The sequence below is a fragment of the Monomorium pharaonis genome, chromosome 5, assembly GCF_013373865.1.
Source record: "Monomorium pharaonis isolate MP-MQ-018 chromosome 5, ASM1337386v2, whole genome shotgun sequence".
Classification (NCBI taxonomy): Eukaryota; Metazoa; Arthropoda; class Insecta; order Hymenoptera; family Formicidae; genus Monomorium; species Monomorium pharaonis.
Window position 1 is genome coordinate 22,636,273 of NC_050471.1, and position 232,634 is coordinate 22,868,906.

The 232,634-nt window shown below is 34.6% G+C and overlaps 15 protein-coding genes and 1 pseudogene across 37 annotated transcripts; 6 read left to right on the top strand and 10 right to left on the bottom strand.

The window, feature by feature from the left end:
* Window positions 1–4,643: 4,643 nt before the first annotated feature.
* LOC118645659 (serpin B5-like) lies at window positions 4,644–9,047 on the bottom strand. The gene is made up of 5 exons (XM_036287246.1): window positions 8,987–9,047; window positions 7,521–7,682; window positions 6,705–6,870; window positions 6,107–6,476; window positions 4,644–5,540 (listed from the first exon to the last, which is right to left on the bottom strand). The coding sequence occupies exons 4-5, from the start codon at window positions 6,474–6,476 to the stop codon at window positions 4,993–4,995; spliced, it is 918 nt and encodes a 305-aa protein (XP_036143139.1). The 5' UTR covers window positions 6,705–6,870; window positions 7,521–7,682; window positions 8,987–9,047; the 3' UTR covers window positions 4,644–4,992.
* Window positions 9,048–9,538: 491 nt separating this feature from the next.
* LOC105837188 (serine protease inhibitor 88Ea) lies at window positions 9,539–17,107 on the bottom strand. The gene is made up of 4 exons (XM_012681751.3): window positions 16,675–17,107; window positions 12,708–13,049; window positions 11,726–12,113; window positions 9,539–10,886 (listed from the first exon to the last, which is right to left on the bottom strand). The coding sequence occupies exons 1-4, from the start codon at window positions 16,687–16,689 to the stop codon at window positions 10,279–10,281; spliced, it is 1,353 nt and encodes a 450-aa protein (XP_012537205.3). The 5' UTR covers window positions 16,690–17,107; the 3' UTR covers window positions 9,539–10,278.
* Window positions 17,108–22,708: 5,601 nt separating this feature from the next.
* LOC105831879 (thiamine transporter 2) lies at window positions 22,709–26,884 on the bottom strand. Of its 2 annotated transcripts, none has more exons than XM_012672325.3 (7): window positions 26,678–26,884; window positions 26,013–26,203; window positions 25,546–25,930; window positions 24,931–25,353; window positions 23,903–24,095; window positions 23,687–23,822; window positions 22,709–23,611 (listed from the first exon to the last, which is right to left on the bottom strand). In XM_012672325.3, exons 2-7 carry the CDS (start codon window positions 26,133–26,135, stop codon window positions 23,429–23,431), a joined length of 1,443 nt encoding a protein of 480 aa, XP_012527779.1. In that variant the 5' UTR covers window positions 26,136–26,203; window positions 26,678–26,884; the 3' UTR covers window positions 22,709–23,428. The 2 variants fall into 2 exon arrangements, with proteins under 2 accessions (XP_012527779.1, XP_012527778.1); XM_012672324.3 differs by having other exon boundaries at window positions 26,796–26,869.
* A 1,144-nt stretch (window positions 26,885–28,028) lies between these two features.
* Window positions 28,029–39,828, top strand: LOC105831878 (adenylyl cyclase 78C). Of its 4 annotated transcripts, none has more exons than XM_036287238.1 (20): window positions 28,029–28,180; window positions 28,994–29,736; window positions 30,208–30,464; window positions 30,568–30,725; window positions 31,144–31,333; window positions 31,980–32,164; window positions 32,364–32,562; window positions 33,675–33,833; window positions 34,065–34,294; window positions 34,688–34,824; window positions 35,076–35,394; window positions 35,596–35,802; window positions 35,939–36,036; window positions 36,288–36,812; window positions 37,021–37,383; window positions 37,644–37,881; window positions 37,960–38,086; window positions 38,198–38,304; window positions 38,691–38,951; window positions 39,187–39,405. In XM_036287238.1, exons 2-20 carry the CDS (start codon window positions 29,678–29,680, stop codon window positions 39,403–39,405), a joined length of 4,038 nt encoding a protein of 1,345 aa, XP_036143131.1. In that variant the 5' UTR covers window positions 28,029–28,180; window positions 28,994–29,677. The 4 variants fall into 4 exon arrangements, with proteins under 4 accessions (XP_036143131.1, XP_012527776.2, XP_012527775.2 ...); XM_012672322.3 differs by having other exon boundaries at window positions 29,688–29,736; XM_012672321.3 differs by having other exon boundaries at window positions 28,030–28,180; window positions 29,578–29,736.
* An 843-nt stretch (window positions 39,829–40,671) lies between these two features.
* Window positions 40,672–112,296, bottom strand: LOC105831887 (histone demethylase UTY). Of its 3 annotated transcripts, none has more exons than XM_036287235.1 (13): window positions 111,582–112,296; window positions 110,874–111,130; window positions 110,355–110,463; window positions 60,978–61,156; window positions 58,931–59,059; window positions 53,526–53,709; window positions 52,571–52,786; window positions 51,998–52,153; window positions 50,447–50,627; window positions 49,947–50,264; window positions 48,234–49,784; window positions 47,139–47,732; window positions 40,675–46,971 (listed from the first exon to the last, which is right to left on the bottom strand). In XM_036287235.1, exons 1-13 carry the CDS (start codon window positions 111,647–111,649, stop codon window positions 46,717–46,719), a joined length of 4,197 nt encoding a protein of 1,398 aa, XP_036143128.1. In that variant the 5' UTR covers window positions 111,650–112,296; the 3' UTR covers window positions 40,675–46,716. The 3 variants fall into 3 exon arrangements, with proteins under 3 accessions (XP_036143129.1, XP_036143128.1, XP_036143127.1); XM_036287234.1 differs by having other exon boundaries at window positions 48,234–49,790; window positions 111,582–112,293; XM_036287236.1 differs by lacking the exons at window positions 110,355–110,463; window positions 110,874–111,130; window positions 111,582–112,296 and adding an exon at window positions 92,949–94,114 and having other exon boundaries at window positions 40,672–46,971; window positions 48,234–49,790.
* Window positions 112,297–112,339: 43 nt separating this feature from the next.
* On the top strand, window positions 112,340–115,446 carry LOC105831579 (FUN14 domain-containing protein 1). Of its 4 annotated transcripts, none has more exons than XM_028188813.2 (4): window positions 112,340–112,600; window positions 113,275–113,442; window positions 113,523–113,718; window positions 114,384–115,446. In XM_028188813.2, exons 2-4 carry the CDS (start codon window positions 113,282–113,284, stop codon window positions 114,567–114,569), a joined length of 543 nt encoding a protein of 180 aa, XP_028044614.1. In that variant the 5' UTR covers window positions 112,340–112,600; window positions 113,275–113,281; the 3' UTR covers window positions 114,570–115,446. The 4 variants fall into 4 exon arrangements, with proteins under 4 accessions (XP_028044614.1, XP_012527245.1, XP_012527243.1 ...); XM_012671791.3 differs by lacking the exon at window positions 114,384–115,446 and adding an exon at window positions 113,969–114,313 and having other exon boundaries at window positions 112,400–112,600; XM_012671789.3 differs by lacking the exon at window positions 112,340–112,600 and adding an exon at window positions 112,810–113,177.
* On the bottom strand, window positions 115,336–119,753 carry LOC105831580 (integrator complex subunit 9). Its single transcript, XM_012671792.2, has 11 exons — window positions 119,615–119,753; window positions 119,115–119,312; window positions 118,861–119,023; window positions 118,560–118,798; window positions 118,074–118,320; window positions 117,628–117,808; window positions 117,304–117,539; window positions 116,805–117,016; window positions 116,461–116,646; window positions 116,093–116,287; window positions 115,336–115,953 (listed from the first exon to the last, which is right to left on the bottom strand). Exons 1-11 carry the CDS (start codon window positions 119,621–119,623, stop codon window positions 115,834–115,836), a joined length of 1,986 nt encoding a protein of 661 aa, XP_012527246.1. The 5' UTR covers window positions 119,624–119,753; the 3' UTR covers window positions 115,336–115,833.
* Window positions 119,754–120,123: 370 nt separating this feature from the next.
* Window positions 120,124–121,526, top strand: LOC105831581 (metallo-beta-lactamase domain-containing protein 1). Of its 2 annotated transcripts, none has more exons than XM_012671793.2 (4): window positions 120,124–120,328; window positions 120,519–120,686; window positions 120,757–120,876; window positions 121,008–121,526. In XM_012671793.2, the coding sequence occupies exons 1-4, from the start codon at window positions 120,175–120,177 to the stop codon at window positions 121,205–121,207; spliced, it is 642 nt and encodes a 213-aa protein (XP_012527247.1). In that variant the 5' UTR covers window positions 120,124–120,174; the 3' UTR covers window positions 121,208–121,526. The 2 variants fall into 2 exon arrangements, with proteins under 2 accessions (XP_012527247.1, XP_012527248.1); XM_012671794.2 differs by having other exon boundaries at window positions 120,237–120,398.
* On the bottom strand, window positions 121,220–124,850 carry LOC105831577 (histone demethylase UTY). The gene is made up of 3 exons (XM_036287518.1): window positions 124,824–124,850; window positions 123,430–124,176; window positions 121,220–123,189 (listed from the first exon to the last, which is right to left on the bottom strand). The coding sequence occupies exons 1-3, from the start codon at window positions 124,848–124,850 to the stop codon at window positions 122,524–122,526; spliced, it is 1,440 nt and encodes a 479-aa protein (XP_036143411.1). The 3' UTR covers window positions 121,220–122,523.
* Window positions 124,851–125,283: 433 nt separating this feature from the next.
* On the bottom strand, window positions 125,284–138,101 carry LOC105835142 (sodium/hydrogen exchanger 7). 7 transcript variants are annotated; one of them, XM_036287241.1, is made up of 13 exons: window positions 137,617–138,097; window positions 136,705–136,931; window positions 136,500–136,577; window positions 136,331–136,407; window positions 135,720–135,929; window positions 135,233–135,483; window positions 134,752–134,954; window positions 134,283–134,548; window positions 134,048–134,099; window positions 133,086–133,142; window positions 131,926–132,153; window positions 131,632–131,718; window positions 125,284–127,689 (listed from the first exon to the last, which is right to left on the bottom strand). In XM_036287241.1, exons 1-13 carry the CDS (start codon window positions 137,858–137,860, stop codon window positions 127,597–127,599), a joined length of 2,073 nt encoding a protein of 690 aa, XP_036143134.1. In that variant the 5' UTR covers window positions 137,861–138,097; the 3' UTR covers window positions 125,284–127,596. The 7 variants fall into 7 exon arrangements, with proteins under 7 accessions (XP_036143134.1, XP_036143138.1, XP_036143132.1 ...); XM_036287245.1 differs by having other exon boundaries at window positions 125,284–128,554; XM_036287239.1 differs by lacking the exon at window positions 125,284–127,689 and adding an exon at window positions 129,158–130,188 and having other exon boundaries at window positions 137,617–138,101.
* A 1,198-nt stretch (window positions 138,102–139,299) lies between these two features.
* On the bottom strand, window positions 139,300–142,179 carry LOC105835156 (transmembrane protein 43 homolog). 6 transcript variants are annotated; one of them, XM_012678186.3, is made up of 6 exons: window positions 142,034–142,179; window positions 141,767–141,966; window positions 141,456–141,688; window positions 140,956–141,256; window positions 140,291–140,496; window positions 139,300–139,710 (listed from the first exon to the last, which is right to left on the bottom strand). In XM_012678186.3, exons 1-6 carry the CDS (start codon window positions 142,050–142,052, stop codon window positions 139,434–139,436), a joined length of 1,236 nt encoding a protein of 411 aa, XP_012533640.1. In that variant the 5' UTR covers window positions 142,053–142,179; the 3' UTR covers window positions 139,300–139,433. The 6 variants fall into 6 exon arrangements, with proteins under 6 accessions (XP_012533640.1, XP_012533643.1, XP_036143012.1 ...); XM_012678189.3 differs by having other exon boundaries at window positions 141,767–141,962; window positions 142,038–142,140; XM_036287119.1 differs by having other exon boundaries at window positions 142,038–142,140.
* Window positions 142,180–142,330: 151 nt separating this feature from the next.
* On the top strand, window positions 142,331–143,794 carry LOC105835157 (probable 39S ribosomal protein L23, mitochondrial). The gene is made up of 3 exons (XM_012678193.3): window positions 142,331–142,485; window positions 143,226–143,505; window positions 143,588–143,794. Exons 1-3 carry the CDS (start codon window positions 142,472–142,474, stop codon window positions 143,735–143,737), a joined length of 444 nt encoding a protein of 147 aa, XP_012533647.1. The 5' UTR covers window positions 142,331–142,471; the 3' UTR covers window positions 143,738–143,794.
* Window positions 143,795–144,260: 466 nt separating this feature from the next.
* Window positions 144,261–160,265, bottom strand: LOC105828806 (fatty acid synthase). Its single transcript, XM_036287252.1, has 20 exons — window positions 157,726–160,265; window positions 156,230–156,480; window positions 155,887–156,118; window positions 155,198–155,616; window positions 153,096–153,389; window positions 152,793–152,997; window positions 152,552–152,712; window positions 151,985–152,302; window positions 151,257–151,756; window positions 150,892–151,193; window positions 150,423–150,818; window positions 149,283–150,307; window positions 148,870–149,114; window positions 148,101–148,794; window positions 146,170–147,001; window positions 145,590–146,065; window positions 145,238–145,489; window positions 144,803–145,057; window positions 144,604–144,717; window positions 144,261–144,448 (listed from the first exon to the last, which is right to left on the bottom strand). Exons 1-19 carry the CDS (start codon window positions 157,895–157,897, stop codon window positions 144,607–144,609), a joined length of 7,140 nt encoding a protein of 2,379 aa, XP_036143145.1. The 5' UTR covers window positions 157,898–160,265; the 3' UTR covers window positions 144,261–144,448; window positions 144,604–144,606.
* A 5,036-nt stretch (window positions 160,266–165,301) lies between these two features.
* On the bottom strand, window positions 165,302–188,818 carry LOC105840645 (fatty acid synthase-like). Its single transcript, XM_036287124.1, has 20 exons — window positions 188,781–188,818; window positions 187,040–187,232; window positions 181,509–181,762; window positions 181,167–181,398; window positions 179,034–179,452; window positions 175,328–175,621; window positions 175,019–175,229; window positions 174,780–174,940; window positions 171,909–172,226; window positions 171,270–171,769; window positions 170,717–171,018; window positions 170,244–170,639; window positions 169,090–170,114; window positions 168,677–168,921; window positions 167,908–168,601; window positions 166,975–167,806; window positions 166,350–166,828; window positions 165,987–166,253; window positions 165,567–165,821; window positions 165,302–165,469 (listed from the first exon to the last, which is right to left on the bottom strand). Exons 2-20 carry the CDS (start codon window positions 187,209–187,211, stop codon window positions 165,359–165,361), a joined length of 7,167 nt encoding a protein of 2,388 aa, XP_036143017.1. The 5' UTR covers window positions 187,212–187,232; window positions 188,781–188,818; the 3' UTR covers window positions 165,302–165,358.
* A 14,662-nt stretch (window positions 188,819–203,480) lies between these two features.
* Window positions 203,481–206,662, top strand: LOC118645640 (fatty acid synthase-like). 2 transcript variants are annotated; one of them, XM_036287096.1, is made up of 4 exons: window positions 203,481–204,527; window positions 204,607–204,796; window positions 206,071–206,364; window positions 206,458–206,662. In XM_036287096.1, exons 2-4 carry the CDS (start codon window positions 204,647–204,649, stop codon window positions 206,578–206,580), a joined length of 567 nt encoding a protein of 188 aa, XP_036142989.1. In that variant the 5' UTR covers window positions 203,481–204,527; window positions 204,607–204,646; the 3' UTR covers window positions 206,581–206,662. The 2 variants fall into 2 exon arrangements, with proteins under 2 accessions (XP_036142989.1, XP_036142990.1); XM_036287097.1 differs by lacking the exon at window positions 203,481–204,527 and adding an exon at window positions 205,805–205,983 and having other exon boundaries at window positions 204,713–204,796.
* Window positions 206,578–218,104, top strand: LOC105840319 (annotated as a pseudogene).
* Window positions 218,105–232,634: the final 14,530 nt, after the last annotated feature.

Consider the following 232,634-nt stretch of genomic DNA (forward strand, 5'->3'; position numbering starts at 1 on the left):
AAGCGGCTCGAGATAAAAAGCTGCGGATTGCGTCGCGGTTTCGCGCAAAGAATGCAGAAAATATCTCGCGTTAACATAGTTACGCGGATAAGTACACCGGGCATTATAAATGTCTATTTAGATGATGGCTTCTTGAGCGGCGGGGAGACCAACTTCACATGCACATTTTCCCTGTTAACTATTGTAATCTAGAGCCGGTAATTTTGGAAGAGCGTGATTACAACCTCAAATTAAACGTTCTTGCAGAAACGTAGACGAATCACTCTTTTTGGGGATTCTTTTTTCTTTAAGACTAAATAAATAAGAAATGTTTTTTCTTTACTTTTATTTAACATTTCTCGCCTTTAAGGGGGGAAAAGGGTTTCGCGTAACCAGGGTGCAACGAAAATTAATCGTTCTGAAAGAGCTGGCAGTGCTGAACAAAAAAAAACTGTTTTGTGAGTACGGACAAGTGCTTTTGAGATGACGAAGCCGATCCCGAAGACCAGCCATGCGCGTCAAAACGCCTTTGTCGCAGTTCCTGCGACCGGTCATAACCGTGCGCGACGGATACCTCGCTCTTTCCTCCTTTTTATTTCCTCCCCGCCATCTCGCCTCGGATAACTTCCACGAATCCCTGCCCGAACGATTACGAAATTACGTTCCGCGACCTGACGAATTTCGAAATTTTCAGTTATGGACCTCTCCGGAAAAAGCTTAACGATCGCCCATCATCGACCATAGCGAACAAAGGATCTGAGGATTCGCCAGATTTTACGGCGATATTCTCATAGTCCTTACGATCAAAATTTTAAATTCGATTTTAAGACGCCAGTACAATGCTGTTCAATATTTAAATCTCTTTTTTAGTGTTGCTGCTGTAGGAATAACCAATGAGATAATATATTTAATTAATAAAATTGTTGTCATATTGAGCTGCTAATGCTTTTTCCGTTTATTAAATTTTCTTGGTTTCTCCTTACTTCTTTTTAGAAAATATTGATTAGGTATAATAATAGAGTAGTTGATTCAAATTGACACAAAAATCTTTATTAAGTTTATGCAACGTTTCGGTACTGATTAAATTTATATACGTTCACAGTAAAACATTTTGTGTTTTCTTGTTAAAAAATATCGTGATTAAAATTTTTATCTTAAAATTTAATATATTTGGTTGTTACTTTAACAGATTGTTGTTGTGTTGATTCAAGTAAAGTGTTGAATTATTAGAATAATTGAAAAAAAGTGTAAAAGTAACACACTTGTGCACGTACTTTTAATTTTACACAATAAATATGTTCCTTATTATCAGTGATAGGATTTATCTGTTAAAATTGACAGGGAAAAAATGTTGAGTTTACTCTATAATCGGATTTTAACAAGGATCACTTCATTTCTGGGGACTTCACTATCTATCCCAAAATGACATATTTCTCGTGAAAAGATTTACTTACTGGGTGAATAAAAGGGACTCGCGAGGAACAGAGAACCAAGAACGATTGCACACATATATTATAATATTGGACTGATTAGTCCAATGATATACACACATAAAATTTTTATCGATGATGCTGAAATTTTTTCAGCATTTTAAAAATAATTATTATTTAACATATATGTTAAACTAATATATATATATATATATAACTAATAATATATAATTAATATATGTATGTATATGATATATAATTAATATATATATGTTAAAATAATATTATAATCATATTAAATAACATATGCAAGTATAGTATGTTATTGTAACACGTTATACATAATAATGTTACATTAACATTATTATTATGTTAAAGTTATGTTACATGTGTTACTTTGACATAATTTTTTCATTAAATTGTTACATAAAACTTATGTCAAATTATAAAATTTACATTTATTTTTATGTTAAAATATAACATAATATTTATGTTGCTATTTAACATATGCTTAATATGTTAAATTAACAGAAAAATTTCTGTGGACCGTTTTGGACATGCGATTTCTATTAAATTTAACACAAATTTTTTAAATTTGTAATTGTCCTTTAGATATTAATTAATTGTAAAACAATCAGTATTATCTATAATAAGTAGTTAAAACAACGATTTTTAACCAGAGTGTATTACGAGGTGACGTTTTCGATGTCGCTACTCCTCCGAAGCGACCCGTATACCGTCGACCGATTTGCGGTTTGGGAAAAACGCACGGTGGATGACCGTGCGGAATTTGACACGCGTGACTTCGAGCCGCGCGTACTCCCGATCTCGATGATCTCGTTCGTGAAGTCGGCGAAGTCGGATAATTACGGGGCGCGATCGAAGAATGTGGAACGTCGCGCGAAAAAGCGCGCGTGACCGACTCGTCATCGTCCACGACGCTATCATGGTCGTCCTCGTCGTCGTCGTTGGCGCCGTTCTCATCATCGTCGAAAGAAAGAAAGTGACCGTACAAACGTTCGATGGATAAAAAAGAAGGCGGTCGACGACGAGTTTTCGCCACGCCGCGCCGCGCCGGTTGCCATGCTGGTGAAAAACAATCTGGCAGGACCAGCTCCGATTACTCAGAGAGACTCCTTAATGATATTCAAGCGTTTCTTATCGAGTTGTTTGTTGGCCCGAATTCTCCCACTTTTTCTTTTTTTTATATATATATCGATAAAGCGTCAATATTACTGCTTCACGTACAGATGTGAAATTACGATGATTATAAAACTATTGAGATGGACTTAAGAAAAAAGAAAAGAAAACAATAGATTAAAAAATAAAATAATGTAGGCTTAAAACGAATCATGCAGAATTATGTGACACTGTTTATTTATTAAATTTCAATAAATTTTGGCACAGTTGGTTTTCTGTCGGTTTCATTTTCGAAGAGACAGCTCGGATTCAGATTCACAAGTTTGAATATTTAAATCCGAATTAATGTTTAATTAATTATTAATTCTTTTACATAATTCGAAAGATTTTCGCCACCGGGAGGCCGAAGGACTCTCGGCGAGCTCCGACTGTAAAAGCGTCAGCGGAGCCAGTTGTCTCAACATCTTACTCTCGGAGTTGCGACCTGCGATCGTAAAAAGAAAGAAAAAAAAAAGAGAGAAACACATACGCGCGGGTAATGTTCGCGATCGTGTTAATTCACCTCGCGCTGCCTCGCTTTCATGGCGCATTGAAAGATCCGCGACTCGAAAAATGCGCACAATGACGGGTCTTCTACAGCGGAATGCATTGTAAGGGATTTATATAGAACGACGTCGTTCGTCATATCGCGGCGACGCCCACGCTAACGTATTTGGAAATACGAAAAGAAGAAGCTGGATGCGATGATAATTGCCGATTTCACGCGGCCGATGAAAGACGCCCACCTTCGGGACAACGCGAGGCATCGCAAGTTCCATCGACGGCGCCAAACAAACGACTTTAAACTACGAGCGTCATTAAAATGATTCTACAAAAGAGATTTGACGTAAAAACCTTTGAAGGATGCCGCTCTCACGTAACTCTCGACTTTTTCTCATCGAATTCCAAAATTGCAATTCAAAGTAAATCCTTGAATTTTTCTGTTACTTTCGGAATATTGCTATCATGATCATAAGATAAACGAGAGAATATACAGGGTGTCCCTGAACATGTTGGTCAACGCTCATAAAAAGGTAGAAGGGATCGAGATGAACATAAAAGTCCAATATTGTCTTGGGTTAAGGCCACTAATAATCGAGATATTAGCGTATGGGATCTGCAAAAATCTAATTTCTGTCGTAATTGTGAACAATAAATTAATGAAAGCTTGTACATTCACGATAGATCTTTTCTTCCGTGTTATAGCTCGAGCTCTTCCCTCGGCGCGCTCTCATTCGCATAATTAAGAAAATTAATATCTCGATATTGGTGGACCTAACCCAAGACCTAACCAAAGACAATATTGGATTTTTATGTTCATCTCGATTCTCTCTCTCTCTCTCTCTCTCTCTCCCTCTACCTTTTTATGAGCGTTGACCAACATGACAAACTGAAGAAAAAATACAAAGATAAGAGCAAACGAAGTGCAAACTGGTCTACGAAAGTGCTTCCGGGTTAGCGATCTCAAAACCGAATCGCCGAAGGACTCCAAAGACGATTGTTGCATTTCGTCGAGGAAGTGCGAATGCGCGCCTCCTCGTTATCTCTCACGGATCTCGAGTTCGCTCATCTCTTTCTCGCTGTCTCTCGTAGTTACGTCAAGGACTCGGGAGCGCGAACCAGGACGAACTCGCGTTCGTCCGTGTTTCTGGTATGCCGTCGTATGTCATATGTGTATGTGCATACGTTCCACGTGACGCAATCGGATGCCAACGGCTGCAGCAGATCCAGGCGTGCTCGTATTTCGCGGATGCTACCGGCTAACGGTCGCTGATACGCAAAGCCAACACGCACGCAGGCACGCACGCACTCACGCACACGTGAGCAGGTAGTGTAGATGTATCGAGCCAGAAGCGGTGTCTAGAATGACGTCAAGCTCGGTGAATGGGTCCCAGCCTCAAGAATTCAGCTTGTCGACTCGACCAGCAGAGGCGCAAGCTGTCGATCGCGAAAATCTCTCGAGAGGTCGATCAAGAAGCGATAAACAATTTTCTAATTCCAACCTGTCGCGATAATTGGGGATAATCAGGTTATTAAATTGATCCAAACACTTGATCCAAGACAAAAGAGAAAAGAATTTTTTTTAATGAAGCTACATCTTAATCTCTAACTGTATCTCTATTTCTAATAAAATTACCAATTGTACTTATAATATATACATTTTCGAGCATTTTATACAATTTTCTATGTAAATCACGATAAAATCCATGTTAATTTAAACAAGTCACACAAATCTATATTTTCCTACATTTTAATTATACTAAAAAAAAATTGAATTCCTAAATTCTTCAACAGAAAACAATCTCTGTAGAGGTGTCAACGTCAAGTAAAGCTTCATCAGTATTAACTTAGTAGGCTTTGCGGCCCTTATCACGAAAATATCTGCGAGTTCACCGTTATTTTGTTAGCTGTCGAACAAAGCGCCACAGAAAAGTATGTTGCGATTGCATTTATCATAGATAAGACAGATACACGGGAAGAGGTTATCCGACGTAGAGTCGTTTATCTTGGCGTGCTGGCAATCATTGTCGCTGAAGAATAAGTCACACGCGGCCGCGGTGACACCCTCCATCGTGACCTCAATATTGATTCGATGCAGGGCATCGCCAAGCTTCAGAGTTTTGTTAGAGAATTCGTGCAGAATGGCCGAGCCGTACGCCGTAAGTTCACTAAGACCCAGCTTATCCAGCAGTTCGTACATCCGTAGGCTTTGCTCGATTTTGAATATCGGAAACGTCATATACGATCGTTCTGCTACCCCACAATCTAGCACATTGCGAAGTTTCTGAGATCCCTCTTCGGTCGTCATTTGTTCTATTATTTGCATAATTTTTTCATTTTCCGTGCAATCGTTTTTCTTGTACCTTGAACTGTCCGATGGAAAAAAGAAGAACGTTGAAATCTTATTTTGTTTGAAAGGTATTTCCATAACATACACGTCTAACCGAGATTCTGAAAAGAACATCAAAATTAGAAACAAATATTAAAACAGATGAATTAAAATATTTCTTATTAAATATCGAGTTTACAAAGATTTCTGAAAATTTATGTAAGGTTTTCCATGTCTCTTGAAAAACAAGAATTTATTTATTTTAATTGAACTGTAAAAGTATAAAAATACAAAATATTAGAAGTGTGTTTTGCTCCATTTTTTATTCATATAAATTTTCACTACCGCTCAAAAATATTTACCCACGTTGTCTTTATTAAGTAATGAGAATTTTTAAGAGAAGAGTGACTTTCACTCTGCCTTCTTAATCTTTTGTAGAAGTTGGATTTACTAATAACTTGATAACTAAAAATGTTATATTGTATATATATTGTATATGATATAATAGAATAGAATTAAACATAAAAAAATAAACTCATAGCAAACTCGTAGTGCAAATATTTTGAACGGTAATGTACATTAATTCAAAATAACACATATAATTTTTCTGTTTACAAGTAATCTAGAAATTAGTATTGTTATAGTTAAAAAATATAAATAAATAAAATAACATTAGTGTAATAGTTACCAGTAGCCTTTTTGCCTTTCAAAGTGCTGCCATTTTTTTCATTCTCTTGATCACTATCGTCACTGATGTTAAGATCAAACCAGCTCTCTGAGAATCGACCCTTACAATAAATCGCATTATATATAACTACTTCAGTATCGGTATTAATACTGGTTGGTGCTAACACGTTCTGTATGTTTTGTTGCGTTACGCAATTAATACTGTTATTGATGAATTTCAAATCAAGATCAGGCCTCATCTCGAAAATGATTTCTTTCACCTGATGACCAGACGAAAATAAATTCAATGTCGAGTTGAATATCTGACTGTTTTCACTAATCAAAACTCTACTCAAAATTCGACACGTATAGGTATCATTAGGTCCGTTCATCTGCAACGAAAAGAATAAAATAAAAAATTAAGTAAAATTCTTTCTCTCTCTGTTTTTCTTCTTTTCCCTTCAAGGGACTAATATTCTTTACATTATATTTTATAATCAATTATCTTAAATTAAATTAATCAACATTTTTTTTAATCTTAAGAAACACTAGCGATAAATCAATACAGTCTCGCGGATTTTTGTATAACGATGCCAATCACGACAGAAAGAACTACTCACTACGTAACAAAATTGAGTATATCCGCCAAAGTAATAAAATTGTTGGACGACGGCTTTTGTAATGTAACAGGGAATGTTGAGGACCCGTCTAAGAGCATTGTCGAAATCGGTATCATTTTCCGTCCCGAAGTACACCACGAGTAGATTCTGATATATAAGATGCGGGCTAAAAAAGACATTACTTTTCGGCTCCATTTCCATACATTTCTTCAGACTTTCGAGGGCAAATTTGAAGCGCGCGTCTGTCAACATCTTTAAAAAAATCGAGTAGAAGCTGTCCAAATTAGTCTCCACGCGTATAAAAATAATACTTCTACAATCATATGTAAAATTGAAGAAAGAGATAATAAAAGATTACATTTAATTATAATTATAATATTATATACGAAGGCTGGGGGGAGAATATTCACAAAAATTTATGAAACTTCTTTATAAATAAAAACACATTAACTTTGGATCTTATGCATCACAATTGCCTTCAAAATAATCGTCTCGGCAGCGTAATAACGCAATGATTACTAGTACAAATGGAAATTTCCTGAAAGTTCTTTTTAATGAAATCGAAAAGAACTTTCAGAAGGCTTCCAGTCGTGACAGCTCGAAGAAAAGTTAATACACTTTTGTTTTGTGAATAAATACCGCTTCGTACATATGTGTGCGCTTCTAAATTTTAAATTGTTTTTAATGTGCACATATATATGTATATGAAACAAAAAGGAATAATGAATTAAAATGATAAAAATGTGTTTTATCATGTACGTGTAGTGTAACAAGCATTTTGCCTCGTTTTACAAGATTGGCAGCAATATGACATACCTTTGGTATAATTCTGAGGCTATCCACGTAGTTTCGGTACGAATTATAAAAATTATTGATTTGGCAAGAAGATTTCTTAAAATTGGCGAAAATGTCAACGAAATACGATGAATGTCCGTTGTTTCAGCTCTTACTGCGAATAATGAGGCGACGTTTCCAAATCTGATTTGAAAACACAACAGGATCAGTAATACATAGGCAGTCAAGATCAAATTGATAGTTTTATTTATGTTTACTGTATTATATTTGGCGAGAATACAAGAAGGTTACTTCTTGTAAGCTATAAAAATTACAAAATATTTATTCAACTCTGATTTATATAGAAAGTTTAACTTAAGAATTTCACCTCCATCGATTTATTATTAACAATAATCATTAACAGATTCTAATTTTTTCTTTCTATTTTATTAGGATAAGTTTATAGTTTAATTATTTTACATGAAGTATTTCCTACATTGTTTTAGAAAATTTCACGTTAAATAAAATTCATTAAATTAATATAAATATTACCATTTTAAATATTCGATATACATAAATATGTATAATATTCAAATAAAGATTTAATTTTAATGTAATGAGAACTTGTGATACTTAAAAAAATTATTGTACATATTAACATAAATTAATGTAAATGATGTAATAAACGATAAAATTATAAGCTTTTTGCTATATTAAAAATAAAAACAAATTTTTTGATTATAATGCTAAAATATGCAATAAAAAATAATTACAAACTTGAAAAGTCTGAATACAGTGAAGAATCTAAATTTTTCAACAAGTTATTCATATCAGTTTGTATCAAAAGATACTTCAACTTTTGATAAATATTATAATTTTTGTATAATTAATTCTGTATAACTAAGAGTTTGAAATTTCGTCGTTATTGAAATTTTAATATATTTTTATGTATACTTTTTTACTATTTATCTTATTACAAAATAGAAGTAATTTACTTGTATTGAAATTCTTTCAATAAGTTGCTTTCTCTTATTTGTCTTTACTTTAATTATTTATAAAAATGAATAATTATAGCACGCAATCAACTTAATATAACAACTTTGTATTTTAATCAATATAAAGTTATTATATTAATTGACACAAATTTAAATAAAAGATTTTAAGAAAAGAAAGATTATTTCTCCATTATAGTGAAGATACATTAATATTTTGTATACTTTTTTTCGTTATTTAACTTGCTTTACACACGACACAGTAATTTTTTTTCATTATTTTTACAAGTATAAAAAATGTTTAATGACTCTTACATATACTTCGGAATCTCTGAAAAGTATTTATATGGGTGTTTGTTTAAAAAAATTGTATATAAATAATAATAAATTACAGTGCTCTTAAGTTTTCAAAGAAAAGAAAGTCGCAAAATAAAGGTACTGAATCGTGCATATAGTGTTAAAATATGAAAATTGGGCTATGATATATATATTCGCTTTGTAAATTTTGAAACTTACTGAACAAGTATAAAGTGTCGTTGATTTTTTATACAAAGTTGATCCAACACCACTTTTGTGCAAAGCAGTTAACATCTTCATTATTTACACATTATATATATTTTATACACATACGTATACTGCAAGTTCTCCACGTGGACATCATATATCTAACCTTACTTTTGTTAACCTATACGAAACACACGCGTCAGCATCATGTATACGAAGTTTGATCATTAGCGCACTCTTACGTTACAACTTACAAAAAAGCGACGATTATGATAATGTTTCTTACATAACATTTACACTTTTATATAAATTCCGATTTTATCATTAGTCATTCTATTAATTGGATAATTCTATTTTCGTTTACGAAATTATGTTCGGATTCCAGATATGTCATGTCATGTCATGTCTAATGACATGTTAAATAAAAATGATGAGAACATGAAAGTCACATAAAAATTTTAAATGAAAAATAACAGCCGATTACGAAGATTTTCGGAAATTAGGATCAACGCGAAATCTTGTGATTGGTTTTGTTCGTTGTGTAAAAAATTATTTGAGTTCAAAATTGATTAATCGATGATTGATCTTTTATTGTTTCTAATATCTCTTTTAGCGTTTGTACTGTCGCTGTCACATTCATATATCATTATGATGATGTTAAAATGAGTCAAAAAAACATTTAATTTTATATATCTAAAAGCATTTTTATTCATTTTTCTCGTATTATATAAATCTTCGCTTAATATTTTTACAATCTTTGATTTTTTTCTTCCAATACATTATATTAAAACAATTTAATTTTCAGATTCGAAGGAAGAAATAAATATCTGTTGAACAGCTGTTTCAGTCAGTCGGTGAGATCACCGTTCGTTGAATTTATCATCCATATATCAAAAAGCGTTAACACTGTGCAAACTTTTGGCTCGTTTTACACTCGTCTTTACCTAACTTTAAAAATAAAAGAAAGAGACAGCATAAAATGTAAAATCTAAATGCAAGAATAAATTAATGAGATTCACGCGACAGACTTTACTCAAAAAATCGTCGAAGAAATCCCCTTTCGTCGACCCTTCGAAAATTCATAAATTCAAGAGATCAGCCGTTTAAAGAACCAACCGATCTCCGATTATCAAAAAATAATCTCTCAGTGCCACATGAGAAACAGATCCCGTCAAGAATGGTATCAGCTCGCCAAGAGGAAGTGGAAAACTCGAATTTGCCGATCTTCGTCTCGTCGTCAGGCCTCTGCGCTGCTTTGACTATCTTTCCAAAGATGAGTTTCTCCCAAACGACACGTCCCTTGTCTAAACAGCACCGGGAGTCAGGGCATACGTCTGCTGGGCTGTGCTAGGCGAACGGAAGACACCGGTGAAAAGGATGGTGTGATCAGCCTTATTGTAGATCAGGTAAACGAACGGATGGTTGGCGTTGAAGACGGCAGGTTCGGTCGGTCGGCTTGAGCGGAAGGTGAAGATCGCGGTGGCCGCGGCCGCAGTAGTGCCCTCCTCCGTAACCTCGATACGAGCCCGGTGTACCGCATCGCCAAGGTGCAGGTTCCGCTCGCCGTCCGCGACGAAGCCACGCAGATCGGCCACGTCGGGTGCCAACAGTTCACCGGCGCCTAGCGCGTGTAACAGCTGTCCGATAGGCAGCTCTCGCTCGAGCGTGAAACGTGGCAGGCTGACCTCGACCTCGCGCGACAACAACCCGTTGTCCAGCAGGTCGCGTAGCTCCCGGGATCCCTTCTCCGTCGCCAGACGTTCCACGAGTTGACGGATTCCGTCCCGAGGCTCGCTCGGCGGGTTTTGAAGAGACCGCGCGGTAGAGAACGGGGGGAGCAGCACGAACATCGACACCTCGTTACCTTTGTACGGTAATTCCAGGATGTATGCGCCTAGCTCTTCAGAGATGTCTGAAAGAAGAACGTTGATCAGAGAAAAAGGATCTAATAAAATGAAAATTGAAATGTTAGGATTTAGAAAGAAATTGAAATATGTTTTTCACAACGTAGAAGATCGTTTTTATAATCCCATTCTCAGATTATGAGAAGCTCCTCACATTTTCAACTAAAGATATGCAATACTACACTGAAGCAAAACTGTACATAAATTCCAATGAAATATTCGTTCTACTAATGAAAAATTTCTTAAAATTGGTCCAGTGAATTATTTTATTATCATGATGTTTTATTTATTGTAACAAAAAGTAATTCGTTATATTAATAAATTTATTTATGGCTAATGAAAAGGTTCAATGTATTATTTATACTATTGACAAAAAGTTTATTGTCAATGAATTTTAGTCAATAAACGTCATACATTGATACTATGAAGATTTTTTTTTTCAGTGTATAATTACATTTATGCACGGAAAGAATTTTCTCTTAAAAATTACCCTGAAAATTTTGGTAATTGTGGGACATAAACCTTGAAGAATTTCACAATACTTTTGACAATTTACTAAAATTTTAATAAAATCTGGAAAAATTTTGTAAATTTTATTCTAACAAAATTTACTAAAACTTTGCCAAATTTTGTTAAAATTTTAGTAAATTTTGTTAAAAGTATAGTAAAATTCTTCAAGGTTTACGTTGTCTCACACTTACCACGATTTTCTCTCTTCGTGTGTATAAATTTAAACAAATTTGTTGCAAAGTAGATGTAGTATAAAGAATACTTTACTTGTAATTAACTAATTAGTTTAATGATGGGCCAACGAGATCAAGTTTGAGCGAGTAGTAGTGACGCTTACCATAATTGAAATTCCCCTTCTGACGCATGAAAGTGGTGAAAGAGTTTTGCGGATAGAGAGCGCCGGAAGCGTAGAAGATGTCGCGCTTCGAGTTATTCGGGTCGAAACGAGAGGTCCACAGACCCTTAAAGTAGACCGCGTTCGCCAAAACCAGATCCGTGTCCTCACCAATGCTGTTCGGCGGCAGGAGATCGCGAATGTGTCCTTTCGTCATATTACTGACCCAATTATTGATCTGATCTCTCACGTTGGCGGGATTTGTATGGAAATCGGTCACTTGCAACTCGTCGCCGAACAAATCGAACATACACTCGCGCAGCTTCTTGGTGTTCGTAATCCAAAATCTGTTGGCGACTTTGTAATCGTAGGAACTTGCAGACCCATTTATCTGAAATGAGAAAGTGCCAGGGATAAAGAAGTAGGATTTTTATATTTTATATTTATATTATATTTATATTATATTTAGAAATTTGAAAATGTCTAAATTACTCTAAATTCGCAAAATTATTTTCGACTTAAATACGATTCAGAGTTAAATATTTTGTCTGAGCAGAGAAAGAGAGAGAGTGTGAGAGAGCAGTTTACAAATTTCTCTTTAACTGGCTTGAATTTTTTTCGTTGACTTGAGAATTTATGTCAAACACATCCATTTTCCAATAAATTATCTATGACAAGGTATCCTCCGAATCGCCAATGCAACCCAAATTTGAAATTCGCTTCCACCACTTCAAGTCGGCTCCTTCCTGGGCGGAAGGACATCTCTAAGTCGCGTCACTGAAATTCATCGGTGTGCGTGTTTTGCTGGCAACAAGACACTCTCAAAAGTCGGCCAAGGGTATCCGCGATTCTCGAACACCCATCTTCGGGTGCTTTGGGGACCGAGTACGCGGTTTATTCCCGGCTGATTTAACGATAAACCGTGCCGCGTGTTACCTTGACATACCTCCGACGGAGTGAATCGCGCAATTGCGCAATCGCTCACCTGGGAACGCATTTGATTGAGGGATTTCTCGATGGCGTAGTAACGCTGCACGTCGACCTTCGAGAGGTCGTTCGGAATGTGGAGGGCCCGCTTGAGGGCCTCCTCGGTAGTGCCGCGCGCGCCGAAGTACGCCAGGCTCAGAGCCTGGTGTATGCTGTGCGGGCTGAAGAAGATGTTGTCCTTCGACTCGATCAGCGCGGTCTTCCTCAGGCTGTCGAGCGCGAAGCCGAAGCGGGCGTCCGTCAGCAGCGACCTCGACATCGGGTTCATCGTCGAGGGGATGTCGTCGCCTGTTAGACATTGCGCCGAAATCATGCTGATCGCCGACAGCAACGGTATCACCTGCGAAACAGGGAGAAACGAGACGGAAAGATGAGAAGAAGAGAGAAAAGAGTGTTTTGTACTGCGCGATATTGTACGCTATTTAAAAAAAAAAAAAAAAGAAAGAAAAATGTTTTATTAACGTTACATCGTGAGAAATGGGTTCTAATTGATGCCATGTAACGCGATGTTCCACCGTGACGGCAATAAATAATGTGCCTCACGAAGTAGGCCGGTCTAGGAGGCTGATTACATAATGCGGGAAATATGAAGCTAATTAGTAAAATCTCTCTAGAGATGTTTTGTCGCTGAAGGAGAGAGATCGCGGAGACTTCCGCGTTACGGCGACCGCGACTGAAAAGGAATTCAATTCGCCGCTCGACACGGCGACACATCATATCAAGTTTACACACGTGTTCCCCGAAGCGCCAAAATATTAACGATGTCTGCGCGTCGAATGAAATGCACACGCGCTGGCATCATTCCCTCGGTCGAATATTCGATCGGGAGGGGAAAAAAAAAAAAACTTTCTCGCGGAGAAAGCGGCGAGGAATCGCGCGCGCGTTGTTCGACGATGAAACCGTCGTCGCGGGGAATCTGGGCCTCCGATGGTGTTTTTCTTTCTCCTTATTTTCACTCTTTTCAACACCCGCGATTCTCTTCGCGACGACGACCTTTAATTTATGCGAGTTTCTAGACCGCGTTGGTCGCCGCGCGCCGTCGCGGTCGATGAATCTCATCAGGGATTATATTTTTCAGCCAGCATTTTCAGCGGCCGCTAATCCCATTTGGATGTACAAGACCCCGACCGTGCAAAGATCAAGGATGCCAACGATTTAAATTTTAAATTTGTCTCTTTACTTTTTCGCGAGATACATATACATATATAGCGAGCAGAACAATCATCCTTTTCGCGATCGTACACCGCGATTGCCAATAATCCGTCTTACGTATTTAAAGTCCGGGTTCTCCATCCGGAGGTGACGTAAGCCGGGCAATTCCCTCGCAACTGCCTTTCCTCGGGGAAGGGCCGTGTGCCCTCGGTTCGTTACGTTTCTGCGCGATTGCGGCGAAATTACGATCGGATCGGAAATCGGGGGGCCAACGGCGAGCGAAAGAACCCGGCGCGAAGCCAGTACCGTGACATCATAGGGCATCCGGCTTTCGTGACTGAAATTAAGGTGTGACGAAAGATCCGGCCTAACAAAAGCGGCATTTTTTCGACGGCGAATCACGACGGGACACACCCCTGAGGTAAACGTGATTTGCAATGTGTTTTTTTTTTCTCAATATAAAGAAACAATTAACAGGTGTACACGAAAAGAGTGATTTTGCTAAAATATCTGGAAATTCAATTATATGCGGATCTGAAAATAATTTTGTTGGATTACCAAAATAATTATATAAGACAGTGAAGCTAGTTGCTAAAATGTCAAAATTTTTTACAGCATTATAATCATTGTTGGAACGTGATACATGATTATTTAGTGGTCCTACAAAATTATTTTCAGATCTATATCTGAAAAAATTTTCCGACACTTTAATAAAATTGTTGTTTCTTTGTATATAACAATAATTTCTAATCTCCAGTTGCATCACATAAAGGTTGCAACTGTTCACTTCTTTGAAAAGAAATTCTAGAGGAACGGGAATTAGAGAGTTAAGATTTTAATAAAAATTTTAATAAATTAAAACTGTTTAAAATAGGTTTTTGGAAATTAAAATAAAACGATTGGAATTCAAAGATTTTAATAAATGAAAATAAATCACAATTTTTTTCTCCGAATGAAGATCAGATGACGCACGTGTGTACATATATACAATGCCTGCGAGATATATCTACTTCAGAAATTGTAAGCATTTAGAATTAAAAACGTAATTCAGAAGTGGGTTGAATTGAAAACCAAAACTCAAGGATAAGAATTTACCTGAGTTAAGGTTCCGCTGCAAATTAAAATTAGGACAAGGACAGTGAATTAAATTAGAATTGAGCTTCGAGGATCTGTTTGAGGTATAATTGATATAATTGAAGTGAGATCGATATTACGATAGCAATGAAACATCACGCGAATTCTTTGTTCGCAGTGTCTGACACTCGTTATCATGACGATCACGTATCGTGTACAATTCGTGACAAAAGTGCTCGCAAACAGTTTACCTCGGGGTTTTCTTTTTTTTTTTTTTCTATTATTTGCTCGCTCGCGATCAAATAGCTCGAGGTAATTGCTCGTGACGTAAGAAAGAATTTATGAATGATCAAGCGGTGCAAACGCGACAGGGGAATTCCGTGAGAATCGTAAGAATGGCGCACATTGTTCTTTACATAAACATTTCAAGCCGTGAAGATCTGAAATGGACACGTTCGTCCAATTAACTTATTAGAGGCCATAAAACCGTAATGCAGAGAATTTAAGTGGTAATTTTCCTTCTCTGAAAGTCTGACGACGAGTTTCACAAATTCTAAATCTACAATATGCAGTTAGACGGTTCTTATTGTTGTGAAAACATTGAGTTTCGATTTCGAAGGACGATTATTACATACAAGGAAGAATTGTATGACACGTATTGTTATTTTAGTCATCTAAAGGAACATAAAAATTTCTCATAATCACAATACATTTACGAAGCAATATACAATTTTCTGAGGGACATTAAAACGTCTGAAAATTACAGTAGAAAATTTATTAGTAAAGCTAAGGTTTGTCCTGAAGCAAAAAGAAAACGTTGTCGTAATGAGTTAAGATTTTTTTTTTACTATTCGCTTATTAGAGAATAGTGTTCAACGTGGGAATTGGCAGCCAAAGTAAGTTTGACATTAAATGCATACTGAAAATATGAAACGATCGTTAGAGGAGATTCTGAGTCGTAATATCACGTCATCATTCATCGTTTTGATTGTAAAATCGCTAGAACGTTAAGAGTCAAATATATACATGTACTAATATACGTTTGTGGCTATTAAGAAAGATTATAACATTATTATATAAATCTCTGACGTCGTTCTAGATAAAACGATATAAAAATAGGTTGTATTTAAACACCAATGATATTGTTTACATGTGAGAAAACTTCTTCCATCAAGAGTATTTCCGAAACTATTGCCCCGAATTTGTTCTGTTTATGGGAATTTTCTATGATTTTAAATTAATTTTGTACTGTAAATTGTAACGATAATTATCATTGTATTGTCATCCATTGTGTTAAAAGTTTTATGTTACTAAATGGAAAAAGAAGAAATTTGACATTTCTCAATCAAATCATTTAACATTTTCTTTATAAATTTATAAAATTAAAAACATTTATTAACTTGTGACTGATAATTTTGTTAATACTTATATCAAGCTGAAAATTAATTCATTCGTAAAGAGGGGAATAAACAAGTCTCTCGATAAGACTTATCGCGGTTGAACTTCCAACCAGGCTGGCAATCAAGGGTCATTTCAGGATGCAATACAATGACATACAATCGTGCTTACGATCTTCGAGAGCCAATTCCCAAAAATGCTAACAATAATACGAATAATAATATTCTAATCAATTTCGGAAAGAGTCAGCATACCTTCGCAAAAAATTGTAACGGATTTCACAAAGCGAGACAAACAGAATTAAGGCAGAGGAAAAACGAGAGTTAAATATTGATACTCACCGTGAGGAACGACATTGTTCTAGCAAAAAAATCAACGTGTCAATCAGTTAGCAGTAAGTAATGTAGGACGTCCGAGACTCCGAGCGACGATCGAGAACTCGGGAAGCGGCAGAACTGAATCACGATGAGCCGCTAGAAGAGAATGCCTTTAGCTGGCCCCACTCCTCTTCACCAGTGGTTCGTCACGTAAGGAGGGATTCAGGCTCGGATGGTATGAAGAAAAATCATCGAAGCATTTGGAAAAACAAAACGAAGATACAGAAAAACATTTCTGATAGAAACTGTATGATCTATTAAAGATGTATCGGACTGAAGTTTAAAATGGTACAAAGTTGCGAAAAATTTGTGAAATTGTTCTTTTAGTTTCCCTAATGTACTGCAAAAAATTGAAAACGCATCTACTAAACGGTTGCTGAGTTATAACTATTTTAATTTTCACTGATTTTACATGATATCCTTTTCTATCTTATGGAAAAAGACGATCTTGACGGATGAAACAACTAAAAAAATATAGAAGAAATAGTATCAGTGTTTTGAATTTTTTTGTACATCTAGTATATAAATAGATGAAAATATCTGCCAAGTTTCAATTGTCTTCACTACACCGTTTTAAAGAAATAAAATGTAACTTGAGATAATTGTGCATTTTTACTGTCAAAACTCATAAGTGAAAAAAATCGCAAATACGTGAAAAATACCTTTGTAAGAGTAAAAATAAGACTCCAACTATCATTCGAGTTTCTTACATCTAGATTTACTATGCGTTAGGCGTAGATATTTAAGTATTTCAAATTTCATGCACTTTTGTGTAAGATTGTATGTCCGATACACCCTTAAAGGGGGATAAAATAACGATAAAATTATTTTTTTTTAAACTCGATTTTTTAAGTTATACAGGGTGTCCCGAAACATGTGGGTTAACGCCCGTAAAGAGGTAGAAGGGATCGAGACGAAAAAAAAAGTCTTTTACCATTTTGCGATATTTGCCAAAATTATTAAGTCATTAAATTCATGCTAATGAGAGCGCGCAGAGAGGCAGGCTTGGGCCGTCTAAGTTGTAGCACAGTTTACTATACTATTTTCATTGAGCGACGCCGCTCGGACTGCGCACAATGGCGACTAAGAAGGTTAGAGTAGGGAGGACATAACGTTCGCGGCAAGCAGTAAAATGGTGTGGTGGGGGTTACCAATGCGCGAACCGGACGAAAACTCGTCTACTCCGAGCTCCGAGCGGCGTCTCTCGGCGAAAATAGTATAGTTGTAGCAAAGCCTAAGGTGTAGTACACCTAACTACCTCTGCCTGTCTCTCTACGCACTCTCATTAGTATGAGTTTAACATTTAATGACTCATTTTTTGCAAAATGGTACAAGACTTTTTTGTTTATCTCGATCCCTTCTACCTCTTTACGAGCGTTGACCCACATGTTTTGAGACACTCTGTATGTCTCGTATAAAGAAGAACGAGAAGAGAAGAATTCTTCTGATTCTTATTCAAGTTCCTTCCTTTCCACTCCGATCCTGAGCGCGTTTATGTACATATAAATCTCTCACGCTAGTCGATCATTACTTCCTCATCTCCTGGAAATACTCGGTCGTAATTGATTTTATTGTCAGAAAAATTCCTGCTACCTCTAAAATGGCATTGTAATTCTGTGCGTCTTTTTATCTCCCACGGAAACCTTAGCTTCGAAGATTTTTATCTTCGTGTGCAGGTTAAAAATAAATTTCTACAAGAAACGTATTAACTAGAGTCCGACTAAATATTTGGTTTCGATTTCGATTACGGCAAATTTCGGCCAAAAATCAGAGTTTTGGTTTCGACAACATAAATTGATTAACTTGTAACTCGCACTCGTAACACTCTCGCATCTACGAAGCATCACGCGCCGCCTACGCAATCGTTTCTACTCTAGTCATTTTTATTCTTCTAGTGTTTAGTATACTATGTTCTTACAAACATAATCTCTCGAAAATTTGTCAAATAAAACTGTATTTATTTCCTTTCTTAATATAAAATACTATATATAAAATCAAATATATGATATATATAATCAAATATGTAAAATAGCACTGGTAATAATGTTATTAATTACGGTACGTTGCTTGATTTTTAAACAAACGTATTTTCTGAAGTAATGCCATTCGTTCTCATTTAAGTTCGTTGACGCTATTTTAATAATGCTAACCCAATACTGACTAACTTGCTTCATTATTGTCACAGCAAACAAGATATTAAAGATTTAAATCTTTCCAGCGAACTGTAATTTTTTCACAATAAGAGAGAGAGAAAGAGAAAGAAAAACTCTTAATTATTTATAAAACATTAATAAATAATGATGATCTCCAAATAAAAATAGATCATATTATTACAGGTATTCTTATCGCAAAAGAAAAATTAATAAATAAGAGAAATTATACAAATTTATCATCGAGAAAAAGAGCACTGCTTTGTTCTGAATACACATAAATTAAATATTAGATTTGATAAAAAAAGATACACATAGAAAAAAAAGTAATATACCAGTAATATAAAGTAATAGCCAATAACATATGTAATTGCGGGCTGCAAACTACATAAATTACTCAATACAATAATATTTACTGTTAATGCAAGTACAATACTGCATATATGATATAAATAGCATATATTATTGTATTGAATATATGTAGTTGGCAGTCCGCAACAACATATCTTATTGGATATATTGCATTTTTTTCAGTGCATATATTTTTCTCTATTGAATAAAATTATCGAACAGATCATCAAAAGAAAGTCATTAATTAAGATACCGACATAAATCTCCTAAAATCACCTCCGTTTTTAATTAGGATTTTTTGAAATTAAATATTGCACTTTCTTGATATCGATAAAAACACGATTTGTTTAAAATGGTTAGATAATGAAAGACGTATAAATTTATAATTATATATCCGTGGATTTCTATTATAAAATCTACTAAAAATAAATTCGTTAAAAGCAGAAATAAAATTTGTACAATTTGTCTTTGCAAATTACGTAGAACCAATACAGATGTTATTAGATTATTATTAAATTATTTTAAATTAAACGTTTGAATGTAATAGGGCGCAAAGTTCTCCGTTAAATTTCAACTTATTTGAAGGTAAATCATCATGATTACTGAAATACCCGCAGTTTATCACAGATTTCTGTTGATAAGAAACATCTGTGAAATACCAGTATCTTACCGCAAAACAAATTTACGATTTTTGCGTATGACACTTACGTAGACATTTTTATTTGTACGTGTGTTGTATGCACTTTGACACGGATTTGGGAAAATCCCAGTCGAATCAGCGTTAACGTTTTATTTGTTATAAAGCACAATTCTTATCGTTATTGGAAAAGGATGAATGGAGAGAAATCGTTAATTTATGGAAATTGAATATAGTGTAAAATACTAGTGGCGTAAAAGAGCTTTGGAAAAACCCGAAGAAAATGTTGACACATCAGACACCTTATCCACTTTAAATAACGACAAAAATTCAGTCAAAATTAAAAAATCAATGAATAGAATAATTTAATTTAAAACAATTTGTAATTAATAATAAAACATTTTATTAATAAATAACATTTTTTTAATTCTAATTTATAAAAATTTTACATAGAAGAATGTGCAAATAAAAGTCAAACACTATTTTTGATAATTGAAAGTTGTAATCTATTTAAAGTTTATTTTGCAAACGTTTTGATCTCTTTTTTCGGCCCATTTCTTTAGTGCATTACAGTGTTTTTACAGATATCTCTTGATAAAAATCCATGTACAAAGTGTCTGAAAACTCGCGTATTCAAAATATAAGACATGATACTTCACTAAAATAAACTTCTTTTTTTAGCAAAAATACGTCCGACAAATAGTTTTCGCAGGAGAATAGATTGAAATTAATGAATAAGTTCTCATCTATCTGGCGCTCAGAGCCGATATGCGCTTCTTACTTGTTCGTATAAAAATGAAGATAAATAGTAATATGCTTTTCGCTACCTATGCACCGAAAATGGTCCTTTTCTCACCTGTCAATTCACACTCAAGGACCAGACTTCGACGCACAGGTAACAAAAAATATCGTGTGCAACATGTGCGGATCAAGAATTGCCCACTCGAACGCATTTATGAGCAATAATCGACTCACTGCATTTGTTATACAACGAAACAAAGGTCAAAGCAAAATAATTATCACACGTAGGGGACTCAAGTTATCTCAACAAACCAAATTGTCATGAAGTTTTAAGTCAGTCAATTTATCTACTAATTGAAAATTATTAATACCCAGCAAACACAAAGTTACATGTAACGTGCCTGTTAGTTATAATTTCTCACTCAACAATGTAATTGTAATATAACACACGTGTTATATTACAATTACATTGTTGAGTGGGAAATTATAACTAACAGGCACGTTACATGTAACTTTGTGTTTGCTGGGTAATGATTAAGAGACTTAAGGGGATGCTAAAGTGCCCGTCAAACATAATCAGAGTCGATAATGTAGTCATTCGTGCATATCATTAACAAGATTTCGTATGTATTTCTTTTATAGATTCGGAAATTCTTTTCCTAATTTAAAATACACGTATTAATATCATCATATGAAGTGGATTTTATACCGAGAAGAAACAAAATGTTTTTCAGGGTGTTCTTTTTCTAACCTATATCCGAATTTGCAGTTATAAAAATTTATTTTATAATATAAAAACTAATCTTTTTCTAGACTTTTAATCTCAGTTTCAATTGCACGATATTGTTGCTATGCGTTATCTCTGGAGAAGTACGATTCCATTTTGTACAAATATATCGTAGATTTTGGCTGCGTTTCGATATTCACTGTCAGTACTAAAATTCTACAGTGTATGTGACGTAAACTATAGATTTTCAGTACTGGCAGTGAATATCGAAACGCAGCCTATATGCTAAGCAAATATTGCCATTAAGTGACAGCTCTACCAAAAATGAAATTTTTTTTGTTTTTGATATTAAATCGATCGTACGTCACTAGATTTTGGTGCGTACTTTAAATCTGTAAAAGAGTTTTGCGATTCTATAAAGCCAATTAAAAGATTAGTTAAAATAAAAAATGTCGGTAAAACAGACGAATTTTTTTCTGCAATAAGATTGTGTAAAAATAGAGCTAATTTATAATTGTTGACCCTGATATAACAATTTTTACTTAATTTAACTGATAAAAATTTCATTAACAAATATAGCATGATAACAATTTAATTAATAAATTTATTACTTAATTAAGAAATTATTCAATCTTTAATGTATTGCATTTATTAAATCAATTAAATCGATATCTAATTAATAACTCTTGTTGATTTTGCGCGATATCAAGTTTATTGATGATAAGTTTCAATTAGAGAATATATAGATTTCTGTTTTATTTAAAGATTATAAGTTTTGTCCAAATATTTATAGATTATAAATTTATAATATTTAAATATCTTAATCGAAGATTATAAATTTGATAAAGTGAGTATTATCTCAATATCTAATAACAGCTTTATTAATTAATTTTTGATCAAAATATCTTGTATCTTTAAAATCATTTGCTTTACATAAACTATTATTTAGTTAAAATAATAAGAATGAGAAAATATATGAGAACAGATTTTTAAGAACATAATTCATTTCATTTAGATAACAGGTTTTTATTCAACAAAATATTTAAACACTTAAAAATATATTTCAAGATAATTTTCTGAAATAGTTGCTTCGTAAGTATATTATTATTTGCGTAAACTGGAAATTGTAAAAATATTATTAGGCACCAAGACCTGCTTTCGCCTAAATATGATCTCTTTTCACTTATTTACATTATTATTTATAAGAAACTAGTTTAAATAATTAAGTAAAGAAATGCAATCAGATCGTATTGATATAAATAGGAAAAATGGCCTAATTACTGACAATGTTCAAAATACTGGAAATTCAATCTTAAGTGTTTTTTTTTTGAACATATAAATCGTATAATTATATAAATGTATTTTTTTACTTGAATCCTCTTAAGAGTATACTTTCTTGTTTTTTTTCTTTACAATTGATTTCAGGACTAACATTCCGATTTTTGCCATCTAAATTTTTTGTCCTCTATTAATCAAAAAAAGGACAAAACTTAAAAAATCTTCAGTTTTTGAAATTTGATCATGTTTAACCGTAGAGCCCAAACATAAGTCGTCTGTTATTGTTACAACATTTCATTAAATATAAAATTAACCTTCTAATTTATAAAAAGTATTTAAGATCGAATTTATAATATTTGAGTCAGTATGGGCCATTTAGCCCTAGTTTAACTATTATTCGCCATCATAATACTAGACTGACAAATTAAAATTCAAATAAAATTAGACATTGAAATATTAAAATATTTGATTTTAAAACACTTCCCTTCTCAAAAAGGTCTCAAATCTTTTTTTCAAACGTGTTCACAAAATTATTGTAATCAAAACAAAATTAAAAAAAAAAAGATTTTGTCATCAATACAAAGTACTTAGATTTTTATAGAAAAATCCAAGCTAACACTCTAGCAATTTAATACTGCTCGTATACTGTGTGTACAATACCAATAAATCTCGATGTATAAAATTCTTAGGAACGATACATTGTGAAAATAACATAAAGTGGTCTACATAACAATAAAACTGTCTTACAAAAACGATAGTCGTGGCATAAACTAATTCGATGATCAAACACCCGTATATTATTTGAGCTATAAGTTGAACTACGATATGTCTGTATTAACTGCCGTTGTGTTCGGACTTGGATGGTTCAATGCTATGCGCATCACTCGCGATTGGACATTTATTACCGACCCACACGTGGAAGCTCGCGCCGCTTCGATAATGCTGCACGGCATTAATGGTGCCCATCGCAATGTACACCACCGCCAGGACCAGAAAGTAGCTGCCGTAGATGAAAAACTGAAATGCGAACAGTTTCCGAACGTTACTTGAGAAGATACCCGACCTCGACGCATTTTCAACGTGTCGTTTTACCTGCTCCCTGATATTTAGCAAGAGCGTGTTGACAACCACGAACGTCAGTAGACTCTGCGCTAATAACGCGACGAATGTGTTAATTCCGAACACAAGCCCGTAGCTATCCTCGGATATACTCTTGGCGACCTCGAAGCTGCAAACAAAAAAGAAAACGCTCTTTGAGCCCTGAATCGAGAATCTCCCGATAAATCGCGTTGCTAATTGCGAGTTTACCTTGCAACAGTGACCATGGTGTGGTAAATCACGCCGAATATGATGTAGCCGGCATACAGGAGCCAAATGTTGTAGCTGTAAGAGCATCCCACTAGTATACCACCTTCTAGGAGCGAAAAAACAGATAGTGTCACGTCTCCTAATAGGGACCAGTTTAACTGTATCCTTCCTACACAAAATACAGTCGTTGCACCTGTGAAAGCAAAAAATATATTTGAAATATCAAAACTCTTTTACATAATTTTATTTAATTAATTCCCCCAATCGCACTTCTGCGTTTTTTCGATCAGTTTTAATTAACTTTTAATTAATTTATGGATAAAAATGTCAAGCGTATCTAATCTCGCACATCTGATCTGCGTTTAATTGACAAGTAATTGTGCTCAGATTACATTAAGTAGCATTTTTTAATTTAGACCCAAATAAGATGGTCTCACAAAACACAATATCTCTCTTGTGCAATTTGCACAAATATATTTTTATTTATAGTACATTTATAGCTTAGTTCGTGATAAAGGTAAAGATTATCTAGCAAGGTCTGTTTATTGCTTGGACGTGTAATGTTATCAGTCATCTCTATTAAGCTTATCTCGTCGGTGTCTCCTTATTCTAGATTAGAGAGAATCAAATTACTCGTTCTCAACAGATAGTGTTAAGTCTGCAACTGCAAGTGTTATCTGTATTGCGATAATATTTAAATTACGCAAAATAAAATTATGTAACGCATAAAATTTGATGAAAATATTCAAGAAGGTTGCGCGATTTACTTGGCATTAATTACGTTTAGAATTGATCCCATATTGTTCTGATTTCTTATTTTGACTTGAAGATCACTCAATGTAAATTAACGTTAATCCGTCGCAGTTTTTCTTATTTTCAGAACTTTTTAGGAGAAAATAAAAAAAAAGGTTAAACCAAGATTAATCCTAATCTGCATTGGTGGAAACGAATGTACAAAGAATGTGCATTGTTGTAGAGCAGCTTTTACAGAACATGAACAAGTTTTGTTCAAGTAGCAAAATGCCTACCCACGATTGCGTAGACGAAATCCACGGCGCCGTTGTAGATCATGTCGCCCGGCTCGACCGCGGTCTGCCACAGCAGCTGAATGTAGCTGATGACCTGCAGGTAGCCGCAGGTGGCCAGCGCCCACCAGATCGACCATTTGGCCACGCGATAATTGGTATAAGCTTGCACGAAATGTTTCCACAGTAACGCATACGCGTCCTTGATTTTGCGTAGCAACGGTGCGCCTGACGCTGCGTATCTGCGACGTCTCGATTCGTCGCGGTCGCTTCTCGACGGTGATCCTCGCGGGTCGCTCGAATGCTGCAACTGGTAATCGAGCGTTCCTTTTTCTTGCTCCACGTCGGACACGCTGGCGCGATGGAAGTATATCGATTGCTTTACGGGAGGCAGAAAGAGCGCCCAGATTGTCGCAAAAGTATTGGCTGGAAAACAAATTATGTTACAAGTATTTTGTATGATATGTGAAAAAAGTTATTAATTGTATCAATTGATGCTATTGTAATATTTGCACATACTGCATGTAAAATTTTATATGTAAATTATGATTAAGTCACAACAGTTTGAACGTTTTATTTTACACGTGTATACGTGTCAAGTTATCTTATCTTGCGTACCTGAAAGAGTTATAAAATTGAGCTGATGATAGTTCAGCAAGTTGAAGGAAGCTGTTAACTGCGCTACAAGGCCTGACATGCTACGGCCAAACAGCGCGGCCGCTTTAGTATGTCCCGTCACCTCCTGATAGTGCTTCTTGTCAACTTTGGCGTATATGTAGGTATAATAGGCTACTTCCGTGGACATAAACAGTCCGTAAAAGAATTCTAATATCTGGAATACTATCACAGTCTGTCCGAGTATTATCATGAGAAACGTAACAATGCCGGAGGCACCGCATAATACAATGATAGGCTTATATCTGACAAAGTCGGTGATTAAGAAGACAAGTATCAACGTCGCCAGATAACTGTACGTGGACACAGGATAGATTTGTTGATTCACCTGACGATTGAACATATTGTTAATGATATCATTTAATTAATATAAATGGAACATAGAATCATTCAATGTTCTGAAAACTAACTTCATCAGCTGTAAAATTCTTCCATGGCCCAGTCAAGTAATCGGTCACAAATGATTCAGAAGGTCTGAAATCCTTGAAGCATCCAAACATGCACAAGATGCACGAAATTTTGATCCAATGCATTCTGTTCTATGAAGTTTTGTCCGTTGTGAATTTTACCTCAATAAATGTAAAAAATCCTCAATGTACATCTGCAAAAAAAGAAAAAAAGAGATACACATTAATTTATTTAAATTTAATCACATTTACATATACAAATATATAAATATACATATGCAAATATTAATTATATTTGTTGTGTTTCTTAGATCGCCGAAATTACCTTCTCAATCAATTGAATTAAATAATAGAATTACTTTTAATTAAATGGTGTATTGAAGAAGATCGAGTCAGAATGTATATCGAATAAAAAATGTTGCTTGGAAACTCGAATTTCGTTGCTAAGATAATGATACCGAGGTTCAGATTATTAACGGCGGCACAACAATATTAAACAAAAATAAAATGCACACATAATTTTTAATACATTTCTCTCTAATAGATAATAGCTTTCTAATGAAACATTTAATACACACACACGAAATAAGGTAAAATACATTTTATTTTATTTAACACTTTTAGATTTTATTTTAATTTCGTTTTTAATCAATTATTTTCTACGTTACCTTGATACATCTGTTTAGTTATATAATATATATGTTTTATTAATGTATTTAAGTATCATAATATCTGTTGCAATTGAATGTTTCGCATATTTTCTCACTACACGGCATTTAACCTTACTTTTAAAAGTCCTGTACACTGCTCCACGCTGTGCTGTGACCGTTACTGCCTTCTGCGGCTTCTGCTCGGAGTAATAATGTCCGATTCTTAATCGATATATATCGAAACTCTATATATATGTGTATATCGATACTTTTATTATCGAGTTTTTTAAAGATATAGAATCGATTATATACTGATTCTGAAAATATCGATTTATCTGTAAATCGATTGTTTTTTACTTGAATCGAATCAATTGTATGTGTCACAAGTGTATTCTTTGTAGTCAATTTTCTTGCACCGTTGATTTTTCTCTCTTTTCTTTCCATGTTAGAAAGTTTATTCTAAAAATAAAATTATAAAAGTTCTCAAAATTTTAAAAATAAAATTTTTTAAGTTACATACACAAGATTTAAAATTAAAATAAAATAAAAATTAAAAAATGAGGTACGGCTACTTGTGTTAGTTTTTCTTTTTTTATCTAGAGTTGATAATTTATCAACGATTTTATTTTTGCAAAATTAAATGTTGATAATGTTCATAAAATTTAATTTGTTTTTAATCTACATTTTAAATTCTGAATTTTTATATTATGGAAATATTTAATTAATCTTGAATTTTTTAATAAAAATATTTTTTATAAAAACAGTATTATATTTAATCTCCCGTCTTTTTTTCTTTCCGGATAAGTTACAGCTAATACACTTACTTTTATATTTCAAGAAAATTAATATACATAATTTTTTATTAATATAATCTTATACTTTATTTGGAATTGTATCAGCTTTTTTCTTTTTTTTTTAATTCTTCAATAGTATATCCCAATGACAAAAGTATTTTTAATTTCAATAAAATCCGCTACGAGCCGCCACTGTTTCTGTTTCAAAACTGAAATTATAGAACTTATCGATAATAAATCAGACATTATTTTTCAGCAGTATAACTCAATTGTGATATTAATACAGACTTCTATTTTTAAATAATATAATCTTAACCAATTAAGTACATTTTTTATTTATCAATAGTATTAATAGTGCGATGCATCAATGGTAAATCAGATGGACTTTTCATGTTATTCCTGACAGAAAACAAATTTTGATTATTAAAAATTTGTTATACAAGAAGGCATTTCTCTTAATAGTATAATGATAGCAGTGTTGTTCTAAAGTATCGGTTACATCGATGATCGCGCCCCTTCTCCGGATCGCCGGATTCAGCAAGGGGGGATGAGCCGAGAACGATAGGGGATGCAGAAACTTGAACTTTATAGGTATCCCGTAGATTCCGCTTGTCGGCTTGTCAAGGAGCGCGCGCGATTTTCGAGTTCTTCCGCAACTCTTCGGACTCGATGCCAGAACGTGGCAGGAAGAAGTCGTTGTTCCCTTTGCCAAGGATTCACGATTAAGGTAAACTACTTGCTATCATATTTAAAAAGCACACTCTTTCGTTGAAATTTCAATACAAAAAAATCTTTCACTTATACAAATGTACGACATTTATTTTATTACAAATTACTTCCTAACGATATCTCGTTCATTGGAACGCAAATAAAATTGCAACGCAAATAAAAGTTAACAGATTAGAGATACGAAATTTATATTTTTTCAATTAATTAAAATATGAAAATGAAAATTATGATTACGACTTTTTAGTATTGCAATTTCGATAAATCAAGTATCATACTTCTTTTTCATCTATTTGTCATATCGCGATTGAATACTTCGTTCAAAGACGCGTCGAGTCGTGACGAAAATGGTGAAGCTGTAACCAAAAATGAATATTTCGTTTTCAAAAATACGAGATGACTGATGAAAAAGAAAAAAAATCACAAAATTATCGCTGAAAATGATTAAGAATTAAAACTGTTATGTAATTAATCAATTCTTAATTATCTAAACATTAAATTCATACTGTTTTCTGCTGACAGAATTTTATCTCAATGTTATTTATTTATAACTTTTTATACATTATATAAGTTCTTTATAAAAAACATTGTTTTTGAAATAAGTGAACTTATATAACTTTGCAAGTCCTCTTTACCTTTAATCCATATCCTTCAGACGTCAGAATTCTTTCTGAAGTTAAGAAAATCTTTTTGCAAATCTTTTTGTCTATTTTAGAAGAGATTACTATAAAGATAAGAGGGAAATTTTATCCTCGAGTTGAGAATACAATTTCTTCTATGTTTATATACGTATTTATAATATATTATTGTACAGAACAACACACACAAACGAGTTCGCGCACGCGCGCAGACGCACGCACACACGCAGGCACGCATCGAGTGATTATTATCGAGTGATTACAGAAAAATGAAGTAATAATTTATCTAACAATGTCTGCAATTCTAAATTAGTCCGGTTTTCGATGCCATTTCTTCTTCGTCAGGCCTCGTATGTCGCAAGGGGTCGCGTTTTCGTTTCAATATCATTGAAGAAGCTGATAACACTTAGAGCCGTTAAAGGGACACTTGAAAGTGTTGGGGAAAAAAAAAAAAAGTACGTAGGCGTCCCCGTGGAGGCGTTTTCGTCACGACCCGATACGCCGTGAGGAGAAAGGAAAAGACATGACACTTCGATCAGACGCCTCTCGCATCCCGCCGATCGTGAAGCTAAAGTGTCAGGCCGGATCTCGTTGAAGTCGATCGACCGCCGTCGAGCGCGATCGCGATCGCGGATCGGCCGGTCTCTCTCTCTTGCCTTGGAGAAAAAGAGTTACCGTCTCGTGAAAACGACGTTCGCCCCGCAACGTCGCCGTGGTGCGAATAAATCGTCGCTTCTTCGCAAGTCAGTTCTCATTCAAGGTGTCCGTGAACAATGCCGGATGACGCTAAGGCACTTGTTGCCTTATTGACGATCACAACGTGAGCGGTCAGTCGTGATCCGCGGATCATCGGGGAGATAATGATTACAGAACAGACCTGGAGCATGATGCTGGACAGCGATGTCACGGGCATCAACGAGTGAGTAGCCAACTCGCTTAGTCGACCTCCCCCGCTCCCCCCCCCCCGTCTCTCTCACGGAGTGTGAAATTTACGTGAAAATTATTTACGTAAAAGCAAATCTTTATTTTACGTGGCGACCCAATAATTCGCTACTCACAAAACTGCCCTTCCCAGTGAGAAATAGTACATCGAATTGATGTCGAATTCATTATCGTTTCTCGCTGGGTTTGGTTCGCACATTTTTTTGTGTTTTTCTTTGTACTTATTATTATAAGATTTCCAGCCAGTTATAAGTATTTCTTCAAAGTCTCGAGGGATAGTTTTCTTGAATTATGCAATTACGAAACAAGAGCAGAGTACAAAATATCTCCCTGCCCCAAGCAAATTTCACACTATACGATGCTATCGATCAAATCCAGTTGCGTATTATTTCTTACATTAAAATCATCGGCGAATCGATACACTATACGCGCGATAATCGTGGGCCAGGTCGAGCATTTCGCCGAGGAAACAGTTATGGATCAAGGCGGTGAAGAAACTGACATCCGAGAGGCTGGGCCGGGAGGGACTGGCGGCGTGGGAGGACCAACGGAAGTCTAACGGGGGACCGGATCCGGAAATCGCTGCCGGAACGAAGGACGTCGACGAGGAGACCGATGAGAATGCCGAGGGCGCGAAAACGGAACCGGAAGCTATCTCCGCGGCGGAGCAGACCGCAGCCGATGAGGAGGCACAGGCACAACGCGGTACGAATCCCCCGGGATATGCGTTCCCGTTTAGTTACGATGTAAAAACGCGCGGGGAGAGATAGGGGCCGGAAGTATATGCGCGACCGTGTGGTTTTTTTAGATATCTTTAAGAAGGGAACGTTGTACAAGGGAATATTCCTGCCCTCGTTGACCAACAGTTTTCACAATAAGCAACTGGAGACGTCCTACCTTCTCTACTCGAATCGGCAGAGACAGAAGTCTCTGATTATGTTGAACATCGTGGACCTCAGCCTGAAGGTGAGCGACACGAAAAAAACAACTCGACTTTTATTAGAATTAATGTAGGATATAACGATATTAACCAACAATAAGATCATGTAGGATTACCGGATAGATTTCCATCTTTTATCTTGAACCTTAAAAAATCGTCCAGCTAAATTACAGTCTTGATCCCGTAAGAAATTACGACTTTGCACCTCCCGTAGACTAAACGAATATTTCTCAAACTTTTATATATTAAAAATACATTTTCAATGAAGACATGACTAGATTCTAACCCAAATTTCATTATTTCACAACGTCGAACGAATTGCAAAATTGCGTACAATAAAATTGTATCTTATGTATCTTCACCGAAGGAGATTTGAATTTCGTAAATGCGCTTTCTGGTGAAATATGTGATCGAACAAATGTTTATCGCGTTGTTTTAACGTAGATCACGTTAACGGCGATCTGGCTCTGGCAACGGGACCCGAATAACGGAGGGCTCATCGAGGGCTTGTCATGGGCCGCGTGTTGCATGGCGGCGAATCTGCTGATCTGCGTGCTCGGCTGGTGGCGTTGCTTTTCTAACAATTACCTGTACTGGGCCTCGATATTCACTTGGTTATTAATAAACTCTCAAGGTGAGGCCCACGCGACTCGTTCTGACCTATCGATAATTAACTCATAATTATAACTCAATGGAATTATATTTAATTACTCGAATTTGGGAATATCAGGCTGGCGCGAAGAATTCTCCATGAAGTTCGATTTCGTAAACAAAATTATTGATTGAAGAGAGAGAGAGAGAGAGAGAGAGAGAGAGGAATTGTTGATCCTTTTCCCGTAGAAAAAATGTATCGAGGCCAATAACGGATTATTTTATTTCAATTTTGAGCATAAAAATTACTTTGGAACTTGGTAACTTTGTTCACAACTTCAGCTGACGGGGACGACAAAACTTTTACATCATTTTAATAGCTTCGCCGGCCATCGGTGCTTCGTTGTATCGATTCCGCGGTTTTGAATCGAATGGCGCCTTGCTCTGCTGGCCAGCTGAAATCGAACGGACGTTCACCGGAGCGTGGAACAAAGCGGAGACAGAGACCAATTTCAACGGGCTCCAAAAATGTGGATTCCGCGCGCAAAAATAATCTTTCAAACGATATCACCAAATTACTCCAGACAATTCCTGGTCTCGATCGAGCGAGCGCGCTGTGCATCGGCGTGAAGAGAATGCCGAATGCCCGGCAAGTAATGCCGCATTTTCGTGGCGTATCTCGTTTGCAGGTTTTATAGGTGCTGGTTTGAATTTCATCACGCAGCAGCGGCTCATGTGGTACATACTCTTCGTCGTGTACGCGCCCTACGCGATGCTGCCGCTGCCGCTGCGATGGTGCGTCCTCGCCGGCTACGGAACGGCGCTAACGCACATGGTGCTGGCCGGCATAAGTCTGTTGCAGGACTCCACATATGTGAGAAGACATGCCGTAGACCTTAAAAATTTCCATTTCAAAATCTCCAACTAAAGAGATTTATTCAGCCCATTAAATTTCGAGTTTGATCGACTCGAACCCTTAATTTCCTCGATTATAAGTACTTATTTGGTTTAGCTCTAATCGTCGCTTTGGAGCCCTTTAAATGATCCTGAATCTCTCTCTCTCTCTCTCGCAGCTGCGAGACGCCTTGTGCATCGTCCGCATGCTGACGACGAACGTGCTGCTGTACTTGGCCGTGAACCTGGCCGGCATGTACACCAAGTACCTGACGGACCGGGGACAACGGCAGGCCTTCCTGGAGACCCATCGTTCCACAGAGACGCGGCAGCGCACGCAGAACGAGAACAATCGGCAGGAAAAGCTGTTGCTCTCAGGTGAAAAAAGAATTTTAGACTATCCCCCATTTTATATCTCTTCCACCTTGAACACCTGTCCGTCTAACGATTTTAATATTAATCTAAAACACCTTGGACGTAAGGTCGAGAGTGCTTCGGAAATAAAAGTGCTTAAGTCAAATCCTACACGGAGTAAGTGTGACTTTTTTTTTTCTTTGGCTGAAAGTAGTTGAAGTATAGAATTAGTCGCGAGGCTCGCAGGGCGCGAGAACTGATTTTTAGACCGACCGACGTTTGCCTCGTGCCTTTAGCCGAAGCTTAAAGAAACGAGATTTATAGTTTCTTCAATAGATTAAAGGGAGAGTGTGTATCCTCGGCTGCGTGAAACTGGGAGGGAATCTTTGAGAGAGAGCTCCTCTCGCAGTTTTCCAAGAGGGAAGACGACGACGCGAGGCGTCGTCGCCGCGGGGGTCGTAACTAGGCTGGGTATTTATATGCATATTTATCGTAACACGCGGCGCGGGTAGCTCTCGCCGCCGCTCGTCCGTGTAACTTGCTCGGCCGAGCAAGTCAAAAAGGGTCACTAGACACTCTCTCGGCCGATTGCGCCGGTTGGACGCACGTTTTTCCAATAGCCTTTTGCGTGTTACGTCGCCGATCCCACCCGATATATCGATCCGCCGTCGCTCTTCGTAGCGGCCGCGCTACGAAAATACACTCGCCGGCGGGATACATTACGCTGGATTACATAAATATCACCTTTGACCCACTATCATTCGCTCCCGTAGCGCCGGTAGGATTGTTTGTTTTCTGTAAGCTGATGCCGGAATTAACATCGCGAGGCTTGTAACAGGCTACGAGCTTAAGCTACATTCTAAGCTGGCAAAATCGCGAGGCGTTGAATTTCAGAAGCGAACACTTTTCAGATTCAAGTGGATTTCGCTTAGACACGGTTCTCTTTAATATTTAAGAGAATTAGTTACAAAAGATACTAACGCGAAGCGTACGAAAGAAATGGCTATCTCGTTAAGTAAACCTACTCTGAATCGGCCAAGAATTTTCCGTGGAGCCTCGGCTCCACATTTTTACATTTCATCGCCACATCGATACGCGTGTTATGAAAAGATAATCAATAATTAATCCCGTTAAAGTGCTGCCCGACTTTGTCGCTAAGGAAATGATCCGCGACATTGCCCGCGAGACGGAACGTGGTGGGACGATATCGTTCACGCCGAATCAGTTCCACCGGATATACATACACCGTTATGAGAACGTCAGCATCCTGTTCGCCGACATCAAGGGATTCACGGGTACGCTGCGTTTCAGTTTAGAATACGTACAAAGGAGAATTTCGTTTAATTTCATAAATTTATAAATATGTATGCGAAAAATAAAATATATAAAAATTATAAGGAACGCAATGTTGTTTAAATTAAATTAATTATATATGTGTGCGTGTGTGTGAAATGCGAAAATTATAAAAATTATAAAGAGAGACGTTGATACGACGATTCATACGCTGACGATGATTGTTTTCGAAGCTTTGGCGAGTCAGTGCAGCGCCCAGGAGCTGGTGAAGGTTCTGAACGATCTCTTCGCCCGTTTTGACAGGCTCTCGGCGGAGAATCATTGTCTGCGCATAAAGCTACTCGGCGACTGTTACTACTGCATCTCCGGCCTGCCGATCGCCAGGAGCGATCACGCTCACTGCTGCGTCGAGATGGGCCTGCATATGATAAAGGCCATACGAGACGTTAGGTTCACCACGAAGGTACTCGAAATTCTGACGTGCAAGCACTTTTCGGATAAGAAAAATTTCTGAAGCACCTTTGAAACTATGTATTCCCCGTACCTTAGTTCTTTACAGTTTCTTTTTTTAAGATTTGTTAGCATTATTATTAATTAAAAATTAATATTATTTATAATGTTGTTTCCAGCTTCAATTTATGATTTGCTTTTCAAGATTGTGTTCAGCGCGCAGTTTATGAAGTTGAAAATATATTTGTAACATACGAATACGTGATATTATATCCAAGATTCTCGTAAACGTTTTTTTTTTTTCTTATTTTACACTTGAACAATCAAGAGTTTAAATTATTAAAATGTATTATACTTTAAACATGTTTAATTTTATCTTTCTCTCATCTCTTCCTGTCTGATGCAGGTGGATTTGAACATGAGGATAGGAATTCACAGTGGATCCGTACTGTGTGGAGTCTTGGGCTTGCGAAAGTGGCAATTCGACGTGTGGTCGTACGACGTGACGCTCGCGAATCATCTCGAGAGCGGAGGAATACCGGGGTATAAAACAGAAATTCACAAAGCTCACATTACTTATGAAACAATTAATATTATCGCATGAATGATTACAAAATGTTATATAATAACATTTATTAACTGCTAATCTATTTTTGAATTCTTAGCTCTCCGGTCTTCTTCGAGAAAATACATAGATTCACAATTTTTGAAGGCATTTAAGCTCCAAAGTCCGGTTATTGAAGCCCTCGACTTACAAAATTTGCATGCGAAACGGAAAATTCGTCTCATTACAGGAGGGTACACATTTCCGCTGACACGCTCAAGTGCCTGAACGATGTATACGAGGTGGAGCCCGGCTACGGTTGCGAACGAGATAATTATCTGAAGGACCGTAATGTCGTGACGTATCTCATCAAGCAGCTAGAGCCGCTCAAGTCCAGACGAAGACAGTCGTCGAAGCCGAAGGTCTGGACGGAGGAAGAGCTGGCCGCAAACAAGAACAAGAAGAGCTTCAAAGTGAACAATCCCCATGCCGTGAATAGCAACGCGCCCCCGGGCTCCGTGGACGATGATATCGGGGTTGACTGGACGCCTGAAATTCCATTTGAAAATGTGAGCATTAAAATATCGATATGTATTAATATGTACAAATGTATTAATACAATACATTCATGAATAATAAATTAGTTAAATTATTAATTGAATTAATATTAATGCCACCATATGGATCATTATTAATTCAACATAATAAATTAACATTATAACATTAGTGATAAATATTATTTACTTTATTTATTTGTTTCGTAAACGTAGCTGAATACAGCTACGTCGGTGAGTAACTTGGAGTCCGAGCTAGAGGATGAGAACGGCCAACCAGCCAAACCGAGCAGCAAAGCGACCTTGACGACATCCGATGAAAAAAAGAAAAACGCTATCGAGACCGCCAGCAACAAACGTATGAGATCGGCGAACATAAATACATGGACTTTACGTTATAACGATGAGAGCCTGGAATCCAAGGTAAAATCGTTTTCGCTGATATTATTATTTTTAGAATCCTGGACTTGTCTGAAAAAGAAGATATACCCACAAATTTAAGTAATTCATTAAGATTAAAATTTGTTCTTCATTTTTTTTTCTTCATTTTGTTCTTTAGTTCGACCAGTTGCGAGAAGACATGTTCAAATCCAATATGATGTGCTGCTTTGTCATATGGCTTTTTATTGCCGTCTGTCAAGCCATAATCTCGTATGAGTGAGTACACATAAGCAAACTTATATAGTCAATTAATTTTGCTACAAATAAAATTTATAATTTCTTTAAATTTCAACTTCTTCAAGTGTTCATTATCTAAAACATTTAACTAAAATCCCATATGTTGCATCCGTATTTTTTCTTCTGAAGTAAGTTTAAGAATTTAATTTTCTTTCTTCTCATAATAAACTAAAAATGTTACGTGTAGGCATAAATTAATAATTTTATTTCAATTTTTATCAATCTTGCAGTTGCATGATTCTTCTAATCTCGTTGCTGGTGACAACGGTGATCCTGGTGGCGTCCTCGATCCTAGTGATGGCGGAGGAGTTCAAGAGCATGCCGACGTATATGCAGCACACGTCGTCCATGCTGGTGCACAACAAGAAGCACCGCACCATCTTCATCTGCGGTGTTATCAGTCTGATGATGTTGACGTCCATCATCGGCGTGCTGACGTGCCCCATTGCGGTACGTCGGTACAAAGAAGCAATGGTGCTCGAGCAACAACAGGAACCGACGACATTCGAGCCAGCGCCGCTTCCAGTACAAGAGAAGTTGACGGCGACCACGTCGAAGTCGAACCTGGATCACTTTGTCCTTACGTTCCTAGAGGCTGCTCTGAGTGACGAGTCCACCGAGGGAGGGAAGACCGTTCCCTCGACGGAGAACAATACTCTGGAGACGGGCTCCAGCAATATCGAGCTGAAGCTGACACGGGTGGTGAACGACAGGGCACCCGGAAGGAGCAGGCGGGAGTTCTTCAGATTCTACAGGTGTATTTCGTGGGCATTAAATTAAGGAAGAAATTAATATTGATTATATTTTATCAATTGCGATATCAACAAATTTGGAAACCCCGCGTTGTCGTAAAGACAATTACAGAAAATTATGCAAAATTTATTTTATAAATGAATTATAAGTATATAAAATAAGGAAAATTATTGATTGTAACTTTCTGACGAATGCTTAATATTATCGCAGGTACGAGCAGCATTACGGAAAGCCGGAAATCGGAAGTCGGCATTATAGGCGAGTCGCGCATCAACGCGACGCCGAGGGGGATTCTAAAAAAAATAGTCTCCTCTCCGTCGCCGACGGGAAGACTCAAATCCGCTCGAAACGCTACGCTCTGAGAAATTTAGGTTTCAATAACTTTGAGGTGGTTGGCTGCATTCGGCCGGAGTATATAGTGTTTACATGGATCCTGTGCCTGATCGCGCTCGCTTCAGCCCTGAAACTGTACTACTTGGTAAAGACTGCGTTAGCCGCAGCAATCGTTCTGGTGTATGCGGTGTTAATACTCGTCGTGTGCAAAGATATGTTCACCGAAAAAGAAAAAAATGCGTAAGTCGATCAAATCTAAATGCGAATAAAATATTGAAGAGCTTACCATTTTTTTTAGCTTTCTTGACAAAACATTTAATTGTTACAAAAAATTAAATTTAATATATTGATCCACAAATAACAGCGAAAACGATATTGCATTGCTTTTATGTCGAAAATGACTAGAAATATGTGACAAAGTCTTTTTGAGTTTTTGACTTAATAATGATCAGAAAATTTCTCGTGTCTCATCCTTCATTTGCTCTTAATATTTCTTCCAGATCGGCAATATCTCTACCGGCCCAGATGCTGACCTTTTTGACAGTCTTCCTCGTGATGGTGACATACCATGGCAGATTGGTGGAGGTGACGTCGCGTCTGAACTTTCTGTGGAAGCAGCAGGCCGAGAGAGAGTTAAGCGACATGATCGAGTCGCGGCATAATAATATGCAACTCCTGAAGAACATCCTGCCGGACCACGTGGCGCATCACTTTCTCACGGCGGAGCGCGCGCCGGAAGTAGGGCCTCGATCTTATTTCATTTAATAAATATAAATGCGCCATGCTATTATTAATATCTTTTCGTCAATGTTGCAGGAACTCTACTCGCAATCGCGGGACAAGGTCGGCGTGATGTTCGCCAGCGTGCCAAACTTCACGGAATTCTATTCCGAGGACGTGAACAAGGGAATGGAATGCATTCGCTTGCTTAACGAGATTATCGGTATCTGTCGTTAAACTAGCTTTATGATATTGACGTATATTCTTTTCATATTTTCACCACTTTTTAATATTGAATTCAATCCTACTAAACTTTGTTACTTGCAATACACAGCCGATTTCGATGAGTTGTTGGACGAGACGCCATTTCATTGCATCGAGAAGATAAAGACGGTCGGCGCCACTTATATGGCCGCGTCGGGTCTAAATCCCAGCCAAACTGTAATAACAATAATATATAATAATATATTTTGGTTCAATGAGATATACAGAATGATGTAAAATCATCGGATGTACTTTTTATTAAAAATTCGACTGCTTTGCTCTTTTCAATGAAAAAATCTAAGCGTGCTTACCGATATTTCAATATTTTAAAATTTAATTATAAAAATATACAATACATGAACATTTTTAAAGAAAAAAAATTGAAGTCTAAAATATCTGTCTATATATAAAATCTAAAATTGAAGGTATTTTCAGTAATTATAGAATTCTCATTATTGAAAATAAAGTTTATCTTTTGATATAATATATCGATATAATGCATATTATGTATTAAAATATTTAAAAATATGGATAAAATATGCTACAAGAATAAAATTTCGCAGGATAAAAGCGACGATATGGAGCACTTGTGCAGGCTGGTAGACTACGCAGTGGCCATGCGCCATCGTCTCGAGGACGTGAATGTTCACTCGTTTAATAACTTCGATTTGCGAGTGGGTATAAGCTGTGGGCCTCTCGTAGGCGGCGTAATCGGGGCTCGAAAACCAGTCTTCGACATATGGGGCAACACCGTGAACGAGGCTTCCAGGATGGATTCCACCGGAGTGATGGGCAAGATACAAGTGCCGCACGACATCGCTAGGGTAATAATAATAATAATTGTAGCAATAATAGTGATTTAAAAAAAAAGTAATCTTCAGTTTCGTATGCAAATTGTTAATTTTTTTCATTTTCTTTGGAGGCGGCAAGGCGACATCTTATTAATATTTTCATGCAATCAGTACATATCCACATACTTTTTCTTCGATTTTATATTTTATTCTTTAAAAAAATAAAATAGAAAATTGCGCTAATTTATCCATTCATTGTTACGAGCAGTTTCTGGAATCGAGAGGTTATCAGACGCAGAAACGCGGGTTAATCGAGGTGAAGGGGAAGGGCACAATGGAAACGTACTTTGTGTTGGGTAAAGCCACCCTGCAACAGGAAGGCACCCCTAGGCACAGGAGCACCTGTCGCAGTCTTGCCGCGGTGGTTTATGGTGTGGTCCAGGCACGTCGTAAACAAATGAGAAAGCAGGCGATGCGAAGAACGTAGATTGAGATTCTCTGAAAGTAGTATTCTGTTTAACTTGGTCAAGATTGGTGTGAACACTGCCAGATTGGTGTAAAGGTCTAATGGTTGGGAACAAAAAATTGTGCAGACTTATATTTTTGATCGTCAAGAGTCTTTGATGCACATATATGTCATTTAGAAAGAATTGTTCTAATTGTCTTTTTAAATAAAGGAGAATATATAGTATACTGATAGTAAAATAACAGATATTAATAGAAAAAGCGATAAATTTTGACACCAATCTGACAGACAAGCGCGACAAATAATTGAGCAGATATTCAGGTCTTGAAAAGGAGTTTTGTCCAATTTCATTTCCGTGTCATCTTGCCACAAAATATTGAATGTACATATATAGCACTAATAAATAATCTTATATAAATACGAGTTACATTTTTTAAATTTAAATTTTCTATTTTTTTCTATTAACCCATTAATGCCTAAAACAGTTTTTGAGAAACAATTTATGGAGAAATTTAGGAAAAATGTAGAAAAATTGACGATTTTTATACCTTTTTGGTCGCCATACTGAATCCGCCATATTAAAACTTGTGTACTTGATCAAAAATAAACTGCGAATATCAATCCCATTATTTTCAGTGATAATAAGCTGTTGTCCGAAATTTATGAATTATTGTGGAAAAAATACAATTCGTAAATTTTTGCGATTTAGCCGCCATTTTTCAATGAAAAAGACAATTTTGACAATTTTGAAAAATATACACTTAAAGCACTTCTCTTTTGTGCACCGATGGTTGCAAAAAGAGTTGGAGTGTCATATTATATCGATGTGAAAAAAAATATTGAAAAAAGTTTGTGATTTTTTTCGCATTTTTGTACTTAAAAGTCACCATAACTTTTTTGGACTTCATTTTACACAAATTTTGACGATAGATTCTGAAAGAGCGTAAAATTTCACATAAGAAAGAATACTGTTTAAATTGTTTATACACCTTTAACATTGCAAATAAAGTCGCTGAAAATTATGTTAAAAATGTGTCCGCTTGGGTGTTAACGGGTTAATCACAAGCTTTTTGGTTTGTCAAAATAATTTCGACACTCGGCTACTTTTCAAAAAGAAAAAAAAAATGATACCGTGAATGTAACAAAGTTGACAATTACTAATTGTATCATAGAATAGCATTATAATATATATGTATCATAGAATAGGATTACAATATATGTATATGTTTACTGTAAAAGACATTATTAGTAATCTGACAGGTGGAGGAAAAAATGCACAACGTCTCCTGCCTTTGTGTAACCTCGTATATTACACATTACGGTAAACACAATATTTATAATCGTAATAATAATCCATGATAATAATGGCAATAATGATAATCATAATAAGGCTAGCTACAAAGTGGCCGCCGCAGCGCGATCTCTAGGGGCCACCGCATCTTCTCGACCGATTCGATTGGCGAGCTTGAACTGTACACTTTTACAACATACTCGAATAATTAATCTAATTTTACATATTAATCATTAGACAATTCATTACAATTATGAACCTAGTCAGAAGAACGTCACGACACGTAGGAAGGACTGCGCGCCTCCCTTTCCCTCAGATCACGCATTTGTTTCGCTTACTGTTAACCGATTATCATCAGCAAAATTTCGCATTCTCCGAAAAAAAAAATTTCATAGACAAATTATATTTACAGAGAAATGCATATTATAAACATTGAAGTATTGAACATGTTGCGTATTAAAAAGAAAAATTATACTTTCTTGATCCAATCATGATTTTTTCTTTCTTTTCAGGATAAAATTATATAAAATTTTTTTAAATTAAATATATATGTATATATATATATACCAATAAAATATAATGAGGAATCTTTAAATTTTATCAATTCCTATTTTAAACTATATCTGTTCTAATTTACACGAACACGGCCTTTCTTAACCAATTGTAAAAGATAATTTCTTGTCGAGAACGCTCGGAAAATTTTGCGAGTCGTAAGTCGATTGCTTTCTCTGAGAGACGAAGGGGGGACTTGTCTCATTTAAGATACAAAGGCACTGTACACGTAATGAACATACAATTAGAAGAGCGCTAAAAGGCGGTCCGGATGATGCTTTCTTTCTTCTCTTTTATTTTTCGCCTCTTTCCACTACCTTTCTTTCCCGACAGGTAAAACGTGCCCCGTATTTAAAAATATCGCTTCGATCTACAATATCTGTCTGTCGCTTTAAAATACGGCCTTTAAATCGTGGCGCTTAAAATAGGGGAGCGGTTTCCTTCGTTTCTAGCTGCATTGGTCGAGACTAACTTCTTCATTCCTTTCCTCGTCTAGATTACAGTCTAGCTTCATTTAAGGAAAAATAGATGACTATGATCGGATTGGATGCCGCGGTAACTATTTATTATTTATTATTTATTATTATTATTATTATTATTATAACACGAGGGGAGGGGATAAACTGTTGTAGTGGAGATTATGGAAAAACAGAGAGTCGGATGGGACGCGAAAACGATTGGTCAATGCGATCAGAAGTCAAGAAAACGCTCCTGGCTTAAAGGTGGGATCTCTCACATTTATCACAATTTGGCAGTGAACGTTTTCACGTTGTTGTTCTCGTTAAGAAATACATAGCTTACAGCGACGTAGTGCGTTCAGCCGTGTCTCTTTTCCAAAAGCTACACACACACACATGTATATACGATTGCTAGCTACAACGATTCGTTATATATATATGTATGTATGTATGTATGTATAATAAACGCTATGGCTCTTTTATACAGATTTATGTATGTACGGCTGGATTGATGAGAAAAAAATATTACCTCGCTATATTATTTCTCGGACCAAAAATAAATTCTCATCTGGTCTGCACGATCTCTTTTGCAAGGTGTACAACTTAAATTAGAAGTAGTAGTAGTAGTAATAGTAGTAGCAGTAATAATAATAGTAATAGTAGTAGTTTATAGCGAAAATATGCCCTTATACATTCTTTCTCCTTTGCCCCCCCCCCCCCTTCGACCGACTTAATCCTCCACGGAAATTATTCAAAAGGAATGACCGAATTAATTCCTTTTTCTCTATAAAAATCGCGATTGTAGGTGTGTACTAACGTCGCGGTCCGTGGAGGATTAACGATGGTCTTTACTTTTGTGTGCGCGTTTATCAAGAACGCTCAAATTTGTGTGTACGCATCTGAATGCCTTCCCTTCGAAAATTCCCCTTTCATTTCTACATACAAGGATGTACTCGCACGCGAGCAGAAACTCTATCTGAAGCTTTTACAAAGGGGATTACGATTGAAAGGCTTATTTTCGAACCTGGAAAGATCAGAATCGCACGCATGTTTTCTCGCGTTACATTACACATGATTTACCGTTTTAATTTACGAAAATATCGAACAAACGCGCGCACGATTCGCGATCGTGGCACAAACGACCGATCTCGCTCCTCTAATTACGAAGAAACTCGCGTGAGCTTTCTACTTGTGAATTTGCCTATTATCCTTATCTTTTACCTTAAATATATATTTATATATTTATAATATGTATATATATATATATATATATATGTATATATATATATAATTTACGAAGTAGCGTTAATCGATAGGTGTCAAATCAGTTCGGAACTTACGGCTGCCGGTGGAAAAATAATATATCGATCACTTCTCTCCCCACCGACATCGTGCAAAGTTGAGATCATATTAGCATGCTTGTATATACGATTTACAATGTACGAGAAACAAAGTTATTCACACCCCCCCCTCCTCCCCTTGACGAAGGTGGATTATATCCTGCCGTCTCTCGATACGGCTCGTATATTTTATTTTCCTTTTCTCTACTATTTCGTCCCGAAGCGTCGCGCGTGATCGTCATTGCTGTACGCTAATTATGTCATAAATGCCTTAACATTCGCTCGAATACTTTGAAATCGCATCGGAATTTGCACGGTCATCCGCATCTTTAAAAGATCATCTTTAAAAAAAATATGTTCCGACATCTCAACATTGACAGGACATTTTTGTAGCTTGCCTTATTGAAACTTTTTGAGCAAGTCCAAACGAATAAAAATAGCTTTGTTATTATAGAAAGATTTCCATACTCCTTTAAAGCTTTCTTTAAAACTTCTGGATACCGCGACAAGAATCGAGTCAAATGCATTGAAAAGATGCTTTCACAAAAGTTTCCTTCTTCGAGCTTACCGCAGATCAGTCGAGATCTCTCGTTGAGTGAACATGTGACACGTAATTAATTTCTTGATCCCCCCTCCCCTTTGGAAGTTGACATGTAATTAATCTCTCGAGAATTTTGTTAGAAATCCTTTAGAAATTTTTCAAGAATCTTCTACCTCAACTAAAGTCTGCCCTTTAAAGAGTTTGTTCTTTGATCGAGCAAGATCAGTCGATTCGTCATGCAATGGAAAGTCTAGTTGGACATCTTGTCACGTGATAATAGAGTTTAGCTATCTTATATATTTTTCTTTTACCTATATATCTTGGGATTACCTTGAATTGATAGCAGACGTTAAATGATTGCCACGAAAACTCGTGTCCCAGTGATACTATCTAGATCCAAAACAGAGCGAGGTATTCAACCTTTCCTCACCACACTATCCTTAAAAGTACTCGCGACTTTACTGCTTGACAAAATTTAACAGGCCAAGAATACTTCCAGGACAGTTTTGCGACAATTTTTCCTATACAATACCTGAATCTACGTATATTGTTCTGAAGAGTACTCAAAATTAGCAGGAAGCGTCGATAAGTTGATCCGACAAACGTTATAGGCATTTATGACTTGTCTAGAGTACAATCATGTAGAAAATAAGAGGAGAAACGCGGCGATCCTCCTTTTCGCTTTCGTTTAATTTCTCAAAACTACTGATTCGATGGAACTAGCGCTTCTAGATATTCAAAAATACATCGCTTCTTTTACGGGTGATTCTTTTTCGTAACGCAAAGAGCTAACTACTTTTCTTCTTTTTTTACCTCTCCCCCCTCCCCCTCTCGTGCACAGTTCGCTTGGGACGGGGGTCGAGGAATTGAGAATTAAAAGTAAATCCATTTTTAATAGAGGAACACTTGCAGGTAAACGCAGTGACGTAATTTCTTTCGTTTTTCGACCTTAGTGTAGTTACAGTAACAGGCCAGGTGTCTGAATTATTCCGGCTGATTGCGTTTTGTACAATATTAGTTTAACAACGGTAAAAAGATACTACTCTTAATCCTCAAGTTCCTCGAATCGAGCTGCTAATGTACAGGATGGCGATAAGATAAGCGTAACTCTGGCACGTTACGTCGGCTGTGAACGCCGTGATCAATTGACGAGACTGTGAGTGAAGGTACATTTGTCTTAAAGTACAGTTAACCTGATGAACAAGAAGCTCTCTTTCTTTTCTACGGTGTGTCTCTATTCTCTCCCCTTTCCGCCCTCTCTTCTTTTTTCATTGCCGCGTATCATCGCCCTGCGAGCACTTTTCTTTCGCTAGAGCACGAAAATTTTGCTAACAAAAAATCATAGTGCACGCGCGTACAACTCCTTACCGTAGGAATATCATTTTTACAAGAAACAAAAATATTACATATCTCATAAGACGTGTAGTCGACATCACACATGAGAAATTACAATTGATTGAAATTTAAGATTTTATTTTTAATCCCGAGATATAGACATGGGTCTCTTATATCCGCCGTATTTCCATTCCTCAGAGTCCGTTTACTTTTAACCCTTCATTTTTATTTTAATCTCTATAGAGATTTATTTGAACGAACAATCGATAATCGTCCTAGATATTAAATTTCCATCCCCTTATGGGAATTTAATTTAATGCAACACTTAAATTTTAATAATTGATCGTTTCATTTAACAGGAAATATGCATGGTTGGCAGTAGAGATCATGCTACACTCTAGAGACACTTACTAATTTCTTTTTTCTTTAGTCCTGATCATCTCATGATTGATTTGCATACAAAAATGTACAAATAATTTGAGCAGTGTCACGCAAGGCAGTAATATGCCTTTATACGTATTTTTTTCTAACAATGATTAATTAACGATGTGGGCGACTTTGCGTCCTCTTTCTTACATGATCCTTAACACAGAGCGAAATCTCACTTTATCTCAACGGTTTCATAAGTGGCAGTGAAAACGTATTACGCATGGTCTTACACTCCGGACTAATCATTCAAAAATAAAAAAAAATTTTAACATTAGATTACCACGATGAAAAGAAAAACACGCTCCCCGCGATGCAATTTAACAACTAAAGATTTACAATTTCTAAGTCACGAATTACAATGATGGTTAACTACAACAATAAATAAATGATGATAAAGAAAAACTTGGTCGAATCCGGTAAAAGAAAATGTCAAGCGCGCTAAAACGGAAACGATCGCATGACGATGCCACGGGCCGATCATTGCGCTATTACGTCCTTTATTAATCAGACAGTCTTCTCTAGCCAATACCCGAGAGCTATATAAAAAAAAAACGTAATCACCGTCGCGTATTTACAGGAAATAATCTAGCGACGGTGATACTTTTTTTTTATAGATAAGCGAGTTATAGATTTGTACAAACAGGGCTAACTAACGAGCAAGCGAGCGAGTCGCAAGTAGCGCAAATCGATTTTCGCGTCTACCGAGGACCACTCCTTTCACATTTAGTCTCTCCTCTTGGGATCGGCTCACAAAGCTTTGTCGCAATAATCACGTTCCTAACAGCGAATTTAAATAGTCAGGTGTAGATTAAAGCGCATACTGAAAAGGCTGCCGTCACAAATTGAGATAAAAATATACATAAGTATAATATGCATATGCATGTATGCATACGTATGTGTATATAAATATATACATGTACAGGAAATAAGGTAAAGCATGACAAATTAATATCTCTGAAAATATTGTTGTTAGAGGAAGAAAGACGTAATTAACGGAACACATTCTAAAGCAAGTTTACAATAGAAAATGCACTTTTACGATATAATAATTTTCAATAGTTCTCTCTCTTGGAATATATTTTTCTAAGATCGAATATTTCGAGAGAAATTACTGTCATGCATTTACCTTATCTTATCCTTATATATTTGCGGACGGTCGCCTACGAGGAGCTCTCAAGGAGCCGGTCCCGCCTCTTTTCGCGTAGCTCTCAGGTACATGGATAATGCTTATCGTACGAATTGTCTTCTCGTCTCACGTTGACACAAGGACTAACACTAACAACAGCGATCATTACCATCCGGAAAGAATTCGCATTTCCCGGATGGTAGTAATCACTACTGCTGCAGCGTGCTCAGGAAGTCCAGGTATATGTGTTGCATGTAACCTCAGGAGGACTGGCTCGTTTGTGCCTGTAACATCGTTGGAACTGTTGACAAGGAAGAGATGGTGGTAGCGGTGCTAGTGGCTAGTGGCATGTACAAAGTGAATCCATCGTAAACGTCCATCAAGTCGCGCATTCGATATTCCTCCAAGCAGACGAATCCCTCTAATGAAGGAGATTGCTTGCGCGCGCAATCCATACAATGCACCACGTGACGCTTTTCCTGTTCGCGAATAAACAGAATATTGAACACCTCAATCTGCAAAAAAAAATAACACTTTTTTAAGTATAATAAATTCATTAAAACATGTGTAAGTATGAAAAATATATCTAAAAAATATCAAAACCAAGAGAAAGTGCCATTTACAATCAAAGTCAAACAAAATGCTAATTTTTAAGATCATTAACGTAGGAAACGAAACATACTTCGCACTGGCCGCAGTAGTGCGAAGCCTCGTTCTTGCCACGCCCATGGAACCGCACTTCCACGTCCTTGTTCTTCACAAACTCCAGTATTAAGCAACACTGTCTCATCGTTCGTAGAAGACAGTTCTTGATCAGCTCGAATAGTCGTGGATCCGACACCTTGATATTACGCGCCAAGTTCCACGATAAATGCACCATCGGCACAATCGATTTGAATGCCTGTAGCTTATTCCATTCATAGCGCTCGATCGCGAGCTGATACTGCCTGGCAGTGAGAGGACCAACGTTCCATGCAATATTGTTGCACCAGCCGACCGCCTGTACCCAATGCACACAACCCGCATTCACCCATACGAGATCGCCCGGTCGCTGATGGAACCTGTATACTGGAATATTTTCCTCGTACAAATCATCTAGATTCGGCCACCAACTGCCGTGCAAGTAACTGATGCCATTGCGCTCACAAAGCGAGCATATTACGCCCCAATACGCGTCTGGTACTGCAAACCATTCGCAGTCACCTGGTCCAATGTTAATATTAATAGAACAAAAGTTATTGTTCTCTTGATGTCCAGGTGTTCTGCTACCAGGTACCTGTGAGAACGATTATACAAATTAAATCACAACACATTACCAGTACTATTTGAATATACGGATTGTCTTAAAACATGTGGGTCAACGCTCGTAAAAAGGTAGAAGGGATCGAGATGAACATAAAGTCCAATATTGTCTTGGGTTGAGTCTATCAATAATCGAGGTATTAATTTTTCAAATTATGCAAATGAGAGCGCGCCGAGGGAAAAGCTCGATCCGCTCGAGCCATAACACGGAAGAAAAATCTATCGTGAATGTATGATAAGCTTTCATTAATTTACCGTTCACAATTACGATAGAAATTAATTAGATTATTTGCAGATTCCATACGTTAATATCTCAATTATTGGTGGACCTAACCCGAGACAATATTGAACTTTTATGTTCATCTCGATCCCTTCTACCTTTTTACGAGCGTTGACCCACATGTTTTGGGATACCGCGTATATAAAAAATATTTTGTTTTATAATTTTATTATATTAGTTAAATCTATAATATACCTTCATGTACAATTGTACGGTATTCATTCCTAAAATCACATGGCCCACGTGACTAAGCATGTTTCCGGCAGATACAACTCTGGCAAAGGCCGGTAATTTCATTAGTTCGTGTAACTGTGGCTTCCACTTCCTCTCATCTGATAGATCGACATTAGTACCAAAGCGCAACATCTTGGTTCCTGGTCGGCCAGCTAGACCAAAAGTATTCTTTTTACGTCGGACGGTTTGTCCAGTGCTGTCTTTCGAGTCTGAATCTGACAGATTGGAAGCGTGTACGCCACCCTGCACTTTCTCTTCTCTCAGACTTTCCTGGAAGCTGGAGGCTTGATATTGCGCGTACTTGGCAATCGTCGTGTGACTACGGTGACTGATGCAGTTCCAGACCTTCTTATTGAGCGTTGGATCCCAGTTTTCCTCGCTGGTCTGTTGCATTTGTGTGCGCACCTCGATACCGTGATCTGGATTCGCCTCGACCAAAGTCTTAGTTGAGAAAAGGCCTAGATCAAGCTTAAGCGCTGCTGCGAGACCACGTATCACGGCAATCGGGTGTTTCAAACAAAATTCCTGTAGATGTGGACTAAAAGCGTCCTTTTTATTCTCCAGGTAGACACTCGGAGTAGGCGGCAACAGTTGTTCCTTCGTCAATCGTTGCGTAGGTGGATCCGGCGGCGCCGGCGGTGGCGAACGATCGCTCAATATCGAACAGTTCGGCACGCCTTTCAACCCTTGGCCCTTGCACGCCTCGATCATCGTCCTGGCATCCATTTCAATGCTCAATTCTTGTTCCGGTTGCGATTCGCATAACGACTCAAGCTTCAGATTCATCATCGGTTCTGTCTTGGTAATATTTGTCACTTCGCTCTTTATTGCTGTCGTCGTTACTGTCGTGTTAGAGGATAACGACGAAGTCGTCGTCTCGCCCTTCACCGTCGTCGTCTCACTTTTCACTGTCGTTACAGTCGTCGTTGCGGTCGTCGTCATAGCCGTTGTTATCACAGCATCCGTCGAGGATTTCGATTGTGTCGGCTGGGAAGCCGCTTCTTCCGACTTTTCCAGTTTAATCTCCTTTACCTTATCCGCTGCGTTCTCCTTCGACGGTGAGAACGAATTGGAGCTCAACGTGCCGTTGTCATTGATGACACTCGACGGTTCCTCCTTTACGACGGTTTCCAAATCATCGGAACCGAAATGTTTGAGCAAGTCTTCCGCCAACGACGTAGCTATGTCCTTCTGTGATAGCAGCGCCTGCAACTCCTGATCCGTTACACCCAGATTGTCCTTATTCGCAGCAACTACTGTCGAGCTCTCCGAGAAGCCACTGGTCGCCGTCGTGACCTGCGTGTAACCCTGAGCAGTATACTGATTCGGTTGCTGCTGATACTGGCTACCGTACTGGGCACCAGTGATCTGTTGTCTTTGCGACGGATACGTAGGATCGGAGGCAGATTTGTAAGGCATTCCTGGTGTCTGTGTAGTGTTCCCGGTCGCCGCTGTATTGTACCCGACATTAGTGTCAGAAAAACCCGTCTGCAGCGCAACCGTACCTCCTTGCTGCAACTAAACGTTGATTAATTAAAATAATTTAAGCAGTGCATTCATCTCTGAAGTGACACACACATTTTATGTAGGAATTAAATGTGACATAATTTATTTTACCGTGTAAGTATCAATGGTGCGAGTTTAATTTAAAAAATAAGATTACAAAATCTTTACCGGTTGTTGCGGTATGCCATAGTTCTTGACGACACCAGACGCTTGGCCGAGGTTCGGAGAATGGCCGTATGCCGTGGGAAAACCAGGCTGCCCCGGCCTTAGGCCTCGCTGTATTGCTTGTTGCTGCTGCAGCCTGATCTGTTGTTGGTGTTGCTGCATCGCACGATATTGATGTTGCAACTGGACAAGCTGATTGTGCTGATGTGGCGTCAGGTTATTGATATTTTGTTGTAGGAATTGTAGCATTTGTATTTGCTGCTGCGTTAAATAAAACGGCGGTGCTCGTTGCTGCGGCGCGGCCGATATCATTTCGTCGGTCTGTCAGAAAAAATTAAATTTAATACAAATGCTGAAATGTTTAAGATAAATTCTTTGCTAATATATTATCAGAAAATACAGAAGCTACTGCATTTATAAAGAATTCAAACTGTATTAAATTATATTAAAAAGGCAAACTCTCTTAGAGAATATTTATCTTCTACATTAATATATTCTTCTACCTTAAATCGCTTAGCATTCTGTCCCTGAGCTTGAGGATAAGGCGGAGGCGGTCCAGTCGGCGTGGCACCATATTTGTACGAAGGTCCACCGGGTTGCTGCTGTTGCTGCTGCTGCCGGCTGGACATTTCTGCACTAATCGGTAGATTCCAAGCCTCTTCGATTGACGGCAACTGCCGCCTCCTGGATAAAAAGAATAAAAGTTATATAGAGGCAAGAAATAAACTCCATGAAAATCAAAGAAAAGTACACTAAAGGTCGACAATAATGTCCGCTTGTATTGACCTTTAGGTCACTTAATTTTATTTTCAGATTTTATTTTATTATTCTCTCGGATTCAACTTTATTACAGACTCCATCATCATTATTGTAACATTACTGTTACTGAATCTGTTAGCGAATATAATATTGAATGTCTTATTATAAAAATGGATGTTTCAAAACTTTCGGTTATTTCTCTGATCATATGTTAAAATTTAATCATACCTTTGACTAGGATAACTCGAAGATTTTAGAATTTGAATCTAATTCTTACAAAAGATTGATCGCAGAAATGTTGCACATCAAAGAGCAGTCGAACGGTCTCAATTTAAACAAAAAACTATTAGATGAGTTTTATTTGGCCATCTTAGACAGACTTAAGAACAACAATAAAAACACACCTCAGTTAGGCGAAAGTAGAGGAAACGCGCTTATACGTAAAAACGATAGATGGTAAGGTTGAATTTTACAGGCAGATTCAATTTAACTCTTAAGTATTGCGGGTCGATCGAGACACACGTTAAGTATCAAATAAAATTAAATATTTCATCTCTTGCATCCACAGTGAGTAAATACCTTCAATAGTCTTTATTCTTGCCTATGCTCACTTTTTACTCAGTTTTGTACTTTTTCCTCAGATAACAAATTTGACATCACTTTTTAACTTACATTTTATTAATTTAACAACAAAGTTATCACAATTTTAACTATGCACTTAAACTATTCTCGTGTGGAAACAAGAATCAGCTATGTACACTACAACCATTTTTAAAGATCAATTTTATACTTCTGACTATGATCACTGAATCTTTTCTAATCCGCTGACATGTTAAACTGTGATGTAATTATTTTATGATTTAACTCTTTCTTTTAATCTATTTGTAATATCTTAATGTATTTTACATGTATGTAATATTACTGTTGAGGAAGACTAAATAAGTAGAAACAGTTTTTTTTATTAATTTTACATTATAATAATAAATTCCATTAAATTTTTACACCTCATTTTGCTCGTTTTTTTAAAGCTCTATTCCTTTATTATTTTTGAACTATACGAGCCATTTCTTTGAATTTATCTTATTTTCATTTGGATATTATCAATTTAATATAAAACAATTTTTTATGTTTCGAAAAATGTTTTATGTAGATTTAGAAACATATTTTTTCAACATATATCAATTGATTAATTCCAATGTAAATTTGAACATCTTTGTTATCGTGAAAATTATTACTATGGAAACATAATGGCGTAATAATGTAATGTGTAATTTGACTTTTCAATGACAACTTACTTGGTAGCGACGGAAGGCATTGGTGCTTGACTTAGGTGACTCTGCAGAAAGCTGATGCGCTGTTGGAGGGACGGGTTCATCGGGTTGTTGCCACCGGACTTAACGCCACCCAGGCCCGCAAATGGGCCCGTGCAATTTGCTATATTGCTATTTCCCCTATGAATAAAATAGAACTTTATTCACGCTGACCTAATAACTCAATGTAAACTTTCAAGAAATGTAAATTCGGCTTTTAATTATTTGTGACATATAGTGTTTGCTCTTCTCGAAGCACTTATACAAATAAGTGTTACAACGAGCGATTTAATAATTACATGCATTTACTTCATATATATATTTTTTTCTTTTAATTATACAATTAAAAATTTTTTAACTATTATATATATATATGTATATATAAACATAATTTAAAATTAAAATTTTTTATACTATATTTAATTGTTTATGTGATCAAAATTAGATAGCAATTTAACTATTTAAATAATGTACACTTATCAGTATTAAAGTAACAAGATTACAAAGATATTTAATAATTGTTGAAACTAGTTTGCGTTAAAATAGCAGACAATTTACCTGGATGCGTTAACGTAACAGGCCAGAGCGTCTTTTGGTTGGCTAACACTTTCGTACAGTATGCCTAAATTAGTCCAAGCAGCCGAATGGGATTTATCTAATTGCACGGCGCATATATAGGCTTGCAGTGCATCCATAGGCTGATTCTGCTGCTGATATAGTACTCCTATGCTACACCACGTGTCCGCATTGCCTTCCGATTTTTCGACCGAATTTCTGTCAAGCACGTGAAAGCTTTATTAATTTCCAAAAGGTAGAAAATTATAAATAAAGTGTACTTAAAAAAATATTAAAAGCGTTAAATCTACTCTATACTTGCTTTAATACTATTTTGAATATCTGTGTATGATAATAGTAATTTTCTTCGATATTTGTGACTATATGCCTACGCAAATTTACAACCAATATAATAAATAAAAAAATTTTAATAAACAATTTAAATAAAAATATTTTTAAAAAGCCTACAAAAATAAAAAATATAAAAATAAATATTTTAAGACAGCGTGTTTGTAAAAAGTTATCGTTTTCAAATTTTGATAGGTTTAATTCACTTTAAAAAAGGCACTGAGAATACAATGTTTGTCTAAACAGAAAAAATGTATGAAAATTGTATAACTTTGATTAATAAAAATTTCTGAACACTCAGCACAATATCTGTTTTAACAATTTTATTTTATTTATTTAACATGTACTTTCCCATACAATGAGAGTTACACATATACACACACACGCGTGCGCAGCTATTTATTGAAATTGCAATTGTCAGAAAGTCAACTTTAATTTCACAATGTTTTAAAATCTTTCATAAAGTTTCAAAGAATAATTACAAAAGAGCATAATTAAATATAAATAAAATGCGTAATTTTCTAAAATGTATAAAAAATAACATATCTATAAAATATGCAATTTTAATGCGGCAAATTCGCACTGATTATCATATGTGGCACATCATTACCTGTACGCGATAAACGCATCGTGCACCTTTCCGGAGGCGGCCAGACAACGTCCCAAAAGATAGAGGCTCTGCCCGCTCTTCGGTTCAGCTTCGATGGACTTCTGCAGACAGATGATAGCTGCGGCTTGCTTCTGCGTTCTGCTTATGCCCAGCACCGTACACTCAACCACGTGGTACATCCATCCTGCGTGAAAGGACGAACACGAATGATACACGTGATGTCTCTTAACTTTGACTCTTCGTCACTTCCGTCTTTCGCCTGCCATCTCGAGAACTGTTGAGAATGTTACCTCGACGCTACATGACGAGCTAGCAAACTGAATAGACTCTCGCAGGTACGGTCTAGGGTTGCCCCCGACAGCAGTCGTCCTCATTCCCTGCTGCTGTCCCTTCTCTAGGGGGGCTTGTCTCGAATTACCCCCCTGTAAACATAGGCGCAGCAGCGCGAAAAACGACCACTATGCACAACACGATTTCGCCCTCTCTACGAGGATAGACGATCCTAAGGGATTTTCTGGACAGCGAACACTTATATTCTCCGAGAGTCTATTCACCATGCCTTTGAATTGGCTGTTTGCGTCCCGATTCTCTCGGGAATTGCTGATTTAACGATATAAATGTTTTAGTAATTCCGTTCAAATTAATTGAAATCGTCCAATTTCCTTGAAAGGAAGAATATGAAATACCGTATAATTGTGCAAATCTCTCGAGACTCTTTCTTTAGAATAGTATAATATATTGCAATGTAATATATTATATTATAATATTAATACCATAATAATAATAATTATAACATTAATATAATATTTCATGATATGTTACGATAAAAATATATAACCTTGCGCGTTTCTGATATAACGACGTTGATTTATGGTCACTGCTCCTACATATTCGCGCAACGCGTGTTTACCTGTTGATACCCTACGGATTAATCGTCGTGGGAAAAGCGGAGCGTCGGCAAGAAGTTGTTATTTGCGACAATAAATGCGCGACCGTATAATAGGTGAACACGTGGCGAAACCGCACGTGGGAACAAGTTAATTAATTCGCCCAATCGGTCAATTTCGACCCAATTACACTTTTATCTCTTCAATTGCTTTAATAACCATTTTAGTTTAACAATAGAATATAAAACCTTTAAAATGTGAAACCTTTAAACCATTATAAATAAAATATAAAACATGTTAATAATAAATTTATAATAATTATTAAATTAGTGCAAAAGCTTCTGCTATTCTTCCATTAAACTCTGTTTTAAACAAAACCATAAAATTTAAATTTTACAGAAAAATTTTTTTAAATTTCTTTTTATAAAGATTAACCTTCTATGTAAAAAAAAAATCTTTCTATTAAACTTATTTTTTGAGAAACCATATATCTAGGAATTGTTTGGATCGCTGATTACGAATCAGAAGTCAGAATTAAGATTCAAAATAGCCAATCCGTTATGATAACTCAAAAAGAAATTTTTTAAGCGAAAAAAGGGGCGTATAGGTGGTACATTAAGAAAAAAATGTTGTTAATTTAACTAAATTAAATTTTGTTTATTCAAGTGTTTATATATTTCAATTAACTATATAAAGACTTGAATTGAAATTTGTGCATTTAAGTTAAATGCATAAATTCTTGAAACAAAATTTTTAATTTAGTTGGAAAATTTTGTCAAATCAACAATATTTTTTTCTCAGTGTAATCATTGAATAAAACCACAAATCGATAATTTTTTTTAGACAACTAAAAAAAGGGCAAAGTAATACAGAGCAGCGCGAAATGCCATATCAATTATCTCATTAAAACTATATTTATGGAGTATCGGTGATGTGGCTGTTCATTCCGCTAGGTGAAGTTTCCAAGAAATATACAGCATTTGCTCACTCAACTGCAACACCGGTGTTATATACATTTATAACACATTCGGAGAGAGAGACTGTTAAAAAATCCGAACTCTCTCGAAAATATTTTGATTTATTCGTCCGCAGAATTAAAACTTAAAACAATCATAGATTGCGTGACATGCACTGCCGCTTCGCTTCCTCATTTATCTTTAATGTTATTTATTCACCTGGCGTATTTACCTGTCCTAAATGCCACGTCCCATATGTGCACAATTTGCAAATCTGCCCGACCTGCCTTTAAATCGATCCACCTGGCCACGGCCGAATCCCGAAAGCACAATTCGACCCGAATTAGTCGATTTAAATCACGCCAACCGAAACGTTTTCTTCCATTCTAACATTCAAAATATTAAATTCTTCAAGAATATATATTCCTGTTTCTACGACTTTAAAAAAAGCTTCAGCAGTTTTAAAATAAAAATAAAATATATGCAATAAATTTTTGTATAAAATACTTATGTAGTAGATGAAAATTTTCATAAAATATTAACATCATTGTTTTTCCAATTAAAATAATTCTTTCATCAATTTAATTTCCTAAATTCTTCTATATATAGAAACGTACTGACAGAAAAAATACTTGATTCAAACAAATAGTTATTCAAATAGTACTAATAATGTATTTCGTCAAAAAATTTATATTTATTTCAAACAAATAACATTTTCTAATTATAAATATTAGTAAATATTGTTTATTTTTTATAAAATTTGTGCATAATGAAGTAATAAGAGAACTATTTTATATTTTGACATGTATTTAGGTAGAAAATACAAAACAACTCTCCCAAAATATTCATTTTTACTTGCTTTCATACATTATACAAATCGTATGTTTTGTAATTAATGTTTATAGCGATATGAGTTGGATTTCTCTCTCACGGTTATTCAACCAACGGAACCGCATCGCGAGTCGAGAGAGAGAGAGAACGTTCTTTCGAAAGGGGAGACGAAGGAAAGAGAACGAGGATGCAGAATTCTAAAAAAAAGGGAAGCGAGACCGGTCGCGCGATCGGGACGGTTTGCCGACACACGCGAGGAGCCATAAACGGACCGTAAAGTGGATGTCCCGTTCGCAACGCTCGCAACGTCCTCGAGGAAGACCCCCGAAGAAAGAGAGAGAGAGAGAGAGAGAGACGCGTTTTTCGAGAAACGGCCGGGACGTGCAAACTTTCACCGTGAAGCGATCCGTTCCGAAGGACGAAAAAAAGGGTTCAAAGCGAACCTGAAAGTCTGAGAGACTGTAAGTCGCGCCGTTAGAAAAGAAAATGTCACAGCAATTAACTCCTCGAAGAGTTCGAAGGACTCTTCGTACCCTTACTTCTCGACGAGAGGCAACGAAAAGGGCCGAAAGGATGTTTTTATTTTAAAAGAGAGAACCACGTAAATCTCCAGCTGGCCAGCCGCTACGATCTACCTACGCTTTCCATTCTTGTATACATAACAAAAAGAAAGAGATACCGCCCGCGTCTGCGACGGTGGCTCGAGGGTGGCTAAAGGGACAGTACCGATTTTTCCCTTGGATCGTCGCGCCTTCAGCCTCACAGATTCGGCTGAAGGCTCTCGGCGGGCCAGCTGCACTCTGCCAAGTAGTCTGCAGACACGTGTATTGATTTATTCCGGGTTAGGGTGGGCTGGGGATCGGAATGGAGAGGCAACTCGAGGGAGGAAGAGGGGGAGAGGGAGAGTGAATGAACGAGGGACAAAGAGGGAAGGAAAGGCCGCGTGAATGGGTCGGAGAAAGAGAGAAAGAGCGAGGGCTCTAGTTGTGGGAAAACTATCCTTAGCTTCTGTTTCTCTCGCACCTGCCCTATGTTTCTCTCTTTTCCTCTTCCGAACGTTTCAGTCCCAGACTGGCGCATAGACTACCGACTGTATCGCGACGGGATACGTTAAGTGTGTCCCCTCCCCGCCTCCCTAGATCTAGGATCGCAGAACCCTCGGATATTTTCATGAAAGTACGCTGCGATGTCGACAACTTCGACAGTCGCTTTTAAAGCGATATTTGTTTGCATATACATATAATAATAGCGTCTACGGAAACTATATTTTGAAATAATTGCGTAGGGTCGTTGCACCAGTCGCTGAACGGTGAATGACCATTTAAGAAAAACATTGAAATAATAAGACCTCCAAATAACAAACTGAAAATTTTAATTGATATAATTTTCATACAGATTTGATTGAAACATAATTTGTTTTAATTAAGCCTTGTTTTCTTTGGACAATTTTTTTGTAATGTTATATATAAATGCCTTGGTAGAAATTCATGGTTTAACTGACTACTTAATCCGTTACTATCTAGTATTAATGATTTCTCTTTGTATACAAAAATACTGGCTAAAAACTGACCTGATTTTTTATTTTAATTTTTGAACAACTTCAAGTATGTAGTTCTGTCACAAAAATGTCAAGAGAGATTAAGAGGTTAAAAGGTTAAGAGGTACTTTTACTGTTGAGTAACTGTTAAGTAACTGAGTTCGGATATTATACAGTTTTTCTATACAATAACTATGAGAAAAGCGTTACATCTTGATTGCTATCCTAGACAGTTTGCTATTCAGTCACTAGACAAAGACCAGTAAAACTGTCCAATAACCAATCAAAAGCTGCACTATATTTCTATTAGGGTGATTACACAAGAAAATAAATTAAAATGGTTTCGAATAAATCAAATATATAAACTTTAAAATCAAAGTGATAAGAGAATTGTTTATCTAATAAATTAAAATGGTTTCGAATAAATCAAATATATAAACTTTAAAATAAGAGTAATAAGAGAATTGTTTATCTAATTATCTTGAAATTATCGTATAGATTTCTATCGTAAAGAAGAAAATGACCTAGAAATGTTCAAATGCTCTTATTTATGATTAAAAATTATAAATAAATTTATCAGGTGAAACTTTGGTTTTTACATTTTTATCGTAGCCTTCACTACGTTAAATATTTACACGCTCTCTACTCTTAGAGAATGCCAGAAACTTCCAAATAGAACTTTCCGTAAGATTATCCGAGAGTAATATTTTTGTTTCGCATTCCTCTTTCCACATGCTTCTAAATATTTATATATGAAATATTTACGCATTTCCCCCGAGTTAGAATGTGTTGGAAACTCTAAGTATTTCCGAACAAAATATCTTTCACCGTCCTTTTTCCAGATCTCCAATATTTGCACAAGATATCCTAGTAGGCCAATTTTTATCTTTTCTCCACTTCCCTCATCGGACGACCGGTAATTTTTAAGATGCAAGCGATTAAACGCGAAGAACTAAATTTTAAAAATTACAAACCAGAAAGTAAAACCTGATTCTTCGACTAATGTCCATTATTTCGCTTAAACGTATTTTTATTTTCAAACCAACGATTATTTAAAATTTGACAATTGGAATTATTTTTATCAATTAAGTTCTCTCTTTAATTAAAAAATCTCACCTAAAGTAAAATACTAAAGTAAAATAAATATATCTTTCCTTAACAAAATAAATTGGAATCTTATAGCAACAGACTTACCTAGTTGACGGTAGATGTCGGCCTTCAGGTGCAACGGTACGACCTTTTCTTTTAATAGGGCCTCGTAATGCTCCCTTGCCAGACGGTATTTGCCCTGAACCTCGTACAAGTGAGCAATGTGAAACTTGACTGCAACAAACACGTGGAAGACGGATTTCTTAGTGAATTTCTCGAATAGAAATCTCCGAAACTGATAATCGCGAATTATGTCGATATAGGAATGGACAAAGTAATGTAAACACTTAAGAAATAAGACAAGTAATGAACAAAGAAATTTTCTTCTCACATTATTTTCCATAATTGCCCTGTTATTTAAAACTTTCATGTTTTTCTCGTTTCAACGTAACCGCCTGACTTGAATATAATTTAATTATTACGAGCAAGTTTTAAAGAGTAGAATAAAAAACAGATTTTCTTCTCCAATATCACTTTAAGCGTTCTCCAATATCTCTCAAGAGGTGTTCTACCAAGAGAACAAGCTTACTTCAAACAAGGATAAAATAGTATTAAATGCAAATGGTGTGCCAACCTTTTATTAATAAAATAGTATATCCCAGGTGCTCACATTATTTTGCTTATCCCCTGTAAACTGCGTCGTAGGCGAGTTTGTTAGTCGGACGCCTCGAGGAAGGCGAGCGGGAATCATCGATTAAACGTTGGTCCGAGTTTTAATTTAATTTTCACCGCCGATGACACCAAAGCGCGATAGGCACGTGTGCGAGAGACTGACGCGCGAATCATGCTCGGCCGGCTATTTAAAAGCGCGACTTCCGGCGGGGAATTATACATTCCCGCGTGAAATTCCCGGTAACCGAAAGAGAGAGAGAAATGATTCCCGCGCGAATCATCACGTGAAAAACGTACAATTCGGAGTCATGAATCAGCCCGGTCATCGTCAACGTGATTCATCCGTGCCCGGGAACTTGTTCTACATAGATCTGTATATTATGAGACGCCAAGAGAAGGGGGAATCCCCACGAGACGGGCGCTGGCTTCAATATTAATGACAGATTTTCCGATGAATTTCAAATCAGTTTTTTTTCTCGGCGGAAAAAAAAGGCGAGGCTGGCGTTAATCGGGAGTTTCCATCTTTGTGACTCCGAAATTAAGTTTTCCATTGGAGCAAAGTTTACTATACGCGATAATATACTCCGGGAAAATGTAATCTAGCTGTCGTTGCGAAGCTCTCGGACTTCAATAAACAATTTCTCGACGCGAAATACGTAAGTCTCGTTAATCAATCTTGTTTATTACATTAATTCACGAGTTTATTATTGAGAAATATATTCAGGTCAATTTTCCGGCTATTTTGATTAGATAAGTATGTGTTGTTATTGCCTAGTTGCTAATGGAACCGAAAGTTGGTCACGAGTCAGGTCGCGCGCGCAAATGATACACAAGATTTTAAACCAGTAAAACTTGTATATGACTGTCATAAATAATTCCAATCAATAACTCAAGTCAAATCTCGTTACAGCAGTCAAAGAAATATTACTTGCATTAACACAAATGCAAATTAATACGATTCTTACGGCATCAATATATCCGCATATTTCTACAAAGGAATAAAATTGCCACTTTATTCAAAAGAACAGCTTTCATTGGCTATCGCACTCACAGTAAAAAAAATCAAATCGTTAAATTGTCACAATCCACCTCCTTTAGTTTGAAAAGTAAAACGTCGTCTATGTAAAGCATTTTGTGCCTTAGGGTATCGATTAAAAAGTTTCCGCGGGAATTTTCTTGCGTTAAAAGTCAGTCTTAGCTTTTTTATCTGAAAGCTAAAGCGCCGAGCAATTTCTCGGGAAGAAATCCGCCGAGCTGCACAATCGCGTGTGCGTGCGTGTGCATATGTGCGTACAGGACGGAGTCATCTCGCTGATATGCACATCGGGCAAAAGGCGGTCAAGTTCGGTGAAGGAAAGCGCGAACGGGAGAGATTACGAAGTTGCGAGTTGCGCGGGCCGTCGGGTAATGGCGCGAATGAAGGAGGAGCTGGAAGTTTTCCGACTAATGGCGCGAATATGTAGAGGGACGGAACACTTACTCTCGAGCTTGGAGAAGGAGGCAGGTGTCGTGGCATCGATCAGCGCGAGGGTCAGGTGCTTCAAGGCGGCGTCGAACTCAGCGTGGACCTTCAGCATCAAGCCGAGCCGTAGGTGAACCTCGCAGGCCCGTGGGAATCCTGGTTCCACCCATAGCACCTGCTGGAACGCCTTCACGGCCCTAGAACACAAGAACGACACAAAGGCCGTTATTAATCGGGCAAACAATTATAAACAAGCTGCTGTTTTGAGATGTAGTTAACGAGACATAAGATAAGATAATATATTACATATACGGTGTCCCGTATGAAACTCGTAGTCCTAAATATATTTTGTAGTTGAATTTTCTGTTTTCGGCGGAAAATGCCAAGGCTCGAGGTTTTGCGTCAATTAACAATTTCAAGACGGATAATTGGCAGAATTAGCGTTCCTCAATAAACTTCTATGAGAGACCCAGTTATTACCGAATAAGGTTCATCATTTAATCAATTGCGCTTTCATGATTCCGTTCTCCTCCTGCAAATATATTTTATTACACGGTTGGGTTATTGCCCGGGATCGTCCGGGAACGAAATTGCTTCGCGTTGCTCTTTGCCTCTTCCCCGTGAATCTCACCGCGCCGTACGCACGCGACGTCGCAAGGTGGGCACACAGGAAGTGGCTAGTACGTAGCCGCTGTCACGCTAACACACAATAGGGTCTCGCAGGCGAAAGGACGGGGGAGCGGCGACGCGCGTAACAGTAACAACAATTGTCGCGTACGACATATCGCAGGCCCATATAGCGGTGGCGATCGATATACGCGCCAATCGATCGCACGGATGCACACAGGAAGCCGGAAACGAGTAATATCCACGTATCAGCGAGGGAAAAACCGCGGTGACCGACGGCCGATGACTGTAATATACACCGTGAGGACTGTTCCGCGCGATCGAAAATTGAACGGATCGTTTCGCGGATTGCGCTGAAGGATATTCCTTTCGAAAAGTGAAAATTATCGTGTTGCGGAACCCTCGGTGTTACAGTCTTCGCGAGAAGCTTGCGAAAGAATTTCAAATTGCGGTAAGGTTTGTAAAGAAACTATGAGAAATTACAAATTTATGTATTAAAATATATAGTATTTATTTTTTATGTACGAGAGAGAGATAACTATAAGTAAAATATAACATATAATTTGTAAGGTTAAAAACACCCTGTGCGCCTAGCACCGAGCAAAAATATTAAAATAATAACATTTCAATAACAAATTGCAAATCAGTTGATATCTGTCATATCTCGTTTTCATACAGATTTGATAGAAACAAAATTTTCAAGAGTAAAAGAAGTATATTATAATATTTTATTTTTTTCATATAAAAAAGTTACAAATTCCACGCGTAACTTAATTCATTAATAAAATATTCCGAAGACGCGCAAAGTTTACTTTTCTCAGGAGAGGTGATTGCAAGGGAAAACGCGCGGTTGCACGAGGGTGTGCCTTCGGTCGCTATTTTATTCAGAGCATCGTCGCCACTGGACGCGAGCCAATGTCAGTTTACAGCCAGGCAAGAGCAACGTCGTCGAAGACGTCACTTTCGTTCCCGTTAAACGACGACGGTCGTTCGCGCCGGTTGTATATAGGTCGCGTATAACTGAATTTCTTGTGTCTCTTTGGGAGGCGTCGGGGGAGGGGAGGGGGAAGGGGGGCACATGTTGTCTCTCTTTCCTTCCGCTCGGTCACTACTTTTTCCTTAAACTTTCAAATTTCCATTCTATTCTTATTGTATTCCGTTCCAGTTTACTTGTTCATTTCTTGTTACACGGCATTCTCGTTTCCCATTGTTACACGGAGAGAATTTTCTCTTAAAAATTACCCTGAAAATCGTGGTAATTGTGAGACAACGTAAACCTTGGAAAATTTTACCATACTTTTAATAAAATTTACAAAAATTTAGTAAAGTTTAGTAAAATTTTAAGAAAATTTGGCTAAGTTTTAGTAAATTTTGTTAGAAGTATAGTAAAATTTACTAAAACTTAGCCAAATTTTCTTAAAATTTTACTAAACTTTACTAAATTTTTGTAAATTTTATTAAAAGTATGGTAAAATTTTCCAAGGTTTACGTTGTCTCACAATTACCACGATTTTCAGGGTAATTTTTAAGAGAAAATTCTCTCCGTGTACATTTCCTCCCCTTCCCTTTTACAACGCGGTTTTTGGAGAGGAAATCCTTCTCTCTCTCTCTCTCTCTCTTTGTTTATTTGATAAACGTGGCATGACTTTGTGTATCAGCAGCCTTGTTGGCTGGTCCATGCCAGCTAATCTTCCTCATATCGTTCCAATTTTAGTATGCGCGCACTGCCGAAACCGGGGTACGCGTGTCGGCGTCACGTGTACGTATGTAATACACACACACACACACACACACAAAACAACCGCGGCTGCATGTGCGCGACACACTTTTCACAGAGCGGGGTTACGGCACACTTTTCCTATCCTAAGCGAGCGCGATTATGAAACACGAGCGACGTAACGTAAGCGCGCGCGCGCGAGCACGCGGCCGCTTACGATTATCTGCGCGCACGATAAAGGCCTGGAGTGTAACAGCTGAGCCGCCTTTCACCAAATGCAAGCGCTGCTGCATTTTCGCGAGGCAGAACCTACCGGCGAAAACCCACCGTGATTTCGCAGTCGCAGAAACGAGGATTAATTAGAACTATATCGGGAAATTGAGACATCCGGCACCGAAGCCTACGGGTAATATTTCAACGTGATATTAAACGCATGATTGATTGCCCTTCCAAGCGTGTTTATTATCCCCTTCGACGTATGTAAAGTTGCCTCAAAGAATTATCCTGTATATTTTATATTCTTGTGACGTAGAGAATTTTTGGGGTTTTAAAATTTTGTAAAATTAGTCAAACTAATTTACATTTTATTGTGGATCTTAATAGATCAACTCTACATAACCATCATGATTTCGATGGTAAATTATAAGAAAAAAATAATTTTTATACGTTCTTGTAATTGCAGACGATTTTTTGCAATCGATATTTATTTCAAAATAAATTTTTCGGTTCGTGTGGAATAATAAAACTTCGGGGAGGTAAATAAATAGTAAAAGAATGTAACTTATTCGAGGGAGATCGTTCCTGCCGCGAAGTTTATAACGTATCGAAGGATAGTGGCGATTTAACGAGAGAGTGGTAAAAACGAAACGGGAAAAGCGACCACCGTCGTCATCGTCATCGCCGTCGTCATCGTCGTCGTCATCCTCGCGAAGGAGCGCGGTAGTAAATTCATTCATAAGAAGGTCCATTCATCGCTTCATTCACTCGCTTCGCTTCCTTTCGGGGTTCGTTGTCTTCAGCAATGAGTCACTCCTGACGCGCGCGCGTCGGGCCGAGAGCAGAAAGAGAAATGTCAGTGACTCGCTCGTTCCTTGCGAAACGTGCGGGCGTAGTGGCATAGTTGAGGCATCGAACGAAGAACAAGAGGGAAAGAGATTGAAGGAGACATACGATTCCCAACTGATCGTCCGCAGTTAGGCGAATAAATTTTTTTGCTCGGCGCATGAAACAGCGACTCTTCTCAAGATAAGTAAACTTGAAACAGTCGAAAAATCACTCTACCATGTACCTTGGATAATAAATTGGATAACAATAGGTGTAGAAGTATTTCTTATAATTTCTCACAATCTTATCCCCCTTTTGTTTGATCGATATTTCGATCGCGATCGCTTCGAGCGTCGTCTGTTCCCCGGAATTATTTTACCCGACGTTAAATCGCCCACACGCAGCTGGTTTCCTTGCTCAGTTACGCTCTGTATAGCGTAACGTAAAAATGGCAGCGAGCTTCGACGATAGACCCAGATTGCAATTTCGCGTGGCGAAAGTGTGCCATAACAAACGCGAGATCCCGAGCGCGAAATGCGGCCGCGGCCGTGAGGACGGGGCCGGGACGGGGGAGGAGGGTGCAAATGGAGTCGTTAGGGCGGCGTGACGTGCGGCGGCAGGGCCGCGGTATCGTTAAGGACGATCTCCAGGCGAAGCCGGGACCTTCTCATTATCGTGCAGCACTTCGAATTTCCTGGCACGAGAGACGCCGTCGTCGTTGCGTCGCCGCGCGTCGCATCGCGTCGCGTTGCACGAAGGGTGCATTAAAATGCACCCTTCGACCGGCCGGCCGGCCAGCCGTTTAACACCTCATAAATTAATCGTGAGTATGATATTCGTTTGTTAACGCGGCTCGTCGTCGCTCTCGTCGGCGATTTCTCCTTCGCGGCCGACTCGCCTCTCGCTCGATTTCGCGGACGAAAACTCTACGTAAAACTAGATAAGACAGTTTTATTATATGGTTGTCATGCGAAATTGTTCGCGCTCCCCACGAGTTCCTCGAATGTCTTATTCATAACATAATACCTTCTCTTCGTGACATTTGATCGAATCTACCTAGACAGTAGATATCCAAGATCAAAACATAGACATCCTAAAAGATATTTAAAAGGATATAACTCCGAATGACTTGTGACATTTAAAGATTCTTACATGATATCTCGTATCTTGATTTTAGATACGATATCATAGATATTTTTATCTCCTTTAATTGATGACTCTAACTTTATATCACTCCAAAGTTGCAAACTGTATGGTCACGGCAAATTAAATTATTTCCAATTAAATTTTATCGATTTTCTGATATATATATATAACGAATTAAGCATTTACAGAGCTGATAAAAAATTAGTAATAAGATTTTAAAAATTAAACCATAGCTATAATAGCCCGTCCGCTCGCTGGCGGATCCAAAAGCAAATGCAACGAAGACGACCACACATTTTCTGGTGCAATTGCAAAGTCAGCTTCAATAATTTTGACATACCGGAGAGAGAACAAGCGTTCCGAGAAATCTCGTTACACGATCAAGTATCGAATAAATTCCTCGCCCACGGAGGAAAAACCTCCCTCGAAGGATAATCGTTCTTAATGACTTCCTTATTACAATTTGGTTATCTTGATCACTAGCGCGCGCACGCACGCACCTTCATCGAGACACTCGGACTGCACGCGTCACGCACGCTGCAGCACGCGCTGCACCGCACACGAGGACCCGGTCCGGCAAATAATAATTATTAGCTATGAAATGGCATTTTAGCATACAACGATTATCGGGCAACTTTGAGAAATATGTAATAGGTATAATTGAAAATTCTCATGCTCTTATTTCTCATGTTCATATTTCTCCCCGTGAGAGGTGTGAGAAGCTATTTCTGCGATTGTCATTGATACTAACACGTAAAGTGAAAACGAAACTCAATTATTTTGAAATAAAGCAAAATTCATATTCGCGATATCTTGAAATTAACTAGAGCGGCGATATTATATAGCTAACAATTTATTACGCTACAAATGTTTACAATACAAATCTGGGGCAAGTACACAACATACGTAATAAACACACACACACACACACACACACACACACACACACACACACACACACACATCTCTTTTGGAAGTGACATAACTTTTCTTATGTAAATTCATATTCCGGCTAGACAATCTGCGATGTATAGGCTTATTACCTACACTGAGAAAAAAATATGTTTGATTTGACAAAATTTTCCAACTAAATTAAAATTTTGTCAGTTCAAGAATTTATGCATTTAACGTAAATATGCAAATTTCAATTCAAGTATTTATATATTATAGTTAATTGAAATATATAAATACTTGAAAAGATCAAATTAAATTTACATTTTTATCTCAGTGATATATAAAATTATCTAAATAAAGAAATAATAAATTACAACGTAATAATTTACAATAACATTCTTATGTAAGTGTAAGTGTAAATGTTAATATGAAATGTTTTTTATATGCAATGTAATTTATCTTATCTTTAATTAAATAATTTTAAGTTGCCCCCGAGTACACTGGTGTAATAATGAAACAAACCGGCCGTCTATGGCAGCGATGCATATCATCGCGTACGTCGGCGGCCCTCTTACGCAATACGATAGATACAATTCTCTCTCTCTCCCGTTCCGCGACTCGCGCGCGGCTTCATGCCGAGCGGGGCGGCGAGTTTCGACACCCACGCGCGAACCATTGTGCAGCACGGGCCGCTAGACAAAAGATCCTTTCCACCTCTTTCCCGTTGCCGGCACAAATTGCCTCGGCTGACTTAACGCGGACGGTATCTCCCGCGAAACCCTTCGCCCCTCGCAATTTTCGGACAGGCGTTTAGTTAGTACGGAAGTACAATTTTATAACAATCTCCGAGAAAGTGAAATGATTAAAGAGCACTCGAGGGAAAAGAGAAGATTACAAATCACAAATTTATTTTCAGCTCCCGTAAACGAGAAGTTAAGTTTTGTGTGTTTATATTGAGTTTTCGTAAAAAGGAAAAAGAAAACGTTTTGCTGAAGTATATCAAAATTCAGTTAAGTACCGATCTGAAAACTCCTTTGTTGAATCATTAAAGTAATTGTGAAGAACGTTCAAACGCGATTAGCAACGCAGAAAATATTTTTTAACATTCTGGCAACTAAAAATTATATCATGTTACGTAAAACTTTATCATCCTATATCCATATAAATTTTTAGATATAAACAGCGTAAACTTTAGCAAAGCCATTCGTTCGGTGTAATCAAGTAACATTTATAATGGAACAGTTTCTGTAAAATAAAATATCATATCTAACTTTAAATTGATGTTACACGGACTTTCCTGTTTGTATCTAGGGCATTTCACTCCGGGCGTATTATTTCTTAACGATAAACTCTTCGGTCGATCGAACGGAATTTCAGACTCCAACTTCAGAATTAAACACATACAAGTAAAAGCTAATGCTTTCGCAGATTACTTAAGTGACGCCTACTTCAACAGAGTTACAACTCAGAGCTTAGGTTATAAAAACAAATAATACTAAAAGATACAAAAGAGAACGGGACTATTGACAAGCGATATTTTTACTAAAAGAATCGAACTTCAAAATTATCAGAAAATTCGAACGCGAAAAGAGAGATGGTCTACGCGCGACGATGAAAGATAATATAAAGCAGACGCGTAAAAAGCACGTATGAAATAACACATGGGGGTGATGGATACCGACGTCCTTTACCAAGTCCTGGAACTGAGCCCTCGCGCTGCGTGTTCACATCGCCCACGCAGCGCGCCCAGCTGCCGGTTGCACACAGGAAGGCTGTCGGAACGGCCAACAGACGACGACGACGACGACGACGACGACTAACAATTTCCTAGTGACCCACATCGCGCTCTCGATGCGGTCTCACTCCCACGCGCGCGCTAACCCTCTCTATCTCTTTCCCTCCCGCCGATTGCATTTGTGTGTCTCTCGCGTGGCAGCGAACGAACGTAATACGACTGCCGCGAAACTATGAATACGACTGCCGCGAATTCTAATAATATCTTGGATTGATTAGAAAGTTCGTTTGTTCTCGAGCTTGTCAGTGCAGCCCACATATAGAAGGGGAAAAGTTTTTTTTTTTTCATACTACTTGAAAAGTAACTTTGCTGAATTTAAAATATACGTCATTACGTAATTTAATTATTATCTATTAATTTGATTCTATTATCGAAGTGCGGGTTGCTGCGATTAAAATATTTTTTAACATTACGTGGTACAGATCAAATAAAAGATATTTCCTCTTTTAGGGAGTGATATTGATAACGCACCGGTGTTTTCTTATGTTATTTTGAAACTCGCGTTGTTACCTGGGAAAGGCAACGTAATATTTTCAAATATATCGAGAAGGTAGAAAACTGAACTCTTGTTCGAACTTCGTTTAGACGATACGTAAGCAAGCAAGTAGCTGCAGTACAGCAATGTGCTGAGTTGTACATTCGCTACGAGTTGCTAACGAGAACTAAGGCTTTGTTCAGGTCGGATCTTCGTTTAATTAAAAAAAAAAAAAAAGTCTTGGTTTGTGAAACCAAACAATGCGACGCGTCCTAATATCAAAACTAACGTTTAGTTCGACTTTCCGAGAGATAAAATCAGAGTTGACAGAAAAGATAAGGGTATTAGATAAAAGCCAATATTTGACAGAGCTGATCCATTAAGTAGAACCAATTGTGTAAGTCCTATCAGAAAAGTGTCGGACGATATTTCGAGAAGTTTGGAAACTCTCTAATTTTACCCATTAGTTTGCGACACAACGCAACGAAAGAGCAAATCCTAATATTATATTAAGGATAAGATATGAGATAATTGTCTCTCGAAGTTGAGCCTTGAGAACATCAGAAATCTTAAAAAATTCTACGATAGCAGTTGCGACCCGCTGGGTCTGCCCGTATGTGTTTAATGCAAATTCTCGAAGCAACCGCGCCGATGTCACAGTGAAGGCGAGCACGTGCGAGGGTAAATATGTTGTTGCGGACGCGCCTGCACCTGCAACGACACGGAGGATACAGCTGCACGCTGGGCTACGTGTTTTCTGTGTCTATCCGTCTCTCTTTCTCCTCCTTTCTGCCGTGCTCACCACGATGCGAGTATTTTCGAACCGTGCAACCGATAGGACGGTTACGACAATCGACCTTCAGGAGCAACGAGAGAGGCTCGCTCGCCGTTTTACCGTCGCTCGATCGCCGCCGTTTTGCAATGAATCATCGTGTGCGGCCGGTAGCTTCCGATTAGACAAAGAAAGTTCCCTTTATCAAGTCTACGTAGCAAACTAGCAACCGAAATCTCCTACGTATGCTCCTTTATGCGCCTAAATTTTATTCTAATTCTGCTGTATTTTCTTTACGTAGAATGTGAAATTCTGAACTAAGAAATTTTAAATCAAGATTACCGTCCACAAGCCCAACATGTAGAAGATTGGGAAGAAGGATTACAATTCAGTTTTCTTCAAAATTCTCGTCATTTAATTACGAAAGACAAAGTGGGCAAATATTTTTAAACGGCAGTATTATTCCCACAACTGTTTTACATCCGTCATTGTAATGTAAAAAATGTTTTCAAATAGTTCCGAGTCACGCCAATTTCAATTTTAATATAATCCGGGCTCAAAGATCAGTTTAAGGTTCAAAGATTCACACACTGTTACCGCTCTACACTGTAAAAAATTATTGTAAAATTACAACTATGACAGTGGATAATTTTGAGACCAACTATAATAGTTGTAAATTTTCTCTTGTCTACAATTTTGCAGTGTACAAGTGAAAACAATTTAATTTGTAATAAATTCGTTTGCAGTGTATACACAAGTGTAAAAAAAACAAATTAAGAAATTATTGCAAGACTTATATACAAAATTACATACGCATAAAAATTTACAATTATTACAGTAGGGTCTCGAAATTGCCTACTATTACAGTTGTAATATTACAAAAACAGTTTTACAGCGTATAATTATTCGCGGCGTTTGAAACCCCCGATTGGTGACCGTGCTACTTTCGCCCTGGTAACACCGGGTTAATTTCACGTGCAACCGAATTTGGCTTTGGCTCGCGATAACCCAGCGTCGAATTGGAGCACAGCAGCGGGTACGGCGCGACGCGCGGTCTCTAGGACTGTCGTAAATTACGACACGGGGGTCGGCGAGCGGTGGGTCCGGGTCCGGCGCGCGCGGAGGGCTCTCGCAACAGCGCATTGTCGTGCCCGCCGTGTAAGATTGTCCGCGCGGTCCCTCTTTCTCTTCGCCTTGGCCACGCGGCGCGGCGTATGCAACGGTATACCCTCCCACTATCGCGTCGAAAGAGCCGACTCGAGTCGACTCGAGCCACGCTGCGCGCGGGCCGTGATGGACAATGGATGGATGCAAAACTGCGCGCGCGCGCGCGCGCGCGTACACGCGGTTGCATAACGGACACTACGCGAACTAATTCTCGCTCGGCGGAGCGAGCGAGCGAGCGAGCGAGCGAGCGAGCGAACGAACGAACGGTTCATGACCCGAAACCGCGGCGCTATCTTCGATATTCTTAAAATAAATCTAGAAACGTAATGCACCGACAAAAACAACAGTAGTGGAAGCGCCGCGCCGAGATAGCGCCCGGACAGCGATAAGCGAGGTATTCGCGTATGTACATACTTAGCCTACTTAGGCAAGGCTACGATGAATTCGCGGCAAAGGAGCTATCTTGTACGCGACACGCGCGCGACGTAGAGCCGAAGGCTGCACTTACGGAGTAGTCCGTTAATAGATATTGACGTCGTACGTGTACGGGTATCGGGAATTGTCGAGTCGGATATTTTTTTCCTTTTTTTTTTTGAGATTAAAAAATTCAGAAATGTATAAAAGTGTAAAATCTTTGATATCCGATATCCGTTTGCAGTGAAATTTGATTATCTATATCTCTGTTGAGGTGGATATATCAGTGTCGATCTCATATATTGAGCGCCGAGCTCCCTGCTTATGAAGCAAAGCACTTAATTAAGCGGCAAAAACTCTCCAAAATCAAATGTAATTCATACTTATGCGCTTAGTCCATTAAGATACAGAGATATCGGTCTTTCGATCTTTCGATGTTCGACATTAAATATGTTGGACGGTGTGGATGTAATATTTCTGCCCACAAATAAGTAATTTCGATCATAGAGCGACATTATTTGGGCCAATATTATTGTTTATACGTCTAAAAATAAAACGGTCGCGATGCACGTGCGCTCGAATGCAGCAGCGACAGATGCATCTCGCGTAGCACGCGCCAAGCCAACCATGCAGGTGTGTGTACCACGTGGTGCACAGCACGCGGCTAAATCTTGCCGGACAAGGTGTCCGTCGGCGGATACGAGTTCTTCGGCCGTACTCTCTCTCTCGTAATCTCTCGTTAATCTCCCCTTGTAAACCGATCGGATAAATAAGTCCCGCGTTATCTCAATCGCCCAATAATGATGAAAAACGAATAATTGGAAGACGAGGGCGAACAACAAAGTATTAATTATATCATTTAACGAATAGCACTCCGATTCTGCACAGCACGGATGAAGCCTCGGCCGTCGCTCGTCGCGTTTTCATTGCATAATGGCACTTGCATAATTTCGTCTTGCAACCGGTGCTATTATTGGATTGTTGCCATATCAACGCTTCTCCGCCGGCAACGGTTTCCGACAGGAAACGAAATATCAGAGGTCCTCCAAATAGTGTCGCTTTTCTCGTGTGCGGTGGAAAGATTCGTCATCTCCGAAACCAATCGAGTTTTTCAAATGATAAATACCAAAATAGACAATCATGAGTAATAACGGAGAATACACATAGTCAATTAAAAAAGAGAAATTTTACATGTCAAATTGTCCGGAAAACCCGCATTACTTATGAAAAATTTTTCCCATCGAATTCCATCTTCTCATTTCAGTGAAATAAGAAAGTTTCGTAATTAAACCGATTAGGAGGTTGCATTTTTGGTACTTCACGTTCAAGATTCATTAATATTTATTTCTTTTTCTAATATGATTCCTCTGAGTAATTGTGATTTGCGAGGAATTCATATAGCACACGATATATAACGTGATATCCGGTTTTAAAAATATACAGCACTATTATACTAATTTCCTCTAATTTTTCTACAATATATTTCCGCTTTAATGTGCCACTTAACCGTTCGGGGACGTCTAATTTTGACAGGAGCATTCCACAAAAGGCTTTCGCGATGTTTCGGGGGTTCGCGATACACTGGAACCCCGTGTTAGCGGACTGTTCGGGGCTTTAGTCCGCTAACGCGGGGTTATCTCCTATTGCTTGGTTTCACTCCCACTCCGTGAAATACGCGACTGCATTGCTCATTGCTATCCCCCACACACGCTACTCATGTGGGCCGAGTGCATATGGAGGGGATAGTTTCCGCTAACGCGGAGTACGCTAATGCGGGGTTCCAGTGTATAGCGATAAATTCGCAGTCGTTTGGTAAAGACGGACGATTTCGACTTGGAGGTAGCCGAGGGGCGTCAGGGCGGAAAATCGGATGCTCGTATTTGGATTGCATTATGCACGCATTGCATTACACGCCGTCGGAAAAGATCGACGGAGATGATACTGCGCACCGCTAAACGCTCCATAGCATCGCGATAGCCAGACTTCGAAAGAGGAGTGAACGGCCCTTCGTCTTCATCAGGCCCTTTCGTGCCCGGTAAGACATGTATATGTATGTCCCGATCCTTCGAAAATTCATATCTTTTACAAAAATTAAGATTAGTGACTTGTTTTTGAGCTCATGTTAAACGTGAAAGATACACCGATTAAAAAATGTTGATTTGACAAAATTTTTCAACTCAATTAAAATTTTGTCAGTTCAGGAATTTATGCACATTTAACTTAAATTTCAATTCAGTATTTATATAGTTAATTGAAATATATAAATACTTGAATAGACAAAATTTAATTCAGTTGGAAAATTCAGTCAAATTAACAACATTTTTTTTCTCATTGTAGGACTCATAAAAAAACATTTTTATGAGTTTCACCCTTTAATCCGCATACCTCATCAAATAGCGAGTTCTTTCTGGTTCGTTTTAAAGATTAACATAAGGACCATGTAGAAAAAAATCGCTACTTAATTTGGCGGATCAAGACGCCTCATATTAAAAATTAAAAACAACAAATCCATTATGGCAGAGCAAAATGTTAAATGATAGGATTTGAACTTATTTTCGTCGAAGCGGATTGCAGTTTAACGCATAATCGTTATTATCGGTGTATAATTCTCATATTATTGATTATTCTTACTATTATCGTTTATAATTATCGCACGTATCTTGTCTCTGTTTTGATGGCACTACGTAATAGCAACTCCATTACGCTCTGGACACTAATTAAACGAACGTTCGATTAATCCGGGTAACGCTGTCTCTCCATTACCAGGACGACGCGAACAAATAAGCAATTCGTTGCCGGTAATATCCATCTCAGATAATATCAAGCCGAATCTTTATTTTTAGATCGGGCAACAAAGTTACTCCACGTAGGTATATGAGTAACGTGTTCTCTGCCCATCCGTTTATTATCCAAAGAAACCAAGTACGTTCTCTGTGCGCGGCGTTTTATTTATGTATACAGTGCTACGGTGTATCGATCGGAAAATTGAATATTCCGTTATTAAACCGCGGGTAATAACGTCAGCCTCCGTTCGCGATAATAAACAACAGCTAGCCGCGTCCATGTTTCTTTCGTGAGGCGGGGGGGGGAAAACGGGGGGGTGAAAAAAAAAGAGAGAAACGAGAGAACCGTTACGTTTCGCGGTCGCAGTCATTCTCTCCGCGGACGCATGCACCTTTTACACGTGCACGCTTCCTGTGCAACTGGTGGCACGCTCGGAGGAAGGAAAGGGTCCGCGGGTCGTCGCCGTAAACAGGTGATCGATACGTCTCGCATGCATGCGTGCGTGCGTGCGTGCGTGCGTGACGTTCATTAGTGGGACATATGTGGGTACGCCGATGCGCGGAATCGCTCTCGCAAAGTCTCGCGCACAGGGATGAGAGCGGCGACTCGCGTATCTTCCAAGTATCGGAGGATACTCCGCAATTACGCGTGGTTTTCTGCGCGGCGCGCACAAAACGCACCCGCACGCGAGCACCGACGTGCACGCACACCTGTTCCACTTTTCCGCCGTTTATCGCTTACGCATTTACCCTCCCGTCGACTTTAATTTGTTCTCGCCCGTTCGAAACGAAGCGTATAAACAGGCCCCGGCGTAATGCAATTACCGCGTAATCTCCATAATCGAGTTTCAGTATCGCGGCGCATCATCGGCGTCATATTTGAACGCGTATAACGCGGCGCGACGATTGTTTTCCGATCCGTTGAACGCGTCGTGTTACGCGTATTTCTTCATTACGCGTTTTCCTATTTGGACTTCGCTTGGCCGTCGATTCGAGTGTTTACCGCGAGAGATCCGCTGGCAGGTGATGCGCACGCGCGCGCGAACACATGCACCTTTTACGATACAACGGAATACATAAACGTATTCCGATTGCACGGTAGGAATCATCGCGGCGACTTCACATTCGCGGTTACGATCTGTGTGCGTAGATGAAAGGCCTTAACCGCCGCTGGACGCCGCGCTTTTCGAGCGAACCGATGGACGTGTCGCGTCTGTACACGCGGAAACATCGATCATACAAAGGATAAACTGTATAATATGACAACCTTGAATATCCCTGTTGCATGCGTGTTTGATGGAAGGATGCAAATTTTTGTTGTCTCGAATAATTTAATACCGGAAGGCCCTTGAACGTGGGCGGTCCTCCTTTTTTTTTCTTTCATAGAAATATACAGGCATGTGTGAAGAACGAAACAAATAGCTTGTCCTCGCAAGATATTCAAGTAACATTGCCACAGCTCAATGAATTTTTTTTTTGTGTACATAAGTGCCTTTGTTTTCTTAAGACCTGGATATTGTTAATACATGCAAAAGAGCAGCAACAACTGGACGTATCAGAGTCATTTGCTTATCGGATCACCGCAAATTTATCATTCTAATATATGCGAGGCTTTTTATACATTTACATGCGGCAATAAAATATCTCACAATATTCGGGTTTAACGGTGAAGAGAAAGAGGGAGAAAAGAAGGAGAGCAGGAGGAGGAGAAAGAAGAGAAGGGCGCGTGCCACAAGCGCGTCCGGAGCGCAAGTCGGAGAAGATGCACCTGTCCACCATCTTGGTCCCACTCTCTCCGGGCCCGTATGGCATCTCGCGGTCGGTCGGCAGCAACAGCGACGGCGCGCAGCGGCGAGAGGGCAGAACACAGAGGGCAGGAAGGAAGAGGGCAGGAGAGAGGAGAGAAGGAAGAAAGGCGAAGGTGAGAGCGGGCCGCAGGAAGCGCCCGAGACAGGATGTGGGCAGCTGTTTACCAGCTGGAGGATGATACACCTCGATCGGTGTATGCGCGCTTACGAAACCTGTATACGGTGGACCTTCGGGGCCCGTCGCCGCCGCACGAGAAAGGAAGTATCGAGACGTCTACCCGATACCGCAATTTTCACGTCGCTTCGTTACTTTTTACCCGTTTCCGAGTTTTGTGCGTTTTAAAACTCGAACGTTTCAATTCTCCCCAATCCCGGGCCTTCTTTTACGTAAAAATAACAAAATGCCGAACCTGCCTTTATTATTCATTTTTTAAAATTTATTCTTATCTCGATTTTCGCATACACGCTAGTGTATTAATAAAGATATGTTCTAATTTACTTAGAGTTCTATCTATCCGTTTAGAAACATTGGAACTTTGATTTTAGTTTGCACGGCATAATTTTTGTTTTCGACGGACAGTGTACCCTATTTCTCAATTCGATCTCACGCTACGTCTTACGTTTCAAGTCCAGTTCCAAAAACTGTCAGATCTTGTTGAATTTTACACTTTTCAGCGAAGTGGAAGCGAAACGCGAGACAAGCAGGTGCGCGAGAGGCGCATTTAGTTCCTCCCGCCGGGAAATTTATCGGCCGCCCTCGACACGCATTTCCCATCTCGGTCTCCTTCCTCTTCACAATACGTTTTTCACGGGCTCCCTTCCGGCAGCGAAACAGCCGTTTCTCGCCGCGATCTCTTCGAATGGCTCCCTTCACAAAGTGGACCACTGGTTAAGTTTTTGTTGGCTTCCACCTTTTTCGTTCCCTTCCTCCCTCTCCTCTCCTCTTCGTCCTCCTTCCCTGCCTCCTCTCATCCTCGGTCCCCGGCTTTCTCTCCGATCAGAATCCCTCTAACCGATCTCTGTTCGAAGGCGGATTCACATGGCCGATCAGCTCCCTTTTGTACCTTTCAAAAATGCCCCGGAGCTGCACCTGGGGTAACCGAGACGAGGAGCGATAGACAGCTCTCCTTGGGACGGATCTTTGAATCCTCTCTTCCTCGCTATAACATTTAATCTCGCTTCGCAGCGCAATTTTCGTGTCGCTCAATTTATTTCTTATGCCTATCTAATTTCGCCCACGCATACTCCCCTCTCATCTTAATTCTATTATACCTCCTCGGACGGTAAGTATAGAAATCTCGATGCTGCTTCACCAAGTGTGAACAGAAAAATGTTTTCAAGTTCCTCGATATAATATTTGGTGTTAACTCGCGTTGCAATTTTCACATCTCTTCTCAGTTTATTTCATGTACCTGCTCAACTAATTCTCAACTTGATATAACTTTTATTATAATTCTCTTTAAAAGATAAACAGTCAAATATTGAAGTTTCACCATTGCTTTTAAGCAATTAAGAAGGATATTTTATTATTCTACGTGCTCTAAAATCCCAGGTTTGATTCGATAAAATGCTCGTTTCATATTGTAATTCTCGTACCGTTTTTTTTTTCCCCAATACTTTCCGTTCATTGGCATTTTTTTCCATAATCCATGTATAAAAAGCATAATTCGTTTTTATATTTCGTCACCAGCTCAATCCCTTTTATCTCCAGTGCTTTTTGATTCTCAAAACATTTTCTTTACCTTCGTGATACTTATCGAATTTCCTCAAGCACACGTAAATCTCACTCGCCGTGATCTTTTGTCTTGCCAGCGGAGGAGAGGAAGAGAGTGAGCGAAGGGGATGAAGTCCCGATTTAATTTTAAACGACGGATCGGGGCCCAGTCTTTCTCGCCGTCCTTCTCGCGGTCGTTTTGCGTCCTTCTTCGGACTACCTCCTGCTCCTCCTTCCCCTTCTCGCCATCGTGGAATAAAATATTCTGCGGGCCCGCCGAGAGGGCGAGAGCACGCACGAAATCTCGTCTGTAAAAGGCGCCCACGTACAACAAAGACTTCGAGATGTAGGTGGCCTCCTAATTTTTTATCGATCGCTCTCTGTCTCTTACCCTAGGGGCCTCTTGTACCCGCCTGTAGGGATCCCCGTCCCGTCCTATGGGACCTATCCAAGGCCCCGTGCTATTAAAACGAATTTACAACGTTTCCTTTGAAACGTAGTCCTGCCGCTAAATCATTAAAAGGTATGTACTTGTACGTAATCGTGACGAAAAAAATGGGGCAAATGTAGATTTCACTCCCTTGGTAAATTAAACGTGCCAATAGTGTAAGAATAACCAGCGATGCGCGGTAATTGAAGGCGCAAAAGTCACTTGAATCTAATGAAAACTGCTCTTCCTGGAAAGTGGACCTAATCGTCGCCATTAAGACAACAATTATCACGCGTAGACGTCGTTCACCCACCGCCAGAGTGTGGCACGGTGATCGCGGCAGCATTCAGTAGCGTCAGCGAGAGAACACACGGCCTAACCTAGCCCAACTTGCGCGCTCGTGGTGGAAGGGAGAAGTGAGAGTACCCCGTCGGGGTGGCTGGAAGCGGTGGAGGGAGATAACCGCGGCAGGGTCCCATCGATTTTCGCGCATCCCACGGACGAATTCCACGCAGATGTGCAAGTTCGCGTATACTCGCTGCACTTTCGACGCGAGGAGAACGCGGTCATTTCTCTCTCGTTTCGCGTTTATACGATATTTTCACGTCGCACACGTACGCGAGCCGCTCATTTTTAAAGCGATGCACCGCGCGTAGCACCGTTTCCCAGCTCCCGTTTTGCTTTAAATCTCCACCATGGAAGGAAACTTCGTAATCCCCCGTAATATTTAGCGTGTGGAGATTTAAATTTGAGAGAAAGCGTACCGAGATCCTATTTCGCAAAAACCTCGATTCTAAACTGAGATAATGAGCACGAATTTTCAAAACCTGTACGTATTTTAGGTGGAAAGGCAAACGATATTCGCTTCGAGGGGGATATTCGCGAAAGAAATGACCGAGTCTGAAATTACAAAAATGACATTCGGGGCGGAGAAAAGGGAGGTGGGGGAGGGGTAAAGCGTCGGAAGGCGGCAAATAAACGGGTCAATACTCAGAACGCCACATCGGCTTTAACGCCCAACGACACCGGGGGAGGCGAACAGCCTCGCAGAGGGCGAGGGAGGATGTTCACCCCTTCGTGGTTGCGAAGCGGAAAAAATCGTCCCTCCCCTTCGATCGGCGACAGAGAAAATTGCGATCGCTATAATAGAAAGAATTTCAAGTAATGTAAAAACCGAACGTTTAAGATACAAAAATGCGAAATGGAATATTTTCACAAGATATAAAAAGGAAACGCAAAGGAGAACTCTGAGATTATAGGAAATCAAAATTATCAATTCTTTCGAACCAAACTCGAACCTGCAGATAAACACCCAAATATACATAAACTCACCGATTAGCATAAAATGCACGTTTAAAATGTAAATTTCACACCGCGCGCACGCTAAATTCAGCTCAATGTGAATTCGATTGAGCTCAATTCGAATCGAGACGGCAGATGCCGTCGTTGAAATTTATTGTTTCGCACTGCGGATCGATACTTGCCGAGATTCTTTCAAGGTTGCAAACGATGACGACGACGATGACCGACGACGCGACAATGCGTTATCGCCGGTCGTCGATGCATCGTATCGCATGCAACACGGCGAGTACCGTTGCATCGGCCTGCAGCGGACAGATAATGTGTGTGTGTGTAAGAGAGAGAGAGAGAGAGAGAGAGAGAGGGAGAGGGAGAGGGGAGGGGGGAGAAAGGGAGGAGAGCGTTGAATGGAATAGCGAATTGACTTGGCGGAGGGAAATTACAGCCCTTTCCCTGCCGCACCTCTCTCACGTTCCATCGCAATTGTGCAACTGTCGTCACCGTCAAAGATATCAACGAGTATGGGGAAAGGACCCCCGATAAGCTGGCCGTCTGATACGCCAGCCGATAAACTCTACATTTTGTTCTCGAAACTAAAGCAGCAGGGCGATATCCGGTTAATCTAAATGTCCGGCTTTGAATAAAAATCTGATCCGTCGGACCGTCGTCGGTCGTGCATAAAATCGTGGAAGTGGTTACTTTGTCAAGGGGCACAAAGGAGCATAAAGAAGGTAAATGTCTTTTCGCAATGCTGTATGCTCTATTATTCCTTCGCAGAAATAGCTTCTGCGAAATTCCAATGTTTTTTCAAGTTACATTCGCAAAAATTGAAATATGTATAACGACACTTTAAATTTCTAAAGTCGATATGATGTTATAAAAACAGTTTGTATATTTCCATATCCGAAAAACAAGATGGATTGTCAGTAATGAGTTAAAAAGCTAATAACCTTCAACTTCACTTGGTTAATTTTAATATACAAAATTTTTACTTATTTTCTGACTTTATTGACTTTTTTTCTACGTTAAAAATCGTCTATAAAAAAAGAAAAAATTTTTAAAGAAAATTACGTTCTCAGTATTCTCACATAAAAGCAATATTTCTTTATTATTTCTTATAAATTATATTTACAAATAAAATATTAAATTTATTTAATGCTGTACATTAGAATCGTTAGATTTTATTCCTTTCTAATTTAATATAAAAGTAATGCTTTTTAAAACGAGTTTTTTAAATTTAACTTAATTTAATCTTAACGTAACTTTTAACTGAGTTAGCTTTTTGTTCGTGTAACTTTTGACGTAACTGATTTGAGTTTATAAGGCATCAACTTTATAACTTGGTTAAAAAAATATCAATTTATCCAATCCTGAATATATATGAGTAAATAAAACATTTGGAATATGAAACACTGTTTACACTGTTTCAACGATATTGTATTAACTTGAGCGTTGACTTCAGAGAAAACAATATCGGTATTTTCATCGTATTTAAATTTCCTATGTTTGAGCAAAGTGAAAACATTATGGAAAACAATTTCGCACAAAGAACTTGAAAAACACAAAGAACTATTAAATTTTTCAGCAAGACAACAAGAGCGGTGTTGCTCGCGGAAAAAAACTACTTGAAAATAAAATCGTAGGTATATGAAATTTACGTCGAATGTGCGCAAGAGGACTTAAAAAGAGTTTTTCGTTTCCCGTAAAAACGGGGGAGTCCCCCGCGTGGGAGAGGGAGGGGACGCGATCGCGAATATCGCTAAATCCAGACTGAATCTCGCAAGGGGGAGCGGTATCCAGCGACAGAAGGGTGATACGATAAACGACTCGTCCGTTTCGATCGAACAACGTGGGGAAAGAGGGACGGACGGGCGCGCTTGCAACCCTTCGCGGCGCGTTTCCGAGAACTGTCCCTTTGCGTAAACACGTGATCACCTTCACGGAAGTATAATAGCTCTTCCTCCTTCCTGTGTCGGGCTCTATGAACGTGGATTATATACGCATCGATTTTAGCGGTGCACTACACCATTGCGTGAGCACGTTATGCCGGTATAACCGGCTTAACACATGTACAACTGATTTATACCGTAACAGTTGCAACTCTCTTTGTTCAGCGGATACCCTTCGCACAGATTTCCATGGAGGAAATCATCTTTGTAATATTTAAAAAGTGTTTCTTTCATTATATCTAAATTAATCTTCACAAATCGGCGCTAAAGTCATAAGCACAAGAGCAGAAATTTTATAATAATATATTAAACAAAAAAAATCTTTATATATAAACCTGTATGACCGCGAACTACTCAGTTATTTGTTCGATCCTCTTGCAACTGGTCTCAAAATTTTTCAAATTTTACGGGAATGGCTGCCATAGGTTCGGATTTTCCATATACAGGGTGTTTCGGAAATTCTTTTCCTAAAGATGCGCCCATCATTTATGAATTTTGTATTAATATATTGGACAAAAAAAATATATATGTATTAAGTATCAAAGTAAAAATATTTATACAGAAAAATGTGTTGAGTGTGTACTTTTAATAATCTCGTTTCGCCGTTGCCTTTCCTTGTTTGCCTTACATTTCTTTTCGGGGCATTAAGCAATCGCTCACGAAAGCATTCGCTCCTCAGCCCTTCGTCGAAATCGAAGCGGTTAACACGGGTAACACCTATTTACGGTTTCGCGCAAATATTAAACTCGCCCATCGGGCATTAATGGTGTTTGCTAATCGCCGTGGTAACTATGGCCGGCGCATTAGCCGTTTGCATTACTAATGTCCTACTTGAACGGACGACAACGCCGACATTTTCGACCTTCGAGATGCGCGCACCGCGCGCGCAATTCCCTCCGCTCGAAGGAGAACGTAAATTTGCTTTTCTTTTCGCGGACGATTCGCAATTGCCTCCGCAACCGAAATAGCACGTAACGATACGTTAAGAGGCTGACCATCGACGCTCATTAACCAAATAAGCCTTCGCGTACCGTGACTAACCTAAGAAAGGTTCCAAACGCGAAAACTCAAAATAGATAAATTTTTTATCGAATACCTTCTTTGAAAAACTTTTCAGAAGAGTAAGATATTTATCGAAAATAATATGTACCATTAATCCTGATTTGTCAAAATTCTTACGTGTTCAAAAGTGACAAAGTAGATAAGAGCTGTTATTTTGTAAAATGCGTTTCGTGCGCAGCCACTTTTGTCGTCTCGGAATGAGAAAAATTCACAGCAAACGTCCCTTTCTTATTCGATGACGCGTTCGAATAGCAGTCAGTCAGTCAGTGGATAGATCGAGCCCAACGACGTCCGTTAACGGCGAGCGAGCGAACGAGCGACCGAAGCGAATGCGAACAGCATTTCGCATTATCGCCGCTATGCCGTGCACACAGAGCTAGCAAAAAACGAGCAATGCTTGCAATGGCTATCGAATGTGAGGTAAAAGCGAGACTGCAAAGACGGCTGGAACGAAACGAAGGCCCTATCTTCCGGCACGAGGAAACGATGCACTCTTGGCTCACATCAAGCTTACGGGTGTCTATTTAAATCCAGGAATTAATTGACACGCTCGCTGACGCCGGGTCTAAATTAGACCGAGAGAGAAGGGAGAAACAGAAGAAAGAGAGAGAGAGAGAGAGAATGTTTTATAAATGCAAATATGTCGCGAAATTAATCATATAAATCATATAAATCACACATTCGACAAATATTGAGATAATTTGCTCTTGGCAAAGTTATTAATCTCGAACACAAAGTATTGCAATAATAATAATAATAATTAAATATAAGAGCAACTTGTATTAATTTAATCTGCCAAAATTAAACTAATTATATCAAATGTCAATATTTGTTAAGTGTGCGATATTACAAGACATATGTACATATTATCGATTTAATTTACGGAAAAAACAAATCTTTATAATAAAAATTTGTTAAACAATAAAATTACTTCTTATCATAAAACATAAAAAATAATAAAGAATCTCGTTACGAAGTTAATCTCAAATAATGAAAATAAATGTAAATTTGAATTTACATCTTCGCTTAAAGAGGAGAAATTGACTCTCCACACGTCGAGGGTCACTATTGAAATGTTTTCCGAACACCCTGTATAGCTAACAGCGGACGTGCTAGGAGACATACGGAGAACAATGAAGCGCACGGTCACAAACACGCGGGCACGCACGCAAGCACGTACGCACGCACGCACGCATGGCGCATACGAAGATGACGTAAGCGCTGATTACGCGTCGTTGCGATGGCGGGCTCGCGGCGGCGACTCGTGTTGCATGTGCAACACGACGTTCACAGAATGCGGCAATGTACCGAGGGCACGAATGTGTGCTTGCATGCATGCATCGCACGCACACACGCACGCGCGCAACTGAAGGACGAGGCCTTCAAGTATGTCATATCGCGCGCGTGTAAAAAGTGGCTGGTGTGCGTGTGTGTGTGTGTGTGTGTGTGTGTGTGTGTGTGTGTGTGTGTGTGTATGTGTGTGTGTGTGAAATATAGCGCGCGCGCGCGGGCGCATATGCGTACAAGATCATCAGCTGACGACAGGAACCAGGCAAAGCAGGAAGAGTCTGCTGTCCTTGTTGAAATGTCCTCACAAGAGATAGAAAGAGAGAAGAAGAGAGAGAGAGAGAGAAAATAATGTTTTTTAAATGTGACGTTAAACAAGTTTATCTCACAAGTGATAAAAAGCAGAAGACAAAAGTATATGCTACGTCAAATGCGTAAATATATTTCGCAATTCTCTTGCTTCAATTCTCAACAAATCGTTTTTTTTTAAGTTTGCGATGTAAATTTTGTCACTACACTCTTGGTTATTACGTATTTATTTCAAGAAAATTAAATTACGAACCTCACGATGAAGGCAACTGAAATTTTTTCTTTCAAAATTATATTATTAAAATATCAGTAATCATTACAGATGTTACAACAATCGTAATGTATAAAATTGATAACATATTTTCTTAACCTCGATATATTCGATTTCGTAATGTTTACAAAATTGATTGTTCTAGGAAACACGAAAGACTTTCCCAATTCTTCAGTTACAAACCGATAAAAAAATTTATCGATAAAATGTAACGTACGTTTTATTTAAAAAAATTAATCTGAGAAAACAAAGTGTTTAATTCACTTGTGAAATTTCAACGAAATTATGTGCGCCTACATTGATACGAATAAATTCAATAAATTATTCTTGTCGATAAGACAATTCCGAGGCTACTGTTAAAATTTTCTGCTTACACGATAAACAATCGGCACGATGATGGCGCAAGGCCTCGCGTGCATCGATTGGCAAACTTACAACCTCAAACCGAAATACGAACTGCGCCGAGTTTCACTTTGCAATTTCCAGACGGAAATTATTTCTTTTTTTTTATTCATCGCAACAACGACGGGAAAAAAATTGATCTGTCATTGTCGTATCGTAAACACATGACTGGATAGATTTTTCTCGGAGGTACGCATCATGAACGATGCCCGTATAAAGTTTCCCCTTCCCTCTTGCGTGCCATCTATGCCATCGGAAATTCCTCACCGGAATTATAACGGTTTCAATCCCTGTGCTTCGAGGACGAATCTCATTCCGAATTTAGACGTGGCGCTCGCGAGCGTGCAACGCGTGGAATATCGATCAGGCGAGTATTATCGAACCAGCCGCCAGTTCTACCGGGTGCTTACGAAACGAAGATGCTCCACTGAAGTGAAGCGCCTATATCGTGAGAGCCATCTTTCGAAGCGCCGACAATAGCTCGGTAATTGACACGGGGACTCAAATGAGGGACACGCCGCATAAAAGACGAATGTTTGAACTTCGCTTTAAAGAAAAAGACCTCTTCGGACTGCACTGCCCTCGGGAGAGTGCACGTGATTTCAATTGGGACCGGCGCTTTTTCGAAACAAATATAAACAGGTTATCCGGTTTCGTTTCATTGCTTTTACAACTCTTAAAAAAGATTCCTAAGGTTTTTAATTTTATAAAATAAATTACAAAATAAATTCAATTACATGTATACCAGTTTATTGTGCGTGTATATATGTAAGATAAATATTAAAAGATATATGATCCTTTTGTAAAAATTACAGTGTGAAAAACGTAGAAAATGGAAAAGTTTGTGTAACATTACTCTGCGTTTGCAAAATCGTATATGATGTAACAGATACAACGGCGTAAAAATATTGCACTGCAGGAAAATATGAGTAATACACAGGTAACGTTAAATTAAAAAGAAAATACAAGCATCGCAAAAAAAACAACATATTTCATAGAAAAAAAATTTGGCAAAAATTCCATTTCTTATTAAAAATTTTATTTAAAAACATTAAAATGGATGTGCGGTGTGCGGTAACGCTTGAGCCGAACCCGCAATGTTTACACCCTGATGGGCAATACCGCGTGTCTTTCATTCCGAGAATCTCAGTCTAGTCGCAGCTAAAACACAGCGAGAGAACGCCGCAACGCAGTGCATCGACGCAGGCGACGGTCGACCTAAGCGAAGTTAGGTTTCAGCGCGCAACACAAAGGGAAGAAGGGACATAAGGGCGGAGGGAGGGAGGGAGGAGGCTAGCGGGGGAGAAGGAGAACAACGAAAGAGAGAAAGAGAGAGAGAGAGAGAGAGAGAGAGAGAGCGCCATTCGAGGGAGGGCTGTTGAACTTTCAGGGTCACTCCCATGGGCCCCTCGCGCGCGGAAGAGAGAAAGCGAGAGGAAGACGAAGAAGAGGCGTGAGAGGGAGAGAGAGAGAAAGAGGAGCGAAAGGAGAAGAAGGGAGCGGACGGGCCAGCGGGCAGGTTGCGGGCCCGACACGAAAACTCACTCCTGAAACCGTCTGGAGATCGACGACGGAGCAACGGGCCCCCGGTCGGCCGACCGATCGACTGGTCGACCAATTCGTCTCTTCTTCAGGGTCCGATGGGTAGCGTCGCGTCGCCGTGCGTCGTCCTTCCCGAAAGCCTCGAACGCGCGAAACCAGTTTTGGGGGGGGGGGAGAGGCCCTTCGAGACGACCAACCGGGGCCCGCAAACGCGGGGAGCGCGAGCGAAATAGTCAGGGTCGCGCGAAAGCGCCGAAGAGATTCACTTTCGGCCGTCCCACTTTTCTAGAGATCCGTCGCTGCTCTAGAAGAAAGTTCGCGCCGCAAAAGGACGACGCGTTTCGCGCCGGACCCGGCCGAGCGCGACGCGTCGGTTGTACGGAGAAAAATCGACGGGAGGAGCTTGGGGGGAAAAAAAAAGCTACACCGGAGTAAACGTTGTTGCACGGAAGGAACGTTGACCCGACTCGCGCGCTGACTCACCATAGGCGTCGCGCCGCCGCTATTTTTATCGTTCACTTTCCTCTTAATCTTTCCCGCTCGCGTCACGCGGCTATTACCCCGCGAGTGCTGCAGCTCTCGCGAGTTTTGAGAGGGACGAGTAATACGCGCGGGTTTTTCGACGGCGCAACGGTGATCCAAGCTGCGCTTGGCTCGGCGGCCTCGCGGCGAATCGGAGACGGCGGCGAGGCAGGAAGTTAACTGTAACTCGGTGACTAACAAGTACGAACGGGATTCCTATACCGTGCGTACGTGCGCCGGAAACCGCCGCGCGGGTTTTTTTAGAAAAGTTGATAAGGGAGATCGATCGAGATAAGATACTCTCGGTTCTCCGCTAAGCCGTTCTTCCCTCGCGCGTCTTCGGGGGCCCATGTGGGGCCCCCTCGCACCGGTAACGCACGGCGGGGCCCCGTGGGAGCTCGGAAAGATTACACCGCTTAGCGGTAAACGCGCGGCCTTCTCTCTATAAGTTCACCGCTAAACACCGGGGTCTCGGGATTCTCGAATATCTCTCTACTCGAGGCGTCCTCCTCGACCGTTTCCGAAACCGCGGGTTTTTTTTTTCTTCTTGAAAATGGAGATGGGCATCGATCACGATACTTGGGATGTAATAGCATACTAAAATGTATATGTGCCGTTATAAAAAGATAAGGCTATTGTAAAAAGTTGAGTAAATTATTACAGAAAAATTATTCACAGTTTACTCAACTTTTATATATAGTTATTCTTCACCGAAAAACATTTTTTTTGCTAATGTGTCGACAGATCTCTTAATGCCACAACTAAAATCTATTATTAATTTTTGTATCTGCCAGAATTTTGACTGTCACGTATAGAATTTGTAAATTCTGCTACTGTCAGTCAAATTGATTAAATGCAATACATATATACTTATCACAGTATTTGTTAATCATTTATCTACCACAGCTAATTTTTTTTTACACACATACTATTTTTGTTGAGTTTTGCAAAATTATTTTTTTGAAGTGCTATTTATCTTTTCATAAAAGCCTACATTATATTCAACAATAAATATACGTACGACCAATAAGTTAGAATATCTCTTGTAATAAGTTATCAATATGAAAATCTGTCTTTCCAGGTATCATACGATACGATTGGTATCTTTCCTCCTTCATAAATATTTTTCAGATAAATCAAAGCGGGAATATACTATATAATCTCGTTTGGATTTTTAAAGCGTGACACTGATACTTTCCGAACCGAAATCTAAACACTTCTCTCGTCTGCTTCTCACGATTATAATCACGTTTCGTTTCACGCCGCTATAATTACAATTACATGTTATTATTCTCCAATCTCCAGCGCACAGTTTACACTTTATCACTGTTGTGTCTCTCTGGCGTTCCTATAATTGTTATCGCTACGAAAACCCGTTATCGCGGAGATATAAACGAAAACAAAACCGCTTTCCAGAATTTACACGATTTCGGACGCGACGGGACGGGAGGGAATCATTATCTCGTGAAGGAGCGTCGGTCGGCGTCGGTCGAGCGATAAGAAACTCGAACGAAAACGGTCGAGTCGAAAGAACGTGCGAGCCGCGTACATACGTACACACGAGAGAAGGACCGTCCGTCGGTGGAGGGTCAACGACCGGCTCTCGCTCTCCTCTCTAGTACCTGTATCATCCTCATCTCTCCACCTCAGGCGGAACGCGCGCGAGCCTAGCGAACGAGTGCGAACGCATCCTCCTCGACCCCTCTCCCCCACCCCTCCCTCTCACCCTCCCTCCTTCCTTCTCGCGAAACTAGTCTTACGCGCAAATTACTCCCGCGGGATTCCGATCGAGTGCTCGCACTCGGTCGAGATAGAAGGCCTAGAGACGAGGCCGACTTTAAATTCTGGATCTCCACTCGAAAACTTGAGATTTAAGAGACAAAATCGACATTCGAATTCTCGTCAGGAGGAGATCGGCTTTAACTTTCTCAGCGGAAACTTATTCGATAACTCGTTAATCGTGACTTTTTGTTCTATGTGAATAACTGTTGGAGCAAAAGACGTTCAAGTGAAGACTAAAAACCATTACGATGTCAAGAGAGAGAAAGAGAGAGAACTTTTCAAACTAACGCATACCAAATCGTATTAATATCTCGATACGCTACTCGATTACCGCTTAACACTTGATACACTTTATTCTAAATTATTACGTAATCCAGTAAATCATATTCCTCCCTTGGAAGGCGGCTCCCTTCGTCAGAGAAGACCTCGCTTTTCGCGCGCGTGAAACGCACACGCGAGAACGGGAGAATGCGAACACGCCGTATGGCGTAATTTCATATTTTTGCAATTAAGCCATGAAAGAGTGCGGCAGTGGGAGAGAGACGGCAGGAGAGAGAAAGAAAGAGAGAATCGATATAAATGCCAGCCGATGGAGGTTACACGGCTCTCGAGTCGCCGGGGTTAAGTGGCCCGTCGATTCCCGCGGTTAGCGTGTGCGCTATTAACGTTACTCCTCGCGCTCTAGCGCGGCAACAGTCTCGCGCGCTCTTAACCCACTAGAGATATTATTAATTCGCGCGTGTACCACGCGTGTGTCAGCTGATCGGCACTCGCGTGTGCCGGCCGGCCGGCCGGCCGGTCGCTCGGTCTGCGCCGCCGGTCGGTCGCCAATTGCCGATTGCGATCGCGGTATAACGCAATCGCGGATAATCGTGCAATCGCGATTAATAACCGCGTCATTACGACCGAGAACGAGAAATGCAAATACGAGCGAGTGAGCGAGAGCGTGTCGCCGTTCGTTTTTGCGTGCGCGCTTTTCAAACGAGAAAGTTGAGCGATACGTCGACGCGATAATCGTAATTGAATCATGATTGGAAAAAAAAAAAACCAGCATCGGTCGGAAATTATAACTTTTCACGGAATCGATGAGAATCACTTGATGCTTTTGTACTTTTCTGGTCGTTTTGTGATTACGTGTAAAAAAATCAGCTTTAAAAAGCCCGATATATTCGATTAACGAGTCCTCTGTTCGAGAACGCTGTTGTAATTCCGACCTCCACTTTTAAATATTTATATGTCCGTTCAGTTGAACGAAATATCAAACAAACGTAACAAAAAGGCATTAAACGAATTTATATGACCGTTAATGCAATCAACAATGTCAAAAATTAATATAATTAAAACGCGATTGTTCGTAAATCGAATAATCACGTAATAAAGTGACGATAACAAATTCACTTCTCCTTATAATTCTTCACCAATCGATTCAACATTACGCTCGTACACGGCTGCACGGAATAAATGATTTTACTGGAGTATCTAAAAAATTTAGCTGCATAAACGCAGGTCTGAGAATAATTGAATCATCGTGAGACGCTCAAATTGCTAGAATATCACAACTTTTTGCTCCAAACGTTTGAACGTATTTCATAATTATTTTAATAATTCAACAAAATTACTTTCAAATCCATATATTTATATAGGTAAACTTTTAGACATTTTAGCACAAAATTATTTCTTTTGTCGTTTTAAGTTGTCATAAAGTTTCCAAGTAGTAGTAGTACACGCATACATTGAAAAACTTTCATTTTTGAGAGCTGTGGTCAAAACTTCTTTTTATTAAAATAATTTCCCGCAACCCTGTCTATGCCAACGACTTAAAAATTAACTCACCCAAAAATATGTTCAAATAATTTTCATATGAAATTTCAGCAAGACCTAAATAGACATAGGTACAATCGGTATTTGTGATTCTATTTTGCAACGCAGCTTTGTTTCATCCTTTCGGAAGAAAAAAACCGAGTTCGGAGCTCGCTTATTAATAATTTTAATCTCTCGTTTCTCTCTTTTCCGTCGCACGCGCCTACGTATGTGTAAACGATTCATCGATCTCGGGGGCACATCGGCGTGCCGAGCTTTGACCGAGAAACAGCCGGGGGCCAGTGATCTTCAACTCGTTCAACAACACTCTGCGAGGTGGCATTGCCTGAATGCCATGGTCAGCGACCGTGAGGGATCGAGAATTTAAATTCTGCGCCGACTCCCACCGGCCCACCGTCTTCCTATCTCGCGGATCCTGCAGCGTAATCTTGCTCGCGTGCAAAAAAAAAAAGGCAAAAGAAGTCAGAAACCAAACCGACGAGATCGAAAACCACTCGAGATAAATTTTTATCGAGATGCTGTAGCTTTCGTGTGTATATGAAAATGCGACAAAGTTTATTCTCTTTGATTGGTATCATTAATGTTTCTTGAATATTATATATTTTGACAAAAAGTCAAACAGTTTTTCAATGTATGTGTATCGTAGATCTTAGAATCTTTGTGAAAACTAAACAAAAGTGTCTGAAAATTTAGATGCAGATCTGAACACAGTTTCGTTGGATTGTCGACAAACTTTCTCATGAGTTGAGCAAATTGTATGATTAAACTTAACGAATTAATAGAAATATCTGTGGAAAGAGACACGTTAAAGACGAAACGTGTATGCTTGCGTTATTTGCAGTCCAAATTAATTCTTTGAATTGTTAAACGTTAACTTGCGGATTACGCTGAAAGTGGGGGAGGAGAAAAAGGGGAGAGAAATGTAACAAAATGTCGGTCGCGAAGGAAACGCGACCCAGTTTTTTAAAATGCGCCAGCTGACGGTAGTGACGCATCGATGGGTCTTCGACCTTTGCGTATTATTATCGGGAACCCGTGACACTTGCACGACTTGTTGCATTTATCCAAACGCGATAGTCACGGTAGGATTAACGGCACCGTTAAATGTCACTTCCGCGCGTAAATTTCACCACCTCCGATTTCCGTCGCCCTTTCGACAAAAAGGTCGGTATTACACTTTTTTTCTATTAACAAAACATTTTTAAACGTCCCCTTTCGTCCGAGATACCAAGCTCGCACTTTAATTCACCCGTTTAACCCTCGAGCTATCTGTTGTATATAGTTTACTGGCGTAGAAAAAAAAAAAAGAGTTGGGATTTCGAGGGACGTTCAACATCTCGCGACTCGCGTGAGAATTGCTTTCTGCTCGAATTACCGTGATAACGGTAAAAGGTGCAAAGGATTTAACGGGTCTAGCGCACAAATGCCAAGGTTTAGAGTCGCGCGTTTCGATCCGCGGCTCTTCGGCTTTTACTCGCTATTTAGAGCAAGGCCTCATTCAAGGCCATGAAAGAGCATAATGGCCGGAAGTGTGGCTTCCACGCGAAAACGTCATGTGCATTGCACTCGCCGCCGCCGCCTCCTCCTCCTCCTTCTCCTCTCCTTCTCCTCCGCTGGTGCGATTGCGATTACGACGGGGAGGTTTGCATAATCCGAGGACACTCCTCTAATTAAGGGAAAACCTTTTCTGTATATACGATACATACATGTAACACAAAATACGTATATCGTGTCAAATCAAATTAAGTTATGCAGTTAATCAATGCAGCTAATCAAATTAAATTAAAAATAATGCAGGCGTATGTTTTGACTTGCTTCTTCAACGTGTCGCTCTCCGCTCAAGACGGTCTCGTTCAATTAACTCGAGTCATGTTTAATTATACAATTCGTTTATCGCATGGAAAACTAATTGATTCGAATCATCTTCAAAATATTGAGAAATTCAGATTAAAGATGTGACATCTTAATACTCGGAACGAGCGAAATTGATTTTAACACCCGAAGATTTCTCGAGATTTAAAAGAGATTTAAAAGCTAGACTTTCATGTATTTAACTTCCAAATCCTGGATTTAACAAGTAAAATAATAACACGTGGCTGAGTTTTAATTTTCACACATGTCGGACGAGTAACGTGGTTTACGTTCGCCGAGACACAAACGTGTCCAAAAGCTTGACAATGTTTCGCGCGAAATGTATCGGGGGGAAATGATGAGAGGAGGGGGCGAATTTATATCCCAGTTATTAAATCTTTCTTTCTCTCTCTCTCTCTCTCTTTCCCTCGCGCGTCATACGCCACTTTCGTTTTCGCGCTTAGCGCGACGCAGCTCCGGCGCGATATGCACACATTTCCATAGCGTGCAATCTCAAAAGTGAAACGATGATGTGGAAAGTAGGAAAATTATAGGGAGGGGGGAGGAGGATATATTTCGGCAGCGGGGCCCTTCGCTGGCGGTGAACGAACGGACGGACGTACGGGCGAGAGAGAAAGAGAGAGAGGGGGGGGGGAGGGGGAGAGGGGGAGCAAGCGCGCGAGCCCTCCGTGTCGTGGAGTTGCGCCCTGCGCGCATGCCGCTTGCACGGCAAAAGGGTCAAAGGACGAGAGCGGCGAGCCGAGGGCGGTACGCAAAAGCGTCGTCCCCGAGGCATCGATCGGAGCACTGGCCAAAAATTCGCGCGCCCGGCTACGCTTCCGTTCCGAAAGAACGGAGCGGCGAAGGCGAAGAATGAGCGGAAGAGGGGGCAGAGGAGAAGTGGAGCGCGAGGGGGGGGGGAAGGACGGAAAAAAAATACACAGGTGTATAAGGATCGGGTGCCACGGCGCGCGGTTCGCGAACGAGGAGCGCGTCACGATCCCACGGGTGAGGTGGCCGGATGATAAACTCGAACCAGCCACAGCGAGTGTAAACTCGCGACCGACGCGCGGCGCGACGCGCCGCTAACTTCACGCAACACTCACCATTTAAATCTCCCAACGGCGGCGGAGGTGGCGGTTTAAATGACGACGCGCGTCGTCGAGTATCGGCCCGCCTCTCCTCTTTTTCCCCGATACGCTCCGATGCAATAGTGTGTCCACACACGCCTCCTCTCCTCCCGTTTTCCTCTCTCGTTCTATCGTTCTCCTTACTGTTGCTGGTGCTGGTGATGGTGCTGCTGCTGCTGTTGCAGTCCTCCTCCTCCTCCACCTCCTCCTCCTTCCTCCCCCGACGCAACGGTTGAGAAACGTCGTTTCTCGATGAGACGCCTCCTGGCTCCCGACGACGCACTCGGGGATCAGTTTGCTCGCGCTGGTCGCCTCAGCGCGCGCTTCCGGCAGTGTGCATTGTATGTCATACAATAGCGTTGGAACACAGAAATGAACACGAAAACCAGTGAGACGAACACCTCGGGGGAAACGCACTCGCGGAAACCTCGTCCGCCTCGCCGCGTCCTCTCGGCCGTCAAGTGCAGCACTCTCCGCGGCGATACGCGGCCAATTTCCTTGCGGTTATCACGCGATCGCGAACGCGATTATGCGCGCGCGCGCGCGCGCCTTCGGCACCCAGAAGTACTCCGGCAGTGTAATCTCTCCGTCTAACTATTATTACGGCTAGTGGCAGTGATGCGTCGTCGCGCGGGTTTCGAGGGGAGGAAAGAGACGGGGGGGAGAACGTGTGTGTGTGCGTGTGTGTGTTTTGTGTGTGTATATGTACTTGTGTCCGAGAGAGAGAAAAAGAGAGAGCGGCGGTAACGCACGCGGAGCGCGGAGACACCTCCACACGTCGAAGGCTCTCGCGCGACTGACGCGCCTGGTCGGCACGTAGGGCAAGTTGGGATTAGGAGGCGGCACTCCCCCCCTCCCCCCTCCTCCCCGACCCGCAACCTCGCGCGCGCCTCGCGCGGTGGAACGAGGAGGAAGCGCGCATGCGTAGCGGCCCTGTTTTAGAGCAGCGCGCCGCGACACTCGTCGCCGAGCCACCGCCCGACGCGCGCGTTTACCCTCTTTGCGACGCGATGCATCGAAATGAAGCGCGAAAGGTAACTTAAATACCGATTTGATAGGGAGGAAAAAAAAAGAATGTGCTCGTTATACCGGGTGTAGCGTAAAGCACAAAAAAGTAATACACAGGAATGAGCGAGGTTGAAAAAAAACATTAATATTTATAAGGTGTTTGGTAAAGATTTATGCAATCTTTATAAACAGGTAGAGCGCATTAAACTGAACAGAAAAATCCTTTACCGTTTTTCCATTTTCGCAATAGTTAACAAGTTATTGATTACACAGGTACACAAAAAGTGGTGTTTCTTTTTGAAATTATGAAAAAATAAGCCAATTCAGCAATTCTGACCTCGGATTTGAATTCAGTGAGTCAAAATACATAAAGATTAATTAGTTTGATCCGCCGAACTAACCACTTTTTTGTGTGCCTGTGTAATCAACAACTTATTTTAACTATTGCGAAAATTGCAAAATGGTAAAGGACTTTTCTGTTCAGTTTAATGCGCTCTACCTGTTTATAAAGATTGCATAAATCTTTACCAAACACCCAAAGCACCTTTAATCTTCTAAATTAGAAAACATGAAGTATTTTCTTTTTGTGCAACGCTCCTCATTCCCGAGCACATTTGATTTTGAAAAATTGAAAAGTGAATATGTACAAGTGCTTTCCTTTATCAATTTAATTTATATTCAATTTTCTAATAATCTCTTTTTATTAAAATTATTGAAATTATATATCCAATATTTGTTTTATATTAAAATTATTTTTGACTATACTTTTCAACGATAAAGACATCCTATGCTCCTTCAATCATTTGATAGTCATGACGTTATATATATATATCATGACATACATATCATAATATTATAATACTTATTGCAATATTCAGCTGGTTTTCAGATCGATAACGATCAAACTTGCATGGCGACTCTAAATTACTACGGTTAAAAATATTCTACGTTTAAATATTTCTCGGGAACGATTAGGACGCTCGGCTTACGTTTAACATAAAAGCCAAACGAAGTTAAGCGTCTCCGATTCGACCTACAGCGGTCAAAGGAGTCGAAAGAGCAAAAGAAGAAACGAGATTGCCAAACTGTGATTGGGGCTGTCGACGAAATTGTGCGAGCGTTCGTTTCTTTTCCTTTCTTTTCTTCTTTTCGCGAACGCCTGAAATTTCTCATAGACCACATATATAGAACACACGTAGGAGAAGGTATCGGCGGCGATCGGTTTACTCGGAATTCAAACCTATTATTACGAGAACGTAATCGTCTGATTATACGTCTGACACATACACCGGCGATCCGCGCGCGTCTGTCTCTCGCAACAGTATATATATCGGATTCCACCCCTGCAACCCCGGCATAGGAACCCGTCGGCTTCGGAATTTTGCGGCGACTCGAGGAATCGGCGGCTCTCCCTCCCTCCCCCTCGCCCTTCCCAGTTACCGGAACCTTCGCTACCAAAATATACACGACGGTAGTTTCCGGTTTCGTTTCTCTTGTTGCGCGGCGCGCCGACGAAGAAACTCCACCAGGTCCGCAGTGACTCTCAAAGTTTCTTCCGATGACATTGCTAAATCAAGAGGAAAAACGACTTCTCGTTGAAGAAAAGGGATTAATACATAACATGGGATAAAATTCAAAATTTTAGTCCGCATTCCCCCAATATACTTTTAAGAAATACTTTTTGATATAAAATTCTTAATATTCGGTTGTTCTGAAGAAACGTTTCACAGTTGTTATTATAGATTAATTATTAAGCAATTTATGAATATATCACACGCCGCAATCTTTCCTTCATTTTCGCATTTGTAAAAAGTGTCATTAATGCAACTGCTCTGCGAAAGAGCCAACGGACACCGAAAACTTTCCATTACGTAGGTTATTTAAATTATTTAAATGTGCCCTAGTATTCAAATGTATTCACTTCTCTCTTGTTCAAATATTTATACATGTTCTAAATTTTTTTTTCACCCAAAATACATGTGTCATCCGCAAGCAATCGGGATAGACCGTACGGAAAAAAAATATTTCTGTTATAAAATTTATTTCAATGTCATTTCCGTGATTTAAAGAAAGTTTGCAAAGAAATTACATTGTACTTGCTAACATTTATTTAGAATATAGGAAATAATAAAATTAATGTATCGACTTAATGTCAAAAATATCGGTAGAAAGCGCATTCAGATGCAACAGCGTCGCGAAATATGTGGAAAAAGAGAAGAGCCAACGGAAAACACCTGACTGAAATCGATCACTCTCTTCTCCCCTTCCCCCGTATTATCGCGGGGGAAGGTAATGCAGCTTTCGATGCTCGAGACGCGAAGGAAATCGATTGTCAGGATACCGGCCGGCCGATTCATAGCCGCGCGATGAATTAATGCGGCGGCTGCGTAAGGACCCGTTATCCGGTCGAGCAGCCGGTTATCGCGCGTAAGCAGCGGCCGGGAATGGCAATACGCCGCGCCCCGGAGGCACGAGTGGCAAGTAACGAACGCTACGAAGGTTAATTATGTAAAGAAAAACGCGCGCGGATTATTTCGCGTCCCAAACTTAACGCCAATCCGCGCGCGGGTGTCTATAAATAGCGCGCGCGCGCGACGAACGTTACGCACACGTGCGAGCGTGTGCGCAATTGCGCGAGGCGGAAAAAATTCACCTGTCTCGCGCGCTGAACGACGTCGAGCTGATTGACAAAGAGCGGTATTTAAACGTTACGTCATACGTACGCTTATACGCGGGGGAATTAATAAAACGCTACGCGCGCGCCCGCGCGCGGAAAGACACACTCGCTAAAGCGCGTAATTTGTTACCGCGACAGTGATTGTTTATCTCACGTTTCGCATTCAAGTCTGAATAAATTTAATTCGTTTGGAATTTTATTGAACGTCACAAAAGAAATTGTTATAGAACAAATATTGTTTATATCAAAAAAGATACCACATGAATGTTATTTTAGAACAATTAAATTACTTTCTACGTATATACGTATAGAAAAAAAAAATGTTTTGATACACTTTTATAACAACATATAAACATATATGAATATTGTATTATTTCCATAGGAATTGCTTCTCCACTGCTTTCCGTGTTTCAACAAATCGTGGACGTGACCAGCCTCAAAATTTGCATTCACACTGAATTCACATATTACTGTTAAATTCGTCTTTTGCATTAAAAAAAATTTTAATAAAATATTTAACTAAATGATAAAACGTACGGATATCGCGATTATGTTTGAATTTAAATGCAGATTTATTCGTACAACCTGTGTTATCACGCTGAAAAAGATTAAATTTTTTAAAGGTTTAAGCGGCGCTTAAAAGCATCGCGAGAGTTAAACGTGTTCGTGTATCGAGAAAGAAGAGATGGAAATTCCACGGACGAGGGTTTCGTTACCAAAATACACATACGCGGAGGTTGCAATCTCTCGCTTCCCCCTTTTTTCGACTTTTAGCCGTCGGCGGTTTCGCGACGGAATTAATTTATTTTTAACTAACGCCACCGCGTTGCAGCAGCTTGTTTATTTATGTACACCGAGAACTACGGCGATATCTTCTGACGACTTTATTTTGCTAATTCGTCAACAAATTTACAAACCTTAGAAAAAGTATACGTATAGAATTTTGCTAAAGTATCTAAAAATGTATCTGCAGATTTGAAAATAATTTGGTTAGATCATTAATAGTACATTATGTAACAAGGGCGTAAAGTCGGCTTTTTGTGCACGAGTGCAGAAGGCCGTCAAGCGAATGGAAAAAACTTTTTTTCAAGAAATATTCACTCACAAAATTAAAAAACTTACTAGTCTTACATTAAGTACATCCAGAAACATTTCCAAAAATATATTTCACAATTCAAAATACATTATTTTTTTAATATAGATTTAAATAAAGACTGGTTTCACCAAGAAAAGCGAAACCTATAATTTCTCTTTTTTTTTATAAACTAAAAATATTATAATCTTTGACGGAAGTTTTTAAGTTACGCGTGTGTGACGTATGTTTAAGATGTTAACAGTTTATCCTATTTGTCGCGTGTCGCCCTTGAAACACCGCCAATACGAGAGCGGTCGTTCGCTCGCTAACTCACTTTTACGCGCGGAAACGCTGTTACTTTCAGCCGAATCGATAGCCAAGTCGGCCGTGATACTCCGCGATCGAGTTGCGCGAACGAAGAAAGAGAGAGAGAGAGAGAAAGATCTGTCTGGATTTCGAACTTAAATTATCGACAAGAGAGAGAAATATCAGGCCGTTTTATTCCTCAAACAAGAACTCGATGATAAAAGAGCAAACATATTCGTCGATATTAAACGTATTGAATATCTGAACTTAAACTCGGATTATAGAGCTTGCCTTTCATGTACGCGTCGAGATGAATCGAGTACTACACATTTCCATCAATAAAACACATACTTTTGTCATGAGTTTGCGGCTTGTCGTTATTACTCTGCATGAATCAAAGATATATGCAGAAAATAAATTAAGTAACGGTAGATTTAAATTTAAAATTCATAACTTGCAGCTCGAAAGGCACTGCGCTTATCGATAACGCTGATCGAGAATGCTTGACCTTAGATAAGTACACGTGTAGTATATTTTTAATTTAATCTCGACAACTTACACAATGCACTTGCTCTGAATATTTCAGACATAATTGTATTTTCCTTTCTCAAATTATAAAAGAAAAATTATAAAACTCGTAATTTTAACAAAATCTGCAAAGTTATGTTGGACAAGTTGCATACGTGACATTTATTTAAAAAAAAAAAGTGTTTCTTTCACCTCTACAAAGTTAATTGCACGATTCAATAGTTCCATGTTTCGTGCAAAAGATCAAAGGGAAAATGATCTTACGCCTTTAGGAGCGAGTGCGATTACGACTTGAGTTCGTATCGATAACCTAAAAAGAGTCAAGCAAACTTGGCCTAGAAGGTGGATTTCCGCTGACCTTATCATATGGCCAAAGCCACGTGGTGGTGACGGCGGCGGCACGCACCTCGTTTTGCAAGGTGCACCTTACCTCGCGCGACTCGCGCCAACAGCATGCTTTCATCCGTTAGAAACGATCGCGTATGAATCGCGCAGCGGGGTTTCGGCCAAATGCACTCGCGCGCTAAACATTATGGAATATATGTATACAATAAGTAAACGTTGCAACGACAGATTTGTAAAACATTTTTAGTTAGATATCATAGATCTTTTCCGGTTGCGAGCTTTAAATCACTTGATACGATTTGCTATGTTTCTTTAAACAAGAGAAATGTAATTCCAGATAAATATATAAAATAAAGTATCTAGAAGAGAGTTAAAAAAATAAAATTAATTGGATAGGACTTATTTAACTTAGATATCAAGTTATAACAATATAATAGATCGTGCTAAATTGACTTCCACATTTGATTACTCATGACCTTCTTTTTTCATTTTCTTTTTCAATTATTAAACATTTCATTTCTTTTCTTCTCGAGATAAATTTTTCACTCTGTACAAATGATATTAAAAACAAGGTAGTCTTAATAATAACAAAATGTTTAACTTGAAAAAAAAAATTAAAATTATTCATATTTTAATCATGGCTTTTAATGGATTAATATTTAACAGTTTAATAAATTAAGTAAATATAGATATTTACGATACGAAATATCCTCCTTATCCTCTTATCGCGCTGCGATGACCAACTATATTAGCTCTATGCTGAATCTCTTTTGCTGATTAATTATTTGACGTTCTTATCATCTTATGTCCGTAGGTGCATTGTGTGCGCGTGCGTACGCATGTACGCTTTAATCGAAGGGAAGGAAAACGCATATAGAGAATAGACAAAATAATATGTGAATACATAAAAAATAATTTATTTAATTTATAAGAAGTTGACCCATTATTTGTCTTTAATACAAATTTTTTCCTCCAATATCTCTTAAAAAGTAAAACATTGCACTAGTAACTGTTTATATTATTATACTTTATTCCAAGGGATAAAATCCGATGATGCATGAGTCAATCTCTTATTAATATAAAAAAAGGAGTGTAATTCCTGTTGACATATTCATTTTGTTCATCCCTTATATATCTTTCGCGAACGAGTGGCTTGCTGTTGCGTCCATACACGTAATGTAAAGACTGTACGCATGTGATAAACGCAATAAATGCGCTATGTAATATTTCTTGCATATTTCTTTTGTAGTTGTTTTATTGTATGTCTAATAGGCGGTTTTTATAACAGTAGTTTTGCTGGTGCCACGCTAGTTGTGTATTTTGCATTTTTGCGAGCACGCAATAAGTTAAACTAAAGTTAATACCCCGCGCTACCCGTTTTTGTAGCGCGGAATGATTTTTTTTTTTTTTTTCGTCGAACCGAAGAAAGCTCAGTTCATCGCTGGGAAACAGTGACTTTCACACATATATAACGCTACGTCGCGCCGACTAATTTTAACTTCCTCAGCTAAATGCAGAAAAAACAGACCAATTGAAATGAGGTACACCGAAATAAAAGCAGATCGATTAAATGCTGTAGGAGCTGCGAACCGAATTACCGTCCCGAATATCTCGTGAGAGAAATCCGCGCTGGCGTGAGATCCGTTTGTGTAATGAAATTTTAGACACCTTAAATAAGCACGATCGTATATCAGTGCGCGTAATGAAACAGATTATCGAATTATTATTTCACATTAATTTGATGTCGTCAAATGATAACGTTATTAAATTACAAAGTAATATTAACCGTTCCAGTGGCGCAATTGGTTTGCGCACGGTATACATTTTCAACATTTAATGCTGCCATACACCAGAATACGCATATATTAAATATTATTTACATTATATAAACAAACTTCAGTGAAAAATTCATACAAATCCATAATAAAATTAATTCTAAAATACAAGATTAATAAAGGAAGAAAAATAGATCGAATAAGAAAATCTATCAATTTTCCGCATAACCAATATACAATACGAATATATATTTTACGAATAATAACCGCAGAGAGTGTTCGCGTGTAGTCCCTCTGAGATGTAAATGACTTTTTATATGCGTGTAAACCTTCAATAGCCTTTGTGAGGAAATCTGTTCAAAGCGATCTCTCACCTCGATCTCCGTCGCCGCGTTTCGCGTGCGTATAACGCGAAAAGGAAGAGCAGAAGGCAAAGGAAAACGAAGGAAGGAGGAGGAGGAGAAGGAGGGTTTCTTCCTTCCACAGGAAGAAGCGAAACATTGCGAGCGACGACGCAGGAACTCGTCGTCGTGGACTCTCGCGGCTCTCTTTCCCTCTCTCTCTCTCTCTCTCTCTCTTCCTTTTCCTCTTTCCCTCTATTTCTCTATCTCTCTCGTTCTCTGGTCGTCGTGGTGTATTGAACTCGGTTCGCGAGGTCGTTCACCTCCGCGCGCGCGGCACCGTCCCCAGACTTCGTACCGTGACGTCACGTGACTCGCCGCTGTCTCTGCCGCTGCTGCGCGCGAGATACGAAGCGGCGAGGAAGCGAGCGAGCGAGCGAGCGAGCGAAGCGGAGGCGCGCGATGACGTGGAACGCTACGATTCGCCGTTCGGCTCGTTGACGTCACGACCCGTGGCCCCGGACAGGAATCCCCGAGCGACGCCGACGACACCGTCGTCGCCGTCGTCGAGGACGTCACGGGTTACAATGTCGATAAACCTGCGTCCGACCGACTTCGGTTTAGTTACGCGCGAACATCACGCGTCGTCCACGACGCGTTCTCGCATCAGAAGTTGTACATTTTCCCGGACGGCGCGTCGCACTCTGATTTCATTCGCGCGTCCACGTCTGCCCGAGGTAAAAAGGTTCGAAATGTCGTATTTTTTTCCCCGCTTCCTCGACTAGCATTTAATAACATATACTCCGTCATTTGCTTGTCACTTACGTTTTAGCCATATGTTAAATGTTTTCCAACGCGCTGCACAGACGTTTATAGTCGGATTGCCAGACGCAATTTGTAAATCACGATGTGCGAACATCTAGATGTGACACAGATTTCTGTTCGATCTGGAAGTGGCCAACTTCAAATACGAAATGCAATGATATAAATGACGTCGCGTGACGTCGCAATGCCCGCGCGTGATCGATCGTGGATATCGTGAGACATCTTGCCAACCTCTTTTACATTTAATATTCGTCGTCAAATATCGACGTCGGAAACAAGACTTTGAGATGATAAACGAAAAAACGTTTCCGATTTTGACCTTAATTTTTGATTTCCGATTACTAAAAGATGCTTTCAAATATATGAAAAATGTAATTTGATTATAAAATTCGAGAAAAAATATTAAAAGAGAATATTTTCATACACATTAATACGTTTCTGAAAATATTTTACTCTCGGAAGAATTTTGTTTCCAATTTATAACAGAGTCGTGTTTGTGCATTAAACGATGCATTTTTGGACATTGTTTTAGACTGATAATGAATCGATCGAACCTATTTATATCTTCAGTAATTTTGTGCCAAAATTATGTGCAAATACAGATTAGGTACACTTTGAACAAAGTGTTTAATAATAACAAAATTTTAAAATAAAAATAATTTCGACAAAATAATTCTTATTAAACACCGGTGAAATAATTTCGAACAAATATTAGATTAATATAATAAAATATTAATATTTAGTATCGTTCGATATTCGTTAAATTCGTTTAGTATTAATATAACCAAAAATATTTGGCTACATTATATATTAACGAAACATTTACTTGAAATTATTCCATCAAGGCTTTGTTAAGGTATTATTAATATTTACAAATTCTTTTAATGCAATACAAAAGTAAACAAATTTTGATATACATAGCAAAAATCCTATAAAAAGCAATCATTTTAAATAAATAACGTATTCCACATGCAACATATAAAGAAATCAAGGCAATCAAAAGAAAAAAGTGATTCACATAATAATGTACAAAATAATTCGCAGAATTGCGTGTAAAAATAGAGCCGGCACTTTTAAATACGCCATCGGTCGACGACGGCTCAACAACGAAGGATTAGACGTCCAGGGAGCCTGGACTTTCGGGAACCGTCGCGGTTCGTTGGCGTCGATCGTGAACCTGTCGCGAGGAAGCGTCACGCAAGAGAGGCGAGCTATAAATAATGATCGCGAATTATTTTTAGAAGGGACGTGGCGGGGGGAGACGGGATGGGAGGGGAGGGAAAGGAAGGAGAGGAAGGAGGGAGAGGTAGGAGCAAAATCCGCTACCGACTCGGCCGAAGAACCAGCATCTGTGGTCGGGGTTACGTTTGGTGGGTTGGTTAACTGTCCAGTCGGATAGCTGGTCGGTCGGTTGCTCGCTCGCTCGCTCGTTCGTTCGCCAGCGAGCCGCCGCCAGAGTTTGTTGACTCTCGGTTTCAGCACGCTGCCTGACCATGACCTCGCCAAACGACGCGCGAAGTGACGAACGTTGAGGCGACTCGCCGTCGTCGACGTCGTCGTCATCGTGTATCGGCCACCGAGCCGTGTTCAATTCCTCCGCAATAATATCATATTTGTATCGACATTTGTGTCGGGCGACATGAGCCAACATATATATATATTGCTTGTAACATAATATCGTTGTACCTTAAATGGAAAAGAGACAAAGGACAGAAGATTCGATTGTAATTATCGTAATGGTATCGAAATGTTGCCGTGTAATATTATTCGCATTTACGAATAAGAGACGTAAACGTCCTCATTTCAGTTTTGTCAACATGGTCCAATATAGCGATCGATTTGTAACGTTCGAGGAGAACTAAAGACTTTAAAAAAAAAACGTAGGAAACATTATAATTACGAAGCTTCCTACCGGATCCACCTAAGTAGGAATTAACGATTAAGAAAAAATCTTGATGGCCACAGTCATCATCTCATCCTCCCTCTTGCGTGGAAAAAAATATTTAATCTCAAGAGGCGGATCTGGGCCAGGGAATATCGACCGCGCGATCTGGGTCAGAGCTCGCATGCACCTTGCACCTCGCCCTGCACTCTCGCTGCAGGGTGCACAACCCGTTTCCCTGGTGATAGTGGTGGTTGCACCCGTTACGACAGAGCTCACAGACACGTGCGAAAACTCGTCGAAAATCACGAAATCAGATATTCGCAAGAAATATAATCGCCCTACAAGCTGTTCCTCCCCCTTTCCACCTCAAAGAAGATCGCCGCACAAAAGTGTTCTTCGATGATTAAAAAAAAAGAGGTCAAAAGTTTCGTTTAAAAGCTCGTAGATACTTTTGCCCGCGGCAATTCTTAACCAAATTCATGAAGGTTTGATACCAGAGTGAATTTTTATTCTACCCCGAGCGACCTAAGCTCTTTAATCAACGTGATGCAAAAGAAAGAAGACGCATCTTCATCTTTAAGAGGCAAGCGTTGCGCAAAATATTTGTGCTCCAATCGGGTAAATGTTATACAAAGGGATATTTTCTTAGGATAATAGAACATTCAAATAAATGTGTTTACAACGCGTGAATAACGAAGGTTCTACCGTGTCGACTTGGTGCACAATGAATTTCAGAGGACACCATGAATTTTACGACATCCTGAAGTTTCACGGTTTGAAAATTTTGTTTTATCACGTTTTCTTTAATTTCACGTCACGCCGAATAAAAAAGTTACAGAAAATTATTTAAATTTCAACAGGCAATAAATTTTGTTTAGCTTTTACCGCGTCATGATATCCTTTTCATGTTACCATGAATGAATAATTGTATGGGAAAGAAAAGGAGGAAACAAAAAAAAAAAAAAAAGAAAAATATATATAACAAAACGTACAATGCAAAATTATTAACACACCGAAATAAAGAACATCATGGTATCGAAAAATTATATTATATACCGCGAAAGCTAACGCGTGTATATTAAAATAAAATTTTCAAACTTTTAGCATATAACCACAGCGAAAAACTAATAACATTTTTACCGGGGGAGGGGAGGTTAAATATTATCTCTGATTTTTTTGTACTTACTTCGTACACTTGTACTTTTGTAAAGTTACGACCTCACGTCGCACTAAATGCAGCAACAATGGGATTACAAGCACGAAATCCAGCGGTAACAAAAAAAGGCGTAACAAAAAGAATATTTATGGTCACCTGCTGAGTGAGAAACACGATGCTACGAATTTCTACGCAATGTATAGCGTGCGGTTCAGGTCTAACGCCTGAAAATAAAGTTTTCGGACCGAGATGCGCAAACCCGCTGCATCCCGTTTAACGAGAGGATACAGCGAGAGGGTTGGTCCCCCCTCCCCCTAGGGTAATGAATTTGCTATTGTGCGTCACAGCAGAGTACTTTTCTTCAGCTCTTTGTCCCCGTCAGCCCGAATGAGATGCGTGTAAGCGCGCGCGCACGTACACGCACGAATACGCATGACGTACGTAAATAAAATTGCGCATGTTGCGCTTTGTATTCGCCCGCTCCCCTTCACTCGGACGGAAGGGTTGAGAGAGAGAAAAAGAGAGACAGAGTGAGAGAGAGAGCAAGAGAGAGAGAGAGAGAGAGAGAGAGAGAGAGAGAGAGAGAGAGAGAGAGAGAGAGAGAGAGAGAGAGAGAATTGAATGCACGCGTTTGTAGGCGGTCGCCGATGGCCGGCCGGACTTTGTAACGGGATCGTTTGAATTGGTAATTAGTCGCTATCACCCTCCCCCCCCCCCCTATCGATTATTCCTTCCTATTTTTAGCATTCATTGGTGGGCGCGCGGAGAAATAATAAACTATTTTCGGACAATTAAAATTTCCTACAGATTCAATATAACACACACGAATCAAACACGACAGGGTGCGCAACATGTTTAAATTGCTTAAACGAATATTTAATAGAAACCTCTCAGTTGTATTTTTTTAAAGAGAGTTACAAGTGTATCTTTGTGAACAAAAATTGTTTAAGAATCCTTTTTTTCCAAGTATCATATATTATATTGTACAATCGCCCAAGAATGAAGTTGAAACTATTTGAGGATGATTTAAAAATTATTTGAGTACTCTCAGTTAGCAAGATTATAAGATCTCTTCCTGAAATATTCGGAATCTGTTGCGAGGATTAGCGCGCCAATAACTTCGAGGTTATTGGACTGAGGGGGTCCTAATTAAATACGGCATGGTGCGTAAATCGTAAAAACGAACGTCTCTCACGCTGCGCACGTGACGCAACCCTTCCTCCAGTGGTTTTGTTCCCTGTCGCCTACTGGGGGGTTTAAAACCGAGACGCAGCATCACCCCAAAGGTGATTCACACGCCACCGCGCGCGCGCGCGCGCGCGTCCTATTCAAGCAATTTCGCTCCCGGAAATATAACGACACGGCGAAAATACAACAATAGCCAGAATAGATGCATATATAGATTTCGCGACGTCGTTATTTTCTCGGAGACCGTCGCCTAATACTCTCAATGGACGCCTTTTCAATGGACGCGCGAATAATAAACAAAACTTTCGAGTAAGCGACGCAAATGTGTCAATTTTAACTAGCGGCTTCTACCGAAGCAAAATCTTGCATTCTCGATGATTTTTCGCGCGGGACGAACCCGGCCAAGTTAGAGAGAGAGAGAGAGAGAGAGAGAGAGAGAAAGAGAGAGAGAGAAGAGCAAGCTCCGCGAGCAACTCCGGGGCGCGTATACACGGGGATTCGCGCGCGGAAAGGGAGAGGATACCGCGTCGCGAGGGAAGGCCGGGGGCTAGGAATGGAAGGGGCGGGGGAAGGGAAAGAGAGGAAGGCAAGAGGGGATTTTAGTCCGGGCGCGTACCGTTCGGCTTTTCGGGTGCGGGACGGAAGGATCGTGCGTCGTCCGCCATGGCGGAGCGCCGCTAGGTCACGCGCGACGCATAGAGAGATGCGTCGCGGTGGCGGCGGCGGCGAACGATCGATTTTACGCCGGCTCTTCCGCGGCTCTCTTCTCTCTTCTTCCGACGACGCGTGCACGTGTTCGGTGGCGACGGCGACGGCCCTGTGCGCACACCGGTCGCACCGACCGCAAAACGCGACTCTTATCCCCGCAACGCGCCGATTCGACCAAGATGCTATCTCGCACGAGACGAAAGAGTCTCAAGAGTCTTTCAAATCTCTACCCAAGTTTCAGCGTTTTTTCCGATGTCCTATCAGTTTTACACACTTGAAAGATTTATGTTAAATTTAATGGAGGGTGGGATCATCGATATTGGCATATCCCACTTTGTTTTTTGGACTATATTTCTTAATTAAACAAAACTTATCTGCGATAATATATAAATTTATTAGTTAATATACATATATAAGGATTAACGTTCTTCTTCTCAGTTATACAAATATCTTGTGTAATTCTTGTGCATGGAATGTGTTAAATTTAGTACAAAACTTTTCACCGTGCAAAATCATTGACTTCATGTTCCCACGGCATTAGATTCTCTCCGACCGTGGAATCATTATATTGGCATTTCTCGTGTTATTCGCGGTCGAAGAAAAAAAAAACCATCGAGGAAAACGCGTAGATTTCGAAATCCCTCGATCCGAGAGAGCCGCGATCGTGGAAAGAGTGACGAATGTGCGTATGCACGCGGAACGGTGTCCGATATATTACATACTGCCCGCGCGATCTTCCGGATAAATCGCGGGCTATTTTCGACGCGTTGGCAATTAGGTAAGTTAAACGGTGCCGACCCAATTTACAAATTCGCGCGCGTTATTATTCGCGCGGAACGCGAGGAATGCGGCGAGGAAGCGAAATGAAAAGAGAGGAGAACGCGTGCATTGCGCAGAAAAAAAAGCAAGTTGCGCCACGTCATACAATGCAAAAAATGTCAATAACGTAATAAAGAATTAAAAATTTTCTGTGCTATTTACCTGCGATTTTAACTGCGACTTAACAGACATAATTGATTAATTTTACGGATTTAACTCACATATTTAAATCATTTTAACACGGAAGCTGATTTGATATAAATCTAAATGTTTATTTTTTAGATTAACGTCATAATAAGCGTTTAAGCGTTAAATCATAGCCTATTTAATATAAATTTATCGTTGTTCGGTTTTCTATGTATTGAACTTGGGATGATTATTTTTTTATTGTCAGAAAATATATATTTGTACAATAATTATTTACATTGCCCGTTCAAAAAACGCGTTACGCTGCAAGGAATTAAATCACAGTTCGAAAAAAGTTCGCCGTTTTTCTTACGATTTACATTTATTAAGAATACGCGCTAACTGCAAGGACTTATATTGTGGTATTCGTTTGTTCCGACTTAGTGCCAGTCAAGTCTCGGAGATCCTCGATTTCAGTCAGGTTCAATTCAGTCAAATCCGCCCCGTGGAGCCGCCGAGGCATCGATTATAAACAATCATGTAATATGCATGCGTCGAATGAAGGTGGAATGAAGGGGACGGGGGACGAGGTGGGAGGGACGCCCCGTTTCCATGATGTATTCTCGCCCGCGGATATTTCGTGCGCGGTAAGACCGTGGGTTCGGGTGGAATTCGTATAGGCCGAATTTCGCCGCCGGAGTTTGTTTACACATGTTGCGGCAGTCGGCTGCGCCGCGCCGTCATGGCTGGAGTTACGTATACACGGCGCTCCTGAAATTCTATTTCGGTTCCAACGAGAGAGACGTGCATATTTGGCCTATTATCGCCCTCCACGACCCGCTTCCCACCCTCCAATCAGACGGCGGCGGCGCCATGACCGAGCTGCCGTTCGGCACGTAGGCACGTCGCCAACTCGTCCGCGCGACCCCAGAGACATCTTTCGGCTGCACAATATACTAACCGTTATCATAAGAGAGTAAATTATTCGCGCGTAATGAGGCAATCATATTTTTTATTAAAAAATGTCATTGAACTGACTGTACAGAATTCCAAATTCTTTTACACAAAATACGCAAAAATGAAGAGAGTAAAAGACAATTTCATGTCCATAACAAAAACAAATTGTTGATATTTTTATGTCGATAAATAGGAAATCAATAATTTTGTAATCTTACTGAAAATAAAATAAATCTACAATATACTAAAAATAATGGATACTAAAAGATTAGTATCCTTAGCTAAGATCCTTAGATAAACAAAAACAAAAAATGGAATATAATTTTCACTATTCTTAAAAAAAAATCTAAATCTTTTATGACACGTAAAACATATAGCTTATTTTGTATACGCGTATAATAATGTAAATTGTATCTTATATTGATTAAAACATTTCTCCGTGATCCGAAAGAGGAATGTTCGCGATTTACCGACTCTCAGACCGACACGTCTTATCGACGCCCGGAAAAGCAACTTGCCTCTTATCGGCGAGCGACCGTGTCACGTGTGCAAGCCACAAAATTAAAAAATAAATGGAAAATACAGGAGTAGAGGGGGGGGGGGGGCGAGAGAAAGATAGGATGCCCGGGATTCCCGGGAACGATGAACTCTGCGTATATGTACGTCTTGCAAGGGCCGACGCCCCCTTCTCAAGGCGAGCAACTCTTGCGAGAGATTGCGGAATTTTTTCCGTCGGCGCCATGTTTGCCGTTCGTCGGTCGGGCCCTTCGCCCTTTACAGCTTTCCTAGGATCTAGCCAACTTACTTGACCGGCTCTACACGTTTAGAATTACACGCGAGAAGTAAAATCGAACGTTTCAACACACTCGCAGCTTGTATCACACATGTTTCTTCTAGCGCTTCATATAATTAAAAATTATATTGTCTTAGATAATTCATTGGCAAAAATAATAGATATACACTATAATTGACATATTGCAGAAAGAAAACACTCTAAACTTTTTTAAGAGATTCGTATAGCTAATATTTTATTGCATGATCCTCATTTCGTAGAAGTTCCTGGCATCGGCGGCTCGTTGAATCCACCAGACGCTCGCGTAGTTTTTGATATGTGGTATCATATACCGATTTCCGTTTTCGAAATGATACGAGCTAGCAATTGTAATTTTAACGAAAAACACTAATAAATACTAAGCTTTTCGTCGGTAAAACAATATTTAAAAGACATTAATAAAGGATTACCGACAAAAAATTTCTTGCAAAATTTTAGAATAAATAAATAAAAAATTATACATTTGTCAATTAATTTTAAATCAATTTTATTTTATTAAAAATTTTCTTCGGAGGCAGAGATTTACTTTCCCTTATTATAAAATCCATAATAAAATTTTAATTACTTCATATAAAATATAAATTTAATAGAACGGATGTGAATTTAATGAAACTGGTTTTATTAATTAATAAAGATTAATTTATTGAAATTTATCATTCGTGTTAAATTCATTTATTTCAATTAATTCACAATTAATTTCAACTTACCCTAGTAACTCGTATCATTAGAATTAGAATCACAACAGTGCACTCACGCATGAATTTTTGTACTAAAATTCACCATTGCTTTCACAGAAGGCACATACATTTAAAAAAAATTATTTGCACTCACCATTGGAAGGCATTGAAGTGGAAGTAAACGAGACCCAGCCCATATAGAAATGAAGCATCCTTCCAGTAGTCACCTTTTAAAGAGTAGAATTTCTGATACGCCGACATTGCTACAATTAAAAAAAAAATAATCTGAGCGAGTTTACATTGTGAATAAAAAAAAATTGTTCCACTTGCGGGGAAATTTCTAAGTAACAGAAAACATCAAAATCAATGGAATTTTTGTAGCTCTAGGAATTCTTCCTACCACCATTTAACAAAGAGTTCTCAATCACCAAAATATCAAGTTGCTATTACTTATAAATTCTTTAACATCTCATTATTTAACTTAAGCAAGTAAGAGTTTATCTAGAATAGAAAAGAATGAGAGAGCATTTCACATTACTCAAAAAAGAACTTTCAACTTATTAAAAAAAAACTCAAATTAAATGATTAGCCTGAATTTTAAAGGTGCAAAATTTTATACATGTCATTTTATGGCAAAAATACAAGATACAGGAGCAAGATGAAGTAACAGTACCTTTGCCATAATCTTCTAAGAGCAAGTGAAAATGTCCCAGTTTACAATAAGTCTTGGGATCAATGCTGATCCCTTTGTCCTCGTCTTCGTTCTCCTTGGCATCATCCGGGCACGCTTTTGTACTATCAGCTTTTCTGCGCTGCTTCTCCGCCTGGGCCTGAACCAGCATGCGCTCCAGGTACTTGATGGCACGCACCACCAGGGCCTTCCTCTTCGCCTGTTCCGGAGAGTTCAGCTTGAGGAAGCCGAACTGTCGACTGTGGTGCGCACAAGAAGAGAAAGTGCCTTCTGTTACTGAATCATGGCAACGCATTGTCGAATATCGAATTTACGACGATATACCCGCCCGGCTAGGGGATTCCCAACGTATGTGTTTACGTGTCACCTAAAACGCTCGACAGCTCGCGTGCCGACGAGCATGGAACATCCGCGCGTCGAGCCGGAGTTCCAGTTGGCGGTTTTCAGTTTCGACACGCGCACGTGTCATTTTTATATGAGAAGGATCTCGCGAATCTCAGCCGCCGAATATGTGGTACAGTCGGAAGCGCGAAAACGGTGTCAGTAGGTTGCGCACGAGCGCGCTGTCAAACGCGCGTTTTCTAGGTTATGCCGTGAAGCGGCTGGACGCCGCGACGGGACGGAAGGCCGCGACGTTGATCGCGGGGAAGTTCAAGGCGCGCGCGCAATACTCCGGGCGGAATTAATCACCTGTCCAGCTCCGACAGCGTCTGCAACTCCTGCGGCGTGAGGTTGATGTCGTCGGTGTCCTGTGCCATTTTTTTATGTTGCACGCGCTCTCTCTTTCTCGCGGTCCCGGTGGGGAAGGAAGATCCCCGCGCGTCTCACATCCGCGACCCGCGCGAGACGGAAATCACACGACACGACAACGACGACGACGACGACGACGACGACGACGACGACGACGACGACTCCGCGGAAACACCTGCGTCGGCGAGGAAGTCGCGCGCGCGCGCGCGATCATACGCGAGTCATCAGTTTCGCGGCGCCGTCACCTCATCGCGAGCAGTTATCGGCGAAAGATTAGCAGCAACAGCAGCGGCAGCGGCGACAACAGCGGCAACCACGCGAACCGGCACGAACTGACGCGACACACGCACGAAACCGATACCAAATCGCGCGTCGCGCCGCGCATGTGTCACATGACTCTGCCGCCATTTTGAGTTGCAGGCAGGCGGTAAATTTGAACGCGGTGATACGAGAGTTGGTTTTTGTTACGTCAGAAAAGGAAACTGAGCGTTAACCCTATTTAAAAATGACATATGGCCATTTAAAAATGACATAGGAAATTTATACAAATGTTACAAATTACCAATGTAGTATACGTCGAAAAATACAGGAGATCACACGTCACGCGCAAAAGTAATTACGGGAAATTTGATCACACGTTAAAGTGAGTAAAAATAAAAGTAAAAAATGAGAAAAAATATATAAATCCGAGTGTAAAGAAGACGAGATAGAGAAATTAACAAAACATACGTTTCACATTTGATCGAAAAAAAAGAGGGAGAGGAGCAAAGTGCAGAAGGTGCAAGTGAAGGGAACAAACCTGTCTCGGGAGCCGTTCGGCTCCCTCCAAATTATCGTATCGGCGTTTACTTACGTCAATTTACGTTCGATCTAACGGACATAATCATCGGACAGCATTCGACAGCGTTCGTCGCGTCCGTCACTGTCTCTCATTGTCTCCGAAAAATCTTCCAGAATAGGTGAGTCTCGCACGTCGAAATGTCGCGCATCTTCTGAACGTTCATATCCGCGAGACGATTCCTTGTACATCTGAGAGCATAATCCCACATAATCCGTTGCTTGATAATCAGAACAGAGGTGTCTTTCGCTCGGGGACGAGGAAACTCTTTAGACGGTAGAGTCCTTTGTTTTTGTCGCGGTGACGCAGTTTCCCTTTTTCCTGCCGAAATTTGCCAGAGTGTTTCGGTCGATTAGGAATTTCCAACGAGCTTAGGAATTTCCGATTTTCCGAAAACAACAATCGCCGCGGCTCCTCCCGCAAACACTCGTCATCGATATATTTACATTTCCGTTACGTCGCACAAATCTGCATCGAGTGACGACAACGAAGAAAAATTGGCTATCAGTCTTCTTCTCGCATGATCCCTTTGTTATTCGAACAATCAATCGAGTGACTGTTATTAGTGAAGCAAAAGATTGAGGATTCGTTGTTTCCGCAATTTTGCTCCAAAGGTTAAAGACAGCAATTTTGACTTTTTAATCTTGGATATTCTACATATTAACACTTACTTCTCTCAGATGCATACAAGATTTTAAGTATGGAATTTATATAATAGCTTGAAAATCGCACAAAGCAATGTTACACAAATCATATACAATCTCTCATTGATCAATCGTGCAACTTCTCTTCTAGCACCAAGATGCCTACTACCAATGCCAAGAAGAATAAAGAGGATGCAAACAAGGAAGCCTACAGTTCAGATGCCTCGCGGGAAGCCAAACCTTTCTTGGAGAAAATCCTGGGTGATGTGAGCAAATCCTCAGCGACCAAACAGATTCTCATTGGCAGCACATCTGGATGGTATACATTTTGTTTTTTGCAAAACTATTGTAATTGTTCGTAACCAAACTTCATTACTAACTGCATGGTTTATAACTTAGGGTAACTGGATTTGTCACCATGAAGATCGGAAAGGTGGCAGCCTGTGCAATTGGCGGTGGGATCATCATGCTGCAAATTGCCGCGCATCAGGGCTACATAAATATCAACTGGGATAAGATCAAGACGAAGGCTGAGAAAATATCAGACAAGGTGGAAGAAAAAATTACTGGCGAAGGGCCACATTTCATGGATAAGGTGAAGATTACTACAAAAGATTGATTTTGTAGATTCTCATAGACTCACATTGAAGAATTAGATTGAAAAAGCTTCCTATTTTTAATTTTTTAAAAACAATATGTCATAATATGATGATTATCTTCAATGAAAATTATCTAAAATCTGTAATTTTGTTTTCAACTTTGACAAAATGTCTCTTTGATAACTCAACTTATTTGATACATATTTACTTTCCTTTCTTTTTTTACAAGTGTATGTTTTTTTACAGGTAGGGAAATTATGGAGGATGAACTCATTCATTGCCACGAGTTTTCTTGGTGGTTTCATTATCGGTCTATCTTGGTGAAGTAAAGAGCAATAACTTTAATGTTTTGTGTGCAAAAAAATGTAAACGAACATTTAGAATGATTGCCATCAGTTATATTACCGTTGCGTTTTACAATATTTCCACTGAATGCAATGTTACATATAATATCAATATTAAAATTTATAATATCGATATTAACCGATAAAAGTAATCATATTCTGAATGTCTTCGAAACTTTTATAATATCTAAATCATATTATAATTTTTGTATATAGTCCCCTTAATAAAAGTATATGATAAAATTAATTGTGGTGTGCAAGGATTTTACCAATTCCGCTCCGCCGAGTCATTGACGAATGTTATCGCTATATTTCAGGTCGAGAGATGCGTCGATAAAAAGCTGGATAAAGCCGAGCGATTGGTGAAACAGGGGCAGACTCGTGTGCGACGCTGGTACCACATGTTGATCGGTGACGAGGACACCTTCCAGGCAACGGAATTCCACTTCTTTCTAGTCTCATTTGTGGCGGGAGTCGCGCTCGGTGTCGCTACCGCTAACTAGGTAATAAGTTGCTGCACTCTGAATGCAACCAAGAGGAACATTCACGTTGCGTCGAAGAGCAGTTGTTCCGCTACTATTGACGCGCATGACAACGTCGTCGACGAGTATAACAACACAATCATGGATGAGGTAAGGAACAAGATCAACGTGCTGAAGAAATGGGTGGCGCGAACTACGCTTAATAATCCTAGATAAAGGCTTTATTTTTTAATCTGTCATTGATGTTAGCGGTGAATAAAACTTATTCGTGCATTGCAGAACCACTTATGTTTTTTTCTTTTTTAACTCAAATTGTTTATTTTTTAATTTTTTTAAGATTAAACAAGTAAAATAAATTTTACTCATCGCTATCATTTCTAGAATTAACACATCAAACAAATGAAAGTCCCTAATGTTTTTCGACGTATTCGATTAAAAAATGAATTTATTTGTACTAGTCAGATTTATTGAAATTTTAAAGGTTTTGCTTTAATAAAGTTATTCACTTTATGTATTATACTCTTTACCTATAATTTACGCGCGATTCGGAATATTTCTTATTAGGAAAAGAAATTTTAGAATCTCCGTAATTTTACTATCACGTAATTCGGAAAGAACATGTGTAAACCAAAGGTTATATATAACATGTGCATACAAAACAGTACAGAGATTTCTTGTTCGTTCAGAATGCAGCAAGAAATTAGTCATTCTAGGAGATAAACATTAGAATAATATTGTACACTATTCTTCATATTATTATTGTAAAAGATTGTGATTCCAATTTTTCTTCATTGTTTATATGCTTTTAATTTGCTAATCACAGTATATTGCCATCGCATTATTTATACTTATACATATATTTACATGTATTGTCAACAATAAAAATTATTTAATGATATTTGTTGCAGGTTTAATAATTTTCAATCATTTATATATGAATAATAATTTGTAACAATAGAAAATGAAATTTAACTAAATGTATATGAAAGTATTATTATGTTATTTCTAAACATATATGATAAACAATGTCAAAAGTATTGTATTTTACTTGAAGTACTTAAAGATAACTGCCTCTTATTTAGCTGAATTAGATGATACAGAGTCTTTTCTATTGTAATCAATTTAGAAATTAATTGCTAAGTTAATGTTACTGAATAAAAATTACAGAATGATGGAGCAAATAAATATACACATGCTTTGAAACAATAAATTATGTATATATATAATATAGCAGTGTAAAACATTGTCTCGCAAAATGTCAATACTAAAAATGTTATATCGTACCTCAAAATCTTTTCAGACATTGCATTATTATACTCCTGAGACGTTTGCGGATCTTTTGATCACCATTACAGAAAATGTGTGTAGAATTATCTCCGATCTGGATCAGAGTGTCCTCTTCTTGCTACAAGTAGGCATATTAATGTACAACTTTAAGCAAATAATTCTTAATTGTATAGATTGTGTTTATATAATTATCGAAAAGATTATTTTCTACGTTTATATATATTGAAAGAGTGATCAATGAAATCGTCGAATCGTACCAAATGAATACTCGTAGAGGTAGGACTATGCTGTAACTTAGCTCCATGAAAACCTTCCTGATTGAGTTTCTGTAGCAATTCTTGTGGGTCCAGATTCCCGTACTCGTGCTTTCGCTCCTTTAACACTTCCTCCATAATAGGCGCAGGCGAACCTAACGACATTTTCCTCTTTCCGCTCGGTTTGTCCTCTACATTCTAAAAATTTTACATATTTAGAAGCGAAATTCTATATATACAAAGATATTGAGTTTCTTTTCCTTTAATGAATCACTTTTCATTCGGTAAAGATATCTTTTATAAAAGAATATGGCACGATATTTATCCTGACCATAAAATTCGTATTTATCTCTCTATATATTAGTAATTACTTTTATGGTGTACACGTTGTCCTTGACCTCAAGCTCGCCAGTGACAGATGCGAGACTCAAGCCAGGTCTTACTTCACTTGGTATAATACTGCTCGCTAATTCCGGTTCGATGAACACGCGGCCCTTCTTCCGCTTTAATGGCAATTTTATCACCTCTCCGCGTTTGAACGTAATCAAGGGTTTATCCTTGAACAAAGAGATTATGCAAGTTATTTTATAGAATACTTTTTATATTTATATATATTTTATAAATATAGAGCGAAGAGAATATACAAAATAAAGATTGTGAACACAAATTGTAAAACCAAGATACTTGTTATGTTAAATAAAAATTGAATACTAACTCCGATAGATTCAATAACGAGATCTGTTCTGTGTTGTGCCATTGCAGGGGGCTGCGTGTAAACCTCCGGAATAACGAGATGCTCTGGCTTCAAGTCTCGTATGAGTTTATTAGCCTGAGTAAAATTCAGAGAGGTATCGATAGGACAGTGCACTGCTTTCATAGCCAATGGTTGAAAAGGGGCTAGGGCGTCCAAGTATGGAAAATCAGGTTCTGCAAAACCAAATACAATGAGCGATTATATAAATAACAGTGTACAAATAAAATATTAATAAAATACAATGAAAATAAACATGTGCAATTATATGTGTCTAAATATAAGATATTCAGAAAATAATGCAACGCAGAGCTTCTAAGAACTTTTGGAATGGTACAAAAGATGTTTAGGACTATCTATATTGTATTTTACACATATTTTTCCTATCTCTCGGATAATAATATAGAATTACAAACGCAAAATTATTGCATTACTTTCTGATATCTTCTGAACAAAATTATACCGGTAAAAATCACAGTGTGCAGGGGATTGTTGCCCCATAGCTGCACGAAATGCACAGCATCACCAAATCGGAGACTGGGATGGCCGCAGAAGACGACGCAAGGCTGTCGATAATCGCTGCTGAATCCTTCTGCGTACGTAGAGGTATAGTGCTTCAATCGAGCGTTCTTCACGAGGAAAGCGTGTGGAAACGGTTCCTCTGGAAGATAAACTTTGTTTTGTTTACCTGTTGACAGCCTAGAAATAAAGGACGATAGTAAACGCAGTAAAAAACATAATAGAATGCAGTATCGGAATTTTCTTAGAATCACTTCGTCAATTATACCATTCGGCAAGGATATTCGAATAAGCCAAGGACGTCTCCGCCACCGGCGAGATGAAAAAAAGAGGCACTTGCGTGAAGCCCGACTTGTCCAGATGAGTGCTCAGACACTCAAATAAATCATACACAACGCCGGAGGGATAGCAAGGTATTAAGACGCACCCACCAGCTCTAAGAGTCACAGCTGCAAAAATTTACGTGATGAGAAAGAATTACCTAAAGGTCCTAAAGTATATTTTCAGAAGTACAGTTCAGATCATAATCAACAATACAAATCCAGTAAATCGTAACACATCAAAGCAGTAAGGAAAATTATTCTTGTATTAGAAGAAATCATGCAAGAAAGATATATTTTTTATCGTTAATTTTAAGATTTTTATATTAAAGTATCAAAAGATCATCTTTTTGTTGGATGTACCAGTTTATCAGATGTATGGGATTGCACTTACCAACAGTCATGCACAATTCTCCGAGCATCGTGTCTGGATTGGCAGTAGGCGTTTGCGTTAACCCCGTCAAAATCAACAAATTGGCGTGTTTCAATGTAACTTGATCCATGGGCTTCGGGTGGGTAGTTAACGTAGACGAACCACTAACAAACGCAATCTTTTCATGATCGCTGGATATTAACCAATTACTACTACCCAAACAGAACCCCGAACTGATTGGTGTGACTGTTAGAGCACCATATATATCCTGCAAGTAATTCGAACGTGATTATCGAGTCGTGGAATAGCTAACTGTGAAAAAATTTATAAGCAAGATTCTTCAAATGTTTTAAATTTAAAATATTATTGAATGTTTCCAATAATTGTGTGTTTGTTTGCTGAAAAATCATCTAAAAGTTATATAAACTCGACATTTTATATAAACAGTATGTTAAAGTTAATTAACAACTTATATTTCGTACAAATAACTTATTGTTTTCAACTTACTAGCTTTTGATCATATCCAACCGTTTGGATGTGCGATAGTGCTGAATTCACAGCTGCCATGGAGTAAATATGCTTCCAGGATTTTGGTCTAATTTCCGCCAACGGAGACGGTAACATATGCAACATATCCTTCCAATGTTTGGCCATTGTCGCTTTTGGAGTCCGTTCAATAAACTCTACCAGTTCCTCCATAAAAAATCGTCCAATTTGCAACGTCGGTTCGGTGGCATATATTATACCTTTGAACCATTGTATTCTCAAATTTAAAATCATATTTATATAATGAATACAATTGCTATACCTTTAAAACCTGTGCCTTCTGTTATGAATGGTAATGCAAGCATGCACGTGTAGTTGGATATCAAAATAGCATCAATCTCTGAGAAATCGATTATCTTCTCCAGAGGAGGAGTGAACTCTGGCACTGAATCCACAAAGACTCTACCACAACATTCTTTCAGCTCCTTGAAATAAAGACAATATATACTTATACAATTACTATGTGAAATAATTTAAAGATTAATGTTAAGGATTGGAAATTTAAATCTTGCTAACCCCCTCAATTTGCCAATCTTGCTGATTTTCATTACGTGGCAACCATGTTGGTAAGGAATTGAACTTGCTGCTTGGAACCATAGGCAATGGCATGAAATGTAAAATGGATTGCATGCTCAAGCCACAGTCCAACATCAGTGTGGTTCCCTTGAAAGTTAGAACCAGACATGGCTTTGTCGGCTCACTTGACAGGCAATACTGAAAATGACAGTTACCAATTGATTTTTGTAAACAATATGTCAATCAAATGTTATTCATTTAGTAAGCCATTATATTCAAAATATGAAGCTATAAAATTTTATAATACAGTAACTCTTTTAGATACTAAATATTGAACTCATATTATTATTTATTAAATAATCTCTATTTTTTCTTCATAAAAAGATTTTCATATTCAAAAATTATATTTATTATATTAATGAGCTAGCAAATAAAAAGTAACTGTAAATTTATCTATTGTAAATTTATATATTGATGGCTTTTAATTAAATTATAATTACCAGCCTCATCTCGAGTCCTTGTTTACAAGCTCAACATGAGAATATTCGTTTCGTAGTCGAGTTTTTTTAGATTGAATTTCACAAAGACTGAATTTCAAATCTCTAATAATTAGCTGAGTCTCAAATTTGCACTCTTGAGTTTTCAGAGTAAATTTCTTTCTTTTCCTTTTTCCCTTCCGTTTTGCTTCCTATTCAATTCGATCTTGATCGACTTGATCCGGAAAGAACCACGTGGACCACGATCGGCACGATCTCACTTTCAGCGTTGCGAACTGTCACATGGGACGCCAGTTTCCTAAGAAATTCCAACGAAATTTTGTCCACGCACGTATTTCACCGCGTAAGACCAGGAAACGACAAAAAAATTGTTACTTGACATGAAGAGAGGAGCGGCGAATTGTGCTAGAACTGAACGGTTTTGAGGTTAAGTGACAGCATAACCGCATCCGCGCGATAAACGATCCTTCCCAGTCTTTATATGTAAATGCTCTTCCAACGAGACACAGCATCGCTCTTTACCTCTTCATTTCTTCCTCCGTGACGAGCAATTATCCGCCAAAATGTGCGAAGTCGTTGTCCTGTTCGACGGCTACTCCAAGAACTTGGATGACGGAAGAATGGACGCGAATTGCACTTGTACTCTGATAAAGGGCCCAGGAAAATTGATCATCGTCGACACTATGACTGCCTGGGATCGCGATAAACTAATAGAAGGTGCATAATAAATGCACCGATATTTTGCAATATTTTATTAATATGCATAGCAACATTTTAATTTGCGTTGGCAAGTATCGAGATAATCATAATATTCGATACGTAATTTATGATTTTATAATTATTTTATTAATTATATCAATAATTATGTCCATAATTCTACATAATATATAATACTTTTTTTCTTTAGTGCTCACACAGCGTAAAATCCAGCCATGGGATATTGATTACGTAGTTTGCACTCACAGTCATTCTGATCACATAGGAAACAACAATCTGTTCACAAATGCGGAACACATTGTAGGCTTGACTGTTCAACGTGGTACTATATTTTACGAGGATCCACGGATTTCGAATGGTAAGTTTGATCGAGACATATTCAAACAGAATTATGATTGCTATTAGAGAAAGTTAATATTTTTTTTCAGGAGGCTACGAGCTTTGTCCAGGTGTTAAAGTTACAGCCACACCAGGACACACAAGGGAGGATGTCACTGTCCTGGTGAAGACAATGAAAGATGAGGAAGTAAAGCTTCTCGCCATTACAGGTATTTGCAGGAGAGATTCAGTGATTATTGACATAGTTTTAGCAAACTCTAATTATACTAACATAATCAAAGTTTTTTTACTATATTTATAATTATATACTTATATTACATTAAATTTCATATTTTTATAGGAGATTTATTTGAGAAAGAGGAAGATATTCTGACACCATCCATATGGAAGTCATTGAGCACACCAGAATTATTAAAAACTCAATCTGTCATGCGTTCTCATATAATAAATCTCGCGGACTTTATAATACCTGGGCATGGGCCAATGTTTCATGTTACAGATATTATGAGAGGAATCGTAAAGAGTCAAGTGATTCAATGAGACTATATTTTTATCTTGTTAATAAATTTTTATGCAGAGTTTTATAAAATATAACAAAGAAATATCTACAAATAATTACACAATATTAGAACGAAAATTAATATTTGTAAGACATAGGAAACTATGATAAAAACTTGTTCTTTTGCCTTCACATTTATCGATTTTAATAAATAATTTTTTTGTCAAGTGTATGTAACGTTTATCAACTGACTTAAAAATTAAACTTATTAAAATTTACACTCTAAAAAATAAAACAGAAATTACAAGTTTTATCAACTGTAACATTATATGAATAGAGTTTATTTTGTATTATAACGGATATGGTTTGACTAATTAAATTTTTTTATTAATCTTAGTATTGATTTGCGTATAAAAATGTATGAACAATTTGAGCAGTTTTGCACAGAGCAGTTTGTTTTTACACTCTCTAACAAAGATTAAGAAAATCAATGTTTCTCATACGTTTACGATTTTTTATATCTTTATGTAAAGGACAAATCCTTTTTTATGTAAAGGACAATCTCCTTTTTTATCTTAATCTTTGTAAATAATTCGTTTACTTATCAGTACAGTCAAATGTAGTAAATTCCTACTACTACGGCTCCGCTTCCAGGAGCGCATCGTCAATGTCACCTATAACGTCGTTTCATCTACATCGGTCATTCGATGTAAAGCAAGGATAAATTGACGCAATAGCTAATGTGTGCTCTCTGAACACAATCTACATACTACGATTTTATTCATATTGTGAAACAGATACACTTGCAAAGCAAGCTGAGTTTCCTTTGCCACTCATATTTGTTACGCTAATAACATATGATAACATACATTTAACTACATTAATATATGAAATTCATGTTAGTTTTCAGTAGTTATCATATGGTAACATAATATGAAAACAAGTGAACAGAATACTACATTTTATTACTCACAATAGAAAAATTAAATGCTTGATCTTAATTTCACAATACGAATAAAATTCGATAATTCTGCATACAAAAAAACGTGGCTTACTCTAAACTATTCAGGAAATGTATTCATGCTATCCCAATAAGATTGGCTAATTTTTTATCTATGATTTCCATAATAGAATCAACGATAATCGTAAGTGGTGTCGGTAGTTATTGACATATAAAATTATCGTAAATTTTCATTAGCGTTTTCATGCGATATTTTCGAAAGCAAGAAAATTTCTTCAACGAAGGAGACTGTTTTAGCGCACAGTCTATACAATATGCATAGACTTCATCTTCTTGTTCCTCACAAATTAATATATTGAACACTTCAATCTGCAAAGAATTTTTAAAGATCCGCTTTTAATATACGAAACAACTTAAATACTGTAATAATGTAATATAATATATATATACTGGAAGCGGAAAATATACCTCGCAAATTTTGCAATAAAATATGTGATCGTACTTGTGGTCGCCATTTCTCACTTTTATGCCCTTGCGTTTTATAAACTTCCGCAACAAGTAATTCTGTTTCATCGTTTGCAGCAGGCAGTTTTTGATCAGCTCGAACAGTTCCCTATTCGATACCTTAGCGCGGTGCGCCAGGTTCCATGAAAGCTGCACCATCGGCACGACCGACTGGTACCGTCGCACCTTATTCCATTCGTAACGTTCTATCGCCAGCTGATACTGTTCGGCGGTGAACGGGCCGACGTTCCACGCGATGTTGTTGCAGCAGTTAATTGCGTGCACCCAATGAACGCAGCCGACGTTTACCCACACGACGTCGCCCGCTTTTTGATAGAATCTGTACACCGGGATGTTCTTCTCGTGCAAAGCATTCAGATCAGGTGGCCACCAGCTATCACGCAAGTAATCAATGTCGTTTTGCTCACAGAGCGAATGTATCACGCTCCAATAGTCGTTTGGTACCGCGAACCATTCGCAGTCACCTGGTCCGATGTTAATGTTGACTGAGCAGAAATTATTATTCTCTTGATGCCCGGGCGTTCTGCAACCGGGTACCTAAAGACAAAGAGCTAGGTCTTAATGCTTAATTGTGTTTATATACAATTTTCTAGTTTTCCTCGAGCGTGTGTTTTGTTCTTCACCACGTTCTGACAGACGTTAATTCTTCCACCAATTTGAGCAAATGTAAATGACAATTATATAGATTGAATCGACAGTCAACACTTTCCAAATATACTGAACACATCCTTAATGTTCTAAACTTAAAATAATGTTATATTAAATGTTGAATTATACCTTCATATATAACTGGACGGTGTTCATCCCTAAAATATCGTGGCCCACATAACTGAGCATATTATCGTTACATTTCACTCTGAGGAAGGGCGGTAACTTCTTCAATTCTTTCACCTGCGGCTTCCACTTTGGATTTTCCGCGACTGATATATCCACATTAGTAGCGAATTTCACCATTTCATCGTCATGCTCGGTCATTTCATCGTCGGAAATGGATACGTTGTCATTTATACCATTTCTCTTATTGCTCCTCTTGAGAATCTTGGCTTGATATTTTGCATACTTACTGATTGTCGTATGCTTAAGATAACTGGGAAACTTCCAAACCTTCTCCTTCCGTAGCTCATGCCAATTTTCATCAGAAGCGTGGCTTATTTGGTCGCGCCTTTCGATAATCAGTTCTGGATTTGTCTTGACCACAGTTTCAGTGTCAAAAAGGCTTAGATCAAGCTGGAGTGCTCTACAGAGACCACGTATTATAACAATGGGATGTTTCAGACAAGTTTCCTGCAACTCCGGATGGAATGCCTCCTCTTTGTTTTTTATGTAACAGTTCTTTGTCGGCGGTAATAATTGTTGCTTCGACAATTGTTGTACGGGCGGGTCCGGTAACGAACAATCGTTTACTAACGAACATCTCGGCACCTGGTTCACTTTTTTACACTTGCATTTCTTGATAATCGTTGAAGCATCCAATGAGATGTTTATTTCCTGTTCTAGCTGCTGCCTAGATAAATAAAATAAAAATTATTTATTTAGCAAAAAGCAAAAATAATCAGATTCTGCAGAATGAATACTAACGGCTTGTTAAAGTGATCCATTATTACACATACTAACGAATTTTATTAACACACTTGATTTGAAGGTAATTGAGTGGCAAAGTGATGCGAATACAGAGGACATAGACTCAATAATACATAAATGTCCCCCTTCTCCACATACAGGTATTTGGAGATACAACATGTTAAATGTTCTGTTGGCGATCTTTATTATGTGGATAAACAATAATCATTGGGTATAGCGCGTTCTTTGTTTATCTCTGAAATAATCACGTTGCTTGCTCGGCACAATATTTTGTTGTCAAGCAAGTGTGTTCGAAATAATTCCCTCTCCAAGACACGAATATAACATAAAAATGCAAGGTCAATTTTTACATAATTCTATGCAAGAATTTCATGTACAGCAAGATAAAATTATTTTTAACATATCCAATTACAATGAGAACACATGTAAATAAAGATTGTCTTCATTAATAACAAAGAAAACTATTAATTTCACCTATTGTTTGCGGATTTTTTGTAAGAAATAGAATTCTTAATATGAATATCGAAGAATATTACATCCTTCTTAAATATATAATTACACAATTAAAATTTTAAATTAATTAAACTTACTGGCATCATGCGTAATTCTTGAATCATCGTGTCTAAGTTAGCGATCGACATGTGCGTTGAAATTAATGGAGAAAGTTGTTTACCGAAACTGATGTCCAGATCACATTTAAATCAATGTATAATTCATATACTTTTATATTCCTTTGTGAAAAACTGAAAGAAAATCTCTGGAAAAACTAAAGAATCTTATTAGATTGAAGCAATGATGACATTTTGTAATTGCAGATGATTTTATATACAAATATTATATTATTTTCGAGTCGCAATTTGCAACTTACCTGACCTTAATAAGTTAACTAATTTTCTTAAGATTAAAATTAGTCCAAGTCATGTGGGACTTAAAAATTATACAAAGAATTTTAAAGAACTCTGTAAAATTCTGAGAACTGTCCTAACTAATAAGTATCTTTGCTCTTACAACTTTTCAGGCTTCTTGAAATAATATTTAAGAGATAGACAGTTTGTATATATATTTACAAATACTTTATTAAACATTGCAAAGTGTGGTACATGGTATCACAACGTTGTTATATTCATTGCATGTTAGGATTATATATTATACAACGAATTCACGAACACGAATATCTATACGAAGGAGCACAATGCGTTCATTCCTACATTGCAATTTTGCTCGCAGGTCATTACAACTTGTCTTACAACAAATCCTTTTTACGAACGCCATGCTTATTTCGAGGAATTAAATCGCAAATCGGCACACGTTTAATAAATATAATGCTATTTAAACGTCTTCCTGTCTTTTCCTGAGGATTAACCCTCCTAATATCTATATCTCCGCAATTTTATTAAATCTTCACAGCCAACGACTAAATTAAAAGTCCTTTCGCATTTTCGCGCCGTATTCGCATTCTTATTCAAGAATTATAACTTATAAAATTCTTTTGGAGGGGAACCCGTAGATCTAACGTTATTCTACCACGACCAGAAAATTTGCGTAACAATATCAGGAAGCCGACATATATACTCCCTCCTCGAAAGTACAAATTAAAAAAATCCCTTTAAACCCGTCTTGTACATTGTCGCGTTGTACATTTACTTTAAGAATATGTGATTAAAATTTGCGATCGCCTGCAGCTGCTACTATGTTTTAAAAATCATTACAATTATACAGTATAGTAACACATAATTTTTATTTATTATAACAATTAAAAATTAAAACTATTATAAAAATCGAAAAATCATATATGAATTTCTTTCTGAAGACAACAACAGTTTTCCAGTTATGAAAAAATTCACACGATTTCTCGCCTTTGGTAATGACAATTTGATATAATTGCAGCGAGGCAATGGAGTCTTAAAGTATTATCGCGAACATTGAGACGGAGTGCCCTGCACTCTGCATAAGTAGTAGCTAGGTTTTGTACATAACGGCAAAGTCAATTCGCCGATTGCTGTAAATATCTAAATTAAGTAGTTTTACGAGACCGAAAGATTCGAAAGATACGAGAAGCATGACATTTTATCTGTCGTCAAATCAATGCGAAACATCTTCAAGTACAACAGATTCGCGTAATGCGTGATATAATTCAATCTACATAGTCTGTTCCGGGAACCAAGATGTATTATATAAATCTTACCGCATGTCTCTAATTCTGAACTAATTCAGCTTCATCATTACATGTATTCGGATGCATATCGATTAGATACAAATCGATTCTTGCGTTATATCATATATTATTTCATCGACGTATTAGCTATAATTTTTACAATTCGTAGCTATTGTATGTGAATCGCGTATCTATAACAAGTTAATATCTCAGTATTTTAAATTTTTAACAAAATCTTAATAATAGCGTTTTAGGCTTATAAAAAAGAATACATTATTTATACACTAAATATTATATTACACAAGAAAAACAGAGATATAGTTTTGCTTTTTATATAATCATATAATTGACAAATAAATGATGCATTTTTCATTAAGCCATAAAAAAATTCAGCAGATATTTCGAATAACTATACATAATTATATATAATTACATAATAATAATTATTATGTCATAAGAATAAATAAGATATTAACATGTAACAAATCGCGCGACTCATTCTGTACACATCATGACTTTCATCACATTCAGAACTATGTAATTAAAGTTCGCGAAAAAGTAATCAACATAATGGCATAATTATCAAAATTAATCTACTTACAAACTTAATCAAACTAATGAACGTGTAACACATACGTACTGGAAATTTGTCCTGACTAAAAATGTCGTATTTTCCATTTTATTTTATTAAAAATTGCACAGGAAGCACAACCGGTTTCTCAAAAAGCTTTTAGGGCCGATTGTTTACCTACCATGTAAGTATGTGTCTATCTTCATTTCTTTTCTTAAATAAATAAAGACAAACATATATTTACCTGATAGGTAAATTTACCAAGAAGTTGGAACAACCGACCCTTAGAGTAACTTCGACTGTAATTCTTAGAGCGCTTATTGTGAGCTTTCAATCATAGCAATCATAGCAATCGCTTAGAAAGACTCATCATCAAAATCGGCAGCACGTTATGAGAGATATTATTAGATATTATTAATTGGTTCTAATCTTTACTATTAACATAGTCTTGTTGCCTTGACAAAAACTTCTGAAATAATTAGAAATAATTTATAATATTGATTTATTATATAATAGTGATAAGTAATAAATATAATCTAAAATCATCGTACAGCCAATTTTGAATTGATAACGAACAGAAGCCATATGTGAACGAGTGAGGTAAAATAAAATGATCAATCGGCTATAAAAAAAGATTTTACAAGTGTCTGCCGACCAGACCTGGCAGGGCGACTCGTGTGTGCAGCGGTAGTGGTCCCGGACTAACTTCTCCCATCATCACGGTCCCCAGCTGTCCCACAAAGTATTAAACACACATCAAGAATCGACTCTAAAACCATATTCTCTCTCACATGTATGCCATTCGACGTTATTAGATTACAATAGATTCAATTCCGGTGTATAACAACTTTTACGTATCACGTACATAGATTGAGAGATTGTATTTACAGAGCGGTCCGGTTGTGATTGTTGTATTATTGAAATAGGTCTGGAATCTAAAACTTTGAATCAAAACTCGAAAACTTCAAATTGAATCTAATTCGCGAGGTCAGAAAAAAAACTTTTCAGCTTTAGTACTATTTATAAAAATCTGCGAGATATACTTGCTAATTTGCCAGTAGAAAGCCACATTATATTTAAATTTCGTCAATTTCCTACTTTGTATATACGTATGTAATTCATTATTTTTTACAGTATGCTATATATAATAAAACAAAAAGCAAAAATGACAATCGCCCAAACAAAAGTTGTGGTTTCGTTGCCTCAAGTATCACGCCTAAAAACTATCATTGCGTTTGCAATATTGACTTCATTAACAACTCATAAGTAATAATAGTTACATTAATACAAATATAAGTGTATAAGCCTGCAATATCACTGCCGGAGATTTTAATAAGGCTTAAAGAAATTAAGTGTTCGATAAAATTCCTCGCAATAACGTTTTTAAAATTAGCAACAATTTAATGTGTGTGTGTGTGTGTGTGTGTGTCTTATATTTAGATAAACGTTTAACAATTCAATACTTAACGTATATGCGTGGACAAATCATCGGCAACAATGAAATATATAAAGATCGGGTCATAAAATAAATCTTAAAGACGCCAAAAATATCATGTTCACAACTGCAATCTACGTGCAGAGCTCCTGACGCTTGTCTGTGAATAAATAATATAAAAATATACAACTAAAAGGAGAAAACAGCGTAAAATAAATATAGGTACGTATGAAGTAGTACATTGCGGCATGCAGTTATTAAACGAATAAGTATGCCAGCAGAGCGCAAGATGATTAATGCCAAAGATTCTTCCGCATTAAAAACTTGACTACATGCAAAAAGACGCTTAAGGATTACAATTACTGCGTTCGGCAAAGCAAATCTGAGACGTCGGAGTGCTCTCTTACTTCATTCTATCTTTGTTCAATTTCAGTAAATAACAAAGACATAATGTATCAACAGAGCCTCCAGATGCCTCAGATTCACTTTGCCGAACGTACCCAATGGACAAAAGAAATATTTGCATGTCTTATCCTTTTGAGTATAATTTTACATAAAGGAAAAAATTAACACTATAGAAATAACAAGATTTTTATTTATTAAAAAGTATGTTTATCAGTAGTATATTATTATTAGCAGTTAGTTATTCTAAAAATAAAAAAGATTAAAAATATTTTCTCAAGTTATTTTATCAATATTTTACCAAGTATTTTATTAAAATAAAAGAAATAATTGATAAAAAAGTGAAAAAATCTTTAGAATATTTTTGGCATAAAATAACATTAATTAAAAAATAGAAACGGTAATAGTCAATAATAACTACTCGATAATGTTAATCTTGCGCTCTTATGTAAACAAAAACGATTTAGGGCCATTCCACACGAAATGGCATAACTTGCATATGCATAGCATAAGAGCTCTAGGCCAATAAACATTTTATGTATATCAATATGGCGACTTTATGCTGGGAATTGATTGGTTCTTATGCTATGCTTATTCAGCTTATGTTATTTTTGTGTGTGATAACCCTTATTCTGTTAGAAATATTGTGTTTTCATGTAAAATTATTTCAAAAGAGATAAGATGTATGAATACTCTTTTCCTACTTGTCAACTTAGAAATAAATATAACTTCTTACACGGTGTGACTAAGTTTCGCGGAGATTAAATGATCACAGCAGCAACAGAACTTCAATATCTTTTCCGTCTTTACGTATTGCCACACTCGCCTTCAATTCTTTCGTGATTAGAATAAACACTGAAAATTATGTTTAATGCTCGACCTTGCGAAGAGTTTGGCAAACGTTCCGGTGTTCAGAAAAGAAAGAATTCGAGAGTGCTCGCGCACGTGGCACCCGCTCGTTAAAACTAGATTTCGAGAAACGTTTGATTGAGATTAAAAAAAGTATTTTTTTTTATTCAGTTCAATGAGTGCCGCGTACTCTCCAAGTCTCGAATTTTCTCCTCTTTTAACACTCTCTATATAGATATAATTTGATATAGATACAACTCGAAAAAACGACATAACTCCCGATCATCTCCACTTTCTAAATTATCACTATTTGTACATGTTAATACTTTCGGAAAATCACCGCGTGTAATACGACCTATTCGCTATTGTTCAAAGAGAAGAATTTGTCCTATCTTAGATATACGTAGATCGTTCGTCGACTTTTCCTGGCTACAACGTTCGTAATGGAATAAATTCGTTCTCCATTCCGATGATTCTGAGGTCTTCGTTATCAGAATCAAAAGCACCATCATCATCATCATCATTGTCATCGTTTCTCTTTCTCTAAAAAAACCGATGGAAAAAAGTCAAAACGGTCAAAAGTGCAATGTCTGACTGTGATTTTTCCCTCTAAAGTGAAAAAAAGCAATATAAAAGCGTAAAACAGGTCGGAGAAGCTTGTCCTCTTTTACATACATTAAACATAATTTTCAAATCGAATTTATATAAATAAAAAATTGTTCCGTCATTATATGAAGTTATTATAATATCACACGCTATTGTCCATTTAATAATTTTCATTATGTATCTATCGTATGTAGGCAATCATTGACTAGAATAATTATCTGCTGCACAGTTATATAAAATCACTTTGACAGTAAAGAATACGTAGTTACGAGGAGTCACTTGCACACAACGGCGATTGGATCGTCAACATTTCATCGTCTGTCTCAATTTACGTACGGTATTAATATAAGATTGAAACAGAGCATTAAAAAATTGGTTTGCATTAACAAACAGCATACGTACATTCCCTTTAATTCTTAATAAGCAAGCAGATTTGTTGAAAGTTCAACGGTGTATTTACAGTTGTCATTGTTATTTTCGAAATTGACTGCGACAGCACCGTAAGACTTGAGACTTTATTCATTAATTGATGACAGTTTATCATTATAATTATTTATAATGTTACGTTACGTTATTTGTTCGTAGATTTGACTTCCTCTATCTTTTGTAAACTTTTAAACTCTTTTTTTCAATCTCAAAAATAGATTTTTCTTTACGTTGCTATCACACCCGAATTCTCGATTCCTATCGCTATTACCGTTTTCAATCGAGAAAAATCGAAAACAAGAGAAATTATATTAATCAGATAAAATTAGTCTTACGTGCAATAAATATCCAAGCTCGTGTTTTATATAAAAGAACGAAAGAAGGAAGAGGCGATTTTAATGTAAAGTGACATTCGCGCGATTACAACATTACATCTTGTCTACATATTGTCTGTTACATTTATAATATAGAGAACATGCGTAGAAATGTATAGTGTACACACACGTAGTCGCTGACTATTGTTGTTTACACTCAAAGATTTGGAAAAAAAAAAAATATGAGATTTATTTGTAAAATGTCAGTTATCTTCGTCATATAAAGCAAAATATGTGCAAAAATATGTTTTTCATGAAATCCGCGACTATAAAAAACAAATACGAATGTGAAGCACATAAGTTACATAAGAATTAAATTAAGTTCAATTATAACTCTGCGTTTAACGCGTACGATATATGTATGTACAACTCTTCCATTCTACCTCTTTCCCTCTCTTCTGCCTAAAACGATTTAGATACACAAAAGGTGGTGGTGTTAGGATTGCTGTTAGTTCTATCTTCTGTGTAAATTAAGAATTACATAGGGCTCGTCCGGATTAGTGCTGACGTCTGTAGTGCTGTTGTTAGGCTGATAGCACGGATTAACAGTGTAATTGAGATTAGGCTGATGGAAACTCACCGGCTGAACGTTGGTCCTGCGTCGCTCCATTTCGCGATCTTCCAAGCAGAAATCTGAATCCGAATCGACTTTTCTTGCAACTTCATCCTGCCGCAATATATTATATCATTATAAATATCATAAAATTATTTTCACAATTATCAGATTTTATCATATTGTATCTTATTCTAATTATCTTTTAACTTATAATTGCATTCAATCATATCGTATCATATAATAATAATATAATAAATTATATCACATATTCTAACTATATAAAAATGTTTTCAGTTTACAACTTGAACGATATTGTACCTGCGTCATCTGTTGCGTAGTCGTGAGGATTCTCGCTAGAGGACTACAACAGACCGGTAACGTTTCTAATAACGTAGGCCTGGAGTGTGTTAATAGGGGCTTCATGTATTTGGTATCGAAGTCGCCCCAAATTCTCGCGAGCAGTGCCTTTTCGTTAGGTTTTGTGCCGCCGACACCACCGCTACTACTGCCGCCGCCTGGCAACGTTCCGTCCTGCATAGAATTATACTGTGAAATGTGAACAATGAATCAATCAGTTATCCATCCTGTATGATTCTGCAAATTTTTCTACTTTAATCTTAAGACAAAAAAAAAATACATCCCTTTCGTTATTCATAAACATATATACGGCATATTTATTAACGCGTTAAAATAAGATTCAATTAGGTATAATGTATATTTCTAATTCTTCTCTTTTTAAACATAAAATTGTACAACATTGTTAACAACATCGACATATTAATTCAAATATATTGTATCAAAATTGCAACGTATATATCTGAATATGTTATAATGATACAAACATCAATATATTAATTCTCTTTGAATGTTTGACTTTACCTTTGTTATTAATTATGAAAAATACATGCTTAAATATTGATCGTGATTCTGGTGTCCCATATTAAAACATGTCTGTGTAGGTACTGTTAATAAATGAAAATATATCAGTGTTCTCCAGCTACTTTAACATACAGAATGGATAACAAAAACCACATACTGAAAAAAATAATCAGAAAGGCACGTGCAGTCAACGAGTTCGATCACAAGCCTTAATAAAATAAATCTGCAACTTGCACATGACCACCACAAAGCACATCATATGAATTTATAAATAATATAACATCTACATTTATGTGCTACATTATTTTTTTTAAAATCATTTCTATTTCAATTAACAAAGTATCAAGTGACACTTGAAACATGCAATTACTTTTACGAAAATTGGTTACAACAATGACATCATGCTGTGAGCTGTATGCATATACATGTATATATTAATGCGCATCATTATTTGTGTGTGAATATTAAATCGATCTGTGAAAATAGGTGAGTCATCGGAATACACAGGAAGAAAATTTGTTAAATAAATCGAGTCGTCTAAACTCTCAATTTGAGAAACAGAAAGTGCGTCAAATCAATCTTTAATTATGATAACATACCGGCGGACTTCTTCCTCTGTGCATGTCCAGATCACTGTAGCCACCCTCGCCGGCAGACTATCAACATTGATAGATTAAATCGCCTTGTAAATAACATTCGCATGCTCGCATTCTCCTAGCCGCAAGTATTCACAATTTACACTGTACAATGTCACAAAGTAACATAACAAGCATGCATGCAAGTTCATAAATGCGGAGATCAGGTATCATTTAGATAGTACTATACTTCTAGCTGGAGTATGTACTTCAAATATATACTTCAGGTACTTTTAAGTGAAGTACACACTTCAACTTAAAGTACATACTTAATCAAAAAGAAAAAATTGCATACAGATATAGCTGTGACACTTTGATCACTGTTAATTTTTTGAATTTATATATATGATACTCCAATATTACTTTTCAAATATTTTTTCATTACTACTTATTAAAAGAAAACTAGCAGAAATGTAACAAAACAAAATTCTTTAATTTTATTTTATAATAAAAAAATTCAGCTGATCAGTACGCATTCTGATGATGTCCAACAAGTTGTATACCTGAGATTTGTCATAAAAGACACTGTCAAAAATATAAAGATTATTATGAAATGATAAATCAATTATGCTTGCATGCACAAATGCCTTCACTTTCATGTCTTTTTAAAACAAATATTCTTATTTATAATCCTACAGAGTAGAAGAACACTGCTTTACACATGCAAAATTTTGCTGTATTGAAATAACCATAGTTTTTTAATTTGTCGATTGATAAAAAAAACTCGGCTAATCTTACTGTTAATCATACTTAGCCATGTGTAGTGTCGAAATTTACACAAACGCATAAACATATTAATCTAAATAAATAAATAAATATATATGTATATGCAAACAGTCTAAATAACATAATTCTCTATTCTGCATTATAGAATACTCATTCTTCTAGACAGAACACAATTGTCGAATCAAAATTGTCATACTTACACTGCGCGTTCCGTTATGAGAAAGTCCTTCTATTTCCTCATCTACACCGACTCTACAAAAGCGAAAGCATAATTTAAGTGATACAATAAAAAACTAATTATATTCGCAATTAATCCAATAGAATAATAAATGACAAATCATTAATATCAGAAAAGAATTTGTTTCTTGTTTTTTTATTATATAGCTCTTATATTAATAAAAGAAACAAATTGATATTGAATTAAATGATACTCACGGAATATTGAACCAGCTTAAAAACTGCGTTGTTGCGCCACCTTGTAAAATAACCGTCAGTATAACGATCAAACTAGTTGTGGTCAACATAGCTTGCCTGGCGTCTGACACGGTGTTCCTGATGGCAAGAGCAAAGCTCATTGCGCCACGTAATCCTGCGAAGAACAGCATGTGCTGATAGTTTAACGATATTTTTGGCTTGCGCGCCAGATTCAATATAAAGGACAGCGGATAAACGTTAACTGCGCGACCCAATAACGCGCATAACTGAGGACAATATGTGTTAAGGATACAATATTTTATAAATTAAATTAATTAAATAAAATTTACTTAATATCTAACGATATTTTTTCGGCAATTGTGTGTTACGAATTATGTTAAACTGAAACGATTCTCTCACAAAATCGTCTTGAAATCGAAAAAGAAGCGTGCAATAACGTTCCGTAAATGTGTACACATTGTAAGGATACAAATCCTGCAAAGATAAAACCAGGATCGAAATGGTGTTTCGGGAAAGTAAACATCGAAACGCCGATGTAACTAAATATGAAATTCTCGGCTAAGAAATTCAATAGCTCAAACAGCTGTTTCGTGCGCTGACGCGAGTCCGGGCTCAGATTGTTGTACGTGTAATGAGCCTGGCATATTCCACAAAAGAGAACAGCAACTACACCTAAAATTTCATAATAAAACATTAGATTGACGTAAAGTGTTTTTTTTTTAATTAAATTTTGTTTTTAAATAGACATTAATTTTACTTTTTACTTATGTAAAAAAAATTTTAAAAAAACTTCTTTTATTTTATTTTAAAAAAATTTCTTTCTACATAAAAAAATTGTTAACTATTTAATTCTTTTTGTTAATAGGTATACTGGTTTTTTAAAAAATATATAATTTTTTACTGTTAATGTCATAATTGAATATAATGTATGCGCAAATATTGTAAATTACCTGTAAGATCGGCAGCTTCAGCGATTAAAAATGTACTATAGGACATTAAAACAAATAATGCAGATTCCAAGAGAGGAAAGTCTCGCACTCTGGTGAATTTCGTCAATAATGCAGTGATGCATCCCATAGTAGCACCAATAAAGAGGGAGAGACTAAATATTTTAACAAAGTCTCCAAACGCTTGGAAAAACGCCACGGTCTCAAAACCGCCTGATCCCGACTGGTATCGCTCCGCGTAGTTTTGTATCGAACTAAAATATCGGAATTTATGTTCTCAATATTGCATTTATGTTAGATATATATTGCTAAACTATAACGTATTTTTAGATGTCCACTTTTTTATACGCGAAATCTGTTCCAGGCTCTTTTTCGGCCAATTTCAAATCCTCTATTTTTTTTCTGCAAGAATTTCTTTGCAGAAAAAAAATTGATTCGGTCATAAATCAAGAAAAATGCAGTTAATTTTGTAGAACATTCGTTTACTAACCCGCTAAGTACAATGGCGACCGCATCGTTTAGCACACTCTCGCCGAATACCAAAGCGTACAGATTAACATCTACATGTAGATCGTTGAAAATGGATATTATTGTCAGGGGATCCGTAGGAGATATTAAAGCGCCGAAGTACAGGGTATCCAGAAACGTGAACGACGTGGAAAGATGTGGTATCAGTTGTACAAAGCCATACATCAGAGCCCTGCACAGATAAAACAATTCGCCTTATTGAAGAAATTTATATACATTGTTGAAAGAAAAACATGAATTGCTCTTGGTTACAAACAACGCTAGAAAGAAAGCAGATAACCCTGATCAAAGTACGAGCAATACATAATAAAATACGTGGTAATTTTTGTAAACATAGTTTGCCTGTTGCTAAGAAAGACATCCGCTTTCTTAAACATGTGGTAAATAATAAAAAGTAATTAATCAAGTGTGAGATAGATATAAAAATAATGCTTTTTTCCAAGAAAAAAAATATTAACAAATATTAACAAACATAAAATACATAAACAGGCGATATATAAATTAACGTTATTTCTGTCACACACCCCCAAAAAAATAAATAACAATAAAAATAATGCCAAAAAAAGAACTTACCCAATAACAAAAGCTGATATGGAGGTTCCTATCAAAGCATACATAAGAATCGCACCCAGATTCCTGAAAAAGTATCTCTGCAAGCATTCATTTATCAGCAAATTATACATAGAAATCAAATTGTATATATCATTACTGAGTTTTTTTAATACAATAAAACTGTACTTACACGCTTCAAACTATATCCAGCGTGGAAGATAATGGGAGGTAATATAATATTGAAAAATATTTCAGGATCAAAAGTCGCCTGCAACAACCGTTATCACAAAGTCAACCGACTTAAAGGCAGGATTACTTTAAGTTTACTGTAATAATTATCTACTCATTTAAAAACGACTAATGCGACTTATCGTCTCAACGGATGACTCATTCACCTTCAAATCAATTTCGTTATCTTCTTTGTAGATTTCGCCACGAAATGAATATGCAAACGTTTTGTTCTTCACAATACCACCACCTTTATCTTCTGGGAAACGTAACCATAATGTGTCCGGTGGTACAGATTGGTTGTATTTGCTAGAATTGTCAGGTACCACCGGCATGTGCAGAATAGTGCTGCTCGTTGTAAAACCATAGCGTATTATCGCTCCTATGATCAAGCCTGTAACAACCAAGATTTCATACATAAATAGAATTGTCTTCAGCATAATCATTAAAATTATACACCAAAAAAAGCAATTTAATAGTGATGCATAATTACATCAATATTCGAGGATGCGTAGCTAAACTGAATAATTACTACGAATAATTATGAAATTATTTACAAATCTATCTTTTTGAAGAAAAAATCTTAAAAATTATAGCAACACAAGTAAATAAATTTTATTCAATATACACTGTCAAGATAGAATTAACATTTAAATATTTTATTATTTAAAAACTTTAAATATCTATATGTAAGAAGTTATATAAGAAAATTATTATTTGATAATTGTTTTACAACAATTTCGTAAACTTATTAATCTCACAAAATGTTTTTATTATTAAATATATTACTAATAACATTATAAGTATTGTAGTTTTTTCTGCAGTTAATTACATATAAAAAATCTAAAGATAGGACCGAAATTTCAAGCGTATACGGATAAACAAATTGATGTTACTGCAAAAATTGCAAGTTGTCTTTCCATAAATAGAAAAAAGATTCGGTGAAAAGTGACAAGTGCTGTTCGTGTCTTTGTAACCAACACTCGCTTATGCAATTCACTTGTATCATAACTGTACTAGATCGTAAAATAAAAAAGAAGGAAAAATGTCAAGAATTATCGATAGCAGACGACTCTCACCGTAGATGACAGCCAGACCAGTTTCATGGAGGAACCTCAAGCGGCGGTGCTTGAACATCCATATCGTTAAAACGGTTAAAATCAATAGGAACGTATAAAGCAGGAGATTGAGGCTGTCGAGCCGGTGTAACAGCTGCGCCTTGGCGTCCAATTTGATGTCCGTCGCCGCACCGTTGCATAGTTTCACGAGAAAAATACACAAAACTCCGACGAGAAAGAGACGTACGCCACCATTTGCAGCCATCTTCGCCCAACGTCAGGCGATATCTGCGCGCGCGGCCAAAATATGATTCACGATTAAATCACGAAGGCATTTATACACACACCAGCACACACAAACGCACGCTGATTAGCCTCGAAAGTCCAGGAATTTCCTTTTATTAATCAACGTGGCTGAAGAACTAATCGACACATGAAACATTAGATTAAGTTCGATTTTACGTGCGCAACTTTACCGATCCCTGACAAATTCTTCTTCGCAGTTCTTCATATTATCGACGATTGAGCTGCATATGGTTAAATCATTTTTAGGCTGCGTTTGGAAACGTCACCCGAGGACGCGAGAGCTCTCCGGGTATCATTCTATCTTTGTTTCACATAGCACGAACAACAAGAATAGAATGATATCCGGGAGCACTCGGGTGACGTTTCCAAACGCAGCCTAAAAATGATTTAACCATATGATTTATGAATCGCGAAGATTTAAATAAAAAAATATAATAAAAAATTAAGGAATCAAAATCGAATTGAAATCAATCAATCAAACTAGAATCATAAAAGAAATTTAACTACATAAGAGTATTTTTTTATAAAAATATATTTCTTCCATCTTTTCTCCTCAAAATGTACAACACAGAATTACGAAAATCCTTATTTTAAAAATATCTTATGCTGATTTCGGTCTTATTAATATTATTTTTTTAATTTTATTAATACACATGTTTTTATATTTAGGATTATGTAAAACTTTTATTATGAAATTTATAAGACTAGAAAATTAATACACAAATAAACATATACAGAAAATATAAAAATGACATACATATATTTAATATACATATGACACATAAATATGATACACATACAATATATAAGCTCGCATATACAATGTAATCCAAATACGAATAACATAAAATTTTGTTAAAAAACTCTCAAAGAAATTGTTTGGCACATTCTTTTTTTGTAATTTATATTTTTTACTAAAACATTATTGAGAGTTGGTTGTTCTAACTTCTTGGTAAACTTACTTATCAGGTAAATATATGTTTATCTTTATTTATTTAAGAAATGAAATGAAGATAGATACATGCTTACCTGGTAGGTAAGTTTACCAAGAAGTTGGAACAATTGGCCCTGAATGATGGTGGTTCTTATAAAATTAAAATGTTATTCATATTTGAAGGCGCATTTGGAAACAATAATTAGAATTATTTACAGATTTGTGCTAATGGTATGACAGAGAGTCATATATCGACAAAGACGAATAAATCGCATTATTTAAAAAAAATAAAAACTTTTTTAAAACTTAAAATCTATATTATATAATATTATATAAGAAACAATATTATATAAGAAACATATTAATACAATTAATTAATGATTTTATAATCTTATAGTTTTCATATAAAGAAATATAAATAACGTTTTTTTCATATCAAATAATATTTCTCCTTTTCCTTTTCTCTTAATTATGTTTTTTTTAATATACACATGTGTGTAGTATAAAAGAAAAAAAAAATATAAAAATAAGGAGAGAAAAAGAGAAGACTGAATAAATATATATACATTAAATAAATTATAAGGCATTTGAACGTAATCTATAATCTTCTATAGTTATCACGTTGCTGAGAGCCAGATGTTAATGTCGAGTAAATAAATGGTAAAATGGATGCTAGCGCTAAACAAAGACCGATGACCGGTCGATACCAAACCCAAGCAAAACCAATTACCAATAAACTAATAGACATGGAGACCGACATAGTTAAAGATTCGACAGCTATTATACCGCAAAGAAATGTAGAATTTAGTATAACTGTTTTTAATATATTTGCTAAGCATGTTGCTGCCACAAATAAGACCAACCACCCAAGTCCTCTACAACAAGAAAAGTATGTCATTTAAACATTATTGATGTTTTATAATAATATTTCACACATTCAATTATTCAATTACGATATATTATTTTATAAAAAATATATAACATAAAATAATCCTTTTTTAAAAAAAGCCATGTAAACGATTTTATTGTTGACAGTTTTCCACAATGCTGATTGGTTCTCTTGTTGCTCTTATTTCCCAGATAATACAATGTCCAAAATCGGGACATAAGATATGTCTTATGTCCCAATTTTGGATATTATGTTGTCTGGGTTCGTGTTGCGAGCGTAACTATCATTGCGATTAAATTTCGACAGCTGTCAAATTTGTATAGATGGTTATTTATATACAACTATCGTTATAATTTATTTTCAAAAAGTAAAAAATAAAAAGATAGCATGCGAAGCATGCGTCTGTAGTGTCTAGTTTCATGATAAAAATCATGTATAATTTAACTTTGTATTACATATATAACAAACATTTCCATGAAAAAAATTAAAGAGTTTCTTTAATTTTTAAAAGAGTTTCTTTTAAAAGAGTTTCAAACTATTTACATTTAATTTTATCCAGAAATTACCTGACAGTCCAGGTTCGCCAGTAGTTATGCACATGTTCCAAATGAAACATCTGATCCACTGACATCTTATGTCTTCGTTGAAGTAAGATCTCTTCCCCATGAGTAGTGTAATACGGCTTAATGATGTCCTTTTCCAGCATTCCGACTACTGAGTAAACATCCCCGTGTTTTCCCGCGTAGGAAAATTGTATTCTGATGTCTCCTACCTGTAAAAAAAACAAGTTGTATTAGATATAACTGTATTAAAGATAAATAACAACTGTATTAAAGATAAATAAAAATAAACAGAAGTAAAACTTGTAACGTACAAATAGTAATAGATGTCTGACTATGAAAAACAGTTCTCTATGAATTTAACAAAGTTAAAAAATCTCTGTGAAAAAATTATTGAAAGTTTCTTATCATCTTAAAACTTTCATCTTTAACTTTGTAATTACATGAATCTTAGGCCAGTATTCATAGTCAATTATATTTAAGATCATCTTAAGTACAGTCTTAAGATGCTATCAACCAATCACAAAGCCATATTAACAATTGAGACATTACTTGAGATGGTCTTCAAATAAGATTCGAAGATGAATACTGGCCTTAGTCTTTAAATACTTCCAAGAATTGTTTAAATATTCCTACATTTGAAGAAAAAATACTTCTTGCAAATGGCATACTTGTGGATTCCACAAATCTGCACTGTGATAATACAATCCGGAATGCATTTTAATGTTCTTTTGCTCTGGTCTCTCGTCACTAGTGATCTCTACAAAATCGCTGAACTTCTTCTTCAATTCTGTGCCAAGCGTGAATGCGCCGATCTTCGCTTCGTCCGCGATCTGCACCTGGCTCCTGATCGGCATTTCCTTTGGATTGTGATGACCGGCACGAATGTAGAAGTGGTCCGAATCTACGAGTTTGTCCTTCCATTCCGTCGTGTAGTAGTAGTGCTTCTCATCCTCGGTTATTCCACTGAAACTGAAAACACAGATTTAATATATTTGATATATATAAAAGTATAGAAGATTACGACTAAATAAGACTTATCTATAACTAAACTTAAATTGTAGCACTTAGATGAAAATTCATCTAAAGCAGCAATTTAGGGTTGAAGGAAGCCTTTGCTTCAAAACAATAATATAAATTTTAGTTACAAAGTCAAGCTTTCTAACGCTACCTTTGTTCTTCCTCAATTTCAACCCACTGGTACATCTGAACCCTCCTCTTCAGCTTCACGCTTGACATAATGATCCCGTAATCTGGCTCGGTCAATGGTTCAGAGATCAGCAAAGGACCTGACAGGTGTATCAAGCGGCCCTCATATTCGGGTGCCAGTGTCATCGAGTTGGGAAGCACGATCACATTGCGCAGAGCCTCGTCCAGGGAATGCGCCACTTTCACGGCTCTTCCCTGAAAGGGGAAGCACAGAGGACACAGTGAAATTGGCTGGAGAATCAATCAGAAGACGATAGGACAAGAGTGGCAAACCTCGTTCCAAAATAGAAGGCACATCCCAGTGGCGAACATAATGGAGCCAATTATAGCTGTCAGCCATGACTGCCTGAATTGCTCCGAGATCGTCATCGGCGTTGTTTGATTCATAGAAGCGGCTTGTCTGAAACAATTCTGGTGAAGTCTGTCCGCGTTTCCCCTCTGCTGACCATTCTGCTGCAAAGTGTACGCTCTATCTTTTTGGCTCGGTTAATCTCAGTGATTGCTGCAGTACGTTCTTATAAGACAAAGAAAATATTATACCTACATTCGCGCGATACATTTCGTCCGTAACGTCCGTTGTCGGTGGTTGTCGGTCTGGTTAATCTCGAACCTCGAACCTCGAAGCACGCAAAGCGTGACGTTCGGCGCCTCTTAGCGGAGATTCGAACCTATTTACCGTCAACTCGAAAGTCCAACGCATACTTACGTAACTCTTTTTTAATCTTGGGGCTGCTAAAGCAAATTTTAACATAAAAAAATTAAACAGTTAATTTTTAATATTTTTAAATTCTCGCTTCTTATATTTGATCACAAAGATTCTTTTCTAATTTTTTTAAATTGAATTTTGCCGGTAATAAAAATTCCTGTAAACAGTAATCGACAGTGATTCTAAGTTTGAGGTTATAGCGATTGTTTGACGTTCGTTTCTGAAGTATTTGTTTAAATATAAAAAGAACATTCAATAAATTTTACAGCACAATGTCAACACGATTGTAAGTTTTAACAGCATTTAGGGTGATAATCAGATAACGTAATGATCTTGACGAATTGAAGCTCCAAATGCGATAAACAATTTTAACCTTAATTTAATCTTGTAATTCAATTACATTTTGGATATAAATTATATGATTTTAATAATAATTGATTGAAATAAAATTGTTCTTGGTGAAAATTTTGTTTAGAATTTTTATGCGAATTGAAACACTTTGAAAATACTGAGCAAAACGTAAAACTGAGAAAATATTGAGAGACTACGTTTTTCTCAGTTATAAGAGTTCTGAAATATTTTAAGATTTGTATAAAAAGATTCGAAGAAATTTTAACAAAATTATAAAATTATACAGAAATTCTGAAAAATTTTGAAATCTATATAAAAATTCTGAAAAAGTTTCAGTGTTATAAAATTTTTCCTTATTTCTTTGTGCATAATTTTATAACTTTTTAGAAAATTTCTGTGATTATTTGTACGAATCTGTCAATTTGTATATAAAAGTTTTGAAAAAAATTGTTACCAAGTCTGATATATATAATATAATTAAAACTGAAAGCAGCAGACAAAAATTTAGTGCTCAATAATATTTCTTACGTGATATGACATTTTTTAACTTTTCAAATTAAATTTGAAAATTTTATTTTACTTTTTGGAAATACTTAATTCTTAAATTGAATTATAATATTAAATTGATAATTAACTTATATTATTTGTATGATATTTTATTTGTGCTTTATTCAGTTACCCTTTGTATCAAAGAGGCAATCCACAATTACGAGTTTTCCTGCCAAATTTCTGGATGAAGCTAATTGCATCTACACAGAAACAACCTCTAAACGTTGTACAGTTTCAGTGTTCTATGGAAATGACCAAACATGACATAAAAAATTATCTACAGAAAATTTACAATATTGATGTGGTTGAAGTGAGAACAAAAATAACTATGGGTAGATTTAAGAGGGACCGACTGCAGAATGCTGTTATTAAAGAGGATGATAGAAAACTGGCTTATGTTGTATTGGTTAATATTTTTGGCAACTTTTTGACTTTTTGCTTTAAAAAGGAATTAGAAAATTTATTAGAATTAATTTTATTTCTTTTAGCCAAAGGACCAGTCATTTGAGTTTCCTGCCTTATTCAAGGATGTAAAAGATGAACTTGACAAAGACAGTATAGACATGGCTAAGAAGAATTTACAAGACTTCATAGAATCCAACAAAGCACCTGGATTGCCTGGTTGGTTTAGGATTTAATGTGTATATATGTATATATTTAAGGATTTATAATCAATAAATTTTATTTGTTAATATTTTTGAAATGTTTAATTTTTCGAACAACCAGAATTCTTAAATTGATGACACTCGAAAGAACTTTTATATAATCTCTCATATATATATATATATATATATATATATATATATATATATATAGGAGTGTGTTAACATTACAAAAATTATTCTCTTTATATTTATTACATTTTTATGTTATAAACGCGCGTGCGATTCTGTATATTATTTATTATATATTTTTTACAATGAAAATACATTGAACATTGACTTATTATACTGATTACAGACTTAAATAGATTTAAATTTGTATAACATTTTTATTTTACATTGTCTTATCAAACTATCAGACGTGAGGATTTTTATTTGTAATATGAATTATGTTTCAAAGAAAATAAAAAATATTTAATGGAAATAATTTTTGTTGCAGTATACGTAAAAATTTTTTTACAATTTTATTACAATAAATTTTATCGAAATTTGTATTATTTGATTTATTACTTTTTCGTTAAGAAAATTTTTTGCAGATGTTTGACAAAATATGTAGATAAAAAATAAAAATTTTTCCTTTATTACGCATTGCCATTCAATATCCAGTTACTTTCCATTATTTTTTATTTTTTCATATTACCTTTAAATATTTCCTTTTTTATAGCGTACGTATTATTCAGATGCTTCCTATAATAAGGAAACAACAAAATGTATATGTAATGTAATAAGAGAAAATAAATTTATTATAATTTTAATTTGTATAAATAATATATAATATAACACCATTAAGATTTATGTAGAAATTTTGACAATAAATTTAAAATATTGAATTATAAATTAACATTTCATATTATGAATGGTGGCTCTCCATTAATTGCATCTAAGATTTTGTCATTCTTCAATATTGATACATGATTACCCTCTAGGTAATATACTTTCACCACATTTTGAGTTACCTTGAATATTATATATATTATTAACACATAAAAAGATTTGTTGAATTTAACTAAATTATGGATTAGTACAAATTTTTTGAGATACCTGCTGCAAACCATAATCCTCTTCGATTAAGGTGTCATACAATGGGCATGTAGATTTTAATAATATTATAGGAGACTTAATGGGCGCCAATGAAGAAGGATCATATTGCCGAATAGAGGATATAAATTTATAAACTGTTATAAACAGCGTTTTTAAATTTATAGGTGAAAGTAACGTGTTTGTAGCTAAGAACTGCTTGGCGAAAATATTATATCTTTCTTCTAAAGTGACACATTTCTTCAGTTCCGTTATAATCTGTAAAATTATACATTTTTTATATATAATGTTTTTTGTTTTATTTTAAACCAAAAAACAATGAAATGCAAAGGTATAAGATAAAAAAATAACACATAGCAATTTAAAAAAATTAAAAAAAAATATATATATCATAAATGTAGAGTAAATTAATTTTGATAGGCTTAAAAATTTCTATACATTTTTACTAGTTCCCGCTGAATAAGTTTCCATGATATTGGTTAAAATAGCAGTTTGAAAATCTATGTCACTGTAATATGAAAAATTTTTCAATATTGCTCGAAACTGTTCCGGAGCGCCGTCGATGAGAACCAAACGACCTTTAAAATTCATAGCTTCCAATCTTTTTGTTAATTCAAGCGCGATAACAGATCCAAAGGAGTATCCTACCATTACAAAATTTTTTCCGCCTTTCAATTTTGGTAATATGCTCTGTAAAAATAGTAAATTCGTTAAATTTTAGGTTTTATAAAATAAAATAATAAGAAATTCTACTTGAACATAATATATAATTAATACAACGTTTTCGTACATTGATGAGGCGATCAGTTGTCTCCAATATGACGTCTGTAGCATCGATGTTATTTATGCTATAATGTAAAGATGTTGCTGAAAATTTAATATCTGCTGCTAAATGATCAAATACTGTTCCGCACCCGTCGATTCCCGGTATAAGAAAAACTTCAGTCGTAGTATTCTGTTTTTTAGTCAAGAGATCGAAATAGGTCTTTGAAATAAAATCTTTATCTCTTACAATACCAACAAGAAATTTTATGACATCTGACTCTTTTGTATCAAGATTTTTCTTATCCTGCGTATTATTATCATTGACGTTCGTATTGGACATCTCATTGAGTTTGCCGAAAGTGAGACTAGCTATCTCTTGTGCAGTGAGAAAAATGTCGAATTCTCGTTCCAAAGTTTGTTTGATTTCTACGGCCATCATTGAGTCCATTCCAAGTTCGGCCAGAGATGTATTTTGACTTACAACTTTCATGTCCTTTATATCTAAAATTTTTAATTGGAAATTATTATAATTTACACTGTATCATATTATTCATAAGCCGGTGTAATAAAAAATAATATGTACAAAAAAATAAATTCTCAATTACCTAAAATATTAGCAACTGTATCTATCAAACTGTCTAGTCCGGAAGATCTCAATTTCTTTTCAGCTACAACCATACTACTTACAATCGGTCGGCTTTGAAGTAAAAACTTATCCAGCTCATCCAGACAGCAGGATATCTTTTGCTGCAAGGTGCCACCAATAACGAGTTCCTTATTGTCCTCCCGCATGTCAGCGACGAGACCCACGTCACCAACAGCTCCCCACTGAATTGCCAATCCGGGTAATCCTTCCTCCGCCCTCTTTTCGCACACTCTTTCCATAACAGAATTAGCCATGCCATAATTAGTCTGTCCAGCGTTGCCTCTACCACAGGAAACGGAAGAGAAAACTACGAAGTGCCTCAGTTTAGGGCAAAACTTTCTGGAAAGTTTATCCAAAGTTTGCGTCGCCCGAGCCTTTGACTGAAAGGACTCTTCAAATGTTTCTGCTGTTTGGTTCTTTAGAACGTTATCCTTCAGTACCACACCGAGATTGAATATCGCGTCCACAGATGCTCTGTTTTCCGCAGTTTGCAAGAGATATTCGCAATCCTTAGGATCGGCGACATCGATATTCTTGATAATCTGCACATTTACACCATACGATTTCCATAGTCGAATCTTCATGAGTTGATAACCATTTTTTATTCCAGTTCGCGAGATTAACACTACGTTTCTGGCGCCACGAAATATCAGCCATTCGATTAATTCTAAACCAAATCCACCCAGACCTCCTAGTACAATATAATTCTTGTCATTGAGACAGTAATAGCGACGATATGCAGAAATAGGTTTGTTTAAAAGTATATCCTTTTCCTGGATATTTATAATTATCTATAAAAATATACATACATTAAGAATTCTCGTTATGTTCGAAATATATTTTTATATTTCTATTACTCTTTTATGAAAATTTATTTTATTCTTTTTTTTATTAAATCGAAAATTTATTTTATTAAATCAAAATCTATGTATTTTGCGCTGAATAACAGTGAACAACAGTCGAATATTAATGTTATACATATTTATAGAGGAAGATTGTCGATACATTGACATAGTCTTCTAAAGCAGCATATTCTTATTTTTCTGTGATCACTATTGTTTAAACTAGTAACATTGCACTGTATTAATACTGATAAAAATATGATCTGCTTACAAGTAAATTATTTACTTTTCCTTATCCTGCGTAAAATAAGACTATAAAATTATTTAGATATGTTTTATTTATATGAAGTGATCGATATATGCTCTCGTTTCAATAAGAATGTAGAACAATAAGAAATCTACTTAGATAATTAAAAAAATAATAACCCACAATGCATCCATTTGTGACTTTTTTTTCTACAATCTGCTAGAAACAAATTAAAAATGAGAATAAAATTTGAATAATTTTTTTTACAAGTTACATAGTTTAAACAATAGTAAGAATAGTATTGAGATAATATTAAACTATTATAAATGTTTGTTGTGTGTTATAATTGTTCTATTTATATTTTTCTTTTTTGGTTTTTTCAAATCATAAATATATGGTCTAATCACTTCTTGATTAAGTCATGTAACATACCGTATCTAAATTTTGCTATTATAGTTTTGAGAACTAATCGTAATTTGTAAGACGATTGATTACATTGCAAAAACATTAAATATATTTTTTAATGTATTTACATTTTTAAAGTTTGTTTTAATACTTGTTTAAAAAATATCCAAAAACAAAATAATATGTCAGTATTGGCAATTAATCTAATTACAATATATATATAAGTTGAATACTACGCGTTTTCTTTTAATGATAATGTGTTGATTTTTTAGAATAAGAGTAGTCTCCTCATAGAATTACTGTTAATCACATATAAAAATATAGCATTGCAAATAGTAAAATTTTACTGATTCAAATTCACAGAGTATTCTATTATATTAAAGAATTCAAACATACCTTTCCTATATGCTTTCCACTCGCCATGTATCTAAAAGCTTCTTCAATATTCGTCTTCGGGAAAACTTTTACTTGAATAGGTTTGATGGTTCCGTTTTTAAGACCATTGGTTATCATTTTGCGTAATATGGATTTATACTTGTGATCACCAATAAATATATTATCTAATAAAATTCCATGAAAACTAATACCCTTCTGAAACGCAGAAATACAAAGAGGATTGTTAGAAACAAGATCAAACTTTCCGATCTCCAAAAAACGACCGTTTTGAGCCAAACTACGAACGGAGGCGATTAGCTTTTCCTCCGCCAGTGAATTTAATACGATGTCAACGCCACGACCGTTCGTTTGTCGCATTATCATTTGTTCAAAGCTAGTATCTCGAGAATTTCCAATATGTTCATCCGAAATTGTAGGAAACACTTTTTTAATAAAATTTCGTTTCTCGATCGTGCCTACAGTAGTGAACACTTCGCATCCTTCTTTGAGAGCGAGATGAATAGCTGCCTGTCCAATGCCGCCAGTACCAGAGTGTATAAGTACTTTATCGCCTTTTCTCATTTTTCCATAAATGTATAAGGCGAAGTAAACTGTACTATAAACACATGGAACTGAGGCAGCCTCTTCAAATGTCCACGCGTCCGGTACTTTCCAACATAAATCTTTATTCTTTACAACAACGTTTGCTATACAACTAAAAAAATAATTTCAAATTTGTTTTAATTCTTTCATATTAAAAAATGTAACTAGTTTTTAAAACATTATTTACTCAGTATCATTCACTCCCATTACTCGTTGCCCGGTGGCGTCGAATCCAACGTATTCCATTCCAAGAGGAATACATTCAAATAACCGTCCCCGTGAAATAGTCATATTAAGTATTAATTTACCAGTTGCAAACATGACATCTCTAAAATTCAGAGATGAGTAAACTACAGACACCAAATCTTCCATAGGAAATTCAATAGATCGATTATTTTCCATCCAACAAAACGTACTCAAATCACCACGAATCTACAAAAGTCAATTATAATACAATGTACAATATAATATATGAAACAATAATTTTAATTTAAAAAATTGTAAATAAAAATGGCAAAAATTAAAATGCATGAACGTACATAATTTTATTATGCACATGAATAAGTCATCGATATACTTTGAAAATATTTTTGTACATACCGTTTGGCTAACGTGAGCGGTACAAACAGGTTCGGCTTTCTGTTGTGGTAATCGTAAATGTCTGTACGATCCCCAGATTCTACCAGACCGTAATACATTAATAGTCATGTCTTTTTCCAATTGTTGTAAATAGAAGGGGTCTTGAAGGGAAAATTTAGGAGCCTCTTTGTCTTGAATAAGCACACCCCTAACCAGTTCTCCACCTGGTTCTTTTCTCAAACAGTTAACAAAACCCAACAGACCACACTCATAGTCTCCCTCTCCAACAATTATGATTCTACTATCCTCCTCGAGTTTGCTTTCATCACTTACAAGCGGCTTTAAATCATCTAACCAGTTAAAATTATTATTACTTATACGCACAACAATATGATTTTTTACATAAACTTTCTTCTTCATAAGAACAATCATTTCTTTATCGGTGCGTTTTTCAAGAATAAGGTTTAATTTGTATTGTTGCTGATACTTGCTATGGTCATATATGTCGCACTTTTCACGCGTCAACAGATAGCCACCTTCTTTTAGAAATGGCAAAAGTCGCTCTAAAGAAGCTTGATGTTTAGACAGAAGATTGAAACCGGCAACTATTAAGACTTTATCGTTTACAGTTGGTTTGTTTATGTCAGAGATTAAAATATTTTGTAATAAGTCTTCTGAACTGAAACGATTCGGCGATGTTAATAGAGTGACATTCGTTTGTATCAATGGTATATCCTCAAAAGCTTCAATCAACAATGATGATGAAAGGTATTCTAATGTAACATCGTCGACATCTTCTACTAACTCAATGGCTTTCACTTTAGTGATTTGATGATCTTCCAACACGAGTTGTGCTGATATCCGAATCGCCTCATTTAAAGAAATTTCAGCGCGGTCTTGATGAGATATAAATATATGTTGCTCGATAACAGCCTGTTGGGTTAATTTCCGACGAGAAATCTGAGTAGCTTTAAGACTTCGGATCTCAACACCACCTGCTGTAATTGTGTCTAATTCTTTGTATATTTGTACTGGTAATGAAGTATCTGAAATAATGTACTTGTGTCATTTAGATTTTTTTGGAAATTATTGTGTGTTATAAGTTATATGTTGTAAAAAAACTAATTAACACTTACATTTATCTATATCTGACGTACCTACCATTTACATAATCCGCGTTGTCTTGTAACTTCGAAACGTGAAGTTGAGGATTAATAACCAGTTTTTGAATACTCGTAGGAACATACAAATTCTTAGTATCGTATCCGATAAGACACATTTGTAGCATGATATCTATAAACGTTACCCAATTTTTCCAAATAATATGTCCTTTATTGCCTGAAACGGATGCACTCTTTAATCCACGAAACCAGCCATTATACTGATAACCGCGGAGTTTCAACTCCTTGTAGATATCTCGAGCTGTCATTTCTTCTTCTTCATCGTTATACTCTGATAATAAATCTGTCGAAATCATTTCTTGTTCTGGATTCGATGTATCGTACACTGTACCTGTCACCACAATGTTATCACCTTCGATTATTTCAAATTTCCCATCTGTAATATTTTTGTGTTTAATATATATACATTTTCTACGGTTACGCTTCAAAATTACTTATTCCATGAATACCTTTCTGTATCGCAATCCTTAATGTTACAGTATTATTTTTTGTCAAATGAGTAGCACGAATAAACTTTACATCTTGAAATATTATCGGTACTGTTGAGAACATTAATCCTCTCATCATGCCAATAGTTTGCCAAACAAGTACAAGATAACCTGTTGCAGGCAGCAAAATTCTCCCATCTATTACATGTCCGGTCAAATATTCGTACTCCACATCTTTAAGTGCGATTTCAATATACCTTTCTCTTTTTACGTACTTAATTGTTTTACAGTCCGTTATAAACCAATTGTCAGAATGATTCCATCTAAAATCACATAAAAAGTTTTGTTAATATATTTACTATAAAAGTATATTACTGTAACATTACCTGATTGATGGAGAGATCATAGGAGTTCCTCGGCTAACTGGAAATTCCACTGGCGGGTACAGATTGGCGATCTGCGGCTGTAAACCATAATTGTAGAGCCTTCCAATTCCTCTTAAAAGTACTTTAATATTTTGTTCAATGCGTCGATTCAGTACAACGTTTACTATTTTTGTATCCAAGAATCCTTTTAAAACGTTTTGCAAAACGCTGTCTGGTGCGATTTCGATAGTCACAGCATTACTTGGAATTAGTTTTGTAGTTTGTTCAAAAAGAACGGTGTTTAATATACTATTCGTATGATAGACCGCCGATGATAAACTTGACGCTGAAGTAGACCATTCCGTACGAGCTATTGAAGAACTAATCCACTTTGGACTCCGTTTCTTCGGCCGTGGTATTACATTGTTCAAATTTAACAGAAGTTGAGATTTTACGGATGCGAGATAAGAACTGTGATACGGTACATTGCAGAAGATCTTTTTCACGTGAATATTATTAAACTAATAATATAAAAATACAAAATTTATTACGTATACAGATAAAGTAAACTGTATCAGTTTGAATAATTTTAATATTTTTATTAATTTTTCAAACTGACAATTATTAAATATTATTAAATATTATAATTATAAAATATATAATACAAATAATACAATTATAAAATATTATTGAATTATTAAGTTAAATTTTTTATTTACTGTCTTAATACAAAAGCTACTTCGTCTTACCTGTAATTTTTTCATAAATTTTTGTACCGATTCTGTAGGTCCACATACAACCATGCTGTTCTCGCTATTGTAACATATTATTTTAATATCCACTGGACACATATTTTTTAGACTTCCATAATCAAGACTGACGAGTGCCATAGAGCTACAAATTATTTTTTCTTCAATACATGCCAAACCAATAAAGTATGCTGACAAAATAGTTTGTTCAATAGTGAGACATTTATCCGCATAGGCGCAACCGAGTTCACCAGCGGAATGACTAATCATATAATCCGGAATAATTCCTAAGGATGTTAAGAGGTCTACTAAGCCAATCTACAAATATGTACAAATTATTTTACAATCAGACATTATATGTGTTTAAAAATATTAATTAAATATAAAATAATAAAATGTAATTTAAGATACATTTTTATAAGTGACATATACCTCTGAAAATGAAATGTAATTTAACACAACTTAAGTAATAAGATAATATATAGTTCAAATAAAATAAAATGTCACAAAAAGTTTATATTTTCGTTTAAACAATAATTAAATATAATTAACATTTATTTATAATACCTGAATAGCGACGATACCAAGAAAGGCATATAAAGCGTTTTCGCACAATTTTTCGTCTGTCCTTGTCAAAATATCTGTGACACTTATACCATATGGTTTTAAAATAGTATCGCACATTCTTATTGTATTTGCAAAAACTTGAAACTTTAACAAGTTTTGTCCTAATTTTAATTTAAAAATTGTATGTATTATTCTATTAGTTAAATATATAAAACGTATAAAGTATATATTAAGTATATACCCATTCCTGGCCATTGTGTGCCTAGAGCAGAAAATATAAAACAAACAGGTCTTTTTACGCTTTTACAATTTTGAATTTCCTTTATTGATTCTTGTTTCTGATTATTAAGTATAATAAATCCTCTCCATGTGTGTCCTTCTATATTGTCTGCATGGATGTCGTGTAATAAACGGATGTATTCTTTGTCTATCGGATGATTAACGACCTAAAGTAAAATATTTCTTAAAACAAAAATTATAATACAAAAAGTAAAATTTAAGTATTTGAAATAACGTTAATATTGTTTTCAAAATATTTACTAACGTCATTTAGAAACAACTTCACAGATTCTTCAGTACGTCCAGATAATATCACAAGTCTTGGCAAGTCATCGTTCGGTAAACCATTGTTAATTTTCTGTTTGTGATTCCACTTTAATAATGCATGAACATTAGCACCTCCGAAACCAAAAGAACTGATACCTATGTAACCGTTTTTAAGTGGCATCGGTTCTTGGACGACACAAACAGTTCCATTCATTAAGGCGTCTATATCATTTCGTGGTGTTGTATAGTTAATATTTGGTGGGACAAAACCGCTTTCGAACGCTATTATTACCTTTAAAATTAATAACAGTTTTAAATTAAAAATTTAAATTATTTTATTAAAGTTAAGAAAAGGGAAATATAAAACCACCATTTTATTTTATTTAAATAACTTATTGTCAGTAAACATTTATATATATCACAATTCTTTTTGGTACAAGTTTGTTTTACCTATAGAATTCTGCCAATCGTGTTATAAGCAGAAGTTCTTTGAATATGCACGAATATAATTAACAATTTACTAAAAAGGGAAAAAAGATTAGAGTTATAGAATCTGTAGGGAGATATAGAATATTACCAACAAATACCTAGATAGCCAAATAAAGGCAACGTGTTGTTATTTTGCTGTCACTTATTCCCTATTAATTTTATCAAACTAAAGCCAAGGTGTTTCCTCAAACTATCTGTCGTTCTGACATCATGTAAAATTCTACATTAGAATTCAACAAACTGACGGCAAGTTGTCAACATGCATGCACAATTGCTGTCAATGTGACAAGTTTATTATTCCTCAATGCATGCACTTATAATTTTATAAATTCATGAAGGTTATTTGCTCTCCTGATGTTAACTTCGTTCCACGTTAAATTACAATGACAGCAAATTGTGGGCAAGTTCACAACATACATGCAGTGCATTAATTTGCCAGATATGCTTAATCTCGCTTGGCTATCTGGGTATTTACAAAATTTTTTTTTCCTAAAAAATAAAAAATTAAGGCTTTTTGTTGGATCTTGCACATCAGTATCACATAAATATCAATACTTCTTAATAGTGTTATATAAATAAAAGAATAAAAAATATATGTAAAAAATCTTTGGTTCTTATGACTTTGGGTATTATAAATGTATTTTAAAAGTATTATAGTAAACAATTTGAGCTTAGTATCGTAAAAATATTACGTGCGAAGGGATTATGGGACTCAAATTCGTGACACTTGGAAGTGATGCATAACTCTGAACGCAGACAATATAACTTTACAGTTTACACGTCAAACGCATGCATGTACACATTATGTGAAATATTAAATTCAGTCACGTTATTTAAAAGCCATATTTAAGCCTTTTATGAGTTACACTAAAGTTACACTAAAGTTATATAAAAAAGTAATACCCGATATATTTCTCAAAATAAAGTAAAGAATAAACACCTTTATAAAACTTTCGGCTACTTGCAATACTGAAATGCAGCTTTCATGATAACAAAACAACCACTAACGATCAGTAGTCGCATGTTATAACATCTAAACAGTATGTAAAGAAGTCATTTGGACGGTTATTCTTAAAACTCAATACAGTGTACGAGATATCGTGAATTCTATAACTCTATATCTAATTTATAACCTCCTTCTTTCCTTTATTTAATATTATTAATGTTCCATAATATATTAATTGTAAACAGAACTAAATTATATAAAATTTTCTTGTAATCTTTTAATAAATCTTTATATTTTGGTGCAATGAAGCATCTGATGAAACTATTTTCATCTGAAATAATTTTTGTATTTCTGTACACTAAAAAAAAAGTAATATATTCAATAAGATATGTTATTGCGGGCTGCCAATTACAGATATACTCAATACAATAATATATGCTATTGCAGTATCAACATTGTACTTGCATTAATAGCAAATATTATTGTATTGAGTAATTTATGTAGTTTGCAGCCCGCAATTACATATGTTATTGGCTATATTACATTTTTTTTCTGTGTATAAATGCATGTGTAACATGTAATATATAACTAATAATATAAAAATAATATATAAATGCATAAAATAAATATTATTAAAAAAATAGTATATGAACCATTTGTTTTACCTTAGCAATCTGAGTGAAGCCACTTGCTGGTTCGGCATGGCCAAGATTAGATTTAACAGAACCAATCATTAATGGACCTTTTCTATTTTTACAAAGAACATCACAGATAGCCTTAACTTCCTGAGGATCACCAACTTTGGTACCGGTACCATGTGCTTCAATGTAATCCAAGCAAGATGTTGGTATTCCGCACTCATTGTAAAATTCCGTTAGTAGAGTACTCTGCATAAAAGGCGATGGAAATGTTATTCCTTCTTGTTTGTAACCATCGCTGTTCATTTTAATATGTGGACATATAGCATAAATCCTTTTTGCATTTTTTGCTTTTTGAAGATATATCACTGCCACCGTTTCAGCGCGCACAAAACCATTTGCAGCGGAATCAAAAGGTCTGGAATAACCATTAGGTGATAAAATACCTGTAAGATGAGAAATATGTAGAAAAAAAATTTTATTTTATATTGGATAAGTTTATTCGTTAAAATCATTTTATAATTATTTTTGTCTATTAAAAATATTATTTAACTTTGCCAAAAATTTGATTATAATTTTTATATATTCAAAAGTATATTAAAGTTGTTTAATCCATCAAACATATATTTTTTTTATAAATGGAAAAGTATCTCTTTAATTTTTATGCGCAAGGTAGTTTTTATATATAATTAATAATAGTAATATTTAAAAAATACCAAGATTAGTGAATAGTAGGTTAATAGTTGGACTAAAACATAGATTTGCAGTCCCAATTATCGCGTCTTCGCATACTCCTGACATAATATAATTATAACCAAGTGCCACAGCATAAAGGCTAGAACTGCATGCTGTATCAACTATATGTGATGGTCCTTTTAGATCCAAGTAATATGAAATCATGTTTGCGGTTGTATTTTTGTTACATCCAATAATATTCAAACCATTTAACTAAATTATAAAATATTAATGCGTTACAAAATACTAGCGTACACATGATAATATGTTTAATTATTTCTTTGTTACTATATTTATGTATTAATCACAACACTTTTTGTCTACCTGAGCTGTTTCATATAGAAATTTCTTTTGGATTTCAATAAAACATGTCCCCATAATTACAGCAGTATTTTTTCCTCGTAATTGCTTTGGGTTGATTCCCGCATCGATAATTGCTTCGTAACAATGTTCCATTAACAGTCTCGCTTCAGGCGAAAGTGTCTGAGTTTGATCGAAAGATAATTCGAAGAAATTAGTATCAAATTTTTTTATATTGTGAATTGTTCCCATACGGCTTGACATATCCGGGATATCTAATAAAAAATAGTTCCATAAATTTATTACGTATTTATTGTTTTTATAAATTTTTTTAGTTTAGAATGTATTTATTCGATATATAGAGAAGAAGGTGGTAATATGGCCAGTGCGGGTAATATGGTCACGCGTATTATCTTCGTTATTAGCTGACAAATTCTAGTAATTTATATCATTTTTTTTGTTTAGTAGCCTACTATTATATAATGATGCTAATATGACAAAACATAACAGTCAACATTTGTTATAAGGCATTTTTACTTTTAAGAATTTTGAAAAATTTTTAAGGTACATTTTAACATTTAATTACACATACTTTCTTATTCTTTTTAAACTTAATCGCATTATTACCCAAATGTACGTACACTTGAATACTTTCGTATTACTTTCCAGCAAACACAAAGTTACATGTAACGTGCTTGTTAGTTGTAATTTCCCACTCAATAATATAATTGCAATATAACACACGTGTTATATTACAATTACATTGTTGAGTGGAAAATTACAACTAACAGGTACGTTACATGTAACTTGGTGTTTGGTGGGTTAACTCTTTATTCGGCTGTATTTCGAGTTATACAAAATTAAACAATAATATAAGATGTTGTCAATATGGCCATCTAAGTGTGCTAGTAATATGGTCACTTTCGAGATCTCCATATCCTCGATAAAATTCCTCGATAAATCGATTAAAAGCTTAATTTAAGGCTGTTAATTTTTTAAAATCATTCATATAAATAAAGTTCTTTAGATTTAAGATTATTTTTATTTAACTTTTATTAAATGTAAATAAAAATCACTTGTTTTGATATAATAATTAATTTTATATAAATATATGTTTCTAACAAAATACTGTGACCTTTTTAAACAAAACCAATTTTTTTACATTTATTTTTGTGGTGACCACATTACCCTCCTTATTTCTCTTTGGCCCATTATGCCGTATCGTTACGTTTTTATAAATATATAATATAATAAATATTATATTATACATTATATTAATAATATATGATATAATAAATATTTTATAACTTTGAATTAAAAGTCTAATGAGTAACACTTTGATAAATATAATCGTAAAATTTCAACTTAAAACATTGATTATTAACGAAGTTATTAAATAAAATATAAATGGGTGGCCATATTACCACTTTCTCTTCTATATAATTGTAATTATTACAGAAAAAGTAGCACACTTTATTTATTAATTAGTAATAAATGTAGAATTATAATAAAATTATTACCTGTTTTCCATCGGTCATGATTTGCTTTAACAAGATCAACTTTATTAAATAAATTTTCTCGTAACTGATTTATATTATCTGAATCTGGGAATCTGCCAGCAATACCAGAAATAACGATCTCTTCACCGAAGTCAATACCGTTCAACAATCTACTTGTCTTTTTATCATCCATTTTAATTATTGTTTTAAATAATTTAAAAAAAAAAGCTATGTGTATATTACTTTTTTTTACTGTTAACTGTATCTGGTTTAATACTCGAAATTTCACCGTGATATTTTTTAATCTGTACACAAGAAATGATTCTGACTTTTTTCACTGGGGGTCACTGTTATATAAACATCAGATCAAATGATTATTGTAATGTATGCTGATGTAATGTATCTAAGCCCTAGATTTTGTAACTATTTTTAATATCATGTATAAGTAACTTCATTAAACTTTTACCTTTATAACTCAAAGTATTTTTTTTAAGACTGAATAAGTGAGAGTGGGGGAGAGAAATAGAGAAAAAGAGGGTTTTCTTCAAATTTATGTTACAAAATAATTTAAAAAATAACAATAATATATATGGAAGACCGTGTATGTGTATAACACCATTCAAATTGGTAAGTGAATAAACTTATAATATATCTTAGTGCTTTTTGTGCGATTTATATGTTAAAAAAATCTTAACAGTAATTTTAAATTCAAAATTGTTCTTAAAATGTATGCAGCATTATAATTGGTTTATGACATGTTAAAACTTTATATTTAACAATATTTAAGATAGTTTTTAACATGAGAACAAATTATTAATACTAGTTGGAGATAATAACGATAAAAGTTACTATTAAATATGTTACCCTTACAGATACTAAAAAAGGAAAATAACACTGTTATTATTCCATTACTAAAAAAAGTAACTGTAACGCCATTATAAGTAATGAGTTATTTCCCAAACTTGATAATAATTTACTAAACAATTTGTTTTGAATATATTTATTATATCTAAAAATATGTCCCAATCTAATAAAAATGTTCCCTAAAGAATTATAGTAGAGACTGAAGACACTCTTATTATATTAAACAGATATCTATTAGATGTCTATTAGATGTTTTAAAAGTTGATATCCCTTATAAAAATGTAATACTGGGCAGTATTAAATTGGCCAGTAATTAATATTTATTTTTAATATTAAAAGTACTACTGTTAATATTTTTAATACTCAAAATAAGTAATAATTACTGGTTAATTTAATACTGCCCGATATTACATTTTTATAAGAGATTAATGTTTAGAAAGTGTCAGAATTCAAACATTTGAACGTCCATATGGACATCAAGTTATAAATCTCTTTTAAACGCGTAAAAAGATCTAAAAAAGAAACATTAATTCGATGTCGGTTTTATACGCTTTTTTCTTGGGTATAAAAACTTAATTGTAAGACACCTAGGTCGTAGGTCGCAAATGCGGATGCGATTACTTGTCATGATACCATTAATCGCTTTTATTTAACCTTTAACCCATATAGCATCAATTGTCGTGGAAAGTTTTTAGAACGATTTCGACATTTCGCAATTTTATGTACAATAATTCTAAAAAAATTCTACAAAATGTCATAATATTGAAATGTTGTAACAGAAATGTTTTGAAAATTTTTATTTTAAGTAATAAAAAATATTATATAAGTACAAGAATCTATAGCAAATAAAATATTATTTTGTGTGTGTCTGTGTATATTTCATACGGAGATGTAAATCCAACATTCCAACCTTGCAATTTTCACGCAATAGATCTTGGATTAATGCTAATGCCGGTGTAACTTTCAAACCTTATAACTTACCAAGGAGTGAATCAAAAGTACTTTATTATAGTATTTTGAAAACTTCTCGAAATAAATTGCAAGAATATTTAAAGGAAAATAGAAATCTTTGTTTAAGAAATTAAAGGTAAGTTTTACTTGATTATGATATTTAAGGTCTTCATAATATTATTATGTAATGCGCCACATAGAAATTTACAACTTTTATATAAAATGTTTTTTTCCAAAATTTTATTCCTGGAAATTCAAGAGATCTAATCTTTTCGTACATTATGTATATAAAAGTGTGTAAAACTTGTACATAAGAATTCACCTGTAATGTAATTGTAAAAAAGAAAGGCTAATGTATGATACTATTAAATATTCCGCATGTAATTTTATTACTGTTTGACATTTCATTACTTACGAAACTTTATCTTACGTAATATGTATCAATTTTAATGAAAAATGCATATATTCTTAAGTTTGTGGAAATCAAATTTCAAAGATTATTTATTAATACATGCATTAAATTATTTATATAATTAAACTCAATTACATAAAAATCTTAAAAGAAACCAAATATGTGTTAGCTCTTAATTTATTAAATTTGAAATGTAAAGCACTGACAAGATTTATTCTTACGAAAAATTATTATTTATATTTAAATGCCACGATGTTTTTAGAAAAAAGAGTTCTAATTATATTTATATGTACATATGTATGAAATCAACGCCAATGATATTTACCAAAAAAATAAAAAGTTACTTATTGCAACAAAAATGAATAAATCGCACGCATCATTTGCAGAAAATAATAAAAGTTGTGGTAAAACACATATATTTTAATTAAACAACAAATTTTTTACAACAAACATAAGTATAAACCCAGTAAATAATATATTTATTTGATGTCGATTCGATCAAATTTTATCGATGCTTTTGTTAAGTAGCTAAACAAAATTTTAAATATTTCGAGAATTATCTCGATCAATCACAATTATATTACAATAACTATGCAAACAGTATTTATTAATAGCAGTAACAATATTATATAATTCTTGTTTCAAAATTTTCAATGTTTATGCTATGATTGTTTATTATCGATTCAACATCAATTCGACATACGAAATGAGAACCTATTTTAAATAAGTACGCTGTACAAAGTACTAATTTACACTTACACAAAAATTAAACTTATAAATATTTGTACGCATGAGTATATCGGATTCAAGAAAATATTATCAGTATTTAATTTTTAATCAATTATTTTTTTAACATTGCTTTTAGACATTGCCTTCACACATATACATTGTACCACAAAACGTAGAAGCAATTAGTAAAAATTTTATATATTACATATTCAAGTTTGAATACTTTGAAGTAAAACGTGCTTCCGGGCTTCGCTTGTTAATTTTTTTTCTAACTTTATTTGTTTTATTGTTAGATATTGTTTTTACACTTAATTACATTTTGGCATAGAACGTAGAAACAGTCATTAAAAATTTTTTATTTATGTTTCCGCAGATTCTTCAAGGTAAACGAAATGTTTCAGGCCTTAATTATTAATATTATAAATTAATTGTTTCACTATTTATGCACTGAAAGTGGTTCTTTTCTCACATGTAAATTCATACTCAAGGATCAACATTTCGATACATAGATAACAAAAAATATTGTGTACAACATGCAATAATTATTTTCTAATGTTATTGATTTTTTAAAAATTGTCTTTGTACTTGTACATTTTTGTATAAAACGCAGAAACAGTCAGTAGAAGTTTTCATCCTGCATATTCAGATGCGCATGGATACTTTGAAATAAACGGCGTACTTTTGTACTTTGATTGTTAATAAATAATTTTTCTTTTAACATTATTTGTTTTAAACGTTGTTTTTGCACTTGTACGTTTTGGCACAAAAGTTAAGAGTAGTCATTAGAAATTCTTTATTTTACATATCAATATTCGTGAGGAAACTTTTTGACGCAAAACGTTAAATGTGTCGTTATAAATTTTTATTTTACTTATAATACAAGTACATAATACTTATAGGCTTTGTCTACAATGAATACGCAAGCTTTAAGCCGTAAGAAATGGATCAATCACAATTAAGTATTCTTATAAAAAATTACTGTGATTGGTCAGTTCCTTATGGCTTAAAGCTTAAATACTTTATTGTAGACTAGGGGATTCGTACATGTATAAAATAAAAAATTTTACTCACTTAAACTTTAATACTCACATAATATTCCAAATTATTCTTACTAATTATTCTTTATTACTATAAAAATGTGCCACGTTACCCGCTGCGCTGCGTTGCCTCCTTCACGCTTATGCATGCATAGCTAGAGATGCATATCAAATTAACAACAAACACTAATGATAAAATGTATTACATTATGTACAGTTAGCTGAATTGTCTAAATATCTTTTTAAACACCTATCTTTAAATACCTTTAATAAATTTTGTGAAGTTTATTGTAATACAATCATTATCTTTTAAAAGTGATGTGTAATAAAATCTCCATGATGTTGATTGATTTTTTTGTTCGGCTTACTTATTCATATTACTAGAGTAGATATCAGTTGAAGTAAAATTAACAATTAAACATAGAAATAAATTATAATTATTATTAATGTTACAGTTTGTAATTGTGACAATTTGATAAATAATTATAATTATTTATTAATTCAAATATTACTGTTATTTGATTCAGCTGTATTTAACTAACAAAAGATATATACAAAATTTCAGAACAATTCATTTTTTGTTAAATTTTTATCAATTAAAAATTATTTTATATACTTTTATACTTTTTTTTATAAAATTTACACTTCAAATTGTTACTCTATATATATGTATAAAATCTATATGTATATATAGACTTTATATATACATACATATATATAGCAGTAACAATTTGAATTATATGTATATATAGAGTCTTTATACAATATCAATAATACAGAGTTTTGAAAATATAAAAAAATCCGATCTGGGCACGCCTAGTTTTTGCTTCACTATAATCCCATTAGTTGATTTTAATCATTCAATTATTTGATTATCAAGCTCGTTTATTATTAAATATTTTGCAGGGATGACAACAAGACAATAAAACAATAGAAAAATAAGACAATTTACTTAATATAATATTTTTTATTTTAATATTTATTATAATTTTTTTCTTACAAGGGAACGGACAGAACTGTCCCTCACCGATTTTAATGAGCTTCGGATATGTTGTAGAACATAAGAAAATATTAGACCCATATTTTTTTTTATCTGCGTATCTCGACGTTTAGGGGTTGAAACCACCCCTCGAAAATAACGCATTTTTTCGTTTTTTGCAAATATCTTTGAAAATATAAGGTTTATGAAAAAATGTTCTATACAAAAGTTTTATGGCATTTTATACTCTTTACAACAGTGTATTTATATTTTTTAAAAATTTCAAATTTTTTAATTTATCCCACCCCCACCCCTTTTTTTCAACATTTTAAAAATTTTGTCAGGACAAAAATTAAAGAGCATTAAAAGCCGAATCCACTCATATATAATAACATATGGGTTCCATCATTCTCAATTATTAGCAAAACGAGATAGTAATCTCGCGCTATAGGTGCCGCGCTAGAAGTAGTGTTGCGTTATTTCTTTAGTCGCGTCACACTCAATAACTGCCTCTTCTGCGTATATTTTTATATTAAAACAAAAATGGATTAATCTTAATTATATAATACGCAACGTATTACACGATATAAAGCATAAATGCATATATATAACAAAAGTAGCATATATATACGTATGTGCCTACGTACATTTTTATTGTTACAAATGCGAATATAAATTAATATGAAGCAAAATATTTTTTAACGTTTAAAACTGCAAATACAATATAACAAAATATATAATATCAAGAGAAAAATATAAAACATAAACTGCAATAACTATTTGCATAATTATATTATTTACACTATATGCACGTAGCACGCTCTGATAATAAAGATAATATAAGTATATAAGTATATAATTTAATTTAATTTGAAGTTTGAAAATACATTTATACGGATGTATATATACATTTTGCATACGACATGGACAAATAACTTTAATATCAGTGTTGATAGAGGAACCGGTTGTTTTCGCGCAAGCGCATCACGTGAGGCTTCATATACAGGGAGTCCCAGAGCATACTGGTCACTGTTCATAAAAAGGTAGATGGGATCGAGATTACATTACACACTAAATTTTCTTGAATTAAATAAATATTGTTTATAAGTTTTCAAACATTTAATAAATTCATATATTCGTAAATCTACACGGAGAAAATTTTATAGTAAAATTATGTATGATTTATTATTTATGATAGTAACCACGAATTGTAAGATGAAATTTCAGAGAGTTATATCATATAAGTAGTGTAAATATTATCGTAATTTGATAAAAAACATAATAAAAATTTTCATAATTTCTCCTTGTCACGCGTTTACTGCTTACCATAGTAATTTTTACCATAAAGTTTTTTTTGTGTATTATAAGTTTATCACAAGGATTAATTTTATTAAAAATATAAATATCCTTGTTATTTAATTTTTAATTAAGAATATAAAGTTGAAACAAACATTTTATTTGGTTGTTATTTCCATTCTAATCGATAAAATTTTCTAATGTTGTTTAAAGAAGGATAAATTTGTTTTTGAGCACATGATAATAGCTTCTTTTAAAATTTATGACAGCTTACACATTTAAGACTATCACCAAAAATAATTTTTTATTAAAAATAATCATTATTTATTTAAAAAAATACATTTAGTAATTGCTTCTTTAAGCATTAGAACTGATATTTTTTTGTACACATATATGTACACGTACACATTGTGCGTAGCCATTGCCACTTGTTGTAACAACTCCTCCCGCGCGCCTAGCAAACTCAAGGTTCAAGCGCTAGGGAGGGGCGGCCGCCGCGGTCGGGCGCTCGGCGTGCTTGCATTTGCCGGTAGACCGGGCTAATACAGAAAATTTTACAAGTCTATAACTCGTTAACTATTACGAAAATGGAAAAACGATAAGAACTTTTCTGTTCAGCTTAATGCGCTCTACCTGCTTATAAAAATTGCATAAATCTTTACCAAACACCCTGTATATGCATTCATGCTTTATATCGTGTAATACGTTGCGTATTATATAATTAAGATTAATCCATTTTTATGTTTTAATATAAAAATATACGCAGAAGAGGCAGTTATTGAGTGTGACGCGACTAAAGAAATAACGCAACACTACTTCTAGCGCGGCACCTATAGTGCGAGATTACTATTTTGTTTTGCTAATAATTGAGAATAATGGAATCTATATGTTATTATATATGGGTGGATTCGGCTTTTAATGCTCTTTAATTTTTGTCTTTACAAAATTTTTAAAATGTTGAAAAAAGGGGGTGAGGGGTGGGATAAATTAAAAAATTTGAAATTTTTAAAAAATATAAATGTACTATTGTAAAGAGTATAAAATACCATAAAACTTTTGTATAGAACATTTTTTCATAAACCTTATATTTTCAAAAATATTCGCAAAAAACGAAAAAATGCGTTATTTTCGAGGGGTGGTTTTAACCCCTAAACGTCGAGATACGCAGATAAAAAAAAATATGGGTTTGATATTTTCTTATGTTCTACAACATATCCAAAGCTCATTAAAATCGGCGAGGGACAGTTCTGTCCGTTCCCTTGTTAGAGGTGCACATACACACATTTGGAGCCTTTTTTTAACTTTGAAAAAAAAAGATAATTTTGTTCGAATTATAATAACCGTGAACTTAATTTTAAATTATAAATTTACAAATAGATTAAGATTTTAAATTATAAATGGTGGCTCTCCGTTAATTGCATCTAAGACTTTCACGTTCTTTAAGATCGTTACATGATTACCCTCTATGTAATGTACTTTTACCACATTTTGAGTTACCTTAAATAATTATATATATTATATTATATTTATATTATTAACAAAAAGTTTTTTATTTTAAATAATTAAATACAGATTAGTATAACTTTTGATATACCTTCCGCAAACCGTATTCCTCTTCCAGTGCAGGAATAGACAATGTGTACGTAGATTTCAGCAACATTATAGGAGATCTAATGGGCGGTGATGAAGAAGAATCATATTGTCGAAGAGAAGATAAAAGATTGCAAACTGTCGTACAGTACGTTTTTAAATTTACAGGCGAAAGTAACGTTGATAAAGCTAAGAATTGATTGGCAAAAATGCTATATCTCTCTTCCCAGGTTTTACATTTCTTCAGTTCTGTTACAATCTATCAAAAAAATTAAATATTTTTTGAATAAAAACTTTACTTTAAAATACAAATCTATTAAAATGCTGAACTATAAAAAAATTAATAATAATTTTTAGTAAAAGAAAATAAATATAGTAATATTCTGTAAATTAATTTTGATAGATAATCGGGAAAAATTTATACCTTTTTAATAGTTTCCTCTTTAACAGGTAAATAAACTTTCATAAAAATAGTTAGAACATTAATCTGGAGATCTGTATCATTATTTGAATCTGATATAAAATGTTTGCTTATCATTTGAATTTGCTCAGGAGCGCCGTCGATAAGAACCAAGCGGCCTTTAAAATTCAAGGATTCCAATCTTCTTGTTAACTCAATTGCAATAATAGACCCAAAAGAGTATCCTACCATTACAAAGTCTTTTCCGTCTCTTAGTTTTGTTAATACATGCTGTAAAAATATTAAATATTAGTAAAATTGTATGTCTCAAAAAATAATAAAAATTTTTTGTAAATATAATATAAAATTATTAGTATGTTTGCGTACATTGGTGAGACGATCAATTATCCCCAATATGAAGTTTGCAGCGTTGATGTTATTTGTATTATAATTTAAAGACGTTGCTGAAAAATTAATTTCTAATGCTAAATGACTAAAGACTGTTCCACATCCGTCAATGCCCGGTACAAGAAAAACTTCAGTCATAGTATTCTGTCTTTTAGTCGAGAAATTGATATAATTTTCTGTAATAAAGTCTTTATCACTTACAATACCAACAAAACCAAATTTTGTGATATCTGACTTTTTTACATCAAGCTCTTTTTTATTTTTCATATTATCGTCAATGACGTTCATATTGGATGCATCGTTTAGCTTTGCAAAATTGAGATTCCGTATCTCCTGGGCAGAAAGAAAAATATTGAATTCTCGTTCCAGAATTTGTTTAATTTCCACGGCCATCATGGAATCCATTCCAAGTTCAGCCAGAGATGTATTTTGACTTACAACTTTCATATCCTTTATGTCTATAAAATAAATAAAAAATCATTTTGACTTGAGCTGTAATGTACTGACCTGTCAAGTTATAATAAAATAATATAAAATATATTAAAAATACTTTATACTACAAGATATGTGTAGTATAAAGAAAAAATATATAATATAGTCCTACCTAAAATATCGGCGATAACTTCCGTCGGAGTTCCATGTCCGATAGATCCCGTTTTCTTTTCTGCCACTACCATACTGCTAACAACAGGCTGGCTTTGAAGTAAAAACTTATCAAGTTCATCGAGGCAACATGATATTTTTTGTTGTAAGGTACCACCAATAATCAATTCCTTCTCATCCTCCTGCATGTCAGCGACGAGACCCACGTCACCAACAGCTCCCCATTGAATTGCCAATCCGGGTAATCCTTCGTCCGCTCTCTTTTCACACACTCTTTCCATAACAGAATTAGCCATGCCATAATTCGTCTGTCCAGCATTGCCTCTACTACAAGAAACGGAAGAGAACACTACGAAATGTCTCAGTTTAGAGCAAAACTTTCTCGAAAGTTTATCCAAAGTTTGTGTCGCACGAGCTTTTGACTGAAAGGACTCTGCGAATGTCTCCGCGGTTTGATTCTTTAAAACGTTATCCTTCAACACCACACCGAGGTTGAATATCGCGTCCACTGGTGCTTCGTTTTCCGCAGTTTGCAAGAGGTATTTACAATCTTCGGGATCGGCAACATCGATATTCTTGATAATTAACACATTTACACCATACGATTCCCATAGTCGAATCTTCATGCGTTGGTAACCGTTTTTTACTCCAGTTCGTGAAACCAATACTATGTTTTTGGCACCACGAAATATTAGCCAGTCTGTTAACTCTAAACCAAATCCACCCAAACCACCCAATATAATATAACTTTTGTTCCTGAGACAATAATAACGACGATATGCGATAATGGGCTCATGTAAAGATTTATCTCTGTCCCGAATATTTATAATAATCTGTAAACATATATTAAAAATAAATATAAATTATGTATGAAATATGTTTGTGCAACACTATAACAAAAAAATAAATTTCTTCGTTATTAATAAACACATACCTTTCCCATATGTTTTCCACTAGCCATGTATCTAAAAGCTTCTTCAATATCTGTTTTGGGGAAAACTTTTACTTGGATAGGTTTGATAGTTCCATTCTCAAAACCATCAGTTATCATTTTGCGTAATGTGAATTTATACTTGTGATCACCAATAAATATATTGTCTAATAAAATTCCATAAAAGCTTATACCCTTCTGAAATGCAGAAATACAAAGAAGATTGTTAGAAACAAGATCAAATTTTCCGATCTCCAAAAAACGACCGTTTTGAGCCAAACAACAAACGGAGGCGATTAGCTTTTCCTCCGCCAATGAATTTAACACGATATCAACGCCACGACCGTTTGTTTGTCGCATTATCATTTGTTCAAAGCTGGTATCTCGAGAATTTCCAATATATTCATCCGAAATTGTAGGAAACACTTTTTTAATAAAATTTCGTTTCTCGTTTGTGCCCACAGTAGTGAACACTTCGCATCCTTCTTTGAGAGCGAGATGAATAGCTGCCTGTCCAATGCCGCCAGTACCAGAGTGTATAAGTACTTTATCGCCTTTTCTCATTTTTCCATAAATGTATAAGGCGAAGTAAACTGTACTATAAACACATGGAACTGAGGCAGCCTCTTCAAATGTCCACGCGTCCGGTACTTTCCAACATAAATCTTTATTCTTTACAACAACGTTTGCTATACAACTAAAAAAATAATTTCAAATTTGTTTTAATTCTTTCATATTAAAAAATGTAACTAGTTTTTAAAACATTATTTACTCAGTATCATTCACTCCCATTACTCGTTGCCCGGTGGCGTCGAATCCAACGTATTCCATTCCAAGAGGAATACATTCAAATAACCGTCCCCGTGAAATAGTCATATTAAGTATTAATTTACCAGTTGCAAACATGACATCTCTAAAATTCAGAGATGAGTAAACTACAGACACCAAATCTTCCATAGGAAATTCAATAGATCGATTATTTTCCATCCAACAAAACGTACTCAAATCACCACGAATCTACAAAAGTCAATTATAATACAATGTACAATATAATATATGAAACAATAATTTTAATTTAAAAAATTGTAAATAAAAATGGCAAAAATTAAAATGCATGAACGTACATAATTTTATTATGCACATGAATAAGTCATCGATATACTTTGAAAATATTTTTGTACATACCGTTTGGCTAACGTGAGCGGTAGAAACAGGTTCGGCTTTCTGTTGTGGTAATCGTAAATGTCTGTACGATCCCCAGATTCTATCAGACCGTAATACATTAATAGTCATGTCTTTTTCCAATTGTTGTAAATAGAAGGGGTCTTGAAGGGAAAATTTAGGAGCCTCTTTGTCTTGAATAAGCACACCCCTAACCAGTTCTCCACCTGGTTCTTTTCTCAAGCAGTTAACAAAACCCAACAGACCACACTCATAGTCTCCCTCTCCAACAATTATGATTCTACTATCCTCCTCGAGTTTGCTTTCATCACTTACAAGCGGTTTTAAATCATCTAACCAGTTAAAATTATTATTACTTATACGCACAACAATATGATTTTTTACATAAACTTTCTTCTTCATAAGAACAATCATTTCTTTATCGGTGCGCTTTTCAAGAATAAGGTTTAATTTGTATTGTTGCTGATACTTGCTATAGTCATATATGTCGCACTTTTCACGCGTCAACAGATAGCCACCTTCTTTTAGAAATGGCAAAAGTCGTTCTAAAGAAGCTTGATGTTTAGACAGAAGATTGAAACCGGCAACTATTAAGACTTTATCGTTTACAGTTGGTTTGTTTATGTCAGAGATTAAAATGTTTTGTAACAAGTTTTCTGAACTGAAACGATTCGGCGATGTTAATAGAGTGACATTTGTTTGTATCAAGGGTATATCCTCAAAAGCTTCAATCAACAATAAAGATGAAAGGTATTCTAATGTAACATCGTCCACGTCTTCCACCAGCTCAATGGCTTTCACTTTAGTGATTTGATGGTCTTCCAACACGAGTTGTGCTGATATCCGAATCGCCTCATTTAAAGAAATTTCAGCGCGATCTTGATGAGATATAAATATATGCTGCTCGATAACAGCCTGTTGGGTTAACTTCCGACGAGAAATCTGAGTAGCTTTAAGCCCTTGTATCTCTATCCCGCCAGCTACAATAGTGTCTATATCTCTGTATATTTGTATGGGTAGTATGGTATCTAAAATGTGCACTTACATAATATCAGCCAGATTTTTTGCAACATATTGTATGTTACAAGTTATAATTTTATAGTAAAACAAAACAGTACTTACTAAATAACAACTACGTTAATGTATGTCTAACGTACCTTTCACATAATCTGCATTATTTCGTAGCATTGAGATATGAAGTTCAGGATTAATCACCAGTCTTCGAATACTTGTAGGAACATACAAATCCCTAGTATCGTATCCGATCAGACGCATTTGTAGCATGGTATCCATAAACGTTACCCAATTTTTCCAAATAATATGTCCTTTATTGCCTGAAACGGATGCACTCTTTATACCACGAAACCAGCCGCTATACTGATAACCGCGGAGTTTCAACTCCTTGTAGATATCTCGAGCTGTCATTTCTTTTTCTTCATCATAATTCTCTAATAATAAATCTGTCGAAGTCATTTCTTGTTCTGGATTCGATATGTTGTACGCTGTGCCTGTTACCACAACGCTATCACTTTCGGTTATTTCAAACTTCCCATCTATAATAATTTTGAATCTTTTTATATCACATGCATTCTTTACGATTATGCTTTCAAATTACTTATTTCATAAAAACCTTTTTGTATCGCAATCCTTAATATTACATTATTATTTTTTGTCAAATGAGTAGCACGAATAAATTGTACATCTCGAAATATTATTGGTACTGTTGAGAATATTAATCCTTTCATCATGCCAATAGTTTGCCAAACAAGTTCAAGATAACCTGTTGCGGGCAGTATATTTCTCCCATCTATTACGTGTCCGGCCAAATAATCGTACTCCACATCTTTCAGAGCAATTTCGATGTATCTTTCTCTTTCTACGTACCTATCTATTTTACAGTCCGGTATAAACCAATCTTTGGAATGATTCCATCTGAAATTAAATTAAAAACCTTATTTATATGTTATAAAATTTTACGTACATTTCTGTAATATTAACTAAGTCAATAATATAAGGTCGATTTTTTGGTAAATCTAAAGAGGACCAAAATTAGTGGTCAAAACGTTGTAATATATTTAATAAATGGATTTGCCAGAAAATCGACCTTATATTATATTAATGACTTAGTTTTCATTTTACTGGCGACAAGAAGTATTTCTTTTTTTCTGTAATATATTATACACCTGATCGATGGAGAGATCATAGGAGTTCCTCGGCTAACTGGAAATTCCACTGGTGGGTACAGATTGGCGATTTGTGGTTGTAAACCATGATTGTAGAGCTTCCCAATTCCTTGTAAAAGCACTTCAATATTTTGTTCAGTGCGTTTATTCAGTATAACGTTTGCTACTTTTGTGTCCAAGGATCCTTTCAAAACGTTTTGCAAAACGCTGTCTGGTGCGATTTCGATAGTCACAGCATTATTTGGAATTAGTTGTGTGGTTTGTTCAAAAAGAACGGTGCTTAATATACTATTCGTATGATAGTCCGCTGATGATAAACTTGACGCTGAAGTGAACCATTCCGTCCGAGATATTGAAGAACTAATCCACTTTGAACTTCGTTTTTTCGGCCGCGGTATTACATTGTTTAAATTTAACAGAAGTTGAGTTTTCACGGGTGCCAGAAATGAACTATGATACGGTACGTTGCAATAGATCTCTTTCACATGAATATTATTAAGCTGATGATATAAAAATACAAAATTTATCACGTGTAGGGGTAAAGTAAATTGTAGCTTCCGTTTGAGAAATTAATATTCTTAAAATTATTAACTTAAATTTTCCATTTACTGATTTAAGGCAAAAGTCATTTTGTCCTACCTGTAATTTTTTCATAAATTTTTGTACGGATTCTATAGGTCCACACACAACGCTGCTGTTCCCGCTATTGCGACATATTATTTTAATATCCGCTGGACACATATTTTTTAGACTTCCATAATCAAGACTGACGAGTGCCATAGAGCTACAAATTATTTTTTCTCCAACACATGCCAAACCTATAAAGTATGCTGACAAAATAGTTTGTTCAATAGTGAGACATTTATCCGCGTACGCGCAACCGAGTTCACCAGCGGAATGACTAATCATGTAATCCGGAGTAATTCCTAAGGATGTCAAGAGGTCTACTAAGCCAATCTACAAGTATGTACAAATTATATTACAATCATACACTATATGTATTTAAAAATATTAATTAATTATAAGATAGTAAAATATAATTTAAGATATATCTTTATAAATGACATATACACTGGCGCAAAAAGAAACGAGACAAAAATTTTGCCCGAATTTTTAGGCAATCTTCAAAGTGATGCAACTTTGCGAAAAATCATCCAAATTACATATACTTTTTCTTAAATTAAAGGGCAAAGACTCTACTTTGAGAGTCCTTAGGCAAAAGTTTAATTTGTTAGGTGTAAACTTTTTGTATTGCATAAAAACCAAACATGTTTTTTTTAATTGGAAAAAGTAAAAGTTTGTTATCATTTTTCACAAGTTTCTCGTTAAAATTTTACTAATATTAATCCAGATTCTTAAAGTTCATTCTTTTCTAAACAATTAAAAAAAACATATCGATACGATATTCTTTGTTGATAACACACCAGTTTAAAATTTGCACCGCGTTTTAGAATATTTTAGCGAATAAATATGATATTTTTTGAATATCATGAATTTTGAGTATTAATATAATATTGCACATTGATTTTATTTGTGTTTAACTCAATCATACCGCCGTCATCAGAGTGATTGGATGTGCACCACATGGAAGTTGACAATCAAATTTTACACATTATACGAAAAGGGCCAATTTTTTTAATAAAATAAGAATTTTTATTTTTTATGTATGAGTATGTGTATATTTATGTGATCTGAGCAAGCTGCTAAAATGGCGAACCTTCTGTTGACTTCAGTAAAATTGGCGCGTAAGCTATCCGTTATGGGAGCGTCCCAGATGCGCACAGTAATAAACGGACACAGCAGGCTGAATGAAACGGACACAGTAACAAACGACACAGACCAAACGGACACAGACCAAATGCGCACAGAGCGAAACGGACACAGTGCAAAACGGTCACAGTAACAAACGGACACAGACCCAATGCGCACACTGCCCATGCGCACGGACCAAATGCCATCCATGTACATTGCAAGCAGAGTAAAGTCCACATAGGTTAGCAACTTGGTCGGGGGGTGCGGGAGGGAGGCCGAAGGCTCCCCTTGCACCCCTTCGTATGTGTGTGTGTGTGTGTGTATGTGTGTGTGTGCGTGCAAAGCATTCACTGCATCACATGGGTTTGCAACTTTCCGTGTGTGCGTTTGGTCCGTGCGCATGTGCAGTGTGCGCATTTGGTCTGTGTCCGTTTCGCACTGTGTCCGTTTCGCTCTGTGTGCATTTGGTCTGTGTCCGTTTGTTACTGTGTCCGTTTCGCACTGTGTCCGTTTCGCTCTGTGCGCATTTGGTCTGTGTCCGTTTGTTACTGTGTCCATTTCACACTGTGTCCGTTTCCCAGATAGCCACAAAAGTATGTATGAGCACAAATTGTTCTCATGTTGCTAATAAAGATGTTAGCATCTTGCTATGCATTTACGTCGTCCCTTGTGCTGTTATTTGCTAGCATTCGACATTGATCTTAAATAATGCTAGCATAATGTTTGAAACGTGCAAAAAATTTTATTTCCGACATTGAATGTTAGCAAACAACAGCACAACGGACGACATAAATGCATAGGAAGATGCTAATATCTTTATTATACCAAACTGGCTATCTGGGTTGTTACTGTGTCCGTTTCGCACTGTGTCCGTTTCGCACTGTGTCCGTTTGTTACTGTGTCCGTTTCACTCAGCTTGCTGTGTCCGTTTATTACTGTGCGCATCTGGGATTCACACTCCGTTATATTCAGATCAGTAAATGCAAATTTTCACTGATGAGTTTCAGAGCCACGTGATGTGTAAAATCCAAAAACCGTCAATCTCCATGTGTGGTGCACATCGGGTCACTTTGATGACAGCGGTATGATTGAGTTAAACACGAATAAAATTAATATGCAATATCATATTGATACTCAAAATTCATGATATTAAAAAAATATCGTATTTATTCGCTAAAATACCCTAAAATGCAATGCAAATTTTAAACTTGTGTGCAATCAACAAAAAACATCATCTCGACATGTTTTTTTTAATTACTTAGAAAAGAATGAACTTTAAAAATCTGAATTAATATTAGAGATTTTAACGAGAAACTTATGAAAAATGATAATATACTTTTACTTTTTTCAATAAAAAAAACAACATATTTGATTTTCATGCAATACAAAAGGTTCACACTTAACAAATCAAACTTTCGCCTAGGGATTCTCACAGTAGAATTTTTGCCCTTTACTTAAAGAAAAATACATGTAATTTGGATGATTTTTCGCAAAGTTGCATCACTTTGAAGATTACCTAAAAATTCGGTCAAAATTTTTATCTTGTTTTTTTTGCGCCAGTGTATATATTCCTGAAAATGGAATATAATTTAACACACATCATAAATACAGCACACATATTTCAAAAAGCTTTTTGAAAGATGTTGCGTGGTATAGATAATTAGATAATATGTAGTTCAAGTAGAATATAACATCACAGAAAGTTTATATTTTTGTTTCAAAAATAAATAAAATATAATTAACATTTATTTATAATACCTGAATAGCAACGATACCAAGAAAGACATATAAAGCCTTTTTGCACAATTTTTCGTCTGCCTTTGTCAAAATATCCGTGACACTTATATCATATGGTTTTAAAATAATATCGCACATTCTTATAGTATTAGCAAAAACTTGAAATTTTAATAAATTTTTTCCTAATTTTAATTTAAAAATTGTATGTATTATTTTATTAGTTAAATACATGATTAACGTACAAAGTATTAAGTATATACCCATTCCTGGCCATTGTGTGCCTAGAGCAGAAAATATAAACCAAACAGGTCTTTTCATGCCTTTTGAAGCACAATTTTGAATTTCTTTTATTGATTCTTGTTGCTGATTATTAAGTATAATAAATCCTCTCCATGGGTGACCTTCTATATTGTCTGCATGGATGTCGTGTAATAAACGGATGTATTCTTTGTCTATCGGATGATTAACGACCTAAAGTAAAATATTTCTTAAAACAAAAATTATAATACAAAAAATAAAATTTAAGTATTTGAAATAACGTTAATATTGTTTTCAAAATATTTACTAACGTCATTTAGAAACAACTTCACAGATTCTTCAGTACGTCCAGATAATATCACAAGTCTTGGCAAGTCATCGTTCGGTAAACCATTGTTAATTTTCTGTTTGTGATTCCACTTTAATAATGCATGAACATTAGCTCCTCCGAAACCAAAAGAACTGATACCTATGTAACCGTTTTTAAGTGGCATCGGTTCTTGGACGACACAAACAGTTCCATTCATTAAGGCGTCTATATCATTCCGTGGTGTTGTATAGTTAATATTTGGAGGAACACACCCGCTTTCGAATGCTATTATTACCTTTAAAATTAATAATAGTTTTGAATTAAAATTTTTTAATACAGTACTTTATTAAAGTTAGGTAGAGGAGAGAAGAAGGTTACAAACCACCATTTTGTTTTATTCAAATAATTCATTAATTAAGTCAAATACATATTATGTGATACAATTTTTGTTGATATAAGGTTGTTACCTATAAAGTTCTACGAATCATATTATAGACAAAAGTTCTTTGCATGGATACATTTAATTAACAATTTACTGAAAAGTGAAACAAATTAGGGTTATGTGATTTGTAGAGATATACAGGGTGTTTGGTAAAAATTTATGCAATTTTTATAAGCAGGTAGAGCGCATGAAACTGAACAGAAAAGTCCTTATCGTTTTTCCATTTCCGCAATAGTTAACGAGTTATAGACTTGTAAAATTTTCTGTATTAGCCCGGTCTACCGGCAAATGCAAGCGTGCCGAGCGCCCGGCCGCGACGGCCGCCCCTCTCTAACGCTTGAACCTTTGTTTTTTAATTCAAATTTTAATTACTTAGCGAAAAATGATCGCATCAAACTCTGTAAAAAAGCATTTTAAAGCTAATGCTCTATATTTTCATTTGCATTTCGTTCCATTGGGCTGTGACACCTGATTCACGCCATGCACCGCCGGAAACTCAGATCTTTATTTATCAATTTTGCATCCTCTAACTTTGTCATCTGCCATTTTGAAAAAAACAGTCACGCATAATTGCTATTAAAATATTCTTAAAGTGGACACTTCAAGCTTTATTTTTTTTTTTAAGAAAAATTTTTATCTTTATTATTTACCAAGTTATGATCATTTGAAGTTTCGTAAAATTTTCCGAAATTTTAAGTGTACCGCTTTTTTTGCTGCTGAGTGTATATAAGTCGCAATGTATGTATGTCCGTAACTCCTCGGACTGCTTCGTCATTTGTGGTCCGATCTTAACGCCACTGGTGTCAAAATTTAGCAAATTTTCTGGAGAGTGCTACCATGGGGTCTGATTTTTCAAAAATAGGTTGTTTAAAAAATGATGGGCAAAAATATACGTTTTTTTGACTAAAGTTTGTATTCCAACGAACTCCTCCGTCATTTGAGGTCCGATCCTCTTGGAACTGATCTCAAAATTTAGCAATTTTTCCGGGGATGGCCACTATAGACTCCAATTTTTTAAAAACAAGGTGTTTCAAAAATTATAGGCTTTAATATACGTATAAATGACTGAAATCTGTTTGCCGGCGAACTACATCGTCATTTGAGGACCGATTCTCTTGCAATTTGTCTCAAAATTTAGCATTTGTACCGGGGATGGCTACTATGGGTTCGAATATTTCAAATACAGGATGTTTAAAAAAAATAGGCCAAAATATACGTTATGAATGTATATACGTATAAAAATATATACGTATGAATGACTCAAGTCTGTATTTCCGTGAACTCCTCCATCATTTGTGGTCTGATCTTTATGCAAATAGTCTCAAAATTTAGCATTTTTTCCGGGGATGGCTACTATAAGCTCGAATTTTTCAAAAACAGAGTGTTTCAAAAATGATAGGCCAAAATATACGTTATAAATGATTGAAAGCTGTAAGCCCGCGAATTACTCCGTAATTTTTCTGGGGAAGGCTTCTATGGTCTCGAATTTTTCAAAAACAGGGTGTTTTAAAAATGATAGGCCAAAATATACGTATGAATGATAGACTGTATGCCCGTGAACTACTCCGTCACTTGTGGTCCGATTCTAATGCAAAAGATCTTATTTTATTTAAAATTTTACGAGAATTGCTGCTATGGGTTTGGTTTTTCGAAATACCGGGTTTTTCAAAAATAATTTATATATTGATTAATAATGGATAAACGTTTGTCTGTATAACCGCAAACAACATCGTTATTTGTAGCCCGAATCTCTAGCAAATGGTCTCATTTTATTTCAAATATAACGAGTAAGGCTGCCATGGGATTGGATTTTCCATATACAAGGTGTTTCATTTAAGGACTGACATTTCTTAGTTACGTCAAACATTTATGAAACAACCTGTATCAATTTTTACCTTTATCAATTTTTAAAATGATTGCTGCAAAGGGTTTGGTTAATTCAAGAAACAAGGTATTTCTAAACTTATTATTTTTGAGTAAAACCATGGGTTTGGATTTTCCATATACAGGAGGGTGTTTCATAAATAAATGGCGTAACTTTAAGAAATGTAGATCTTAAAATAAGACAACCTGTATATAAATATACTGAGTCAAATTTTTATTATAGAGGAAATTTTATAACGTGATCTTTATTATAAAAAGTTTTGTAAAACCATGTATTGGATAAGATCACGCTTGAGTTCGGCATCTGTAAACGGCACCACAAATGCTTGTGTATTATGCGATATGCAAATGGTCTCATTTTATTCCAAAATAATCGACGATGGTTGCCATGGGTTTGGATTATCCATATACAAAGTGTTTCATAAATGATTTTGGCGTAACTTTAAGAAATGTAGGTCCTTAAATGAAACAACCAGTATATGGATCCATTGAATCGGATTTTTATTAGAGAGGAGGTTACATAACATGATCTTTATTATGAAAAGTTTGGTAAAAACAAGATCACGCTTGAGTACGGCATGATGTACTGATGTAAACGGCACCACTAATGATTTTGTATTATACGATAAGTACGCATGTTTGTTAGTTTGTATTTCTGCGAGCTACTTATACGGGCATGTATTTTTGATCAAAAATTGTAAAATTTGAATACCAAAAGCAAATAGATGGACATAAAAATGATTAGGTTTACATTTCAGTGTTATATATACATATAAATAAAAGATTTAAAAACAACTAATAATGCATACATACATAAACGCGACTTAATGGTGATTAGAGTAAAAAATTAAATTTTCAGAGAGAATCTATTCAATCATATTGTGTGACAATTACTTGAAAAATAAAATAAGTTATAAATACGTGAATAAATAAATAAATCAGTTTAAACATAAGTTGATAGTTTCATATATTGCATGTTATTTTGAAATAGATTAAAAATATTTTATTATAATAAATAAATTTAAGATTTAAAAGAAAATTTAGAGGATTTAACTAGAATGGTAGAGAGTAATTGATGTTAAAAAAAAAAACATTTCAACGATGTATAAAGCGGTATTTCGAAATACAGATGTTTCAAAAAAGAATTTTTTAACAAAGTTACTACCATCATTTCAGAAACACCCTGTATTTTTGTGCGAGTTTTTGGGTCAGCGGACATACAGACGCGGTACTTACACATATATGTGTGTGTGCGTGAAGTAAGAGATTTTGAGCCCGCGCGAAGCGCGGGCGAAAAAGCTAGTATATGAATAATATCTAAATGCATAAAATAAATATTATTTTAAAAATAGTACATAAAAACAGAAACCATTTGTTTTACCTTAGCAATCTGATTCAAGCCACTTCCTCCTTCAGAATGACCAATATTAGATTTGACGGAGCCAATCATTAATGGAGTTTCTCTATTTTTACACAAAACTGTCTGGATTGCAGCAATTTCCTGAGGATCACCAACTTTGGTACCAGTACCATGTGCTTCAATGTAATCCAAACAAGATGTCGGTATTCCGCACTCATTGTAAATTTCCGCTAGTAGACTAGTTTGAGCTAATTGAGATGGATACGTTACTCCTTCTTCTTTGTAACCATCGTTGTTTACTTTAATATGTGAACATATAGCATAAATTCTTTTTGCATTCTTTGCTTTTTGTAGGTATATTATTGCCACCGTTTCAGCACGCGTAAAACCATTTGCTGCGGAATCGAAAGGTCTGCAATAACCATTAGGTGACACAATACCTATATGATGAGAAATTTATATAAGACATATTTTACTTTATATTAGAGAGCGAGAGAAAGAGAGAGAGAGAGAGAGAGAGAGAGAGAGAGAGAGAGAGAGAGAGAGAGAGAGAGAGAGAGAGAGAGAGAGAGAGAGAGAGAGAGAGAGAGAGAGAGAGAGATAAGTTTATTCGTCAAAAGCATTATAGAACTATCTGTTTTATCCATTAAAAATATTATCCAACTTTGTCAAAAATCGTATTACAATTTTTAATACATAATATTAGAATACATTAAAATTATATAATTTGTCAGATTATATATTTTTTCTGTAAATAAAGAAATATCTCTTTTAATTTTTATGCGCAAGATATAGTTTATATATATTTAATAATACACTGGCGCAAAAAAAATGAGACAAAAATTTTGACCGAATTTTTAGGTAATCTTCAAAGTGATGCAACTTTGCGAAAAATCATCTAAATTATATGTACTTTTTTTTTAATTAAAGGGCAAAAACACTACTTTGAGAATCTCTAGGCGAAAGTTTGGTTTGTTAAGTGCAAACCTTTTGTATCGTATAAAAACCAAACATGTTTTTTTAATTAAAAAAAGTAAAAGTTTGTTATCATTTTTCACAAGTTATCATATTTCTCAATAAAATCTGGCTAATATTAATCCAGATTCTTGAAGTTAGTTCTTTTCTAAGCAATTTAAAAAACATGTTGATACGATGTTTTTTGTTGATTGCACCCGAGTTTGAAATTTGCACTGCATTTTAGGGTATTTTAGTAAATAAATACGGTATTTCTTGAATATCATGAATTTTGAGTATCAATATGATATTGCACATTGATTTTATTTGTGTTTAATTCAATCATACCGCCGTCATCAAAGTGACCCGATATGCACCACGTAGAGAATGACGATCGGATTTTGTACATCACGTGGCTCTGAAATTTATCGGTGGAAAGTACTTACTGAATATTACGGATAGCTGACGCACCAATTTCACTGAAGTCAACAGAAGATCACATTCATCTATACTCATAAACCCACACATACACGTAAACATACATATACACATACTCATACATAAAATATAAAAGTTCAAATTTTATTTAAAAAAATCAGCCTTTTCAGGGCCATATGATGTACAAAATCCGATCGTCATTCTCTACGTGGTGCACATCGGGTCACTTTGATGACGGCGGTGTGGTTGAGTTAAACACGAATAAAATCAATGTGCAATATCATATTGATACTCAAAATTCATGATATTCAATAAATACCGTATTTATTCGCTAAAATACCCTAAAATGCAGTGCAAATTTCAAACTCGTGTGCAATCAATAAAAAACATTGTATCAACATGTTTTTTTTTAATTGCTTAGAAAAAAAAGGACTTTAAGAATCTGGATTAATATTAGTAAGATTTTAACGAGAAACTTGTGAAAAATGATAACAAGCTTTTACTTTTTTTAATTAAAAAAACATGTTTGGTTTTTATGCGATACAAAAGATTTGCACTTAACAAATTAAACTTTCGCCTAGGGATTCTTAAAGTAGAGTCTTTGCCCTTTAATTTAAAAAAAGTACATGTAATTTGGATGATTTTTCGCAAAGTTGCATTACTTTGAAGATTGCCTAAAAATCGGTTAAAATTTTTGTCTCGTTTTTTTTTGTGCCAGTGTAGTTTACATATATTTAATGACAGTAATATTTTAAAAAATACCAAAATTAGTAAATAGTTGATTGATAGCTGGAACAAAACACAGATTTGCAGTCCCAATTATCGCGTCTTCGCATACTCCTGACATAATATAATTATAACCAAGTGCCGCGGCATAAAGACTAGAACTACATGCTGTGTCGACAATATGTGATGGTCCTTTCAGATCCAAGTAATGTGAAATCATGTTCGGCATTGTAGTTTTACTACATCCAATCATATTCAAACCGTTTAACTAATTACAAAATATTAACAAGTTATAAAATACTAGTACACATATAATAATAGGTTTAATTATTCTTTCTTTCTATATTGTTGTATTAATCACAATTTTTTTTTTCTCACCTGAGCTTCCTCATATAGAAATTTCTTTGGCAATTCAAAATAACATGTCCCTATAATTACGGCAGTATTTTTTCCTCGTAATTGCTTTGGATTGAATCCCGCATCGACAATTGCTTCGTAAGAATGTTCCATTAATAATCTCGATTCAGCCGAAAGTGTGTGCGCTTGATCGAAAGATAATTCGAAGAAATTTGTATCAAATTTTTTCACATTAGTAACTATTCCCATACGGCTTGATACACCCGGAAAAAAGTCTAATAAAATATGAAATAATGATGTTATATGTGTGTGTCTTGTTCATTTTTTAACTTTAACTCATTAACGCCCAAGCGGACATATTTTCAACATAATTTTTAGCGACTTTATTTGCAACGTTAAAGGTCTATGAAAAATAGAAAAGTATCATTTCATATGTAAAACTTTACGCTCTTTCGGAATCTATCATCAAAATTTGTGTTAAATAAAGCCCAAAAAAGTTATGGCAACTTTTAAATAGAAAAATGCGAAAAAATCGCAAAAACTTTTTTTTTTCAATATTTTTTTCACATTGAAATAGTATGAAACTCCAACTCTTTTCGCAACCATCAGTGTACAAAATAATTGTACTTTAAGTATATTTAATGTAAAATTAATATACTCTTAAGTATATTTTTCAAATTTGTCAAACTTGTCATTTTTATTGAAATGGCGGCTAAATAGTAAAAATAGTAAAAAATTTACGAATTGTATTTTTTTTCATAATATTTAATTCATAAATTTTGAATAATTAACAGCTTATTATCACTAAAAATATTGGGATTGATATTCGCAATTTATTTTCGATCAAACACAATTTTTAACATGGCGGATTCAATATGGCGACCCAAAAGTGCAAAAATTGTTGATTTTTCTTCATTTTTCCCAAATTTCTCCATAAATTCTTTCTCGAAAACTATTTTGTGCACAAACTATTATCAGTTTATGAATTTACTTATTAGTATATATCAACAAACATAAATTTATAAAGTTATAAGGCAGTAAATTAAAAATCTTAGTAGAAATTGTTGACTACTATTCTAATTAAGCACACTTTTTTTTACATGCGTTTTTTATGGAATTTTGTATACATAGGTTTGTGAAATCGCTGAATCCAAGTCTGGAGTTAGAATTTAACAATTTTCAAAATTTAAGATGGCAGATATGGTGGACAAAATTAATGAATAATAAGCAAATTTATTTCAATTTGAAAATCTGGGGGATTTTAGGATTGTTAATTATAAATCTGGAATTTAAATTATAAATTTGATAGATCCCAATTTAATAGATCAAATTTTTGAAAAGTGAAGGTTAATTTATTTTAATTTGGGTATCTGCGAGTTTTGAAGTCGCCGATTATGAATCTAAACTTGAAATTAAAAAATTTAGAATAATGAATCCAATATAGCGACCACAGTTTTTGAAAAAAAAAAGTTAATTTATTTGAAAAACTGGCTGAGGTTTTATTTTTCGCAATAAATTTATTTATAGTTTTTCGGGGGAGGTAGAAAAGAGGGATTTTAAGACGCTCTTGAACATCAAAATTTAGCTTAGTTACTGTGTTTTAAGTTTGACGAATCCTGTCGGCACGCAGTTTAAAATAAAGCTAAAAAAATTAAATTTAATACAAAGAATTATATCCATCACTAAGATCCAAAGCAGGCCATTAGGCAATTTACAACTCATCGATATGTCTAATAAATCTAATTCATTTGAATTTGGGTATTTGAAGGTTTTAATGAGTAGTTAGATTGTTAATTATGAATCCGAAGTAAAAAATTGTAGATGAACAAATCAATAATATAATATTTTGTAAAGTTATTGCTTTACAACGTTATTTGTTACAACGTATGAAGTTATACACTTTTTCTAAATGATACACAAAGAAATTTCGCAGATTTTACAAATCTACTTTGAAAAAAAACCAAATACCCAAATATCAGCAAAATTTAAATACATATCTAATTATAAATAAATCCGACTATTAAATAAAATTTTTTTTGCCGTGTTGAGCCATTTTTAATTTCTGCTATCCTTAATTTTCTAATTCCAATTTCAGATTTGTAATCAGCGATCTCAAAACCTCCCAGATATTAGATCATATTGGATCCGCCATTTTTAATTTGGAAAATTTTCCAATTCTGTCTCAATTTAAGATTCGTAATCAGTAACCTCAAAAACACATGTATACGAAATTCCATAAAAAACGCATGCAAGAAAAAAGTATGCTTAGAATTAGTAGTCAACAATTTCTACTATTTTTAATTTACTGCCTTATAACTTTATACATTTATGTTTGTTGATATATACTAATAAATAAATTCATAAACTGATAATAGTTTGTGCATAAAATACCCAATGAGCACACAAAACGTTTTTCAAATATTTATTTTAATTATTTTTACATTATTAGCGTTTATTGTACAAATAGTATTTATTTAATATTTATTAAACGTTTGTTTTATATTAATTATTTATTTCAAATAATAAATTAGAAAAAATATTTATAAAAAGTTAATTTAACGTTAATTTAATATTTATAAATTATTAATTTTTCATTAAAAATAATGATTTAAGAAAATTATTTAAATAATATTTATTTAATATTTATGTAATATTTATTTTACATTTAAAAAATAAATTTAAACATATTAAAAAAAATATTTAATATTGATTTAATATTTATGTTACAATAATTAATTATTTAAAATAATGATTTAGGACAAATATTTATATAATATTTAATTAATGTTTTTATAATATCAACTTAATTATTTTAATAACCGTTTAAAATAATATTTACGTAACATTTATTTAATGTTTATGTAATAATTATTTTACATTGAAAAAGTTTAAAATATTATTTTTAAAAATATTTTACTTCAAAGTGTATCGATCATATAATTCTTCCCCTAGGGCGGAAACGTGAAAAATAAAGTCTCAAGTTACTGTCTCTTTCTATTCGACACCAATACATTGAGAAAAAAATTTCTTTTAATTAAGAAAATGCATTTTCTTGAAATAGAATTCTTTGATGCAAACAAATATTTTTTTACAGCAACAAAACAATGTATGCTAGCAAATAAATATTTTATTCTTTTAAGTAAATTATTTCGTACATTTTTGATTTTGTTCCTCTAAGTAATGATTTAATGACATCAATAGTATCATTATTAAACTGAAATAAATCATTTCTTTCTAATAAGAAAACCGAGTTTCTTAAATGTATTTAAAGAAATTTTTTTCTCAGTGTAGAAAGAGACAGTTACATGAAATTTTTCACTTTTCACGTTTTCGCCCTAAGAAAAAAGTTACATGATCGTTGCCCTGATTAGGAAGCTTCACTAATTATGGAGCGTAAATCAAATATAAAGGAACAGTGAATTTATATAATGAAAGCGTTAAAAGCGTGTAAATGAAACCTCTATATAAGAGACACAAATTGAAACATCGGAACATAAAGAAAGTGGAGATTAAAACAATATATATTGCACTTATCGAAACAATATATGACATATTAACATTACTCAAAAATTATAAGAAATGACATCTATTCTTTGTTTTTTTACGAACAGAGCAAAAATAGATCTTTTCATAAGTTATTCCATATACAGCTATTTCACATATGTAAAAATCAGTAAAAAACTGTAAAATTTTATTTAATTATAAAAATATAAATTAACTATCCATGTTTCATCCTTCTGACAACATCTATTGAAATAATCTATAACAAATATGTATGCATAAACATGAAGTATTCATGGATCATCACGAAGTGTTAATTAGGTTGCGTACAATCTTCGAAGTCAAGCAACGTCGACGGTGATTAACATTAGTTGAGTGGGTGACCGTTTTCTCGGACATATAAATTAAACATGTTCTAATAGATACGACTGTAGCTTGGCTGAAACATGTATAGTCTACTCCCCTAAATTATCATAGAAATTTATCAAAATGATTGAATAATGCAAACAATTTTTTGCTCTTAAACAAATGTTTAGTAAATATTTAAAAAAGAATTTGTTTAAACGTTAAATAAATGTTTATTAAATAATAAAAAAAAATATATTTTTTTAATGTAAAATAAACATTTTTTTGTGAGAAAAAGGGGACTTACTATTATTTAAATGTTTCTTAAAATGTTTTAAAAAATGTTTCTCAAACATTAAAAAAAATATTTTTCAAACATCATTGTGCTCATTGGGTAGTTTTCAAGAAAGAATTCATGGAAAAATTTAGGAAAAATGTAGAAAAATCAACAATTTTTGCACTTTTTGGTCGCCGTATTGAATCCGCCATGTTAAAAGTTATGTATTTATTTGAAAATAAACTAGGAATTTTAATCCCATTATTTTCAGGTAATAAGAAGCTGTTAGTTTATTATCCAAAATTTATGAATTATTGTGGAAGAAATGCAACAATTCGTAAATTTTTGCCATTTAGCCGCCATTTTTTAATGAAAATGATAATTTTGACAAATTTGAAAAATATAACCTTAAAGTGTAACTATATATTGCATCGATGGTTGCGAAAGAGTTGGAGTTTCATACTATTTCAATTAAAAAAATATTTTTTCAAAAGTTTTTGCAATTTTTTTGCATTTTTCTACTTAAAAGTCGCCATAATTTTTTTGAACTTTATTGTACATAAATTTTGACAATAGATTCTGAAAGAGCGTAAAATTTTACATAAGAAATAATACTTTTCAAATTTTTTATAGACCTTTAACATTGCAAATAAAGTTGCTGAAAATTATGTTAAAAATGCATTCGCTTGAACGTTAATGGATTAATTTAAAGTATTATATACTTTTACAACATTTAAATGTGTAATTATAATTATTATAGCAGTAACATAATTTTTTTATTAATTAGAGACATCTTGATAGAAATTTATGCAGTTTAACTGAATAACTCGGCCCATTACTATTTAGTCGGCCCATTACTGATTTCTCTATATACAGGATGATTCTTATACATATAATGACTGTCTCAACTTTTTGCCCAATGGCAGATGGGATTACCGATTACAATCTTAGTACACACGTGTACGACATATGTATGTGTACACGCCGTGTATGTGTGTATCATAGACTTAACTTATAAACTGCGTATCTTGTAGGAGCACGCACGCTGACACAAGAGTGAGAGAGCACAAATTATATAAAAAACTATAATAACTAAACACAGTTATTTAACGATAAAAGAACAGTAAATAGAAAAGAAACTCATAATTTAATGTCTTAAATTATAAGTTTCTTCTTTATTTACTGTTCTTTTACCGTTAAATAACTGTTTTTAGTTATTATAGTTTTTTAATATAATTTCTCTATACAATAACTATGAAAGTCTTTACGTTTTGATTAGAATCTTAAGAAATTTTGTCCTTTAATTATTAAATAAATAAACACATTATAACTGTCCAATAATTAATCAAAGGTTGCACTGTGTTTGCAACAATGTTTCTACAGAAGTAATGTTAAATTGTAATAAAATTATAAGTAATAAAATTGTCACCTTCTTTCCATCGATCATGATTTGCTTTAACAAGGTCAACTTTATTAAATAGATTTTCTCGAAACTGAATCATATTATCTGAATCTGGAAATCTGCCGCTAATACCAGAAATAACAATCTCCTCGCCTGAGTCAATATCATTCCACGAGCCACATGCTTCTTTATCATCCATGATTAATATTATCGTTTCGATCTAGAAAAAAGAATTATATGCATATATTATATACTAATTTTTTGTAGTGTAAACTATACCTACCCAAAGAACACATTATAGTCAAAATGACATCACATTGATGTCATAATTACGTCACGACAGAAAAAGTCAAAATGATGATTTTTGGTAACAAAATTTGACGGTTTATTGACGTTAAAAAAATGTCATGCTAGTAATATATTTAGTTTTATAGTAATGTGTAGGATTTTTCTTTGCTATAGTTAAAAAATTTTTTGAAATACAGTTATAGAGTAAAAACATATGTGAAATAAATTTATTAAAATTTTTATATCTTATAATTATAATAGATATAATTGAACAAACAATATATACAATATATAGTACTAATATATATATATTAGTATAATAGTATTGAACAAACAATATATACAATATATAGTACTAATATATATATATTAGTATAATAGTATTGAACAAACAATATATACAATATATAATACTAATATATATATATTAGTATTATAGTTTTCATAATTTTAGTGTATTGTTTAATTTAGTATATTGTTCTAAAAATAGTTCTATTGCAAAATTAATTATTACATATGCATAAGTATAATTTCTATATAAGCTAATACGTTTATATATTAAAATTAGAGATCAGTCTTTCATCACGGAGCAAAGTCATTTTTTCGTCACTAACAAGAGAACCTCGCGAACTCGAAAATTCTGATTTTAATGAAACTTGGCATAAATGTAAAGGGGGTAAATACATAAATTTAGAAATTTATCGTAGCTGCCCATAAACGGTTTGAAGGGGTGAAACCACCCTTCAAAGATTGAGACATTTTTTGTTTTCTCGATATATCTCGTAAACTGAACAAAATATTAAAAAATGTTTTATACAAAAGTTTTACAATAAAAGTACTGTTATCTAACTACAGTAATTAAATTAAAAAAAAAATTTTTTTAAACAATTGTTTTTTAATTTTTGAAAAAAAAATTTTTTTTTTAATTTTATTAATGTAGTTAGATAGAGATATTGTTACCATAAAACTTTTGTATAAAACATTTTTTAATATCTCCAATACTTTTCGAGATATATTGGAAAAAGCAAAAATCTGCTCTATGCTATGCACTGAAAAAAGCATGAGAGAATGCGATAGCACCGCGACGGAGAGCGTTAAAAAATATTTTAAAGAAATTTTTTATTAAGGTTTATTTATGATATTGAATATAATATAAGATATTAAAAATATAATAAAATAAAGTAATATAAAATAATAATATTTTGTATAATATAATAATATGTAATAATATAATATAATAATGTCGCACGTGAATGCATGCTGATGTGAGTGAGAGAGAAAGAGTAAATAATATTAATATAATATAGTAATATAATATAATTTAAAATATTTATATCCAGACTTCTTTGCCCTTGTAAGTAGCAGATACTGGAGTCAATTTTTGGTCATACAAAAAATGCGTGACTATTTCGAATCAAAATAAAGTCATTTTGACTTTTTGTTGACTTTAGTGTGTTCCTTGGGTAGGTTTGATACTCACCGTGTTTAAGTCGTGAGCAAGAAACTAACTTTTATGCCATTTTCTCAGGCTTCTGTTTATATAAATGTCAAATCAAACAATTATTGTAATGTATGTTGATGTAATGCATTTAAGACTTGTAAGCTGTTTTGTATAAATATTTTTTATGAATATGTAACTTCACTTAAATTCATAGCCTTAACCCAGATAGCACACGGACGTCCTTAGGACGTCCTCAGGACGTCCAGGACGGACTTCGTGGATATCCTGAGGACGTCCTGATTTTATCCCGGGACGTCCTCAGGACATCCTGAGGAATAGCAAACGAGCGCCACTTTTTAGTCCTCAGGACATCCTGAGGACAGTCTATCGGACATCCTGAGGACAGTCCATCGGACGTCCTGAGGATACCATAGGATTTCCTCAGGACATCCTCAGGAATAGCAAACAATGACCACTTTTTATCAGATTTTTTAGATTTTTTTTTTTAGGATTTTTGATAAATGTATCGATTTTTTATAAGAAACTTATAAGAAATTTTTTGAAACGTTTCTCAGAAAAATTTAAAAAATAAAAAATTCCGATTCATTTAGAAAATTTTTTAAATATTTCTAAGTATTTTTAACAGTTTTTGAGAATTGAAAAAAAACTTTAACAAAACATTAAAAGTTCTAATTATTTCTACGATAATTTTGTAAGAGGAAGAAGACTATACATGTTTTAGACTATACAGTTGTACCTGTTAAAGCATGTTTAATCTCTGTACCCGAGAAAACGGTCACCCATCCAAGTATCAACCATCGCCGACGATGCTTGACTTCGAAGACCATACGCATCCTAACGCTTCGTGATGATCCATGAGTACTTCTTGTTTATGCATACATATTTGTTATAGATCATTACAATAGATGTTGTCAGAAGGATGAAACATATATAGTTAACTTATATTTTTATAAATAAATATAAAGTTTTACAGTTTTTTAAAGTCATTTTTACATATGCGCGCGAAATAGCATGTGGAATAACTTATTAAAAAACTGTTTTTGCGCCGTTTGTATAAAATAAAATTAAAAAATTATTTAATGTCATCTTTTATAATTTTTTAGTATTGTTAATATGCCATATTGTTTCAATAAGTGTAGACATTCAATCTGACTTTAAAGTCAACATTTTTACACATTTGATTTTGCAATACATTCTAGAAATACATACGATATTCAAAGATTTCTCACTTGCTATATTAATTTACGTTTTTTTCAAAAATTACTATACGTCCAGGATGTCCTGCATACTATTTTGGGATGTCCTGAGGACTTTCGTAGGATGTCCTGACGACTCTCTTAGGACGTCCTAAGGACTGTCTTGGGATGTCCTGAGGATTGTTTTAGAATGTCCTGAGGACTGTCTTAGGATGTCCTGAGGACTTTCAGGATATCATTCTTAGAACATTCTGTGCTATCTAAATGTCTGGTATTTATACAGTCATTATATTTAAGTTTATCTTCAGACATTTTGTAGCTAATGAAACTCTTTATACAATATTTTAAGAATAACGTTTTCAGCTAGAATACATATATCCTTAGGACATCCTAAGGATGTCCTCAAGACATGAGTAAAATTTTAATTTATATTAATACTATTACAGAATTTAACATTCTAAACTTACTTTAGAAGTCAAATTTATACATAAAATATTTACAATAATACAACTATTATATCCTGACAAGATCCCAGGACATCCCGGGACATATTCAAGATGATCCTGAGGACGTCCTGTGCTATCTGGGTTAAATTTAACTCAGATTTAGTCACTTTTAATAATTTCAATAAGTTTTTAACTAAATACGTTCTACTAAATAATTAAATTAAGACAATGGTGTTAAATAATTGAACTTAAAGATATATCAAATTTAAGATTAAAATTTAGTTTATTTTGTAGTATACTAAAATGTGACACACTTTGGGCTGTGTGCGCGCTATTTAATCTTAAATTAATTAAATATAAATATAATTTAACACATAAACATTACAATTTTAGTTTTATTTAACTTTTTTTTTTATAATATCTTTCTATCATACAAACTTGAAAGTGTTGTATTGACAATTAATTATTAAATTTAATAACAGCAGACGACACAGAGTAAAGCAAGTCATAATTTACGAATTTAACATCCAACAATCAATCACTATTTTTATAATGAATGTCTGACTCCTTAATCACAAAAAGCGGCCCAAATTTAACCAGAATATGTTATTGTATTTTAAAATTTGCATAAATATAAAGGAATTAAATAAAAGTAAGATGTGCAAAAGAAAAGGTAAAAAAGAATATGCAAGTCAATATGGAATATTCCGGATGCCACATTATTACTGACTAACCTTTTCTTACCCTGAAAGGCGTATTGTGTGAATATTGCATTATAATCGTTTCACGAATTAATAAGAATTTTACACTAAAATAAATAATTACACTAACAGATAATATGCAATAACGCAACAGTTTCTTTGAAATAAAATTTCTGAATAATATTTGTCAAAAATTATATACAAATCTAAACTTAAGATATCAATATTTCACAATTATTTTAAAAACCGAGTAATTCTCTTTATTTAAAATGTTGCTCTATTAAATACATAATATTTCAAGTTGGAATATCTGTATATTATTATTTACAATTATGCATTTTTTAACAAAATTATTGAACGTTTACTAAATCTCCTGGTCGAAATTGTAAACAGTAAAAGTATTATCAGTAATTTTGATACATAAAAACAAAAAGTCACATTTCATCAAAAATTATTTTATTAACGTAAAATAAAATTGTTTACACTAACAACCATCAACTTGTCAGAAACTTTGAAATTGTAATCAAAACCACACTGTTGTTATAATAATTATAATAATTGTATGTTATAATAATTATACCATGCACTGCAATGTATAAATGCCGATGCAATGTATAAATGAATAATTTTGTGATGCTTCTTGCTATTAAACTGTCGACATTAAATAAATTAATATATATTGTATACTTACCTATTACTTTAATTCGTTAAAAATAAATATGCAGACAATTTGTCATCACAGGTTTCTTGATGCATATATTTTAATATGTATATTTTCTAATATTTCTGCAACATTATTAGAACATTTCGGTATAATATTGCATGTTTTCAGAACCTTCTGTGTAAGTTTTTATTCCTGTATAAAATGTAATAATAATTTTCTAATTTTCTAATTTTCTACTATGGTTCTAATATATTTTAGATTTTAATAGGTAAACTTTGAAAATATTATATATATATGTTCAATAGAAATAAGAAAAAAATTCATTGCAATTGTGTTTAAGATTCAGAAACGACGGAGTTTTCATGCCATCGTTCCTTCGTATTGCAAATCTTGGGAGCATAGCGTGAGCGTTTGTATCATTTAAAGCAGTAGCATTAGAAAATATTTTTTCTATTAATACGTCAGACGTGGAATGTGAAAACGGAAGTACTTGCTCGTGGATGATGAAGCTGATCAATCGGCTGTTTTAAATGATACAAACACTTTGGAGAAAATTGAAACTGTGCGACCAAATAATTTGATTTATTATCACCAAATATGTAAAATAAATTTTTTTAACAAAAATATTACTGCCCCAATCCACTTTTTAAAAAGATGTTATCATTTTATTGTTACCGTTTTTCCACAATGCTGATTGGTTCTTTTGCTACGCTTCGAGCTGCGAGAGTAACTATCATTGCAATTGAATTTTGACAGCTGTTTTTATATAGATGCTTATTTATAAAATTATTGTTGCAATTTACTTAAAAAATAAAAATAAATTCTTTCTTTAAAAAGCCATGTAAGTGATTTCATTGTTGACAGTTTTTCGCGAGAAAAACAAAATTAAAAATACTTAAGAAGAAATAAGAAGAAAAAGAAGAAGAGTAAAATAAAGTAAATCATTTATACATGTAAATAAATTATAATTAATGTGTAAATAAATAATTTAATATCTCAGAAAATGCTAAAAAGATTGTTATCGTTTAATTGTTATATAAATTTTAGAAATTTATATCTGACAGCATGAATGTTATAGAATATCTACTTTTTATAGAGAAAACAAAGAATATTATAAAAAAAATAATTTAACTAGAGATAGCAAGAGAGAGAAAAGAGAGAAACCCCAAAAAATTTTCGATTTCGTCAAATATATAATTTTATCATGTTTTTACCTTTGACTATCTGCAAATTTTTTTGTGTTTATTAAAAACTGCTAACGTTAAATAAATTAACATTAAACACATTGAATTTTGACAGCTGTCAAATTTTTATAGATAAATATCTATACAATCATCGTTGCAATTTATTTTTAAAAAGTAAGAAATGAAAAGTTAATTAACGCGCGTCTGTGGTGTATTGTTACAAGTTTATCTCACACATCCAGGTTTAGAAAATGATTAAAAAAATGAATACTTCAGTGAAAGAAAATAGTAAAATCATGAGAACGCGTATTATTATGAGCACTCACTACATTCATTTAATTCTATGAATATATTAGCATCTGAATTTTAATCTGCTTTGGTTTATTAAACTTATTTTAAAATTACTAAGGAGGTAGTGTAAGTTTTTAGTTTAAATTTTATCAGTCTCTGCTATTCTCTGCTGTTATTTTACTATTATTTGCTAAGCACAGCAAGCGCACGCTGCGATCACTCGAACTACGATTCGCGCTCTTTATCGCAGTCTGCCTCGATGTTATCTTTCACTTTTCAGTCTGCCTTTTTGAATATTGTTTTCTGAACGTATAAACAATTATTATATTAATTTTTAACCTTGAATCTTATGATTTTTTTTACTGCTAATTTTTCGTCACTTTGAAGCAATTTGCCGACATTTTCTCTTCTAGGAAACAGTCTGCCAATAATTATTACATCTTGTTTCAATAAACACTAAACATTCCCGCAGATTTTATGCTTGAATCTTATTTTTCTTTTTGTCGTGAACCTTACTATCTTTAGCCGCCCGGCCCCCCCTTAGGGTCGGTTTTTCCAACTTCTTGGTAAACTTATCTACCAGGTAAGCATGTGTCTATCTTCATTTCTTTTCTTATATAAATAAAGACAAACATATATTTACCTGATAGGTAAATTTACCAAGGTAAAATTACCAATTTTGTGTAGAATACGGGTATAATTTTTTAATTTCCGAATTTTGAATTTTTATGTTGACGTGCGCCATATTGGATTCATCATTTTGACTTTTTAAATTTTGACCTTAGATTCAATTTCAGGATGATCTAAAACATACAAAAACGACAAGATATATCCGACATAATTAGAAAAAATGTGCTCTTGAAAGGGTTAACAAGTTATTTTGTATATATTAAATGTAAATTTTATAAAGGTAAAAGACTAAGTCATATGTTACTGTTATCAGAATTTAATGAAATATAATGCTACATCGGCTGTCATACATTGATTTATATATTCTCTTTGTTACAAAATTATAATAAAAATTTTTACTAAATTTATAAGATTTGATATTTAAATATATCAATTAAGATGACCTTTTCGTACGTGGCGTTATAGAGCCACTGATGCTAAATATATATTCCATAGATGCAGAACTCGGAATGCCTGCGTTATATTTAATAAAAAGTTTTTTAATTGTAGTATAATTATTTAGCATATTAATATTGCAAATATTCGATTTTAAGAATTTATACAATTCTTTTTGTGTAGACTTTACTTTATCCGGTTGTTGATTAAAAATTTTAACGTATGTTACAAAAAAAAATCAAATTATTAAAATAATTATCAAAATAGTTATTAATTACTAAAAAATGTAATTAAGTTAAGTTATGTGTTATCAAAAAAGTAACTATAACTGTAACTTCGTTACAAGTAACTCGTTACTGACCAACCCTGCCGATATATGTACTATACACACAGTATACACATATATAACATATATAAATTTGTTAGTTTAGTAAGTAAATAGTCTTTTTAATAAATATTTATTATATTTTTATTGTTTAAAAATACTTTAAACGTGTTGAGATTGCCCGTTTCGGTCTGCAGCAAATCTTGATGCTGAATATAATTTTTGTATAAATTTAATATTCTTGGCTCATATAAATTAAAATGTTGCGTCTGCGTCACTCGAGGTATCTCAAAGTCGTATATTGAGTGAATGCGCTGAAGAAGACCAAAAAGAAAAATGTCGTGTTCTGATATGTCGTTCTAGACCTGGAGCTATTAAACTAAGAGACTTTTCAGAGAGTATTTTCAAGAATGATGGATATGAGCTGATTATATTATTGTATAGACGCAACATTGCACAGAAGTAACATGTGAGATAACAAATGTTACCTTACAATCATGTTAATGCAATCTAGATTGTTATCCGAGTACAATATAACGGTTTTATATTAATTTTTACATTTTTTTGTTATTTATTCGCAATATTTAAATAATAGTAACATAACAACACTTATATAACGGATTTTATATTGAAGTTATATTGATATTATATAATATTTTATATAATATTCGTATTGCGCAATACAGATTTATTATATTGATATTATATTTAAATTACGCGAGAAAGCTTTTGGCAGTGCCATTTCGTGACGCGATACATATCCGCTGCCGGTGTTCTGGCAGAACGAGTCTGATGGTGCCGGTGTACTCGAGCGGTGCTGACTTAATTGTTAAGTGTGATCGTGATTAACGCGACGGTGCGACGATTCTGAGTTTCAGCGCGATCCAGACCATCCACCAAGCCCAAGGAAGTCTTATCGCTGTGTCTTGCTGCATGAGACACAAGATCTATTTTATCCGAGGCAATCCTTTTTATTTTTTTATTAAATTTTGTACTAAATTTACAATTTGGCAGTAGAAAATATTGTACAGCTATATTTTGTAATTATTTTCAATAATATGTAATTGATCATTCCAGATATTCAGTTTGCAAGATTGAGGTTAGTCTACAAATTTATAGCAAATTTAATAAAACCATTAATCTCAATATAAGATTACAGTCATATAATTAAAATATAATTATTGCATAACATTTATGTTTTATCTCAGTTACACGTTATATTTATATAATATAACTATAACATTGTATAAGTGGGAAATTACAATTAACATAGACGTTACATGTAACGCACATATTATATTGCGTGTTACTTCCCGTTTTATTGTGCCAACATTCCTTTTCCACATTGAAGTTGCTTTAACATGCACAGGATGTTGTAATTTGCGTTTGCCAGTGTTGCGAGTTTAGTCTTAAACGATTCGAGCGCAAGTTTTTGAGTACACGTGTAATAATATGTAAAAATATGTAAAGCCTATTCTACAATAGACGCAAATGTAGATCGCAGGTCGCGGATGCGGTAACGTATTAGAAGCGTCAGTGATATTAATAACACTTGTTTGTTTTTCGTATCCGCGTTTGTAACCTATGATGTGTGATTCTGCGTTTTTTCCATTGTAGGATAAACTTAAAACAATTATAAAAATATGAAAACGGCAAAAACAATGACATCGAATATTCCTTACCATTAAATTTACATTTTGTTTATTGAGTATTCTGCATGTCATTTTATTAATATTCATCCTTTCCTTATTTAAGAACCTTTAACGTGTCATTGTTATTAAAAATTTATATATTCTTACGGAAAATTTTTATGTATTCTTTGTGGAAAAATTCACATTTCAAAGGTGACTTATTAATACATTGTGTCTCAAATCATCTACATAATTATCAAGTTTAATTACGTGGAAAACTTGAAGGAAGCAAATATGCATTTTTTCATTATTTATTATACTAGAATATAGCTGGCATGCTATACGCTTTTTTATTTTAACTTTAAATAAAATACAAAAAATTTTATGTAAATTAATAACAAAATTGTAGATACGGTGTGTGTTATAAATAACATTTATTTAGAAATAGTATATATACATAAAAATTTTAATAATACAAAATTGTGCAAAATTTTTCAAATCTACAGCATCACCAAACAGATTCCTGAAATCATTTAGACAAAATTAAAGACAAAAATTATAAGAATACAATATGTTAAACCTAATACTTTTTCAATAAAAAGCATTTAAAGATGCCAAATATTTTCACATTAGATCCCAAGTAGAAAATAGTTAGGGAAATCCTTATGTAGCACATAATGCTCCGATGAGGATTTAATAAGGATGCCATAAAAAGGGCTACCTTAATATTACCACATTAGAGCCTTATAAGGTGTTATTAAGGATGTCTTAGATTTACTAAGTAAGATTTTGTTATGGAAAGCGAAAAAGGGCCTTACAAGGTACTATTAAGGATGCCTTAGATTTATTAAGTAAGATTTCGTTACGAAAAGCTAATAAGGGCCTTACAAGGTACTATTAAGGATGCCTTAGATTTATTAAGTAAGATTTCGTTACGAAAAGCTAATAAGGGTCTTACAAGGTACTATTAAGGATGCCTTAGATTTATTAAGTAAGATTTCGTTACGAAAAGCTAATAAGGGCCTTACAAGGTACTATTAAGGATGCCTTAGATTTATTAAGTAAGATTTCGTTACGAAAAGCTAATAAGGGTCTTACAAGGTACTATTAAGGATGCCTTAGATTTACTAAGTAAGATTTTGTTACAGAAAGCAAAAAAAGGCCTTACAAGGTACTATTAAGGATGCCTTAGATTTACTAACAATAAGTAAGATTTGGTTACAAAAAGCTAATAAAGACAAGTCGCGATATCGAAAAAATGTTAATGCAGTTCTTGGCAATAATTTTTGTAACAGTTAGTTGCAAAAAACATTTTTTTTACAATTTGTTATAAACAAATTAACAAATAATTATCTTAGCCTGAAATAAACCACGATGGAAACATGTATAATATGTCCATGTTTACAACAAGTAATATAATGTTTATAATATATATGTTTCTTGTTTATAACAAATTATTAAAAAAATTTTTTGCAATTAATTTTTGTTGCAAAAATTTGTTTTTTTTCATCAAAACGATCGTTTTTTAAGTTATTCCACATGCTATTTCTTGTATGTAAAAATTAATTAAAAAATCTGTTAATTAATATTTATTTATAAAAATATAATTTAACTAAACATGTTTCATTTTTTTAACATCTATTGAACTGATCTACAACACGTATGTATAACATATAAGTATCCACAAACATCAAGGGTTCATGGATCAACTCGAGGTGTCAGTTCCTGTACGATCTTAAAAGTCAAGCAGCGTTCAAGGTGGTTCGCAGATGGATGGGTAACCGTTTTTTTGATTGCAGAAAATTCTGTAATAATGACCGAATCAGGCATGCCGGATTTGATCCTGATCTGGATATGGTATACATAATATGATCCCTAAATTTTTATTTTTATTACATCCCTTATCAGAATCAATTGGAGGTTGCTAGATCTGGCCCGAATCGGCATACCTAGATTTTCTTATAAAGCCTTGTTAATATTTGCTTATAGGGCCCTGATAATTTTTCCTTTAAGGTGCTCTTAAACTATTTGTTTCACTTTCTTTTCAGGCCCTACTTATACAGGGTGTCTGGTATTTTTTTATGGGATTTTTATGAGCAGGTAGAGCGCATGAAACTAAACAGAAAAGTCCTTACCGTTTTTCCATTTTCGCAATAGTTAACAAGTTAGTGACTTGTAAAATTTTCTGTATTAGCCCGGCCTACCGGCAAATGCAAGCGCGCTGAGCGCCCGGCCGCCCCTCCCCAGCGCTTGAACCTTGAGATTGATACGCGCGCGGGGGGAATTGTTACAACAAGCGACAATGGCTACGCACAAGCGTAACGCTAAATTCTCCCTTCGAGTTATGATAGTTCCTTACCTTTTTTAATAAAAATAAAATTTTTTAACGACAAAAAGTATGTGTGTACGTGTACATACATGTGTACAAAAAATATCAGTTTTAATGCTTAAAGAAGTGATTACTAAATTTATTTTTTTTATAAATAACAATTATTTTTAATAAAAAATATTTTTTTGATGATAGTCTTAAACGTCGTAAACGGTCATTATAAATTTTAAAAGAAGCTGTTATCATATGTGTTCCGCGTATTTTTATTTTATTCTAATTTATTTGCGGAACAAACAATTAACTTTTATTTAGTAACAAACAATTATTTAGTTGGTTGAATTCAATTATTTTATTTTTCTCTTTCGTGACCGATGTAACCGCGCGCATGAGACGATATGATTGGTGAGGGCGCGCGTATCGGACGGTCGATGAGAGCAGTCAATATCGACTCGAGATATATCGATTCTACGCGAGGGTCGACGATTTAGCCGAGATTCGGAAGCGCCACCACAGGGGATAAATAGAAGGTCAAGGGCCCGTTGCACTTCACTTCTTCCGTGTACGCGACCACGAGTATATCTAAAACCGCGAGTGAATCTGTGCAATCGAGAATATTCGGTCAAGAGCGCGAATTACCTCACAGGGGTTTAGAATCTTTTCACACGTGTATTTCAATTTCATTAGTTAAGTGAGCAAGGTGTTCATATACGGGGCTTCGGCCCATTTAAGGGAATATTTCCCGACTTGTCTTCACCCGAAAATGGAAGACCACATGCGATTCATTGACGATTCTATACGAACGGGGCCCCGATTATTATAGTGGTACCACGACATGCGATCTTCATGATCTACCCGATTATACGTCTCGCTAATTAATGCGTTCATACGATTACCCGATTATACGTCTCGCTAATTAATGCGTTCATACGATTTCCATATTTGTGTCTAATCTGGGGTTTTTTGCCGCAAGACTTTTCCCCACGAGCCAATAAATCCTTTAAGATATTGGCTCAAACATACGCATTTTTATTTAATATTTCCATTCCTATCCGAAACCACGAGATCTCTCCACAAGGAGCGGTTTCGACCCTACAATATGCTCGAAACAAAATTTATGCTTCTTCAAAAAATATTAGAAAATTTTATCGATTAAAATGGAAATGACAACCAAATAAAATGTTTGTTTCAACTTTTTATTTTTAATTAAAAATTAAATAACTAGGATATTTATATTTTTAATAAAATTAATTCTTGTACATACATACGCGAGCTAAAGAATAATCACTTTGTGACAGGAAAATGATTATGCCTTAGTTCCGCGATTTTATATCATTATTACTATTTACGCTGATTACTATACACGTATACGTAAAAAAATATGATTCTAGTTAAAAAAAAATCAATTATTCACTTTTAATTTTATTTTTTTTAATAATTACTTTATCTTTAATGACTGAAAAGAGTATTCTGTTGATAATAAACACCATACTTTACATAAAACAAATAATGTTTAACATTTTCGCGTATGTACACACACACATACACACACACACACACAAATTACACACAAATTACAAACCAATTCTTGAATTAAGGAATAATCATTTTCCTGTCACAAAGTGATTATTCTTTAGCTTGTGTATGTATGTATCCCTCCCTCCACACACATACACACACACACACACATTACATACTAAAATTTTCTTAAATTAAATAAATATTGTTTATAAGTTTTGAAACATTTAATAAATTCATATATTCGTAAATTTACACGGAGAAAATTTTATAGTAAAATTATGTATGATTTTATTATTTATGATAGTAACCACGAACTGTAAGAAGAAATTTCAGAGAATTATATCATATAAGTAGTGTAAATATTGTCGTAATTTGATGAAAAACATAATAAAAATTCTCATAATTCCTTCTTGGCCCGCATTTACTATTTACCATAGTAAATTTTACCATAAAGTTTTTTCCGTGTATTATAAATCTATCACAAGAATTAATTTTATTAAAAATATAAATATCCTAGTTATTTAATTTTTAATTAAGAATATAAAGTTGAAACAAACATTTTATTTGCTTGTCATTTCCATTTTAATCGATAAAATTGTCTAATGTTTTTTGAAGAAGCATAAATTTTGTTTCGAGCATATGATAACAGCTTCTTTTAAAATTTATAATGACAGTTTACGACGTTTAAGACTATCATAAAAAAAATATTTTTTATTAAAAATAATTGTTATTTATTAAAAAATAAATTTAGTAATTACTTCTTTAAGCATTAGATCTGATATTTTTTGTACACATGTATGTACACGTACACACATACTTTTTGTCGTTAGAAAATTTTATTTTCATTAAAAAAGGTAAGGAACTATCATAATTCAAAGGGAGAATTTAGCGTTACGCGTCGCTTGTGAGTAGTCATTGTTGCTTGTTGTAACAACTCCCTCCGCGCGCCTAGCAATCTCAAGGTTCAAGCGCTGGGGAGGGGCGGCCGCCGCGGCCGGGCGCTCAACGCGCTTGCATTTGCCGGTAGGCCGGGCTAATACAGAAAATTTTACAAGTCACTAACTTGTTAACTATTGCGAAAATGGAAAAACGGTAAGGACTTTTCTGTTTCATGCGCTCTACCTGCTCATAAAAATCCCATAAAAAAATACCAGACATCCTGTATATCCTTACTAGGGGCTGATTAATTTTAAAAAAGCCTTATCAGGGCTTTATTAGTGCCCTATTACATTTTCTACTTGGGATCTGTTACAATAAAGATATCTTTAGTATTGAATTTGAATTTATCTTCTAATAAGGACCTCTCGCGGAATTGGCTCAAATTTTGTAGAAATAATCTCCACAAAGGTCCTTATAATTTTCTTAAATTAGTTATTAAAACAGCGTTTCAATTCGGAGGCATCCAAAGTTTTAGATTTTATAGGGGATTTCGTATATTTGCAAATTGTTTGTCGTAATTTACTTTGTTATTAAATTATCCCCAATACCCAAACTTTCTCAAAAACTTTGTATAGATATGATATTTAAAATATGTAATTTTGGTGATTTTAATTTAATGCGCTTATATTAAAAATAAAACTTGAATCTGAAGATATCAAAAGACGTGGTAGTGGCTCGCGACATATAAAAGCGCAACGCGAGACCAACCGTGTTCTTTACGCAAGTACGCTACTTTCAAGCACATGAGATTATCAGATCTTAAAAACGGCTAAATCGATCGAGTTCTAACTAGGGTAAATCGAAAGCTTGGGGTCGATTTATATCCGACAACTGTTTTTATTTTTACTCTGCGTGCCCTACGAGTGGAGATATTGTGACGCAAAGTTCAAATGTCAAAATTTTCATGTAAAATACATCGTCGTCATCAATGTTATGTAGTACTTAAAGGTACAAGTACTGTAACTAAGTACTGTAACTAGGTACAAATTTATGTAGGTACAGTACTGAGATATTTTTTTTCTCTGGTACTTATACCTATACCTAAATACAATTTTTTATGTACCGGTACCTATATTTAGATACATTTTAGTTACTTTTTAGATATAATACTAAATATACATTCAGCAAGCGCAAAGCTCGGTAAAAGTGTATTATATTTCACATAAATTTATATAAATTTTATAATAATTGGATATATGGCAGGTACTTCTAGCACAATTTTTTTTTAATTTGGGTAATCGGGCATTATATGAGCTACCCTGGTGGAAAAATTTCTCATATTTTTTTAAAAATTTTTTCAGAATTTTTCATCTTCCATATTTCTGAAAAATTCTGAAAAATTTTGCAAAATTCTAAAAAAATATTAAAAATTTTTCAAATTTTTTTAGAAATGACAAAATGGGAATTCTCAGAATATTTCAACATCTTTATATATTTATGACAATTTCTGAGAAATACAACAAATTTTTCAAATTTTTTCAGAAATGACTAAATTAGAATTCTTAAAATATTTCAATGTTTTTATGTATGACAATTTCTGAGAAATATAAAGAATTTTTCAAATTTTTTCAGAAATTATTGAATGAGAATTCTTAAAATACTGCAGTATTCTGTGGAAAAAAATTTCTGAATAATACTAAGAATTTTTTAGATTTTTTAAGAAATGATCGAATGAGAATTTTCAGATTATTTCAATCTCTGTATATATGAAAATTTCTGAGAAATTAAAAAAATTTTTCCGATTTTTTCAAAAATAATTAAATGAGAATTCTCATAATTTAAAAAAATGTTATATAAATATTTTATACATATTTTATATATAGTACATAAAGAAAAAAAATCTGTATTCAACATTTTATTAAAATATAGAGACTATATATTTTATACAATATTTATGGTAAATAAAAAATAAAGATTTGTACAAGTAATATTTTGTAATTATATATTTATAAATATTTTATAAACATTTTTATAATATTTATGATAAATCTTTATGATCTGATAAATCTAAGACCACAAAAATATTCATAAAATATTTGGATAAATATTTATAAAATATTCAAATAAATATTATAAATATTTTGTAAATATTTTATAAATATTGTGCGCTGTCTGATATATAATTTAGCTTTATCAAAAGAACATAACAAAAACATATTTTTACAAGTTATTCCACATGATATTTTGCATATGTAAAAATTGGTAAAAAAACTGTAGATTTATATTTATTTATAAATATTATTTAACTATACATTTCATGTTTCTGACATTTGTTAGGCTGATCTATAACAAATATGTATTCATGAACATCAAGTGTTCATGGGTCATCGCGAGGTGCTAGGTTGCGTACGATCTTTGAAGTCAAGCAACATCGGCGGTGGTTTAGAGTTGGATGGGTGACCGCAGAAGTTAGGCAATGCCAGATGTGACTATGGTCTAGTGGGGATAATGATGCTTGTTGAGAAACAACGTAAATTTATATATATATATTTCTTATTATAATTATGTTATATTGTATCATCATGATACATGAAATGTATCAATTCTCAAAATTTTTTAAGAAATATTTATAAATATTCAAAAATTCTCTAAATTAATCAGAATTTTTCATTTTTCATCTAAGTTTTTCTGAGAAACGTTCCAATTCTTATAAAAAATCAGAAAATTCTGAGAAAAATCTAAAAAATTCTGAAAAATTTTTCCACCAGGGTATTTTAAATTAAATTCGCATTGATAGAATGACAGGTTACATCTGTATAGGATTATTATTAGCGCTCCAGATATCTATTGTAATACAGACCCAAGATTGTTTTTCGAAAACAACTATCATATCGGATTTTATAGACATTACTTTGTTCAACAAATAATTTTAAAAGATACTTTTTGATATTAGTTTCACATCAAATAATCCATCAATTAACATAATGCATAAATGTTAAATAAATTAATTGAATAAAATTAATAGCTTTATAAGTGTTATTTTATTTTAATGTCTAACATGTTAAACTTATTTACATACCCAGATAGCACAGGATATCTTATAGACATCAAGTTTAAGTCCAAGTTGCGTCCGAACGTCCGTGGACGCAAAATGGACATTTAATGGACGTCCGTGTTGTACATTAAATGGATGTCTTTTTTCGGACATCTTATGAACATCCAATTTTTATCCACGTTTAATTTTATGATTTTATATAAATTACAAACTTTATAAACTCTCTAAAAAACATACGATATAATATTGTTACGCGCGCTGCCCGGTATACTCTGCGATCGCGAGTCAGTTGTCGGATCGGGAATATCGATCGGCGGCGGCCGTCAGCTGTCAAGAGCTACGGCAATGGGGTTAAACAAGGAAGAATAGACAGTCTCGGAGCGACTTCGAGTTTGTACGGACGTTTTACTATAACTGCAATAAAAGCTGTTCGATTCTTCTGATTTAAGGGGCTACATACACCCAGAGACGTAAAAAATAGGTCTTTTTCTTGATTTTTTTTTCGAAACGTAATGTATGTAATTAATCCTAGTTTTCTTTATTTTAAAATACATTCTTAGAACATGTTTCAGAATAAATTTGAACTAAAAATATTAAAAAATGGCGGAGATATTGTCCTCGTCGCAAGACCTTGTCAAGGCTATCTGTAATGTTTTTTGTAAAAATAGAAAAACTCCGTTAATGATTGGTTCTGTTAAATCTAATCTTGGCCATGCTGAAGCAGCAAGTGGCATCACTCAGATTGCTAAGGTAAAACAAATTTGTTTATGTACTATTTTTTAAGTAATATCTTATTTATGCATTTATATATTATTTATTTACTACACACATGTTGCACATACATTTATACAAAAATACAAAGATTATTTCACATAAGACTGGTTTGACTAGCTGTTTCATTGCATTGGAACATAAGATTTATTAAAAAATTACGAGAAACTTATATATAATTAAATTTTGTTTACAATTAATATATTACAAAACATTAAGAATGTACGATTAAATAAAGGAAAGAAAGAAGTTATGAACTAGATGTGGAGTTATAGAATTCATAATATCTCGTATAATTTGTGTAAAGTTCTAAGAATAACCGTCCAAATTTTACTATTTTACATACTGTTTAGATGTTATAACAATAGCCACTGGTAACTAGTGTTTGTTTTGTTGTCATGAAAACTGCATTTTAGTATTCATATTGCAAGTAGCCGAAAGTTTATCCTTAACTTCATTTTGAGAAATATATGTACCATTATTACTGGGTTATTTTTTAATTTTAGTGTAGCTCATTATAGGCTTGAATGTGGCTTTCAAATAACATGATTAAATCTTATATTATATATAATATAAGTGACTCGATGTGCACCACGTAGAGAATGACGGTCGGATTTTGTACATCATGTGGGCCTGAAAAGGCTGATTTTTAAAATAAAATAACGTTCTAATAAGCAAATAGTAAATTAGTAAATAATACATCACGAGTTTGATTCTCACAATCCCTTAGCACGTAATATTTTTATGGTACTAAGCTAAAATTGCTATAATACTTCCAACGTACTTCTATAATAAGCAAAGTCGTAAGAGCCAAAGATCTTTTTACACATATTTTTTATTCTTTTATATGACACTATCAGGAGATATTGATATTTTTGTGATACCAATGTGCAAGATCCACCAAAGAGCGTTAATTTTTTATTTTTTTTTAATAAAAATAACTTTGAGAATATTTACTTGTTGCTAATGTTTTATATTTCTCTACAGGTTCCATAACTCTCACCTTTTCCCCCTTTTTAGTAAATTGTTAATTATATTCGTTATGTATATCTAAAAAACTTCTACTTATAACACGATTGGCAGAAATCTATACTTAACAAACTTGTACCAACAAAAATTGTATCACATAAATGTTTATTGAGATATTTGAATAAAACGAAATGGTGGTTTGTAACCTCCTTCTCTCCTCTACTTAACTCTTATAAAGTACTGTATTAAGAAATTTTAATTTACAACTATTATTAATTTTAAAGGTAATAATAGCATTCGAAAGCGGGTTTGTTCCTCCAAATATTAACTATACAACACCACGGAATGATATAGACGCCTTAATGAATGGAACTGTTTGTGTCGTCCAAGAACCGATTCCACTTAAGAACGGTTACATAGGTATCAATTCTTTTGGTTTCGGAGGAGCTAATGTTCATACATTGTTAAAGTGGAATCAAAAACAGAAAATTAACAACGGTTTACCGAATGATGACTTGCCCAGACTTGTGATATTATCTGGACGTACTGAAGAATCTGTGAAGTTGTTTCTAAACGACGTTAGTAAACACTTTGAATATTAACGTTATTCCATATACTTAAATTTTACTTTTTGCATTATAATTTTTGTCTTAAAAAATATTTTACTTTAGGTCGTTAATCATCCAATAGATAAAGAATACATCCGTTTATTACACGACATCCATGCAGACAATATAGAAGGTCACCCATGGAGAGGATTTATTATACTTAATAATCAGCAAAAAAACCAATAAAGGAAATTCAAAACTGTGAAAGTATGAAAAGACCTGTTTGGTTTATATTTTCTGCTCTAGGCACACAATGGCCAGGAATGGGTATATACTTAATACTTTATACGTCAATCATATATGTTTAACTAATAAAATAATACATACAATTTTTAAATTAAAATTAGGAAAAAATTTATTAAAATTTCAAGTTTTTGCTAATACTATAAGAATGTGCGATATTATTTTAAAACCATATGGTATAAGTGTCACAGATATTTTGACAAGGACAGACGAAAAAGTGTGTGAAAAGGCTTTATATGTCTTTCTTGGTATCGTCGCTATTCAGGTATTATAAATAAATGTTAATTATATTTTATTTATTGTTAAAACCAAAATATAAACTTTCTGTGATGTTATATTTTACTTGAACTACATATTATCTAATTACCCATATCACACAAAGCTTTTTGAAAGATGTGTGCTGTGTTTAAAATGTGTTAAATTATATTTTATTTTCAGAGATATATATGTCATTTATAAAGATATATCTTAAATTATATTTTACGATTTTATGATTAATTAATATTTTTTAATACATATAGTGTTTGATTTTAATGTAATTTGTACATATTTGTAGATTGGCTTAGTAGACCTCTTGACGTCTCTAGGAATTATTCCGGATTACATGATTAGTCATTCCGCTGGTGAACTCGGTTGCGCCTACGCAGATAAATGTCTCACTATTGAACAAACTATTTTGTCAGCATACTTTATAGGTTTGGCATGTGTTGGGGAAAAAATAATTCGTAGCTCTTTGGCACTCGTCAGTCTTAATTACACAAGTCTAAAAAATATGTGTCCAGCGGATATTAAAATAATATGTCGCAATAGCGGGAACAGCAACGTTGTGTGTGGACCTACAGAATCTGTAGAAAAATTTATGAAAAAATTACAGGTAGGACAAAATGGCTTTTGTCTTAAACCAGTAAATAAAAAATTTATAAAAAAGTTAATAATTTTAAAAATATTAATTTCTCAAACTGAAGCTACAACTTACTTTACCCCTACACATGATAAATTTTGTATTTTTATATTATCAGCTTAATAATATTCAAGTGAAAGAGATCTATTGCAACGCACCGTATCATAGTTCATATCTCGCATCCGTGAGATCTCAACTTCTCCTAAATTTGAACAACGTAATACCGCGGCCAAAGAAACGGAGTCCAAAGTGGATTAGTTCTTCAATAGCTCGTACGGAATGGTCTATTTCAGCGTCAAGTTTATCATCGGCGGACCATCATACAAATAGTATATTAAACACCGTTCTTTTTGAACAAACCACACAACTAATTCCAAGTAATGCTGTGACTATCGAAATTGCACCAGACAGCGTTTTGCAAAACGTTTTGAAAGAATCCTTGGACACAAAAGTAGCAAACGTTGTACTAAATAGACGCACTGAACAAAATATTGAAGTGCTTTTACAAGGAATTGGAAAGCTCTACAATTATGGTTTACAACCGCAAATCGCCAATCTGTACCCATCAGTGGAATTTCCAGTTAGCCGAGGAACTCCTATGATCTCTCCATCAATCAGGTGCATAATATATTACAGAAATGTACATAAAAATTTATAATATGTAAACAAGGCTTATAATTTGATTTCAGATGGAATCATTCCGAAGATTGGTTTATACCGGATTGTAAAATAGATAAGTATGTAGAAAGAGAAAGGTACATCGAAATTGATATAAAAGATGTGGAGTACGATTATTTGACCGGACATGTAATAGATGGGAGAATTTTGCTGCCTGCAACAGGTTATCTTGTACTTGTTTGGCAAACTATTGGCATGATGAAGGGATTAATGTTTTCAACAGTACCGATAATATTTCGAGATGTAAAATTTATTTGTGCTACCCGTTTGACAAAAGATAATAATGTAACATTAAGGATTGCGATACAAAAAGGTATTTATGAATAAAGTAATTTGAAGGATAATCGTAAATAATGCATGTAATATAAAAAAAAATGTAAAATCATTATAGATGGGAAGTTTGAAATAACCGAAGGTGATAGCGTTGTGGTAACAGGCACAGCGTACGACATATCGAATCCAGAACGAGAAATGACTTCGACCGATTTATTATTAGAGAATTATGATGAAGAACAAATGACGACCCGAGATATCTACAAGGAGTTGAAACTCCGCGGTTATCAGTATAGCGGCTGGTTTCGTGGTATAAAGAGTGCATCCGTTTCAGGCAATAAAGGACATATCGTTTGGAAAAATTGGATAACATTTATGGATACTATGCTACAAATGCGTCTGATCGGATACAATACTAGAGATTTGTATGTTCCTACGAGTATTCAAAAACTGGTGATTAATCCTGAACTTCATATTTCAATGCTACGAAAACATGCAGATTATGTAAAAGGTACGTTAGACATGCATAAACGTAGGTGTTGTTTAGTAAGTATTGTTTTGTTTTACAATAAAACTATGACTTATACCATACAATATATGTTGCAAAAAATCTGGGTGATATTATATAAGTGTACATATACATATTTTGGACACCATATTACCCGCACAAATATACAGAGATATAGACACCATTATATCTGGCGGGATAGAGATACAAGGGCTTAAAGCTACTCAGATTTCTCGTCGGAAGTTAACCCAACAGACTGTTATCGAGCAGCACATATTTATATCTCATCAAGATCGCGCTGAAATTTCTTTGAATGAGGCGATTCGGATATCAGCACAACTCGTGTTGGAAGATCATCAAATCACTAAAGTGAAAGCCATTGAGCTGGTAGAAGACGTGGACGATGTTACATTAGAATACCTTTCATCTTCATTGTTGATTGAAGCTTTTGAGGATATACCATTGATACAAACAAATGTCACCCTATTAACATCGTCGAATCGTTTCAGTTCAAAAGACTTATTACAAAATATTTTAATCTCTGACATAAACAAACCAACTGTAAATGATAAAGTCTTAATAGTTGCCGGATTCAATCTTCTGTCTAAACAGCAAGCTTCTTTAGAGCGGCTTTTGGCATTTCTAAAAGAAGGTGGCTATCTGTTGACGCGTGAAAAGTGCGACATATATGACTATAGCAAGTATCAGCAACAATACAAATTAAACTTTATTCTTGAAAAGCGCACAGATAAAGAAATGATTGTTCTTATGAAGAAGAAAGTTAACGTAAAGAAACAAATTGTTGTTCTTATAAGTAATAATAATTTTAATTGGTTAAATGATTTAAAGCCGCTTGTAAGTGGCGAAAGCAAACTCGAGGAGGATAGTAGGATCATAATTGTTGGAGAGGGAGACTCCGAGTGTGGTCTGTTAGGTTTTGTTAACTGCTTGAGAAAAGAATCAGGTGGAGACCTGGTTAGGGGTGTGCTTATTCAAGACAAGGAGGCTCCTAAATTTTCTCTTCAAGATCCCTTCTATTTACAACAATTGGAAAAAGACATGACTATTAATGTATTACGGTCTGATAGAATCTGGGGATCGTACAGACATTTACGATTACCACAACAGAAAGCCGAACCTGTTTCTACCGCTCATGTTAGCCAAACGGTATGTACAAAAATATTTTAAAAGTATATCGATGATTTATTGATGTGCATACTAAAATTATGTACGTTCACGTATTTTAATTTTTGCCATTTTTATTTACAATTTTTTAAATTAAAATTATTGTTTTATATGTATATTATAATGTATATTGTATTATAATTGACTTTTGTAGATTTGTGGTGATTTGAGTACATTTTGTTGGATAGAGAATAATCTAACCATTCGATATCGTTGTGAAGACTTAGTGCATGTTGTATATTCATCCCTTAATTTTAAAGATGTAATGCTTGCTACTGGTAAATTAATACATAATATGGCGCTTTCTCGAGGACGGTTATTTGAATATATTCCTCTTGGATTGGAATATGTTGGATTCGACGGTGCCGGGCAACGAGTAATGGGAGTTAATGATACTGAGTAAATAATATTTTAAAAACTAATTATATTTTTTAATATAAAAATATTAAAACCAACTTGAAATAATTTTTTTAGTTGTATAGCAAACGTTGTTGTAAAAAATAAAGACTTATGTTGGAAAGTACCGGACGCGTGGACATTTGAAGAGGCTGCGACGGTTCCATGCGTTTATAGTACAGTTTACTTCGCCTTATACATTTATGGAAAAATGAGAAAAGGCGATAAAGTACGTATACACTCTGGTACTGGCGGCATTGGACAGGCAGCTATTCATCTCGCTCTCAAAGAAGGATGCGAAGTGTTCACTACTGTAGGCACGAGCGAGAAACGAAATTTTATTAAAAAAATGTTTCCTACAATTTTGGATAAACATATTGGAAATTCTCGAGATACCAGCTTTGAACAAATGATAATGAGGCAAACAAACGGTCATGGCGTCGACATTGTATTAAATTCATTAGCGGAAGAAAAGCTAATTGCCTCCGTTCGTTGTTTGGCTCAAAACGGTCGTTTTTTGGAGATCGGAAAGTTTGATCTTGTTTCTAACAATTCTCTTTGTATTTCTGCGTTTCAGAAGGGTATAAGCTTCTATGGAATTTTATTAGATAATATATTTATTGCTGATCACAAGTATAAATCCATATTACGCAAAATGATAACCGATGATCTTAAGAACGGAATCATCACACCTATCCAAGTAAAAGTTTTTCCAAAAACAGATATTGAAAAAGCTTTTAGATACATGGCGAGTGGAAAACACATGGGAAAGGTATGTGATTATTAATAACGAAAAAATTTATTTTTTTTTAGTGTTGCACAGAAGTATTTTATACATAATTTATATTTATTTTTAATATATGTATATGTTTACAGATTGTTATAAATATTCGGGAAAGAAATAAACCTTTAGATGATTCCATTATTGCATATCGTCGTTATTATTGTCTCAGGAACAAAAGTTATATTATATTGGGTGGTTTAGGTGGATTTGGTTTAGAGTTAACAGACTGGCTAATATTTCGTGGTGCCCGAAACATAGTATTGGTTTCACGAACTAGAATAAAAAACGGTTACCAACGCATAAAGATTCGACTATGGAAATCGTATGGTGTAAATGTGTTAATTATCAAAAATATCGATGTCGCTGATCCCGAAGGTTGTGAATATCTCTTGCAAATTGCGGAAAACGAAGCACCAGTAGACGCGATATTCAACCTCGGTGTGGTGTTGAAGGACAACGTTTTACAGAATCAAACCGTGGAGACATTCGCAGAATCCTTTCAGTCAAAAGCTCGTGCGACACAAACTTTGGATAAACTTTCCAGAAAGTTTTGTTCTAAACTGAGACATTTCGTAGTATTCTCTTCCGTTTCCTGTGGTAGAAGCAATGCTGGACAGACGAATTATGGTATGGCTAACTCTGTTATGGAAAGAGTGTGTGAAAAGAGAGCGGAGGAAGGATTACCCGGATTGGCAATTCAATGGGGAACAGTAGGTGACGTGGGTCTTGTTGCTGACATGCAGGAGGATGAAAAGGAATTGATTATTGGTGGTACCTTACAACAAAAGATATAATGTTGCCTCCATGAACTTGATAAGTTTTTACTTCAAAGCCAGTTGTTAGCAGTATGGTAGTGGCAGAAAAGAAAAAGGGATCTATCGGACATGGAACTCTGACGGAAGTTATCGCCAATATTTTAGGTAAGTTCATGTTTACGTTTTGCTTCTATATATTTACTATATCTTTTATTAAATTTTATTTTACGTAACTAATTACTGGTAGGACATTAAAATTCAAGTCAAAATAAATTTTTATTTATATTACAGATATAAAGGACATGAACGTTGTCAAAATACATTTCTGGCTGAACTTGGAATGGACTCCATGATGGCTGTTGAAATCAAACAAACTTTGGAACAAGAATTTGACATTCTTCTTACTCGACAAGAGATATCAAATCTCACATTTGCCAAATTTGATAAGATGTCCAATACAAACGTCAATAATTATGATAAGCAGCATGAGAATAATCTTAATGCAAATAAAGAGGCCTATGTGACAAAATTGCCAGTTGGTATTGTAAATGATGAAGATTTTGTTTCAGAGATTTGTTGCAATCTCTCGACTAAAAATCAGAATACTACGACTGAAGTGTTTCTTATTCCGGGAATCGACGGTTGTGGAACGGTATTTCGTCATTTAGCTGCAGATATTAAATTTTCCGCAACGTCTTTGCATTATAACACAAATAATATCGATGCTACAGACATCATATTGGACACAACTGATCGTATTATCAATGTAAGCAATCGTACAAGTAATTTCATATTCTACTTTCGTAGAATTTTTATTATTTTATTTTATGAGGCATAAAGTTGAAAAAATATTTTAATATTTACTTTAATATTTGCATAGCATATATTGTCAAAACTGAAAGACGGAAAAGACTTTGTAATGGTAGTATATTCCTTTGGGTCTATTATTGCGATTGAGTTAACAAGAAAATTGGAAGCCTTGAATTTTAAAGGCCGTTTGATTCTTATTGATGGTGCCCCGGAATATATAAAAATGATGTATAAACATTTTACATCAAATTCCAATGATACGGATCTTCAGTTTTTTTGTTTTAAATAATATTATGGAACTTTATTCACCAAAAACTAGTAAAAAGATGCAAACATTTTCTCAATTTTATAAGTTAACCTTTATTACACATTTATGTTATATTTTTGTATTCTTTGTGATAATTATTATCAATATTATCTTCTACTTTACAATTCTGTAATTTATTGGTATTTGTTTTAATATAAATTTTTATATTTAAAAAATATATAATTTCATAGATTATAATGGAACTGGAGAATTGTAATACCTGGGAGGAGCGATACGATATTTTTGCAAGTTCGTTTTTAGTTATGAATACGTCACTATCGCCAGCAAATTTAAAGACGCTGTGTACCACAGTTTACAAACATTTATCCGCTATTCGGCATTACGATTCTTCTACGTTACCATCAATTAAATCTCCTATAATCTTGCTAAAACCTACATTGTCATTGCATATACCAATAACGGATGAAGATTATGGTTTGCATAAGGTATTTTTAAAAAGTTGCATTAATTTATATTTTATTAAAATAAGTCAAATTTTTGAAAAGTTTTGAGATTAATAAAAGATGTAATATTTAAGGTAACTCAAAATGTAGTTCAAGTACATTATGTCAATGGTACTCATGTGACAATATTGAGAAACAAAAAAGTGTCGGCTGCAATTAACGGGGATTCACCCTTTGTCATTTGAGGTAATTATTTATGACATTGAAAGATGAAGAAGTGTCATCTGCGATTAACTGGAAATCACTGTTTCTAATTTTATGTTATAATTTATGAAATTTTGATAATTAAAATTCTTTACTTTTTAAAAAATATATATATTTTATATGTTATTTATCTTTTTTATATATTTCTTCTTAGAAATAAATATAAAAAGGTTGGAAATCAATATATAAAAATATTTAAAAGTATTTAAAAAGTAAAGTTATATTATCGAACTTCAAATTGAGTTTTAAATTATTAAAAAGATACTCGTGGTGTAGTGCATCATCTAACAGGTTTTTAAAAATACTTTAACATATTTTCAAATAGTTATTCGTCTATTTTTTTAAAAAGAAGTAAATATAAATACATTACATTTTTATAGTGGCTATAATTGTTTATAGTTACTATAAAATATAATGTATTTATATTAATTTCTTTTAAAAATAAATAAATAACTATTTGAAGATGTGTAAAAGTATTTTTAAAAATCCGTCAGATTAGTATAGTTAATTACACTATACTACGAATATCTTTTTAATAATTTAAAACCCATTTTCAAGCTTAATAATATAATCTTTTTAAATACTTCAAATATTTTTTAAAATAGTTCGTTATAATTGTTTTTAAAAATTTATAATATATGCAACATAAATATTTTTAAGAAGTCCAGAGTTTTAATTAAAACATACACACACACGCACAGACACACACACACGCGCGCGCGCGCGCTTATTATTTTCCCAGAAAGACTTAAATTAAAAGAAGGTATAAATGGACTTTTAAAGATTAATAAAATAATAATTATTTGTAACGTATAATTAATATCATATGTATATACTACAATATAATGTTATTCCTCTGTACCTTTTATCTTTTCCTTAAAATTAATAAAAAAGTAAATACGTAGTGCAGTTACCCAATGAGCACAATGATATATGTTTGAAAAATATTTTTTTTGATGTTTGAGAAACGTTTTTAAAAACATTTTAAAAAACATTTAAATAATGGAATAAGTCTCCTCTTTTTCATGAAAAAGAATGTTTATTAAACATTAAAAAAAGACATCTTTTTATTATTATTATATAAACATTTATTTAACGTTTAAAATTTTTATTCAGATACATGGATATTTTGCTTTCACAATTTTTCAAAAATAATGGTTTTTGACTATTTTCTTTCACTTTTACATCCGAAAGAGAAAATTAATTCCGTTCTTTCATCTGACCATTTGATACAACGGACCACTCTTGGACTACTTCTCTATCCTTTATTGTTATTTTATTTTAAATTTTGACGAACGTCACTTTTTCCGTTTCAGACTTCAATCTCGATTGTTAATCCTAAGTACTTTTACTTTGCTTTATTATTTACTTTTTAGTCTTGCTTAATCTATTTTTTAATATTCTTGACTCTCTACATCATATCATTCAGCGTTCTATATATACTCTTGTTCAATAATTGTTTTTTACTATATTCAAATTGTTTTATAAGCGACTGAGGATGACTTTGTAAAGTCGAAATGTTTTGCGATTTCAAATCTAATTTACGTCAATTTATTTCGAAAAAAATTACTTATTCTTTCGCTACATCTTAATTTGCTCGTTTCCTTGACTCCTATTGATATATAGTTTTTATAAATTGTACGAGCGTTACACACTTATTTATTGTTTAATACACGCTGGTCTAACAATGCGTTCAAATAATTTACCGTTTAAATTTCATATTTATAATTTTGAATTTATTGAATATCAGTTTGGAAAAAGGATTGTAAATTCTTTAAAACACTGAAATTTTTGATTTGCATAAATATAAAGATCATCTAAACAAGAAAATACTATCTCTGTCCTTTTTTCTTTATAATGTCCTTCCTTTCCACATATGGGTTGAAATTGATAAACACTATAATATGTATATCCTTCTTAAATTTTAAGATCAGAATCAATAATATACATAGTAACAAATTAATATGGTTACAAAGAACAAACAAACTTAATAAGACAAAGAAAATCAGGGCCATTTATTATTCCAGTCAATTTGTTGAGAATAATAACACTCATAATTTCAGCTATATTTATAGTGTATTGAAAAAAGACATTAAGTACAATAATGACAAATCAATTTAAATCCATCTTGATCCTCAACATTTTACAAACAAGGTTGAAAATCCGTTAAACTATACGAATGACAAATGGTTTATCAATTTGTTAAATGTATTTATCCCATCAGATGTCTCTAATCTTTTACATCTTGGAGATAAATTTTGTCTTCCTGCTTGGTTGAACAAAAAAAGATCCACGCATGAGTTTATTAAAGATCTTGAAAATTACAATAAATATATGGATCTGAAACTATTTATAAGATTAAAAGTGTACCTATCCCACAGTTCCAAAAATTTTTAACAAAAACTCTGATGTTAGACCTAAATGATAGTTGCATTATCAATTTATACAATATTACTTCTGATTTCGTAAAGAAACATCCTGGGTTATATTCACAAGGGTTGACAAAGGAAATGTCACTGTGGCCCTTGATAAAAATGATTACATACAAAAGATGGAAGTAATATTAAATGATCAAAATACTTACATGCAAATAAGTAAAAATCCTATTGCTTTGTTGGAAAAAAACCTTAACCAAATGCTAAAAGAATGACTCAATAATAATTTTATCTCCAAAGAAACTTACTCCCGATTACATTCAAGTGACTCTATTTTACCGAAAGCGTAGGGTTTACCCAAAATACATAAGATCGACACTCCTTTAAGAGTTATTGTTCCCTCCATTAACTGCTGGCCAATTTTTTACACATCATCAAAGATAGTTTACCTATAAATAACAAAGTAGCTGATAATAGTTTTGGATTGTATGAGGCACTCACAGGTACCACTATTCCATCGTCGCATTTACTCTTTACTTTTTTCTTTAGACGCAGTCTCTTTGTTCACCAACGTTCCTTAAGATCTTGTCATATTCAGCATAATGGATGGGCATATATTGAAAAAAATACTTCTATCCCTCGTGACAAATTTATTTCAGCAATAAAATTCGTCTTGTCGTTCACATATTTTACATTCAACGACAAAATTTATAAGCAGACTTTCGGTACTCCTATGGGGTCACCGTTGTCCCCCATTATTGCTGACTTGGTGTTGCAGGATATTGAGGAAGAAGCTCTAAAAATGATTAATTTACCGTATATAAAAAGATACCGTTTTATTATAGATATGTCGATGATATTGTTTTATGCGCCCCATCGAACGAGATCAGCGACATTCTGAACACATTCAGTAGCTTCCATGAGAGGCTACAGTTCATCATTGAATTAAAAAAGAAATGTAAAATTAGTTTCTTGGATCTTTTATTAATTAAAACAAGTACAATAATTATTCGACCTTACTGGCCAGATTTATTAATTAGTTAGATATCATTACGTTTCAATCCTTGATTTGAGTCCTTTTCAAGTGTGTAAATTACAATAATTCATATAATAAACGCACGTAAATTTTGTGTGTGCCCAAGTACATCATCTAAAACCAAAACATCATCTAAAACCAAAATAATGAAGACTTAAGCTGATCAAATGAGCATAGATTACTTCACAGAAATTGATATCAAACTTACAAAAATTTTTTTAACTTGCGTCTTAAAACAGAATTAAATTATAAACATATTAACTTATAAATTATATATGTAAGTCGTGTGGCGTGTTTGTTATGATCGAGGTACAATACAACACTGTCGAGCGAATACAAGTAATCCATATGTTACAAAAACTAACAGAAGATCGCTGACTTATACAAAGGTTAACGATAATATAAATATATATGCTAGGAAATACAAAAACATATGTATATTAAGTAATTTTGATTATTTTATCATATATGGCTGTCAAATTCTCCGTGTCTTTTTGCAAATTGATAGTATGGTCATATCATTCTTAATAAAAAACATCTCTGCTATCTCACGTTTTTTAGTTGACGGTTCTTTGTGCAGTATTGTAGGTTACGACCAATTGAAATCATGTTTATTCGATGTGCGATGTTCGCTTACCGCAGAATAATTATTCGGATTTTTTAACAAATCGCGCTGATGTTCTTTAACTCATGTACAAAGGTGTCGTTTAGTCTGTCCGATATATGATGAGTTACAAGAAGCGCAATTAATTTTATATATAATTTTAGTATTTTTTAAATGGTCGAACTTATCTTTACCTTTTATAATAATAAAACTTAATTTTTTAGGAATTGTGTACAAGATAGAGAAATTCTTCAATACACGTTTTATATTGTCACTAAGACCTTTGATATATGGAATGACAATAAATTCAACAGAATCAAGAGTTTTATCTTGTGTGATGCTATGTAGATTTTTGAACGACCTGACACGCCTGTATATATGTTTTTTAATAAAATGCATAGAATAATTGTTATTATTGTTTTAACTTTGTTGATATTGTCAGTATGAAAATGTTAGTCTGCTAATAAAATCGCATGGTCAGTTAAATTAATAATAGAATTGATTTTATATTTTGGTGGATGATTTCCAGGTGGAAAAGTGGGACTTATGCCGGACCTCACAAACGGCGCGGTACCGTCCCACACAGAACAAAATATCTACTAGATATCTAATGAATATCTACATATCTATATGATGTCCATATTTACTCTGGATAACTAGTAGACATCTAATAGATGTCTTAAATGTTTATATCTTCTGAATAACTAGCGGGGATAATGGATATGCACACATTATCTACATATCCATGTCCACCAAACAGCTATCCATTAGATGTCCATGCGTTGTCCACATATTCACATCCACCAAACAGCTACCAAGGATATCTATTAGATATTCATGTACTATCCACATATCTATGTCTACCAAACAGCTACTAAGAATATCCATTAAATATTTACGCGTTGTCCACATATCCACGCCCACCAAATAGTTACTAAGGATATCTATTAGATATTCATGCGTTGTCCACATATCCATATCCATCAAACAGCTACTAAAAATATCCATTAGATATTCACGTACTATCCATATATTCATGTCCACCAAACAGCTACTACTCACACAGCACACTTTATCCTGAGGATATCCCAAATTATCCCAGACAGACGAAGGCGATCCCACGGATATTTTAATGAGTAGCTCCCGGGATATCCTACAAAAATATCTTAAAATATCGTAAAATATCTTAAGATATCATATGATATCCCATTAATATATTCGATATCCCCCAAAAACATCTTAAAATATTATAAGATATTGTAAGATATTCTTACAATATCCTATTACATCCATATAATATCCCATCATATCTTTTATCTCTACAATTAATAGATCGTAAATCAAGTGTAAAGGAAAAGTGAATTATAATGTAATAAAAGCGTTAATTAAATCTCTAAGAAACGTAAATTAAAACAGAACATAAAGAAAGTACACTTATCGAAACAATGTGATATATATTAATAATACTAAAAAATTATAAAAAATGACATTAAACAATTTTTTTTATTTTATACAAACAGAGCAAAAACAAACTTTTTAATAAATTATTCCACATGCTATTTTGCACGCATATGTAAAAATGAATAAAAAACTAAAACTTCATATTTATTCATAAAAATATAAATTAACTATACATATTTCATCCCTCTGATAACATCTATTGTAATGATCTATAACAAATATGTATGTATAGACAAGAAGTGTTCATGGATTATCACGTGGCGTTAGGATGCGTACGGTCTTCGAAGTCAAGCAACGTCGGCGATGGTTGACACTTGGATGGGTGACCGTTTTTTCAGATATAGAGATTAAATTAACATGCTTTAACGGGTACGACTGTGGCTTGACTAAAACATGTTGTTATAGTCTTCTTCCTCTTACAAGATTACCGTAAAAATAATTAGAATTTTGTATTTTTTGTTCAAGTTTTTTTTAATTCTTAGAAACTCTCAAAAATACTTAGAAATATTCAAAAATTTTCTAAATTAATCAAAATTTTTTATTTTTAAAGTTTTTACGAGAAACGTTGCAATTCTTATAAAAAATCGGAATATTTATCAGAAATCCTGAAAAAAATTTTTTTAATTCTGACAAATTTTTTCACTAGGATATATTACGATATCTCAGGAAATCCCTTGGACATCTTCTAGATATTCTTTGAAATATCTACAGGATGTCAAATCGGTGGACATTGTGCACTGGATATCCCTTGGATATCGCAGACGGTCCACGGATATCCAACGATATTGCGATATCCCAAAATGACATCCCAAGGACATCCCTACGATAAAGTGTGCTGTGTGGGATGTTAATTCATTCTTAAGTTCAAATATTCGTGTGAATGTGTGAGTGCATCACGTCAATGCGCGGGTGACCGTATCTTTCCCGCGAACGTCCTTTACCTCGTGCACAAGATCTCCGTCGAATCGCGCGCAAGATTTCCGGATTCGCGAGAGCTTCGATCTAGAGGCTCTTCAAGATTTCCGCGTCGATTACAGGCAGCGTAATATCGGGACGTGTCAAGATTTCCGTAAAATTGTAAAAGATACGGTTCGCCCCTCGCTCCGAACGTCTGTTTTTTAATAAATAATTAAAGTATGACTGACTAGTCTCTTTTTTTTCCTATCACCCCCCGTGAACCTACCGCATTCCTCACCACTCGCTTCGCGTCTCTATCGGGACGGATCCCGGCATTCTCTCCGTGCGATCGCGTTTACCTTACGCACGCACAAACAGCGCGTCTGTGGTGTATTGTTACAAGTTTATTTCACACATCCAAGTTTAGAAAATGATAAAAAAAAAAGAATACTTAAGTGTAAAAAGAATGGTAAAATCATAAGATCCCGTATTATTATAAGCACTCACTACATTCATTTAACTCTACGAATATACTAGCATCTGAATTTTGATCTGCTTTGGTTTATTAAACTTATTTTAAAATTATTAAGAAGGGAGTGCAAGTTTTTAGCTTAAATTTTATCAGTCTCTGCTATTCTCTGCTGTTATTTTATTATTATTTGATAAGCACAGCAAGCGCACGCTGCGATCACCCGAACTACGATTCGCGCTCTTTATCGCAGTCTGCCTCGATGTTATCTTTCACTTTTCAGTCTGCCTTTTTGCATATTGTTTTCTAAACGTATAAACAATTATTATATTAATTTTTAGCTTTAAATCTTATGATTTTTTTTACTGCTAATTTTTCGCCACTTTTACTGCTAATTTTTCGCCGGTTTGCCGACACTTTCTCTTCCAAGGTATCACGTATTTTGATCATGTAATTTTTCTCCTAAAGTGGAAACGTGAAAAGTGAAAAGTTTTAAGTTACTGTCTCTTTCTATTCAACACAATAGAAAGAGACAGTTACATGAAACTTTTCACTTTTTACGTTTCCGCCCTAAGAAAAAAATTACATGATCGCTGCCCTGGAAACAGTCTGCCAATAATTATGACATCTTGTTTCAATAAACACTAAACATTCCCGCAGATTTTATGCTTGAATCTTATTCTTTTTTTTTGTCGTAAAATTTACTATCTTTAGCCGCCTCCCCCCCCCCTTAATCTTTCTGACCGTTCAAGCAGACTGGCGATTTAGTGTTCGGCAATACCAAAGGACCCTTTTTAGAAACCTTCCACAATATTTATTGATACTATTTTTATGTAGTTAGCTCTTAGATAATAGTGCCGTAATATTGTGATAGTCTTACATTGTAATGTTTCTCAGGCGGACATTTCAGCGTTGCCACAAGCTTGCAGTAACATTGCAGAAACATTTTGCAACGTCCATGCAATATTACAATATTTCAATGTAAGGTTTCTGCAATGTTTTTGTAATCTTTCGGTGCTGTATGGGTATAGTACGTTATACAATTAAATTAGTATATATATAATAATGATATAATTTGTACAATTCTCACATTTATTATTACTATCTTAAAATTATAGTTTAAGTTAAAAAAAAACAACACAGTAAACATCTTGTAAGCAAAATATTAGCGTGCATTACATTAAAAACAACAGATTTTCTTAAAAGTTGCTTGTAAATTACTTAATTCGTTATTTCAGCAGTACGATTTGTTAGCAGAGTCTGCTCATAGAATTTGGCTATATACAGAATGATAAATATTTTCTTACATTATGCAAAGATTCTGCGCAAGAAATGAAGGAAACTTAATTACTGTTTATAAATCTGACAAAAAAAAGATATTTACAATGTTTCCGATTAGCTCTTTTGTTTAAGAAATGCAGGTATGATGATACTTTTACGGGGACTGGTAACGGTTGAAAATGTTGAAAATTAGCTTGCGTTTAACTGTTAATAACAAAGCCGCGGATAAATATAAAACCTTTTTATTTTTTACAATATTAACCACAACATTTAAAATTAAATAAACATAAAAAATTAAATGTTAAAAGTAAAATTAACAAAATGGCGTCTAAAAAACAAAAATTTTTTATACTTTTATGTTAGAATTGCTGAATACTTGGCTTTTGATTATGACAAAGACGATAAAATCAAACATATATAATGCATCAAAAAATAATGACTTATTTGTGCATAATGTTTTTTAATCCAGACTTTTTCTTCTTAATTTTGACTAATATTTGTTAAAATACGTGCTTAAAAAATTTAATTTAGAAACATTATTAAAAGTTATTTAGGTTTTTAAACCTTACACTCTTACTAATAACATTGATTTAAAAAACATGATTTTTTTTTAATTATTTAATTTTATTTATTTTTTAAATGTTTATCTTCAAGATAAAAAAATGACTTTCTTTCTCTTTAAACAAATTGTCTAAAATTTAAAGAGCAATTAGTGCAATTGATTTATTAAGAACTTCATAAAGGCGGCATTCCGATAGTTTCTATCAGTATTAAAGGGATGTTAAAGTTGTCCTGTTTCACCGATAATTTTATTTCTCACTAATCTTTTAATTGCATTTACAGAATTAAAAATATTTGTTCAGAATTAAAGTATAGATGATAACAAAGCCGGGCTGAAACGATTTTATAGGAAAAACGACAAAAAATTTTAAAATTGTCAGCTTCTGGCGACTTGTAACAAAATGTGTCTGATGTAAAAATTTTAGACCTTGTATGCACAAATGAAGCCTGGGCCTAAGTGGAGCAAACATTTAAGAACAATACTACCCTTTCAGATTGAGCGTAGGCGTTCTAATAAAAAAGTTTAATAAGTACGAAAATTTTGTGTCTATAAAGAGCAATCGAAAAAATTTTTTTAAATTCTTGTATAAAATTCAATTTATAAGCTGATATTAATACGTAAACTTTAATTTTGGAAAAGGATTTCCAAATCTATAAAAGAAATACATACAAAATTTTGTTAATGATATGCACAAATGACTACTATCGACCTCGATCAGTTTTAATTCTGGAGAAGGATTTACAATTCTATGAAATCAATTAGGAGCAAAGCATATCCAAAAATAATTAGCGTTTAATCGGTAAAACAGAAGAAGACTCCAGCATCCCCTTAAAAATAAATAGTTAATGTAACGTATTTTATTATATTTCAACCCTGGCAGTAAATATTAAAGTACAGCAAAAAGAATAAATTCAGTCTTTGATTTCTTTCACTTTTTCTTTTTTTTTCTCTCTTATGGAAATTCATCATTTGATGACGCTGATATGAAAAGAAAGTTAATTTGTAAAAGTAACTAGTTACAGTTACAGTTTTTTTATTGAAAAAGTAACAGTTATTAAAACAATAACGACCGTCGTTACTTTCTAATTACTTTTTTCTTAAATAATTGCGTTATTTAAATATAAGAAGAAATAAGAATTTTACATTTTATGCTTTACTAATTGTTGTATAATATGTGCTTTAACTCTTTTAAGTATATTCCCACCTCATTTTCTTCAGTGTTTTAAATATAACTGAGGTCTGTTACATCGTATGATCGTGAAATAAATTGTTCTATATTTGTTAATGTTAGAACTATGCACTACTATATTAGTTGCATCAGTCATGTATTTTGCAATTATTAACAAATAGATAATGACGAAAAATGCTCTTTTTTACGATAAATTTGTTCTAAAAGCCCCTTGAATAGAAATAAACTTCCAAATCATGATTTTAGATTCTAGAGATGACGAACTAATATATGTCGTATTAAATTAAAGTTGCAGAAAGTATATTGTTACTATTTTTTATTTAACAAAATATACTGCAAAAATACTATTTTTGGTATATAAAAATAATTTATTTACTTAATTTATAAGTCAATTGTGTACAATTTTGTACTTATTAGTTATTTGAATTGCTGATTATAAAAATAATCTGAAAAATGTAAAATCCAAAATAGCAGCTACAAAATATTGAATAAAAAGATTTCAAGAAAATTATTCCAGGAATTTTTTTTCAAAAACTATGCATTTTAGCGAAAAATTGAAAGGGTCCTTTTTTATTACAAATTTTGTGTATAATTTTTTAATCCCCGAATTTTGAATTTTTATGTTGACGTGCGCATGTTACAAAAAAAATTATTAAAGTAACTATCAAAATAGTTATTAATTACTAAATAATGTAACTAAGTTAAGTTATAAGTTATCAAAAAAATAACTATAACTGTAACTTCGTTACAAGTAACTCGTTACTGACCAAACCTGCTGTACTATACACACAGTATACACATATATAACATATATAAACTTGTTAGTTTAGTTAATAAATAGTCTTTTTAATAAATATTTATTATATTTTTATGCTTTAAAAATACTTTAAACGTAAAGTTAAGATTGCCCGTTTCGGTCTGCAACAAATCTTGATGCTGAATATAATTTTTGTATAAATTTAATATTCTTGGCTCATATAAATTAAAATGTTGCGTCTGCGTCACCCGAGGTATCTCAGAATCGTATATTGAGTGCACGCGCTGAAGAAGAAGACCGAAAAAAAAATGTCGTGTCCTGATATGTCGTTCTAGACCTGGAGATATTAAACTAAGAGGACGTATTTTCAAGAATGATGGATATATATGAGCTGATTATATTATTGTTCCTTTTCCACATTGAAGTTGCTTTAACAGGATGTTGTAATTCGCGTTTGCCAGTGTTGCGAGTTTAGTCTTAAACGATTAGAGCCCAAGTTTTTGAGTACACGTGTAACAATATGTAAAAATATGTAAAGTCTATTCTATAATAGACGCAAATGTAGATCGCAGGTCGCGGATGTGGTAACCTATTAGAAGCGTCAGTGATATTAATAACACTTGTTTGATTGTCGTATCCGCGTTTGTGACCTATGATGTGTGATTCTGCGTTTTCCATTGTAGGCCAAACCTAAAACAATTATAAAAATATGAAAACGGTAAAAACAATGACATTGAATATTCCTTACTTACCATTAAATTTACATTTTGTTTTAATTGAGTATTCTGCATGTTATTTTATTAATATTTATCCTTTCTTTATTTAAGAATCTTTAACGTGTCATTGTTATTAAAAATTTATATAAATTCTTACGGAAAATTTTTATGTATTCTTTGTGGAAAAATTCACATTTCAAAAGTAACTCATTAATATATTGTGTCTCAAATCATCTACATAATTATCAAGTTTAATTACGTGGAAAACTTGAAGGAAGCAAATATGCATTTTCTAATTATTTATTATACTAGAATATAACTGGCATGCTACACGCTTTTTTATTTTAACTTTAAATAAAATACAAAAAATTTTATGTAAATTATTAACAAAATTGTAGATACGCTGTATGTTATAAATAACATTTATTTAAAAATAGTATATATACATAAAAATTTTAATAACACAAAATTGTGCAAAACTTTTCAAATCTACAGCATCACCAAACAGATTCCTGAAATCATTTAGACAAAATTAAAGACAAAAATTATAAAAATACAATATGTTAAACCTAGTACTTTTTTAATAAAAAGCATTTAAAAATGCGAAATATTTTCACATTAGATCTGTTACAAAACGCCACGTGATAAACTATGAACACTTCTTGTCTATGCATACATATTTGTTATAGATCATTACAATAGATGTTATCAGAAAGATGAAATATGTATAGTTAACTTATATTTTTATGAATAAATATAAAGTTTTAGTTTTTTTATTCATTTTTACATATGCGTGCAAAATAGCATGTGGAATAACTTATTAAAAAGTTTGTTTTTGCTCTGTTTGTATAAAATTAAAAAAATTTTTTAATGTCATTTTTTATAATTTTTTAGTATTATTAATATATACCACATTATTTCAATAAGTGTATTTTCTTTATGTTCTGTTTTAATTTACGTTTCTTAGAGATTTAATTAACGTTTTTGTCACTCTTTTATTACATTATAATTCAGTTTTCCTATACGCTTGATTTACGCTCTATTAATTGTAGAGATAAAAGATATGATGGGATATTATCTGGATGTAATAGGATATCGTAAGATATTATCTTACAATATCTTATAATATTTTAAGATATTTTTTGGGGATATCGAAATATTGGGATATCGAAAAATAAATTCAAATAGAACGTTTTCGACCCATAGGGAGGGATTACGTAAGTAAAAATCCCTTTTTTTTTTTTAAATTTTTTTTGTAAATTAAGTATTTTGGGACACGTACATACATTTTAGAACATAATTATGTATATATTTTAAGTTGAACATCTACAATGGAAATTAGAAATCCAGAATATTTTGAGCAGATCAATAAAATTCAGTTTTCGGCAAATATTGGGAAGATTGGACATTAACTAATAAATTAAAAAAAAGAAAAAGATGTTTTTATTGTTTATACAAAAATGATAAAAAGACCAATCAATGTTGTGCTCGATGCAACAAACCCGTTTGCGATTATCATCGTTTAAATTGCTGTCGCGACTGTTTTTAAACTGTTCTTTTTCTATTTTTATAACAAAATTTTGTATTTTTACTATGTATTAAATAATAATTTGTTAAAACTTTAAGCAGAAAAAATAATTGTAGATTTATTGATGTTTCCCTATTTTACAACACTATTCATCATCCTAAAAAAATACCAATTTTTATACGCTAAAATTGGATATTTGCTTTTATTTTACGTTGATCAGACATTTTTTTTCGTAAAGAGGAACTTCTTTCCTTCCAGAAACTAATTAAAAAAAATTTTTTTTTCAAAATTTTTACTCTTGCTATATATTTTTTTTAAATTAACTTTTTTATTGATTTTTGTCATTGTTTATTAAAAAACACATTAAATTTAGGAGAGGAGGATAATATAATAGTAGTTTCTTAAAGAGAAATGTTTAAAGAGTATACATAATTTTTTTCAGATTTTTTAAACCATTATTTATATGGTTATAAGGGCGAGGACGAAAACGACCCATAGGGAAAGATAGAAGGTGCCGAAAAACACGGGAGGGATTGAGGGTTAAATATAACTGAGGTCTGTTACATCGTATAATCGTAAAATAAACTGTTCTATATTTGTTAATGTTAGAACTATGCACTACTATATTAGTTGCATTTTGCAATTATTAATAAATAGACAATGACAAAAAATGCTCTTTTTTCGCAAAAAATTTGTTCTAGAAGCCCCTTAAATGTAAATAAAACTTCCAAATCATGATTTTAGATTCTAGAGATGACGACTATGTCGTATTAAATTGAAGTTGCAGAAAGTATATTGTTACTATTTTTTATTCAACAAAATATACTGCAAAAATGCTATTTTTGGTATATAAAAATAATTTATTCACTTAATTTATAAATTAATTGTGTACAATTTTGTGCTTATTAGTTATTTGAATTGCTAATTATGAAAATAACCTAAAAAATGTAAAATCCAAAATAGCAGCTACAAAATATTAAATAAAAGGATTTCAAGAAAATTATTCTAGGAATTTTTTTTTCCAAAACTATGCATTTTAGTGAAAAACCGAAAGAGTCCTTTTTTATTACAAATTTTGTTTAGAATACGGGTATAATTTTTTTATCTCCGAATTTTGAATTTTTATGTTGACGTGCGCCATATTGGATTCATCATTTTGACTTTTTAAATTTTGACCTTAGATTCAATTTCAGGATGATCCAAAACATACAGGAACGACAAGATTTATCCGACATAATTAGAAAAAATGTGCCCTTAAAAGGGTTAACAAGTTATTTTGTATATACTAAGTGAGAATTTTATAAAGATAAAAGACTAAATCATATGTTACTGTTATCAGAATTTAGTGAAATATAATGCTACATCGGCTGTCATACATTGATTTATAATATTCTCTTTGTTACAAAATTTTAATAAAAATTTTTATTAAATTCATAAAATTTGATATTTAAATACATCATTAAGATGATCTTTTTGTACGTGGCGTTATAGAGCCACCGATGCTATAAACATATATTCCATAGATGCAGAACTCGGAATGCTTGCGTTATATTTAATAAAAAGTTTTTTAATTGTAGTATAATTATTTAGCATATTAATATTGCAAATATTCGAGTTTAAGAATTGATACAATTCTTCTTGTGTAGACTTTACTTTATCTCGTTGTTGATTAAAAATTCTATACTAACGCATGTTACAAAAAAAGGAAATTATTAAAGTAACTATCAAAATAGTTATTAATTACTAAAAAATGTAACTAAGTTAAGTTATGAGTTATCAAAGAAGTAACTATAACTGTAACTTCGTTACAAGTAACTCGTTACTGACCAAACCTGCTGTACTATACACACAGTATACACATAAATAACATATATAAACTTATTAGTTTAGTTAATAAATAGTCTTTTTAATAAATATTTATTATATTTTTATGCTTTAAAAATACTTTAAACGTAAAGTTAAGATTGCCCGTTTCGGTCTGCAACAAATCTTGATGCTGAATATAATTTTTGTATAAATTTAATATTCTTGGCTCATATAAATTAAAATGTTGCATCTGCGTCACCCGAGGTATCTCAGAGTCGTATATTGAGTGAACGCGCTGAAGAAGATCGAAAAAAAATGTCGTGTCCTAATATATCGTTCTAGACCTGGAGATATTAAACTAAGAGGAGGTATTTTCAAGAATGATGGATATGAGCTGATTATATTATTATTCCTTTTCCACATTAAAGTTGCTTTAACAGGATGTTGTAATTCGCGTTTGCCAGTGTTGCGAGTTTAGTCTTAAACGATTAGAGCGCAAATTTTTTAGTACACGTGTAACAATATGTAAAAATATGTAAAGCCTATTCTATAATAGACGCAAATGTAGATTGCAGGTCGCGGATGCGGTAACCTATTAGAAGCGTCAATGATATTAATAACACTTGTTTGATTGTCGTAACCGCGTTGTGACCTATGATGTGTGATTCTGCGTTTTTTATTCTACGACAAACCTAAAACAATTATAAAAATATGAAAACGGTAAAAACAATGACATCGAATATTCCTTACTTACCATTAAATTTACATTTTGTTTTAATTGAATATTCTGCATGTTATTTTATTAATATTCATCCTTTCCTTATTTAAGAATCTTTAGCGTGTCATTGTTATTAAAAATTTACATATTCTTACGGAAAATTTTTATGTATTCTTTGTGGAAAAATTCACATTTCAAAGGTAACTCATTAATACATTGTGTCTCAAATCATCTACATAATTATCAAGTTTAATTATGTGGAAAACTTGAAGAAAGCAAATATGCATTTTCTCATTTATTATACTAGAATATAACTGGCATGCTACACGCTTCTTTATTTTAACTTTAAATGAAATACAAAAAATTTTGTGTAAATTAATAACGAAATTTTAGATACGGTGTGTGTTATAAATAACATTTATTTAAAAGTATATATACATAAAAATTTTAATAACACAAAATTGTGCAAAACTTTTCAAATCTACAGCATCACCAAACAGATTCCTGAAATCATTTAGACAAAATTAAAGACAAAAATTATAAGAATACAATATGTTAAACCTAATAATTTTTCAATAAAAAACGTTAAAAATTTCAAATATTTTTACATTAGATCTGTTAGAATAAAGATATCTTTAGTAGATATTGAATTTGAATTTATCTTCTAATAAGAAGGAGGGTCTATAAGGTCGTTTTTCGACTTCTCGCAGAATTTGCTCAAATTTTGTAGAAATAATATCCACAAAAGTCCTTATAATTTTCTTAAATTAGTTATTAAAACAGCGTTTCAATTCGGAGGCATCCAAAGTTTTAGATTTTATAGGGTGTTACGTCCAGCCTTATAGGATTTAACTCTTTATTTGATAGGAAGGATATTTCAGGGAGAACAGGTAAGGCAGGGAAGAACGTAACAAAACGTGTTTTGTTACGTTCTTCCCTGCCTTACCTGTTCTCCCTGAAATATCCTTCCTATCAAATAAAGAGTTAAATCCTATAAGGCTGGACGTAACACCCTATAAAATCTAAAACTTTGGATGCCTCCGAATTGAAACGCTGTTTTAATAACTAATTTAAGAAAATTATAAGGACTTTTGTGGATATTATTTCTACAAAATTTGAGCAAATTCTGCGAGAAGTCGAAAAACGACCTTATAGACCCTCCTTCTTATTAGAAGATAAATTCAAATTCAATATCTACTAAAGATATCTTTATTCTAACACATCTAATGTAAAAATATTTGAAATTTTTCCCGTAGGCACACAGATTAAGAGAGAGTAGGTGCCTCGGGTCGAACGCACTTTTTAGGACTCAAAAATATAGATCAACGTGCCGATAGGCCCGCTATAACCCGTTTCGAGTCGTACGTCCGTCGGTCCAAGTTTCGAGTTGAATCGCTTAAACTCGGGATAGGACCAGATGCAGTCTTTGTTCGGGATAGGCGAGGTCGTTATTAATTAAAATAAATGATAAAGTTTCACATAAAATTAACAAAAGTATTTATTCTAATAACAAATAAAAATAAAAATAAAAAGAAATACAAATAAGCGCTGAAGTCGTGATTTGACAATTTTGTAATGACGGTATAATTAAATTTAAGACGCATAGTGAGTATGAATATAGTTGTATAAATATTAAATAAATATATAATGGAAGGAGAAAGGGAAACAAAGAGATTTTTGTTTTTTAATTCTACAGTATTAACGGTAAACACGGAGCAAAGAAATAGACGAAGGATTTATTAAATGGTTACATGGGGAAAACAGAGATGCTTGAAAGATTGTAAGAGGATAAAGAATAACGCGGGAGAGAGTGGAGGTGGAACATCTTCGGGTTTTGGAGAACTAATCAAGGAATAAGTAAGAGAAGCAGGAGAAGCGGAAACGTTTTGAGGATCACACGGGGGTTCCTCGAGATTGTAGCATGGCGTAGGGATAACTTGAGGATCGCACAAGGGTTTCTTAAGGTTGTGAGATGGTGTCGGGTTATCTGAGGAACGTGTTCACGTTCTTCAGTAATTGGAGACAAAGGAGAGGAAGATCGAGGAACACTAAGTTCTTCGAAGGGGGTAGGAGTAGAGGAAGGTCGATAAACACTAAGTTTTTCGAAGGGGGTAGGAGGAGAGGAAGGCCGAGGAACACTAAGTTCTTCGATGACGGTAGTTAAGCGCGAACAAAATGACTCGAGATTCGCATATTGGTTCGTGCAAGTGTGTGGAAACTTGAGATTCGCACACGAAACCCTCAGGTTCGTATAAGTGTGGGGGAAGTTGAGATTCGCACACGAGAGCCTCAGGTTCGTGTAAATGTGTGGGAACTTAAAATTCGTACACGGGAGCCTCAAGTTCGTGTGAGTGTGAGAGAATTATTTATTAATAATAGGAGGGTGTCTTAAAGGATTAAAATGGAAGGGAGTAGATAAGTAACAACAAAGAAAGAAATTGTGATAATGAGACTTACTCATTACTGGTTCTCGAACAAATTTGTCAGAATCGAAGGGTTTTCTTGACCGGACGAAATGGCACTAAAGTTTACTTGCGCACTGATTCTACATGATTACTAACTATAGCTCTCATTAATGCTTTAAGTGCTTTCTATGTAACACTCCCAACGCTCGCGAGTGTCATTTGTCCTTGTTTAATATTTGATGAACAATAAGAATAAAATAATTTTATGATTGATGCAAGCATTAAATAAAACATATTCCGATACAAAGATTTTGCAAACATTGCACAATAATGGCATTAAAAATTGTGCTAAGATGATTCGCCATAACGCAACAGTTTTGTCAGAATATAATTCTTAAATAATATTTGTTAAAAATTAGACAAATATTGAAACATAAATATGTTGCCATTATTTCAGCATTTAAAATTATCACATTATAATCTTCAATATTTTCACAATATAATGCAGCAATAATAATGTGCAATATTTACAGCATTTAAGGGGATACTAAACTGCTCTGTTTTATCACTAATTTTTCGGACACCGAAATCTTTTTATTAAATGCATGGAATTGAAAATCCTCCTCCAAAATTAAAGTACAGATAGTAACGCAATGCGCTACGATCAATTTCATACAAAAAACGAAAGAAAGTTAGAAAATTATAGTTTTGTTATCGACTTCTGTAGTCGACTCGTGAAAACATTTGCTGCTTATAAAAGTTGTAGACTTTGTACATATAAAATAAGCATGAGGCGCACTTGGCATCTCAGCAAAGAACAATACTGTGCTTTTAGAATAAGTTTAAGAACCTTAGAAAAAATGTTTTCCGTGTTTAAGGGGAGCCTATCTGTTTTATTGACAGAATTGTACAATTTGTTCCAAAATCC

Excerpts from the sequence above, each read along its gene's own strand:
- LOC118645659 (XM_036287246.1), bottom strand. The coding sequence starts at position 6,476 with ATGAACGGACCTAATGATACCTATACGTGTCGAATTTTGAGTAGAGTT. Across the intron at positions 5,541-6,106 it reads GAAAGGCAAAAAGGCTACTG|AATCTCGGTTAGACGTGTAT; the intron begins GTAACTATTACA and ends TGTTCTTTTCAG.
- LOC105837188 (XM_012681751.3), bottom strand. Across the intron at positions 12,114-12,707 it reads TCAATCAAATGCGTTCCCAG|ATAAATGGGTCTGCAAGTTC; the intron begins GTGAGCGATTGC and ends TTCTCATTTCAG. Across the intron at positions 10,887-11,725 it reads GAAGGGGAATTTCAATTATG|ACATCTCTGAAGAGCTAGGC; the intron begins GTAAGCGTCACT and ends TTCTTCTTTCAG.
- LOC105831879 (XM_012672325.3), bottom strand. The coding sequence starts at position 26,135 with ATGCATTGGATCAAAATTTCGTGCATCTTGTGCATGTTTGGATGCTTC. Across the intron at positions 24,096-24,930 it reads TTTCGTCTACGCAATCGTGG|GTGCAACGACTGTATTTTGT; the intron begins GTAGGCATTTTG and ends TTGCTTTCACAG. Across the intron at positions 23,823-23,902 it reads ACCATGGTCACTGTTGCAAG|CTTCGAGGTCGCCAAGAGTA; the intron begins GTAAACTCGCAA and ends TTTTGTTTGCAG.
- LOC105831878 (XM_036287238.1), top strand. The coding sequence starts at position 29,678 with ATGATTACAGAACAGACCTGGAGCATGATGCTGGACAGCGATGTCACG. Across the intron at positions 37,384-37,643 it reads ACCGAAAAAGAAAAAAATGC|ATCGGCAATATCTCTACCGG; the intron begins GTAAGTCGATCA and ends TATTTCTTCCAG. Across the intron at positions 37,882-37,959 it reads CGGCGGAGCGCGCGCCGGAA|GAACTCTACTCGCAATCGCG; the intron begins GTAGGGCCTCGA and ends TCAATGTTGCAG.
- LOC105831887 (XM_036287234.1), bottom strand. The coding sequence starts at position 111,649 with ATGGCACAGGACACCGACGACATCAACCTCACGCCGCAGGAGTTGCAG. Across the intron at positions 61,157-110,354 it reads CACTTCAATGCCTTCCAATG|GGCCGTGAAGGCGTTCCAGC; the intron begins GTGAGTGCAAAT and ends CTTGTGTTCTAG. Across the intron at positions 50,628-51,997 it reads ATGCCTTCCGTCGCTACCAA|GAGGCGGCAGTTGCCGTCAA; the intron begins GTAAGTTGTCAT and ends CTTTTTATCCAG.
- LOC105831579 (XM_028188813.2), top strand. The coding sequence starts at position 113,282 with ATGCCTACTACCAATGCCAAGAAGAATAAAGAGGATGCAAACAAGGAA. Across the intron at positions 113,443-113,522 it reads ATTGGCAGCACATCTGGATG|GGTAACTGGATTTGTCACCA; the intron begins GTATACATTTTG and ends TTTATAACTTAG. Across the intron at positions 113,719-114,383 it reads GGCCACATTTCATGGATAAG|GTCGAGAGATGCGTCGATAA; the intron begins GTGAAGATTACT and ends GCTATATTTCAG.
- LOC105831580 (XM_012671792.2), bottom strand. Across the intron at positions 117,809-118,073 it reads AGAATTGTGCATGACTGTTG|CTGTGACTCTTAGAGCTGGT; the intron begins GTAAGTGCAATC and ends AAATTTTTGCAG. Across the intron at positions 116,288-116,460 it reads ACAACGTGTACACCATAAAA|AATGTAGAGGACAAACCGAG; the intron begins GTAATTACTAAT and ends TAAAATTTTTAG.
- LOC105831581 (XM_012671793.2), top strand. The coding sequence starts at position 120,175 with ATGTGCGAAGTCGTTGTCCTGTTCGACGGCTACTCCAAGAACTTGGAT. Across the intron at positions 120,329-120,518 it reads TCGCGATAAACTAATAGAAG|TGCTCACACAGCGTAAAATC; the intron begins GTGCATAATAAA and ends TTTTTTCTTTAG. Across the intron at positions 120,877-121,007 it reads AAAGCTTCTCGCCATTACAG|GAGATTTATTTGAGAAAGAG; the intron begins GTATTTGCAGGA and ends ATATTTTTATAG.
- LOC105831577 (XM_036287518.1), bottom strand. The coding sequence starts at position 124,850 with ATGATTCAAGAATTACGCATGATGCCA. Across the intron at positions 124,177-124,823 it reads AAGAATTACGCATGATGCCA|TTTTTATTTTATTTATCTAG; the intron begins GTAAGTTTAATT and ends CTAAATAAATAA. Across the intron at positions 123,190-123,429 it reads CCGTCCAGTTATATATGAAG|GTACCCGGTTGCAGAACGCC; the intron begins GTATAATTCAAC and ends CTTTGTCTTTAG.
- LOC105835142 (XM_012678152.3), bottom strand. The coding sequence starts at position 137,860 with ATGGCTGCAAATGGTGGCGTACGTCTCTTTCTCGTCGGAGTTTTGTGT. Across the intron at positions 134,955-135,232 it reads TGAAGCTGCCGATCTTACAG|GTGTAGTTGCTGTTCTCTTT; the intron begins GTAATTTACAAT and ends ATGAAATTTTAG. Across the intron at positions 133,143-134,047 it reads CTCATAACGGAACGCGCAGT|TCTGCCGGCGAGGGTGGCTA; the intron begins GTAAGTATGACA and ends CAATGTTGATAG.
- LOC105835156 (XM_012678186.3), bottom strand. Across the intron at positions 141,257-141,455 it reads GAAATTGAGGAAGAACAAAG|TTTCAGTGGAATAACCGAGG; the intron begins GTAGCGTTAGAA and ends CTGTGTTTTCAG. Across the intron at positions 140,497-140,955 it reads CAGATTTGTGGAATCCACAA|GTAGGAGACATCAGAATACA; the intron begins GTATGCCATTTG and ends TTTTTTTTACAG.
- LOC105835157 (XM_012678193.3), top strand. Across the intron at positions 143,506-143,587 it reads AACTGGCTTATGTTGTATTG|CCAAAGGACCAGTCATTTGA; the intron begins GTTAATATTTTT and ends TATTTCTTTTAG.
- LOC105828806 (XM_036287252.1), bottom strand. The coding sequence starts at position 157,897 with ATGGATGATAAAAAGACAAGTAGATTGTTGAACGGTATTGACTTCGGT. Across the intron at positions 152,998-153,095 it reads TGAAGTTGTTTCTAAATGAC|GTCGTTAATCATCCGATAGA; the intron begins GTTAGTAAATAT and ends ATTTTACTTTAG. Across the intron at positions 149,115-149,282 it reads CCGCTCACGTTAGCCAAACG|ATTCGTGGTGATTTGAGTAC; the intron begins GTATGTACAAAA and ends TGACTTTTGTAG.
- LOC105840645 (XM_036287124.1), bottom strand. The coding sequence starts at position 187,211 with ATGGATGATAAAGAAGCATGTGGCTCGTGGAATGATATTGACTCAGGC. Across the intron at positions 170,115-170,243 it reads TAATGCAGATTATGTGAAAG|ATACCATACTACCCATACAA; the intron begins GTACGTTAGACA and ends TGCACATTTTAG. Across the intron at positions 165,822-165,986 it reads AAGAGGAAACTATTAAAAAG|ATTGTAACAGAACTGAAGAA; the intron begins GTATAAATTTTT and ends TTTTTTTGATAG.
- LOC118645640 (XM_036287096.1), top strand. The coding sequence starts at position 204,647 with ATGGCGGAGATATTGTCCTCGTCGCAAGACCTTGTCAAGGCTATCTGT. Across the intron at positions 204,797-206,070 it reads GCATCACTCAGATTGCTAAG|GTAATAATAGCATTCGAAAG; the intron begins GTAAAACAAATT and ends TTAATTTTAAAG. Across the intron at positions 206,365-206,457 it reads TGAAGTTGTTTCTAAACGAC|GTCGTTAATCATCCAATAGA; the intron begins GTTAGTAAACAC and ends ATTTTACTTTAG.